Raw genomic sequence first — 261779 nt, 5'->3', positions numbered from 1 at the left:
TGCTTACAACCAACAGTACAGCAGCTTGGCAACATCTAATGATTTAATTGCAGTCAGTGTGAATGCATTTTTAATTAGCATTTTTTCCTTACCAGCTGTGGCAGCGATGAACGAAAGTACATTTTGTTAATTGAGTGGTTTCCATTGCTGTGGTGTTGCACTGCATATCTTAAACCACAGTGAAATATAATTGGTCCAAAATTTTGCTGTAATTTCACGATGTATACAGCACAACCGTCTGGATCTGGAAGTAAAAATCCAAATTACTTTCTCCGTTGGTGAACTGATTTTATCCAATAACTTATAAACCTTTAAAGACAGACCTACTGTGAGCTCCAAGGTTAATCGATTGGTGTATGATTCTGTTGAAGCCATCAGTCTGCCAAATTTGAACTAAAAAAAAAAAGAAAAATCATGTTTGATTGCAGAATTTGTGGTAAAGAACTATGCAACCCATGATCCTGAAGCGATCCACCAATCAGAGAATCACGGTGAACAAAGCCCGACTGCCCACTGTCCATGACATACTGTGAATGATGCAATCGAGTCGGTCTCCCTAAACTCTCAAACTGCTGAATATCTGAATATTGTGCAAAGAAATCAAAATATAAACTTTCAATCAACAACTTGAGATCAATATTTTTATACTAATATTATATTAAAGGAATAGTTCACCCAAAAATGAAAATTTGCTGATAATTTACTCTTTCTTCATCAAAACGTCACGTGGAGTAGGAGTCAGGAAGTGCGTCATTGTTTACATTGTTTTTTATTATTATTTGGAAATTATTTTTTTTTATTTTAGATTGTTTTTAAATTGTTTTGGGCTGTTTTGGTTTGTGAACGGCACAAATTTCTCTTGTAAACAATGACGCGCTTCCTGACTCCTCCTCCACGTGATGCGTGACATTACCAATGAGTTTATGTCATCCCTCTCATGAGCGCACATCACAGAGATGTACAGAAGCGAACATTTGTAGTTAAAAAGTATATAAGTACTGTTTAGTTTCTCAAAATAATCAATCGTCTGCATTCAGAAGAACTTTATTTGTCAACTGGAGTCGTGTGGATTATTTTGATGCACCCTAAATATGCATTTTGGACCGTCAAAAAATGGAGTACATTCACTTGCATTCTTTAGAGGAGGAGACCTGAAATGAAATCCTAAAAATCTTAAATTCTGTTTTGATGAAGAAAGAAACTCAGATACATCTTGGATGGCCTGAGGGTGAGTAAAATATCAGCAAATTTTCATTTTTGGGTGAACTATTCCTTTAACAATATATTTCTTAATAATTTTTTATTTGATTACGTCATTCGCAATCTTCATGAGATTTTAGTTTATGCCCTTGTGAAACAAAGTCTTGTACCTTTGTCTTTTTGTATGATTTTCAAATACTTTTTTGTTAAAATAAAAGTTTATGTTGTGATTCACCTTTGGAACTGGTTGGTTTGGTTCATTGCTTAGAACTCTTTGTATGAAGGATTAAAAAATATATTTTAAAAAAACTCTAGGGAAAAAATGAGGGGAGTTCCGGTTGGCAATGTGAGGTGAAGACGCGTGTCGGCAGAACTCCCGATATTTTCTGATAATATTCGTTCTAATAGTACTATTTAAGCAATCCAAATCAGATTTTTCTTTCTTTTTGTTTTCGTTAGTGTTAAAAGGGTGTTCGTTACAGTTGTACTGATATAGCAAGATAAGTAAGAACAAATCAGCAGTAAATGCTCCGCCAGCAACAAGAACCAGTATAGCTAGCAAGCTAGCTTCGATGGCTAGTGTGGGGAAGTTTGAAGAATCCTCTTCAGAAAATGATGGTGTTTCCATGAGCCAACTAGTAATGGAGCTGACAAAGCAACAAGCTTCGATAAAGGAAGATATTTCAGCCCTGATTCAAAAGTCGATGGTGCCGCTTCAAGTATCAGTGAATGCACTAACAGAGGCTTTGGCAGGTTTTCAGTCTCGCTTGTGTGCCACAGAGACACTCGCGGGCGATAACTTCACTGCGTTGGCGGCGGCTGAAACAACTATTAAAACTCTGAAAGAACAAAATGTGATACTTCTGGATCGAGTTGATGACTTGGAAAATCTCAGGATTTTAAACGTTCCAGAGAACAGCAAGAAAGGCCAGTATTCAATTACATTTGTGTCTGAGATGCTAACGAAAGTCATGGGTCAAGAAGTGTTTGAAAAACCTCCCGAATTGGAACGTGCACACCGATCTTTGGGCCCAAAACCACAGGAAGGAAGACCTCCTCGTCCACTGGTTGTGTGTTTTCATAGATTCCAGGAGAAGGAAAAGGCATTAAGGTGGTCCAGACAAAATGAGGCAAAATATAAGGGATCTACTTTGAGGATTTATCCAGGCATCTCCGCCGCTCTCACCAGAAAGCGTGCTGCCTTTAAAAACGTCAAACAGTTGCTGTACCAGAAGGATGTACAATTTCAGCTGCTTCATCCAGCACGACTACGAGTTCATTATGATGATGAAACAATACTCTTCAACACGTCTGAAGAAGCTCAGCAGTTTTATGATCAGCGGATTGCTACACGTGAATAATTCTTGATAGGGCAATGATGCTGTGAATTACAGAAGAGTCATGTGGACTATTAGGTAGGCCTAAGACATTACAAGGATTAAAAGACCTAATTTACATTTAGGTACCCCGCCCCCCCCTTTTTACTTTTTTTTTTTTTTTAAGTACACAGTTTTATGGTGGTTTGTAAGTTCTCTGCATTGCATTGAGTTCTCTTTACCCCCCTTTCTCTCCTGTTTCTATCTATGGGACTTCAGTCACAGAAAGAAGACATCTTTATATGGACACAGCATTTTAGCACATAGACAACTATTGATAAATAATGACAGATACCGGCAATAGAAGGACAGGTGCAGGAGGATCAGTGGTATGTTTTATTAGTTGGAACGTTAGAGGTTTAAACGGACCAGTGAAGAGAACTCGTATATTTACGCATTTGAAGAGAATAAATACAGAAATAGCCTTTTTACAAGAAACACACTTACGCACTCAAGATCATAACCGACTCAGGAAGACTTGGGTTGGCCAGGTCTACCACTCCAGTTTTAACCATAGGGCTAGGGGTGCAGCGATAATAATCCACAAAAAAATACATAATTGTATCAGGCCAGTTTTTAATACCCCGGTAGTCTTGGTTAGTGTCTACGCCCCCAACTGGGATGAAGTTAACTTTGTGAGAAAGATATTTTCCTTGCTACCGGATCTAAATACTCACCATCTTATATTTGGGGGAGATTTGAACTGTGTGATGGACACAACTATGGATCGTTCCAACCCCAAAATGGTACCCCTCCTAAAAATGTCTCAAACTCTTGCTGGATATATGACTCAAATTGGCTGTGTGGATCCATGGAGATTTTTATTTCCTGACACAAAAAAATTCTCTTGTTTTTCACATGTCCACCAGACTTATTCAAGGATAGATTATTTTTTTATTAATAAAAAGCTTATCCCCTCAATAAAAAATGTAGAATATACAGCTATTGTTGAATCGGACTATGCCCCCATAATTCTTGATATTTTTTTCTCTTATAAATACTCAGCACGGCCAGTGTGGAGGTTAAATACAACTATACTCTCTGACCTTTTGACAATTCATATCTAGTTCGATTGACAATTTTCTACTAACGAATAAAACAATATCGCAATCATTACTATGGGAGATGTTTAAAGTGGTAATAAGGGGGGAAATAATATCGTATACTGCTTTACGTAACAGAGTAAAGAAACAAGCACAGGAGAAACTTAGTGAATCTATACAGGAAAATGATCACCAATATGCTATGGCTCCAACACCTGAGTTATATAGAGAAAAACTGTCTTAAAATGAAATATGGTTTATTATTGACAGAAAAAACAGGGCTAGGTTTTACAAACACAGTGAAAAGACAGGTTGTCTTCTCGCCCAACAATTAAAAAGTAAATCAGCATCTCAACTTATTCCCAAGATTAGGAAAACATCTCAAGAAACTATAGTCGATCCTCAAGAAATTAATTCTATTTTTCAAAAATACTATTCAGACTTATACACTTTGGAATTCCCACAAGATGACTCTTATATGTCAACATTCCTGGCTAATGTGAACTTACTCTCAGTTAAACAAGAACAAAAGAGAAATTTAGATAAACCTTTACAACTTCAAGAAATAGAGGATTCAATTAAAGCCATGCAGAGTGGCAAAGCCCCAGGACCGGACGGATTTCCCTTTGAGTTCTACAAAAAATTCTCCTCAAAATTGGACCTGCTGCTCCTTATTATGTTCAATCATTCTCTTGAACAGTTGACACTCCCATCAAGCCTTACACAGGCCCATATCACAGTTCTCCTGAAGTCAGGTAAAGATGCTCTTGATTGTAGTTCATATAGGCCGATTTCCTTATTAAATGTGGATGTTAAAATGTTATCTAAAATACTAGCCTCGAGAATTGAGCATATAATACCAGATGTTATTTCACAAGACCAGACAGGCTTCATTAAGAGGTGTCACTCCTTCACTAATATTCTTCTTAATGTTGTGCATTCTGCTGCGTCAGAGAGTAGTCCTGAGGTGATTATTTCTCTAGACGCAGAGAAAGCATTTGATAGAGTCGAATGGAATTATTTATTTGTGGTATTAGACAAATTTGGATTTAGCTCAAAATTTATTTCCTGGATTTGCATGCTTTATTATCAACCAAAGGCGGCTGTAATCACAAATAATATATGCTCACAATATTTTTATCTGTCTAGAGGTACACAGCAAGGCTGTCCCCTTAGGCCTCTGCTATTTATTTTGGCCATAGAACCATTGTCGTCAACCCTCATAACATCACAATCTATCAGTGGAATTAATAGAATGGGTGTTGAGTATAAAGTTTCTTTATATGCCGATGAACTCTTACTGTATTTAACTGACCCACTATCATGTGCCTCTGAAGTTGTGAAAATACTAGAAATCTATAGGCACTTTTCAGGTTATAAATTAAATGTCTCTAAAAGTATATGCTTCCCTATAAACCATGAGGCAGATCAGATTGTGGATACAGACTTACTCTTTTGTATATCAAAATCAGGATTTAAATGCTTAGGAATTAATATCACTCACTCATACTCGGGTCTGTTTAAAGCGAATTACAACCCTATGCTTAAAAAACTTGAATCTGAATTCCAACAATGGAGTTTTATATATTTATCTCTAGCTGGTAAAGTTAATTGTGTTAAAATGAATGTGCTACCCAGACTATTGTATTTGTTTCAGAGTCTCCCACTTTTCTTGCCAAAATCCTATTTTCAATCGACTAACAGATTGCTGTTGTCTTTTATATGGGGGTGGGAGCCAAGAATATGTAGGGAGTTTCTTGAGAGACAAAAAAAGGACAGAGGTCTGGCTCTCGCAAATCTGATAAATTATTATTGGGCAGCAAACTTACAAAAAGTTGTTTAATGAAGTTCCTAAACTTAAGTTCGGGAGGAGCGAATCCATCTGATCTTTCAATTAACAGCCAGAGTATATAAGCAGCTGTATACCTCTCTTCGGTCTCAGCTGTTTCCAGCATCCCTCCACCACCCCAACTCCACCTTTACCCTAGGCATCTTGCCCCACTTAATCATCTCCTATTAATAGTCCCGGGGGGGGGGGTACTTCAGAGCTCAAGTTGAAGCTGCTTCATCAAGCCCCTCCTCTGTGGACAGCAACCCCTAGTGTCACTACATCGACACAACGTCGAGTGAGTTACAGATAACAGTAACTTTCGTAACCTCTGTTCCCTGATGGAGGGAACGAGACATTGAGTCGATGTAGTGACACTAGGGGTCACTCTTTGGAGCCCCAAACACCTCTGCTTTTTTGAAAAAATGCCAATGAGAATTGGCGAGTGGAATTTTCATGCCACTCCCCTGGACATACAGGTATAAAAGGAGCTGGTATGCAACCACTCATTCAGGTTTTGTGCTGAGGAGCCGAGACAAGGTCCCGGCCATTTCAGCGGGTAGTTCAGTGTTGTGGCAAGAGGGTCACAACATCTCGTTCCCTCCATCAGGGAACAGAGATTATGAAAGTAACCAGGACGTTCCCTATCTGTAACTCACTCGACGTTGTGTTGATGTAGTGACACTAGGGGTCCCTATACAAAACACCACAACTAGCTTAACTGTGTTGCGTGAACTGGCGGTGTGTGACGGGCACTCTGCTGTGTGCCTCGTAGCCAGCACACCAGGCGTCACGTAACCTCCCCCAACGCTCTTATGAGTGTCGAACGGTCCATCAGGAACAAGTCACCTGCCCAACTATAGGGACAGGCTAGCCCAGCCGAGGCCTCTTTTCCCTCACTTTTCTCCCCAAAAAGAGTGTAATTTGTTAACTGACTTGGAGCCATAAGTGTCTGCGTCGGGGGGTGTCCCTCTCAAGGGGAAGACACCGCGGAGACCACACCCTGCCCAAAAAAGGGGGGGGGGTATTTTGAGTGGAATACGTAGCATGGTCTTACCGAGTCTTGTCGGAAGTATGTCATGTGGAGAGGTCCCATGGTAGGTCCTACCCAAAGGGGGAGGAGTTTCTACAAAGCATGGCGACCGGGGGCAGAGGAAGATGCAGTTTACCAACAGGGAATCGATTGTGTGGAAAATATCACATGGGGTTGCCTTCGGGGAACCATCGCATGTAGAGCACCACCTCAGTACAGGGCCTCATTAGTGCACTTACTGAGCCGGCAACGAGTTTCTCCGCAAACTCAACTGCCACAGGGTTAAGGAGGAAAGTCATCCAGGGATCACAGTCTGTGAACACTACTGGGAGTCAAGAGCACATGTCTTCCCCTCAAGGGAGGGGAAAGGCGCTATGCACAAGCGGTACACCTGGCCAGTTGTCCCGGAACTTACCTGCTCGTGCCTGCCACTACTCGGGATGAGACCGGCTCAACCCGGAGACTGTAGAACTCTGCAAAGGTGTTGGGTGCTGCCCAGCCCGCTGCTCTGCAGATGTCTGCCAAAGAGGCGCCACTGGCCAGGGCCCAGGAGGCCGCCACACTCCTGGTACAGTGGGCTCGTAACCCCGCAGGGGGTGGCACATCCTGAGCCTGATATGCCATTGTGATGGTGTCAATGACCCAGTGGGCAATCCTCTGTTTGGAGACAGCGCTTCCTTTCCGCTGTCCACCAAAGCAGACAAAGAGCTGCTCGGAGCTTCTAAAGCTCTGCGTGCGATCCAAATAGATGCGTAAAGCTCGCACCGGACACAGCAATGCCAAGGCTGGGTCTGCCTCCTCCTGGGGTCCTAGAAGGACCAGTGCGGGGAGCCACTGGGGTGGCTTGCTTTCTTACAAAGCAAGCCGCGACCGCACCATTGCCATGGTCATGGTCATGTTCTCGCAATAAGGACATAACTCATCCATGAACGATGTCTCCGCATGGGCAGTGCCCAGACACGTAAGACAGCGATTGTGGCCGTCAGAAGTGGAGAGATAATGACCGCAACCAGGAATAACACACAAACGGAAAGGCATCTTTAAAAAGATGCAGCTTTAAAAAGACGTTCGTGTGTGCCGCTCTTCAGAAAGTAAATATACTCTTTTAGAATATACTCTTTTAAGTGTTCTGTCGAAGCGCCCAGGGGTGTTCTCTGCAAACCACAAATGCAGAGGGGGAGAAGCCGCTGAAATGTGCCGTAAGATCCAGCAGAGAGAGGTGAATGAACTCGGCAGATGAATTCAGCTCAATGAATGAACCGCTCAGTTCCGAAGAGAAAATCTGAATGAGTGGTTGCATACCAGCTCCTTTTATACCCGTATGTCTGGGGAAGTGGCATGCAAATTCCACTCGCCAATTCTCATTGGCCTTTTTTCAAAAAAGCAGAGGTGTCTAGGGCTCCCAAGAGTGACCCCTAGTGTCACTACATTGACACAACGTCGAGTGAGTGACAGATAGGGAACAAATAAGTTTAACCTTAATAGCTTAAAGATTATATGGGCAAACGAACTCGTGAATTGGTTTCAGTCTCCACATACAGATTGGTGCGCAGCAGAGGCTAAATCGTGTAAGTCAACTTCACTTGCTGTGCTGATTACAATGAAGTCACCATTCTCACCATCGCAATTTTCCTCAAGTCCAGTAGTAATTTCAACTCTCAAAATATATAATCAGTTCAGACAAGCATTTCAACTTACAGGTTTTTCCTTAGAAAATCCTATATGTAATAATCATCTTTTTCCAGCTGCCAAACTAGACTCTACTTTCAAGCAATAGCAAGACCTGGGCCTAGTTAAATGTAGTGACTTTTTTATTGATAACATTTTTGCTACCTACGACGATCTTTTAAAAAATAATAATGTTCAGAAATCCAGTTTATTTTGTTATCTTCAAGTTTGTCACTTCATCCAAGCTCAGTGCTCGGGGTTTCCTCAAAGACCTCCTGAATCGAGATTAGATTTAGTGCTGCAGGTCCCACCACATCTTAAGGGATCCATTTAAAAAATATACAACTTAATTATGTCCTTTCGAAATTTATCAATAGAAAAGATCAAAGCAGCATGGGTAGTAGAGCTAGGCACTGATATATCCAAAGACACTTGGGACAAAGCCACTGAAAGAGTGAATGGGACTTCATCAGCTCAGTCTGATTCAGATGAAAGTGCTATATTCATTATAGTAAAACAAAGTTGGACAAGCTGTATCCAAATGTAGATGAAACATGTGATCGTTGCAATGCTTTTAAGGCAGAATTAACCCATATGTTCTGGTCATGCTCCAAACTGAGACGATTTTGGTTCTCAGTTTTTTATATTTTAAATTCAGCTTTTAAATTAAGAATTCACCCTAACCCAATAATGGCTTTGTTTGGTGCCAGTGAAGATGATGTTCAAATAACTAAAGATAAAGAAAAATTTTGCAACATTAATTCTTCTAAGAGTGACCCCTAGTGTCACTACATCGACACAATGTCTCGTTCCCTCCATCAGGGAACAGAGGTTACGAAAGTTACTATCTGTAACTCACTCGACGTTGTGTCTATATAGTGACACTAGGGGATTCTTCTAGAATGGAAGTCACCTAACCCACCTAAATTATCATCATGGCTTAGTGACCTAATGATGTTTCTAAAAACGGAAAAAAAAAATTATATTTTCTTAGGGGGTCAACTAGAAAATTCTATAGAATATGGGACCCTTTAATAATTTATTTTGAGAAAAATGTACTCCTCCCTCTTTGAGGAAACAAAGTAATTGAGCTTGATGTTTCTTGTCACAGGTCTACTAATATAAATAATATTTTGTTTCTAACCACATTTATATGCAATTTTAGCAACAATAACATTCCAATAACAATTACAGTATATAATAAATATATGTTTATACCAGTGGATATACATTCATATTATTGTAGGAAACAGGTTATTTGCCCATTTAACCATTGCTGAAGTCCACTCGAGCTCACACCTGATTGGTCTGTGCTTTCTGCACATCATTTAGAATGTTTACTTCGATGCTTCCAGTCTTGACACACTCAAGCCGTTGCAGTGAGTTGTGTCATGCCTACGGACATAGACAAGGTGTAAAAGTAATAAATAAAAAATTGCTATATCACCACCTCTTCTGGACTGATAACGGCAACCACATATGACATAAGTTTTAACATAAAAAAAAAAAAAAATTCATAGTCATAAAACTGCATCAAACTGAACTCTGGCGCTGTTGCATGATGTTATCGGAATACTATCTATTGATTGACTTAAGAAGAGTCGTCATGGAACTAGTGGACTAATGAAGGCATTATGCTGCCTTCATGTGCTATCGGAATTATCCTATTTCCTACTTAATTTAAGTTACGAGTAAAATGAAATGATGTTAATTAATTACGAGTACGTCCCGTTCAAGTGCTTTGTTGTCGGAAAGAACAGGAAACATGGACAACGGCAGGTTCCTTCATACACATTTCTTGAATTTGAATTTTTATTTTGACATCCTAATACATATTACTCATTTAGCTTGCTGACGATAATGGAATTTAGGTAAAATACAAGCTATTTTTATGATGTAAAAATTTAAAACATGCATCAAATGGTTGCTGATATACTGTACATGCAGTAAATTAATATGACCGACACGGCAAGCACTAACAATTAGCTTTATTTAGAAAAATGAATAATACCTGTTATTCACTACAGAAACCGTACTCTCCTCCTCTATGTTGAAAGTTTACTACTCCTCCCAACTGGGAAAATCAGGTATCTAAATTATACCCAGTTTCCCAGTCGTAAATACGACTTGAGGGGTCATTCATGTGCAACTTCCGAGTGGGAAACTCATATTTCTGATAATTCTGATAGCATGTAAAGGGAGCATTACACTCAACTCAACTCTGCTCTGCATGTAACACTAATCAAAACATTCAAAAGCAAACTACTCGGAAATAAGAATGAAAAAACAAAAAAACAAAAAAAACAAGAAAAACAAAGCATGAGCGGAATAAAATAAAAGTATGTCTTTCTTTCGTCTGTCTGTCTGTCCAGCTGTCAGTGTGTCTGTCCTGTGATGTGTTTGTCCTTCAGGAGTGTCTGATAGCTTGTGGTGTCTCAGCAGGGGTCAGTATGGCAGCAGATGGCACGAAGGTGCTGCAGGGCTGAGGGTGTTTGTGGTCAGCTGTCATCTCTTAATAGACAGATGGTCATGAACTTTCACTCTGCAAGCCTAATTTATATCCCAGTTTAGCCCAGTGGAGCAGTCAATAGTCTCAAAGCACTCACACTAAAGTTCAGCTTAAAGATTTGTGGAAGAAACCTCATTGTTCTGAGAGGAAAATGTAATTTTTTAGATACTGCTAAGTTAAGTTTTATTTAAAGATTTACTTTGTTTCAACCGTTTCTTCTAAAATTACTTAGTAGAAGTATAAAAAGACAAATGAGTCAATTGTTGGCATACAGTAAGAATACAGAGCTATAAAATTAATGTGGACAGTATAGCTCAGATAATATGGTCTTGGAAGAATTTCATGAGAGATGTTTAAGTTCATATTGAGAGCTCTAAATTTTTAAATGAACCATGAACCAAACCAACCAGCTCCGAGGTGAATCGCAACATTACAGACTTTGTTTTAAGGCAAAAAGTATTTGAAAATCTGACAAAAAGACATGTAGTTCATGAGGGCACGAACTACAATCCCATGAAGCACTGTGAATGACATAATCGAATATAAAACTATGGAAATATATAAAACTATTTATTTTAGGTTATTGATTATAAGTATAGAAACAGTATAGTTTACGTTTATTGCAAAATATTCAGATATACACAAATACATAAGTAGTTTGAGGGTGAAGGGACACTGACTCATTTGAGTTATTTACAGTGCATCATGGGAGAGGACAGTCGCTTCCCGGCTTATTTCACTGGCTTTGTTGGCCACAGTTCTCTGATTGGTGAAGCGTTCTCTGCTGGACCATGGGTAATTCTGCTATTAATGGCTATTTTTAAACAATGAAGTTAAAATAACGCAGACGGATGGCTTTAATGGTAGCATATACCAGCGATAAACAACATCAGAGCTCATGGTAGGTCTGTCTTTAAAGGTTTATAAGTTAGCGTTGAAAATCAATGACTCTATGGAACAAATTAATGAGATTTTTACTTCCGGAACTAGACAACTGCACTATACTGGGGCCTTGAGATATTTAAAAGATCTCCTGTGGGTATTTGTCTTCACTGAGATGTTTTCACTTAGTTTTACAACAAACATAATTTGCAATTTAAGATTAAATTATATTTGCTCTTCTGAGTTTATCTGTCAGAGTCTCTACTGGTAAAATCTTATTCTGATTGATTTTTAACCTTCCTCGCAGGGGTAAAGTGAATTTCTGTCCTAGTAACCCTCCATTTTTGGTGCAGTTTCTTGCCTTTTGCACATTGAATGCCAGGACTTGCTTTTACTGTCACCTGCAGCATTGGAGCAGTATTACACACCATCTACTCTCTTTTTTATATTTATTTTCATTTTAAATTGATCTGATATGTGTGTTTTTTTGTTTGTTTGTTTGTTTGTTTGTTTGTTTTGCATTTTAATCTCTATAACATTTGGTGTACTATTCCATAAACCGGCACTTTAAATATAAAAATGGAATTTCACAAATCATGTTTACAAGTGAAGCTCAGTCAACAGCATTCGTGACTTAATCACTCTGCAATCTCCTCTCACAAATAAAAAATTAAAATCAATATGTCCATTTATTAAACATGACATACTGTGCAACATTCTAATGTTCCATTCCAACAATAGTCAAGGCCACTACCTTGTGACACGACTAAAAACATGTATTAACAATAATCCTGCACATGTAAATACTGTTTCCTGTCTGTTATACACTTTTACACACACACACACACACACACACACACACACACACACATTAATACAGCTGCCAGACAGACAGAAAGAGATGAAACCTCAATTTAATGGGAGTTAATTGCTGTCTAATTCATGAGCAGTTACTGGCAAACACGTTCCCTGAAACACCGCCATTAAAAATATAATCCTCAATGTGCAGTGACAGAATAATCCTGACTCTAGGCAAACCACAAACTGCTTCTAAAAGCCCCGATTTTCTGCTAAATAGAGAGTGAAGGCGAGTGTGGGTGGAATACATGTGTTCAAAGTGTGTTATTGTTATTTTATCTGATAGATTTCATTCACAGAATTGCTTTTACAGGTCATTTAGATTGGGAACATTATAGCTCAGTTCATTTTCAATGTGTTTGACAAATATCCTGAGATTACAGAATATATATGGATTTATTTAGAGGAAGAATGGCCTTTTAGGGTTATGAATACCATCTCATGTATGTATGTTCGATGTTGTTCTGTATTAGTTTCCCACACAGAAAGAGAGGGCCCAGTTTCAAAAACCACAGCGAGGTTTGAGGATTTGATCCATCCGACGCCAAAGCCAGATCTGAAGTGAAATGTAACTTTGATGTGATCTCAATGCTGGCCGAGTGCCCATGATAAATGAAAGAGCTAATGCTTTTCTATTTCTCTCTGTGCCAGTATGATTTTAAAAGGAGGAAAGTGATTCGCTTTGCTTTACATACAAATGAAACTGTCCTTTTTTGTCTTTGCCATAGAAGACAAACTTGTTATGGCTAAGTTTACTTAGGAATAGTTCTCCCAAAAAAGAAAATTCTATCATCATTTATTTACCCTCATTTCATTCCCAACCCGTATGACTTACTTTCATCCATAAAACACAAAAGGAGATGTTTAGAAGAACGTTTACACTGCTCTTTTCCACAGAATGATGCATTTGTCATTATACCTGGCCCAGCGTGTGTCGACGTGCCATATTTGAATGTGTACAATAGTGAATGAGATTTGTGAGTTGAAGATTTTCAGTGAAAATCAACTATAGTTATCATATGGTTTCGGAAGACTTGGAATATAGTGCTCAAGTCATACTTTTATGGTACTTATATGTACGTTCCATTGCATTGCATTGTTGGATGCAATATCTCAATTTTTTTTGTGAATGTATTATATTATCAACCTGGTCCCATAGAATCACATTACCACATTACTGGGAGGGTTACTTATGTATTCCACAACAGATTACAGAATACATGCTGTAAAATGTAATTGTATTTAAATGTATTCTGTTAGATTACTCAAGGTCAGTAATGTAATCTAAATACTTTTGATTACTTCTATAGCACTGGTACATTTTTTTCACTTGTTTTGACTATAAAAAAGTTAATAACAAGTGAATAATAATAAGTGAAAAAAAAAAAAATCTGCCAGTACAGTAAGACAAAATACACTTATGTTTAAAATAAATTCTCAGAAAAAAACCTAAACATCTTTTGCAGTGTTGCTTATAACACAAGGTAAAGTAAATGTTTTTAGTTTTACAGGAAAACAATACAAAAAAGATGCTTGTAGTACATCTTTGCCCTAATATTCATTATCTTACTAGAGAAAAAATTTATCATTTAATGTGGTATCATTTAATTATAAAAACAAATATAATCCTGCCTGATAACAGGTGCATGTAAAAGGGCTAGAAATAGCATTTTAGCTTAGCATAAAGCTAAGTGTTTGCATGTCGGTTTACACAAGGTTAACTGTTTCTGCTGCTAACTTTAGTGGAATACAGTTACAAATATTTTGTATTTTAAATATGTAATCCCGATACATGTATTCCGGTACTCACCAACCCTATACAATACTATACCTACATTTTTGCTAAATGATTTTGTATGTATCATGCCAGTTTTCTGCTGAAATGAACACTAGAGGCGCTACAACAACAATGAATTTTACAAATTTTAACACATATCACATGTAAAACGGTAGATTATCAGTTCATGAACACTTTTCGCTCTGTTCCTCACATAATGCTGTCTTATGACATCTAAACACTTTTACTATAGCGCATGACTTGATACATTTTAACGTTTGCAATACATAACTAACTACATTTACAAGCTTGTTTAAGTGTGATCAAATTGATAGTGTTGCACTTGTGATGTAAAGGACCAGGGTACATGTCCAGAAGAGAACACAAGCGGACACCTGAGCCGAAAGTGTCATAGAAGAACCACAAAATAACGTGGCTGCTTCAGTTTTTCTTCTCACATTTGCTTTTTCTGACACTACCGGTTAGGTTTATGTTTAACGTTTAGGGCATGGAGGTAGATTTTGTTGATTTAAAACTGGATAGAGGATTGACCTTAAAAATGTAATCTGTTTGGGAGAAAATTTAACTCACTTTAAGCACCACACAATGGACATTTCACCTCAGAACTGCCGTGATAAGTGTAAAGAACCACGTAATACCATTTTGCAAAAATTGTTGGCACGTTAAATAATTTAAATGAGATCAGGCTCTCTTTTAAAGTGCTTTTATGTACTTTTTGTTTGTTTTGTATTTTTGTGTGTCCACTTTTGTTGAATGAAAAAGAGCAGCCAGGAAATTCTGCTAAAATTCTCCTTTTGTGTTCCATGGAAGAAAGAAGTTTCTTGTTTTGGGTGAACTAAAATATTCAAACTTGAATGCGTGTGGATTTTTAAAATGTCCTATAGTAGAAGAATTTATTCATCACATATAATTCACTAATCAAAAGACTGGACTGGACTGGACTGGACTAGGCTGGACTGAAAACATGACTTCTGCTTCCATTTCTCTGTTTTCATTATGAAAATAGAGAAACAAATATTTCAGAAATTACTTCAGTCGTACAGTTATCTTCAGTGATGCCGATGATATCCATGGTAACCAGCCCTTAAATTCCAACAGCAGTGTTTAAACCTGTAAAGTATTGTGTGAATAAAAAGAGAGAGTCAAGAGACAGGACACAGCTCAGACTGTGCGTGTGTGTGTGTGTGTGTGTATGTGTGTGTGTGTATATATATATATATATATATATATATATATATATATATATATATATATGCTATGCAATAGTACTTGGTTGCCCATCATATAAAAGCAGTGTGTGGATGTATGTGTGCGTGAGGATAATGTGTATGTGAGGGATATTGTGTGTGTGCCTGTTCAGAGCTTGTTTCTAATACACATTTGTGAAATCATTCTTCCACCCATCACATAATGAACACACAGGTCTCACTAATTTCTGCTCTTCCTTATTAACATTGCAACTGTATATGATTTTCTCTTCAGCAACATTTCAGAATATGTGTTTATTTGAGGCATTGTGAGTCTATGATTTCTTCTAGAAAAATACACAAAATAACACAAATAATTATTTAAAAAAAAAAAAGTTTTTTTTAATTAATAGTATTGCTAAGGCAAGCATTCCTGTTAAAACTGCTCATACACAGGGATTTGAACAAACTCCTAACCTTAAGTATATGAAATTTTCATTCACATTTGGCACATGTTGCACCATCTGTGCTACAGACATGAATAAAAGCTCAAATCGTCCCATTAAAGGAGGGGCCCAAGCCATATCTAGAGACCAGAATATCATAGACACTTTGGGGTGGGCTCTTTTGACTTGGGCCAGTAAGCAACCACCTAACAATCTCCCTAAACACCCTAGTTACCCCCTCGAAATGCCATAGGAACCACTCAGAACTCTTTAGCAACTGCATAGCAATGCCCTGGTAACACCCTTAGCACCCTAGCATTATGGTGACAAGTTTTGCCTGTGCAAGCACCACTATTCAAAAAGTTGAATATTTAGTTTGCTATGGATGACAATGTTTATTCCCTGATTTGTAAGGTCCTGTAACAGGCAGAGGTTATTTTAATTTTCAATGAAGCCTATTTTAGTTTTTTCTGCTTATCTTATCTTGAAGTTTCTTCCTGTTGCTTTAAGACAGATAAATTCTGTTTCTCTTGTATTGAAACATATATTTGCTGTGTGATTGATGTTTGTGTGTGAAACTGATCTGGAAAAGGTGATCTGAGAGAGAGCTGCAGTTTAGGATTACATCTGTAGATTTCTTCCATTTTGTGATTTTCTGCATATTTAAGCAGAAGAATAAAGAATAAAAGCTATAAGACATCTGTCTTATAGCTTTTAGTGTTTATAGGCAGATGTCTATTGAAAGAGGCAAGGAGTATCTTGTACTGAAGTGGTACATGGTACACTAATGATATTAGATGGTACTATACCATAGTACTATTATATACCACAATATTAAATGATAACCATAGTCATACCATGGTATTTATATAGCATTTCAATGTGCTTCAAAGAGTAGCATGGTATTATCATGGTAAACAAAAATAAATTAATAAATAAAAAAACATGGTACTACCATGGTACATCTTTCATATCTGCCAGTGTCTGATTTAATCAAATGTGACTGTTAAATGTAAAATAAATTAATAATAAAATTAATTTTAAATAAGTTAACTGTTTTTGTTTGTTTGTTTGTTTGTTTTTTGTTTTTAAACAAATAAAAACCAGACATTTGAAAATACCTAATTTTCATGAATGTACCCCCATTGTCATGTATAAATGATGTTTGTTTAGGTCAAAGGTCATATATTTCAAGCAAATTTAGTTAATTGATTTGGGGGTGTATTTAAACTTTAAAAACCATCAGTTACTTCAAAAACGTATTTCATAATGTGGTCTATAGGGATAAAGGCAATGTAACATTGGTGTCTAGAAGTAGAATCTTTAAATCCTTCAATTATAAATGCTGGAGTGGAACAAACATAGAGCTAACTTCACAAAATAACAAAACAAGGAAACACTTTATAAACTCAACACAACACTTGAAGGACTAACAAATCACTGAACAAAACTAGAGGGTATTTATATGCAGAAAACTAACAGGGAATGGAAGGCAGGTGAGGATGACCATGAGCAGATGGAAGTGATTAGGGCAGTGAATTCTGGGAAATGTAGTGCAGGGGAAAACTTCAAAATATATATATATATATATATATATATATATATATATATATATATATATATATATATATATATAGATAGATAGATAGATAGATAGATAGATATATAACACTACTTACTAAGAATAAACTATTACAAAAGTCTATACAGGCCCAGATGAAACTATTTTACAAAAGAAACCTCTTTCTCTTTCTATTCCTGTCTAGCTCTTCTATCATACATTTGCTCTCAGCTCTGGAAGCATGAATATCCCAGAATATCTGAATGTGTTTGCTGATAAATGTGTTCCTGTTTCCTGTCTATAGACCTTTAACATGGAGATCTGTGTATCAGACAGGTGTGTGTGTGTGTGTGTGTGTGTGTGACAATGTGCATTTGTCCACAGTGAATTCTTTGTTTGCCACTTACACAGCTGCACAGGTTACCATGGCAATAACGCGACACAATGCTTCACACTAATTTCCCTGCTCATCTAAATGTTGCTAAATGATTGTGAAAGAAAACAATACGGAATATAGATGATGTAGAGAGCTTCAGCCCTGATTGTGATGATAACAGATCAAATCTATCTATTGCACTTTAATGTGAATAAAGCCAAGGTGACAAATTAAGCAAGTGTGTGTGCGCGTGTGTGTTCATGGTCTGTATGTGTTGGCTGAAGGCTTCATGGGCCTCATATGGATGAAATGGCCCCTGAAAGGTAATGAAGCCTGAGCCCCTAATGCTGCCTGCCAGATATACCCAGGAGCTGTCGAGAGTCTGTTCAACATCTGTTGAGTTCAACTAGTTTTGAGTTTACACATTGAACTAATTTAAAACTTGACAGCTCTGAATCCTCAATAATCTAAATCAGACAGATGACTTGTGAAGTTTATGATTCATTTAGATGTGTAGATCATGTGGTGTGACAGCGCCCTCTGCTGAGGAATATTATTGCTGCAGTGCAGTGGCATTACAAGGATCTACTAGTGGCATTTTATTACTGAATATGGCTACTATATTTCTCAAGTATGTTGGTACTTTCTGGGCATGTTAGTTAGCTTTTTTAATAAAAACAATCAGTTACAACGACTCCATTTAATAATAGTTTTATTTAACAATATACACAGAATGCCACAATATCATCCATCATAACAGTTACATATACATTTAATTACAAGCAGATTTAGCTATACAAACATCCAAAAGACAATGACAACTAGCAAGCGTGAGATAAATACATGTTAATGACCCAGAAGCTCATCCAGTATGTTTGAGGTTTCTGACGAGCAGCTGTACACTGAGAGTGGAGGGCTGATCCTCCATAGGCTGCTGCGAGAGGTTGTTGGTTTGAGGGATGCTGTTGACAGTACAGCCCTTCACTGGACACACAGAGAAACGAGACAACAGCATCACAAGTATGGACTTCATCATCACCATGGCGATGTGCTTCCCCACACATGAACGTGGACCTGATCCGAATGGCTGAAAGAAACGATTCGGCACCTTTTAAAAGAGAGATATTACATGTTGTTACACCACAGTGCAATCATTATATTTCAAAGTGCATAACAGATTATTTTATAGGACATAAAATGTAACGTAACTTGCCTTTACAAAAATGTACTACAGTAAACAGAATTTCTGCCAAAATGCCATAGTGGTACACTGTTACAAGTGGTAATTAGGGCCCAAGCAGTGAAAGTGAGGAGCCCCTATTGTTCTTCTAAGGGTTATTATTATTTAGGGTCCAAGCACTGAAAGTGCAGAGGCCCTATTGTTCTTCTAAGGATTATTAGGGCCCAAGCACTGAAAGTGCGGAGACCCTATTTTTATATAAAAAAAAAAAAAATTTTTTTTGGGGCACAAACTCATGAGATTTTGCACACGTGTCAGAGTCGTCGGCCATTAGGGCTTGGCAAAAGTTCATACATGTAGAGCATGTAGAGGGGCATGTAGAGGGGGCTCTGTAGCGCCACCTAGAAGATGGGCATGTTCGGGGGTCTCTGTAGCACATCCCTTTTGAGCTACAGTCATCAAACTTTGTTCATATATATAGCTCATCGAGTCAGACAGCTTTTGCACTGACAATCATAAGCTCCGCCCAACAGGAAGTTGGCCGTTTTGGATTGTTTGAAAAATGCATGCCATGGAATTTGAAATACTCCTTCTAGGGGATTCATGTTACAGGTACCAAATGTGGAGACATCATGCCAAGACATTGATGATGCTAAATTGCTAACAGATTTTTGATATTTCGAATGGTGTTGCCATGGCGATGCGATAAAATAACGTAAAAAAAAATGGGAAAAACAGGAAGTGTCTCAAATCTTCTGTGTGCATTGTGTGTTTTACATCAAAATTGAACCGTATGTTTGGCCTTGAAGGCTGATCACATTGATGTGGCTATTGTGGGTCACGGCCATAGCACCACCAACTGGCGGAAGGAAGTGTGGCACTTTTAACAGACTTTGAAATATCCATCTTATGTTTACCTGAATTGCTTCAAAATTATTTAGAATAATGTCAAGACACTGCTGATGTAAAATTGTCAAGGGATGTTTGATATCTTAAATAGTGTTGCCATAGTAATGTATTAATTGTTATTATTCCTTTCCTCCAATATTTGGGTCATAACATTTTGCATACACATCAGAGTTGTTGGCCTTAGGGTTGGGCAAAAATTCACGCATGGGTGTGTATGGGGGGCTCTGTAGCACCCCCTTTAAAATGGCCATGTAAGACTGCCTCTGTAGCACGTCCATTTTTACCTACAGTCACCAAAATTGGTACATATATATAGTTCTCATTAAACCAGACAACTTTCATAATTGTAGTTATTAGCTCTGCCCAACAGGAAGTCGGCCATTTTGGATTTTTTGAATATTGCAGTCTCTGAACTTTTAAATACTCCTCTTAGGGGATTCATGAGACTGTCACCACATTTAGACAACATTATGCCAAGACATTGATGATGCTAAATTGTGAACAAATTTTGTATATATCGAACAGTGTTGCCATGGTGAGGCATTCAATTAATGGCAAAAACTGGGAAACAGGAAGTGTCTTATATCTTCTATGTGCAATGTGTGATTTAGATCAAAATTGAGAGGTATGTTTAGTCTTGGGGGCTAATCACATGGATGTGAGTATTTTGGGTCATGATTATAGTGCCACCACCTGGCAGAAGGAAGAGTGGCTATTACAACAGACTTTAAAATAGTCCTCTTATATTTACCCAAATTGCTTCAAAATTGTTTAGAATCATGTCAAATGCCAAATGCATGTGTCCATCTTGCATTGTTTTCCCAAAGCCACCAGGTGGAAATGGACCCATGGTGCTTGGGCCTGTCATCGCTGCTTGCAGCTATATTTGCAGTTGTTACCTTAAGGGGGCATTTCTATTTGATCTAGTTTTTTTTATTTTTATGTATAAAATAAAAATATAAAAACAAGCAAGTACAACCCCTCATTATTTATACCATGATCAATGGAAACTTGGGTATGTTGGAAACATGATTCATGCTGCAACGCTTCTTACACTATTTAAAGGAGATTCCTAATTAATTTATTATGATTTTACAGTAGTAGTTTCACTTTTTGTAAAGTTGTACATTAAATAAACATTGAATTAATGGAATTTATAAATTGCTGGATGTCAAAGACTCACATAATACAATTACATTTTTAAAAGCTAATATTTTAGTAGTCACTCTTTTTTGTTGAATAATGTTTTGTAAAATGCCATTAACCCTTTAATGCATGGGAATTTCATCAAACACTCTTACATATTCTGGTCTTTACAGGCCCGGCACTTATATCTATCTTATATCGTGTTTTTCTAAGTTTCAAACTTCGTTTAACTTGACACAGCGACTTAAAACCATGTTTTTTATGACGCAACGCAGCCGAGACCTTTCAAAAGCGTGTGTCTGATGCAGATGTACATTGATGCTTCCTTAGACAAGCCCTTATAATAAATCTCGGACTTATTGATTGCTAAATGGATTGCTGTGAACTGTAGGCCAATGTTATGCTTATGTTCAATAATATGACAATAAACAATATATTGCATTCTAAACCACTTTTTGTATTGTCTTTTTTAATGCGTAACTTGTGTGCCTAAATAATGTAATGGATTTTAATTATCTGTATTACATATATATATATATATATATATATATATATATATATATATATATATATATATATATATATATATATACACACACACACACACATTTAAATATAACTATTTATAATTATTTCATCATTATATTTTTAAGTATTGTTATTTGAGTGGCTTTCTCAGCAAATATTTATGTATGCAATTAATTCAATTAATTTGGTTAATTAATCGGCATACCATGTAATTCATTTGATTAAAATTGTAATCGATTGACAGCGCTAAAAATAACAGAATAAAATTTATTCTGATATATTTTGATGTTTTATTTTTCATATTTTAAAGAGAAAATGCAACAAATCAGGACAAATTTAGAACAATATTCATTACTTTCACACTGAAATTTCATGAGACATAACCAGCTGTCAAACACATATTGAGCAACACATTATCTATAAATAAGATACACATAAGTATTTTCTCAGGCACTTAAGGGTTAAAGTCACACTGAAAACAAATGTGCTTCATGTAGTAACATCTACAGTAATAAAATGTTTTTATTCAAGTCACACAAACTATTAAATATTATTAAATTGACATCACTGAATCAACCTGGTTATACAAACAAAACTAATTTTAATTTTAAGTAAAAGCTTCAGGTTACCATTTTTATATTTCCCCTATTTAAAAACTTTTACTATGGTTACCATAGATTCTTCCAAAATACTTTCAAACTGTGTAAGATGTTTTCATAATCTTTCTGTCCATTTAATGATAGTAGTGGCAAATATAGCAGTTGTTTTAATATTATTATGGTTACCATGAGATATATTTGAAAGTGCATTCACGTCTAAAATATAAAAAAAAAAAAAAAAAAAGATAAGATAAGATAAGATAAGGACAATAAAATGATCACTCACGTTTTTCTGGAAGTTATCCAGACTGAACTCGTTTGGTTTGGGGAAGAAATCCGATCTGTGCATCCGGCCCACGTTCAGTATGATGTTTGTTCCTTTTTTCACTCTGTAGCCCTCGATGAAATCATCATCCAGCGCCCGGCGCATGGTGAAGTCCACGACCGGGTGGAACCTGAGCGACTCGTTGATAAAACTTTCGAGAATGTGTAATCTGGACAGATGTGAGTGCTGCAGACTCTTACCAGCTACAAAAATCACACAGACACAAACAACTCAGCACAACATCTAATGACACAGATTTTCATCTTTTTTTTTTTTTTTCATGTTTAAAAACTAACTGCTTCAATTAAAAGAGAAACAACTGAATGAAAGAAACCTCAACTACTAGTTCACCCCCAAAAATGTAACTTCTGTCATTAATTTCTTACCCTCATGTTGTTCAACCTGTATGCATTACTTTTTTCTGTGGAACACAAAATGAGACACTTTGAAGTCTTGGCTGCTCTTTTCCTTACAATAATAGTTCATGGTGACAACAGCTTTCAAGCTCCAAAAAAAAAAAAAACATAAAAAAGAACAGCATAACATTAAAATAAAAGTAGTCCAGATGACTCATGCACTATACACCAATCAGCCACAACATTAAAACCACCTGCCAACAATCATGCCATGGTCCAAATCACTGAAATAACAGTTCAAAATTTTGAAAAAATCTATTTTTCCCCCCCAATCTGATGGTTGATGTGAACATTAACTGAAGCTCATGGCCCATATCTGCATGATTTTATGCACTTCACTGCTGTCACACGATTGGCTGATTAGATAATCACATGGATGACTGTTGGTGCCAGACGGGCTGGTTTGAGTATTTCTGTAACTGCTGATCTCCTGGAACTTTCACACACAACAGTCTCTACAGTTTACTCCGAATGGTGCCAAAAACAAACAAACAACAACAACAACAAAAAAAATCATCCAGTGAGCAGCAGTTCTGTGGATGGAAATGCCTTGTTGATGAGAGAGGTCAGCAGAGAATGGCCAGACTGGTTCAAACTGACAAAGTCTACGGTAACTCAGATAACCACTCTGTACAATTGTGGTGAGAAGAATATCATCCCAGAATGCCTTTCTGAGATGCGGGTTGGTGCTGTTTTGGTGGCATGAGGAGGACCTACACAGTATTAGACAGGTGGTTTTAATGTTGTGGCTGATCGGTGTATTCCAAGTCTTCTAAAGCATATGATAGCTTTGTGTAAGGAACAGACTGCAGTTTGCATTGTTAATTCACTGAAAATATTTCTAAAAGCTAGGTTTTTATCAGTTTATTAGAAGATTATCGGTAAACAATTACTTAAATTTTAAAGTCATATGGACCTTTTTAGAGCTTGACAGTTGTGTTTTCTATGAACTGTCATTGTATAGAAAACAGCTGCATGAAAATTCTTCAACATTTCACTTTTTGAGTTTCACTGAAAAATAACAACATATGAGTTGGGACCAACATGAGGGTGAGTAAATAATGACAGAATTTCCTTTTTGGTCGAGCTTTTCATTTAAAGAAAGATAACTGAAGTTATTTTTTATATTTAAGAGTGTTCAGACCTAAGACGATTTGTATTTCCTGCAGGATCTTGAACTCAACGTCTGGATTCTGTTTGAGTAACAGCAGCATGAAGAACAGACTGATAGAGAGAGTGTCCGGAGCTGCAATCACCATCTCCAACACACACTGCCTGACATTCTCAGCACTCAGCTCCCCATGACTCTAAACACGCAAAAATACACATAACATGCATAAACAGGTCAATCATTCTTCCATGCTTCTTATGTGTTTCAGAGGTGTGTCTGCATGTGACATTCACCTGGGCGAATATGAGTTCAGCAGTGAAGTCGAGATGGTCCAGTTTGTCTGTCTGTGACAGTTGAGCTCTCTTCTGCTCTATAAGAGCTGTGATGGCATTCTGTAACTCCTGACTGAAACACATACAATGCATCAACACTCAAACCTTTACAGAAATTCATTAGTAACACTTTACATTGATGTTCCCTTATGCTCCCTATATCATGAAAAAATATATCAAAAGAAAGCTCTCATTCTCAGGAATGCAACAGCATATTTAATTTTGTTGTCCTAATATCACAGTTCGATAAATTCCCAAAATAATCACAAAGTGAAATCTGATTTTTGTAAGTCATCAAATACATATCTTTATGCGCTGATATATGTTTTCGACTATTTATGATAAAATGTTATGTACCATCACAAAGGGGAGGATCACAGCTTTCTAATGATACTTTTTTTGGATTGAGCTTCTAGTTCACTCAGAGGCCAAAATATTCAATGAAATAAGGAGGCTGGTGCATGAACTGAAATTTAGACTGAATGTCTATGGACAAGCACATCTGTGAGGGCTAAAATGCGTTAGAACGCCACCTACATTTTAGATCTATATATTGTGATGGAATGTGATAGAGGGAAAACAAATTCTAGTGCTTGCTGCCATCTAGTGGAATGAAATAAACTTTTCAAAGTGAGGCAGAGTGAACAGAACTAGAATAACATGTTTACAAATTTAGAAAAAAAACACTTTCTATTTAACATAAGATTTTAAACACACAATATTGTTTACAAATAATTGGAGACTTTTATATATATATATATATATATATATATATATATATATATATATATATATATATATATATGTAATATATATATATATATATGTAATATATATTATTTGGGGGGATTTCTGAAAAAATTAGACCAATTTTTTGCAATTAGTACACATGTGAATGGTGAGCTTTTAATTTTGAGTGTGAAAAATAGTGGGCGGTAGCCCAAAAATCCACAAGAGAACCTGTTCCCACTGCTCCCATTTTCTGAGCTCACGCTTGAATTGGACATACTCAATATTAATGGCTGTATTTCATCAGCTTTTTGTATTACAGTCATAATTGTGGTCTGTTTTCACAGAAGACACTTTTAAGTTTGTTGTCCAGGTGTCAGAATTTATTAAAGTCATAAAGAAAAATAGTTATAAAAGCTCAAATTTATAGGAATTGATCTGAAAAATATTTTCATAATACATTTTTATGAAACTATAAATGACACTGGCCTTAAAAGGAACTAGAGACATAATGGAGCTCAAGCCACAAGTCTGATAATGTTATATTTTAAAATCTAAGGATGACAACTTTAAAAATCAAGAGTTTTATGAAACATTATTAAAGACCATGCCATGTGTTTTTTAGATTTACAAAAGGAAGTTTACAAAAGGAATGAAATCTACTCAAATACACACAAAAATGAAGTCTATTCACCCTGTTTTTTTTATATGCTGCTTCATTCAAGTGTTTGTCTGCAGCCTGTAAGCCATTCACACCTGAGACACATTGATGTGTGTCTCTAATTATTATTCTTTAGTCTTTATTCTGCCCATTGTCTAATACTCTTATATGTCTGCAATATTAACACCTGTATTGACACCCAACACTCATCTTTATTGCTGCATAAAATGTCTTTCTTAAAAAAACAAAAACAAATTTTGATCTTACATGGATTCTTTTAACAAATGCCATCATAAAATACAATAACAGAGGGTAACAGGTGCATACTATGGCAAAGGTTAGCATGCTAGCATTAGCTTAGCTCCATGTCAGCAGCATGTTAACAATTTAAATTATTCGTAACATACTGCATATATCTTACTTGCAATTATCATCGATCTCATGTGGATTCCATTCATAGAATGAAGCAGAAAGCATAATATATCTAGAATATGCAGTCTATAGCAAACAGCAGGTTCAGTGATAGATGCAGAATTCTTCAAGTATACACATCGTTTGAAAAATATAGCCAAAATATATATATTTTTTTATAATTGTCTATTTATTCACGACATACTTCATCGGTCTAAACGTTAAATAATGATTTACATAGTTTTTATGTGCCCTTCAATCTCTGAAATATCGTAATTATGAGTTCCGAGCACATGAATGACTGAAGTCGGAAGTTCAAGTGGGAAACTCGGAATTCTAGATGATACCCGAGTTGCCGAAATGGGAGGAGTGGTAAACTTTCAACAAGGCGGAGGAGAGTACGGTTTCTGTAGTGAATGACAGGTTTTGTTCATTTTTCTAAATACAGTAAATTTGTAGTGCTTGCCATTTCGGTCATATTCATTTATGTATATCAGCAACCATTCTATACATATTGTACATTTTTACACCATGAAAATAGCTTGTATTTGACCAAAATTCCATTATCGTCAGCAAGCTAACTGAGTGAAATTGTATTAGGGTGTCAAAATAAAAGTTCCTCAAGAAATATGAATGAAAGAACCTGGCGTCGTCCATGTTTCTTGTTCTTTCTAACAACAAAGCACGTAAACACGCACTTGTAATTACAGCTTCAGAAGTGGGAAGTAGGAAAATTCCGATAGCACATGAAGGCAGCATTATATCCTACTATGGTAAGGGATGGGGAACACCTGTCATATGATCTCTAATGCAATAACCTCTTCTTCTACAGTCTATATATGGATCATATCTGGAGCTATAGTGGCCTCTGTCTTCCTGGTTCAATAGAACACACACTATATAAGAGTATCCGAGTCCTGTAGTGCTTCAGATTGCATAAAGTTGTAGAAAATTGACATGAATTACGTTTCTGGCTAAAAAAATATGAAGAAAACTTATACAAATCCATCATAATTTCTCCAAATGTATACACTTTGTGACTAAAAGATTTAATGGAGGTTGTTTAGTGAAGCCATCAAATGACAAGTAGCTATACTTGGGATATATGATACAAATGTTTTGATGTACACTCTTTACATAAATTATGGAAATACATTTGTTATAACATATTGATCATGAAACAGCTTTTGGTCATAAAATTGAGATTTATGAAATTTAGAGCTTTCAAATGATGTATTGGTCTTAAAGATTACATAATATAATATAATAATAACATCTGAATATTATTTTATTGAAAACCCCCCTTTGAAATCCATGTATCAAATATGATACAACAGGCTTTTGAGGCATATATCTCAATCAACATTACATTACATTCATGCCCACCAAAAAAGAAAAATCACAGAGCTTTGAAAATTCTGACATATACATTTTCTAAGATATATTTAATATTTCAGTGTATTTTCATATATTCAACCTGCACTGACATTATAAAGATCTCATTATTTTACATTACGAGCTATTATGATGTCATCCTACCATAAGTTCCTGAGACCCAACGAAACTTTTTACAATTTCCATTTTTTAAATGTCAATATAGTGTTTTATTCATTATGTATTTGATGTGCTGAATTGAACTGTGATACATTTCAATCCATATTTATAGACCAAGTAGAGGAAGTTGTCATGGCCAGACTCTCAAATATTTGGTATCTCTGAAAAGCCCAGGGAGTCCTCTGATATACCCCAAGATTTACCACTGTAGCATGTATGGGCTAAGAAAAACTTAAATAACAAATGTTCTACATAAAAATGAATTGCTGGGCCTCAGGAGGTTAATGTAATGGAAAAAAAAATTAATAGTTTGTCTAATGGTAATAAAAACAGTTTAATGTCAAAGAATTTTCATTTTTTGACAATTATTTCATATGTCAGGCTTTACAGGGTTAATAAGTATATAAATTAAGCATTTATAACATGCAAGTTAAAATGCTCACTATTTGGCAACTATTGGATGAAAGTCGCCCTTTATGTATGTTGCTAAAACTGCAGATAAATGATTTATAATGCATTGGGAAATGACTTGTTAGTCATTATTGAAACCCTTTATAAACCCTTAACAAAGGTCAAATTCATGTAAAGTGTCACTGAGACAGAAGCATAGTACTGGATGATCATCATATTCATTGACTATGGTATTTGCATGGGACAGACAAAAACAATGGTATTACCATGGTAATTTGGTGGTAATAAACATTGAAATACTATGGTACATGTCCGAAAAACATTGTACTATCATGTGACATGTAAAAAAAGAAACAATTGTACCATTGTACTTTTATTAGTGGTTTGATAAACTCACGCTTCTTGTCTGTGCTTTCTGTGCAGCCAGTCCAGTCTGAAGTAGATGTCAGGTTTGATTAGTACTGTCTGCCAGGTGTCAAAATACTTCTGAATCTTGTGAAGCAGATCTCGCTCTGAAACACAACAGCAACAAAATCTTAAATTTTACATATTACACAAGAATCTTAAATAATAAACAGTATAATTATAAATAAAAGAGACAAACTCAGGCAACAATAATACCAATAGTACTATAAATTACTATATATTCTCCTACCTGCCCAAGATGGCGATATGCACAAATAATGTGAATCACCAAAAACAAAAGAAGAAGAAAGTGAAAGTGGAGATTTATAGTAAAAAAGACTTAAATATTGCTCTGTTTCTCACCCACACCTATCATATCACTTCTGAAGACATGGATTTAATCACTGAAGTCATATGGATTACTTTTATGATGACTTTATGTGCTTTTTGGAGCTTCAAAGTTTTAGCCACCATCCACTTGCATTGTATAGACCTACAGTGCTGAAATATTCTTCTAAAAATCTTCATTTGTGTTCAGCAGAAGAAAGAAAGTCATACACATCTGGGATGGCATGAGGATGAGTAAATGATGAGAGAATTTCCATTTTTGGTGAACTATCCCTTTAAGTAAATCATTTTATTTAAGACAGACATGATTAAAGTTTCTAGAGTAGCTCTGCAGCAAGTCAGCACAACAAGTTAGAAAACACAACAGCAAACAGAAAACACAACAGCAGTTCAGTCGAAATGGAAAAGGTAGGAAGGTACCATAGCTTCTCACCTGATTGGCTGTGTGAATGTGACCAAGTCCTTTCTTCAGGATTGGTTCACTGATTATATCAAAATCCATGCCAAAAGGTCACTGACTGAAAAACTAAATCATTTGAAGTGTTTTCTCTCTCGGGAAAACAGTAACAGGAAACTATATAACACAGTGAGTAAAACAGTGAGCGGGAAATGTTAGTTTTAGGTATGATGTTCATCTATGGCCTCATGGTTCATCTAGTGCATGAGGGACCGTCTTAAAGTACACAAACTGCGCTAAAACGTTGGTGGTATTCAAGCATTCATTCAACTTGCATATTCTAACTTAAAAAAACACTGTTGTTTAAAATAAAAATAAAAAAAATAAAAATGATAAGAGTTGTGGTTGATGCCAGTGGATAGATTTTCCAAGTATATCCAATTAAATGGACACAGTGTTAAATTATTATAGAAAAAAACACCACTAAAATTTATCAAGATGTCATTTTTACATTACAAAGGCTGTAACAGGTTGCCAATGGTGTGAATGACTAACATTTTATTTTAAAAACAAAACAAATTGAATACTCTATTTGTATGATTCCACATTCTGGGAAAATCTCACCTTGAGTAAATCAGCATATCTAATAGCAGCCTTCTACAAACTTTACAATATGAAAGTAATATCTTGGTAAAATTTCAGCAATATTTTTTTTCTAAAATAATTTAACACTGTACTGATATTTGGATATGCTGGATTTAAATGTAGAAAGTGAGCCATTAGAATGTGAATTCAACCTTTAGAATGTGAAAATGCTTTTTAAATAACAGTGTTTGTTACGTTAGAATATGCAAGTCAGTTGAATAAATACTTGGACGTTTTAGCGCAGTTTATGGAATTTTTAGATGGTCCCTTACACACATACCTAAAACTACTCCTAATGAACATCTTAAATCGTACCTAAACTAACATCGTACCTAAAATGTACCTAAAATTATATGTTTTTGCTCTCTGTGTTATAAAGTGTCCCATTACTGTTTTACTGAGTGATAAACCACTCACAGTTTTCAGTAACTGAGCATTTGGAAATAATTTTGAAATAATCACGCAAGTGGGCAGAGAATCCTGAGGAAAGGACTCTAAATTCTCCACCTCCAATCAGGTGAGGAGCTATGGTACCTACCTACCCTTTCTGGTTCGACTGAATTGTTGTTGTGTTTTCTAACTTGTTGTTTTGTTTCCAGTTTCGCTGTTGTGCTTTCTGATTTGCTCTTATGTTTTTGGATTTGCCGTTGTGTTTTGCACTTCATGGCCACTGTAGTTTTCTGTCAGCGCTATGTGCTGCAACGGATGCTTCCAGTGAAGATATCTTAACTGATTAAAACGTGATCTATTTTCTTTTGATGTAACGCAACGCGCATCCAGTGTACACAGGGTGTTAGTTTTATAAAATCATGAGAAACATACTGTATATTAGGTTAAGTGTGTCCAACTTTTGACTGGCCTTGCATAACAGCAATATAATTTAAAGAGTAGAAAATAGAGCAGTGTTTTACATGTTTGTGTACATGTGTTTCAGGACTGACCATTGAGAGGGACCCCGAGAAACAGTCTGTTGGAGATGTCCACCACAGTGCAGCGCAGTAAGTTGAGGATGTCTACTTGTCCCTGAGCATCTGTCAGGTGAGACAGATCATCCAGGTGTGTGTTTGTGGAAGAAATGCAGATCTCTAGAGTCCTCTGAAGCCCTGGACCTGTTAGAGCTGACATATATTGTCATGGGTACATTAGGAAAATCTTGATACTTTGAAACGTTTCGAGACATTTTGCAAAAGACAAAGATAAAATCAACTGAAAATGAACAGTAAAATGTATTAATATATATATATATATATATATATATATATATATATATATATATATATATATATATATATATCACACACACACACACACACACACATTTAATACAGAACAACTACCAATCTTGCATTTTATAAAAAGCATGCTCACCTTTAGCATAGAAGGTGCGGATTTTCTTCCAGAGTGCAATGTTTGAGTTAAATATAATTCCCTGTTCATGCATCCCAATGCACTGCAGACCCAGTTTACTGCCAAACCGTGAAGTATAGAGAGATCTCTTTAGTACATGATACACAGCTGAGGACCTGTAACACACATGCATGCCAAGTTTGGATTCATTTGTACTGGTGAAGGTTAATTCTGTGAAAAGGTGATGCACAGGGGTGTAAAAAGTACTCAGAAATTATACTTAAGTGAAAGTATGGATACTGACTGAAAATTTTATTCAATTAAAAGTCCAAGTATTTAGCCAAAAACATACTTGAGTGAAAGTTAAAAGGTATTGACATTAAATTGTACTTAAGTATTAAAAGTATATTTTTTCCTAGCTAGAATGAAATCAAGAGAAGAGATTATGTAAGAGAGGATGTTGTTAAATCTGATTGGTTTAAGTTGCCTTTTTACAGTCTCCGACGACTGTAATATTTCTCCTCCAGTGGCATTCGCAACCAAGTCATAGAATCATGTTACAATAACTACATTTTTGCAAAATGATTTTTATGTGGCCTGTTTACAACACTAGAGGCACTACAACAACAATGACTTTATCCCCTTTCACTCAAATCATGAGTAAAACAGCAGATTATCAGTTCATAAACACTTACTTTTCACTCTGTTCCTCACACAATGCTATCTTATGACATCTAAACACTTTTACTATGGAGCAGGACACATTTTAATGTTTGCATTATATAACCAACTATATTTACAAGCTTGTTTAAGTGATCAAATTGTGTGGTAGCTCAACTGATAGAGTGTTGCACTTGTGATACAAAGGACTGGGGTATGAGTCCTGAAGAGCACGTGAGTTGACACGTGAGCCAAAAGTGTCATAGAAGCACCATAAAATGACGCAATTGTGTTTTTCATCTCACATTTGCTTTTTCTGACACTATCGGATATGTTTATGTTTAGGGTAGGGAGGTTGGTTTTGTTGATTTAAAACTCAATAGAACTTTAACCTTAAAAACCTCATCCATTCTGGAGAACATTTCACTCGCTTTCAGCACCACACAGTGGACATTTCACTTCGGAATGAGTCGTGCAATGATCAACATAATTTTATTTAGCAAGAACATTGCCACAGTCACGCAATGTTTGTTGCATGGGAGAAGGCTCTCCCGAATTGCGATGTCAGAACACCCAGCACCTTGAGTCATAGAGAAAGATAACAAAAATTCAAATGAAGCTTTTAAGAAAGTTAGTAATATTGTTGCTTTTGTGAATTGTTTTCTGAGGTTTGTTACCAAGCATTGCTGTTAAGCAGATGGTTGAATTCAATAAAATTTATGATTAATATTTACTAAGATATGTACAGTCACATACGGTCTAGTCACACAAATATTTCAACGTATCCGAAGCTCAAATCAGATCCGAATTTCGGCCACTGCAGATGGTTGGAACTCCACACAGCCGCCGTGCGACACTCCATTTGAAATGACTGACCTCTGGTCTGTCATCTGTCATTTGTCGGATGCAGTAAAAAGGCAGCTTCAGTCCAGTAACACGAAAGAAAATTATCTGCAAAAATTTAATAAGTACTTTTCAAGTTTTAATAAAATTGTAAGGAGTAAATAGTACTATTTTGTATTTGGAAATGTAATTAAGTAAAAGTACAAATATTCCATTTAAATTGCACTGGAGTAAAGTACAAATCCCAAAAAATAATACTTAAGTATAATACTTAAGTATTTTTACTCAATTACTTTACACCCCTGGTGATGCGTTTGTGTAGCGTGGTGTCAGGACTTGCCTGCTCAGGATGAGTGTTTCCTCACCGTTGATCCAGACCCGCACAATGTCTCCATATTTCGAGTTGTAATAGTTACTGGCCGTTCCGATCCCACACCAGATGAATCGACAATAAGACAGCAGTGGACCCAGACCCAGAAGGAAACAAGGACCTGAATAAAACATGTTACAACAAACACTTATGATGACATGTCAAGCATTGACAGCAGTATCCTGCAGTGTCAAAATGATGTATTTATAAAACTATTTAAAAACAATTATTTCATACAGTGGCCCTAAAAAGTATTTCAGACACCTAGATCATTTAAAGTGTCTAAATCTAATGCATCAGTTTATAAAATATCAAACCAATTGATATCAGCTCAAATGATGCTATATCAATGCCAAAATTTCACAATTTCTGCCAGGGTATGCAAACTTGGGATGAAAAATGCACACAGCAGTATATCCTCCTGAGACCCGAGTGTGACTGCTGTGTGCATTTTCCATTCCCCTTTTTGATTTGTAACTAGTAGCATCTAAGAAACATGCAAAAAATAAAAACAATTTAGACCAAATAGTTTTCCTAAAAATGTATGTGTACATATGTGGACAGTGGGACTAAGTTGTGAAATTTTAAATAGTATCAAGCTATAGAAAGTCAGATTTTTAAATCAAATTTCCAGGAGTATATACGTATATATACATAACATAAACAATCTGATTTAAAAAAATCTGACTTTCTATAGCTTGATACTATTTAAAATTTCACAACTTAGTCCCACTGTGCACATATCTGGTAAGAAACCTAATAAAGATTTTACATTGAAACCTGTTTCAGTCAAAAGATTAGAGTTTCTAGCTTCATCCATTATGCCATTTTAATTTTATTTTTATTTTTTTTACGAAATGGCATGCTGTTAAACACAATGACCATATGTGGACTGTATGCACAGTTTCATTTAAAATATCCTAAATTTACTGTGCATTTTCACATTGAGAATAAATGGGTTCATCCAAAAGCTGGAAAATTTTGCTTTCAGAGGCTTTGTGAGGAGTTAGAATGAAAATAAGGTGCAATTTGAACTGTTCTGAGACCACTGCAGACAGACAGCACACTGGAGGTTAAGTCATTCACTAAACAGGGAGCAAGGGAGCATCCAAATCTTACTATGCAGCTAAGTGCATTCAATCTAAACTTCCGACCAAAAGTTCAGTTTCAAGCTGCAGATGATGTTTGGACCACTCAACATGTTTGGCAGACATGGGACAATGGTAATCAGTACATAGATTAAAATGTATCATGCACATTTTTATTTTAACATGGTTGGCAGTGATTGGATGATGCTGGTCATTACTTTGAATGAGGATTATATATGCTAATTTCTGATGTAATGTCTGTATCATCACAAAAACACAAATAACCAACACTCCTGGAAACATAAAGAATTTGATTAAAAAAATCTGACTTTCTATAGCTTGGTACTATTTAAAATTTCACAACTTTAGTCCCACTGTCCACATATGTACACATACATTTTTAGGAAAACTATTTGGTCTAAATAGTTTGAATTTTTTCATGTTTCTTAGATGCTACTAGTTACAAATCTAAAAGGGGAATGGAAAATGCACACAGCAGTCACACTCTCAGGAGGATATATATATTATATGATATACAGTATGCTGAGAATAAGCATGAAGAATGAGCATGAAGGCCTGAAAAGTGTTTTTGCAGAGGACTTTAGGTAACTAGGACTAGGTAAGTTGGGAGAGCACTCAGAGTAGCACCATACTTTTGACATCAACAATTACAGTAATGAATGAATGACATGAAATGACATAATCCCTCCTTTTAATCTCACTGTAATACATCATGAAATAGGGCATTTTATGTTTTTAATTAATGTAAGTATAAATAAGTGAATTTATAAGCATTTATAACATGTATGTTAAAATGCTCACTATTTGGCAAGTATTTGATGAGAATAGCCATTTTTATTTATGTTAACTGCATATAAATGATTTATAATGCATTTGTAAATGCCTTATTAGTAATCAATAAACACCTTTATAAACCTTAATTTATTATACAATTGACATTAATGTAAATTGTTACCAAATTTTTACCTAAAAATAAGTTCATACAACTACCCTGATGCAGTACAGTCAATAATAACAATACGATTCAAAATTAAACTTTTAAGGATTTAGTCAAGTCATTTTTATTTCAATAGAGCTTTTCACAATACACATCGTTTCAAATCAGATTTACAGAAAATTTTGCTGCAACAGAAAATGATGGTGCATATCTGTAATGTCTTAAAGTACTCATTGAGCAGTTTAAATGAAAAATGTGATTTAAAACCCTGGTTTAAAAGTTAGATTTGTTCGCTTCTCAATAGCAGTTAAAACAAGCTGAGATCCAAAGAACAAACTTCCAAGGATTGCAAAACTATAAATAAACAGAACTAACTGACCTGGTACATGTGATTTCTCTGTCTTGTGTTTGATGGCCAGCAGCAGGCACAGTAACAGCAGCAGGAGTGTGGCTGTGGCCCCACACACACTCTCAGTGGCCCCTTCAGTGTTGTTATGGACACTGTGTATCAGAAAGCCCATCGTAGCCTCTCCGAGACGCACCGGCTTCATTGCACAGGGCTGGAGCAGTTCAGCTGCCATAAGAACAGATCAGTAGAGTCAGAACAGCCTAAAGCATCATAGTACAGCAAACATACACTTTTATATCTGAGGGGTTGCATGGGATTGGATCATGGTAATTCAAAAGTCAAAATAAAACACAGTGTAACCTTGCCCAATACGGCTGTCCTTCAGCATCCAAAACATGATCATGACACTTAAACCCTGAGCTGAGCTCAACGAATTTCTACATTTTCATTAAGAGATCAAAGACTTTAGAGTATACAAGATATCTGCTCAGTGACCTTGGGTCATTGTACTGCTGCTCTTGCACAAAAAAGGCCTTCAGATAAGAATGTCTAATAAAGTTTAGGTAAAATGACTACAAGTCTTTGATGTCTCTTTACTTTAAACATATACTTTACAAAAAGGGTAATTGTATTGTAAGTAAAATGAATAAAATATAAATACTTCATACAGAGTGTTGGGTGTAATCTGATTACAAACCAGTTAATTACTATAATCGAATTACTTTTTAGCCAAAAAGTAGTGTAAGATATATTTATAATGAATAGTCATTTGTTCTGGATTACTTTTTTGAGTAACTTATCCAACACTGTTCATGAAGGCTTGTAACAGGCCACTGGTATTCCTTACATACCAGTAATTAATTACAGTGACCCCTAAAAGTATTTGGAAACTTAAGCCACACTTAAAAAGAAAAAAATCAAAAACACCAGTTGTAATCATTACAAAAATTAGCAATCACAAAAGAAAGTTAATTCCAACCCGGTCTAATGACAAGTCGTAATAATAGTACGAGATGGCATAATTGTAAGAAATCGTACATGTTGGCTCTTACAAAACTGTACGACTTTTATTTCCGATAGAGAAAAAGAAATGAACCAACAAACGATGTTATTGTGATTTTTCCAAAGTTTACCCCTAACCTAAACCTAACCATAAAGTCTAACCCCTTACCTAAACCCTAAACCTAACCATTCACTTTTGTGTAACACGGAAGAAAGAAAAACTGGGGTTCGGAATGAGACGAGAGAAGTAAATTACAGGTTATTGACATACAACAATAATTTATATTGAATAAATAAATATGGAATGAGTAACCAAGTTTTTTTGTTCACAGACACTTCTTAAATTAAAGTGTTGGATAGGAGGCTAGCTAAAATTTGATACCTGTTTTGTATCGATTTGAAATTCTGTCTGTTGCTTGGTTGGTCTCGTACGATTTTTTACGAGCTGGTTACGAGTACGTTGGTTAGTTAGCTACATTTGTTTGCAGATATGACTTCGTTTGATATTTTAATATCTATTGCAATGACATTCAGACAATTTTAAGTGTGACCAAAGTCTTTCTAGCAAGTCAGTCCATTAGCGGCCATATTTGGATCACTCCCGGGAAGCTATTTCCAGTCATGACAATGCAGCTCCTATCTACTTGAATGGGGAAAGACCAAAATCTCCAAAATGGTTGGTCAAGATTGCGATCAAAGAACATATTTCAAATAAGCAGTCATATCTGAAAACACTGGAATTGTAAATTGTGTTGTTTACCTCAGATGCTAAAAACAAAATTTTCCCAGCTTGTATAGCTAATGTGCATGCGCACGTTCTAAAGTTGATTGACAAGTGATGTCTGTGTCTAAGAAATGATTGGCTCTTTTATCTGTAAGGCAGGACTTCCTTTCTACATCCATTGACCATTGGCTGCAGTTGGGCGTTTCCAATTTTTTTCCCATTCATTTTAATAGAATTGGCTCGTCTCTGCTAAATAGTCTCTGGTGTGACTTTAGTGTCCAAATACTTTTTGGGGCCACTGTATTTACATGTAATATGCATAACATGCACTGTAATGTATTATGTTACAGACAGTTCATACATTTCAGGAATTGTATCATCAATCTACAATCTCTAAATGTTTTTGTTTTATTCAGTCTTAAAGTATCATGATTATATAGGAATGTAAAATAAATGTCACTGTTAGGTTTTAAACAAAAACAAATTGTTAAGGCGAACACAAAAGCTTTTCTGTGTCTTTTCAGTTTGCGATCTTTGTGCGTCTTTATCTAAATCAGAGACATGGTTGTGAAATCACTGAATGCCCACTTTCATCTGCAAAGAATTTATGGAAATAAGCTGACATATCTGAGCGCATGCAGTCAGAGCAGATGCATGCAGCCTTTTGGCATTTTCTGTGTGAGGGGAGGGAGATTTCGCTCTGTATCTTCTCTTCACTTTGCCATGAGCTGAGTGTGTGTCACACTCATTCACTCATACACTCATTCTCTCACACTAAGCATGCGACCCATCAACCATCCAAAATATTAATAATGAAATAATGACTCTTTTTAAGAATTCATATGCATCTGATAAATTTAAGATTTCATCTGCAGGCCATTCCTATTATGTAGTACTTTACATTGTAATGTTTCTAAAATGTGTTAATATATTACCATTTTTAAATAGAAATCATATTTAAGCTTTCTTTGATCACAATATCACAAGTAAGTGAACTTTTGAATTTAATTGTAAGTAATTTCCCATCACAGAATGCTCAATAGGGTAAAAAAAGAACCCTAGAGTGACAGCTAAAGATTTTAAGAAATCATTGTAACTGGTTAACATCTCTGTTTATGAGTCTACTATACAGAAAACATTAAACAGGCATGGTGTCCATGGCAGGACACCATGAAGGAAGCCACTGCTTTCCAACAAAAACATTGCTGTGCACCTGAAGTTTGCCAAAGACCACACTGACACTATACAACGCTACTGGAAAAATGTTTTGTGGACTGATGAAACTAAGATTGAATATTTTGGGAAGAACACACAGCACAACGTATGGCGTAAAAAGGGCACCATATACCAACATGAAAACATCATCCCAGCGGTGGAGGACAGTGGAGGGAGCATCATGATTTGGGGCTGCTTTGATGCCATCATCGAGGGAAAAATTATTTCACAAGATCATCAAGATATCCTACAGGATAATGTCAGGGTGGCTTTGCGCCAGCTGAAGCTCAGTAGATGTTGGGTGATGCAGCAGGACAATGACCCTAAACATTGAAGTAAATCCACTACAGATTGGCTTCAAAAAAAGAAAATCCACATTTTAGAGTGACCCAGTCAGAGCCCAGACCTTAACCCAATAGAGATGCTGTGGAATGATCTCAAAAGAGTCATTCACACCAGACATCCTAAGAATATAGCTGAGCTGAAGCGGTTCTGAAAGGAAAAATGGTCCAAAATTCCTTCTAAACATTGTGCAGGTGTAATCCACAGCTACTGGAAACACTTGGTTGAGGTTATTGCTGCCAAAGGAGAATCAACCAGTTATTAAATCCAAGGGTTCCCTTACTTTTTCCACAGCACTGTGAATGTTTAATGGGATGTGTTCTATAAAGACTTGAAAGATTATAATTGTTTGTGTGTTGTTAGCTTAAGTTTGTCTATACTTGTTGTTTGTCTATACTTGTGACTGTGATGAAGATGAGATCACATTTTATGACCAATTAATGCAGAAAACCAGCTAATTCCAAAGGGTTCACATATTTTTTCTTGCCACGGAATACACTAACTTGAAACTTAAAAACATGAAATTGAGAACCAATGGGATAAATGGTAATACTTTTTGGTTACAGTAGGTTTAGGTTTGTGTTAGGGGTTAACCTTAGGAAAAAACTTTATAATATTGTTCAGCAAAACTCCCCACCACAATGCTAGGAGGGTGCGTTGTGGATGCTAATGTTATGAGTGGCTTATTTATTTATTTATTTATTTTTTGTGCATATTGCTATGTGGTTGCTATTGTGTTCTGTATGGTTGCTAGGGCATTGTTAGAGTGTTCTGGGTGGTTGCTTTCTAGACCAAGTCAACCACCAAAAATAATCTATGATATTCTGGTCCCTTGATTTAATTGGCACCTTCTTCAATGTAAATTATCACATGTTTTTGTCCATTTATTCATGTGTCAGGTGAAAACTGTAAGTCTGATGTCTTAGATAAGTAATGATAGCACACTTCTTCTCAACAAGCCACACGATTTGAGGAATAATAATTATGCAGAGGTGTCTAGCAGGAATTTCCCTGGCTGTCAGAATTTTGGGGTGGTCCTGATTAAAACTTATACAGTCAGCAAGAACACACTCTCCTGGATCGGGACTTCTTGGAAACCAGGGGCCTCTCTTGAAGGATAGGGGAATAAAGAAAGGAATGTAATTTCTCACAGAGAAACAAGGAATCTTTAATTCATTGGAGAAACAAACATCCTTCTGCGCACTGAAAGCCGCGTCACTGAAATATGAATACAGCCTTTGTGATCCTCGGGTTTTGCAATTCTTCAAAAATGATGTTTGTCCCTTGTGGCAAAACTGTGGGCAGAAGGGCATGAGGAGAGGGAATTGTGGGTTTTCAACCATACATTTATATATCTTTTATATTTATGTTGCTGGCTTACTTACCTTAACTTCCAAGAAAATATGTATATTGTGTCCATCAAAATTGAGTGTTTGTGGTGATTATCAGTTGGAAACATCTACAAAATTCTCAAAATAATAATCAATCATTAGAATAATTACTCCTTAAATTTTCATGTCTTTAATGTGTTTTTTTGTCCAGCCACCACTGAGTCACCTCAGTAGACTGTCACTATACACCCAGGATCCCCTCTGAAGTGAACAGTGTGTTGATCTTTGGGTCATGTGTTCAGTGAATGCAATGCAAGATGTATGGCTGTTGTGAGTGGACGTCTTTTCAGTTTCTCATAAGGAGTGCTAAGTGACTGAGGATGACAGCAATTTTCGAGACAGGACGCAGCAGGAGAAAAGCCAAATCACTTACAGTACCTTTACTGAACACAGTATTGTCCTATCAACTGACTCCCCTGAGGTCTGAGGGCCTGTTATATAAAAAGTCATTGTATATATAAGTTGTGTCATTGCTTTTATTTTGTTTTGTATGCTTCTAAACTCGGAATTTCATTCAAAATGTAATACATGAATATTGAAAATGAATATTAGTTGTCTATAATATACAAAGATTGCCCAATAGTACATATTTCTCTCTATAAACTATGTTCAATAGAATCATACATCTATTTGGCCAGACATGGAAATCATGTTACCATTTGTGGACAGGCACTGGCCTCATTTAGATCCTGTTTTTCAGATTTCTACAAGTTTGTTTGTGTAAATTAAGAGTTTTTTTTAACAATTGTAAAGTATGGTGTGCCAGAAGGCTCGGTATTAGTTCCTTTGTTGTTTCCCTTGTACATAATCCCAGAGAGCTCCAGTTTCTGGGTGAAATGTCCAGAGAGGGGCTCTAAAAGCTAGTTGTAAAGCAAGTTGTATTTAGATGTAAATTATTTAATACAGTAAAGAGGAATCCAAATTTTATTAAATCAACCCAAAACCCTAAACTTAAGCATTAGTGGAGTAAAAATTTGATCTTAGAGGTAAAATGGAACCACTGATTCGCGCTCGTTACTGAATATGCGAACACGATTACTTCCTGGTTTCCACTCAGAATCAGAATCAGAATCAGAATGAGCTTTATTGCCAAGTATGCTTACACATACAAGGAATTTGTCTTGGTGACAGGAGCGTCCAGTACACAACAATACAAAAACAGCAACAAGACTTTAAAAAAATAATTAAAATTGAATAAAAAATAGATAAATATTGAAAAGAAAAAAGTATATATAGAATACACAATAGACAATATATATATATATATATATATATATATATATATATATATATATATATATATATATATACACACACACACACATACATACACATATACATATACACACACACACACATATATATATAATATATATATATATATATATATATATATATATATATATATATATATATATACACACACACACACACACATACATACACATACGTAGTGCAAATCTAAATACAAATCGGTTATGTACAGAATGTAATGGCAGAAGAGGTAGGATGTGTTGGATAATATAAAAAGACTAAGCTGTGTATTACACATTAATTAAGGGGCAGTTTAAACTGTTCATGAGATGGATAGCCTGGGGGAAAAAACTGTTCCTGTGACTGATGGTTCTGGTGCTCAGAGCTCTGAAGCGTCGGCCAGAAGGCAACAGTTCAAAAAGGTAGTGGGCAGGGTGAGTGTGGTCCAGAGTGATTTTTCCAGCCTTTTTCCTCACTCTGGAAGTGTATAGTTTTTGAAGGGGTGGGGGGGGGGCAACCACTAATCCTCTCAGCAGTCCAAACTGTGCTTTGTGGTCTTCTGATGTCTGATTTCATAGCTGAACCAAACCAGACAGTTGTTGAAGTGCAGAGGACAGACTCAATGACCGCTGAGTAGAACTGTATCAGCAGCGCCTGTGGCAGGTTGAACTTCCTCAACTGGCGAAAGAAGTACAACCTCTGCTGGGCCTTTTTCGCAATGGAGTCAATGTGGGTCTCCTACTTCAGGTCCTGTGAGATGGTAGTGCCCAGGAACCTGAATGACTCCACTGCTGCCACAGTGCTGTTTAGAATGGTGAGGGGGGACAGTGTTGGGGGGTTCCTCCTGAAGTCCACATTCATTTCCACTGTTTTGAGCGTGTTCAGCTCAAGGTTGTTATGACTGCACCAGACAGCCAACTGTTTAACTGTTGACTCATCGTCATCTCGGATGAGGCTGATGACAGTGAAACTTCAGGAGCTTGACAGAGGGGTCCTTGGCGATGCAGTCGTTGGTGTAGAGGGAGAAAAGTATTGGGGAGAGCACACATCCCTGGGGGGCACCAGTGCTGATTGTACAGGTGCTGGAAGTGAATTTCCCCTGTCTCACAAGCTGCTGCCTGTCTGTCAGAAAGCTGGTAATCCACTGACAGATAGACGTGGGAACAGAGAGTTGGTGTAATTTAGTCCAGAGAATAGCTGGGATGATGGTGTTGAAAGCCGAACTGAAGTCCACAAAAAGGATCCTTGCATATGTCCCTGGTCTGTCCAGATGTTGCAGGATATGATGCAATTCCATGTTGACTGCATCATCCACAGACCTGTTTGCTCGATAAGCAAATTGAAGGGGATCTAGAAAGGGTCCAGTGATGTCCTTCAGGTGGCCAACACCAGTCTCACAAATTACTTCATGACCACAGACGTCAGGGCAACAGGTCTGTAGTCATTAAGTTCTGTGATTTTTGGTTTCTTTGGGATGGGGATGATAGTGGAATGTTTGAAGAAGCATGGGACTTCACACTGCTCCAGTGATCTATTGAAGATCTGTGTGAAGATGGAGGCCAGCTGGTTAGCACAGGATCTAAGACATGCAGGTGAAATGCCATCTGGGCCCTGTGCTTTCCTTATCCTTTGTTTTCGAAAGACGCGGCTCACATCATCTTCACAGATCTTATGTGCAGGTTGAGTAGCAGGAGGGGGGAGGAGGGGGGTTGCAGGAGGTGTTGGTGTTTGTGTGAAATGAAGGTCAGAGTGGGTGTGGGGTGTGAGATTAGGCCTTTCAAATCTACAGTAGAACACATTCAGGTCGTCAGCCAGTTGTTGGTCCACCACAGGGTTGGGGGTAGGAGTCCTGTAATTCGTAATTTGTTTCATGCCACTCCACACTGATGCAGGGTCGATTCCCTTATTCAGTGTGTTCCTGGCCTGATTGTACAAGACTTTATCCCCAACTCTGTAAGCATCCTCTTTGGCCTGACGAAGCTGCCTGAGTTCCACTGTAAACCATGGTTTGTCGTTGTTAAATGTTAAATAAGTCCTAGTAGGAATGCACATATCCTCAAAGAACTGATATACACTATATTGCCAAAAGTATTCACTCATCTGCCTTTAGACGCATATGAACTTAAGTGACATCCCATTCTTAATCCATAGGGTTTAATATGACGTCGGCCCACCCTTTGCAGCTATAACAGCTTCAACTCTTCTGGGAAGGCTTTCCACAAGGTTTAGGAGTGTGTTTATGGGAATTTTTGACCATTCTTCCAGAAGCGCATTTGTGAGGTCAGACACTGATGTTGGACGAGAAGGCCTGGCTCGCAGTCTTCGCTCTAATTCATCCCAAAGGTGCTCTATCGGGTTGAGGTCAGAATTCTGTGCAGGCCAGTCAAGTTCTTCCACACCAAACTCGCTCATCCATGTCTTTATGGACCTTGCTTTGTGCACTGGTGCGCAGTCATGTTGGAACAGGAAGGGGCCATCCCCAAACTGTTCCCACAAAGTTGGGAGCATGGAATTGTCCAAAATCTCTTGGTATGCTGAAGCATTCAGAGTTCCTTTCACTGGAACTAAGGGGCCAAGCCCAGCTCCTGAAAAACAACCCCACACCATAATCCCCCCTCCACCAAACTTCACAGTTGGCACAATGCAGTCAGACAAGTACCGTTCTCCTGGCAACCGCCAAACCCAGACTCGTCCATAAGATTGCCAGATGGAGAAGCGTGATTCGTCACTCCAGAGAACGCGTCTCCACTGCTCTAGAGTCCAGTGGCGGCGTGCTTTATACCACTGCATCCGACGCTTTGCATTGCACTTGGTGATGTATGGCTTGGATGCAGCTGCTCGGCCATGGAAACCCATTCCATGAAGCTCTCTATGCACTGTTCTTGAGCTAATCTGAAGGCCACATGAACTTTGGAGGTCTGTAGTGATTGACTCTGCAGAAAGTTGGCGACCTCTGCGCACTATGCGCCTCAGCATCCGCTGACCCCGCTCTGTCATTTTACGTGGCCTACCACTTCGTGGCTGAGTTGCTGTCATTCCCAGTCACTTCCACTTTGTTATAATACCACTGAAAGTTGACTGTGGAATATTTAGTAGCGAGGAAATTTCACGACTGGACTTGTTGCACAGGTGGCATCCTATCACAGTACCACGCTGGAATTCACTGAGCTCCTGAGAGCGGCCCATTCTTTCACAAATGTTTGTAGAAGCAGTCTGCATGCCTAGGTGCTTCATTTTATACACCTGTGGCCATGGAAGTGATTGGAACACCTGAATTCAATTATTTGGATGGGTGAGCGAATACTTTTGGCAATATAGTGTATGATGTAACAGTATCTGTGAGCTCGTCCAGGTCTGTGGCTGCAGCCTCAAAAACACTCCAATCAGTGCAGTCAAAGCAGGCTTGTAGTTCCAGCTCTGCTTCGTTGGTCCATCTCTTTACAGTCCTTACTACAGGCTTAGCAGATTTTAATTTCTGTCTGTAGGTTGGAAGAAGATGAACCAGACAGTGATCAGATAGTCCCAAAGCTGCTCTAGGAACAGAGCGATATGCATCCTTTATTGTTGTGTAGCAGTAATCCAGTATATTTCTGTCTCTGGTTGGGTATGTAATGTGCTGTTTGTATTTGGGCAGTTCATGTGTGAGGTTTGCTTTGTTAAAATCCCCAAGAATAATAATAACTCAGTCTGATTTGTGTGTCTGTGTCTGTGATTTGATCAGCCAGCTGTTGCAGTGCGGCATTCAAACACGCGTTTGGCGTGATATACACACTCACCAGAATAAACTTGGAAAACTCCTGCGGCAAGTAGAAAGGCTTACAGTTAATAAAGAGCGCTTCCAAATTAGGACAGCACATCTTCTTTAACGTTGTTTCATCTGTACACCAACTTTCATTGATGTAAAAGCATGTTCCACCGCCTCTCATTTTCCCCATTAACTCTGCGATGCGATCCGCTCTGAACAGCTGAAAGCCCAGCAGATGTAATGCGCTGTCCGGAATGGCTTCACTCAGCCAGGTTTCTGTGAAGCACAAGGCAGCAGAGGTTGAAAAGTCCTTGTTTGTGCGGGTGAGGAGATGTAGTTCGTCCGTTTTGTTAGGAAGAGAGCGGAGATTCCTAAGATGAATGCCCGGCAGCGTTGTTCGAAACCCCCCCCGATGGAGCTTGACCAGTGCGCCTGCTCTTCTCCCTCGCCTCGTTTAAACACAGCTGCGCCTCCGACTAAAATGTCAAACAAATGTTCTGAATATTCAAAATCTGGGAAAAGATTGACTGGTATATGCTCTCTGGTAAAACTGACTGGAAAAAGATTACTAAACAAAGAACAAACAAACAAAAACAACAAAACAATAGAAGCGCTCCACACCGAGGCGGCCATCCGCAGCGCCATCATGATGTTCTCAGGAGAGCATCCCGGGTTTCCCATGCTGCTGATGCAACTTGCTATCAATCATGCCACAGGAGAAGGTAAATATGCTTGAACTGATGCAAAAATGTCTGATGAGAGATGGTGCTTGTCAGTAACTCTGCAGAATGGGGTTGATGTCAGGGTACTGGAACATTCGGTAGCAACATGTTGACTTCCCGTTTGATCATGTTGCTTATGCTTAGGTTCAGGTAAATCTAATAAAAAAGTAGAAAATTATTTTAGACATACTTTCCAGAGGAAATGAGATTTACAATTGCATATTGGTGCAAACTCTGAAAAGTTAAAATATACAGTTTTCTGTACTTGCTGATAATAGATTATAGAAAATGTTAAAACTTTTATTCAAATGTGACTTCTTTCAAATTCTTCCTTTATACATTCATGGCAAACTGCTAACTGGTTGAAAAAAAACCTGCCTGAACTCCTATGACACCTACATCCCCCTCAGCATTAGCACATACACAATACAGTACAGACCCCACTCTAATACCTTGTTTCTTGCTTGCATGCTCACACAAACCCAACCAATGAGCTTGCAGCTCAGCTTGTATGTTGTATTTGGCCATGACCTACAGCTGCAGGGCAGTAGACCGCAAAACAACAGACTACACAGTTTCATACTGAAATACAACATTTAACAGAGCACAGAGGGAGTTCTAACCTCTTTTTATGCAAAAATTATCTGGTTGTACAAAACTACTTTCATTTTATTCATATTATAATTCCAGGTCCAGTACTGGCAATACTGTTTGCTCCAAAGCTTCTCCACTTTTTGTGAGGACAGATTTATTCCAAACTCATTATGCAAGTGCAAAGAATACTGTGGCAATACAAGCCCATATGTCTTAATGAGATTAAGGTGCTAATTGATATCAGATCAAACCCAAATTAAAACAAGAGAAGTGGGCCACATTGTGTGATACAGGCTGAATTGGCATCTGAATTGCGTGTCAGACCTTAGACTACATACACAGTCCGAGTTCCCTTAAGGATGCCCGTTCCATTAACTGCTGACATTGACTCTCTCTGACATGTCCATGAATCACCTTGGAGCTAAATAACTTTTCTTGTCAGTGTTTTGTCTGTGTTGTTCTGTCTTATACATAGTGGCCTCTAAAAGTATATGGACACTTAAGTCACACTTTAAAATGCATGATCTGGTGTCAAGGTAATTTATAGTCCATGTATGTCAGTTTCCCTCAATTTCAAACAGGTATCCAACACTGTAAACCCCAACAATACACTAAGGGAATTTTAGTAACTCCATTGCCTCAAAGTAATTTAGCCATCTCTCACTATAGTAATAAAAAGTTATTGTTGTTGTAATGAGAGTCTGTGGTTAGATCAGAATTAAGCTCTTATTGCATGAAACAAGTAGTTTCAATGACAAAGTGAATCCTGAGATGCTACAACAATTATATAATATAAATATGTGTTTGAGTTATTTTTCTTTTAAGAAAATGCTACTTGACCGTATTTTGTTATATAACGCAATATCGTAAACCTTTTGACATTTAATCATGTGCAGGATAGGAGTTAGATATATGTATTTAAATTGTCTCTAGAGAAAATGCTTATTTTTGATACCAGTAATAAAACTTTTACTAGTAAAAATGTTAATTTTTTTATATAAAAAAATGACCTCATTACTCAAGTAAATATCCATTTCCATTTTTTAAATTTTAATTAGTACTAGTAAGACAGAATTTTTTATATCTGTAACTGCATTTCCACTAGTAAAAACGCATTTGCAGAAATCTATAATTAATTTTTTACTAGTTGAAATTTAAAATATATTTGCTATGTACTTCTTACTAGTAAAATTTGAATTTTTTATAACAATTATGTCATTGTTACTAGTGCAAATGTCAATTCCTAACACCGACAACTGATTACAACTAGTAAAAATGCAAATTTTTGATATCACTCATTTGTTTTTTGCTAGTGGAAATGTTAATTTCAGATATCAGTTATGAGACTGCAACTTGTATGGAAGCCTTTTAAGATATACTCTTCTAAATACTTATACAATATATCTGGCATGTATTTCCAGATATCTGAAATAATGAATTTAACATGTTAAAATAAATTTAGAGGTATTGAAAATATTTAACTATAGCATTTAACTATAGTTATAAACTTTTTACTAGTAAGAACACATTTTTAAATGTTAAAAGGGCTTGCAATAAATGCAAAGACAGTTACATTGGGAAGTGTGGCTTAATTGTCCAAATACTTTGTTTGGGGCCATCGTTTATACTTTTTAGATTTTGTTTGCTAAAAGAAGGTTTAGTACAATGTGCATAAGGTAATTCTGGGGGTTAGCAAAGCTTTAAGCTGTCCAAAACTATGTATATATGTACAGATATTTTTAAGACAGAGGTGAAGATATTTGTCAACCTGAATCTTGAAAACTGTGATATCTGTTACTATTGGAAAAGTGTTTACTGAAGACTTGCAGTGGCTCTCGGCATCTCAAGTTTTCTTCCACATCATTGGTTGGATCTGGATTATGCTGGTCAGCCCACGGCCATGCTGAAGAATTGACTTAACTGCATATAAATCAGGTGACTGCACAAGTGGAGGGTTCTTCTCCAGCACATCAGAACAACACAGAGCCCAGAAACTCTCAGTCGCACACAGACTTGGAACAAGGACTTCAATTGTCCTCTCACTTCTGTACACCATGTCCTTCCCGCTATTTTAAGGGGGATAGTCTACACTTCTATTATTGAGCCTTACTTTTGAGATCTGTGAGATTTGCAGTTTTTAAAACTGAAGCAAATTTAGAAGTTTGAAAGACTTTTTGAAGTTTCTGAGAAGGGGTTCTCTCTAGGACTCTAAGTCGGAATGCTGGATCCATTGGCAGAGTTGAGGAGAACGGGAGGCTTCAGGCAGTGTGGTGGCCGGATGTCCTGGCAGGTGCGTTGGGCTCTGTTCAGCGTGTGTGTACTGACGTTAATAAACTCTGCCGGTCTGGTGCTGCTCCTGGTCCAGCAGAGAGAACTGTGGGCTCACCTGAGCAAGGTGGAGGAGCAGATGGTGGAGATATCTCAGAGTTCTGTAGTGGAGTTCATGACACAAGTGAATGGAGATGAGGCAGAGTTTCAGTACTCAAAAAGCAAGCGCAGCCGGCAACATCGGGGGACACGGCCGATTGTAGATCACGAGGCGGGTCTGGAGGAGGAAGTCTTGGGTGATTTACAGTATCAGCGTCAGCTGAGACATGGGCAGCTTCTCCAACACAAAACGCAAGAGCAGGATGGCATGATGATGATGATGACGTACTCCATGGTGCCAGTAAGAGAAAAAAACATCTCTTGATTAATATCACTGTTAATTACAGAGTTAACTGCTATTATTGAGCTATTTTATTATTACATCTATCAATTATAAAACTAAATAAGACCAGAAAAAAACATACCGGTAGATTTGTAAAAGCATTCCTTAACAACCCTTAAGATGGTTTGATGGTCTTAGGTGGTATCCCAGCCTGGTCAGGTTGGTTTGTTAAGTGGTTTTAAAATGGTTTTGGGCAACTGTCAGCAGATCAGGCTGTAGAGACCAATTGGCCAACCAGCTAAACCAGCTTTGCCAGGCTGGGAGACCAACTACTGTAGACCAACTAAGACCAGTAATCCATCTTAGGCTGGTAGATCTATAAATATATTTTCAAGTTACATATAAATATGAAATTATAATATAATTATTGTTAATATATTTTGTGTTTGCTAAGGTAAGATAAGCATTATAATTACTATTGCTACTTGGGGTTAGGGTTTTGTTCCGTACCACTTTGCATTAATGTTCCTTTGTTAAAGGTTATACAGGTCTGAATAAGTGTATTAATGATTAAGCATTTATAACATGATAGTTAATATACTCACTATTTGGTAAGTATAGCATGAAGGTTGCCCTTTTTATTCATGTTGTTATAACTGAAAATGACTGATTTCTAGTGCATTTGTAAATGACTTACTAGTCACCAATGAACCCATTTATAAAGCCTTATCAAAGGGAACACAGACCCATTTTATATTAGGTGTCTTTAACTACAATGTATTTAAATATTTACTACAATGTTCTTATTATGCACATATGTGTCGTTGCATTTTACTTAAATTTAAAGTACCTGCATTTAATTACATCAGTAATTACACTGTTAACCGTACTCCTAATCCTAAACCTAACCCTATTCCGACCCTTAGTTTACCCTAATCTAAACCCTAACCCTACCACTAAACCTACCCATACCTCAACCTCAGTAGCAGCAAATATGAATCTTCTTAGAATTCTGCAGAACAACATGTAGTTACACAATTAATACATTGTATTGTATGTATTTTAATGTTAGTAAATTGTAGTTAAAGACACCTAATATAAAGTGGTATCGGGAGCATTAAGGTAAAGTGTTATTGTTTGTTCAATTCCGCAACACCAGAACTCCATTTGAGCTTTACAGACATGAATTATACCTCTAATTGTGCAAACGGTTGTGAAAATATGTGCTATTGCTTTTTAAGTGAACTGACTTACAATTCTCACCTGGCTAACAATAAAACTAGCAAAAAAAAAGTCCGTATTGACTTTCATTTAAGGAGGGACCTAAGCCATATTGATGGACCAGAATGTCTTGGGGGTGGGTTCTTTTGACTAAGTAACCACTTACAGTAGCAGCCAACCAGAACACCCTAGCATTATGGTGGAGTTTTGCATGGGCAAGCACCACTCACATTTCTTCAGGAAGTCTAAAACTATATTGTTATCCTTTGTCTTTGTCTCAGAAAGGTTTGGCTATGCTGAAAAGTGCTTACATTTTTCTTGGTGATTTTTCCTCTGTCACGTCTAGATGTTTTTGTTCATGTTTTGTGTTAATGTCTTTTATTTTGAAAAGTGTTTCCATGTCATGTTATTTCCTGTTTCCTTGCCATGTCATGTGAATCCCTGTTTCCATGTCAAGTCATGTGATTATCCTGTTTCCCTCATGTTCATGTGTCCTGTTCCCATTGGTTATAGTCTTGTTATTAGTTCTGTTATGTCACTGGTTCATGGTCATTGTCTTGTTATCTTGTTTATTAGTTCAGTCTTGTGATTGGTTGTCTTGTTTACTTGTTACCCATGTTTGTGTATTTAAGCCCTCATGTTTGCCATTGTCTCTTGTCAGGTATTGTTTATGTAATGTTGTTTTGGAAGTCAAGTCAAGTCAAGTTTAGTTCAGTTCATGTTTATGTTTTGTAGTCACGTTTTTGGAATTCACTCTTCATGTAAATAAACACTGCACTTGGGTTCTTCACATAATCATCATCTGCCTGTCATTGCTGCCAGCATCATTACATCCTCATACAGCTATAAAGTAGGAACCTACTACTTTTACTACTACTAATAATAATTTGATGTTTCAGGTTCAAATTCTGCTGGACATTTGCAACAGCACTAAAGGAGTTTGTCTGACTGGTGAGACTTGTGCTTATTCTTATTTTCTAATTTTAGTATCTTCTTTATTTTCTCCTCCAAGTTTACAGTTTGATTTACTTTTATCTTCTACAGGACCACCAGGACTTCCAGGTAGGAAATTAACTCTTCTAATGAAAAAAGTCTGTTTTATATTTCAAGTCTGATATATATATATATCAAAAAATGTTACTTTATGTAATTCCAGGCTTACCGGGTATGGACGGAATGCCGGGATTTAATGGAACAGATGGAATTCCAGGGTTGCCTGGAGTGCATGGAAAACGAGGGAAAAGAGGTCAGCTATACATGGAAGAACATGGAAATTGGTCCATCATGCACATGGATGAATAGTTAAAACAGGACTACTAAAAGAGAATGTCCTCTTTTTAAACCTCTTCTCGTAAATTCTGCTTTTTTTCATTGCTTTCTTCATCTACCGAGGAAGAGAAGGGGGATTTTATCCTGCTTCAGTCACTAAGCAATGAACTCCCACTGAAAAATACTGAACTCATGACCACAGCTCTGATTAAAGCTGACTAAAAGCTTTATTCTACAAAAGCACTAGTGCCCACTGGAATTCACCAAATAAATAAAAAGACCCAGAATGAAATTCTTTGTAACGTAGTGACAACATTTCTGAAAATATTTTAATAGTCTTTATCTGAAAGATGATAAGAATATTTTGTAACACTTGCTGAGCAGCCATGATTCATTGTTTTAGTTTCACTTCCATGACAAACTGGTAAGTGATCGTTTACTATCAAATCTCAATTCTCAATGAAAGCATGCATTACAAGTAGTTTATAAAAGTCATTATTGCAGTACTACTGACCACGCTGCTGTACAACTTTACCGAGCTGGGATACTCGAGTCCGGACTCGGATTTGAGCATGGTCTCGAATCCAACTACAATATATCCATAAATGGATATTGCCCCCTGATATTGACGCATTGTTTTTCTTAGCTGTAAAGGTTAATATAAACTTAAAGTAATAATGTACTGGCTTAGTGCTAAGTTTAGAGTTGCAATTTAATCTAGGTACATAAACAAATATCCTTTCTGGTCTTGACTCTGTCGTTTTTCCAATTCGGCTCTTTTAAGACTTGATTTGAACTTGACTGGTTAAAGCCCAAGGCCCAGTTGCAAGACATCCCTTATGTTAAGTAAACCCTTAGTTATAACTGAAAGTGTATTGTCAATTAGGGTACCCTTTCATAGGAACTTGAACTGCTTAATCGCATTGGGACATGCCCTGAGTGTCACATGGTCTGAAGCCCTTATACAATCACACCAATTTACTGGCTGATGGCGCTTAAGCGACGCCCCTAGGGAGCTATGTTATGGGCTCCATAAAGGCGCTCGATTTACACCACTGAATCAGATTTTCTGTTGTTCAGTGCACAATCTCGTCTGGCCCGTGTTGTACAAACGACTCACGTCGAAGCGAGGATCATTATTATTCTCCCTTTTGAGTGGCAACACAGGATGGAATTTAAGAAGCGACTCACGTCATTTTATACAGCATAATTTCAGAGCAATTTTAATGTGTTTTTTTCACAGACATTAGAAGGGTCCGACAGGGACAGTGGCACTGTTCGAGGCTTGCAACTTCTCACCACGAGGTGTTATCCCCACTTGTTCCAGTTTCATGGCCTCCAGATTGGAGCGGGGCAGTTTGGGATTTCGGCTTTGTGCCTGAGAAGATTGGAGTGCGAACGGACATCGGATTCTTCCTCGTGTTTATCGCCCTCCCATTGAGCGAAAGCGCATGTTTCATCGGACGTGCTTTGAGGCCTAGCTCGGCGGCCATTTTCTGACGAACAAGCGTGGGAAAGAGTTACCATGCGCATCTTGAGCCATCGCTATTAAAAATGCTGTATGAGAGAATTGGTCGTTTAAAGGTAAGGAAACAAATTGTCCCCTTTGTCCCTATTGTCTTTTTCTGTGTCATTCTGGGAGAATGCACATGAATAAGGCAATGGAGGAGCAGCCTCTGCCTTTCTCTCTCTCTCTCCCCTCCCCATTAGAAGTGAACTGCTTGTGGCAGATGGGATCATGCATGAGCCTGGCTGCAGAACAAAGGGGCTGGAATAAGGGAATATTCCCCAACGGTGTGATGGCGAACCAATGTGCGAGCGCTTCGTCTGTGCCATTATTCTTTCGGGATGCTATAAATTTTTTGTCCTTCGCCCGTTTGTGGACCACACGGGCATTCTGACAAGACAAGAGATGTGCACTGCTATCTCTGCTCGATTTTTCGGTGGCGGTATGGATGTTACTATTTTCAGTCAGCTGTTGGATTTACACAAGATGGTTTTGCAGTCCAACCAAGCACATCGCTTTAAGGAATGACTTTCAGCTAATATCGGCTCCGTTTAGAATTTCCATTGTTTTTTCCCCCACGGCTCGCACTGGGGAATGAGTTGGTCAAGGCGATACTTTGTTTCTTGAGGGTGTTTTGCGCTATTTGGGTCCTACGTGTTTTTCCCCCATTATATGTTGGGACAGGTTTAGTTCTAACCTGTTTTTTCAGTACACCACTTTAGCTCAGTCTGCCCCGTAATTTACGCTGGCGAACGAGCATTGAATGTTTTCAGCTTGAGTTTTGCCTCTGTCTCCATGGCCAAGGGTCTCAGGGCACACATAATATAACTTAATGTGCGATAAAAATAGGTCTACACACGAGCCTGGTGGGCTTGCTGTGTTACAAAGGATGAGCCCCTATTCAGTGAATGAAACTGGAAAATATAAATGTATCGGTTTCTCTCCTGTTTGCCCTTTGGTCAGTATCGGGATGAGTTCGCCACTGTACATGCCTCAAACGTCTGACAACCAGAATATAGTTCAGTTTTCACCCGCAGCTTGCTGGGGAGTGAACATTATAAAAAAAAAAAAAAAAAAAAACACTTCCCGAATTCAGTCTCTGTCTCCATGACCAGAGGTCTCAAGTCATGCATAACAGAATTCAATGTTCAGCAAACACAAGTGTACACAAAACACACAGTGAACATAAGCACCACACATTGTTCCCCCATAAGAATTCTGGGACCGTTGTGGCTACCGTTGAGAATGTTCGCACATTCTTCCCCATTCTGTGCTAGGGATGATGAATCTGGCATCCTCTGCTGTAAATTCATTCAGAGTGACTGCTTTTTATAATTGCCTGATCGAATTCGGCCTCTGTCTCCATGACCAAGGGTTTTGGAACATGCATAACATAATTAGATGTTCTTCAAGCACAAGTGTACACAAAACATACAGTGAACATAAGAACCACACGTTGTCCCCCCATAAGGAATGCCGTGGCTGTTATTTTGAACCAGTTTTCTGAAATGAACATTTCCCCCAATGTTCATACACTTTTTTTTTCCCCCGTTCAAATACCAGGGAAAAGGTTTATTCTGTCAGCATCCCTGCTGTAGATACATTCAGGGAACTCATCATTTATGTCTAAATACAATAAAGGCAAAAACATCAAATTTCATTCATGGGTTGGGGCGCTTTATATGAGAGTCGTCCAGCCTGTGGGGTTTGGACGGGCCAGCGGCAGTATTGGCACTTAAACTGTCTGGAGATGTTCACGGTGCTGCTGGTGTTTACATTTTTCCTCCCAAAGATCCAGGGCAGTCATGTCCTTATCCAGTCGGACAACAGGACAGTGGTGTCCTACATCCCTCGCCGGGGAGGAGTGCGTTCTCATGCCATGCCGAGGCTGGCATGTCGCATTCTTCTGTGGGCACGGGACAGTGTGCTGTCCCTATGAGCCGTGCATGTTCCGGGCCGGTTGAATTTGGGGGCAGATCTCCCGTCCAGTGGACATTACATCCTCAGATTATGGAACAAATCTGGAGAAGGTTCGACAGAGCAGAAGTGGATCTGTTTGCTTCGAGCAAGACGTCACACTGTCCTCTCTGGTTTTTCTCTCTTGCCCCCAGCACTGCTGGGCATTGATGTATTGGCACATCAGTGGTTGACAACGCATCTTTATGCATTTCCACCATTCAGTCTGCTGCACGCAGTTCTGCAGAGAATTTGGGAGGATCGGGTTCAGCTTCTGCTAGTGGCGCCGTTTTGGCCATCTCAAGGATGGATTTAGACTCTGGTCCCTCTCCTGAAGAAAGTGCCTTGGAAGATTCCAGTCAGAACAGACATGTTGTTTCAGGCTCGGGGGAGAATTTGGCACCCCCGGCCAGACTTGTGGAAGTTATGGGTGTGGCCCTTCAACGGGGTGTACTTTTGAATGATGGGTTATCCCTCGCTGTGGCTGATACCATTCTGAATGCTAGAGCTCCATAAACTAGGAAGCTTTATACATTCAAGTGCCGTATTTTTACTTCTTGATGTACAGCGCAAGGTGAAGATCCAGTTCACTGCCCTGTCAGTATAGTGCTGTATTTTTTGCAAGAGCGCTTTGGGGCTGGGGTTGCCTCGGCAATGCTTAAAGTCTATGTTGCCACTATAGCAGCTGAGCATGTGCATATCAATGGAGTCTCTGTCGGTAGACATTCTTTTGTCTCTCGTTTATGTGTGGGGTACGCAGGCTAAGACCTTTTCATCCCATCCGCGTTCCTTTATGGTATTTATCTGTTGTTTTAGAGGTGCTCTCGGGTGCTCCGTTTAAGCCCTTGGCAACAGTCGTTGATAATTTTCTGACTCTTAAAACGGCCCTGCTGGTGGCGTTGCATCATTTAAAAGGGATGGTGATTTGCATGCCCTGTCGATTAATCCCTTATGTATGGATTTTGTGCCAGGGTGTTCAAGGGTGGTGTCAGGACCTTGCTTGGGCTCTTTGCCCAAGGTCGTTTCTACATCATTTCGCTCGCAGACTATTAATTTTCAGGCTTTCTATCCTCTCCCATTTGAGTCAGAGGAGCATGAAAGATTGCATATGCTTTGCCCAGTTTGGGTGCTGCAAGTTTAAGTTGACCGTACTAGCCAGTAAGTCTGAGCAGTTGTTTGTGTGCTTTGGTGGCCACAACAATGGTGTTTCAGTGTCAAAGCAAAGACTGTCTCATAGGCTAGTTGATGCAATTTCAAGAGCTAACGAAGTGCGCGGTTTACCTTCGCCTTGGTATTCGAGCTCATTCTACGAGGAGCATGGCATCCTCATGGGCTTTGGCTTGGGGTGTGTCTTTGGAGGACATTTTTATGGTGGCAGGATGGACCTCTTTGCATACATTTGTTAGATTTTATAATCTGGACGAGGGTTTGACTATTGCTTCCCAGGTTCTCTCTGTTGGAACAGGAATAAACTCATAATTCCCTCTTTTTTATTTTAGATGCTTTAGCTCACTTGTGTGCTGCTATATGCTTGCCACATGGGCGTAGACAGTTGGCAGCTACTGTTCGCATGGTGTGAATGTATATCGTTCCCAATGCGATTACGCAGCTCGAGTTCCTACGAAAGGTAATATCTCGGTTACGTGAAGCATAACCCTGGTTCCCTGAGTGGGAATGAGACACTGCGTAAATTGGCCATACTCTCTAGCAGCTGCATAGGGTCATGCCTTCATGTAGATAAAAGTCTCAATGGCTCGAAGCAAGCACCTTTATGGAACCCATGACTTAACTCCCTAGGGGCGTCACTTAAGCGCTATCAGCCAATATATGGCGTGATTGTATAAGGGCTTCAGACCACATGACACTCAGGGCATGTCCCAATGCGATTATGCAGCATCTCGTTCGCACTTCAGGGAACCAGGGTTATGCTTCACATAACCGAGATATTTTCTTCTGCAACCAGCAGATGGTTTTGACTCCAACTTAACTAGGGTGGACTCAATCCAATATTACTACAACTACCTATAGGTGTTTATTAAATATCCATGATGGCCAGTGTTGAGTGTAATCTGATAACAAAGTAATTAGTTACTGTAATCTGATAACTTTCAAAAAGTAGTGTAATACATTGCATTTAAAAAATTTTTAAACCAGATTACAGTTACTGACTTTAAAATAATTTCATTACTTTTAAATACATTAGTAGGGGTAGACATATTTCTAAAATAATACTATGTAAAATAATTTTATAAATGAATTAGGTTCACATAAGTCTGTCCTTAGTAAAGGGCAGGGCCTACGGCAATGTCAAATGCACGGTGCCTCTTGCCATCCGACGGGGGATAGGAGGGTGCTTTGCTATCCTCGTCGATATTGATCTCGTTCCTGGGTCACCCGCGATAGCAATTACCTTCCTTGGGAGTCGCCCTCAGTAGTGATAGCTGATGGAAGGGGGGTTAGGGGAGAAAATAAGCGAGAAAATATATATATTTTCTTTTAATTGTTGAGCGTAAAAAGTGTTTCAGAAAGTAACTTAAAAGTAATTAGTAATCATGTTAACGTTTTAGACAATTAATTAGACATTTGTAGTGGATTACTTTTTTTGAATAACTTACCCAACACAGGTGATGGCCAGAATCATTTGAGAGTGGAGTCACATGGAGCCATTAGTGAATGATTTTGGGTTTTTGTGAAGGTCCTCCAGGTGAGAATGGTGATCCTGGTGAGAAGGGAGAGAAAGGCGATCCTGGACCTCTGGGACCCCCTGGAGAAAAGGGCGAACCTTCAAATGATGTCATTATAGAAGGTACAATGTAGTCTTGATTTCTTAATTTTTATTAATCAATTTATTTTAATATAACATTTTAAATCAGTTTAAGTCATCTTGAGGCCACCTTGGAAATTGGACCATGTACTTCTGTGATCACAGCTATGTTTAGTGATATTTCTTTCTGCTGTAATCTGCAGGTCCACCTGGTCCAGTGGGACCCCCTGGCTTCCCCGGTCCACCCGGCCCTCCAGGACCCCCTGGGCCCCAGGGGCCCCCAAGACACAGGAACCACAGAGCACATGTCCACATGGTGAAGGAGTCTGTGGGTGAGTGATCGGGAACAATTTTATAATTAATATCAAGACAGAATGTCCAAGAACCAGACAAGGTTTTTCTCCAAATTTTGATGTAGTGACATTTTCTCTTTAGGTCACCTGAATTCAGTCCCAAACGATGACAACATCAGCCAGAAAATGGCATCATGGAAGATAAATGGTACCAACCAGAGCAAAATGAGCTGTTCTGTTACTGATAACGGCCTACATGAACCCTACATTAGATGTGACAGTGTGTATTTGTGTTTGTCAGATTGCATGATAAAGTCCGTGCTGAATCCCAGACACCTGATGAAAATGAGCAGCACGTTTGGAGCTTGGATGATGGACACTGCAGCTCAGGGTGATGAGAAGATCTGGGTAGCAGAACATTTCTCAGGTACCAAAGAGACAGCACATGGAAACTCTTTGAAAAGTATTGAATGAGAAACTTAAAAGTCAAATTGCTTTTGGAAAACACTTCATAAACACTACATAAAAATAGTATTATGGACACAAATATTATTGAAAACATTGTTTTAATATTTGTTCCTTCAGTAACACTTTACGTTTTCAACAACTGCACGGTATAAAGTATTTGCAAAGCATTCGTTTATAGTTTATTAATAATTTATAAATTGTTGTTCTTAGATTGTTAATGCAGTTAATACAGTTCATAGAGTATATACAAATGGTCTGTTATTCATTTATATTTTCTATTGCAAATGACTTATTATTTTTTAATATGTTCAAATATAAGCAGTTTGAAAATAATTTATTTTACTTAGAAAACAACTTGTCAACTGTACCTAACTAATGTATTTCATTTGATGCAAACCAGTGGTAAAGAAGTGTTATGAGAACAGTAAGAAGGTATAAATCCATAAGTAATAAATACATTATTTATACATTTATTAATGTAATGAATTGGACATATATGAATGCTTAATTAAAAGAATATTCAGTTTTTTTTTTTTATTGTATTTTTTTCTTCAAGTTATGCTCAATCGACAGCATTTGTGGCATAATTATCAAAAAAATATATATATATTTTGACTTGTACTTCCTTTATACACTTTCAAAAGTATCACCACAGGACGTAAACAATATGCTTGTTAACATGATTTTAGTTGAATAAAATCAGTTACTAACCTTTAAACCATAAAACCCTAAAATGACCGTTAAAATTGCGATTTAAACAACTCTACAGATTTAATAATACGCATGTTTTAATGAATAACATAATATTTGAATGTAGCCTATTAATGTAATAACGTAGAAACAATATTTGTAACTAATTTGTATCAATTAACTATAAACTAATGCTTAACAAATACTTTATATTAAGTAGTTATTATAAAGTGTAACCCTTCCTTCAAATACTTAATAAAGTCCCTGACATTTAAGCAATAACATAATTTTATTCTATGGGAAATGTGCAGTGACCAAGTAAACCGGTGTTTTGCACATTAGCAGATTTTTTATATGATATATTTATATTTCTGATGTCAGATTTATTTGTGATTGGACATATGTTTTATATATATATATATATATATATATATATATATATAAGAACATAGCTAAACATTTTGGAGATTTCAGTCAAAAAAGGACTTTGGCTTTAATGGTTTTCCACCCGTTTCATGATGCTGTATTTTTCAGGTCGTATCATAAAGGAGTATAACAGCATTGCAGCATTCCAGAACAGCAGCAGTGAGTCCATTGACGTCAGGAAGTTTTTCCAAGGTTGCGGCCATGCTATACATAACGGCTCCATGTTCTACCACATCGCTGGAACCTTTAATATTGCAAAGTAGGACATGTTTTCAAGTGCTAAAAGGGTTATTCCACCTAAAAAAAAAATAATAATAAAAAAAACCATTATGTTGCTCCTTACACAAAATAAGAAATAATACCATAATGTACAGAGTGCTGTTCCGTAATGGTAGGTGTGTTCACCGTAACAGTAGTTCATACAAGCCATATAATCATTTTGTGAAAGGAAATTTAAATTATTTTCGCTGAAAACTTGCCCTCTGCCATAGTTTTGATATCTCATTTGCACTCGCATTCAATTCAAATATGGAGTGTCGAGAATTTGACATCAATGTTGTCAAACATCATTGAGTACTCTTAGTGTTTATAGTATTTGTAGTAAAACCATAGGAACCTCAAGCATTACCATGGTTAATCTATTTAATGGTTAAGTTTCTGCCAAACAAAACGTCCTGGTTACTTTCGTAACCTCCGTTCCCTGATGGAGGGAACGAGATGTTGTGTCGATGTAGTGACACTAGGGGTCACTCTTGGAAGCCCCAAACACCTCTGCTTTTTTGAAAAAAGGCCAATGAGAATTGGTGAGTGGAATTTGCGTGCCACTCCCCCGGACATTCGGGTAGAAAAGGAGCTGGTATGCAACCACTCTTTCAGGTTTTGTGCTGAGGAGCAGAGACCAGGTCCCGGCCATTTCAGCGGGTAGTTCAGCGTTGTGGCAAGAGGGACACAACGTCTCGTTCCCTCCATCAGGGAACGGAGGTTATGAAAGTAACCAGGACATTCCCTATCTGTCACTCACTCGACGTTGTGTCGATGTAGTGACACTAGGGGTCCCTATACAAAATGCCACAACTAGCTGAACTGTGTTGCGTGAACTGGCGGTGTGTGACGGGCAGACTGATGTGTGCCTCGTAGCCAGCGCACCAGGCCGTCACGTAACCTCCCCCAATGCTCTTATGAGCGTCGAACGGTCCATCAGGAACAAGTTGACTGCCCAACTATAGGGACAGGCTAGCCCAGCCGAGGCCTCTTTTCCCTCTCTTTTCTCCCCAAAAAGAGTGGAATTTGTTAACTGACTGGGAGCCATAAGTGTCTGCGTCGGGGGGTGTCCCTCCCAAGGGGAAGACACCGCGGAGACCACACCCCGCCCAAAAGTGGGGGGGGGCATTTTGAGTGGAATACATTACATGGTCTTACCGAGTCTTGTCGGAAATATGTCATGTGGAGAGTTCCCATGGTAGGTCCTACCTGAAGGGGGAGGAGTTTCTACAGAGCATGGCGACCGGGGGCAGAGGGGCCTCTGCCCAAGGAAGACGCAGTTTGACGTCAGGGAAACAATTCTGCGGAAGATATCACATGGGGTCGCCTTCGGGGAACCAGCACATGTGGAGTACCTACCTCAGTACAGGGGCTCATTAGCGCACGTACTGGGCCGGTCAGCAAGTTTCTCTGCAAACTCAGCTGCCAGAGGGCTAAGCAGGAAAGACATCCAGGGATCACAGTCTGTGAACACGACTGGGAGTCAAGAGCGCACGACTTCACCTCAAGGGAGGGGAAAGGCGCTATGTGCAAGCGGTACACCCGGCCAGTTGTCCTGAAACTTACCTGCTCGTGCCTGCCAATACACGGGACGAGACCAGCTAAACCCGGAGATTGTAGAACCTCGCAAAGGTGTTGGGTGTTGCCCAGCCCACTGCTCTGCAGATGTCTGCCAAAGAGGCGCCACTGGCAAGGGCCCAGGAGGTCGCCACACTCCTGGTGGAGTGGGCTCATAACCCCGCAGGGGGTGGCTCGTCCTGAGCCTGATATGCCATCGTGATGGCGTCGAGGACCCAGTGGGCAATCCTCTGTTTGGGGACAGCGCTTCCTTTCCGCTGTCCACCAAAGCAAACAAAGAGCTGCACGGAGCTTCTAAGGCTCTGCGTGTGATCCAAATAGATGCGTAAAGCTCGCACGAGACACAGCAACGCCAAGGCTGGGTCTGCCTCCTCCTGGGGCAGCACTTGCAGGTTCACCACCTGATCCCTAAAAGGAGTCGTGGGAACCTTGGGCACATAGCCCGGTCAGGGTCTCAGGATCATGTGAGAGTAACCCGGACTGAACTCCAGGCACGATTCACTGACAGAGAATGCCTGCAGGTCCCCTACCCTTTTGATGGAAGTGAGCGCAGTCAGGAGGACAGTCTTCAAAGAGAGTGCCTTAAGCTCAGCTGACTCCAAGGGCTCAAAGGGAGCTCCCTGTAGGCCCCGAAGGACTACAGAGAGGTCCCTGAGGGGACGAGGTGCGGTCTGGGGGATTCAACCTCCTAGTGCCTCTCAGGAACCTGATGATCAAGTCGTGCTTCCCAAATACTTACCATATTGTGCATCGTGATGTGCCGAAATAGCGGCTACATACACCTTCAGGGTGGAGGGGGACAGCCGCCCCTCCAGCCTCTCCTGCAGGAAGGAAAGCACTGATCCGAATGCGCATCTCTGGGGGTCTTCGTGTCGGGAAAAACATCACTTACCAAAGAGACACCACTCCAAGCATACAGGCACCTCGTAGAGGGAGCCCTAGCCTGAGTGATCATGTCTACCACCGTGGGACTCGAGTCTGAAGCCAGTGCTGAAGCGGTCTCATATGCATCAACCCGAGCGGTGTGGTTAGCAGTGGTGAGGATGCCATATGCCCCAGGAGCCTCTGAAAAAGTTTCAGTGGAACCGCTGCTCTCTGTCTGAACGCCTCGTTTGTGACTGAGACTGAGTAGGGTAGCGATCTCCGCATGCAAGGTAGCGGCGTTCTCGCCCTTCACTGAGGTGAAGCGGATGGCACTGAACCTGGGCGGGCTCCTGGTGAACTGAATTGCGTAGCCGAGTCGGATGGTCCGGGTCAGTCATCGCGACGGGTTGGAAAGCATGAGCCATGCTTCCAAACTCCGGGCGAAAGGGGACCAAGGGAATGATCACGTCAGATGTACTGGTGGGTGGGGCCTCCCGGCTGTGCTAAGTCCAGGGACATCGAAGCACTTACCTGGCTCCTGCTGCCCACCATAAGATTGGCCGAGGAGGGGCGAAGAGGAGTCTCGTCTGCGTAGTCCACCAGACCCAATCCCGTGTGGGCGTGTTTGTGCCACTGCTGGGTGCACAGGGGCGAGGGGACTGCCGCTGGGGCACCATACCTGCAAAGATGGGATGGTGGACGGTGGTCATGACGACGGCCGTGCACACCGAACATGTGACCCAGGGAACAAGAAAACCGCTCTTTTGTTGAATTTTTGGGTACCGCAGCCTGTTGGACATGTGGCGAAATTAAATGAAAATGAAACAAAAGATTCTCCTCCCGGCCCTCCACCGGGGGATGGAGTGGTCTGCTCACCAGCTCCGGAGAAGCGGGTCTCCTTGCTCCTAGGTCACCCGTCTCAGGGACGCTTCGAAGCCTTCCTCGGGTTCTTGGCAACCGGCCATGAGATGGGTGGTGTCTGCTTCTTGCGCTGGGCTCCACGCCGGGGCCGTGCCATGAGGGCGGGCTGTGGCGGAGCCGGTGTTGTAGTTGCAGGAGGACGCCCTTGGTGACGCGCAGATGGGGTGTGGGGTCTTGAGCCGTGCCGGGGCAGGATGTGCTGTATGGCCTCCGTCTGCTGCTTCACCGCAGAGAACTGCTGGACAAAGTCCTTGACGGTGTCACCGAATAGGCAAACCTGGGAGATGGGGGCATCAAGGAACCGTGCCTTGTCAGCCTCGCGCATCTCAACCAAGTTGAGCCAAAGGTGGCACTCCTGGACCACCAGGGTGGACATCGCCTGCCCGAGAGACCGCGCTGTGACCTTCGTCACCCGGAGAGCGAGGTCGGACGCCAACCACAGTTCCTGCATCAATCCCGGGTCAGAACTACCCTCGTGCAGTTCTTTTAGCACCTTGGCTTGGGGTACTTGCAGGAGAGCCATGGTGTGCAGGGCGGAGGCGGCTTGTCCAGCGGCACCGTAGGCTCTAGCCGTCAGGGACGACGTAAACCTACAGGCCCTGGACGTGAGTTTCAGGCAACCATGCCAGGTGGTGGCGCTCTGCGGACACAAGTGCACCACGAGCACCTTATCCACCTGGGGGATCACTGAATACCCCCTGGCTGCTCCACCGTCAAGGGTAGCGAGAGCGGGGGAGCTGAAAGACCGGGACCAGGCAGTAAAAGATGCCTCCTACAATCTTGTCAGCTCCTCATGCACTTCCGGGAAGAAAGTAACAGGGGTGGGTCATGGCCGTGGGCGGCGCCCCGAGCCCAGGAACCAATCGTCGAGCCGCGAGGGTTCAGGGGAGAGCAGAGGGGTTCCACTCTAGCCCGACGCTCGTGGCCACCCGGGAAAACATGTCCGTCATTTCCGCGTTGGCCTGGGACTGGACGATCACTCCCGAAGGAGGAAGCCCAGTCGAAGCCTCTGCGTCCGACTGGACGAGCCCGCTCTCCGATGCTGCGCTCGATAACTTGTCTTCTTCCCGGGCTCCGAACGAGATGTCGAACTCGCCATGAGATGAGCTGGCGATCTCGTCTGAGCGCCCGACCGGAGCAATCAAGCATGCTGGGTAATGGGAGGTCCGTGGGGGGATACCCGGCAGAGGTAGTCCCATTGACGTCCCCAAATCGCCCCAGGTGCTATCCGGCACGGCCTCATACCCGTAGGTAGAAAGACCGAGGCAGGGAGCCGTTGGGGTGGCTTGCTTTCTTACAAATGCAAGCCGCGGCCACAACGTTGCCATGGTCATGTTCTCGCAGTGAGGACAAGACCCATCCACGAACTATGTCTTTGCGTGGACAGTGCCCAGACACATAAGACAGCGATCGTGACCACCAGAAGTGGAGTGATATCGACCACAACCAGGAATAACACACAGACAGAAAGGCATCTTTAAAAACACATTCCGTGTGTGCCGCTCTTTTAGAAAGAAAATATACTCTTTTTTTTTTTAATATACTCTTTTAGTTGTTTCTGCTGAAGTGCCCAGGGGCGTTCTCTGCACTCCATGGGTGCAGAGGGGGAGAAGCCGCTGAAATGCGCCGTAGAATCCAGCAGACAAGGTGAATGAACTTCACGGATGAATTCAGCTTCAATGAATAGAACCGCTCGACTCCGAAGAAAAAATCTGAATAAGTGGTTGCATACCAGCTCCTTTTGTACCCGTATGTCCGTGGGAGTGGCATGCAAATTCCACTCGCCAATTCTCAGTTTCTGCCAAAAAAACATAGTTACTTACTTTTCATAGTTACTACAGTATCACTATAGTAAAACCATATATTCCGCCAAAAAAAATAAAACTTCCGGGAAGAAAGGAATGGGGGCGGGGCGTGGCCGTGGGCGGCACCCCGAGCCCAGGAACCAATCGTCGAGCCGTGAGGGTTCAGGGGAGAGTGGAGGGTTCCACTCTAGCCCGACGCTCATGGCCGCCCGGGAAAGCATGTCCGTCATTTCCGCGTCGGCGTGAGACTTGGCGACTGTTCCCGAAGGAGGAAGCCCAGCCGAAGCCTCTGCATCAGACTGGACGAGCCCGCTCTCCGATGCTGTGCTTGATAACTCATCGTCTTCCAGAGCTCCGAATGAGAAGTCGAACTCAGGCTGAGATGAGTCGGCGGTCTCGTGCGAGAGCCCGATCGGGGAAAGTGAGCATGCTGGGGAATGGGAGGTCCGTGGGGGGATACCCGGTGGAGGTGGTCCCATTGATGTCCCCAAATCACCCCCAGTGCTAACCGACGCGGCCTCAAACCCGTAGGTAGAAGGACCAGTGCGGGGAGCCGAAAGCAAGCTGCGACCACAACGTTGCCATGGTCATGTTCTCGCAATGAGGACATGACTCATCCACGAACGATGTCTCCACATGGGCAGTGCCCAGACACGTAAGACAGCGATCGTGGCCATCAGAAGCTGAGAGATAACGACCGCAACCAGGAATAACACACAAATGGATAGGCATTTTTAAAAAGACGTTCCATGTGTGTGCCGCTCTTTTTGTGAATGAAAATATACTCTTTTAGAATATACTCTCTTATTTTCGCTCTGCCGAAGCTCCCAGGGGCGTTCTTTGCACTCCACGGGTGCAGAGGGGGAGAAGCCGCTGAAATGCACCATAAATCCAGAAGTTTTGAGGTGCGTCTTTGGAGGGAATTGAATTCAGTGCACTGAATACAACCGCTTGGCTCCAAAGAGAAAGTCTGAATGAGTGGTTGCATACCAGCTCCTTTTATACCCGTATGTCCGGGGGAGTTGCATGCAAATTCCACTCGCCAATTCTCATTGGCCTTTTTTCAAAAAAGCAGAGGTGTTTGGGGCTCCCAAGAGTGACCCCTAGTGTCACTACATCAACACAACTTCGAGTGAGTGACAGATAGGGAACCATGGTTTCCGCCAAAAAAAAAACAAACAAAAAAACATAGTTAGCCTACAACAGTCATGGTTGCTACAATATTACTATAGTAAAACCATAGTTTCCGTCAAAAAAAAATAAAAAAGTTTGTTGTCAAACGTCATTGAATACTCTGAGTGTTTATGGTATTTGTAGTAAAACCATAGGAACCTCAAGCACTACCATGGTTAATCTATTTAATGGTTAAGTTTCTGCCAAAAAAAACATGGTTACTTAACTTACTTTTCATAGTTACTACAGTATCACTATAGTAAAACCATGTATTCCGGCAAAAAAAAAAAAAACATAGCCTACAACAGTCATGGTTGCTACAATATTACTATAGTAAAACCATGTAATTTAAAAAACATGGTTACTTACTTTTCATAGTTACTACAGTATCACTATAGTAAAACCATGTATTCCGGCAAAAAAAAAAAAAAAAAAAAAAAACACAAAACATCGTTAGCCTACAACAATCATGGTTACTAGAGTATTGCTATTGAAAATTGATTTCCGCCAAAAACTATGGTTACTACATAATAACCACATAATTATAATATTTATTACCAAAGTTTTAGTTTTCTTGTATTATCACTATAGTTTCACTACGAATATCAGGGTTAAAATATGGTTACTGTAGTAAAACCATGGCATTTTTTGCAGGGGCATGCAAACTTTTTGCACGGGAATGCAAAACTATTTCAGAAAAAAATAATTAAATAAATAATTCCCGTCTTCTAAGAGGGTCTGTAAAAAAGAACACATATTTATGCTAAATATTTCATTTTGAATTCCATGAAGGAAAAAAAAAAACTATATGGATTTGGAACAACATGAAGGTGAGTAAATGTTAACAGAATTTTCATTTATGGGAGAATTATTCCTTTAAAACCAGGGGTCTGTGGAGGTACTGCAGGGGGTGAGCAGAGAAGATCCTGTATATACAGAACTATTTTAAATGAATTCTGATAATCTGATTTAAGCATTATATAATGTAATGCTAAAGTTTTCAATGAAAGTAATTATAAAGTGTCTTCATATTTCTTATAAAGAAAATCCAGTTGTTTGTAAAGGTTGGAAACATCTTTAAAGTGTTTGGAAGTTTGTTAAATGTATTTTATTATCTAAATAAACGTATCCTTATTCTCCAATATTCACAGGTTTGACCTTCAAACAAAGATCTTACACACACTGAGTATTGAAAATGCCCTGTATCACAACCTGTCCTACCTCCTTCAGAACTCAAAGACGTATTTTAAATTAGCAGTGGATGAGAACGGTCTGTGGATTATGTTTGCCTCCAGCATTGACGACAACATTATGGTGGCTCGAATGGATGAGAAGACGTTCTCCGTCACCAGCTACATCAACACCACCTACCCTAGGACCAAAGCTGGAAACATGTTTATCGCTTGCGGGATCCTCTACGTCACGGACACTAAAGACACAAAGGTGACCTACGCATTTGACCTCCTGAAAGAAAAGCCTGTCAGTGTCAGCTTGGATCTGAGGGCACCTGGAGGAGTTCTAGCAATGATCTCATACAACCCCAGAGACAAACATCTGTATGTGTGGGACAGCAGCTATGTCAAGTCATACCAAGTTCAGTTTCTATCTGATGAATAATTGATGAAATCATTGGAGTACTTCGTTGTTTGCAGCGTTTTGTTTTGTCATGTGAAGTCTTTTAGTATTTTATAGTAAATAATAACTAATTATTTAATTTTTGCCTATATGCGTACCAATGTTTCCTTTTTCTTGAGCAGATGATTAATCAAGTAAAATTGTTAATCTAGTAATAGAGTCAATGCTGTAAATAAGATATATTTATCTTCATATTCATATATTTATTATTTATGTATAATTTTGACTGTTATATTCTGCATTTTCTTTTTTGTTTGCTAACATGGGTTTAAAGTAAACATTTCCTCTATCAATTCAATAGGCTTCGTTCCTAAAACATAAGCAGAACTAATTTGTCGTTTGTAAAATCATTCTTCAAAAATTGTCTTCTAAAAGATTTACACAGCAATTCACTCATGTGAGAGGTTTATTGAATGAGGCTTACAGAATGTATATAATCAATATAGTTTCTATGTAATTTATTTTTGATTTGTAACTAGTAGCACCTAATATACAAGCAAAAAATAAATATATCCTCATATGTGGACAGTGTGACTAAGTTGTGAAATTTTAAAAAATACCAAGCTATAGAAAGTTAGTTTTTTCATTAAATTGTTTATTATGTTTCCAGAAGTGTTGGTTATTCATGTTTTGAGACGTTACAGATGTTACACCAGAAATTATCATAATTCTGATTCAGAGTAATGACCAGCATCGTCCAATCACTGCCAACCATGTTAAAATAAAATTATACATTATAAATGCTGAATCTATGTACTGATTACCATTGTCCCATGTCTGCCAAACATGTTGAGTGGTCCAAACATCATCTGCAGCTTGAAACTGAACTTTTGGTCAGATTTTAGGACTGAATGCACTTAGCTGCATAGAAAGATATAGGATGCTCCCTTGCTCCTAATTTAGTGAATGACTTAACCTACAGTGTGCTGTCTGTCTGCACTGGTCTCAGAACAGTTCAGAATGCACCTGATTTTCATCCTATCTCCTTATAAAGCCTCTGAAAGCAACATTTTTCAGCTTTTGGTGAATACATTTATTCTCAATGTGAAAATGCACAGTAAATATATAGGAATGCATTTACTAATGTTAATGAATAGAACCGTATTGTACAGAGATAACAAAATAAAATATAACAACATTTATATAACAACATTTATATTAAAATGAAGCAAAATGACCCACAGATGTGTAAATGTTTAAATGTATTCAAAATAACTAATGTTTTTTCAACTTTTGAGGGAATACTGTCCCAATTTTCACGTATGTGGACTTCATGTTTATCAGTGCGCTGATGCATGAAAAATGTATGCAACTTTTAAAGTGGCATATAAAAAAAAAATAAAAAAAAATAAAAAAAATAGAGATGCTACTCTTTACACCCAAACAGGTGTCTTGAAAAAACTGAGGTTTCTTACCAGAGGCACTTTTGTTGGCTCTGCGCCCGTAGAAGCGCTTCCAGGAAAGCAACAGCATGCTGTGACTCGGTGCGGCAGAAGTTAACCCTTAAATTACAATCTAGAGTCTTGTAAACAGTATTCAGTTGGTTTAAACTAATTTAAAATAATGTGTTGCATACAGTGAAGAGAAAATACAACGTCCACATGCGTGGAGGTGGGGTCGCACAAGGTTAAAGTTTGCCCTCTCATAGAGCTATTTCCGACCAGTTATATATTTTAGAGCAAAACATAACTAGAAAAGCTTATATTTACAATAGAAATGTCCAGACTTTTTGAGATTTAACTCATTTAAATGACTTTACCAGGCCTGGAAATCCCTATTTTAAAACTCCCTCATATTTCCAGGTTTTCCATGACTGTGGGAACCATGTTCAAATAGGAAATTTCAATAGTCTTTCTTAAATTCGCAATGTTAATTTTTCTTCCATATTGTGATGTACTTGAATGAAATAGGATATTCAACAAGAGACAAAATGCATGACAGGACTTGAATTTATCTATCGTTAATTGATTTGATCTTGAAAAATGACCGTTCCATAATAGACTGGAGCCAGACCTGAAAAATATGTTTACTGCAAATACTGTAAATGCCTAATACATTTTTCAATTTAGAACAGGGAGTCAAATTGTCTTTATTTTAAGACTTTGGACATTTATTAGTAACAACTTAGTAAAACCAATACTACTTACGTCTTAATATAATTAAATAAACTTGAATACCACCTAACAAATACAAAACACACCAATAACTTGAATAGGTAAAATTTTCAAACAATTGATATTATTTGATAATTGATCAAAATTAACAAACAATCAATATTAATATTGGAAACAACCATTAGTTATATTACATTCTACACAAAAATAAGACATTTAATAGCCTCACTCTTCATTCAGTTAATTAGAAATTGAGCATTATTACATTACTTTCTATTAAAAATAAGATTTTATATATTTTATATTTAAGATGTAAATTATGGCTAAATAGCCTTCCTTTACATTATTAATTACTATCTTAATCATGCTTAATTAGTGCATTATTGTGGATCCTTAAAATAGTGTTACCCATTTTTTTCCTTTGGAATAATATACTGACGAATTGTTCACATCAAGTCCAAAAACATGTATTAAAACCGTTAATTACGATTTCTTGTTGACTTTAAATTGTAGATGTTGTGTTACACTGCAAGAACGTACGTAAGGCACAAAATGTATTTGACAAATATGGTTCAATTTTTACTGTATGCTTGTATTTGTAGCTACAAATGTGTGGAAACAAATAAATCCTGAAATAGCTGAATCGAAAGACATATGGTGTTGAAAGAGCAAAAGTGAACCAGGCTTTAAAATGACTTTCTTGAAATAAAAAGAATTTATTCAACTTACAAAGGTAAAACTTTGACCATGACAGAACTACCTGTTCCTTCAGAAATATCAACCAGTGTATTTTAGGGTTTGAATTTTCACACACGCAGACAGATCAGGCCAACCAATAGATACACATCAGACCATCTGTTGAACATTTATATACGTACAGTTGACGTAGTGTCCAGCAATTCAGACTCAAACACAAATAGGAATTTCATAAATACCACATACATCAAACCAAATATATACGACTATTCCAGCAGGTAAGATTAAAAACAAAAAACAAATGAAAACTAAAAGCATGTTGTGTTTGTACAAGCTATTGTTATAGTTAACTTATATATATATATATATATATATATATATATTCATTTAAATCTATTTCCACTTTACTACTTGGCCACACGCAGCCAGACATTCATTTGTAAATAACAGTTTCCTCTAATAGAGCTTTTTCCACTTGTAATGCAAGATTTTATTGTTTCCTCAGATCTGAGTGCAAATATTTAGAATAAAACATGAAAAAATACATATGTAAATAAATAAATAAAACAAACCTATTCAGTGTTGCACTTTGTCCCAGACATCTAAAACGTACCTTACATTCCTAAAGTTAAATATAAATACAAAAAAGTCAAAGAAAAAAAAATAAAAAAAAGACCAAGGAAAAACAAGCAAACAAACGAACCAATATTTTGTGCATAAAGTGAATGTTTTCTGTTAAACGTGAGAATGCTGAGGTGAATCAAACATCGTCTCGCGTGGAATGTTAAGCCGTTCGGCTGCTATGGAAACCAGCGTGTCAAAACAGCAGCGTGTGCGTGCATGGGTGCCGGGAAAGGGGGTGTGTCTCTGGGGCCACGGCAACCCACCGGGCCGCCAGGGTTCTGTGCCATTTTACACTCCACAAATACATTAGCAGCCAAGGAGAAAACTTACAGTAAAAAATGTAAATCCAAAAACTGGACACTGATAGCAGAAGCACAGTGCTGGTATTTTAAAATGCTAAAATGGGCACAAAATGAGGACACACATAAACACTTAAAAATGGAGCTTTGAGCACGGAACACAGAGCACGATCAATAACCTGGGAATGGAATGCGATGACTCTAACAGCTCATGCATACAGTGCTCCTACCAACACGACACCGGAGCGTCGGACTCCAGAAATGACAGTAGTCGATTGTCCGTATCGAGCGATCTCGTGCACTTTTTCCAGCGTCTTTCTTGGGGTGGGGTAAAGATATTCTGCAGTGCGAGATATTTGTTACCAGTTTTACGATTCACAGCTAAGGAAAAGTGGAGGTGCTAATGAAAGCATTAGTGTTCCATGGCCACTGCGGTCTTACAGTATCTGGAATATACTAGGCGGAATGTTGTAACGGTCTGGGAGGACTCGCATCTTCAGCGTCCCATCGGCTCCGCAGGTGAAGATCCGGTTACCTGGACATGTTTCGATCTTCATCACGCCGTTGCCGATGTTTCGGAATATGGACTGTTTTGCATGCTCGGAGCTGAAGGAATGCATGAGGCCATGACCGGCTAACTTCCACACCTGAAACAGAACCAGAATACAACTTAGTACAACTAAACTATACACACTAAAGACATCACAACAGAGTCTTGCTAAGAACCTTAATTCATGGCTCTGTTCTAAACACTAATTAGTTACCATATAATGCTGTTTTGTTTAAAACAAAGGTATCTGAGAAGGCAGCATAATTTTTATCCCTACTGTTTGGACATCCTTTTATGTTATAAGTAGGGTTGGGTGATATGGCTTATAAAGTTGCAAGAAAAAGCATGTGAACCCTTTGGAATTACCTGCATTTATGTATACTGTAAATGTGTCTTAAAATCTGGTTTAATCTTTAAGTTACAATAATGAAATAACACAATTTGTTTTAACTAATAACACACCAATTATTGTTTTGTTCTGTACATATTGAATACATCATTCAAACATTCAATGTGTAGGTTGGAAAAAGTATGTGAACCCCTAGGCTAATGATGACAACAAAAGCTAATCGGAGTCAGGAGTTAGCAAACCTGGCATCCAATTAATGAAATGGGACTGGGTTGTGGGTTAGAGCTACTTTGACTTATAAAAAGCATTCAAACATTTTGAGTTTGCTATTCACAAAAAGCATCTGCTGATGTGGACCATGCCTCGCAAAAGAGAGATCTCAGAAGACCTACAATCAAGAATTGTTGCTTTTCATAAAGCTGGAAAGGGTTACAAAGTTATTTAAAAAAGATTAGTTATTCATTTGTCCACAGTTAGACAAAATTGTCTAGAAATGGAGATTATTTATTTCTGTGGTTACTCTCCCTAGAAGTGGCCGTCCAGCCAAGATGACTCAAAGGGCACACCACAGAATGCTCAATGAGGTAAAAAAAGAACCCTAGAGTGACAGATAAAGACTTGTAGGAATCATTGGAACTGGTTAACATCTCTGTTCATGAGTCTACTATATGGAAAACATTAAACAGGCATGTTGTCCAAAGCAGGACACCACGAAGGAAGTTGCTGCTTTCCAACAGAAACATTGCTGTGTGCCTGAAGTTTGCCAAAGACCACCTTGACACTCCACAACACTACTGGGAAAATGTTTTGTGGACTGATGAAACTAAGGTTGAATTGTTTGGGAAGAACACGCAGCACTACGTATGGCATATAAAGGGCACTGCATACCAACATGAAAACATCCTCCCAACAGTGAAGTACGGTGGAAGGAGTATCATGATTTGGGGCTGCATCAGGGCCTGGACCACTTGCCATCATCAAGGGAAAAATGAATTCACAAGTTCATTAAGATTTCCTACAGGATGTCAGGGTGGCTGTGCGCCAGCTGAAGCTCAGCAGAAGTTGAATGATGCAGCAGGACAATGACCCAAAACATCAAAGTAAATCCAAAACAGAATGGCTTCAAAAAAAGAAAATCCATCTTTTGGAGTGGCGTAGTCAGAGCCCAGACATTAACCCAATAGAGATGCTGTGGAATGACCTCAAGAGAGAAATCCTAAGAATATGGCTGAGCTGAATCAGTTCTGTAAGGACGAATGGTCCAAAAATCCTTTTGAACATTGTGCAGGTCTAATCCGCAGCTACCAGAAACGCTTGGTTAAGGTTATTGCTGCCAAAGGAGGATCGACCAGTTATTAAATCCAAGGATTCACTTACTTTTTCCACAGCACTGTGATTTTTTTAATGGGATGTGTTCAATAAAGACATAAACGATTATAATTGTTTGTGTTGTTAGCTTAAGCAAATTGCATTTGTATATACTTGTGACTTTGATGAAGATGAGCTCATATATATATATATTATAATCAAGTGTATTATAATAATACTATACTGATTTATTATTATATAGAGGATTTGATTTGTTTTATACAATGGTAATTTATTTCTGATGTATTTACCTCACGCTCACCTGAAGCTTTTATTTTTGGCGGAAAACTGAGAGTGCATCTGTGTGTAATGTGTATCTGACAGCTTATAATGTTTCTGGTAACAAATCTAATGAAAAGCATTCACCTTCTCCTTTTCTGTGAAATGTTTTAAGGTTTGTATAAAAATTTGGTTACAAATGTTTCACAAAGCAAGCAAACCACTCTGAAACCTCTGAAACCGCTGAAAACACGTATCATCATGAGCCCCGTGTCTGCGCACAGACCAGCGTGTCACCCATTCACTCTGAAGAACACACAGACCATGTATTCATTTAATTTATTAAAAATGTGGTTTAATAATCACATATGACCATATCAAGAATTTTATGTAATTTGGATACATTTTGCAGACCTAAAGAACCATGCAATTAGTCTAATGTTGCACACTTTTGAAAATGTGGCCACATAAAAAGAGTGTAAAAATCATTGTGATATTCATGGTTTTGCTTAACTTTATCGTCAAGCAAAATTGTTGCGATTATTTATTAGTTGTAAGCATGACTATGATGCCTAAACATTTTAACTAGGTGGTTGGCTCACTAGGTTTTGGAACAAAGTCTTTGTTTAACTGAACAAGACTGGGGGGGCCTGGGTAGCTCAGCGAGTAAAGACGCTGACTGACACCCCTGGAGTAGCGAGTTCAAATCCAGGGCATGCTGAGTGACTCCAGCCAGGTCTCCTAAGCAACCAAATTGGCCCGGTTGCTAGGGAGGGTAGAGTCACATGGGGTAACCTCCTCGTGGTCACTATAATGTGGTTCGCTCTCGGTGGGGCACGTGGTGAGTTGTGCGTGGATGCCACGGAGAATAGCATGAAGCCTCCACACGTGGTACGTCTCCGCGGTAACGCGCTCAACAAGCCACGTAATAAGATGCACGGATTGACGGTCTCAACTGAGATTCGTCCTCCGCCACCCAGATTTAGGCGAGTCACTATGCCACCATGAGGACCTAGAGCACATTGGCAATTGTGCATTCCAAATTGAAAAAACAAACAAACAAAAAGAAACAAACAATGACAATCCTCTCTGAACATTACCTTCATGTTCCCCTCGGCCGAGCCCGTGACATAGAAATCCTCAGTGGAATCCATGGCCAGAGCTTTAATGGCTGAATCGTGAGCCTGGAACGTGTGGAGCAGCTGCCTCTGACGGATGTCAAAGATACAGACAAAGCCCTTCCTGCCCCCTGTGATGATCAGCTGCTGTTTAGGAGCGTACTGAATAACCGTTGCACCGTTATCATGGCACTGGAATGCTGAGAAAACCGAAATACCAGAATGCAACTTCAATTTCTATATCCAAGTTAATAAAGGCAATCCTTTAAGTAAAATCAAAATAATAATAAACAATAATTAACATTTTTATTATTTTTATATAAATTAATCATTTTTATAAAAATAAAAGAATATCATTATTTTATTTAAAATAATAATTCAATAATAAAAATAATAATCATGAAAATCAGGATTTTTTTCATGCTCTTTTAAAATGAAAGTTTTATGTACTGTGTATACATAGTTGTATACAACATTCACAATGCAAAACTCATCGGTCCATTTAAACCATTTAATGGACCATTTATAAGAACTTGTGTTGTTTTATTAAATGTCGGAAATTCTCACGTGAAGATGTTTTTTCCTCTACAAAAGCTATTGTATGGATTTAGAAGATGGAATATGACGCAAAAGTGGCATGGACAACATTTATGATACTTTTGCTTTCTTTTTTAAGCTGGAAAGCAAAATCAACATCCGATGTCATTGTATTGAAAAGACATATATTCTTCAAAAATAGAGATATATTCTTCAAAATGTCTCCTTTTGTGTTCCACTGAAGAAAGAAAGTCGTATGGGTTTGGAATGTCATGAGGGCGAGTAAATAACAGAATATGACCCATTTAAATAATAAGCCTATGAACTGACTTAATCACCACATTATTAATACACCATCAAGAGTCGTTTTTCAAAATTGGTGAACTCACCATGTATCATAGAGTTACTGGGAGAGATAAGAGTGTCCCATAAACATACATTCCTGTGGAAGAAAAGGAAAAGTTTATTCTGAAACATATAAACCCTATATACAGTGCATCCGGAAAGTATTCACAGCGCTTCACTTTTTCCACATTTTGTTATGTTACAGCCTTATTCCAAAATGGATTATATTCATTATTTTCCTCAAAATTCTACAAACAATACCCCATAATGACAACGTGAAAGAAGTTTGTTTGAAATCTTTGCAAATTTATTAAACATTAAAAACGAAAAGAAAAATCACGTACATAAGTATTCACAGCCTTTGCCATGACACTCAAAATTGAGCTCAGGTGCATCCTGTTTCCACTGATCATCCTTGAGATGTTTCTACAACTTGATTGGAGTCCACCTGTGGTAAATTCAGTTGATTGGACATGATTTGGAAAGGCACACACCTGTCTATATAACATCCCACAGTTAACAGTGCATGTCAGAGCACAAACCAAGCCATGAAGTCCAAGGAATTGTCTGTAGACCTCCGAGACAGGATTGTATCGAGGCACAGATCTGGGGAAGGGTACAGAAACATTTCTGCAGCATTGAAGGTCCCAATGAGCACAGTGGCCTCCATCATCCATAAATGGAAGAAGTTTGGAACCACCAGGACTCTTCCTAGAGCTGGCTGGCCGGCCAAACTGCGCGATCGGAGGAGAAGGGCCTTAGTCAGGGAGGTGACCAAGAACCCGATGGTCACTCTGACAGAGCTCCAGCGTTTCTCTGTGGAGAGAGGAGAACCTTCCAGAAGAACAACCATCTCTGCAGCACTCCACCAATCAGGCCTGTATGGTAGAGTGGCCAGACGGAAGCCACTCCTCAGTAAAAGGCACATGACAGTCCACCTGGAGTTTGCCAAAAGGCATCTGAAGGACTCTCAGACCATGAGAAACAAAGATTGAACTCTTTGGCCTGAATGGCAAGCGTCATGTCTGGAGGAAACCAGGCATCACTCATCACCTGGCCAATACCATCCCTACAGTGAAGCATGGTGGTGGCAGCATCATGCTGTGGGGATGTTTTTCAGCGGCAGGAACTGGGAGACTAGTCAGGATCGAGGGAAAGATGAATGCAGCAATATACTGAGACATCCTTGATGAAAACCTGCTCCAGAGTGCTCTGGACCTCAGATTGGGGCGAAGATTCATCTTCCAACAGGACAACGACCCTAAGCACACAGCCAAGATAACAAAGGAGTGGCTACGGGACAACTCTGTGAATGTCCTTGAGTGGCCCAGCCAGAGCCCAGACTTGAACCCGATTGAACATCTCTGGAGAGATCTGAAATGGCTGTGCACCGACGCTCCCCATCCAACCTGATGGAGCTTGAGAGGTCCTGCAAAGAAGAATGGGAGAAACTGCCCAAAAATATGTGTGCCAAGCTTGTAGCATTATACTCAGAAAGACTTGAGGCTGTAACTGGTGCCAAAGGTGCTTCAACAAAGTATTGAGCAAAGGCTGTGAATACTTATGTACATGTGATTTTTTTTTTTTCGTTTTTTATTTTTAATACATTTGCAAAGATTTCAAACAAACTTATTTCACATTGTCATTATGGGGTATTGTTTGTAGAATTTTGAGGAAAATAATGAATTTAATCCATTTTGGAATAAGGCTGTAACATAACAAAATGTGGAAAAAGTGAAGCGCTGTGAATACTTTCCGGATGCACTGTAGAAACTATTCCTATTTGACAGTAAGATGAATCTTGTGTCTTACCTGCCATCATTGGACTGTCCTGCTGTAGCAATCAGACTGGAGGACGTGATGAAGGCAAAATCCCCACAGCTTTTACTGTGACACTGCCAGCTCTAAATGACACACACATACAGTAAACAGATGCTTGCTTTTTATTTCATATTTATACACTGACGCCTTAAAGTATTTGAACACTTGAACCTCAATTAAAAATATCTAAATGTCATTAGATAACAAAATATAAAATCAAGTGGCATCCATTTTATAGAAATAAAATACAAGCGTAGATCTCAAGCAATAATAAGCACATAATATATTAGTGAGGTTCTAAATGATCAATCTAAAGATAGAGTGTTCAAAATGAAGACAAAAGTATTGTGAAAACATTAGTGGACCACTAAAATCACCTTGGTTAAAAGGCATTGCAAAATTGGCAAAATTGCAAAGTTTGCTCTAGCAGGACTTTTTTGCAGATGCCACTTTATTTAAGCGAGGCTTCAATGTCCAAATACTCTATAAAAGATTAAATAAATGTATAATAAGTTAACCCTTTAGGCTCGGATGGGCCAGAAAAAAATAATTATCAAAATTTTAATAACTACAGTCTTGACCAACACAAATTAGGTAAAGCTTTAAAGGTTAGAAGCTGTTCTTTACAATGCATGTAGGCATTATGACCAAAACTGAGCAAATGTTTTGAAATTTACAGACAAATCAGAAGTGTTCCATTTTGATCATTTATTAATAATCTTTCACTGCACATTTTATTGTAATCTGTAAAATCAAACTAATCAAATAAGCCATGTGTCATATGTAGTTGGAAAGCTCTCAAAGAGTAGAATACAACCAACCTATTTATTTTACTTCTAGAAAAAAGTATAGCGAGTAATAGCTAAGTATATGTCTTTGACATACATGTTACATGTAAACAGGTACTGTTTATATGCCGCATTTTCACTTATAACTTCACGAAAAATGAACAGAACATAAAATATCACATAACATTACTTAGAGGTGATTATCTTTAAAACGAGCCAACACACAACGTAATTAGATGCATAGATCATTAGATAATCAACACGAAGCACAATGTGCACACAGCATATAATGTGCTATCAGGCTGAAAACACTTTAGCTTTCCTGGATCAGATGACTTCATTGAAAATTATGTAGTATGTTATTCAGCATCAGGGAACGCTAAACCAGTCATATTAGAAATCAGATCACTGCAACCAGAGGTGGAAGACATCCAAATGTGGGCAGAGAGGATCATTCACTCTAATTATATATGGCCACCAGGAGATGGCACCAAGTACATGACACAGACTCAGTGATGGATCAATTATATTTGTAATGCTATAACTTTTGATTGCTTTGTCATATCAACACAAAACTTTACTCAGTTACAGGTGACATGATTGGGAACAAAAAAAGCAGTTTATCGGGGCTACCTTATTTACACCCTGTTATATATAATGTAATATCAGAAAAATAAGAAAAGTACATTTTTGGTTCAAGTTTTTTTGTAATTTTTCAGCTGTTTCTTAGGCTGAGAGTCTAAGAATTTATCATAATCTATATCATTCAACATACTGAACACTTGACCCTCCTTATTTATTTATTTTTTGGTTATAAGCCTTTCATTTTGGGTCTGTCACTGAAACAGGGAATCTTTAAAAACACCCTCAGAGATTAAAATGACTCGTACAATCTACAGTACATATTGGCTCTTACCAAATATGGTTTGGGGTTTGAAGAGGTTTGATTGACTTGCCAGAGGCTCAAAAAGCCCTCGCCATCTGCAACACCACACTGTAGACAGAGACAGAGAAAGATTGTAATCACGCAAGAGGAAGAATAGAGATATTTAAGAGTGCTGACATTATTTTCAGCTGCACATTAATGACTGTATGACAATTAAACAGATTAATGATTACATACAGAAACACCACACACTCATTCACTGACTATTAACACAGCACTGATATATTTCACTCTAATCTATTGAGACAACAGGAAATCAACAAATACAGTCCTGGAAATTATTACACACTACATAAGTGACATGCAAGAATGAGTGTGAGAAACAGAAAGCTATATTGTTATTTTTTCAAAAAAACGTTCCATTATAATAAAAAGCTAATTAAAACAGTAAAATTATTTGCTATGAAATAGTTTTTTGTTAATGAGAATACTAGATTACCTTGTTTCCCTGTGAATTGAAATAGAGGCGTGTGACTCGAGCGTTTCCTGCCTGTCTGAAACAGATGAGCTGCTGTGGACGATTCCACTCAAACATCCTCACACTGCCGTCCTGAGCGCCAGTCAAATCTACACACAATCATGGCAAATAAATCAAACAGGAGCTTACAATTTCATCAAATCCCTTACAGTGTTTGTATGAGCAAAATAAGTGTAGATGAATGAGTCACTCACAGTACTGATAGATGGGATGAGACGTCATTCTTTTCACATTATTCAGATTCCTCTTCATGATCTGAGAGAAATACCACACAGATTTAAACACCACATAGATATCTCTTTCTCACACACATAGAAACACTGACATTCCTTAATTTTTCTTTACATTTTCCTGTACAATATGCACAGAGCCATAAATCAACACATTTACAGACCAAGTTTCTGACAATGCAACATTCAGTGAATTCATGATTTATCAGCAGTATTTGCACAATCCATTCACTACAGCTGTACAAAAGAGTTCCAATTATATACTGTATATAAAAAAATATTAATAATTGAGTTACATATCATTTTCCAGTGTCCAAACCAAATTTTGGCCACATGGAAATTTATCAGATACAGTACACTTTACACTATAGCTTGCCAATCTACAAGCCACTCACAATGTTAAGTATCTTTCCCAGCACTGGTTTAGTGTTTCCTGTGGTGTTTATCAGCTGTGAATAAAACAGTGATGACGCAGGACTGTACCTTGGGCTGCTCGGACTGTCTGCGGTTTACTCTGCTACCTCCAAATGCTCTTATCAGCTCAATACAGACTCATCAAGAGCTCTGTTGAGACCACGACTCAATGTTTGTGTTCTGCTGATAACAGCCAAAACAAAACACTAAAGTAGCTGCTACATGTCTGCGGAAACAGTGCTGTGGGAATGTCACTGGTCTAGAAATTGCTTCAATGCACTGTGTATATGTACAGTGTGGCCCAAAAGTCCCCCAAATGCTTCTATTTTGCATTGCATTTAATATTTTTTAGTGCTGACAGTCGATTAAAATATTTGATCGCTATTAATTGCACGAGTTTTCATAGTTAATTGCAATTAAATCACAGATTTTGAAATTTCTGAAATTTGACTATATATACTTATTTTCATTAAGTTCCCCTACCTATACTACTCTTACTGCTTCTGCCATATCTATGTAATAGTAGTAAGAGTAGTAAGTATGCCATTCCCAACACGGCCAACTTATTGTTCTGCTTTCAGTGCTGGCATTACCCACGTAATGAAATTTCATCAGAATTTTTCAAGAATCATTAGCTGTTGCTTCGAAAGATCAGCGGCAACTGGGTCAAAATTGAAACTGTTTGAACTTTGAGTGGCACGTTGACAGGCCTTGCTTCCTCGGGAGAACTCAAACAAGCTAGCCTACCACAGTGGTCCCATTAGTTAAAATGTATTGTTTGGTTGGCTTTAGGTGATAGTTGGTGGTCGATCGATATGGTTTTTTTTTTTAAAGGCAGATGCCGATATCCAAAGAGCAAGGCGGCCAATAGGCCGATATAATGCTGATATATCTCACAATTTGATATAGTAAATAACATACACATAAAACTGTAAAAAATTTATAAACTTATTTTTAGCTATACATTTACTCAAAATATAAACTTTGTAAAAGAAAAAACATCTTTAACAAAAAATAAAATTTTGTGTTTTAAATGGTAGATAGCAGTTCCTTTAGGTTTCTGTTTACAGTCTGTTGCGGCTTTGATACACAGGCCAGTTTATACTAGATGTTTTTGTATGCCGGTCCATTATTGTAGTAACATAATGGCAAGTACCACCAAAACAAAATGTGATTGGTCGTTAACATATCTCAGGTGGCTCCTTCACAAGCAATCAGGTGATTCTCGGCATCATCGTGGCTTGAGAAATCAATAAGGCTTACAAGAAAATATTCTAACATTAATTTCTAGCCAATTAAATATTTTTCATCAGAGCATAACTAGTAAATGACTGTATAATCACTTCTTCAGGCCAGGAAAACATAATTTTAAAATGCCCTGTTGATGACATCTTTAGAAAGCCTGATTCCACTTTTATACATGCACGTACCACACTGGCACCCAAGCTGGTCTGCCCGCTGCCCAGCCAGGGCATAGAGGAGGATGCTGCCATCTGTTGGGGGGCAAAGTGACCAGTGCTAGCCTGAGCGATGTTAGTGTGAGATGAGCGGTAATCCACATCATCAGAACTACAGAGGGGAAACAAGACGGTCATATAACAATCCCTTCAAATCTATGAGCTGAATGATCCACTTAAACACACACACACCTGCGAGACTCCTTGTCACAGTCCTCTCCAATCCAGGTGTATGGCTGAGCAGCAAGAAGGGTGGACACGTCCACTTCCTGGACATCATGAGTGGATGCCAGCACTATTTCATTAGTGTTAGCCTGAGAGAAACAACACACACACACACACACACACACACACACACACACACACACACACACACACAATTAAGGTGTCATATCATAGTAAACAGGCTTTATCTTAATCTTTTTAAATAAAATATTTTGTTGTTTTATGTAGACATATCATCATCTGACCACGACTGCATCTCTTTTCTAGTGCTATTAGATCTTAGTGCTTCCTTTGACAACCTAGACCATGACATTATCTTGAACAGGCTTGAGAATTATGTTAGCATTTGGGGACAGGTATTATCATGGTTTAGGTCCTATTCATCCAACCGTTACTGCTTTGTGTAACAAAGATATGTCAGATCAAACACGAGTTAAGTGTGGTGTGCCACAAGGCTCTGTATTAGGCCCTCTGCTTTTCAACTTGTATATGTTTCCCTTAGGAGACATTATCAGGAATTGGTTTTCAATGTCATGCAAATGACAGTCAGCTTTATATTTCCTCCAGACATGATCAAATGTCCCATCATTTATATCATTAATGTAATTTACAGATCAAAGGCACAGTAGCAAAACAGACTATTTTTAAGTGTCAAATAGGAAATGATGGAATGAAAAGTGGAAATGATAAAGTAAAACTAAACTATGACTGTTTTTGTTGCAAGAAACCTAGACTGACATTCTAATGCCCTTCAGGTAAAAAATTAATAAAATGCTATAAAAGTACCTAAGGAGATATGACATTTGACAATTAACATCTTTAATAGTGAGAGAAATGCAAAAGACAAGTTCTAACCTTGTTAATGGCAAAAGCCATGATGATGTCCGATTCTTTGTGTATGACTTTGGCTTTGCCTCCCGGGTAACCCATATCAGCCTCCACCTGTAACACAACATACAAATACACACTCAAGTTAAACTGCTCTACCACAATACTCTTAAACTATGTCAAAATCAACACAAACAGCAGTGGAAGATTTGTTCACATGCAGTCCAGACCATGTACACACCGTCTCAAAGGAAAAACAAGAATTAATCATTTAGTTATTGATTGATCTTCTAAACGAGGTGTCTGATTGGTCCACTGCTTTCAGTGCCACCGGCGGTTAGTGAGGGAGAGCAGTGCTGAGCCAGATGAGTTAGGGAATGTAAGAAAAGAGAAGTGTGTGTGTGTGTGTGTGTGCATAAGCAGGTTAAGGGATGACAGAAGCCCAAAAGCTTTTGAGAAGGAGGGTCGTAGAGAAGGTCTCATTCTCTGTCTCTGTACCTTGTTGTTTTTGCGAGCTCCAGTAATGCAGTTTTGTATGAGGCGGTCCACATGATCATCTAAAAACTACACAATACACACCATAACACACACACAAACAATAACAAACACACAGGCCACAGCACAAAACACATGCACGAGTGACAAACAGATGAAGAAAAACAAATGAAATAATAAAAAACAAAATGAACCTCAGTTGGATAAAACGAGAGAGATGGTCTTGAGCTAACATGCACATTCCCTTTAGAACCAGTGTCAGTACTTACCCACAACTCTTGCTTCTAAATGTATTAATTAAACCACATAACAATAAACATCTGTTTTTTTATTTGTATTATTCTCACCACTTTGACATTGGCCCCGCCCCCTTTAATTGCCTCACTCTAACACTGGCCCCTTGTCTTTAATGACCTGACTCTGGCACAGACTACGCTCCATCCCTTTATTACTTCACTCTGGGACTGGCCCGTCCCTTTACAGTATTCGTTGCCCAACCCTCCCCTTTAATGACCTGACTCTGGCACTGACACTGCCCTAACCCCTTTACTAGTTCACTCTAGGACAGACACCACCCCTTTACACCATTCAGTGCCTGATCTAGCTCCTTCAATTACTTAATTTGGTACCTACCCCTACCCTTTCATGACCTGACTCTGGCACTGACACTGCCCCCACCCCTTTACTACTTCACTCTAGGACAGACACCACCACTTTACACTATTTGGTGCTTGATCCCACTCCTTTAATAACTTTATGTGGTACCTACCCCTACCCTTTCATGACCTTACTTTGGCACTGACACAGCCCCACCCCTTTAATTACTTCACTCCAGGACAGACCCCACCCCTTTACATTATTTGGTGCCTGACCCAACCCCCTTAATTACTTCATTCGCTGCCTAACACTCCCCTGACCCCACCTCACCCCCTTAATTACTTCACTGCAGGAATGGTCCCTCCACTTTACATCATTTGCTGCCTGACTCCACCCCTATAACTACTTTATTTGATGTCTACCCCTCCCCTTCAATGACCTCACTCTGGCACTGACCCCGCCCCAACCCCTTTACAACTTCACTCCAGGAGAGACACCACGCCTTTACACCATTTGGTGCCTGACCCAGCCCCTTCAGTTATTTAATTTGGTACATACCCCTCCTCTTTAATGACCTCACTCTGGTACTGACCCCACCCCTTTACACCATTTGGTGCTTGACCCTGCTTCTTTAATTACTTAATGTGGTGCCTACCCCTACCCTTTAATGACCTCACTTTAGCACTGACCCCGCCCCACCCCTTTTTTACATCACTCTGGGACTGGCCCTGCCCATTTACACCATTTGGTGCCTAACCCTCCCCTTTAATAACCTCACACTGGCATTGATCCCGCACCACCCCCTTAATTACTTCACTCCGGGACTGGTCCTGTCCTATTACTCCATTTGGTGCTCGATCCCACCCTTTCATAACTTAATTTGGTGACTCACTCTTTCCCCGCCCCTTAAAAAAATCTCAATTTGCACCTAGTCCTACCCCTGTAATTCACTGCCCCTGTGTTTGCATAGCCCCAACCCTTCTGTAATTACCTCGCTCTGCTTCCTCTTTTTGGTGAAGATGTATCGAATTAAAGTATCTTGAAGCACTTCCTGTTTGACGAGGAAATGCCACAGACGTCGGGCAGGGAAGGAGAGACGATGTTTCGACCTGGAAAGAATACATTTATACACAATTTTTTTTTTAGCTAACTTGGATACATGTATATTTCCCTACCTATTGACTAAACTTAAATGTAGCTGAAAAAGGTCTGACGGAAATGCTGATTGTAATGCTTTGGTTTAAAAGAGACATGCACTGCAAATACTCACTTGAACGGTGTGTTTTCTGGTTCCAGCATGGCTTTGTGCCGAAGTATAGCCGGCCCCCCGCCTGCGCTCAGGTCCGTTGGGTAGGTGTTGATGTAGTTAGGTGGAGGTCCATCAAACTTGTTCATCTTGTCCAGGAGAATCTGTTCCCAGTTTTCCAGTGTCTTCAGCACAGCATTGGCCAGAGGAGACGTAACCGGCAGTTCTAAGATGATACCAGAAAGACACAAGAAAAAGGTTAATAATGTGATTTACCTTCAACTAGTTTACATGTGTGAGTGTGTGTATGTTAGCTTGTTTGTACTGCTCATGCACCTGTGAAGTCCAGTCCTGTCAGGGGCAGGAAGATTTTGACGTTGTGCAGGGCATGTTTGACCATCACCAGGCGGATCAAAGACCAACTGCACAGACACAAACACACATCAACATCCTTCACTCTACACACTGATGCAAACACAATACCCATGTGTTATGATCTCCACAGGCCATGTTTCCTTCACTAAACAACAAGGTTATTATAGTTTTACGTTTCCAAATCTGTTTGTATTTGAACAAAGTTACTTAAAATTTCAGTTTAAATTTACTGTCAGAAGTCAAGACTTTTTTTTTTTACTCCATCCATCAATAAAAAGGGTCAATTTGTGTAGCTCTTTTTATTCACGAGCACTACTCCTATTTGCATTTTCAGTGCAATAATCAAATTCATTTGTGTCACATGCTACAGTGCCACCTGCAGGTGGGATGTCTTTCTCATACAAACATACACGTTCGATAATTTCTCCGCCATGCTCGAACGGTCTTATTTTTTAAAAGTATAAAGGTAAAAATTTAGCAAAACTCGAGAGCTTGTAGATTTTAATTTAAGAAACTTGGCCAATAAATATTTGTATTTGTCCACTTTTTAATAATTTCTGATTGGACTTTTTTTTTTTTTCATTTAAAGTAGCACATAACTTTGGATTACGGTTGTAACCTCGGTTCTCTGAGGGAGATGAGTGAGACATCTCACTATGGGGCATGCCTTTTGCGTGGTCATCCATGAAGCCCTATGCAATCATGCCTAACAGGCTGCTGGCCAGTGCATTAGAGAAGCCCTGCCCCTTCCCTATATAATCTGTAGCACTGGCCCAAAATGGCATAAGTTACAGCTCTTCTGAGCAGATGAATAATGGGCCCTCTGGTGAGATGTCTCACTCATCTCCCTCAGAGAACTGCTTGAATTTATGTTTCCATACATGAATAGCCAGGTTTAATCACCTTGTGCTGAAATGGCGGGTTTGGGCGTAAAGTGACCATGGAGAAATTTTGTGTGAACCTGATACATGAGGGTTAACTGAAAATACGTGCAGCTCACTGGCACGCTTCATAGTGGTAGGAGCAAGCAATAAAACTGTCTTGTATGAGACAATCTTTATATATGCTTCCGCCAGTGGTTCAAATGGAGCTGCATGTCGAATGAGTCGACCGAAAGAGAACCAGCAAAGTTTAAACTCTTGTTTTAACACAGTGGTTGATTAACAAGAGAGGGATGGGTGCTTTACTGCTGTCCGGGATGTTTTCAGGATAGATAAGCGTTTACACCTCAAATGTGACATGGTCACCTCAAAATGTGCGGTTTTTGACTACGTCCATATGTGTTTTTGTGATCTGATCACAAAACGTTTTAGACCCTGTTAACACCATTATTTAGTGCTGACCACTTGTGATCGGATCACCTGAAATGCATCTTAATACCAGGTGCAAATGGGGTCTGAGATTGTCACTTTGACACGGACTACCTATTAACACATTCAGGTCCCGCCTCCTTTTTTTACCTCCCTCTGTGCCTGGCCCCGCCAATGTATTTGCAGCACTCTGTCCCCTCTTAGTAATTACCTCACTCTGCTTCCTATTCTTGGTGAAAATGTACGTATCGAAAACAAAGTTAATCAAAATGCTTTTACAATAAAGATTTGTAATTATTTTTATTTGAGTTCATAAAATTTTTTTCACTATAAGTATTTAACAATAATATTAGTTTTAGCTGTTAAATACAATAATAACTCAATAGTAATGTGTTCTGATCCGTTTGAGGTCTGACCTGTAGGAGTCTGGATCAGAGTGTTCAGTCATCTGTGTGTCAGAGAGGAAGGCATCATCATCATCATCCTCATTATCACTAGCACCGCTCTCATCTGAATCATACAGAGCCCCACTGTCAGACAGAGGCAAGAAGGGCTGAAGGGGACACAAAGAAATCAAGACAGTTAGTTTCTCTGATACATGTCCTTCCAAGTGTAATACAAAGATATCAGATTCACAAACTGTAAACAAAGCAAAATCCACCAGAGACACAGTGTTAATGCTTAAGTTATATAACACAACTAACCAACTCAGACCTAGACATTGTAAATAACAATTATTAAAGACCCCATAAAGTAGAAATTGTGTTTTGTGGGTTTTAGTCCATGACTATTAGTTTGAGACCATACAGTTGTGGCCAAAAAATATTGGCACCCTTGGTAAATATGAGCAAAGAAGACTATGCAAAACATGTCTTTATTGTTTATCCTTTTGATCTTCATTCCAAAATCTAACCTCTAATGGATATCAAACAATTTTTTTTTTTTTTTTTGTCAAATATATGTGTGGCACAATTATTGGCACCCTTTTATTAAATACTTTGTGCAACCTCCCTTTGCCAGGATAACAGCTCTGTCTTCTCCTAAAATGCCTAATGAGGCTGGTGAACACATGGCAAGGGGTCTGAGACCAATCCTCCATACAGAATCTCTCCAGATCCTTCAAATTCTGAGGTCCACGCTGGTGGACTCTCCTCTTCAGTTCACCCCACAGGTTTTCTATGGGGTTCAGGTCAGGGGGCTGGGATGGCCATGGCAGAACCTTAATTTTGTGGTCAATAAACCATTTTTTGTGTGGATTTTGATGTTTGTTTTGGATCATTGTCCTGCTGGAAGATCCAACCATGGCCCATTATAAGCTCTCTGGCAGAGGCAGTCAGGTTTTTATTTTTTATCTGTTGGTATTTGAGTCCACGATGCCGTGTCTCCGAACATAAAAACAGCCCTACAACATTAAAAATCCACCACCATATTTAACCATGGGCATGAGGTGCTTTTCCATATGGCTACCTCTCTGTGTGCACCAAATCCATCTCTGGTGTTTGCTGCCAAAATATTTTTGTTTTATCTGACCATAGAACCCGGTCCCATTTGAAGTTCCAGTACTGTCTGGCAAACTGAAGACACTTGAGTTTGTTGTAGGATAAGAGCAGAGGCTTTTTTCTTGAAACCCTCCCAAACAACTTGTGGTGATGTAGGTGACATCTGATTGCAGTTTTGGAGACCTTCTGACCCCAAGACCCAACTAATTTCTGCAATTCTCCAGCTGCGATCCTTGGAGAATTTTTGGCCACTCAAACCATCCTCCTCACCATGCATGGAGACAATATAGACACACGTCCTCTTCCAGGCCAATTCGTAAAATCTCCAGTTGATTGGAACTTCTTATTTATTGTCCTGATGGTGGAAATGGGCATTTTCAATGTTTTAGCTATTTTCTTATAGCCTCTTCCCGTTTTGTGATGCTCAACAACATTTTGCCGCACATCATAACTATATTCTTTGGTCTTACCCATTGTGATGGATGACTAAAGGAATTTGGTCTGTGTGTTACCTCATAATTATGCCATGTGAAAAAGGAAGTCATGGCTGAACAATTTCATGTTCCTAGTCACCCCGGTGTACTAAAAAATGTAAAATATTAATGGGAATATACTTCAGATATGTTTTACACATGAGAATTTCTAGGGGTGCCAATAATTGTGGCAAATGAGACCCCCCCCCCACCCCCCTTTCAATTAGATTACTTCAATTAAAGGTTATATTTTTGTGAATATTCTGAATACAAATTCAAAAGGATAAACAATAAAGACATATTTTTCAAATTAAAATTTTTTCAAAACAATTATTTCTTAATGGCCAGTTTAAACATTTACATTTCTATAATCTTACTTTGGCCACAAAGTAGTCCCACATGCTGAGCTCAGGTGGGATGAACTTCTCTTTATAGGTGGGCCGCTCCACTGGGACTGGCGGAGGGGTGGCTGGAGTCTCTTTAACTGGACGTCCCGGAACCAGCATTCGCATATTAAACCTGCGGCGCTGCCGGTCCACATCCTCAGCAGGAGGGGTTGGGGGAGGGACCGCTGGACGAGAGACAAAACAGACAAAGACAGAGAGTGAGAAACACGTCTGCTAAACATGGAGACAGGTATATTTGGAATGGGATACATCTACCACTTCTAGGGGAAAAAAGTAGTATGCAGTATGTGTACTGAATACAGTATGCAAATTTGTAAGCTTGGACTATCCAGATGACCTAATACACTTGCCAAAATGTTTAGAATACAACAGCACACTGCACAGAATACTGTATAAACTGACATTACAGTCAGTAAAAAAAAAATTAAAAAAAGTAAATATCAGCTGCACTTTTTAACACCTACATTACTATTTGATCAAACTGAGTTAAAAGGAAACACTTGTTAACCAATGAATTTCCAGGAAAATACAGGATAAGGATTTTTGTTTTTAAATCATTTTGATTCAGTGATTTGCAAGTGAATAATTCAGACCGATATATGAATGGTTTGACTGATTGATTGAATAGAACCGACTCAAAAAGGACAATTTACCCCCATATTGAACCTCACTATGGCTTGCGAGCAACTTTGACAACTCAAGCTCTACGCAAGAGCAATATCCACCCATTAAAATATTTTATAGCAGGGCATAACTACATTCTTTTTTTTTTTTTTTTGCTTAAAAACAATAACACATACATTTTATAATTTTCCATTACTTTTTAAGATATTATTAATTTCCATGAAGTTTTAAGGCCTGGAAAACACAATTTAAAATGTTCCTGATATTTCCAGGTTTTCCATTACAAAGTAATGTGAACAGTGGTCGTAAAGTGCAAAATCACACGTCAGAAAACACAACTGCTAATCAGTCAGAATGGAAAGGGTGGGTACCATAGCTTCACACCTGATTGGCTGTGTGGATGGTATCTAGCCCTTTCTTCACGATAGGTTCACTAATTATTTCAAAATCCATGCCAAAAGCTCACTGTCTGAAAAACGGAATCATTTGGAGTTGTTTCTCAATCAGTAACATAATCACTCAAGAACACAGAGCAAAAACAGCAAGCAGGATTAAGTTTCAGGAACTGTATCCACCTACGTAAGGGACCACCTAAAAAGTCCACAAACTGTGCTAAAATGTTAGTGGCATCCAAGCGTTCATTTAGTTGACTTGCATGTTCTAACTTAACAACCATTTACAGTATACAGTTATACTGTTCTCGTCACGTGTGCAAACAATTTAACAGCCAGCCAAACTCCATCCATAAAGTACAGACGAGTCACGATTCATCTTAGTCTTTGCCATTTAATAAGATGCCATGTACATTATGAATTAGGAGTGAAACTGTAAAAATAGTAATGAGTCAGGATGAATTATCCAATGACAAAAGAATATACATGTAAATAGTTCTGAAGCATATATCTGAAAATACCCTGAATGAAATCAATAAATGAGATTATCAAATAACTAAGGAAAATAACAACAAATACAGACAATGACTTGTAAAAAGAGGTAATCTCATCATGGTAAATTTGAATTACCACTAAAGCTTCCAGTAAACTTGATATCACAAATACACATAAAGATGTATCATCAAACATTATATAAAGAAGAATCAACTTAACAATTATGCTTTAACCAAGACAAAACAAAGGATGGAGCTGAAGATTGAGAAGAAGCTGACTACATGAGAAATGTGATCAATACTGAACTCATTTGACTTATTTTTCTAGAGTACTGCAACTAGGGGACATCAAATCCATACAAACAACAATTAAATTTAGAGCGGAATACTCCCCGCCAGACATCCTGATGTCTCATTTAACTCTCAATTTAATTTTCCTTAGATAATAGAAGAATAACCTCGGTAACTGGTCTGAGATACTTTAAATCCTTTCCAGATCCATTTTTAGAGACTTTCAACTGAACATTGCGTACTCTACTATCAGCACTTGGGAAGACTTTGGACACAAGAGCCATAGACCACTCGTTACAGGGAACCTGAATGTCTTTTAGAAGAATAAGACGAACCAACGTCACTCTGTCCATCTTCATGGATACTCTTGAGGCATGCCACTGCTCCAATGGCCATGAAAGAGGCATCCGAGAATATACATAGCTCAGTACATTGTACAGCTGTATGTCCTCCGAACATGAATTCTTTCCAGCTCCTGCAAAGAATCTCTCCACATTTCCCACTCCCTGCACTTCTCTTCTGGGAGGGGCTCATCCCAATTATCGATTCTTTTTGACAGCTCTCTCAGCAGGAATCTTCCTTGAATTGTGACAGGTGCTGCAAAGCCTAAAGGATCATACAAGCTATTAACCGTGGAGAGAATGCCATGACGGTTCGGAGGTTTACTGTTAGCTGGTGAGTGGAATGTATAAGTATCTGTAGATATTTCCCATTTCAGTCCAAGACTGCGTTGAACAGGCATGGTTTCAACTCTGAGATCGAGATCTTTGACAGCTTTGACACAGTCTTCTGGTGCAAAATCTGGCAACACTGACTGGCTGTTTGACATTATCTTGTGAAGCCTTAGATTTGATTCTGCCAGGGACGCTTGTGTCCTGTAAACTAAAAACTGTTGTCCTCTCAACAGCTTCAAAAGCGGTAGGGAATGATCTCAGACTGTCATCCACATAGAAATCTCTCTTCACAAAGTTGCAGGTTTCAGTTCCATGCACAAGCTCTCCCTCTTTAGCAGTTCGACGAAGTCCATAGATCGCCACCGCTGGGGAGGAGCTATTTCCGAATACATGGACTTTCATCTGACATTCAATTAAATCCTTGTTGAGATTATTGTCACAGAAACATAAGAACCTCAAATAATCTCTGTGGTCCTCCTTTACTGTGAAACAGTGGATCATCTGCTGTATATCGACAGTCACAGCAACAGGCTCCTTTCTGAATCGAATCAGCACGCCTAACAGGCTATTGTTTGAATCTGGTCCTGTCAAGAAGACACTATTCAGTGAGAGACCCTGATATTGGCACTGGAATCAAACACCACTCAAATTTGGTTGGGCTTTTTAGGATGATAAACCCTAAAGAATGGTAAATACCAGCGTTCCTGGTCGTCACTTAGAAGAGAAGCATACTCTGCATGATCAACAACCTTTGCATGAAGTCTGTGAACTGCTGTTTCATCTCTGGTCTTTTTAGCAAAGTGTGATGAAGAGAGTAGAGCCAAGTAAGAGCATGCTCTCTGTTATTGGGAAGTAGAGGCCTTGGGTAACTAAAAGGGAGAGGACCCACCCAGCTATTGTCACTATCGCTAAAGAACTCTTTGTCCATGATCTCCAGGAAGAGACGATCCTCAACAGATAGAGCAAGCTTGTTATCATCCCTTGTGCGTCTGAACACCGAACAGCCAAGGTGACTTTCTCTGCTTACACACTCACCCTTGTAGATATGAGGGATGCCCTGTTCTTCAACTCTGAGATTTAAGCTCTCTTTCAAGTTGATGTGACTTTCACATGTGGAAAAATATGAGGTTCTGCCATTGTCTAGCACATGTGTCTTGTAACTCAACACACTTGGTTTGTGTGAATTACCCAAACATACATCTCCCACTGTGACCCAGCCTAAGTCTGTTTTAAGAGCAAAAGGAGCGTCTTGAGGCCCATTTATCTGACGTCTCACCTTATGAACCCTCAAGGCATCTTGGCCCAACAGCAAGAGGATCTGGGCACCATCATCCATTTCTGTAATCTCAGAGGCTATCCTTCTAAAATGAGGATGATTACGAGCTACCTCAGGGGTAGGTATTTCTGCCCTATCAACTGGTATATTGTTGCACTTGATTAGAGTAGGAAGCATCAGGCTAATGTCACCACTAACAGGCTCTATCTGAAATCCATCAGCTCTCCTTCCAGAAGCTTCAATAGTTCTATCAGGAAGACTCGCAGACTTGAGTGAAATTTAAGATGACATTTATTTGATGAATATAAAACAGAAATTTAATGTCTCTCTTTGTCGTAAGCCCCATCTGGCAGTCTGAAGAAGTTGTACTCGGAACCGTCATATCCTGCCGGAGATGGCAGGGGCGAGGAGCCTACCCCCGTGCAGGATGGTACTCAACTGGTGGTGGTGGGGTGGTGGAGGTTGCCGGGTTTGCGCACTGAAACAGCAATGTGATAGATTGTGAGCAGACTTATAAAACAATGGCTTACATATGATTGGCTAGGAGTTACCTAGCTAATGGTGCGATGATGTACAGCTGGTAGTCTTCCCGCTAGAACTATGCTGAGCTTACATCTCCAGCACAGGTTTTCAAGTGATAAGGAGAAACATGACTGTTTATGTAGAAAAGCTCAAAGAACTGCGATCTCACTAGCGATATATTGCTCTGGTCATCGAGCACTGCATACATCTTGACAGCAGCTTCTGGTCTTCCCTTAGGATAAACTCTCACCAAGCATATCTTTGAACAAGATTTAGCTGATGACCCTTCCCCACAGACTTTGGTACAGGCACGACTCACAGGAGGTGTTGATAGTTCTTCCTCCCCGTCATGCTCTGAAGAGGGGGCTAAACTTTTGGAGACCCATGGTGGTGGTCCTGGGGAAGGGCAGCAGTGTGGTCTTCACTGTCACATTCTGTATACTTTACTGCAGCTATTGCATGCAAGGTGGAAAGAACATCGAAAGCAGATACCATGTTCCTTCAGGTAGGCCTTGCGTACTTCCAGTGGCTTCCCCCGGAAAGCGCGACACATCCTCACTGGGTGAGGTTTGTTGTGTATTGGGCAGTTTTTAGGGTTTTCTTCACTGGTACCTGATTCCTTACTGTAGTAAGCCTTTTGAGAAACATCAGTTTTATGAACGGAAATGGGTATCCTCTGCTTGTTGTGTTTACTCAAGAATTTATCACCCTTAGGAGGATTGGTAATTGCGAAGATTGGATCATTTCTGGCCTTTGCCTCACAACAGACAAAGCTAACGAAATACCAGAAAGGAGGAAAGGAGACTTTATACTGTTCTTTGTATTTCATGTCATGAGAGAGCCATTTCTCTTGAAGAAAGTGGCGTAGCTTTTCTACTATGGGATTTATTCCTCTAGCAGTATCCAGATATGCTAGGCCAGGCAGACAGCTGTCTTGTTTCGCTACCTGAAATTCCGTCAAGAGATCTGTCTAATTCTCTTAATTGACGTCTTTGCTAAGGACTCTGGAAAACTTTCTAACCTTTGGAAAAGTGCATTTTCAATTATCTCAGGTGCACCGTAACATTCTGTTAATCTTTCCAGGCAATGTACAGTGCTGCCTTAGGATCACTGACATGGAATAACTGTAACCTCCTCACATGGTCAGATGATTCTTTGCCGAGCCACTTAACAAGCAGGTCCAGCTCTTCACCAGTCGTCTGGCCCAAACCCTGTGTGGCTCCATCAAAGGCTGATTTCCATGCACTAAAATTCCAAGGTCTGTCATCAAACTTAACAAGACTTGTATTTACAAGCTCCCAACGTGCTAAATATTTTGCAAAGTCCAACATAACTGAGGCTTCTGTCGGGCAAAATGGCATTAAATGTGGCCATGTTGAGATTGGTTCTCTCTTAGAGAAACATGAAATATGAGGATCATGTGTTTCCTGTTTAACTTCATCTCTGAATGATAGATCATGTGGCTGAGATGACAGCTCAGTTTAGGTATGCGGTACGGGATTCATTTTAATGAGACTATGACCAGTGCAGATAGGGTCTGAGGCCTCAGGATACAGTTCGTTAATGCAATTTGATTTCTGCATGTCTGTTTCTTGTGGCTTATTTAAGTTCACCAAGTTCACTTAGTGGTTCAACATAGTCTTTGGTGTGCTCCACTTTGCTATGTGAAGGCACAGAGAAATTAGCACTGGAAATACTGTCCTCAATTGCTACCTCGGCTGCTTCCAGCACTTCTGCCTGGGCCAGAGCAGCGGCTTGTTCCTTTTCGCACTGGAGCACCTCCAAATCTCCTTCCATTTTAGCTTTGTCCAGTTTATGGGTCATTTCTAACTTAATTTTGTCGAGTTTGATAGCATTCTCTTTCTTTACTAACAACGCACGAGTTTGTGCTGCTTCTGCTTGAGCCCGAGCAGTGGCTGCTGCCATGCTAGCTGACATCCTTGGTGATCGTGACAATTGTGATAATCGTGATGAACAAGAGCTTTTTGAGCCTGCCTATGATGCTTGGTCCACTGTGAACATGGTTTTCTCTGAGCTAACCTCTGTAGGGGCGGTAAGCTTCTCATCTTGGTTCATGGCACAATTATGACTGCAATCTTCTTCCATGTAACTTGTTTTGCTTCTAGGATTCATCATCTTTTCACTGTTCTGTTCTCGTTGCGTGTGCAAACACAACTGAACAGCCAGCCAAACTCCATCCATAAAGTACAGACGAGTCAGAATTCATCTTAGTCTTTGCCGTTTAATAAAATGCCAGGTACATTATGAATTAGAAGTGAAACTGTAAAAACAGTGAATAAAACGTAATGAGTCAGGATGAATTATCCATTGAAAAAAGAATATACATTTAAATAGCTCTAAAGACTATATCTAAAAAATACCCTGAATGAAATCAATAAAAACAATCCACTTAAAAGAGATTATCAAATAACTAAGCAAAATAACAACAAATACAGACACTGACTCATATAAAGAGGTTATGTCATCAAAGTAAATTACAATTAACACATCAAGTGCAATTTCAAAGAAAAGCTAAGCTAATAACTAAAGGCTATCACCAGAATGACATTAAATCAAAGCTTCCAGTAAACTTGATATCACAAATACATGTAAATATGTATCATCAAGCATTATATAATGAAGAATCAACTTACAGATGATGCTTTAACCAAGACAAAACAAAGGATGGAGCTGAAGATTGAGAAGAAGCTGACTACATGAGAAATGTGGTCAATACTGAACTCACTTCACTTATTTTTCTAGTGAACTGCAACTGGGGGCATCAAAACCATACAAGCAACAATTAAATTTGAAGCAGAATAACAATATTTAATTATTTTAGGAAAAAACTAAAACACTACAATTCATCAAGATGTCATTTTTACATACATTTTATGAATTTCAGTGATTTATAAAAAATAAATAATGAAACTTTATTTGTTTAATTGCACATACTGGGAAAATTTCACCTAAAGTAAGTCATTAGCAGCCTACTACAACCTTTAGAATATGAAAATAATATATTTGTGAATTTTAGAGTTGTTTCCCCCCCTCCATATTGGTTACTGATATGACTGGAGTCTTCATTTTAATGTGAGAGGTCATGATTTTATATATACACTATCGATCAAAAGTTTTGAAACACTTACTCATTCTTTATTATAATTGTTTTTTCTTCACATTTTAGAATAATAGTGAAGTCATCAAAACTATGGAATAACATAAATGGAACTATGGGAATTATGTTGTGACTAAACAAAATCCAAAATAATTCAAAACTGTGTTATATTTCTGCATAGTCACCCTTTGCCTAGAATTTGCAGACATGTACTCTTGACATTTTCTCAACCAACTTCTTGAGGTATCACCCTGAGATGCTTTTTAAACAGTATTGAAGGAGTTCCCATCTATGTTGGGCACTTATTGGCTGCTTTTCTTTATTATTTGATCCAAGTCATCAATTTCAAAAAAAAGTTTTTTTTAAATTAAATTTTAGTTTTATAATGAAATAAATTAATATGGTGGCACAATTATATTTTTGTCTACAAAACTAATTTCAAACATTTAAGCATACGCCTTCAGATCAAAAGATTTTTAAGATCATGAGAAACATTTCAGTCAAGTGTTTCAAAACATTTGACCGGTAGTGTATATTGCAAAATTACAATTCATGTCTTTAGGAGTTCAACTTTTTTAATGAGGAAAAAATTACTGAGTGCACCTTTAACTTTATCCCACTTGCTGGTCTTGCTCATTGTGTTCTAAAGTGTCCTGTTACTGTTTTACTGCGTGAGAAACCACTCCAAATAATTTAGTTTTTCAGAAACGAAAGAATATGAAATAATCACGCAAGTGGGCAGTGAACCAATTGTGAAGGCAGGGCTAGATACCATCCACACAGCCAATCAGGTGAGAAGCTATGGTACCTACCCTTTCCATTTCGACTGACTTGTTCTTATGTTTTCTGACTTGCTGTTGTGTTTCAGGATTTGGCGTTGTGTTTTCTAATTTGATATTTTGATTTTGAATTTGCTGATGTGTTTAACACTGTCTAAACCATACACGAGTGAAGCGTATGACGTGACAAAAGCAAATCACTCCCATTATAATAAACGATGCTGTCTACACGAGATACGCAAGTCGTGTCGCCATTTTCACTGCACGCACTAGCGCTACTCCTGCCAACAAGAAAAACAAACGCTTTCGAAAATTTGTTTCGACGTGTCCAGTGTAGACAGCCTCAAGGCATTGCAATGTGACATCGCTCACGTCCAGTGTAGACAGGGTGTTATTATTTGTTTTAAATGCATATTGTATATTGTTTTACATGATTTTTTTGTTACTTTTTTTTTAAATAGTAAGCAGTATTTATGTGTAGTATGTAGTATGCCATATGTTAGTACTCCATTCAGAACATAGCCAGACAGGGAAACTATTAAAAAATATATTTTTTATATAAATATTGTGTGGAAAACAGAATGTAAACTATATTCATGTTAATAAAGCACTTTCTTTGAAATTGAAAACTGAGAGACAGAGAGAAAAAAGAAAGCGATCCAGGCAGAGAGACAGACATGCTGTCAGTATAGTGAGAACAGTAGCACTCTGCACTGTGAAAGAGTCTGAACACACTGTACAATGAGAGCAGACATTGATGAGTAAACACATTCACACAGGCCGTTCATCATTACAGATGTATGTCTTCACTCATAACTCATTTATGGCTAATAAAGCTCATAGGGACTTTTAGATCTCAGCTGGAAAGTGATTTCTAACATCTTTCTTACACGGTTATCCTGTTTCACTTCATCAAGTACAACTAACAAACACAATAACACCAGCACAACAATAAGCAAGGGATGTGGGACTCAGTTCTAACATCACACAAATACATTAAAATGCAACATTATGATAATGATTGTGGGTTATTTATTGTGATGTGGAGTGTCATGCCATCAGTTACCTCACACCCACACACTGCACACACACACGTGCACTTTCAAACACACTTTTGAAATGCAGTTTACAGATAAAGTCAATCTCATCTCTTCAGGTGGCTGGACTATGATTCTCTCTCTCAGTGTGTGTTGATGTGTTTTCTGTGTGCTGAAGGGTGTCTCATTGACATTTAAAGCACATTTTCATTCTGACAGTGTGGAATGTGTGTTTATCTGCTTTGACTGCAGACACATCTGAAAAGAAGACTCACCTCAAATATTATCCTTAAATTGTTGAACCTTGAAAAGAAATGTTCAAAGAGACACTCTCGCTTGCGTGTATGTGAGGGTTGATTTTGGAAAAAGAGCTGATGGCAGATTAAATTCACTCTGTGTGTGTTGATCAAAGGAACTGCTCTAAGAGCTATGCCAAAAAACACTTTGACAAAATGCCAGAGCTGACAAGTATGAAAATAAAACCTTAATCATGGTGTTATTTTAAGTGAATGTGGCCTTTGGAATTTTCAGACCAAAAGCTCATTTGATTTGTTCCAAAACGGGCTAAAATTGTCAAAATGTTGCATTTTCTCCTTGGTTTGGAATGCTTTAACTAGGCCAAAATTGTGTTAGTAAAAGTCACATGTGAGCAAACTGTCTCCCGATTGGTCAGAATGTTTGCACGCTGTTTTGGGATTTAGCTCATTGTATTGTTTATATCACGGTTCAGAATGCGCGGTCCAATCAGAAGTTGCGCTACAAATAAACATCCGTCATTCCGATGGATACGAGTTGTATGATTTATGTCATGGTTATTTGTATCTGTCATTAGTTGCTTTTGTGTTGTTTCTACATTGAAAAGTGCCTGTTGTCAGGGTCACAGAGCGCAGAGCTCTCTCTCTCGCTCGCTCTCTAACACGCACACACAGCACAGAGTGTAAAGCCACATAAAAATGTTTCAAATGATAACTGATGCGCTAGTTATGTTGGCTTGACAAAGCCAAAATACTGTTATTATCACTTGTAATTCCTCCTACAGCTTTCAAGCTACATCCACAGAACTTGGCACAGACCTTCAGACTGTTCTGACTCGGGTTGCTATGACCTTTCTAACAGATCGGAATTACGGTTTTCGCACAGCAGATGATCAAATCCCTAAATAAATCCCATAGACTTACATTGACAGAATGTTCAAATGGACCAAGACTATTCAAATTCCAGCTGCCAAAAAATGTAAACAAACTCGCACATGGCCAGATTGAACACCCTAGCAAGTATAACCATATTGTCCATCCATCTATCCATCCATCAATCTTTTTGTCTTACTCTAATGTCTGTATAACCATCAAAACTTTCAGACAAGACTTTGTCAAGCCAATATCAAAGTTTGTCTTGACAAACTTTACCTATCTAGTTATATTTCATGCTCCCTAAATCCAACAGAGAGAAGTGATCATACTAAAATTGTTAAACGATTATATCTAATCTAGTCACCAAAAGGGTTTACAGTATTTAACAGATAACTAAATCCACATTTTGATGATGAATTACATTGACGTGATGACCTACAGATTTCTTCTCCAAGATCTATCATTAAACTCATGGTTATCAAAGGGAAACTGGTTGGTTTATTGGTTCATTGGGTTGAACACCACAAGCAAACCGCTCAAGGGTTCCATTGGAATCGGACTGAGACTGTCTCATCGAGGTGGTCTCGGACTGATTGTTTTTGTGCAGATCTGAGTGAAATTACCATATTCACATATGTCGAAACGAACCAAACTAAGCGCACCATGTTTCGAAACAAATGCTCCAAACGAGCTTGGTGTGTAAAAAGTCCTTAAAATGAGCAGAGCTCTAGAGCACTTGCCTGAGAATTTGTTGAGAACAAAATTTAAAAACATCATATGCATACTTTTTTCACAATATATTTATTAAATCCACTTATAATATTTGTCAAGGTTTCTTGCACCAAAAACAGTCCTAATTTACTGAAAGTTACTAAGTTTTCATAATCATAACATTTTCATTACAACCAGTAATTACTCTGATTTAAGTCTTACAAGCCTTTAGTACACATAACACAGCTCTTGGTTTATTTTCAGTCGGACATGAGGAAATTAATGACTTGCAGTTCAGTGTGTTTTTTTATTCACTAAAAAGCAGTGGCTGGTAAGATTCATTTGTTTTTTTTAATCGGACTACACTGAACTCAATGTATGTTTTGAGCAGTAGATTCAAATTAACCAGCTCATAAGAGTCATTAGTTCAGGAATCAGACTAGACTGGTTGCCATATGTGTTTCACGCTGCTGATTCAATCAGCAGTGGCGCTGAATGGTCACACAAAATAATACACCAAGTCAGAATAATACACATTTAAGAACTGTTAAAGGAACGGAAAGAAATGAAAATCATACGGTTCCAGTATTTTTTTTTTAACCAGTTCTGAATAAGAACTGGTTCTCGGTTCCCAATAGAGTAGATCGATATATATTGGCCAGGCCATTTAATCTGACAATTTTGGCCAATTTGAGATGATCTGTATCAGATAATGAACAGAAGTGTTAGTTTCTTGTTGTATTGAAAAAAAAAATTATAATTGTGAATTGAGTATTGTGTTAAATATGTGTTTTTGAATATTGCGTCAAATAATTAAAAAATGTTAATTAAAAACATGTTTTGTTTCAGCTATTTTGTGTGCATCTCGAATAATTATATTGGCCACCAGCCATCCTGCTCTCTAGATATTGGGACTGGCCATTCAAAAATCCCATAATGGTTATCACGTCTTGACCCGTGCATGCAGCTTAGTAATTCATAATACAACCCTAACTTTAAACACGTCACACACAATAACGAAAAGAAAAAAAAAACATTTACATTTTATTGCGTTTATGATTGGGGTTTCAATTGATTCAATGTTCAAATGTTATGTTAGCACTCTATACCGACTCATCAGGTCAGTTGTAAGACGGGATTACACCACCATTCATTTCTGTATTGTTTTTTTCAGTAGGGCTAACAAATCAAATTATGATAGTTCACAAGGTATTTTCATTTTTTTAAATTTTTTTTATTTTCAGGAACATGGTATGATTAACCAACGGTTAAGCAACGGTTTCCATTTATTGAAAAAGCTCAACATTCTAGCAATTTTTGCAACAATTATACTATGCAAATGTTGAATTCATGAGCATTTAATGCTACCATTAATTCCTTGCATTGTTTGATCTCCATTTACAAATCAAAATGTAAAAAATACAATGTTGAAAAAAGTAGCTCTACGGGACCATGCAAACAGTCTAGATTTGGCCATCTAGTCTAGTCAGGCTTGTGTCAGTTTTTAAAGAATAACTGCGGGTTCGGTTCAGGTTGTCAGGTAATTAATAAAAATAAAAAAATGATGCCCATGAACAGATGAATAAGGAGCTGTTCACACTGAACGTATATATTTGCGTGTGTCTGCAATGTTTTTCCTTGATTTTTTTTTGTAAACGTCGGTCTTTGACCGTTGTACCGCATCTCGCAGATTCTCAACATTTCACACAGGATCTATGTATTTTTTAGACACTGTGTCCCAAGTAAAAAAAAAATAACAAAACAAAAAAAACAAACAAATGTATAAATGCATTCGAGACAACTGCATTCTGTTTAAATTGTTGTGCTGCGTCTAGGTTGTTTAGTGCAGACATCACAAAGATTCAATGTTCTTAAGAAGGTCTGGATGCAAAGAGGACTTCATGTGACTTTTACATTGTTACTAATGATTCCAGATTGTTCTTCACCGAGCAAAGTTTCAGCACTTGATAAACGGTTAGCCAATGTTTTTACTCTTTTGCTCTGGTGTGCTGAGGGGCCGCCGTGCCTTGTTGAAACTCTCTATGTTTACTTTTACAATACTGTTACTAATGTTGCCTATGATGCTTAAATAAAATAAAGCCTACTGCAACAAATTGACTTGCTTGGAGAAGAAATTCTAAAGAGTGAGATCAGTGAGATTTTAGGTTTGAGTCAGGTTCCGGCTTAAAATTTGACAGTACCGGTTGTGTCGGGTCACACGGACTCTGGTATGAGCCAAATTCAGGCTTCAACTTGATGCCTGTGCAGCAGACCTCTACTCTCACTTAATTAACACTTAAGAAACTCTTATTGCAAGAGCAAGAAAAATCCTATTTTCCGTCATCATATGATCCCTAAAATAACAAGTGTAATCAAAATTATTTCTGTTTTCTATAAAGCTCAGACAGAAAGAGAGTGGCAGAATCTCTGTGAATGCACAAATCTCTCCACACACACACACACACAACAAAGCTAGACCAGACTGAAGTTTAGACAAGCTAAAAGGCTAAGCAGATAGAGACAGGAGGAGAGACAGACAGCGGTGTACCTGATTTACTGTCAGACTGGAGCTCTGTCTGTCTGTTTGACTCCACAATGGCTGTGATGGTCACACACACACACACACACACACACACAAAAGAATGAGATGAGATGAAAATGAGACAAAACCAAATGTGCACACAAGAACAAAAACTGGATGAAACACGCATAACAAACAAACAAAACATAATAAAGTAAAAACAAAAAAACAATCTTGTATGAAAAATTCTCAGAGAAGCAAAAAGCACTGCAAATGCACACAGCAGCCCTCCACACACTAACAGGGACTGAGACACTTTTTCCCATCTGGAATAAATTAATTAACTGGTCTTTAAAGTGGCAATTTAAACAAAACAGGAAGTATATCATTCCCAGCTCATTTCCTGTTCTTGTATGGAGGAAGTGCCTCCGAGCTCTTACTCACAGCTCTCTGGCTGTGCTGTTTCAACGATGATGTTATCGTGGTCATCAGCCTCAGTCTGAGGCGGAGCTTGGCTGACGGCAAGGGCCGGTGGGTCAGAAGCTGTGACCTTTACCCCCTCTGACCCCTCCGACCCTGCTGCCTTTAGAGCAGCTGACAAGAGATGAAATCTGATTATCAGCTCGACGATCAAGAACACTTTTACACACATAACAGAACGACTGCACACTGTGACAGGTTACAGATACTTAAGCCAGCAAATTGCTCGAGTTTATTTGCATTTTGACATCGGGTCATGTTCTCACACGTAAAAAGTGTCAAATATAAACATTAAATCAAAAAATAAAATGCCTACGTTTACAATCCAGGCATTATGTGTGAAAGCGCTTCATCTGCGCTCTCCTCAAAGGTGTGATGGGGTTAGGGGCAGGGGCAACAGACTCACCTGGAGCGATTTCAGGTCGCTTGGGTTTAACGATAAGTTTGGCTCCACCTCCGAACACGGCGGCCCACATGCGGTTGTTGAGGGGGTGAGTAGCCAGCCGGAAGAGCTCGTTACCAGAGTGTGTGCCAAGACCGTGAATCAACAGACTTAGATACACGGCCACCACTGCCTCACACAACATGACGTTCAGATGCACGTTATCATCTCCCTGAGCACACGCCAAAAGACTAATCAGAGACGACACACCTGCAGAAAGAGAACACACACACAATGAGCCAGTGACGACTAAAACCAATCCATCCATCCATCCATCCATCTTTCCACCCAACCAACCATCCATCCATCCATCCATCCATCCATCAATCTGTCCATCCATCCATCATCCATCCATCCATCTATCTATCAATCTGTCTATCCATCCATCAATCAATCAATCTGTCTGTCCATCCATCCATCAATCAATCTGTCTGTCCATCCATCCATCCATTCATCAATCAATCAATCAATCTGTCTAACCATCCATCCATCCATCTACACATTAATCCTGCCATCTGGCCAGCCGTCCATCTATCCAATCTATCCATCCATCCATCAATCTATCCGTCCGTCCATCAATCAAACATATCATCTATCAATCCATCCATTCATGCATCCATCTGTTTGTCCATCCATCCATCTGTCCATCCATCTGTCTGTCCGTCCATCCATCCATCCATCCATCCATCCATCCATCAAACATATACATTCTGTCCGTCCGTCCATCTGTACACCCATCCATATCCATCTATCATCCATCAATCCATGCATCCATCAATCAATCAATCCATCTGTCCATCCATCCATCCATCCACCCACCCATCCAGCTATCCATCAAACATATACATCCACCATCCATCGAAAATATCCTTCCATCCATCCATCCATCCATCCATCAAACATATCCATCCATCCATCCATCAAACATATCCATCTATCCATCCATCCATCTATGCATCCATCAATCCATCTGTCCATCCATCCATCCATCTGTCCATCCATCCATTCATCCACCCATCAAACATATCTATCCATCCATCGCAGGGGCATTTTGATGAACGTTTATGAAAACAAAAAATGTATCTTTAGAATAATGATTTTGTGAATTGTGCACAATACCACCATGGGCCTTTATTAGAAAAGTAAATAGGATCCATTTTGATTTGTGTTTTATTTAAAGGTTTTGTTGTCCTATTCACACAGAATGTGTCATCACAAGTTGAGGCTGATGTTTGTTACCCGGCCACAGTGCAGGGGCAGAGGTGGGTGTGGCATGTTCCTCAATGCTCTCTGTGCGAAGTCGACGCCTGTCGCTTAGTAACAGCCCCTGATACACCATCCCTGTGAACTGATTGGCCTCCGACTGACTGCTGAACGTACACACATACACACCAGCAGGAGTGAGTAAGTCAGGTACAGAGTGTGTGTGTGAGATAGCAGGATGGAACATTATTCTTATTATGCAGATAACAATACAAGCACCTACAACATCTTTAGAGGCATTTTAAAGGTTAGCTTACCCAAAAATGAAAATTCTCTCATAATTTACGCAAACTTGTGTTGCTCCAAACTCGTATGACTTTCTTTCTTTCATGGAACACAAAAGAAAATATTCTGAAAAATGCTCTGTCAGTCAAAAAAAAAAAAAAAAAAAAAAAAAACACTATAAAAGCAGTCCATACATCTTATACGTTATATTCACGAGACATGCAATAATTTATAGTATGATTTCAGAAGACTTAGAATATAGAGCATGAGTTGTATGGACTACTTTTATAATATTTTTATTTTGGAGAGTGACAGACCCCGTCACCATTCTTTTCCATTATATGGAAATGAGTGGCTAGGATATTCTTAAAAAATTCTCCTTTTGTGTTCCATGGAAGTAAGATGGGTTTGGAAGAACATGTAAATGATGGCAGAATTGTAATTTTTATAGACACAATGTCATTAAGGTGACATTGTGTCTGTATGTAGCAGTGTGTGTCTGTGTGTGAGTACCTGTAACTGTGGCTGTCACACAGTGCCTGGTAGATACAAGCTGACAGAGATGCAGCGAGAGTGTGTAGAGCGTTTACCTGAAACACATGCAGAATAAGACACAAATGCACTCCTAGTATTATTTTGCCATTCATTTCTTCCACGCACAGCATATTATTCACTTCATCAATATTTTTGTCTTGTTTTCAATTAACCATCTAAACATCCATAAAACAAGATACATTTACATGAGAAGCAAAAATGACATGAGATATTAAGTCTTGTTTTTCGTAAAGTCTAACAAAATTTTGTACATTTTATAAATTAAACTTTTTCTCTTCCTCTCAGTTATAAGTGTGTGTGTGCCCCTCACCCGGTCATCCAGTATGTCTGGATGTGGCGGAGCCTCCATCTGGACGATGGTGTAGAGGATGTCATGTATGTGGTTGTTAAGGTGCATTACAGGGTTGGCGATGAAGGTCTTTGTGGGGGCGATGCTGGCCGACAGCAGGGGCAGAGTGGTGGGAAGGGGGAGGGGCGACTGAAGCTGCTTCACTGTCATTTCCTGATGCAACACACACACATCCAATCAAAACCCAACACACTAAAAACTGACATCTTTCAGTTACTTGCAAAAAACTATCACATTCAATAGATCAGCTGCTTAAACCATGGCCATTACAACATTACTGAATAAAAATGCATTGGCAACTGTTGCCGTCTACTGTCTGACAAACATTTGCTCTTGTCTATTGTGAGTCAATGGAAGTTGGGTGTGTCAGGATAGTATTTTTACAGAAACTATTCAATAAGTGACAAAGTACTCCAAGAGGATGTCTGCCCTTATTCACAAATAAACATGTATATTTTTAGAGCAGAGGCAAACCAAAAAAATACATCTTCACTATAGAAATGACTTCATGAGAAATCAATTTTCATGACTTTCTAGATTTTCCATGACTGTAGGAACCCTAAAATAATGTATCTGCAAAAATCCATATTCTTAAAGATGATTTTTGTCTTGTTTCCCAGTAAAAATATCTAAAAATCATTAAAACAAAATAAATTCAGTTGAAAATTCAAAAGACATTTGGACTTGTTTTCAGAGAAAACATCTTATGATAAATTCAAGTGTATTTTGTCTTACTGTGCTGGCGGATTTTTTTCACTTGTTTATACTTAAAAAATCTTATCTGCCAGTGCAGTAAGACAAAATAAACTTTTTTGCAAGATATATTCCCTGAAAACAAATGAAAATATTCAATGCAGCGTTGATTTCAAAGATGGCCTATTTTTAATAATTTAAATAAAAGCTGAAGTGTGTAATTTCTGCACCACTGAAAGGAATAGCAAAAATGAACATTGTTTCTTTTTTCTTTTTTTGCATACGATCAAACAAATAAATAGTCCCACCCCCATCTCATGCCATTGGTCATTGAGTCAACATTGTTGTGTTGTGCTGGATGGGTCGCTTAAAACAAACAGAGGGATTTTTATAGTGACACAGTGTTTAACCTCCTGAGACCCGAGTGTGACTGCAATGTGCATTTTCCATTTCCCTTTTTAATTAGTAACTAGTAGCACCATATAAACATGCACAATTTTCTAGAGAAAATAGTTTTCTTAAAAAAATAAAAAAATGTGATATCCTCATATGTGGACAGTGGGATTAAGATGTGGAAATGTTAAATAATACCAAGCTATAAAAAGTCAGATTTTTTCAAATCAAATTGTTTATTATGATTCCAGGAGTGTTGTTTATTCATATTTTTGAGGCACTGCTGACATTACATCAGAAATTAGCATAATTAATTCTGATTCAAAGTAATGACCAGCATCATCCAATCACTGCCAACCATGTTAAAATAAAATTATACATTATAAAATTCTGAATCTATGTACTGATTATCATTGTTCCATGTCTGCCAATCATGTTGAGTGGTCCAAACATCATCTGCATCCTGAAACTGAACTTTTGATCAGATTTTAGGAGTGAATGCACTTAGATGCACAGTAAGCTATAGGATGCTCCCTTGCTCCTTATTTAGTGAATGACTTAACCTCCGGTGTGCCGTCTGTCTGCACTGGTCTCAGAACAGTTTGAAATGCACCTGATTTTCATCCTAACTCCATATGAAGCCTCTGAAAGCAACATTTTTCAGCTTTTGGATGAACCCATTTATTCTCAGTGTGAGAATGCACAGTGAATATAAGGTTTCTAAGGAAAAAGTACTAAAGTACACATTAGTGTACATTGTGTTTAGCAGCATGGCGTTTTGCCATCACTAAAACGTAAAAAAATGGCATATCGGATGAAACTAGAGACACTAATCTTTTGACTCAAACAGGTTTCAATGTAAAAACTTAATTAGGTGTCTTACCAGATGCAATTTTGTTGGCATTTCTCCCAAAGAGAAACTCCGCTGTGGTCAGCGCTATGTTGTTTGATCACATGAAATCTTGAGGTCAGTTGGTGAATTTAAATTATGCTTTGCGAATAGCAAAGTCAAAATATATTGTCTATGCATGTGTACGCTGGGTCACACGAGGTTCAAGATTTTGAGAAAATGAACCTACAAACGGCTTACTTACAATTGTTTCTGCATATTAAGATGGGATAGGAGAAAGTATTTTAACACAGAAGTAGTAACACACTTCAGCTTTTAAAATAAATGTGCATACTCTCTCTCTTTCAATCACACACACACAGACCTGCTGTGATTCCTGTAGCAGGAACAATAGCTCCATCCTGACGGAGGTCACTCCTCCACCCTTGGCCCCATGAAGACTGCAGTAACTGAGGAAGACTCTGAGCAAGGCCTGGTTCTTCCTCAGCCAGGCTTTCCTCCGCTCCGCATGCAGCTGTTTGGCCTGCAGACGCCGACGCTCCATCTGGTGTCGTTCATACATACCTGCATCACCTCGGATCAGAGAGTCCTCCAGGTCCAGAGATCCATCTCCACCCCATTTCTCCAGCTGACCTACAGCTGTCTTTCCCTCAACCTAACACAACAGATTAAAAACGTAGCAATTTATCAGATATTTACAACATATTCAATACTGTTTTGCTGGCGAAATTAACCAACATGTAAATATCACAATGATTTTATTGCCCTTTTTATTTGTTATTGACCATTTCCTAAAAATCACACCATTAAACAGGTTTTATGTCTTCTCCAAGCCTCATGACTCGCGAGTATGGCCGTTTAAAGATAAATGTTTTATAAAAGAATCTCCGATTTAAACTCCAGGAATGTAATTTATTTCAAACTGTATTTCTCAATGAACTGGTTCAAAACTCTGATTAAATAATTTGTTTGCATCATCATCATCATCATAAAAAATATATATATATATATATATATATATAAAATGTTCACAAAAGTCTTCATGTGGCAATTTACATTTCAAAATGATTTAGTAAAAAATATTAATATTAATAATATTAAAATATTATTAATGTTGAATGTCTATTATTGTATATTTATCTATTGTTATATTTGTGGCGTATAAATGATAATGTTCACTATAGAATACAAATTCCTTGTGTTCTATACTGAAACAGTGTGAAAAGCATTTTATTCTATTTGTTTCATTTCTTGCTTTAAGCATTTTGATATTTCTACATGTAGTAAAAATATTAAAATATAAAACTTTTATTAATTGAAAAAAAAAGAACGTAAAAAGGTCATTTAAGACCAAATACAAAGGCCTGAAAAATATCGAGATTTTTTTAAGCTATTTTGCCCAACAATGTAAGAGATCAATAACACAATAACAATAACAAAAAAATCCCCCTACAATTAATTCTTCTGTTTTTATTTGTAACATCTGAAATAGATATAAATATTATATTCCAGTCCAAGTAATAAATATTATCATATAAAACTGATGTTGATTTAAAAAAGAAAAATGTTGTATTCCTTTTCTCCCAATTTGGCATGCCCAGTTCCCACTACTTAGTAGGTCCTCGTGGTGGCGTGGTTACTCACCTCAATCCGGGTGGCGGAGGACAAGTCTCAGTTGCCTCCACTTCTGAGACCGTCAATCTGCGCATCTTATCACGTGGCTCACTGTGCATGACACAGCGGAGACTTACAGCATGTGGAGGCTCATGCTACTCTCCGCGATCCATGCACAACTTACCATTCGCCCCATTGAGAGCGAGAACCACTAATCGCGACCATGAGGAGGTTACCCCATGTGACTCTACCCTCCCTAGCAACCGGGCCAATTTGGTTGTTTAGCAGACCTGGCTGAAGTCACTCAGAACACTCTGGATTCGAACATGACTCCAGGGGTGGTAGTCAGCGTTAATACTCATTGAGCTACCCAGGCCCCCACAAAAAATGTATGTTGATTTAATTTTAAGGGTAAGAGGTAATACATTCTCAGTCTTGAGAATTTGTATTAATTAATTGATTAAATTGAAGTATTTGACATAAAAGGATGAGAAAAAAAAAAAAAACTCATAAAAGGTAAAACAATGGCCCCGAAACTCAAATCCAGGGGGCAAATTTTGCCCCATAATGTGCTTCTGACATTGGATGGCATGAAGAAGCTCCTCTCTGAAAAGGAATGTAGTGTTTAGTTTATCAAAGCTAACAGTGAGACACTGAGCACCAACCTTATAGTTGCAGATTAGGTGCATTGCCTCAATCTCCTTCTCCAGCCAGTTGTAGAGCTGAAATCTCAGTTTCCCACCATCCACCTCGTATCCCGTCGCCAGCGTCCGCAGCTCCGTCATCAGGATCTTCAAACAGGCTCTGAACTTGAGCTGTTCCGCGATCACATCCACCTCCGATTTGCCCGCTGAGTCCTCATGCTGCAGGGCCAACCCTTTAGACAGCTTTTTGGCCTCCTCATCCCCAGCCTCTGGTTTCTTCATTGTGAGCCCACCCTCCTCATCCTCATCGTCCTCTTTATCATCACCCCAGTCCAGCTGTAGACTTTCATTCTCCATTTTAACCATTGGCTGACTCCAGTCCAGCCCGGCAAAAGAGTCCGCTCCCCAGGCCTGACTCGGGGCAGCAGGAGCGCCCCAGTCTAGATCTCCAACCTTACCTCCATTCTCCTGCGGATTTGTGGCACTGACGTTAGCTACGGACGAGCCCTTACTCAGAGATAACACTTTCTTAGTGACCTTTGGGATCTTGGATAAGACTTCGAGAGCCAGGAGTGGGCAGCCCACCTTGAAGTGAGCATTAGCAGTGGTGAAGAAGAGTTTCCGCTCAATCAGGTTGATTTCGTCAGCGCTGTTGCGTTCTGATGTTAGACCGACCGCAGGCAGAGAAGCATCGGGCTTGGCGAAGTGCCGGCGAATGATCAGAGGATGTGCGCGCAAGTAGTTATAGAAACTGAAGACGACAGGGTTACAGGATTTAACCAGCACATCTGAAAGACAGGGAAACAGTCCTGTTAAAAATTAAGTGACTCAAGTCATCCACAAAAGCAATTACACAAAACCTAATTTCAGGGCTTAACAATAAGGATGGCTGGTTGTGTGAGGCAGTTTTGGGCCAGTTAATGGAAGCGTCACGAGCCCTATTGGGCCAATGCTGCATTGTCACTACGTAATACATTTGTTGATAATGTACTAGGGATTTCTTTTTCACATTATTTCAGTTGCACTTGTCCCATATGGTAAAAGCAGGAGGAAAATTCCTCAGTCTACAAACTGCATCCTGTGTATTTGTGTGCAAGTGCATTTTCAAATATATGCAAATATCGATGGTTAAAATGAGAATCTGCAAAATGATGGACATCATTTGGAATTATCCATCAATGTTTTTAAAAAGTGGAAAATAATGGAAACATTAACGTTAAAGGAGTATTCCAGGTAAAATCCAAGGCATAATGTTGATTACCTCAAAATATAACTTTTACTCATCTTTCCTTTTCTTTAAAAAAAGCAAAAATCGAGGTTACAGGGAGGCACTTACAATGGAAGCAGAGGCGCAACTACACATTTCCGAGCGGGTATGCAAAACTAAGTTTTGTGTCCCATGTATCTGTCAAGTGGGGTGGGGTGATGTTGGAGGGGTTGCACCACCTTTAGTGAGCCGCTGGCGCCCCCCTTTACATGGCGATAGTTTTAGCGCCTCTGAATGGAAGTGAACAGGACCAATTTTAGAGTTAGGGTTTAAAGGCAGAAATGTGAAGCTTATAATTTTATAAAAGCACTTAATAGCACTTGTGTATTATTTGAGCTGTAAAGTTGTTTAAATTGTCATTTTTACAGTCATTTTAGGATTTATGGCATTACGTCGTCATGGCAGCAAGTTCTAACATTGGATATAACTTTACACAGAAAAAGTTAGTAAGTGATTTTATCACACTAAAATCATGTTAACATGCATATCCTTTATGTCTTGTGGCTATACTTTTAAAACAGTGAGTATTTTAACGTTTACAAATTGGCAACATTCACTTCCATTGTAAGTGCCTCACTGGTACCTTGTTTTTTTGCTTTTTTAAAGAAAAGGAGGGACAAGTCAAAATAAATTTTTGTGGAAATCAACATTATGCCACGAATACTGTCGATTGAGCTTGGAATATTCCTTTAACGCAACCTTTTACATAAGATAAACATTGACCAGCCGAGTAACCAAGTTCTCGGCTACTTTTCTGTAGTACTTTCCTCGACTATTAAAAATGAGTAGCTGTGCAATCCTTGTCATGTACATGTTGTTATGTCTTGTGTAACATTTGTTTTTCTGTGATGTATTGAACATTGTTCTAGCGATTTAAATATGTCACCAAGGGAAAGTTATCTAGATGGCTAGGCTTATAAAGATTTGTTGAATTTGTGAAAATGGTTTTTGATAGTCTTGAAAGCAATGGGTCGAAAATTATAATTCACCACATCTCATTGTTTTACAGTAAAAGTATGTTTAAGAATCCAGAGCTTTCAAAGAGCTACATTGCAGCTGCATAATTTTCAGCTATTCCTGCTTACCAAACTTATAAAGTAAGTTAATTTAATTTAGTTGTAGTTGTACTTTATATTTGGTGTCTTTCACTACTATGTACTAACATTAAAATACATAGAATACAATGAAATTATTGTGTAACTACATATTGTTCAGCAAAATTCTAAAACGATTCGTATTTGCTGCTACTGAGGTTGAGGTACGGGTAGGTTTAGGAGTAGGGGTTGTGTTAGGGTTTAGGGTAAGGGTTGGGGATAAGGTTAACAATGTAAATACTAGGGCTGTCAATAGATAAAAAATGTTTAATCAAATTAATTACATGGTACACCAATTAATTAATCAAATTAATCGCATACATAAATATTTGCTGAGAAAGCCCCTCAAATAACAATAATTAAATATATAATGATTAAATAATTATAAATAATTCAATATATAATGATTAAATAATACACACACACACACACACACACATATATATATTATAAAAAATAACAATACAGATAATTAAAATGCATTACATTATTTTAGCACACAAGTGAAGCATTAAAGGACAATACAAAAATGGCTTTAGAATGCAATATATTGTTTATTTGCATATTACTGAACATAAGCCAATCATTGGCCTACAGTTCACAGCAATCCATTTTGCAACTGAATTCATCAATCAGTCTGAGATTTATTATAAAGGCTTGTCTAAGGAAGCATCAATGTACACCTGCGTCAGACACACGCTTTTGAAAGGTCTTGGCTGCGCTGCGTCATAAACATACCGGTTTTAGGTCGCTGTGAAACTTAGAAAAACACGTCTTGAGATCCCTGCGTTCGAATTTGTGCTCCATCAAGCTGTGTTTGTACACAAGAACGTGTTCTCATCTTGTGTAGTCTGCTCTCAGTAAGTGTGGTTTGTTCTCTGTCTGTATAAGCTGCACATTTCCAATACCGTGAGTTTCTCTTACTGCCCCCTGGAGAAAACAGGTGGTACTCAATGCTTCGATTGAAGGAATATTCCTTATTACGTTCTGGGGGACATGAAATAACGTGTTAATGTTTTTAATGCATTAATATTTTATATAATTAACCCTTGTGAGACCTTTGAGACATTTTTGTCTTTTTCATTTTTGTTTTTTCAATCATTTTGGCTGTGTTAATGCCAACGGCATAAATTTTGCCAAAGGTGTGTATTTTTGGGGGAATTTTGATATTTCAACCTTCCTATAATACATCTATAATAATACACTGTGTACACAAAACAGTTACACTCAGGACCTTCAGGACAAAAATGTCTCCATTGAAACTGCAATATTTGATCCCAGTGCCATTAAAGCATAAAATCATGAATTCTGTGATATTATGCTTTCATTCCAGAGCCCTGGCTTCAAAATTAACATTTTTTATATTTTCCACCAGATGGCGCATTTTTCTCATGTTAAGCCTATGGAGCAAATACATGCTTTTTTCCTATTTTCTGTTTGCTGTATTATAGAGCACTGCAGGCCAATTTAATAAATGATGCAGCTAAAATTGTGTGGGTGTGTTGGTATGGAAGTCAGAGTGTGTTTTGGATGTGTGTATTGAGAAATGTGTGTGTGTGTGTGTAAAAAACAGTATGTATACATTATGTAAACAAACTGGCATTTAAAGGGTTAAAATCCTGGAAATGAATGAATATTTGGTAGTTATGATCAGGACTGATGTTGGTTAAAACAATTAACTAACTGAAAGTGTAAAATATGAATGTGTAATTAACGTGTTAAGCCCTAGTAATTACAGATGTAACTAAATGCGGTCAATTTAAATGTAAGTACAATGCAACAACATGTATGTACATAATAAGTACATTGTATCAAATGCTTAAGCACATAGTAGTTAAAGACACCTAATACTGTATAAAGTGGTGAATTTTGTAAAGAAAACTTAATGTTTTAAGGAAAATATAACTATTTTTATTTCTGGCACATCTAAATTTATGTTGCTAAAAATAAAAATAATAACCATTTTATAATAATTTTTTGTGGGCCAGTCAAAATATTGGCAGGGCCAGTATAAATGTGAACTACTGACCCGATTGGGACAGCAGAAATAAATCTGTACTGTTAAGCCCTGAATTTAAAAGCTACTTTTTGTAGAGGGTTTTAGCGTGCTGAAGGTCGACTAGTTTTAGTTATTAGATATCAGGTATAGCCATGCTTATACCCTCTTAGAGAAGTTTAAATTGAATTTAAATTCAATTCTACCACTGCAAAAGCCATCAAGGCACCACACCTTACTAATCAACTAGCTGATGGATGACTAGTCAACCATTCCGACCCATCCTTAATCGTTACTTTGCTTGAAAACCATAAGCCAGCCTACAATTAGTCTAATGAACCATATTACAAGAAAGATATGTTGTTGTGATAATTAGTACATTATAAATGTAAGTATTTATTGGTGTCTTATTATATTGCAGTTGCTGTCATTTTAGGCATACTTGAGGCACTGCTTCACGTCATGACTTAAAACCCTTTACCATGGTAAAACAGTGAGTGAGTGACTCTTACCAGGGTTCTGGTCATCCTCTTTGTGAATCTGCTCCAGCAGTGTGTCCAGGGCTCTGGTGTAGTCCTTCATGATCCAGTATGCAATACTCCTCAGGAACGGGTCAGGGTGCAGTTTAGTACAGGAGAAGCCGCTTCCATCACTGTTGCAGCCGAGAACCTTCTCGTGCAGGATCGCCTTGCAGGTGGAGGAGCTCTCGTAATCGGCCTCATACAGACGAGCCACGATCATCGCAAGCTGAATGTCCTCCATCTTCTCCAGACAAACCTACCAAAAAGAAAGAGGACACAGACAGAGAGAAAACAAGTTGTCTTTTTATTTGTATAGTGCTTCTCACAAAACACATCATTTGAAAACAGCTTTACAGAAAATCATGCCTTAAAGGGATAGTTCACCCAAAAATGAAAATTCTCTCATCCTTTACTCACCCTCATGCGATGTTTATGACTTTCTTTCTTCTTCTGAACACAAACAAAGATTTTTAGAAGAATATCTCAGCTATGAGTCCAAAACTTTGAAGCTCCAAAAAGCACTTAAGGGCAGCATAGAAGTAATCCAAGAGTCCAGTGGTCAAATCTATATCTTTAGAAGCTATATAAAAGGTCCGGATGAAAACAGGTCAATATTTAAGTCCTTTTTTCTTTTTTTTACTATAAATCTCCACTTTCAAACAGCCCTCCTATGGGCATTCACAAGAGTTCTTCTTCTTCTGTTTTTTTGGCAATTCACATTCTCTGTGCATGTCGCCACCTAATGAGCTGTTTTCAATTTATTTATCCTTTATCCCTCCCTTTTTTTTTCTCCTCCATGCCCAGTAGGTGGCGATATGCACGAAGAATGCGTATCGCCAAAAAACAGAAGAACTCGGTCCTCTCCTGAAGGCGAATAGGAGGGCTGTTTGAAAGTGAATATTTATAGTAATTAGATTTTTTGAGCTTCAAAGTTTTGGACTTGCATTGTATGGATCTACAGAGCCGAGATACACAAATCTAAAAATCTTAATTTGTGTTCTGCAGAAGAAAGAAAGTCATACACATCTGGGATGGCAAGATGATAAGTAAATGATTAGAGAATTTTAATGTTTGCGTGAACTATCCCTTTAATGTCTTTAAGCCCCCAGTGAGCAAGCCTGTGTTAAGGGAAGAAACTCCATAAGATGTTAGTTAATGGAGAAAAAAAAAACCTGGAGAGGAATCAGACTCAGCTGTGGGAGCTCATCTGATTTGCCAATATTATTTTTCTACAGTATAAAGTATGCGATTTTTGTATCTAATTTATACTGTTTTTGCAGTGGTGGTGTTCATCCATATTCCTAATATACCTCCACACGTCTCATAGGGTGTCATGTACATATGGGTTCTGCTGTTATCAATGTGTTTTGACTGAGTGCTGTCAGACATCAGGCCCAAGGTAAACTAAATCTGTCATCTGCACATCAGTGGAGTTCCTCTGTGATATTTAGACTAAACTTAAGCACTCAGGGCTGTTATATCACAATCCACTATTTATAGACAGACACAAACTCTGACATCACACTCGACAACCAAACTAAAAGCACTAGACTTTTTATCTATATTCTTCATGGAATGGTTTTCAACGTGGTTAAAATGGCATGATTCAGACCTCGATGGCATCTTTCAGGGATCCGGCGAGCAGGAAGAATGCGGCGGATTGCTCAAAGCGCTGTTTTCCGAGGAGAGAGAAAGCATTCTTTAAAGCTGCCTTCCTCCAGCGGTCCTCACTGAAGTTATGACTGAAAAACTGGGTCATTTTCTCATCGTGTTGAGACCTACACACAGATCAATACATACTTAAACATGCATATACTTCAGCCTTCAGAAATGCCTAAAATAACACCATCCATATGGGAATACTAGACAGTATAAGTACATCAGGGCATTTATAAATAGCTTGATGGAGACTGAGTGTGTTTAAAGTGTACCTGAAGAGACCCCAGAGCACAGCCTTCTTCTTCATAGCCAGATAGAACAGAGCTGCATCCAGTGGATCATTTTTCCTCTGAAACGCTGCTTTAGCCACCTAATGCACAAATACAGGGAGAAATTTATTTTGATTTTTAATTTAATTGTATACAGTGGGGTCTAAAAGGTTCTAAAAGCATTCTTTTCTAATTTAATACAACATTCCACAACACAAATTTTATTTTAGGCATAATAATTTGAGTGACAAGTTGAATAAAGAAAAAAAAAAAAAAAAAAAATGTACATGAATTTCAGATTCAGGTATATTATCTTTTTTGTATGTGTGTGTGTCTTAGTCATTTTACAGCATAACTGTTCTTTGTTTTAGAATTTTCAACTTTCCACAAAACTGAAATTGATATGAAACTGAATTGAAATTGAACTGAAACTAATATGAATTGAATTTGAACTGAACTAAGCTGAATTGAATTGAACTTAATGAAACAAATTATATTGACCTTCAATTAAAAAATGGTTGTTTTTATTTAATGCTTGATGTGAAACGGCACAGGCCACAGCTAAACTAATATGCTTTTGTTTGAAAATGCATTCATTTCGCTATGTTTTGGCCTTCTGTCCACATTGAGACAGCATTTTTGTCCAGCGAAAACTGAGCTTTTCGAAAATGCTCTCCCAAGTAGATAAATTTGAAAACGTCGTCTTCGCATTGTAGTGTGGACAGGGAAAACGGATACACAGATCAGCCAGAACATTAAAACCACCAGCCTAATAATGTGTAGGTCCCCCTCGTGCCGTGCTCAAACCAGATGGGCTGGTTTGAGTATTTCTGTAACTGCTGATCTCCTGGGATTTTAACATCTCTAGAATTTACTCTGAATGGTGCCAAAAAAAAAAAAAAAAAAACATCCAGTGATCGGCAGTTCTGTGGATGGAAATGCCTTGTTGATGAGAGAGGTCAGCAGAGAATGACCAGACTGGTTCAAACTGACAAAGTCTACAGTAACTCAGATAACCACTCTGAACAATTGTGGTGAGAAGAATATCATCTCAGAATGCTATTCTGAGATGCGGGTTGGCGCTGTTTTGGCGGCACAAGGGGGTCCTACACAATATTAGGCAGGTGGTTTTAATGTTGTGGCTGATCGGGGTATGTGCGAAAACGATGACATATTTGTTGTCATGTGACGCAGTCATGTGATCCATTCAACCCAAAACAACAAGATGGCGGCTCATGTTGCAGCAGCATTGTTGTGCCCGATATTCACTTTGATAGCATTGTTAAAGATAAATATTACTTTGTACAACCTTCACATTGCATTCCATCAAAGGCGACGGGAAGTGCACTCGGAATTGCTGTTCGGCAGTGGAACACTTCGAAACTTGTGTCTCTGCAGGACAAAAATGGGCGTTTCCCAATCAGTGGGCATTTCAAACTAGGATGGGCATTTTTCAACCGCTTTACATGATTTTACATAATTCCCTACTTTCACTGGATAGCTGATAAATGCTCATCCTGGTTTGAAAAAGCCCACTGATTACTACACTGAGATTTCCTACTTTCATTGGATGGTTGAGAAATGCCCATCCTGGTTAGGAAACGCCCACTGATTACTACATTGACATTCCCTACTTTCATTGGATAGTTGAGAAACACCCATCCTGGTTTGGAAACGCCCACTGATTACTACATTGAAATACCCTACTTTCATTGGATAGTTGAGAAACACCCATCCTGGTTTGGAAATGCCCATTGATTACTACGTTGAAATTCCCTACTTTCATTGGATAGTTAAGAAACACCCATCCTGGTTTGGAAACGCCCACTGATTACTACACTGAGATTTCCTACTTTCATTGGATAGTTGAGAAATACCCATCCTGGTTTGGAAATGCCCACTGATTACTACATTGAGATTTCCTACTTTCATTGGATAGTTGAGAAACGTTCATCCTGGTTTGGAAACGCCTACAGATAACTACATTGAGATTTTCTACTTTCATTGGATGGTTGACAAACACTCTTCCTGGTTTGGAAACCCCCACAGATTACAACATGGAAATTCCCTACTTTCATACTTTCATTGGACAGTTGAGAAAAGCCCATCCTGGTCTAGAAATGCCCACTGATTACTACACTGAGATTTCCTACTTTCATTGGATAATTGAGAAACGCCCATCCTGGTTTGGAAACGGCCACTGATTACTACATAGGAGATTTCCTACTTTCACTGGATAGTTGAGAAACATTCATCCTGGTTTGGAAACGCCTACAGATAACTACATTGAGATTTTCTACTTTCATTGGATGGTTGACAAACACTCTTCCTGGTTTGGAAACCCCCACAGATTACAACATGGAAATTCCCTACTTTCATACTTTCATTGGACAGTTGAGAAAAGCCCATCCTGGTCTAGAAATGCCCACTGATTACTACACTGAGATTTCCTACTTTCATTGGATAATTGAGAAACGCCCATCCTGGTTTGGAAATGCCCACTGATTACTACATTGAGATTTCCTACTTTCATTGGATAGTTGAGAAACGTTCATCCTGGTTTGGAAACGCCTACAGATAACTACATTGAGATTTTCTACTTTCATTGGATGGTTGACAAACACTCTTCCTGGTTTGGAAACCCCCACAGATTACAACATGGAAATTCCCTACTTTCATACTTTCATTGGACAGTTGAGAAAAGCCCATCCTGGTCTAGAAATGCCCACTGATTACTACACTGAGATTTCCTACTTTCATTGGATAATTGAGAAACGCCCATCCTGGTTTGGAAACGGCCACTGATTACTACATAGGAGATTTCCTACTTTCACTGGATAGTTGAGAAACATTCATCCTGGTTTGGAAACGCCTACAGATAACTACATTGAGATTTTCTACTTTCATTGGATGGTTGACAAACACTCTTCCTGGTTTGGAAACCCCCACAGATTACAACATGGAAATTCCCTACTTTCATACTTTCATTGGACAGTTGAGAAAAGCCCATCCTGGTCTAGAAATGCCCACTGATTACTACACTGAGATTTCCTACTTTCATTGGATAATTGAGAAACGCCCATCCTGGTTTGGAAACGGCCACTGATTACTACATAGGAGATTTCCTACTTTCACTGGATAGTTGAGAAACATTCATCCTGGTTTGGAAACGCCTACAGATAACTACATTGATATTTCCTACATTCATTGGATAGTTGAGAAAGGTTTGAAAACCCCTACAGATTACTACATTGAGATTTTCTACATTCATTGAATAGTTGAAAAATGCCCATCCCGGTTTGAAAACACCTACAGATTGGGAAACAGCTATTATTGTTCCACAGAGATCTATACTTCGAACACGAGGACAATTGCGTTTCAGACCGAACATGGAAATGACGCATTTCTTACGTTTTTTGTTTTTTGCATGCATGCATGCAAAGTGAGTATTTTGAAAAACGAAAATGGGATTTTCAAATGTATCCAGATTATTGTGGATGTAGCAACAGAGTGACTTAACAATGTGTAAACAATTCAGGGGTTTGTTTAACTACAGTTAGGGGTCTAACTGGTGGATTAAAATGTGAAAAAAGTTAATAAAAGTTAAGTAGAATGTTAATAGATAAAAATGTTCCATGAGAAATGTAGGAACTGATTTAGGAACTTGCCCTTTTAATGTTAAAAGATCCCACAAAATGGCTTAATGAGTGCAATTTGCTGTTGCTAGTTGGTGGCAGGTGGCATATATTATCTCATTCATTTGATTGGACAAAAACTTCTATATGCTCCTGAGAGATGAGTCATCAATATTTTTGGTCCATTTCCCCAGAAGAGAAAGGCTGTACATTTTAAATGGGTATATCTGCTAAAACGGTTTTTGCCAGCTTTTAGGAGTACGATGGCATATGTATGACCTCAAAGCTAACAGACTTGGACTAACTCTAATTTTGATTTCATGTGGTCTTGAATGCGAAGTTGTCTCACCTTCTCCACCATGCGTCTGAGGGTGTTAATGTTTCTGATCCACCAGCCGACTCCCACTGCTCTGAGCTCAGACCACTGTGGATCTCCTCTCTGCATGGCTGGAATCATGTTCAGCATCTCCTCCTCGGCTTCAGAGTGAAACGCCCATGCAAAGTGACACGTGGACACACCTGGACATTGACAAACACAACCAGGTGAGACTATGACAACAGTGAATGTGCAAACTAGTTTGAGATTTCAGTATGTGTATGTTACCTTGATGCAGAAGCTGTATCCTATAGAGAGGGGGCAATGAGGTCAGCAGACAGGTGTGCAACCTCATGGCTAACAAATAACGCAGACCACACTCGTCTAGAGCCTCTCCACCTGCGGAACACACACACATGTATTTTTTTTAAATACCCCAACCCTAAACCAACCTCAAAACCTAACCCTTATAGAAACATGTTTGCATTTTTAGATCTTGAGTGAGTCTCTGTATGAAGCGGTTTTTATTGTAGGGACTCTCAGGAGATCGCCAAAAAGTAGGTGACACAAGAGTAGAGGTTGACCAATAGTGGATTTTGTTGATACCGATAACTAAGGTGGTGGAAAAGGACGCTTAAATGGCTGATAGTTTATAAAACCTATTTATAGTGTGATAAAAAAAACAAATTGTAGTCTTATTACACTGACGGCCAAAAGTTTGGAATAATGCACAGATTTTGCTCTTATGGAAAGAAATTGGTACTTTTATTGACCAAAGTTTCATTCAACTGATCACAAAGTATAGTCAGGACATTAATAACATGAAAAATTACTATTACAATTTAAAAAAAATACATGTGTGTGTGTTCCGCACCTGCGGAACACACACACATGTATTTTTTTTTAAATACCCCAACCCTAAACCAACCTCAAAACCTAACCCTTATAGAAACATGTTTGCATTTTTAGATCTTGAGTGAGTCTCTGTATGAAGCGGTTTTTATTGTAGGGACTCTCAGGAGATCGCCAAAAAGTAGGTGACACAAGAGTAGAGGTTGACCAATAGTGGATTTTGTTGATACCGATAACTAAGGTGGTGGAAAAGGACGCTTAAATGGCTGATAGTTTATAAAACCTATTTATAGTGTGATAAAAAAAACAAATTGTAGTCTTATTACACTGACGGCCAAAAGTTTGGAATAATGCACAGATTTTGCTCTTATGGAAAGAAATTGGTACTTTTATTGACCAAAGTTTCATTCAACTGATCACAAAGTATAGTCAGGACATTAATAACATGAAAAATTACTATTACAATTTGAAAAAAAAAAATTTCAGAACTTCTTAAACCACTTCAAAGAGTTCTCATCAAAAAATCCTCAACGACAATGACAGCTTTGCAGATCCTTAGCATTCTAGCTGTCAGTTTGTCCAGATACTTGATATTATATCAAACACAGTTGAAAGCTATTTGGTTCGTTAAATGAAGCTTAACATTGTCTTTGTGTTTGTTTTTGAGTTGCCACAGTACAGGTGCATCTCAATAAATTAGAATGTCGTGGAAAAGTTCATTTATTTCAGTAATTCAACTCAAATTGTGAAACTCATGTATTAAATAAATTCAATGCACACAGACTGAAGTAGTTTAAGTCTTTGGTTCTTTTAATTGTGATGATTTTGGCTCACATTTAACAAAAACCCACCAATTCACTATCTCAAAAAATTAGAATATGGTGACATGCCAATCAGCTAATCAACTCAAAACACCTGCAAAGGTTTGCTGAGCCTTCAAAATGGTCTCTCAGTTTGGTTCACTAGGCTACACAATCATGGGGAAGACTGCTGATCTGACAGTTGTCCAGAAGACAATCATTGACACTCTTCACAAGGAGGGTAAGCCACAAACATTAATTGCCAAAGAAGCTGGCTGTTCACAGAGTGCTGTATCCAAGCATGTTAACAGAAAGTTGAGTGGAAGGAAAAAGTGTGGAAGAAAAAGATGCACAACCAACCGAGAGAACCGCAGCCTTATGATTGTCAAGCAAAATCGATTCAAGAATTTGGGTGAACTTCACAAGGAATGGACTGAGGCTGGGGTCAAGGCATCAAGAGCCACCACACACAGACGTGTCAAGGAATTTGGCTACAGTTGTCGTATTCCTCTTGTTAAGCCACTCCTGAATCACAGACAACGTCAGAGGCGTCTTACCTGGGCTAAGGAGAAGAAGAACTGGACTGTTGCCCAGTGGTCCAAAGTCCTCTTTTCAGATGAGAGCAAGTTTTGTATTTCATTTGGAAACCAAGGTCCTAGAGTCTGGAGGAAGGGTGGAGAAGCTCATAGCCCAAGTTGCTTGAAGTCCAGTGTTAAGTTTCCACAGTCTGTGATGATTTGGGGTGCAATGTCATCTGCTGATGTTGGTCCATTGTGTTTTTTGAAAACCAAAGTCACTGCACCCGTTTACCAAGAAATTTTGGAGCACTTCATGCTTCCTTCTGCTGACCAGCTTTTTAAAGATGCTGATTTCATTTTCCAGCAGGATTTGGCACCTGCCCACACTGCCAAAAGCACCAAAAGTTGGTTAAATGACCATGGTGTTGGTGTGCTTGACTGGTCAGCAAACTCACCAGACCTGAACCCCATAGAGAATCAAGAGGAAAATGAGAAACAAGAGACCAAAAAATGCAGATGAGCTGAAGGCCACTGTCAAAGAAACCTGGGCTTCCATACCACCTCAGCAGTGCCACAAACTGATCTCCACCATGCCAAGCCGAATTGAGGCAGTAATTAAAGCAAAAGGAGCCCCTACCAAGTATTGAGTACATATACAGTAAATGAACATACTTTCCAGAAGGCCAACAATTCACTAAAAACGTTTTTTTTTGTTGGTCTTATGATGTATTCTAATTTTTTGAGATAGTGAATTGGTGGGTTTTTGTTAAATGTGAGCCAAAATCATCACAATTAAAAGAACCAAAGACTTAAACTACTTCAGTCTGTGTGCACTGAATTTATTTAATACACGAGTTTCACAATTTGAGTTGAATTACTGAAATAAATGAACTTTTCCACGACATTCTAATTTATTGAGATGCACCTGTATGCAATAGACTGGCATGTCTTAAGGTCAATATTAGGTCAAAAATGGCAAAAAAGAAACAGCTTTCTCTAGAAACTCGTCAGTCAATCATTGAGGAATGTAGGCTATACAAATCTTGAAATTGCCAAAAAAAAAAAAAAAAACTGAAGATTTCATACAAAGGTGTGCACTACAGTCTTCAAAGACAAAGGACAACTGGCTCTAACAAGGACAGAAAGAGATGTGGAAGGCCAGATGTACAACTAAACAAGAGGATAAGTACATCAGAGTCTCTAGTTTGAGAAATAGACGCCTCACATGTCCTCAGCTGACAGCTTCATTGAAATCTACCTGCTCAGTTTCATGTACAACAGTAAAGAGAAGACTCAGGGGTGCAGGCCTTATGGGAAGAATTGCAAAGAAAAAGCCACTTTTGAAACAGAAAAACAAAAAAGAAAAGGTTAGAGTGGGCAAAGAAACACAGACATTGGACAACAGATAATTGGAAAAGAGTGTTATGGATCTTAACCCCATTGAGCTTTTGTGGGATCAGCTAGACTGTAAGGTCCGTGAGAAGTGCCTGACTAGCCACATCTATGGCAAGTGCTACAGGAAGTGTGGGGTGAAATGTCGCCTGAGTATCTGGACAAACTGACAGCTAGTATGCCAAGGATCTGCAAAGCTGTCATTGCTGCACGTGGAGGATTTTTTGATGAGAACACTTTGAAGTAGTTTAAGAAGTTCTGAATTTTTGTTATTTGTATTTTTTTATTGTAATAGTAATTTTTCACATTATTAATGTCCTGACTATACATTGTGATCAGTTGAATGAAACTTTGGTGAATAAAAATACCAATTTCTTTCCATAAGAGCAAAATATGTACATTATTTCAAACTTTTGGCCACCTGTGTATGTATATATATGTATACATTTGTGCTCAAAAGTTTGCATACCCTGACAGAAATTGTGAAATTTTGGCATTGATATTGAAAATATGACTGATCATGCAAAATCATGTCTTTTATTTAAGGATAGTGATCATAAGAAGCCATTTATTATCACATAGTTGTTTGGCTCCTTTTTAAATCATAATGATAACAGAAATCATCCAAATGGCCCTGATCAAAAGTTTACATACCCTTGAATATTTGGCCTTGTTACAGACACACATGGTGACAAACACAGGTTTAAATGGCAATTAAAGGTTAATTTCCCACACCTGTGGCTTTTTAAATTGCAATTAGTGTCTGTGTATAAATAGTCAATGAGTTTGTTAGCTCTCACATGGATGCATTGAGCAGGCTGGATACTGAGCCATGGGGAGCAGAAAAGGACTGTCAAAAGACAAGGTAATGGAACTTTATATGCTCTGGAAAAAGACGGTGTGGTTGTTTCAAGGAGCACAATACGACGATACTTGAACAAATATGAGCTGCATGGTCGAGTTGCCAGAAAGAAGCCTTTACTGCACCAATGCCACAAAAAAGCCCTTTTACAATATGCCGACAACACCTTGACATGCCTCACAGCTTCTGGCACACTGTAATTTGGAGTGACGAGACCAAAATAGAGCTTTATGGTCACAACCATAAGCGCTATGTTTGGAGAGGGGTCAATAAGGCCTATAGTGAAAAGAATACCATCCCCACTGTGAAGCATGGTGGTGGCTCACTGATGTTTTTGGGGTGCGTGAGCTCTAAAGGCACAGGGAATCTTGTAAAAATTGATAGCAAGATGAATGCAGCATGTTATCAGAAAATATTGGCAAACAATTTGCATTCTTCTGCACGAAAGCTGCGCATGGGACGCTCTTGGACTTTTCAGCACGACAATGACCCTAAGCACAAGGCCAAGTTGACCCTCCAGTGGTTACAGCAGAAAAGGTGAAGGTTCTTGAGTGGCCATCACAGTCTCCTGACCTTAATATCATCGAGCCACTCTGGGGAGATCTCAAACGTGTGGTTCATGCAAGACGAATTTGGGGCCTCATAGACAACTATTACAAAAGACTGCACGCTGTCATTGATGCTAAAGTGGGCAATACACAGTATTACCAACTAAGGGTTTGCAGACTTTTGAACAGGGGTCATTTCATTTTTTTCTTTGTTGCCATGTTTTGTTTTATGATTGTGCCATTCTGTTATAACCTACAGTTGAATATGAATCCCATAAGAAATAAAAAATGTGTTTTGCCTGCTCACTCATGTTTTCTTTAAAAATGGTACATATATTACCAATTCTCCAAAGGTGTGCAAACTTTTGAGCACAACTGTGTATATGTGTATATGTGTGTGTGTGTATAATATATATATATATATATATATATATATATATATATATTTTAGGCATAGATTTTTACCGATAACCGATAGTTCCACTGATTAATTGGTAAAACCGATTTATCGATCTACTGCTACAAAAGGGCTCTATTAAACCTGTCAAATAATGAATATTTGACATTTTTAACTTCTTTAAAGTTCCTCAACAGCCTGATGTTTTTAGCCTAATTATAACTACAGCACAAACACACACATGCTCTATCATTTACAGTGGGTATCCATTCAGAATAGGCTTTCTACCAGCGCGATCAACACATGAATGAGTCAGTAGTAGATCATTAGCAGCTCTAAACCACTAAGGGGCGCTATAACCATAGAATTTCAACCGGCCAGAGCTGAACGCCTCAGAGCTCTTTCTCTCAATGTAACGACCATTAAGTTGGAGGTGGTAAGGGCAAGTTAAGCTTGTTTTGCCAATTGCCATAAAAAAGAAAAAAAGAGGGAAAAGAAGAACAACAACAAACAAACACCACAACAATTATTTTCTGGGCAAACGTTGCAATGGAGATGAATGATAAAGACTTTACTGCACCATTTACCGTTCACGAGGGTGTCCACGCATCGTAAATTTATTTGTTTGCGATTTATTCACATTTTATTAGAGATAATTATCATTCAGTTTTCAAAGTGTAAATTAGGCTACTGGAGCATTCAGTGTCGGATCAAGTTTTGAAAATTAACCGTAAACTGACGAAACAAAATTTATTGCAAGCAAAATTTAAATCACAAATATTATTAAAGAGCTTTCCTTGGTATTAGACCTCCTTGGTTCTGGCTGTTGTGCATGGATGTGTTTTTAAAATGTCAATTGGTATTATTAGTTGACTGCTACATAATGTATGATACGGCATACGGTGTCTTATTCATTGTGAAACTGTGTTTTCTTAATGGCATGAATCACACTGAAGGCCTAGACTTAAAATGAACGGGCCACCACTGTTATCATTTGTGAGTATTTTTATACATATGCACAGACGTTATGATCGAGCATTATTAGACAGCATATTCAAACAATTGTGACTTCTATAAACTCTAAACCTGTGCTTTCTTTGTGTTGATAGGCTAGCCCATAGTTTCTATTTTTAAACAGGATCATCAAATGTGAATTAATTAATTTATATGTATACCATTGTGTCATATTAGGTTATATTCTCCTGTCAATAAAAACAAAAGAAATGGTGAATAGTATAATTATTTATGGGATCAGAATACTTATCAAATAAAATGTTTGAAAATATTTGAAAAAGAATCGCAGGTAACATGATCAATTAGTAGCAACATACATTTAAAAAATATACACTAATAACATACAAACTCAGTAGGGTCTTATTAATTCTAGTAGTTTGTTGTTCATTCAATTACTGATTGATTTTATAATGTTGCATAATATTTGGGAGCAGTGTTTCGACGAGAAAAAGACATTCAGATTTCATACATTGTCATAATCTGACAAGACCATCATATTGTGAATGTGATGCACATGTTAACATGCCATTAATATTGCTTGAAAATGTGTACCATTTCACACCGAATAAAGAAAGTTCGAACATAAAGATGCTCGTTACTATTATCGTTGCCTAATAGCTCAAACTGATAACACTATGCGAAGTTGTACTTATATTGTTTTTGAAACAGATCGAATCTCCTGCCTCTGTAAGTTTTTTTTAAGTAAACCACTTATTTTCATCTGTACAAGGATGCCAACACTATGCAGTAATTTTATTCAGAACTCAGCCCCAGTTAAACCGTAACACCAGAAAATGACGTAGAGGGAACCCATTCAATAATGTTCCACGCTATTGTGAACTACACGCTACTGTAGGCTACTGTATAATGTGATTAAGTTGAATATATATACTTAATCATGTAATCATGAACGCAGCTGCCCTATGCGACTGTATCGCCAATGATTTTACCTTTAAAACACAATCGCGGCAACAAATATAAGTTAAATACCATATAAAATATATACAGTATAATATGAACAAATGACCAACAATGATCTTACAGGACACAGTGTCAGTAGCAGCAACAGCGCAAAATGGCTTTTTGTGAATCTGCTGGATGTATTTACTTTTTACATGTATCCAAACAGACAATAAGATAAGTAAAGCTGGTCTCAAACCCGCGATATGCAGCAAAAGACAGTACCAGATGACACAAGTGCACAGCCCCTGAGCTGTAATGAATAATAAGGCTCAGTCTGGTTGCTTACCCACTGTACCCTGCTGTCCCTGAACACTTCTCTCTCACCTAAGCTCTACCATGAACAGGAACACTGTGTTAACGTTTAATACTGAAAATACTAAATAAAAAAAGATGTGAGCTATAGGTAACATGGATAAGACCTGATATGTTTAATGTTGACAATAAATAATAATATCAAGGTTCTTTTAGGAGCCAGAGAGACTTGACATATGCTTTAAATTTAGTTTATTATGACTCTCATTTCATGTACTTAATTAACCCCTCTTTTAAAGTACATATTCAGTAGACAGTAAGTAAACACAAGAAGTGTGTCACTCAAAAAAATCAACTTTTATTAGAGACAAATATATATATATATATATATATATATATATATATATATGCAAATCAATCCCAGAACAACAGCAAAGGACCTTGTGAAGATGCTGGAGGAAACAGATAGACATGTATCTATATCCACAGTAAAACAAGTCCAATATCGACATAACCTGAAAGGCTGCTCAGCAAGGAAGAAGCCACTGCTCCAAACCTGCCATAAAAAGCCAGACTACAGTTTGCAAGTGCACATGGAGACAAAGATCTTACTTTTTGGAGAAATGTCCTCTGGTCTGATGAAACAAAAATTGAACTGTTTGGTTATAATGTCCATCGTTATGTATGGAGGAAAAAGGGTGAGGCTTGCAAGACAAAGAATACCATCCCAACTGTGAAGCATGGTGGTGGCAGCATCATGTTGTGGGGGTGCTTTACTGCAGGAGGGACTGGTGCACTTCAAAAAATAGATGGCATCATGAGGAAGGAAAATTATGTGGATATACTAAAGCAACATCTCAAGACATCAGCCATTAAGTTAAAGCTCGGTCACAAATGGGTCTTTCAAATGGACAATGACCCCAAGCATACCTCCAAAGTTGTGGCAAAATGGCTTAAGGACAACAAAGTCAAGGTATTAGAGTGGTCATCACAAAGCCCTGACCTCAATCCGATAGAAAATATGTGAGCAGAACTGAAAAAGCGTGTGCGAGCAAGGAAGCCTCCAAACCTGACTCAGTTACACCAATTCTGTCTGGAGGAATGGGAAAAAATTCTAGCAACTTATTGTGAGAAGCTTGTGGAAGGCTACCCAAAACGTTTGACCCAAGTTAAATAATTGAAAGGCAATGCTACCAAATACTAACAAAGTGTATGTAAACTGGGAATGTGATGAAAGAAATAAAGCTGAAATAAATCATTCTCTCAACTATTATTCTGACATTTCACATTCTTAAAATAAAGTAGTGATCCTAACTGACCTAAGACAGGGAATGTTTTCTACAATTAAATGTCAGGAATTGTGAAAAACTGAGTTTAAATGTATTTGGCTAAGGTGTATGTAAACTTCTGACTTCAACTAATATATATATATATATATATATATATATATATATATATATATATATATATATATATATATATATATATATATATATATATATCCCGATCAGCCACAACATTAAAACCACCTGCCTAATATTGTGTAGGCCCCCCTTGTGTCACCAAAACTGGGCCAACCTGCATCTCAGAATAGGCATTCTGGGATGATATTCTTCTCACCCACAATTGTACAGAGCGGTTATCTGAGTTACCGTAGACTTTGTCAGTTCAAACCAATCTGGCCATTCTCTGTTGACCTCTCTCATCAACAAGGCATTTTCATCTGCAGAACTGCCCCTCAATGGATGTTTTTATTTTATTTTAAAATAAATTCTAGAGACTGTTGTGTGTGAAAATCCCAGGAGATCAGCAGTTAAAGAAATACTCAAACCAACCCATTTGGCACCAACAATCATCCATGCGATTATCTAATCAGCCAATCGTGTGGCAGCAGTGCATACAGACATGCAGATACAGGTCAGGAGCTTCAGTTAATGTTCACACCAACCATCAGAATGGGGAAAAATGTGATCTCAGTGATTTGGAGCGTGGCATGTTTGTTGGTGCCAGATGGGCTGGTTTGAGTATTTCTGTAACTGCTGATCTCCTGGGATTTTCTCACACAACAGTCTTTAGAATTTACACAGAATGGTGGCAAAAACAAAAAACATCCAGTGCGCGGCAGTTCTGCGGACAGAAAGGACTTGTTGATGAGAGAGGTCATCGGAGAATGGCCAGACTGGTTCGAACTGACAAAGTCTACGGTAACTCAGATAACCACTCTGTACAATTGTGGTGAGAAGAATATCATCTCAGAATGCTATTCTGAGATGCGGGTTGGCACTGTTTTGGTGGCAAAAGGGGGACCTACACAGTATTAGGCAGGTGGTTTTAATGTTGTGGCTGATCGGTGTTATATACTGTGTAAAAATGGTAATGCATCAAATTAAATTAATTGCATTTGAAAAATGTTTTATGCTTTCAGGTTTATTGTTTAATGCTAAACGATGACTTTCTCTTCAAATTATTTAGCTTTAACCCTTTCGACTCTGAAAACCTCTTAGATATAGAGATCCAGATAGAAATATAGGGTCTAAGTTACTTTTTTTTTTATATATATATAAACATAGAAGCACACTTGTAAAGCAAAACATTTCAAAGAAGTGTGCTATGTTTGAAATGATAAAACAAAAGTTTCTGTTCAAAACTAAGGCAATAAAAACTGTGTCACTTTCTAGTTGTCAAACGAAACATGTTCATAGTTAAATGTGATGAACTACACCTGTGGTTATTCTGCTAGAAAACCTGTATGAAACTGAGGGGAACTGATTTTGTACATCCACTAAAACTAAATCTGGATAAAAGTCTTTGCAAAAAATGGCTCAGAGAAGTGAAGCTAAGTATTCTGAAGAAAGCTCTATTTGCCACTTGGTTTGATGCAATGGCATTTAAACATTTATACGTGTGACTTTTACATTTTGGAGTGTATTTTGTACATTTAAAACGCATTTTTAAGTTTCTAAATACTTTTTAGGGCCACTGTATACGCACTGTATATGTTTTTTTTTTTTTATTTTGTTTTGTTGCTGTCGTTTTACACCGTTTACATTTTAATATTAGAGGGACAAAGAAACTTACGCTTTTGTTGAAGTTGATTTGATATTATATTAGTATGGTATGGCTGAGTATTGATACAGATTACCTACATTACCATTCGATTACCATTCACTAGCTCTTAATTCCACTTGATTCTGATTTGATTCGATTTGATTCTAAAGAATTTAGTGGGGTATATTTAAGTTCTGTCCACTTTTCTAACATATGAAAGAAATTCTCAGCTAATGCAGTTCATTATACAGTACACGAGACCTTCTTAATTATAAATACTAGTACAATACAAAAATATTAATTATAGCACTCAAAGGTGTGAATCTTCACTGGATTTGATTACGATTCAAAGGGTAATTTGATTACAAAACGATTCTCGATGCATCTTGTCCTCCAATTATTTTGTATTTTTTTATCAATAGGCAATGCAAGTTTATTTATATAGCACATTTCAGTGGTAACTAAAAGTGCTGTACAAAAATTATAAAGAAAATAAATACAAGATACAAAAAAAAAATACATTTTAAAACCAATAAAATATATATATATAATTATAAGTAATAATAATAATAATAATAATAATATATATATATATATATATATATTTATTTATTTATTTTATTGGAATATATAATTATTGTATACTATATATAATTATTAAAATAAATAAGAAAAGTAAAAGAAAGCTATTAAATAATATACACTCACTCAGATAGATCTGAACTCTTTTTTTTTCCTTTTAGCTTTTTATTAAAAAGCTATTATAAAAATCAGAATAAGTCTCATTACATAAACACTATTTAGTATTTACACCGATTTGTAGAACAAGTGGTAAAACTGTCCTGAATAGCGGCAGTTCAGCTAGCGTCTCACAGAAGTGTTTCGGTTGAGCGCACATTAACAAGAGTGGAATCGCACGGATTCTTTCCCGCATTCACGGTATGTACGATTAGAATTAACATTTTTCTATTTTTGATCCACAACTGACTGTAAAGAACAGAAAGGATATTAAAAAAAGACATTATTCAATGACAAATGGATTGTGTGGATCTCATCTTTAAACTAGAGCTGTCAGAATTATTGCATTACCACATGCGATTCATTTCCTTAATCGCGATTAACGCATTACCACATGTGATTTTACAGTTAATACAGCATAAACCAGCATAAACACTTGCTGGGAGGGCAGAACCTTTGTAATGTGTCGATGTGTCTGCCCGGAGTCATAACACTGACGCACATGCCACAAACACACACAATAGCCCTTCCCTGTCAGTGATAAAATGATGAAGAAAGGAGCTCTTAGTGCTATTTGATGTACAAAACAAGCCCAGATGGGAATGAAGTATTTTCAGCTTATGTAAGGCGCATTTTAATTACCACAGAAGCACACAAAATCTTAACTATCACCAAAACACATAATGAAATGTTTTTTTCTGCATGCAAAATTCTCACGATTAACTACAAAAAGTATGCAATTAATTGCGATTAAACATTTTAATCGACTGACAGCACTACTTTAAACACATATTACATGGAACGAGTCAAATTAAACTATTATTTTTAACACGTAGTAAAAGGATCTCGGTGCTAAATCGGGTTGCAAATTTTAAGAATTTTTCTTAATCGACAATCGTTAACATTAATGAATGAAAATGTATTAATCATTAACAACAACAATAATAAACTGTAAGTGGCATACAGATTGAAACTAAAAAAATACAAGATGCATATTTTTCTTCAAAGCTTTTAGACAAAGTTTGATTTTTGACTGGGCAGCCATTATAATGCAAACGTAAAAAATTTAAAAAAAAAAAAAACGTCGACAATCCACCTGAGAAAAATTTCTTAACTTGAAAACATGCAACAGCCACCAAATTATGCGCATGCCTATTGTTTAAATATCATTTACATAATTACACTTAAGAATGTGAGTATTGGTATGTATTTTCAGGGCAGTGTATTTTAATTATTAATTTGTGAATGGTTTAATTTACTGTTAATGTATTACTGTTAATAATAATAATTGTATACAAATATCAGATTCGAGTTCATTAAAACTTCACGTGGTAGATTGTGGGATATTTCAGAACTTACCTTTTATTTAAAAAAATAAGTCAAATAATAACACGCTGTGTAAATACAGTTATTAACATGTCTATACACTGGTACTCTCCTGGTGAGAACTGACGTGATTTTCGGTGTAGATGACACAGGGAGACTGGCAGATCAACAATGCTTGTTGTCATGTTGTACTTTAACACATGATTACGGTTTATGCAGTAACCATAATCTTTATCTATAAAGACATGCTGCATGATTATATTGACCCATGCAGTGAATGATGCATGTCTGTGTTTCTTATTCTGTGTTGTTGATAGTATGTGACATTCAGTGCACAAGCGGCAGTGCGCCCTCTAGTGGCGAATGACTGTATAAACAGTCTTTATCTGCTGGCATGAACCAAGTAGGTATAGCTGCAGGCCGGAGATCTCCAAATAGGAGCGAAATCTCCAAAAGAGGGCGAGGTAACTCCAGAAAGGGCTGGGGTTACTCCAAAAGGGCATCACTTCCACACATGATTAGGATTAGGGAAAGGTTTCAGTTAGGTTAGGTTAGGGGCTCCCTATATCTTTGCTAGCGGTTTGGAGCTCCCACCCCTTTTTGGAGCTCTGCCTGCAGATATATCCATCTCGCATGAATGCATTTGTGCTAAAAATTATTATTCAACTAAGAAAAGCTAAATCGATCAAATTATTAATGACAAATAATCAATCACTGATTATTTATCCCTAGTGCTAAACTTCTTTGCCAATATACTACTCAATCACTGGCGAGTGAAATTGGAACATTTACCAGCCAGTGGCTAACCAAAGGCATTTGAAGTCACACAGCATGGAATTTGGACACATATGTGAGTGATTTACACAAATTGTAAAGGTTAGCATATAAAGTAAAAGATTGGCGATCTTGGGATTTGAGAATCAATATAAAGATTGTTCAAATGAAGATTGCAATTAATCGTAAAATCAATACATTTACCCAATCCTAATGTATAGCGTTTAATGTTGGTGTCTAAAGATAAACTCACCTGTGTACTTCTTATCTGTAGATCCCACTTCTGCACTGGTGGTTGCCACAGTATCGGCGAGAGCCACAAGAAACATCTGCTCAAGGCGTGTGAGTCCTGGCAGGCTAGAGTGCATGAGATGTGAAGACAGCACCTGTGCGTGCTCGGGGCCGAAGTACGTGGGGCCATACTGCGACAGGTTAATCACGCGAGACTTTTTCTCCGGTTTCTCTGCAGCGAAGCTCATAAAATCATCGGTGGTCACGGTCTGCACCTGAAACAGATCGGCATACTGCTCCTCTGGTTGTTTCTGCCCCTCACGCTCCACCCCCTTTCCGGTTTTTCCCACCTCCTCTCCCGCTTTGTAAGAGGTGTCCAAGTCAGCAGACAGCAGGGCGTATAAAGGAAGCGGTGGGATGGAGTTGATTTCGGTGTAATCTCGCCCACCATCTCGCCCGGCAACTATAGTGTCCTTTGCAGTGCTGCCCGTCACACTAATGGTTCGGGATAGATGTCTTCTAGCTCCGCCCTCACCCGCCTCAACATCTCTCACCACTGCAACTTCGCCGGCAATGCACTTGACCAGGTGAGCTAAAATGGCCTTGGCCCGTCGTACTTTTCCGAGGTCCATCAACTCCAGCAGCTGGGTCGGGTGGTACTGTGGCAGGGTGGGTGACAATGAATGGGCCGCCTCGAACAAACCGCCATCTTGAATCACGGCAGGGGGACGAAATGCATCGTCGATTCCTGCATTGCCCTCAAAGACACTCTTAGATCGCCCTCGACCCTCATTTGACACAGAAACCAAGCGACCTCCGCCACCATCCGGTGAGGATACACTGTTGTCCTCGGAGACTCCCGGTTTTTCATCCTGCCTCCACTGCGCATAAACCTGCATCTCACAGTCCATGCCCACCACCAGGATGCCATCACGCACCCAGGACAGAGACACCGGAAGTGACGGGGTGCCATCTACGGAAGAGACAAGGTTTACGGACCTCAGCAACACCCAGCGAGATCGAATGCCCTGCTTTATACTGCCCCCTAGAGGCAGGGTTACCGCCATGCCGTCTTTTACTCCTGTCTGCTCGGTGACAACCCCTGAGATACGTCCGTACATAAGGATGTTGGATCCAACCCCAACCGTCAAGATGTGTGACCCATCTTCTTTAGACAGCCAATCAAGGTGCACAAAGTGCTTGATATTGGGACTATCTTTGGTTATAAACAGATCCGACTTGCTATACACAACCAAGTTGCTATCAACGCTAACACGTGGATCCAGAGTTCTCACAGGTTTGCTAAAATCATCAAGGTGAATGGTCTGTTCCAGGACCCACTCTGAACCACCTGTCGACTCGCACTCATAGATCGAAACAAGCATGGAGAATTCCTGAGACACCCTGATTTCATTCCCAGGCGTCATCTGTTTAAATGACACCGCAAGTCGGCCCGAGTAGGAGCAGCTGACCGCGACAGGGCGGCCTGCTACTGACACAGAGCTGTCGTTGTCTTCTTCCTCTTTTAAGAGGCTCCAGGGCTCCCAGCAGTATGAATGTGTCCCTTCTGGGTTCGGTGCTGATAAGTCCATATCAACCCCACAGCGCCAGAACCGGACACGCCCGTCAGAACAGGTGGTCACAATCAGGTACGGAGCCAAACATACAGGGTAGATTGACGAGGAGCTCAAGTGACCTTTGAAAACACAAAAACACAATGCAGTTAGTAACCACAGGATGCTGTCACAGTAGAACACAACATGTACAAGCACAATCCATCAGTATAAACACTCAATAGAACATGCAAGACAAACAACTGAATCACAACAGGACAAATCTGAGTGAATCACATAAATTTAGTTCTGACTTCTGAAAATGTTATGACGTTTCCTTTGTCATTTTTCAAGTTGACAGACCAGGGTCACTATTTACTGTCATTATGTGGCAAATAAGCACTGTAAAGACTTTGTAAAGCTTTATATCTTGGAAGAAAGTCAACTGGGTTTCATTAGAGTGACTAAATTGTATTATTAATTAATGTATTTTTGGGTGAACTATCTCTTTAAATTATGAACCTTTAACATCAGGGGTTATCATGTTTTATCAACAGCCCAAAGGCCAGTGAAGGTACTGATCTGCTGTCATTTATCTAGAGACAAAAGTGCTGACAAAGTTTAACTCATATAACTGCAACATGGCAACTATGGGGCAGTTCAAAGCAGTGTATGAGTCTGTGATCATACCTGCAGAGGGCGTGGCTCTGATAAGTTCCACCCCTGGTGGCAGGTCTAGCCGCTGACTATACACAAGTTTAGAGCTGAGGATGAGTTTGCTGGCAGACTGCAGGTTGGCTGAAGAGGAGGAGCGAGGCAGTGGAGTATGACCTGGTGTAATGTCAGGGGATGAGTCAGCGTTGTTCAGACTCACAGGAACCGTCAGCTGGTTCTGGAACACGCAGTCATTGACTGGCTCTTCTGAAGGGTTAAAAAGACAGAAAATGTAACAGAAAACAGTTATGACATGTGACTACTAATTAGGACACTTATTTTTATTTTAGATCACAAAAATTCAAGATTCAAGTCAACAAGAAATCAATTGACCCTGTTTATTTTTAATACACATCCCTTGTCTTATTTTGCAGAATTCATTAGTACATGTTATTCTAAAGAATATAAAGAAATTTGTCTTTTGTAATATTATTTGAAAATTAAATAACTTTCTCTGCTTCTGGAACAACTTTTCTTTTTGGCGGATGCAACAGATCCCTTTTACTTTTTCAATTCTCCTCCTCCACCTTTTGGCTCCAATCTGGTGTGTGATGCCTACTTTTCATGATTCAATAAATTCCCAATGGATAAAATCCAAAAAAGTGCTACCCTTTATTTTTTCTAGTTGTACATCCTGTTTCATTCTAAAATGTCAGATTATATAAAATAGTTTGTAAAAGACATTTCAAGTTGGCTTTAACAACAGGCAGAGAGACAGACAGATAATACAGATGCCCAAAGTGTAAACTAGAGCTTCATTTCCTCTATAAATTATTTCCATCTCTGAAAGGAAATAAGTTAGTGGATGCATCATCTTTCCATTCATGAGACTCTCTTCACAGTTTCCTTAATTAGCGCTCTGCTGACAGTTGTGTCATCATTTCACAAATAACCACATCATACACACCCACACACGCCTGCTCTGAGCGCAGATGAAGATGCCACATCTGCAAAACTGAGTTACGATTCCCAGCCTTCTCAATCACCACCAGGAAGAACTTCTCTGAGAACGGAGGGGGCTGGTACTCTAAAATAAAGAAAAATCGAATGACATGTTCTGTAAAAACTGTGTTTTTGTCGGACCCCATTTTTATCAAACTATATGTGCATTAAGTTAGAGGAGGAGAGGAGAGGAATCAGGAATGGAAATGGAAATGGGAACAAGAATGGAAAGAAAGGGGAAAGAAAAGGAACAAGGAAAAGAACAGATGGTAGGGAACAAGAGCAGGAATCCAAACAGGAAACAAAAAACTGAAACAGGAGCAGCAAAGAATGGTATGGGAAAAGAACAGCTAGGAATGGCAGGAGAAAGAGAAGGAAAACAGAAATGAATGGGATGGAAACAGAAACTGGAACAGAAAAAAGAATGGCAAGATACTGTATGGGACGGGACAGTCAAGGTATGGGATGGGTAAGTGAGCAAGTAAGTAAAGGAAAACAGTAACGGAAACTGGAACAAACCCAAAAGTATCAGGAACATAAGGGAATGGAATGGGAAAGAAAAAGAAATAAAAGGGGCAAGGAAAACAAAACAAATGGAAATTGGAACAAAATGAAAAGGAACATCAAAAAAACTGGACGAGAAAGGAACGGCAAGGAATAGCATGGGAAAAGAAATGGGACAGGAAAGGACAGGAAAGAAAAACAGAAACTGAAAAAAAAAAAAACCAATTTAAATGAAAAGGAATGGCAAGGAATGGGACAGGGAAAGGAACGGCCAGTAACAGGAATGAAAAGGGAAGGAAAACAGAAACTGGAACGGAACTAAAGGAAATAGAAACAAGAATGACAAAGTAAGGTAAGGTAAGGGATGGGACAAGACAGGACAGAACAGAAAAGAACAGGAAAGGAAAGGAAAAAAACTGAAACAGGAACAGCAAGGAATGGTACAGGAAAAGAACGGCAAGGATCAGTACAGGAAATGGAAGGAAAACAGAAACGATTGGGATAGGAAAGGAGAGGGAGAGGAAAGGAAAGAGGTGGAAAAGCAAAGGAAAGAAAATTGAAAATGAAACAAAAAGGAACAGGAATGGTAAGAAGCAGGACAGTAAAGAAACTGCAAGGAACGGGAAGGGAAAATAAAACAGAAACTGGAACGGAAACAAGAATGGCAAAATATGGGATGGGACAGACAAGGTCTAGGATGGGACAAGAAAATAAATGATCGGCTAAGGAAAAGAAAACAGAAATGAAAACTGGAACAAACCAAAAAATACCAGCAACAGCAAGGAACGGAAAAGGAAAAGAAAAGAAAGGAGCAAGGAATTGAAAACAAACGGAAAATGGGACGAACAGGAACAAGAACATCAAAAAACGTGGCGGGACAGGAATGGCAAGGAATAGGATGGGAAAGGAAAGGCACAGGAAAGGACAGAAAAGTAAAACAGAAACAGAAACTGGAAATAAATGCAATGAAAAGGAACAGGAATGGCAAGGAACGGGACAGGGAAAGGAACGGCCAGTAACGGGAAGGGAAAGAAAAAGAAAATGGAAAATGGAAAAGAACGAAATGGAATAAAAACAGGAACGACAAATTAAGGCAAGGGAAGGGACAGGACAGGAAAACGAAAAGGAAAAGGAAAAGATTTGTACCTTCTGCAGAGAGAAAGCTAGTAATGTTGAAATCTGGAAAGTCTTCGTGTGGTTTGTATCCTAGAATAAAATCCTCCTGGAACACGTGGAGCAGCTGTGTGTTTGAGCCACACTAGGAGGACACATAAACACATATTTCAGAAAGAACACACATTTATGCATGTCCTGGTTCATAAAACACTTATGAATGCACACAATTCGGTCACACTCAATTTAATGCTGTATAAAAACAAATAGGTCAAAAATGATACTATTGTGTCTGGCATGTGCACACACTCCTTTAGGCCTCACCTGGTTAGTTATGACATCCAGCTCTATGATGCAGCCGGGTCGGGCAGTGGACTGCTGACTGACAATGTTGAACACTTCGCCCACCAGTTTCTACATACATGAAAAACAAACACACACTTAAGTGATCTACAGTATTTATCATATCAAAACAGTACAATATCAGCTACAAATGTTATTTTGATTCAATATAATTGAGAATCTTTGAGAAGTTCTTACTGAAGTCTCTGGGTCGGAGAGTTCATCCAGAAGTTTGCGGGCATCCACCACGGCCTGATACAGACGCAGGTTTTTACCGTCAGATGCCACAAAGCATGCGCTTGCTGAGTTACAGTACGTTCCTGACAAAGAAACACAAAAGCTATTAAATAAATAACATAAAACAATACAAAAATTGTTTTAATGCTTGTCCATTAAAAACATGGCCCCTGGATACTAGGATGTTCTAGCTGATTGGCAGGGTGTCCTGCTTGGATGCTAGGGCGTTACAATGTGCTTGGTAAAGTGCTCTAAGTTGTTGTGGTTGCCCAAGCATTGATAGGGTGCGTGATTGTCAGGGCATTGCTGTTTTTGCCAAGATGTTTCTGAGTGGTTGCTTGGGTGTTGGCTAGGCGATTACTAGGCCATTGCTAGATGGTATGTAGGCTGTTCTAGTTGGTTGCTAGGCATTTGCCACTAGGGATTCACCGATCTGGATTGTTTCCAGCTGATACCGATTAAAGATTTTCTTGTCATCTGATTGGCCGACACCAATCACTATGTCAATCTTTACCTTTTATCAGGAGCTCTATTATATGTAACTGGTTATATGTAAGATTTCTGCTCATTGTCATCGTTAACTGAATTTCCCTGTTGGTGACACCATAGCTGTTCACTAGTTTTTGCTGACAAAAATACTGTAGGTTTGTTAATTGATAATCAAACACAAAAATATTTTTTTAATAGGCCTTTTTAATATAGATATATATATTTTTATTTTTTTGACAAGTGGGCTTGCACAAAATAGTCTTTATATTAGGATAGATAGCCCTATAAAGAATGAGGCTTAGTGGCAAACTGAAGTCGAACTGAAACCCATGTGTGTTTTAAGATATGTGACAGTTTTGGTTACTTATTCATTGTAACTATTCCATTTAATTATTTTTGATTGATTATTTTATTATTATTTTTGTTGTTGTTATTATTATTGATTATTTTGCTATTTACACTTTCTTTATTTTTGCATAATATGTAATGCATCATATACAATATTTAGATACTGTACTAATTACTTTTATTATTGTTTTTCTAATTCAAACTGTATAATTTATTACTGTACACTCTATATTAGGATTCAATGTAAATCATCTTTTATATTGTACATCTCAATGCTCTTATGTCTGAATTCACTATTGCATGTAAAAGTCTGGATTAGGCTTTTATTCAACAAAAGAGAATAGATTTAAAATACTGGCCCCAGTAATGGTTTTTGGCCATAACATAATTAGTATTTGGTATCTTGTAATTGGTATTGGCCAGAATGTCAATGGCATCCATAACATAAATGTGAGTGTGTGTTTATGAGGCTACTAAGGAAACCATTGTGATGTTAAACTCACCGAGCACTGAGCTGGGAATGAGTGTTGGCAGCCAGGCCACATTGGAGAAAGCAGAAGTGTGGAGCGAGTTGATTCGCGCTAGTTCGGAAACGCCCCCCGTGCAGGAAAGTGGGCCAATGTGATCGACTCTCCAGAGGATCAGCTCACTGTAGATCGCATTTGGGTCATGGAACGTACGTGTGGCTGCGTTCCGCAGTTGTTTCCGAGGAACGCTTCTCATTGGCTGAACATGCTGCAGAGCCACACCCTCATTCTGATCTCCATCTATGCTCCCAGGCCCAGAGGGTGGAGTCAACAATGCATTATGGTGCGATGATGTCAGCAGCAAAGGAAGAACCGTGTGGCAAGCCAGATCGTTGAGATGGAAACGGTGTCCGCAGTAACGGAACTTGTGGGAGACAGTGAGGACGTTTGAAAAGGCGGACTTCTCCGCAAACGTGACAGCCCATTGGTTGAGTGAGCCATCAACGTGTTTGGACACCATCATGACGGCAGGGCCAATGACTGCGGCGAGAGAGTGTCCGAGAGAGCAGAGCCCCGCAGATGCCGACGTGCTCTGAGGAACACGCCGCTCACTTCTCTTCTCCTCCAGAGTGCTGTAGCTGTCCCGCTCTGTAAATGTGCATGCATACATCATGATGTTTTTACTGAGGGAGTTAGCATCACCCGTGGGGAATGCCACCGGGATACGTGATGAGAACGATACCTGAATGAGAGGAGGTAAAACAAAACATTGACATATTTTAGATATTTGAAAATAATAATTAAACTAAGAATTTATGATTATTCATTAGCGTTTGTATTTTTTCTCATCAAGTTGCCTAGCCTAACAGCAGCCTCTAAATTAATGAATAAATATTAGGGCTATCGAGTTAATTCAGTGTGATTAATTTAAAAAAAAAGAACATATTAAAAAAAATTATGCAATTAATCATTCCACTGGACTGTAATAAATAATTTTCAAATCATCACAGCATTTCAAACATGAAGTACCACCTTTACGTTTTTATGAGTGTCAGATTATTAGTGATTATTAGTGCAGTCAGTCGAATAAAATATTTAATCAAGATTAATCGCATGATTTTGTCATAGTTAATCACTGATTTTGAAAGTGCCAACATTTGACTCTGTATATACTTCTTGTCAAAATGCATGTAGTTCTTTTTTAGAAAATAAAACAAAATGTAACAAAAAATGGTTTATTAACATTTCCCAAACAGTATAAAGATAGAAATGCACTAAAATAGCAATTCAAGTAACATTAAACATTTCCCAAAGTCTAAGTGGGAGGTTAACTAATTGAAAGAACTAGTCCCGTGGTTTGCGTATACATATATATATATATATATATATATATATATATATATATATATATAATATATGTACATTTCAAGACAATTACTTGGACTTCAAATCAACTGCAGTTACAGTATTATGCATAATCCATAAGTCTCTTTTTTTGTGATAACTTTTAATAGTCCTAAAAGTTATTTTATTTTTGTATTTACTTTTGTAGTCTATTCCATTCTGTTGCACTTCAGTTGTTTTTGAACACAAGAATGCCTCCTATATGTGAACACACCTTAAGAAACGCTAAATCTGATCGGTGTGTGGATTGGACATTACCCTAAATCAGCCTCTTTCAGACAATGCACCAAATAAACGATTTTAAAAATGTGTAACTTTGCTGATCCATACTTTAAACAACAGCAATGTTTGAACATTACACCTGTGTCCTACCTGAACCTGTCTGAAGATTCCAGGTATAAACTCATCCAGGTATTTGACGTGCCAGACGAGGAATGAGCCGTCGTGAGGGTGGATGGTGAAGAGCATGTCAGGACTCTTGTTCCACTCTAGGATGAGAGCTTCCAGCTTGCGCTCCAGTAGAACTGAAGGCAGGTGAACACTGCTGCTGGAACCTGGAGACGAGGCTTTAGTGCTGCCCTCCTGATCTGCCTCCTCATGCTCGGACGAGCCCTTATCAGACATGTCATCCAGATCTACAACATAAAAAGCACAGCATATAATATAGACAAAACAATGCTACTAATAGTGTATATGTATATATATATATATATATATATATATATATATATATATATATATATATATATATATATATATATATATATGTATAAATAATCTTAGTTTATGTCTGTTAGCTTTTAGGTCATCTATATGCTAATGTACTCCTAAAAGCTGGGCAATTAACTTTTAGCACATTTACACATTTAAAGGTTTACACATTTACAATTAAAAAGCCTTTTTCTTTCAGGAATGGTCTTTATGATATTCTGGTCTCTAGATATGGCTTCACTGTAAGTCTATGGGATTTTATGGAACTTTAGTCTGTTAGTTGTAGGGGTTGTGTTCAAAACTAAATTATGAGCAACAGTAAAATTGATGATTGCCTTAGCAAACACTTCTAAATATTCAGATTTACAGGAAACAGAACACTATTAACTTCATAACAAGTAGGCATGCTATGAGACATTTATAACAAGTAGGGTTTGTACCGAAGTCAAACTTGGCCATCGTGTCCTGCTCCAAGTCTTCAGTAACTTGTTCCAGGTGCTGCTCAGAGAGTTTGTGCAGCTGTTGCATGAACAGATCCATGGAGGTGGTGAAGCTTAGATCTTTATTATTCAGCCAGTGAACCACAAACCCTCCAGTTACATCCTCAGAGAACAGGCCCGATCCTGCCAGCGCTGCGGGGATATCTGATGACAAGGAGAAATATTACGCCTCAGTCCATGAGTGTATGTGAATGAATACTTGTCTGAGTGTGTGTACCTGTGTTAGGGTTGATGCTGGCAGAAATGTGGAAGTGGCAGAGGGCGTTGGCGTGGTGCAAGATGTGCCGGTGGGTTTCGTGGGAGCCCATCTGGCTGGGCAGCTGTTCGGTGTGGGCCACCAGTGCAGACGATCTTCTGCGACCCCTGCGCAGGTGCTTGAGGTGGTGGATAGACTGAACACAGACAAACCACAACTATCATAAACACTCACAGAAATAGTTAGAGCAGAAATCTGCACATTGGGACAACAGTCATTTACAAAGTCCTACATATTCCTTCACACTATTCTCCATGGCATCCACGCACAACTCACCACATGCTTCGAGAGCAAGAACCACATTATGGCGACCACAAGGAGTTTAACCCAACGTGACTCTACCCACTCTAGCAACCGGGCCAATTGGTTGCTTAGGATGCCTGACTGGAGTCACTCAGCATGCCCTGGATTCGAACTTGCGACTCCAGGTGTGGTAGTCAGCGTCTTTACTTGCTGAGCTAACCAGCCCCCCTTTGCATGTTTTATTAAACATTTTGTATAATGGATTTTTGCTGTCATTTCAACTACAGCTCAGATTTGTTTTTGATATTGTAATGGTAGCCAGCTGGTATGTGCTGTACAGTGTGTGTTAACCAATGATGCTAGGGGCTGTAGCCTTTAGCCTCCTCGTTAGTGTGCCCACCTCTCATGCAGGAGACCCGGTTTGAATCCCACTCGGAACGGGTCGAGAAGGACCAGTTACAATATTTTTTTACTAGAGAATGATAAACATAAATAATGATGAAAGCTAAAATATTAAATGCCAAGGATTAATATGTACTAAGTAATCCATTATGTTGCAGAGAGGGTGATAAAAATTAAAAATTTCACCTATGATTTTGGAGAAAAATTACAGGTAAAAAAAAATCACCTCAACAAGATGGCAGTGTCAATGCTTTATTTTAACACAGAGATAGGTAGGTCTATTACTAAAATCAGTTGACCTCAGCACCCATTGTTTCATTATATGACAATGGTGCGAGTCCAAAAATAAAATAAAAAAATAATAAATAAAACATTTTTGTGTTCTTTGTCCAAAGTTGGTGTGCCTATAACTCCAGAAATATTAAAGATATCTTAATATAATTTTAGATTCTGGTTCAGAACAAACTTTCCTTTTTGTATCTTCATTTTTAAGGCCCTATTAGACTAACTTCAAGAGATACCGTATGGGGCTCTCAAGGTGGCTTAATCCAAAAATGGTTACATTTTACTCATTTTCAATGGTCATTAAACAAATGTGTGTCACACGATATGAAAATTGGCCTCAAATATTTTAATTATTCATTTAATTAATTAATTAATAAATGAGCTGATTATGCTTTCAGCTACCAATAAAAGTGTAGTTCCCTATCTGTCACTCACTCGAAGTTGTGTCGATGTCGACTAGGGGTCACTCTTGGAAGCCCCAAACACCTCTGCTTTTTTGAAAAAAGGCCAATGAGAATTGGCGAGTGGAATTTCCATGCCACTCCCCCGGACATACAGGTATAAAAGGAGCTGGTATGCAACCACTCATTCAGATTTTCTCTTTGGAGCTGAGCGGTTGTTTTCAGTGCACTGAATTCAATTCCCTCCATAGATCTCCCCCTCTGCACCCGTGGAGTGCAGAGAACGCCCCTGGGTGCTTTGGCAGAGCGAAAATAAGAGAGTATATTCTAAAAGAGTATATTTTCATTCACAAAAAGAGCAGCACACAGGGAACGTCTTTTGAAAGATGCCTTTCCGTTTGTATGTTATTCCTGGTTGTGGTCGTTATCTCTCCGCTTCTGATGGCCACGATCACTGTCTTATGTGTCTGGGCACTGCCCACGCAGAGACATCGTTTGTGGATGAGTCATGTCCTCATTGCGAGAACATGACCATGGCAACGTTGCGGCCGTGGCTTGCTTTACTTCTCGTTCGGAGCTCGGGAAGACGATGAGTTATCGAGCGCAGCATTGGAGAGCGGGCTCGTCCAGTCTGACGCAGAGGCTTCGGCTGAGCTTCCTCCTTTGAGAACGGTCGCCCAGTCTCACGTCGACGCGGAAATGACGGATATGCTTTCCCAGGCGGCCGCAAGCGTCGGGCTAGAGTGGAACCCTCCACTCTCCCGTGAACCCTCATGGCTCGACGATTGGATCCTGGGCTCGGGGCACAGCCGCCCCCGTTCCATTCTTCCCGGAAGTGCATGAGGAGCTGACAAGACCTTGAGGCACCTTTTACTGCCTGGTCCGAGTCTTTCAGCTCCCCCGCTCTCACTACCCTCGATGGTGGAGTGGCCAGGGGGTATTCAGTGATCCCCCAGGTGGATAAGGCACTCGCGGTGCACTTGTGTCTGCAGAGCGCCGCCACCTGGCACGGGCGCCTGAAGCTCCCATCCAGGGCCTGTAGATATTCGTCGTCCCTGATGACTGTGGTCTGCGGTGCCGTTGGACAAGCCGCCTCCGCCCTGCACACCATGGCTCTCCTGCAAGTACACCAAGCCAAGGCGCTAAAAGAACTGCACGAGGGTAGTTCTGACCCGGGATTGATGCAGGAACTGCGCTCAGCGACCAACCTCTCTCCGGGCCTTGAAGGTCACGGCGTGGTCTCTCGGGCAGGCGATGTCCACCCTGGCGGTCAAGGAGCGCCACCTTTGGCTCAACTTGGTCGAGATGGGAGAAGCGGACAAGGCACGGTTCCTTGACGCCCCCATTTCCCATGTTGGCCTGTTTGGTGACACCGTCGAGGACTTTGCCCAGCAGTTCTCGATGGTGAAGAAGCATACGGAGGCCTTACAACATATCCTGCCCCAGCGCAGCTTAAGACCCCGCACCCTGTCTGCTCGTTGCCAAGGGTATCCTCCTGCAGCAACAACACCAGCTCCGCCGCAGCCCGCCCCCGTGGCCCAGCTCTGACGTGGAGCCCTCCGCAGGAAGCAGACGCCACCCATCTTGCGGCCGGCTGCTAAGAACCCGAGGAAGGCTTCGAAGCGCCCCCGAGATGGGTGACCCAGGGGCGAGGAGACCCACTTCTCTGGGGCTGGTCGACAAACCACTCCATCCCCCGGTGGAGGGCCGGGAGGAGAATCTTTTGTCGCTGCATGCCCAGGAGGCTGCGGCACACAAAAGCCTGACAAAAGAAAGGTTCCCTCATCTCCTGGGTCACATATCCAGTGCGCACGGCCGTCGTCACGACCACCGTCCACCGTTCCATTTTGGCAGGTATGGTGGTCCAGCGGCGGACCCCCCACCCCTGTGCGCCCAGCTGTGGCACAAATACGCCCACACGGGATTGGTTCGTGGACTACGGGGACAAGATTCCTCCTCCCCCCTCCTCGGCCAATCTTATGGTGGGCGGCAGGAGCCAGGTAAGTGCTTCGATGTCCAAATCCAAAGAGTTATGTGATGGCCAGAGGTTATGTGATGGCCTGGTGCGCTGGTTATGAGGCACACATCAGTCTGCCCGTCACACACCTCCAGTTCACGTAACACAGTTCAGATAGTTGTGGCGTTTTGTATAGGGACCCCTAGTGTCACTACATCGACACAACATCTTGTTCCCTCCATCAGGGAACGGAGGTTACGAAAGTAACCATGATGTTTTCTTAGCTCCAAATAAGGTTAGAAATTTAGAATTAAAAACCGTTTCTTATTCAGTATGTGTACATATATATATATATATACAGTTGAAGTCAGATGTTTACATACACCTTTACATACACATCAGTTTTTCACAATTCCTGACATTTAATCGTAGAAAACATTCCCTGTCTTAGGTCAGTTAGGATCACTACTTTATTTTAAGAATGTGAAATGGCAGAATAATAGTAGAGAGAATGATTTATTTCAGCTTTTATTTCTTTCATCACATTCCCAGTGGGTCAGAAGTTTAAATACACTTTATTAGTATTTGGTAGCATTGCCTTTAAATTGTTTAACTTGGGTCAAACATTTTGGGTAGCCTTCCACAAGCTTCTCACAAAAAGTTTCTCGAATTTTGGCCCATTCCTCCAGACAGAACTGGTGTAACTGAGTCAGGTTTGTAGGCCTCCTTCCTCGCACAAGCTTTTTCAGATTGGAGGGCTTTGTAATGGCCACTCCAATACCTTGACTTTGTTGTCCGTAAGCAATTTTACCACAATTTTGGAGGTATGCTTGGTGTCATTGTCCGTTTGGAAGACCCATTTGTGACCGAGCTTTAACTTCATGGCTGATGTCTTGAGATGTTGCTTCAATATATCAACATAATTTTCCTTCCTCATGATGCCATCTATTTTGTGAAGTACACCAGTCCCTCCTGCAGCAAAGCACCCCCACAATATGATGCTGCCACCACCACTCTCCAATTCAGTACACCTCCAATCAGAAGCTAACTGGCTAATTGTCTAAAAGCATTTTCTGGAATTTTCCAAGCTGCTTAAAGGCACAGTTAACTTTGTAAACTTCTGACCCACTGGAATTGTGATATAGTCAATTAAAAGTGAAACAGTCTGTCTGTAAACAATTGTTGGAAAAATCACTTGTGTCATGCACGATGTCCTAAACGACTTAAAACTATAGTTTGCTAATATTAAATCTGTGGAGTGGTTAAAAAATGAGTTTTAAGGACTTCAACCTAAGTGTATGTAAACTTCTGAATTCAACTGTGTGTGTGTGTGTATATATATTATATATTATATATATATATACATATATATATATATATATATATATATATATATATATATATACACATACATACATACATCATACATATATATATATATATATATACACATACATACATACACACATATATATATATATATATATATATATATATATATATATATATATATATATATATATATATATATATATACACACACATATACACATACATACATACACACACACACACACTACCGGTCAAAAGTTTTGAAACACTTATTCTTTTTTATAATGTTTTTTCTTCACGTTTTAGAATAATAATGAAGTCATCAAAACTGTGGAATAACATAAATGGAACTATGGGAATTATGTTGTGACTAAAAATCCAAAATAAATCAAAACTGTGTTATATTTTAGCATCTTCAAAGTAGTCACCTTTTGCCTAGAATTTTCAGACATGTACTCTTGACATTTTCACCCTGGGATGCTTTTTAAACAGTACTGAAGGAGTTCCCATCTATGTTGGGCACTTATTGGCTGCTTTTCTTTATTATTTGGTCCAAGTCATCAATTTCAAAAACTTTTTTTTAATTTTTTATTACATTTTAGTTTTATAATGAAATAAATTAATATGGTGGCACAATTATATTTTTGTCTACAAAACTAATTTCAAACATTTAAGTATACACCTTCAGATCAAAAATGTTTAAGATCATAAGAAACATTTCAGTCAAGTGACTGAATAAACACAATCTGTTTTAACTAATAACACACCAATTATTGTTTTGTTCTGTACATATTAAATACATCATTCAAACATTCACATTGTAGGTTGTAAAAACTATGTTAACCCCCTAGGCTAATGACGTCAACTAAAGCTTATTAGAGTCAGGAGTTGGCAAACCTGGTATCCAATTAATGAAACGAGATTGGAGATGTGGGTTAGAGCTACTTTGACTTATAAAACACACTCAAGTTATCTGGAAGAACTTAGAAATTCATCTGTTCACAGTTAGACAAATTGTCTATGCAGACGATAATGGTATTGTGGCTACTCTCCCTAGAAGTGGCCGTCCAGCCTAGATGACTCAAAAAGGGCACACCACAGAATGCTCAATGAGGTAAAAAAGAACAAAAAACACAGTGACAGCTAAAGACTTAAAGGAATCATTGTAGCTGGTTAACATCTCTGTTCATGAGAGTTTATCAAGATATCCTAAAGCAGTGGTTCTCAAAGTGTGGGGGGAAGGTATTATAAGGGGGGGCACGGAAGACTGACCTCTTCTCAAATCACTTTCACACATACAGCAAAAATAGTGACAATACACGCAAGAACCAATGTGCACAATTTCTTCACCTCTGCCTTTTCTCCTGCCTTGTTTAAACTTTGGGCATGCACCACAGCGCAAATGGCACAAAGCATGTAGCAGTATCAGGTGTGTTCTCGATGCGCTTATGTAAACAAAGATGTCTCATGTGCAGCAGTTTCAAATGGGGGAATCGATGAATTAACACTAATATTTCTGTCAGTCGCTCACACAACACAATCAATAACAACCGATGTGCAGTGTAAATGTTTCCACTGAGAGAAACACGTTCTGCTATTTAAATGCAGATGGAGGATTTGGTTTGAAATGTGTTCATGCCCAGGATTTGCTCCTGCAGCAGTATCACTTTTTATTTATTTTTCCTTCTTTTTTTTTATGATTTGAAAGTGTATAGGCATAATTAAAATTATTTATGTAATACAGAAAGTTTACACAAAATAACAGAACAATGTTGGCATCAGGGATGTTAGGGACTAAACGGTTCTGATGCTGCTAGTCAACACTGGAATTACTAGTCGGTTAATATTTCCCCCCATTAAACTGATCATAATTTTTACACATTTATGTTTGGCTTTATATTTTTTTTACAGAGGCTGCACTTAAATTACTGTCATATTAATGTTACATATTTTAAATAGAATTAATAATACAAATATAATACTTCCTCTTTATATGAAAGTATTATTAGTTGTTTCAGTGAATGCGTGTCATGTTCTATATTTAAAGTACAATGATCATAATTCAAGTTGAGCACGTTGCAGATAAATGCTCCTTTTCAGTGGAATTTAGCATCGGATTTGGAATAGATTAAGTATTTTAAATGGGTCGCACTGAAACATTTATTTTTTTTTTTTACTGTTTTCTGATGATTGGTTTCTCTTTAGACTAGTTGGTTACAAAACTTCCGTTTAAAAGACAGTCAAATTAGTCGTAGCGCACATCCCTAGTTAACATTGTGACAAATGTTCATTCATTCAGATTCTTTTTCAGTGAAGTGTAACTTTTCATTCAGGTTTCATAGTATTTTTAAATAAAACTTTTTTACGTGATATGAAGATGAAAGAACATTTTTCTTGCCACTGTGTGTGTGTATATATAATACACACACACACACACACACACACACACAGATCAGCCACTCACCGATTACACCATTCGGAGTAAATTCTAGAGACTGTTGTGCGTGAAAATCCCAGGAGATCAGCAGTTACAGAAATACTCAAACCAGCCCATCTGGCACCAACAATCATGCCACGTTTTAAATCAATGTGATAAAAAAAAATTCCCTATTCTGATGGTTGATGTGAACATTAACTGAAGCTCCTGACTGGTCCGCCAATCCGGGTGGTCGAGGACGAATCTCAGTTGCCTCCGCTTCTGAGACAGTCAGCCCACGCATCTCATCACGTGGCTTGCTGAGCACGTTACATAGGAAACATAGCACATATGGAGGCTCCGTGGCATCCACGCACAACTCACCACGTGCCCTACCGAGAAACACCAAACAGCGACCACGGGGAAGGTAACCCACCTGACTCTACCCACCCCAGCAACAGGGACAACTGGTTGCTTAGGAAGCCTGGCTGGAGTCACACAGCACACCCTGGATTCAAACCTGCGACTCCAGGGGTGGTAGTCAGCGTCTTTGCTTACTGAGCTAACCAGACCCCTTAAATTAATGCAGCACATTAGACCAGTCAGCACTCATAACAAAGCACTTAAAATTCTAAGTTCTATTCAATAACGAGCAGTATATATGCTGGTTTGGAAAACAATTGTTACTCCATCATAAAATAACATACAACATTAGTTAAGATGATCTTAAAAAGATGAAACATTATCAGGAAACCCAGCCTACATCTTTTCATTGCAATGACTTTGCTGGTTTCACGCAACAGCACATATACAGCACAACCAGTGAATGAACTACTCTTATGAGAAGGTCTCTTTCTGTCTAAGTAAGCAGGTATTGGCCAGAATGAGCTGCAATGTGGTTCAGACTTAATGCCACAAGTCAAAAGTCTGGTTATGCAATTGTTGTCTGTTGTTTGCTTGGAGACAAAAGGCTTTTGTGTGGCAGTTTTTAGTTTTCACACATACAGCTGTGAGGAGGAGGAGATCTGATGCGTGGAAATGGAGATGATTCAATACTTCTCATTTGGCAATACTTTGGATTTAGTTTAGTAGCCATTTATTTGATAATTTAATATTTCAAAATATACTTTTTTTTAATGGATATTTTAGCCTTAATGTCTAAGTATCTGAGTTGTTTATCATAGTGCAATTCTGTGTTTCCTACAGAATTCAGCTCTTGCAGCAGGAGACCCCCCCCCCCAAATAATACAATTCTTAGAAAATCTGTAACTATATCACATTATATTACTTATATAGTTTATTGTTTATTATATTTATAATATTTAGATTATACATTAGTAACATTTTAATGTTTACATTTATTTAATAACAAAAATGTACAGCAAACGTTGAATTTTATATCATTGTAATATCATTCTGAATAATACTGAATAATAATAATAATAATAATAATGGTTAGTATTTCTACATTTAGATATTAAAGAAATATTTTACAGTTGTATCATAATAACTGATAATAACTATATTAATACTGTTATTATAAAAGTAATATTTCCCTAATAATTTGTTAACTTGTATGTGGCATTGTTATGTGATCTGGTTAAACCCTCAAACCTTTATTTCGGCGGAAAACTGCAGGAACTTTACTGTGAAGCTGTGTTAACAATAGCCTTTGAATGAACGCCTCATTGCAAATGTGGTGAAATTCTCTCATCTCCTCTTCTGTCCACAAATACCTGCTGTCAGAGGGTTGTTTTAGATTTTAAACATGTATAGCATTTGTATAGTAACATGCAGTGGCCAATTAAAGTACAATTGGAGTGCTGCAAATATAACGTTCAGCACGTGTTACAAAACCGAATCAAACACAACACATCTGTTTTTCTGTGCCCGAGATGAAATTCGTGGAGCGAGCACAGAACCGCCTCATGTGTGCTCAGAACAGAGATGTGCAGACTGATTACATCACAGCCCTTTGTGGTTTAATATTTACACAAGGTCATGATTTCAATGGATCATTTAGCCCTATACAATGCAAAAGAAAGACACGTTGTTTTTCAGTCATTTCGCAGCATATGCTCTTTTTATATTATTACATCCGATTCAGCCTGCAAGTTCACAACTTGTGTATCATTCTTTTACCGTAGCACTGGAGATTCAGTAGCTGAAAAGCGTTGCTGGAAACACTGGTGCAATTCAAAACACAATCATCATATGTTTATTTGAGCATATTGTGAAGTCGTAGTGTGTGTACATCAGTGTCAGATATTAACCAGGGCTCGGGGCAAAAAAATGGCATCCAAAAGTGACAAAAATGCCTGGACCATTGTTAAAATGTGGGGGCAACAATATCCCAATGTTAACTTTCTCTGTTGTTTTATTCTGTTAAAGGACTAGTTCACCCAAAAAGTAAATTTTCTCATCAAGAGTTCTTCTTCTGGTTATTTTTCCCCTTTTGTGCATACCGCCACCTACTGGGCTGTTTTGCAAATATGATTGATTTATCCTTTATGCCTCCTTTTTCTTTCTTTCTCCTCACTGTCCAGTAGGTGGTGATATGCACAAAGAATGCTAATCGCCAAAAAACAGAAGAAGAACTCTTGCAAATGCGCATAGGAGGGCTGTTTGAAAGTAGATTTATAGTAAAAAAGGACTTCAATATTGATCTGTTTCTCACCCACACCTATCATATCATTCTGAAGACATGGATTAAACCACTGGAGTCTTGTGGATTACCTTTATGCTGCCTTTATGTGCTTTTGGAGCGTAAAGGTTTTGGAACCTGTTGACTTGCATTATTTGCACCTACAGAGCTGAAATATTCTTCTAAAAATCCTTGTTTGTGTTCAGCAGAAGAAAGTCACACATCTGGGATGGCATGTGGGCGAGTAAATGATGAGAGAATTTTTATTTTTGGTGAACAATTAATTTAACATTTGATATATTGAATAATATTCTATTCTAGGCCTATCTAGCTATGTGTTAAGTGTCTCTGCAGTAACCTGTAGCTGTTCAAACGTGTTGGTTAAGTTACTCAAAAAGAAATCAAATTACTTATTACTTTTCTAAAATGATAATCAGATTATTTGACAGATTACTTAATAAAAAAAATTACATTTTCAATTCTAATTATTTTGAGTTAGAAGAATTTAAAATGTAATGTATTACACTACTTTTTGACAACAAAAAAGTAATGAAATTAACTAATTATTTTGTATTCAGATTACACCCAACACTGTACTGGCTGTCAGATACATTATCTGTAAACACTGTCTTAGAGACAAAAGTTGTTGACTGTGTAGCTAATATGAAGTGGGTTTTTTTTAATGGTTTTACTTGTTTTTTGTTTGTTTTTATTTGTTTTGTTTTATAAACGTTTAACATGGTTTTCATATGGTTTTGTATGGTTTTTATATCATTGCTTTTATAAAGGAAAATTTTTCCCTGAAAATCAATTCCAGGGGACAAATACTTCCTCTTTATATGAAAGTTCACTTCTGACAGTAGTGTACATGTAAGTGTGTACATTTCTGTAAGCATGTGTAGGCCAGTGTGTTTCTGCACACTGACCTCCAGAGCGTTCTGTATCTTGTCTTTCTGAGCTGTGTTTGGCAGAGACGAGCTGAAGCTGGTGCTGTTGTCAGAGATCTGCGCCCCCAGCAGACTGTCCTCGGGCAGAAGGGTCTCGCTCCACACACGACAGATGCCATCCGCACAGGATGTCAACAACACGTTACACACTGAGCCCCTGCAACACACACACAATATCGCATTAATACATGCATTGACTCACATTGAGAATGAAAGAATATGCGATTCTGTTGGCGTGTTGAACATACTTGGGCATGTATTTACTAGTGTTCCTCCACGAGAATCCTGTGACTGTACGTGGATGAGCCAGATACACGAATGAGAAATGAACCGCTGGAGCCTTTTTATCCATTACATCTGGCATCACCACTGCAGACTTCCAGCCTGTGGTCGGATACCAGACCTTAAGCAAACAGTCATCCTGAGAGAGAGAGAGAGAGAGAGAGAGCGCAGAGAGAGAGAGAGAGAGAGAGAGAGAGAGAGAGAGAGAGAGAGAGGGAGGAGGTGGATGCACCATTGTATTTTCACATTGTTTCACACTTGCCGAAATGTGCGAATCACAAGCTTTTCTTGTTCAGAGTGTGAAAATAAGACACAACAAGTGCAACTGAATTTCCTGGCTGACAAAACACACTGATCACTATTGTTAGACATTCAAGGAGGAGGAAATATCTAGTACATGGGTGATGCTTCAATAGAGTGCAACTATGCCCACCCACCTTTTCAGCCATTTTTCCTACAGATTTTTGTCCATAGGGATTTCATAAAATCCTTCATAAAAGAGTTCTAAGCCATGAACCAAACCAATCAGCTCCAAGGTGAATCACAACATTACAAACATTGATTTGAAGCAAAAAATTATTTATAAATCAGACAAAAAGACAAAGGTACAGCACTGTGTACTGTCAAACTGTATGTCCATGAAGCATTAATAATGACGTAACTGAATTAAAACATTCTGGTTGTTGATTATAGTTATAGAAACAATATCTTTTAATGTTGTTGCAAAATATATTCAGATATATGCAAATATATAAGTAGTCTGAGATGTCGCTGCAGAGCTCTTCTGGTGCATTTTGTTGATTGCAATTCTCTGATTGGTGGATTTTTCTCTAGGATCATGGGTAGTGTAGTTCTTCACCAGGAATTAAGCTATTAAGCTAATTTTTTTTAAATGTATTTGAAATAACATGGACTGATGGCTTCAACAGAAGCATCGATTAACAACCCCCTTTTTTAACTATGTTTTATCTTAAAACTGTCCAGGACGGTTTCATGGGCTTGATTAACATTCACGTGAATTTTTATATAATGTGTGATTGTGTGGAGGATAATGTGTGTTATGGTAATTATATTTTGCAGAAAAGGTCGGAAAAGATCAATTAACTGAATTGATCAAACAAAAATAAGAGATTGCTTTTTAATTAAAATGTTTAAATACTAACCAGTTTGGTAATGACACATAATAAACATGCTCTTAGAATATGATGTAAAAATCTAAAAATGAATGCCACGTCAGAGACTTCACGTCGCTTCTTATTTCCATCAGAACCAAATATTCACTTTTTGGTAAAACTTTACAATAAGGTTCCATTTGTTAACAACATTCGTTAACATGAACAAACAATGAACAATACTTTTACAGCATTTATTAATCTTGGAACCTTATTGTAAAGTGCTACCAATTGTTTTCAATACAACTTCAATAAATTATGAGCTGTTCACATTAATATCAAATTAATTAAAAATAGGATTGACTTTAAAATCATCCTAGGGGACACAAACGTTCCCTTAATTAAAGAATCACATACAGCATATACTATAGTGTATGTGTGTGTGTGAGTGTGTGTGTGTGTGTGTAGTACCTTGCCAGCAGTTGTGAAGTATTCTCCATCAGGAGACCATTTAGTGATCTGGACAGCAGCAGCGGTCCTGAGACAACACACACACACAAATCACAGAGCACTTAACACACACATAAAAGGTATACATGCAAGTGCACACTTGTTTGCTACAAGTGCTGAAGAACAGTTCCTTTAAAAAGCCCATGTTACACCTGCAGTGTGAGTGTGTCAGTGATACTGAGAAAGAAGATCCACTTCCACTTCTCATTTCCTTGCTATTGTTTCTGCTCTGCAACAGTTTATAAGCAGACACAGATGTGGCTGTACCTACAGCAGCACAATGGGGCAGAATGTTCCTGACTGCATTATTCCCTAAAGTCCACTTATAATATTACTCAAGGTTTCTTGCACCAAAAGTAGTCCTACTTTAGTTTAATATGAAAAAATGTGTTTCCCTGTCTCGAACGCTTAGAATTAAACAGGCTGTTTTTGTTACAGTCCCTTTAAGACTTCTATATGTAAATGAGGTCTGTTATTATTGGCTGATCTCACTTAGCATAGGTCGGCATAGTTCATTGTTCAGCAGGTTGGGCCAAGTTGCTGAATACTGAATAGGTGTTGATTTGTAAAAAGTGGCCAGTCATATGATAATGTATTCATGGTTGTGATGTCAGCAGACTTCTATCTGCATGTTTTCTGAACGAGAAATTTTTGCAACTTAATTTTAATAAATTATCTGGGAAATTCTCAGTTGTAAATGTTAGTGCATAACCACTCTTCCATAATCAGGACAAAGGGGGGGTCGTTGCTAAACAGTGCCGTTCCGGGCCAGTTGGCATGGTTAAGGTTTCTTTTTCCATTGCGATGCTGCAAAATCAGGAATGTATGTAACATATACATCAGGTGGCGATGGCATGAGAGGCTAGCATTATAGTGAGTCTGCTATGGAGGATGATTGCATATTCTAGTTTTAGGACTGCTTTTTCCATCTGGTTTCTACTCTGCTTAAGCATAGTAAAGACACACACATACCAAGAGTAAAAGGCGAGAGGTTTACCATCATATGCTGAGGGGTTGTGTATGCCAGACTAGCTAAATATATTGCTAATATATATATATATATATATCAGATGAGAGTTAATGAGCTAGCTAGTGTAATCTACCTCCCTGACGAAAAATATGTACTATACTAGTTAAACCATCATCATAAAATCATCATCATAAAATCATGAAGATAACATACACGTACACTAACTTTACCCAAATATCAGCGAATTTGGCCAGCTACCTACAAACAACTGAGTTACCATGGTGTTGGCAAATTGACCATCTTGATTTGCCATGTACTAAAACCATTCCACCAGCACAGTTCAGCACGGTTAGCTAAATGTAAGAAATACAGGCAGATAAATGTCTGTAATCGTACCGTGCTCAAGTGGAAATGCTACTGGAATCGTTACTCATTGTGCTCAGAACCGTTTGGCCCAATGGTGGAAAAGCGCTTAATGTTTACATAGTAGATCAGTATTTCCAAAATGTCAGAAATATCTTGTTTGCATTATAAGACCCGTGTAGTTTATCAAATGTGACTTAACATGTAGCAAACCAGACAAGCAGCATCAAAGAATTATATGCACACTGAAACGTCTAAATGCCTGAAGCTGCACTCACTTGCACTGCCAGACACATTTCCAGTCGTTGAGTACAAGTTCATGAGCTCTGTCATCAGTCAGATGACTGTCATCTTCCTCTATCAGCACGTCACTGGTGGGAGGAGCCCACAACTGCAAACACTCAGTGGCTGCCAAGATACGATTACCTGCGAGAGAGAGAGGCATAGTATTAATTAAAATTACACACACTAACACGCATGTATATATATATATATATATATATATATATATATATATATATATATATATATATATATATATATATATATATATAGGCCTAGTTGCGGTCCTTGAATCTGATTGGAAGAGAGTTGTTCCAAGACTGCTGATAGCTAACACCATCAGCACTGGGACGCTTTACTGTTTGTATCACTCCACTTGTGTTCGTGGCATTCCAAACTAAAGTGTGAGAGCAGTGCAGATGTTTAAGAGCAGCTAGATGTGTGAATTTTCATTCGTCCCTGTAAAATTACAGATTTAAGCCAGTAGGTATTAACAAAAGTCTGTCTTGTGTGTGCTTTGAGTGAGTTGCGCTGACGTTGACAAGCTGTGTGTTGTCAGTCAGTCCGCAAATTTCATTAAAGTCATCCAAAATTGTCTCTCAACGCATGATCACTCGGATTACTACTACACTTTAGCTGAGAATTAAAGTTAAACAGATTCAGCATTACTGCCGATCACAGCTGAGAGTCATGACAGACAGCGTAATCAAGCACGCTCAGGGCACCTAACTGATTTTGGGAGAAGACAAACTTTCAACATGGCGGAGGAGAGAACGCTTTCTGTTCACTCCACTGGCTACCTGTGGCTGCCTGCAACAAATTTAAGGCTTTGACTCTGGCCTTCATGACAGCCAATGGAACAGTAGCCTCTTACATTAATCGACTCCTCCAGGTCTATGTCCCAACTCGCTTTCTGCAGTCAATGAACGAGCGGCGACTGGTGGGCCTATCGCAAAGAGGCACAAGGTCCATTACACTATCATTAATTTTCTGTTTTTCTGTGGTGGAATAAGCTTTAACCTCCACACGATCTGCTAAAACCATCTCAACATTCAAAAACCGGCTGAAAACACATCTATTCCGTGAGCACTTAAACAATCCACACTAACTGCACTTACTAAGGCCCTTTGCATAAAAGTGTCTGCTAAATGACTAAATGTAAATGTTTTGGTGTCAAAATAAGAGAGTTCCCCAAGACATCTACAAGAATGAAACTAGTGTCCTCCACGATCGGAGCGGATTACTATCACACTACAGCTGAGGAATAGAGTTAAAATAACAGCTGCAGCATTACTGTTCATCACTGCAACAGATGCAGGTAATCACACACTCAGTCTCTCTCTCTCTCATACACACGCACACACACACCTCCTTGTTTCTCCAATAACTTGTTAGAAACAGCGCAAGCTTTGATTAATAGTTCTAAAATTTGGTTTTTGAAATAGTAATGGAGGCTTGGGCGCATATCCTGAATCTGTGCCGTAAGAAAGTAGTTCCACACATAAAAACTTAGTTTTTTGTTTTTTTGGACAGTCCCTAGTTTTTCCCTATTTATGTATTTGTTTAACTGTTGTTTAACTGTTGTATAAAAGCAATACCACACTCACAATCGTGCTGTTTTCATCTATCATCTATCAGCATGTCTGTGATTACGTGGGGCACGAGGCCGTGCAGAATCACAGCCGTGCTGATATATGGACATAAAGTACTTATAATCGTGTGATATTACTTTAAAATTGTATATATTGCGATACGTAAATATCCATGTGCACGGTGTGGGCACAGCTATCAAATTTCATCTGACATACGCATCTGTGTTTCAATGAGTTTCGCGCGTGCTATCTCTAAAGCATGCAAGTGTGCACGAGTCTAGCAGGCTACCCAATATTTTTGCTCCAGAGGCATAACGGTGGAGAGTGGGATTACTCACGTTACTCCGGCTTTTCTCAATATCGCAGAGCAGACCACAAAACCTACTTGGCCTATTTGAATTTTTCTGAGAAGGTTTTTTTTTTTTTTTTTTACCTTAGAAGCGCTTTGGACAAAGTCAAACATCTCAAACGGATAGACAGCCTGACATTCTAACCACAACTGACAAAGAAACAGCTACAACACTGTCATGCACCAAAATAAAGGGTTTTTAAAAACACATCATACACCCTTACTAAATTCTGTTCCAATGATGTTTAATATTAGGAAATACAGTATATAGCCTAATGAAAAGAATAATATTTGTTAAGGACTAGTAACAAACAGTAACAGCACAGTCCCACCTCAGTAATAAGGTATGTTGAATTCATGTACACTCAGCATATAACTAGCCCTAAAGAAATAAGCTGTTAATTAAATAAAGTTAGTTTAGTTTCCCCAAAGCATCTTGAAGTAAAAAAAAAAAAGTGTGGTAACCATGGTTTAAACGGAATAATTGACTCCGGCCCGTTGAATTACTGAAAAATAATGCTCACCCGAATTGTAACAGTCACGACGTGCAGGAGTATTACCACCTTGGGTGTGCATAATTTTTTTATAATTCAACGGTCTGTCGACAATTATTCCTTACTTAATCGATTTTCCAGAATTTTTTTATATATATATTGTAGGGCTGAATTGATTAGTCGACGTTATCGACAACGTTGACAATAAAAAATTGTTGACAAAAATTTTCGTTGTCGAATAGTCGTTTGATGTCATTTAACGTAAAATGAGATCATTTGAAACTAATGATGACACGTAAGAGGAGCACTGTAGCTCGCGCCTGATTGAGGAGAGGAAGAATTACACAGCTCAAGGAATAGATGCACTCTAAACATTCCAAACAGCTTCAGGTGATGTAGATCACAAAGTATTAGGGAGGGAATTATGCAAAAATACAAAATAAGTAAATACAGAAGCACTCTCGTTGTGGAATAAGTGGAGCAGTTTAAGCAAAACTTGCATGTCGAGCATCTTTAAAGGAAACAGCCCGGCGTTACATCTTTAATGTAGTTATATTTAATGTGTTATAGCTTTATTAAAGTTCAAATAATATGGAAGCAGGTCATGTAAATAACTACAAACTCCGAAAATGTCATTTCTCTGTGTGGTCAGCGCCTCTTCCATGAGTTGCGGGAATGTCCCGTTCTAAGGGGGAGAGATAGAAACCGCATCCGGCTGAGGCACACTCTGTCGCAGGGACGCTCGTCCCTCACGCGCTTGCTGCAGCTAGATTATAACGTGATGGCTCGTGACTTACTGTATCTTCATATATATGTCTTATCATGAAGAAAATTGGCAATACGCAGATTTATTAATAAGAGAGAGTTTGTTTTTTGTGAGTTAAAGATGGATTGAAGTGAACAGAAAGGTGAAAGAGGGTAATCAATTTTTGATTTGTTTTTGTTTTGACTTGTTTTCCAATATAAATAAGTAATACTCCTTTAAAACAACATACATTTTCTTTAGCAGCTACACTACAGAAGAAATTTGTTTTATATGAGAATGTTGAATATAATATTAAAAATACAAATATTTTAGAATATCTAAAAATCCTTTAGAGAAAGATGCATTCACCTGAGAAGCAGCATATAAGATATTTACACTCGCTTTTAGAGAATAGATCTTGAATAGAAGTATGTTTTGTCTTTACTGCACTGGCAGAAGTATAACCAAGTAAAAAATACACTTATATTTAAGATACATTCTCTTAAAGCAAGTCTAAATATCTTATATGTTGCTTCTCAAGTAAATGTACCTTGTTTTAATGATTTTTAGATCATTTTAAATGTAAAACAAGACAAAAACACTTGATAACAATAGGGATTTTTTGCAGTGAATTTTTACTGAATTAAACTTAATAAAAAGTATTTTTTCCCTTTAATTCAGTGAGTCATTTAGAGGTATTTTTAAAAGATGATTTTGTCCTCTTTATTGTTAGTTAGCACGTTTCATACATCCTTTTAAGTTGGGGCACAAACTAAATAGTCGGTTAAGAGCTAATGATTAATCATTGCAATAATCGCCCGAATAGTCGAATAATCGTTCTAAACATCGTTAGATTAGTTGTTATCAAAATAATTATTAGTTGCAGCCCTAATATATTGTAATCGTGATATTAAATTACTCATATCGTAATATAAGATTTTGGTCATATCGCCCACCATTAGTGGACACAATGCAATATTTTGTCTGACCAATGCTTTACTTATGTATCTGCCACAATATTGTAATATTGTATTAATATAAAATATTATATTATATTATTTAAATTATTATATACTGAATTATCTTTTTGGGGGGCCTTTATGAGCAACCATTGATATATGCGATAAATTCATTCGTACAGAATATCATGTAATTAATTTTATTAAAAATGATAATACATTGACAGACCTAATTTACAGGTGTCATTATATAAACATGTTTATAACATTTTAATTAATCTGTTCACCTCTGTTAACATAGACCACATAAAAAAGTCATAAAAGCAAATACTCGGTTCATCTGTTTACACAGTGAATATTTCACACAAACCTTGGGGGTCCCAGGCCAGATTGTACGTTATAGCATTGAGGAAGAATTGACCGGTCTTCTGCCATTGGTAATTGAGTTGCTGTAAAAAAATAAAAAATACAAATAAAACATCAGATCAGCTGATTTAAACACAGGAATGCACATTTAAACAGTAATACTGCACTTATAAAATAAATACTGAAGTGTAAAAAAATACCAAAACTAAGTAGTCAAGTGTTTAAAGGAAACACTAGGGTTGTCACAATACCAAAATATCAGTAGTAACAGTCAGTAATAAAGAACAAAGAAATAAATGAAGAGCAATGTGTGGTTTCCTCTTTGTCTTGTCAGTACTGTTGCTTGATTAATAGTAATGACATCACAGACAGCAGCAGGTCTTTTTCCACAGGGTGCATTTTTACATTGCAAGACTTAATGCACAGGTTGTTTTGTTCCACCTGTTTACATTCACAAGACAAACCAACTGTGTTTACATTATTACTTCGCCAAGATGGCATTTTGACTAAGTGTATCTGACACCTGCAAAGACACATGCAAGCGTTCAAAAGCCGCCGACTGTAGGTCAGACAGCATACAGGTAATGAATCAAGCTACCAATACTGTAGAAAGACTAGTGTCATTACAGTTTTTAAATGCATGTATCGTAGGTGCTTTTAACATCATTATTTTGGTACATCACCAAACTATGACTAGCCTATCTGAGATAAACTGTCCTCCAGGGCTAAACTCACCTTGTGACGTTTTTTTGGGTTGGAAGCAATTGGTTCGAAAATACACACAGTATTTCCATAAGAAGCAGCAATCTAAAAATGAAATAAACACAATTTTAGAAGAGAAGGTTTACCATCAGCAACGAGAAACTAATTGTAATCAGGAAATTTTACTGCTATTTAATGGGTTTCATGCGTGAAAGTGGATAGTGTCCAATCATCAACGATTGATGCCAATAGCTAGAAAGGGAACTCAATGAGGGATACATTATATATAATACAATTTAATATTGTAGCTATAGAAATGTACACAACATTGCTGATATTAAATGAACTTTTACACAATATTTCCTCAAAATTCACTCAAAAACAGAAAATGTCTATTACCCACTGACAAGGTTGTTGGTCAAATGTGAAATTTTGAACTGCGAAGTGTTTGAGGAATGGATGAATTGCTTTTGTTGAAGTATTCCTCATTTGCACAAAAGACACTGACAAACGCATAAATGTAAATATAATGTAAATGTATTGTTTGCTCTTACCCGGCCGAGCTGTTGAGAGCACTCCACACAGCCCACCTGGATGTTCCCATTCTGAGCTCCAGGAATGATCTGAACACACTCAAAATCACTTGCGAGGATCACAATATCACATCCTGAACCATACGCCTGCATAAAAAGAGAGAAATCAATTTATTCAATCATGCAAACACTTACAACTCATGCCATTCCAATATCTTACAATATCAAAAGTTGAACAAAAAGACAACAGTCCATTCAATCAACAGGATGTTATAATGTCTAATAATCACTTGCAGATTAAGGTTCTAGATCAGAGTTAAAGTGAATGCAAATAATTTCACTTTTGACTATTATTATCTGGATTATTGGGAAACACAAACAGAGCCATGTTGTAAATGTAATATTATAAGCCCTAAGAAGACTGTACACAATAGCAGGATGCAAACTAAAAAACTAATTTAGCCTACTTATGCTATGCCTGTGCTAAGCATACAATATTGACTGAGCTGCATATCATGACTGAATAAAAAAATAAATAAGAAATTCAACCCCAAAGAAAGATAGATTTCAAATTTGATGACAAGGTTGTCCAAGGTGATAAAATGATTTAAAATCTTTTTTTAAATCTATCTTTTAAAAATGTCAAGTGGTGTAACCATCAAGTAAAAATTATTTAAATAATTTTCGTGCACCTTGGATACATGAGTGTACACAACTTCAAAAAAGTTTTTACATTATTTTTCCAGTAATTATTCTTATATATATATTATATATATCATTAATTTTTTAGTCATAATTATTAAGACATTTTCTTAGGGTTTCTCTATTTGTCCTGAACAAAATGTCCAAATTAGAGATGGGCAATGTTGAATAATTTTGTAGTCGAGTACTCCAACCAACAAAAAAACAAGTAATCGATTACTCGTAAATTGAAGCCTACAGTAAGTTAAAGTAACACGTATGACACCTGAGTGAAATCTATAGTTTGTTTTATTCACAAACATTAACATTTCAAAATAAGCTAACTTGTTGCTTTTCTTTTGGGGAAAAAATTTAATTAACGATATTCATTAATAAATATTTAAAAATAACAGTAAAAAACATTTGCACTCATCCGGAGCTAAAATAGAAACCAATACTGACGGCTTTAGAATAATGCACATATATAAACCCTGAGTCTACATAAAGGCTATCACAGTTTTATCATTTCACATGTTATTACTCAGAAAAACAAGTGGTGAAAGTTTTTTTTATTTATTTAACACACATACTTGTCTGAGAAGTTTCAGAGTTTCTCGTACCGCTTCAAAGTTTCTTTTCTTTCCACCATAAAAGCTGATCCTCATCCGTTGGTATGCATGACTCCAACAAGAATCAAATACCAATAGACCACAATTAAAAAAGAAACTTAATATTACAGGTATTGCCACACTCGGTCAAAGATGGCATCATTATTCTTTCTCTCATCCAACACCTCCACAACACATATCCACAGCGTCCCCCAGTGAGATTTGGTGAAAGATTCAGAGGAAAGTACGGTATAATTCAGCGCTGCTCACGGCAGGCATATGAGCAAAGAAAATGTAATCTGTGATATTTGAGTAGTGTTTTTTTAATAGTCGACTAGCTGGTGCTGGTACTTAATTAGTCGGTTACACCAGCACATTTAGTCAAAATATTATATATATATTTTTTAAACTTCACAAACAGTCAAGAGCATCTTTTGAGGTCTTCGATTTTATTTCCTTTAATTTTTCTCCACATAACAAAAAAATGGCTACCTGCATGTTGGTGACACCACCAGACTTTGATCAGGAGGACAAAAGCTTTTCAAATATGAATAATATTTAATATTAATAAAATCTGAATAATGCACTACGCATGCCAACATCAATTTTATGAGAATTTATTTATTTATTTATTTCCTGTCTCTGGACAGTTACACAACATGAGATTTTTTACTTTAAGCCCTGAAAATAAATAAATAAATACTTTGAACTCATGTCTCATGTCATGAACTCAAAACATGTTCATCATCAAAGAGTGTATTCACATAATTGTTTTGTGTAATTAGCATTTTTAATCCAATTTTAAATAACTATTGATCCAGACAAAAAAAAAATGACCCAAACTAACAATGAAAAACTTGCCTACCTAGAAGAGAAACACAGATTGCACTTCCTCATTTTGCTGTTGTATTATTACTATTATGTCACTTTCATATTTCATTTTCAAATTTTTTTCATGTTTTTCTTCAATGACCACTGTTAAACAAACTGCTTTGGCAACACAAATGTAGCAATATGTGTCTTACCCAAAAACAACTTGCTGATAGAGAAACAAGCAAGTCAAAAAGGTCATATTCATACAATTTAGCAAAATGTGCAAACCACAAGTCAAACATTGACAACTTGAGTGCATCACTCTACATAGTGCATGAAGAATATGCACCACTCCACACACACACACACACACACACACACACACACACACACACACACACACTGTAGCGTTCTCCTCTCGCGTGTCTGTTGTTGATGATGGTCTCTAAACAGATGTGCCCATTTGATCTAACTAAGTTTACTGAAGCATCTTGTATTTATCTGGGTTACATGTCCTTCTGGAGCAGATCTACTGCAAAAACTCAGTTCAACTCTATTCGGTGTCTCTGGCTACAGTATGTTCAGAATAGCATACTACACTTATATATTTTTTGGCAGTATGTAGTGTATACTGTGCACAACGTACACAACACAGCACACATCAAACAATATTGCATCCCACAATGGAATGTGCTTGACTTGACCTTTCATTTTCAGTGTGATGAATGAACTAATATCTATCGTGATTTTTAACATTTACTTCTTGACTCATTATCTGACCAGACACAAACAGAACATTTTATTAACATGCACAATAACTTTACTTTATAGATATTAATTGGATGCCACTCACTTGTGGCTCATGTAACATGATGAGGTCACATTTTAAACATTTATCATTGCATACTGCGAAGTGTTTCTTATTTCTTACTATTATTAAAAGAAGTATGCGGTATACACTATGCACAGTATGCAGAACCCTAGTTTACTATTTAGACAGTCTTTGACTACATCTTTACTGTTGCACTAATGCTGAACATGCACGCACACACACAAGCACACACAAACGCACACACAAACGCACGTACGCACACACGCGCACACGCAGTGTTGCCACAAGCAACTAATCAGTCCAGACTGAATGGCTGAACGCTGCACCCGTTGTGTATGTGTGTGCGTTCGTGCATGTGTGTGTGTTCTCATCCTCTCTATGACTTATTTATGTGAAGCAGCAGAGAGGCTCTGAAAGCAAATAAGCTTAAAATGACACCCATTGCCATTATAGACACTACTAAACAAACACACATTACTATGAGGAGTGCGAGTACAATAGAGAGCTTATAAATGGATGGATGTATTATACTGAGAAACTGATTTTTACCACTAGTAAATATCATGGTTCTGTCATTATTTACCTATATTATTGTTTTGGTCTTATTTTTCTTTATTTTGTATTGCCCTTGCATAGCTGTTCAGCAATAGAGATGCATTGTTCTATTACAACTTTTTATAATAATAATAATAATATAATACTGTAAACTGAACTGAATTGAGCAGAGTTAAACTGAATCCAATTAGATTTACCTGAATTCAGCTGAACAAATCTGACATATATTGAACTAAACTGTGCAGAATAGAATAGAATTTCACTGAACTGGATTGAACACTGAACAGTACTGAAATACACTATATTGCCAAAAGTATTCGCTCACCCATCCAAATAATTTAATTCAGGTGTTCCAATCACTTCCATGGCCACAGGTGTATAAAATGAAGCACCTAGGCATGCAGACTGCTTCTACAAACATTTGTGAAAGAATGGGCCGCTCTCAGGAGCTCTGTGAATTCCAGCGTGGTACTGTGATAGGATGCCACCTGTGCAACAAGTCCAGTCGTGAAATTTCCTCACTACTCAATATTCCACAGTCAACTGTCAGTGGTATTATAACAAAGTGGAAGCGATTGGGAATGACAGCAACTCAGCCACGAAGTGGTAGGCCACGTAAAATGACAGAGCGGGGTCAGTGGATGCTGAGGCGCATAGTGCGCAGAGGTCGCCAACTTTCTGCAGAGTCAATCGCTACAGACCTCCAAAGTTCATGTGGCCTTCAGATTAGCTCAAGAACAGTGCGTAGAGAGCTTCATGGAATGGGTTTCCATGGCCGAGCAGCTGCATCCAAGCCATACATCACCAAGTGCAATGCAAAGCGTCGGATGCAGTGGTGTAAAGCACACCGCCACTGGATTCTAGAGCAGTGGAGACGCGTTCTCTGGAGTGACGAATCACGCTTCTCCATCTGGCAATCTGATGGACAAGTCTGGGTTTGGCGGTTGCCAGGAGAACGGTACTTGTCTGACTGCATTGTGCCAACTGTGAAGTTTGGTGGAGGGGGGATTATGGTGTGGGGTTGTTTTTCAGGAGCTGGGCTTGGCCCCTTAGTTCCAGTGAAAGGAACTCTGAATACTTCAGCATACCAAGAGATTTTGGACAATTCCATGCTCCCAACTTAGTGGGAACAGTTTGGGGATGGCCCCTTCCTGTTCCAACATGACTGCGCACCAGTGCACAAAGCAAGGTCCATAAAGACATGGATGAGCGAGTTTGGTGTGGAAGAACATGACTGGCCTGCACAGAGTCCTGACCTCAACCCGATAGAGCACCTTTGGGATGAATTAGAGTGAAGACTGCGAGCCAGGACTTCTCGTCCAACATCAGTGTCTGACCTCACAAATGCGCTTCTGGAAGAATGGTCAAAAATTCCCATAAACACACTCCTAAACCTTGTGGAAAGCCTTCCCAGAAGAGTTGAAGCTGTTATAGCTGCAAAGGGTGGGCCGACGTCATATTAAACCCTATGGATTAAGAATGGGATGTCACATAATTTCATATGCGTCTAAAGGCAGATGAGCGAATACTTTTGGCAATATAGTGTATATTTCACTGAATTTAATAGAAACAACAGAACATTACTGAACTGGATTAAATTAAACTCAAATTTAACAGAACTGAACTAAACTTAACTGAATCTGCACTGGATTCAACTGAAATCAGTTGAACTAAACTAATTTAAATTGAACTGAACAGTATTGAATTAAATTGCACTGAACTGAACTGAATTTGAAAGAAACAAACATGAATTAAACTTAATTTGATTAAACTGAACTCATTCATCTTAACTGAAATGGACTGAAATTAAATTGATCTAAATTAAACTGAACTTTACTGAATTTAATTTAATCTAAATTAACTGAATTGAATTATACTGAAATTAAAGGTGCACTCAGTAATTCTAATCCAATACATTTTTTGTCAAATTCTGCAAATATCTCCTCACAGTCTGCTAGCTGTCCGTTCTGTGGGTGGGCTGAAAAAAAATGTAGTATTTGTACACAGCTCTGGCTCTGTAAATGGGACAAAAACAAAGTGGATCAGACCGATCCACACAACACTACTCCAGCCAATCAGCAACAGGGGGTGGTTCTTGCGCGTGCACAGGATGGGGGGTGGGGGCAGAGCGAGAGGGAAATTAATTAGAAGAACGATGGCAAATCTGGCTGATGCGAACTTTCTAAACTTCAAGGAGGACAAATTGCTGAGAAACAGACCGAGAGAAAAAGGTCAGACGAATGTAATCTAAAAAAGAAGGATTATGATAAGTCAAGAGCTAGGAGCCGCGTCAACATCACAGAGGTTTTTCAGTGGTGGAGAGACCACCAAGAGGTAAAAGGCTTGAAGACAGATGCAGAAGATGCTCTTTTTCTTCTTGATAGGTGGGTAACATAAATTTTGCTATGTTCCACAGAACCCATATATGCTGCTGTTGTGATGTTAGATTTAGTAGCAGGAGAGTTGTGAGTGTCTGGAGCTGGTGGGGGGCAGAGCTTCCAAAGAAGCACTGAAGGGAGGGGTGTGTTTGTTTTGGCAGTTGAGTTCGAATATCAACAGTGTTCCTCAAGAATCGCTGAGTGCACCTTAAGTGAATTTAATTGAAGTGAACAACTGAATGGAACAAAATCAAAACTGATTGAACTGAACTGAAACGAATTTCACTGAATTGGATTGAACTGAACTGAAATGAACAGTACTGAAATTAATTCTACTGCACTGGATAGAAACAAAACAGAATTGAACATAATTAAATTGGATTAAATTGAACTCAAATTGAACAGAACTGAATCAAATATAACTACATTGGGTTAAATTGAACTGAAATGATTTCAGCAGGATAACATTTTACTGAATTGAACTGAATTGGATGGAAATGAATTGAACTGAATTTGACAGAAATGAAACTAAATTGGATGTAACTTAACTGGATTACATTGAACTCAAATGCATCTAACTTGCATTGAACTTAACTAAATTGGACTCAAATTGATCTCAATTGAAATGTACTTACTGATTTTAATTGACTCTAAATGAACTGAATTTAACTTTATTGAAATGAAGTGAATTTAACTGAGTGAAGTAAAGTGAACTGAACTGAACGGAACCAAACTGAACTATATTAAATTGAATGTTACTGAACTGAATTGAACTGAATTGAGCTAAATTGGATAGAAACAAAACTGAACTGAATTTAACTGAATTGGATTGCATTGGACTGAAATTGAATTATCTCAACTGAATAGGACTGAATTTAAATTAACTGAAATGAATTGGATCTATATTAACTGAATTGAACTAAAATGAACAGAAATTAGGAAAACAATTAGGAAACAACCTTTTATCAATCTTTGCCTGTGTCACCAGTGTGTGTGTGTGTGTGTTGAGTGCAGCAGACAATCATTCATGTCCCTCTGTGCTATGAGACTGAGCACGGCTCAAGCAAGGCATCATTCATCAAACTCAGAGAACATGATCCTGCTGGAGAAGACAGCTTGACACATCCTGCCTGATTCAGCTCAGCGTGCCTGTTAGCATGTGTAATCTGACAGGTGTGCAGTGATTACAATACTCTTCAGAGATCAAGACTAGGCCCACTCAAAGGTTTAAGCTCATAAAGGGCTATTCCTCTTTGTTAAGCAGCTACTGATTAGCATTAACAGCACCATTCGAAGAGCAAAAGGTCTTAAATTGTAGTGTATCAGCTATTCTACACCCTATACTGAGCTCACATGCCTCATCAATAGTCTACTACACAGCCACAGATAAACTAACAAACAACAGCTCCACAGCTATTATGATAAAGGAATACAGTTTTTTTTTTTTTTTCCCAGCTGAATGTCTAGGAACTAAACATTTAGCAGGCTGTCAATTACCATAGATAATGGCTATGACTGGAATGTAATACGAGCTTACTGCTGTACTTATTGAATACTGCAAAATAGACAGTATTTTGCCTACTATGTGTTAAAAAAAGTGTAACAGAATACATTACAGTTGTGCTCAAAAGTTTGCATACCCTGGCAGAAATTGTGAAATTTTGGCATCGATTTTGAAAATATGACTGATCATGCAAAAAACTGTCTTTTATTTAAGGATAGTGATCATATCAAGCCATTTATTATCACATAGTTGTTTGGCTCCTTTTTAAATCATAATGATAACAGAAATCACCCAAATGGCCCTGATCAAAAGTTTACATACCCTTGAATGTTTGGCCTTGTTACAGACACACAAGGTGACACACACCGGTTTAAATGGCAATTAAAGGTTAATTTCCCACACCTGTGGCTTTTTAAATTGCAATTAGCGTCTGTGTATAATTAGTCAATTAGTTTGTTAGCTCTCACGTGGATGCACTGAGCAGGCTAGATACTGAGCCATGGGGAGCAGAAAAGAACTGTCAAAAGACATGCGTAACAAGGTAATGGAACTTTATAAAGATGGAAAAGGATATAAAAGATATCCAAAGCCTTGAAAATGCAAGTCAGTACTGTTCAATGACTTATTAAGAAGTGGAAAATTCAGAGATCTCTTGATACCAAGGTCAGGTAGACCAGGAAAGATTTCAGCCACAACTGCCAGAAGAATTGTTCGGGATACAAAGAAAAACCCACAGGTAACCTCAGGAGAAGTACAGGCTGCTCTGGAAAAAGTCGGTGTGGTTGTTTCAAGGAGCACAATACGACGATACTTGAACAAAAATGAGCTGCATGGTTGAGTTGCCAGAAAGAAGCCTTTACTGCGCCAATGCCACAAAAAAGCCTGGTTACAATATGCCCGACAACACCTTGACATGCCTCACAGCTTCTGTCACACTGTAATTTGGAGTGACGAGACCAAAATAGAGCTTTATGCTCACAACCATAAGCGCTATGTTTGGAGAGGGGTCAACAAGGCCTATAGTGAAAAGAATACCATCCCCACTGTGAAGCATGGTGGTGGCTCTCTGATGTTTTGGGGGTGTGTGAGCTCTAAAGGCACGGGGAATCTTGTGAAACCTGATGGCAAGATGAATGCAGCATGTTATCAGAAAATACTGGCAGACAATTTGCATTCTTCTGCACGAAAGCTGCACATGGGACGCTCTTGGACTTTCCAGCATGACAATGACCCTAAGCACAAGGCCAAGTTGACCCTCCAGTGGTTACAACAGAAAAAGGTGAAGGCTCTGGAGTGGCCATCACAGTCTCCTGACCTTAATATCATCGAGCCACTCTGGGGAGATCTCAAACATGCGGTTCATGCAAGACGACCGAAAACTTTGCATGACCTGGAGGCATTTGCCAAAACGAATGGGCAGCTATACCACCTGCAAGAATTTGGGGCCTCATAGACAACTATTACAAAAGATTGCACGCTGTCATTGATGCTAAAGGGGGCAATACACAGTATTAAGAACTAAGGGTATACAGACATTTGAACAGGGGTCATTTCATTTTTTTCTTTGTTGCCATGTTTTGTATTATGATTGTGCCATTCTGTTATAACCTACAGTTGAATATGAATCCCATAAGAAATAAAAGAAATGTGTTTTGCCTGCTCACTCATGTTTTCTTTAAAAATGGTACATATATTACCAATTCTCCAAGGGTATCCAATTTTTGAGCACAACTATATTTCACAATAAACATTTCAAACAGTAGTAGGTCTATTCAATGTTGCCGACACATGAACTCATTACGTTGATTATGAGAGTCGTACATATATGATCTTGGAAATAAAAATTGTTGTTGTTGTTGTTGTTGTTTTAATTACATTTTGTGTAAAAATTTCTTAACTTTTGGCAATCTGATCTAAAAACGAGTCAAGAAAGATGTTATAAATCACAGCTGATATTACTTCCAGTTTATACATCACACTAGAAATGGAAGGTCAAGTCATGACCTTCTGTATTGTATTGTGCCATACAGTATTTCACACATTGTTCTCTGTTGTATTCTGCACATTTTAGCAAATGTATTAGGTTATAAAAATGTTTATTTACAGTACAATAGAAATGTTCATGACTTTTTGAAATTTCATTCATTTCCATGCCTTTGGGAATTTAATAATGTCCAGGCCTGGAAATCACTTTTTAAAATTCCTTGATCATTTCCTAGTTTTCCATGACCGTGAGAAGCCTTTAATACAGTTCCTGTGGGTGGAGTTGGCTCCATGTGAACAGTCGTTTACGGATAGTTATGTCACGTTTGTTCCTGGTATTAAAGTCGGCATGAAACAACATATTGTGACATATTTCTGAGTGAAACAGCTTATCGAAAGTGAACAAAATGTAGGGCGGGGATTTGAGTTTATCCATTGGTTGTTGATTGGATTGTTAAAATATGGGTGTTGCATAGCGGAACGGAGGCAGATCTGAATGCCAGTTTGCAGTGGACGCACACACCTACCACCATGCTGCTTGATTCAGAGCCAGTTATCAGTGAAATTGAGCAGCGCATTTATGAACACATTTATGATCAAACTGACAACATAGACGCACAAGTACATCACGGTCTTGCTTACGAAGAGGCTGTAGCTGTTGAAAAATGAGTGAGTAAAAGATAACCATATTTAATGTTCTGAATCACAATACACGAAATATAAACGAAAAAACACTTACTCGTGCTGTACATCCCAAGATAACTGCATTCAAAAATATAAATAAACTAATGTTGTATTCTTTAGTGATCACCTTAGCAATTCAAGCGTGAAATGTCTCAGGGCTAATATAATATAATATAATATAATATAATATAATATAATATATAGTTTATTATATATAATAATATTAGCTATTCAGGTTAGCTGGTTTCCAATAACAATAGTTTTAATGTAAAATGGACTAAAGTTGACCAAAATGAGAGACAGATATTTTAGGTATTGTGAAATATTTTGACATTTAAAATATTATTTGTAATGTCATTTATGCATTTTTAATGCCTTAAAACAGACAATTAATCTGCATAATCATGAAAGCCCTGAAAGAGACAATTAATCTGCATAATTGTGAAAACCCTGAAACAGACAATTAATCGCCATAAATGTAAGAGCACTGAAACAGACAATGAATCTGCATAATTGTGAAAGCCCTAATACAGACAATTAATAGGCATAATCATGAAAGCCCTAAAACAGACAATTAATCACCATAAATGTGAAACCACTGAAACAGACAATGAATCTGCATAATTGTGAAAGCCCTAAAACAGACAATTAATCGGCATAATTGTGAAAACTCTGAAACAGACAATTAATCGGCATAATCGTGAAAGCCCTGAAACAGACAATTAATCGGCATAATCGTGAAAGCCCTAAAACAGACAATTATCGGCATTAGTGCCCAACCTATTTCACAGATATATCGGTTTCGGCGTGTATGTTAACCAATATGCGCAAATATGAAAACTTTTTTCAGAATATATAATGCAGAACACAATGCTTTAGAATTGGTGTCATAATGTAGTTTGTCCAGCAGAGCGTGCTCCGTATCCATTGTTTACAGAGCTGAGCTGACGGTGGTTCTGGTGACAGTGGTTCTGCAGATAGTGCGGATTTAAGCGGTGAGGATTTAAGCAGTGTCTTCACGGTAAGTTGCTAACTAGTTTGTGAAATACATACTGGAAAGTTAATCAACAATAACCCCATAATTTTCCCTTTTCAATATAACAAATATAACGTTAACCCTGTCCCTGACAACCATGTCACTCATGTTTATCACATCTGTTTGTTATGTTAGCCAACTATAGTTTGTCAGAGCATATTTTCGCAGCTCAGCAGACAATGGTGCGGCAGTGGATTGTGTCTAGGATGTTGATTTCACGCTACGTTGTTACCTAGTTGGTGAGAGGCTATGCTGAAAAGTAAATAAAGTCCATCTTTTGCTCTCCATGACAATGAGCTTATAGCTAACTAGCTAACCATGTAGCTACTTTCATTGCTTGTCAGCTGAGTGGAATCTAATGTGTAAACATGTATTCACCAAACAGTTTTGTTCAGGATTCGCAGTTTGGTACCCCCTTCAACCAAACAATTCCAGTCATTACATTTACAAAATTTAATATTTAAAAGTCTGGTTTTCCACCGTTGAAAGTTTCCCCTGAACTTGTATAGCAGAACACAGTGTAACACCGCTGCTGCTGTTTCTCTCTCGACTCAGCAGGTGTAAATGCTTCTTGTTTTACATCCTGCCCCTAATTGACTGGCAGTATTAAAATAATCAGCATTTTACTGATACTAAACAGTACTACTGATGTTTATTTAGCTATTTGTTCAGGGCTCCAGACTAAAAAATTACGTAGGAGCCATTGGCTCCTAAACTGAAACATTAAGAAGCCAAATGGCTGTTTTTAGTTGCCAAATCACAGAATTGCTCGATTTAGATTGCTGTTCAGAAACAAGACAGAAAGCTGAAGGAAGACAGCTGATGACCCATTAATCGTAGGTTTAATAAACAGAATATATTGTTAAGATAAGTTTGCAATCCCTTTTGTCTCAAATGTTCACACCCCTTTCATAATTTATAAAAATATAAGAGATAAAATATTTTTTATTTAGTACTGCCCTTCAGAATCTACATTACAGATAATTACATAAAGTATAGTATGCATATAGTAGTGTGTTGTCTTCTTGAGCATCAATTAATGTTTGCACCTTGTGTAATATTATGTACAAGTCCCTCAATTGCCGGTATCGGTCTCAAAAACCTCATATCGGTCGGGCTCTAATTGGCATAAAGCCCTAAAACAGACAATTAATCTGCATAATCGTGAAAGCCCTGAAACAGACAATTTATTGACATAAACGTGAAAGCCCTAAAAGACAATTAATCAGCATAAACATGAAAGCCTTAAAACAGACAATTAATCTGTATAAACACGAAAGCCTTAAAACAGACAATTAATCTGAATAATCACGAAAGCCCTGAAACAGACAATTAAATCGCATAATCGCAATTAATTGTTTGACAATTAATCGTCAGCCAAATTTTATAATCGTGACAGTCATATTTATTTTTGTCTCTGTTGATATTAGAAAACATATTTAACATCCCAAAAATTACACACTTCAGCTTTAAGTACTATATTTACAATGCAACCACCTGTTTGCAATACGTTGACCAAGCATTTACATAATTGTGTAGAGTATGTTTATGCCCTAATTATCACTGAATGCTGCTACTATTGATGAAATCATATTTCAGTAAAGTTACAGCACCAAAATAAATGCAAAGGGCATTAAAACCCTCTTGCGCTATGATCCACCCTCAACTCCTGCTGGCTAATAATCCCAGCAATCCCTGCGAGGAGGAATCAGCCGAAGTCTAAAAGTGTGTCAGCCTTGAGGATGGCGTGACCGTAACATATTCAGACACACTGCGCTGGGGTGTGTTTAAATGCCATATCTAATGACAACCAGCATTCCTACACTGACACAATGCCCCACCATCCCATGAGCCTGAAAACACTACTGCTTCACGCACAGCAGCGAGAGACAAATGAAAAGAGATATAAAAGATGTTCCTCATTTGACACCCTGTGGGTTTGCAGTTTTCGTTGGCGAGCGTCATGCTGATGCCACAGGCAGGATGTCAAAAACGGCCAAAGGATTGACACCCCGAGAGTGAGACTGACAGCTCTCACAAACCCACTGCTGAGCAGCTCTCAGCCCACTTGCACACTTGACAGATCTATATTCAGATCGGGTTCTAGAAATCCCCTGGTCACCATGCATAACTGAAATGAGATTATTCTAGAGGTGTCTAAGTCTGCAACAGAACCAGTCCAACAGGAAGTGCCTGTGGGTAGTTGACGCATAACATACCCATGATCTATTATATAAGAAATATTCCGGGTTCAATACAAGTGGCATAATGTTGATTAGCACAGAAACTAACTGACTTGTCCCTCATTTATTTAAATTAAAGTAAAATTTGTGGTTACTGTGAGGCACTTACAATGGAAGTGAAAGTGGCCAATACTTAAACATTAAAATACTCACTGTATCAGAAGTATAGCCACATTATAAATTATTTTAGTGTGATAAAATTCTTAACTTATCCAATATTACAACTCCATTGCCATGACCACCAAACACTGTAATCCCGGTATTGGATATAACTTTAAACAGATAAGGTTAATAAGCGGTTTTATCTCACTAAAATCACGATTATTTTTCTGTATCTTGTGGATATACTTTTGAAACTGTATTTTAGCATTTATAGACTGGCCCCATTCACTTCCTGCAATGGTAAGTGCCTTATTGTGATTATTTTTTGTGGTAACCAACATTATGACACAAAAGTGTCAATTGCGCTTCACTCTTCACTCCAGCTTCATTCTTGCAATTCTGACAAAACTTTACGTTAGCCAGCTACACCTCAAGTGACATATCAGCAGAAATCATAACAATGTACAATATTTGTACACTGAATCAAAAAATGTTAAGGTTTGCAAAGCAAGCCTGTACAAGACAAACATATTGTTAGAACATAAGCACGCATGCACTTATCGGGCCCATGACAGTTGCGTCAACTCACTGGGCCATCCTTATTGTTGAGCCTTGGACAAGGGTAAGTGTATATCTTTGGTCCTGTAACTGGCCACTGTCTTTTTTTCCATCTTTTTTAACACCTTCTGCCAGCCAATTCATTTAAATGGTCCTGCAGTGTGACAAATTTTGAATTTTTAAATGTACAAATATTTCATGTAGGTCATAAAAGTTGCATGCATAGATTTAGAAGGAGTTCAGTATGTCATACTGCAGGACAGGACAACTTCCCACCAGTATTTCATGTCAACTACCATTTTAGACAACAACAGAGTCCATTTCCCTCCATTCACCAACACCAGTACACAAACACAGATGCACAAACATATGCTACTTGCATTACAAACAATAATTTCAAAATGGTTTGTGTGTGGACTTTTCAAAGCAGAACTTGTGTTAGACCACAGAGTAATATTCAGAATGAATTGCAGGTTTCGGTTCTTGTTTTTGCTTCATGAAATCCCTGTTATGACCGTCTGATGAATCAGAGTGCCCAGCAAAGCACCTAACATTACTGAGACTCGGCATTCTATGTTACCTGACCAGTTAAATATGTGTAGTAAACAGTTAGCCTAATTGTTATTTGATTGCTAAAACATGCAGCCCCATAATCATCTTTAGAGGTAGACCGATATATCGGTTTTACCGATTAATCAGTGCCGATAGTTGCTTTTTGGAACTATCAGTTATCTGCAAAAATCAATGCGACAGTTGCATATAACACTCAATATGACGGATGTAGAAACAGAAGTCCCACTTTAAAGGTAAAAGATCCAATCACCTTTTAGATAAAGACGTCCTGTCAATCAACTCGAGAACGTGCATTCGCATCAGCTACCTTAGACCAGTCAGAAAAACAGCGTTTTTTTTTAGCGTAATCTGAGCTAAAGCAGCACAGTTTATCATACCATTGCTGTCAGATTTTACTGCTGATTTTAACTACTGATTTTAAATATGTTATTTGATCGTAATCTTGACCAACTCTTTTGGCGTTTCAGTTTTTCCCCATTTAAGTATATAGGAGCTGTACTTTCATGTTGATTGTATCCATATAAAATAGCTGCCTGGGAGCATTCCAAAGATGGCCGCCAAGTGGACTGACTTGCCTTGAAAAGGACTTTGCAAGTGCCATTTCCTACCAGACATTTTTGCATCGGCTCCTGTGTGTTTACTTTTCCTTGTGGCATGACCTGAAGCGTGTTGCGCCAGCACTTTGGAAGACCCGGGTTCATATCCCGTGTTGAAACCAGGAAGTGGTCACGTGTATTTTCAATAATCATTCAGAGGTTTCATTTTTCCCTCTAAGATAAAATTTTTACTAGGGGTGCACCGACAGATCAGCCACAGATTGAAATCGGCCGATCTTCATCTTAAATCCGTGATCGGCGATTGGCCGATCATGCCTAGATCTAGGGACGATCTTTTTTGCAGCATGCAGGGAATCACACATACACTGCTTATGAATGAGCACTTGCTCAGCCCTTGAAGCATAACAGAGTGGCCTTTGGAGGGTGAGTTGTTGGCAATTCTAAGCATTCACTAATGTAAACTTTCACACATGATGTAATTCATATGAATATGCAATTTTGTTTTTAAAAATATGTAAGAATTACACATGTATGAATATTAAGTTGCCCATTTTCTAAAGTCATTATGGTAGTGATTCTGTCTCGCTGCACAGTGAGCAGGAAGACGATAAAGAGGCTGCTAAGGTATAAAAACGAATTAAACACAAATAAACATGCGAACATCTGAGTACACGTGACAATCAGACATTGTGTGGAGCAATAGAGACTTCAGGAGTGCTTTTTGCTTCACTATCTTCAACATGAGCGCTCTCGGTGTCAATCAAACATGCGCACTCTCCAGGTGCTCTCAATATCTCATCAGTCACTTATCTCAGCGCTATTCTGTGAGGATCACAATTTAAATCAGATTAATGCTGGTCACAATATCACTAATAACAGGTGTGACTGTTTAACCTTCATTAACGGCACCACGTCTTCACGTATTTGCTTAATAATTAGTGATTTGTGTTACAAGACGCCAAAGACAGTAAACAAATCATAGATATTAATGATTTCTCACTGTAGCAGTTTTAGAGCTTGTAATGGAAATATTTTTCTTATTTTTTTTTTTTTTTATATATCTCTGCTGTGTGTGATGCTCTCATGGTTTTTACTGCTTACCAATACATCACAATGACCTTTTGATATTGACAACAGAAACATTCATAACTGTTTTCAATACAAATAAATGTTAGCAATTCACAATTAATGTAATTTTAATGTAATTTTGGTAACATTTTATAAAAAGGTTTCATTTCGTTAACATTAGTTAATGCATTAGGTATCATGAACAAACAATGAACAATATATTTTTTACAGCATTTATTAATCATGTTAGTTAATAAAAATACAATTGTTCATTGTTAGTTCATGTTAGTTCATGTTAGTTCATAATGCATTAATGTTAACTAATACAACTTTTTATTTTAAAAATGGATTAGCATATGTTGTAAAGTTCATTAGTTCATGTTAACTAATGTTGTTAAATAATGTTAACAAATGGAACCTTTTTGTAAAATGTTACCATCATTTTACTGTGTGGGTCATAAACATATAGCTGCACAATATAACTTGCAAAAGTGTGGCAAAGGGCCGATCTTAGTGTTAAAAAAAATGGGAGATCGGTATCAGCCTCAAATGTCCTGATCGGTGCACCACTTATTTTTACCTCACTGATGGTTAGATTTAGGTTTGGATAGGGGGGTTCAGTTTATAAAATATCCATTCCTCTTCACTGAATTACAGCCTGTACAGCTGAAAACAACTCGCTTTATAACTCTATTCTGGCGCCCCTACATGGACATTTTGCCTGGAAAATCAAGTAGGTGTCACTGCAGACCAGAGATCTTCAAATGGGGGTGGAATCTCCAAAAGAGGGCGGGGGTTACTTCGAACGGGGTGTAGTTACTCCAAATGTGGGTTGCAGCAAATCCAAAAGAGGGCATCACTTCCACACATGGTAAGGGTTGGGGGCTCCAGACAAATGGGGCTCACACATGCCCATACGCCTAGCAACACTTACCACTTTTGCCACTGGGGGCAGTGTTTTTGAATTTCGGTAGAAAAAAAAAAAGTAAAGTCAACCTACTGTTTCCGATTTCACTGTGAGATCAGTCTAGGCAAACAGCCTGCTGTATCAAGACATTCCCACAATATAAAATGCATGTTTAATGCAGCTATTTTAAATAGACAAAATGCCAGCTGTCCAGTATTTGGATTGTAAATAAATATTACGCATGTCGATTTAAAAATGTAACACAATTTAAAATGCCTCCTGACCATATGTAAATTATGTAATAAAAACATTTCCTACCAGCTGAGCAATTCAAGCTTAAAGTACCACCATTATATTTACGCTAGTCACAGTCAGCAGGCGATGGTTACCACAACTCCAGCTGTACAGGCAACAAAACGACAGCTGTTAAAAAACAGTTGGACAAAGCAGAGTGCAGGGGTCTCGAGACACATTTTCAAACTACATTAAACTTGCACAGCATCATAAAAACGCAACTTTTATGACTAGAGACGCTAAAAACCAGTATCCTTCTGACACGTGTACCAACTGAACAAAGAGTGTGTCCTATGAGAACAGCCCTTAAAGCTGAAGTGTGTAACTTTTTCGGTGTCAAAATACTTTTTCTAATCCCAGCAGATAAGATTGTGTCCCAATTTTATCTTATCCTATGCAGAGACAACTATAAGTAAGCCATTCTTAGGTTAACTGTAAACACTGTCCCTGTGACACTTTGTTTTGAGCAAACCACTGTTCTGTGCTACGCAGATGATACGCAGCTTTACCTCTACCTGTTGTTCCAGCCTGATGACCCCACCATCTCAGCTCGTCTCTCTGCCTGTCTCTCTGAGATCTTGGCCTGGATGAAGGAACGTCACCTTCAGCTCAACTTTGCCAAGACAGAACTTCTCGTGATCCCAGCCAATCCATCTGTTGATTACAACCTCTCCATTCATCTTGGTTCAACTAACGCCAACCAAGGCAGCCCGGAAATTGGGAGTGGTGGTGGATGACCAGCTTAACTTCACTTCCAACATCTCAACAACCACTCAGTCTTGCAGGTTCACGCTTTACAACATCAGGATAATCAGACCTTTCCTGTCTAAATATGCTACACAGCTCCTGGTCCAAGCTCTGGTCATTTCAAGGCTGAACTACTGTAATGCCCTGTTGGCGGCCTCCCAGCTAGTACGATTAAACTACTGCAGATGGTCCAGAACGCTACAGTGCGTTTGGTCTTCAACCAACCACAGAGAGCTCACTTCACCCCACTCTTGATTACACTCCACTGGCTGCCAGTAGCAGCTTGCATCAAATTTAAGGCTTTGACTCTGGCCTTCAGGACAGCCAATGGAACAGCACCCTCTTACTTCAATTCACTCCTCCAAGTCTATGTCCCAACTCACTCTCCGCCTGGTGGTCCCGTCACAAAGAGGCAAAAAGTCCATTTCATGATCATTTACACTCTCAGTTCCTCTGTGGTGGAATGAGCTTCCAACCTCCACACGATCTGCTGCTACGAACTCAGCATTCAAGAAAAAGCTAAAAGCACATCTGTTCCTTGAGCACTTAAACAATCCACACTACATACACATACTATTTAACAATAAAAAATAAATGTAAAAAATTCCTTGTCTGTCTCTTTCTTCTGAGCTAGCATCTTTATTACTCCAGCCACTGTGATAACTTGGCAGTGTGATACTGAAGATATTGTTGAGTTTTGTATGACAAATTGATTATGTTCCTCATTAGTAAGTCACTTTGGATAAAAGCGTCTGCTAAATGACTAAATGTAAATGTGAACCATCTAGACCCTTTACAACAACATTGACTCAAAAAAATGGCGTAAGTTGGGGATGGGACTATCTGTTTGATAGCTGTTTGAAAACAATGTTTATTCTTGCAATTCCATTCAGTGGCGCAAGTGGCGCAGAAATTAGTCTACACACTTCAGCTTACCTCGGACAGATTGACAAACTCAGCCGCAAAATGTAGACCCTATTGCTGTGGACTGTATGCCAATAATAGGCTTATGTTCAACGATATGGAAATATATATATATATATATATTGACTTTAAGCCATTTTGTATATTGTTTAATCAATGCTTTACTCGTCTATCACAATAATGTAATGTTTTGAATGATATAAATTATTATATTTATAATTAATTTGATTATTAAATTATCATTGTTTGGGAGCTTTTTTCAACAAGTATTGATATATGTCATTAATTTGATCGGCATATCACATAACTAAGTCGATTAAAAATGTAAATCGAATGACAGCCCTAATAATTATATTTAATTTAGTAAATAATAATATCTGTTAGTATTTTAATACAATATATCACATCTTTATTTCTGATTATTTCTATTTAATTTTTCTTCCCGTGTCTATTTTTGTGTGTTTATTTTTATGTTTCATATCGACAGCAAAAGCCTGTGCATATTTTGTTATTTTAGTTCACAACTCCTTGGAGTTATGCAATTCATTTTGTTGTATTTGTGCAACGATAAGGAACTGAATTGAATGAATATTCTTAAAACAGGCCTAATTCGTTGTGCATGACATGCAGTGATCGGTTCTTTACATCAGATAGACTCTGGCCTGTCAACTGTACTCTGTGAAGTCACTGTGTGTACAGCTGATGGGATCAAAATCCAGCCACAATGCCCAATGAGGTGCCTACCTAGACAGCATTTTTGAGCATCATATCGGCACATTCACAGTCTGCTTGCTAGGTTTTGAGAAACAAAATCACCCAATGGGCTTCATTCATGTATCATCTTGACGGAGCATTTAAACACAGCTCATGCAGTTGTGCATATTAGTTATTTGTCGTTGCATATTGATTTAATATTTTCATTGATGTACTACATTTTGTGGTATTTTTTTTTTTTTTTGTGCACTGAGCTAAATGTTCTCAAAACATGTCTTATGTCACGTTTGTGCATGATGACATGCAGTGATCAGCTCTTTACATTAGAGACTGGCTTGCCTGTCAACTGTATTTTGTTACGTCATTGTAAGCACAGCTGATAGGCTCAACATACAACCACAATGGCTGAGGCTCAACACCTAATAAGCAGCCTAGACAACCTTCCTACGCTGCATTTTGGCCATCATAAGCGCATGCAGAAAGCTCTTATGGGCGCTTATGATGCCCCAAAATAATTTACGCGCTTATGATGCACCAAAAATAGGTTACTAGGTGGTTGTCTAGGTTTTGAGCAAATATCACCATCCCTCTCCATGTTATGCATCGTCATGCCTGAGCATTAAAGGGCAGCTATAAACTTGCATTGCATGTCATGCATTCATTCAGTCGTGCATATTAGAGCGTGCACAGATAGAGACACCGCAGGTGTGTGCGTGTGCTGTGCGTGCTCCTGATCTGCAGGGACACATACACACACACCGCGGACAACCTTGAACAGATGACAGATGGCACACTGAACCCATGCACGCGTCATGAAGATGATGATGATGATGGTAGTGATGATGATGCCCAAGGGCTGCATATAGAAAACGTCACGCTTTATCATCGATCGCGTCCCTCTGGCGCATCTTACCACACACAGGCGTTAAATAACGCGCCGCGCAGGTTTATTTCACTCACCGTGAACGGGACGTCGTGGACGCTTCCCACGGAGTAGCAGCAGTCCCCCGGGTTAACGGCCCCTGTCAGCACCTGGTGCAGATGCATTTTCGTTGAACGCGCCGATGTTGAATTATTTACAGCAGCACCGCTTCTCCACCCACTTGGTTTCTCTCCATCTACACCGGGAATCCCATTCGCCTGCGTCCGGCCTGACCGCTGTTCAGCCGCCTCTTAAAACACAGCGTGCGATTAAACACACACCGGCTCTGCTTAAATGTGTGTCACAGTGTCCGATGCCCTGCATAGGTCAGTTAAAATCGCTCGTGTCTCGACACTGTCAACATTAACGAGCTGATTATACGTTCCTCCACCTACTGCCTCTACTGCTGAAACGGGAGCGCGCGGCACGATCACCGCAGCGGGGCGCGTGCTGCGTCCGCGCGACCTCGCGACAGCGCAGGTGTAGATATACACTGACTAGAAAATACACCCGTTTGATGTTCTCTTTAAAATGTAATTGGTAAAACTGGTGTTTTATTGATTTAAAAAAATGCAGTGTTGTTCCCAGACCTAACCCATCCCACTTTAAAAGACATGAATGTAGACTTGTAGTAATAATTGTGCAGAAACGGCTTTATATTTACAGTATAACTGTTTTTAGTAAAGCCATTTCGAAGCCACCAAGAGCCTGATAAAAGCTGGTAAGGACACCGGTAAAGGTGTTTACATAAAACGTAAAATCGGGTACTGGGCAAAAATCTTCCTCGATGGTTTTTTGCCTAAAGGGACAGTTCACCCAAAAATTCTCTCATCATTTACTTACCCTCATATGCCATCCCAGATGTGTATGAACACAAATGAAGATTTTTTATAAAAATATCTCAGCTATGTAGGTCCACACAATGCCATTGAATTGTGGCCAGAACTTTGAAGGTTCAAAAAGCACATAAAGGCAGCATAAAAGTAATCCATACAACACCATGTATTAAATCCATGTCTTCAGGAGTGATATGATAGGTGTGGGTGAGAAACAGATCAATATTTAAGTACTGTTTTACTATAAATTTTCCTCCTCCCCAGTAGGTGGCGATATGCACAAAAAGTAATAGTGAAAATGGAGATTTATTGTAAAAAGGACTTAAATATTGACCTGTTTCTCACCCACACCTATCATATCACTTCTGAAGACATGGATTTAACCGCTGGAGTCTTATGGATTACATTTATGCTGCCTTAATGTGCTTTTTTGGACCTTCAGATTTCTGGCCACCATTCACTTGCATTGTATGGACCTACAGAGCTGAAATATTCTTCTAAAAATCTATTTTGATGGCACCAATTGATGATTCCCTTCATCTTCTAGAAATATTTAAAGTGCTTTTATATTAACATTTATTTTTAAACTCATAATATTGATACAATTGTGGAGGAAACTTGAAGCGTTCATCTAAAATGTGCCAGCGCTTTCATTCTACTCTGTGTACATCTAGGGCTAAAATGCTTCCATGTTTTCGTGGCGCGCGCACGAGTGTGACGCGTCTGTCCCACACGGCCATTGATCAAAGAGCGGAGAGGGTATTGCGGTCTGTTTACAGTGCCGTCCCGTTTGATTACAAATCACACAGATCTCAGATGAATAATAGAGAGATTAAGTTATTGCGTGTCATTTCACACAGTCCGAGCGGAATTATAGTCATATTCCCACTAACTATAAACTGGTCACGCGCAGGGAATCCCAACTCCCCCGCACGCGCGGGGTTGGTGTGTTCCGAAAACACATTACATGACATTCATAATATTACAGTAGCCTACAGTCATGACAAGACATTTATTGTAATAGCCTACATAGACATGACATGCATAACATTAAATACAATTCATAATAATAATATTTTTAACTACATATAACATTTATAACATCACTCGTAATTCATTCACAGTTGTACTGTACACGATATTCATAATTATTAATTAGATACATAACATTATAACACTCATGACACACTGTAGGCCTATGCAATGCTGAAGAAGCATTACAAAAACATAACACATAACAGTGCATGACACTTGCAAAATTACATGACATACACAATAGTCCTTGAAATTCATACTTGACATTCATAATAATACATGTTAATATTATATGATACTCCTGACATTACACAACACTTACGACATAATTAAAGCCAAATAAGCACTAACTGTGTTATAAGAACAGCAGAATGAATGAATGAATGAATGAATGTTTACCTGGTGTTATGTGAATTTATATAGTTACAAAGCATAGGGGGAAAAGGACTTTTACAGAAAACATGGATGTATACTTTGCATAAAGAATCTTGTAATTTTCCTTGAGAGAGTTTTCAGTCTAAGGTGTGTAAATCATTTGTGTTCAGATGAATGTCTACATACATTTGGATTCCATATATTCTCTGCATTTAAATACTGGAGCAAAATAAATATCTTTCTGCATTCTCATATAGTGGCCCCAAACAATATTTGGACACTTAAGTCACACTTAATATGTCTGAATGTGAAATTTCTCTTTTTGTGAAATATTTTTTTCTTGAAAAGTGTGCTTGTGCTATCTTTATTTTACAGAAATGCCACTGGCTTTCATATTTTGATACATAATTCTGTTACGACCAATGTGCATTTGTTTTTAAATTGTAACATATTTAGATATTCACTCAGGATTTCACTCAGTTAGCCTGTAGGTTATGAAAAGTGATTATTAAACAATGCTGTAAATATTGTTTATTAAATAATAACCCAATATATTGTTATTAAGCAATAACAAAATATTAAACAGACAAAATATTAATTAATAATAACATTAGCAACAACAGGCCACTTCAAGCCGTTTGCCCCAATTCTGAAGGGGGAATCTTATATTGTTATAGAACTATACACAGAAAAGTTTAGTAAGTGATTTTATCACTCTAAAATCATGTTAACACGCATATTGTTTATGTTTTGTGGCTATACTTTTGAAATTTAACGTTTACCGATTGGCCCCATTGACTTCTATTAAGTGCCTCAGTGTAACCTAGATTTGTTTTTGTTTTTTGTTTTTTGTTTTTTTGTGCAAAAAGGAGGGAGTTAAAATAAATTTGTTGGTAATCAACATTATGACACAAATGCTGTAGATTGAGATTGACACGGAGACTCACGGACAAAACATCCTCTTTTACAGAGTTACACACTAAAAATGTGTTGGATGTGTCCGAAAGCTGGAAAGTGCCTTAACGTAACGTCCTATCTACTAAGACACCTTAGGATGTTTTTTATTTTATTATATTTTCATTTATTTATTTATTTATATAAATGTGTGAGCTGAGAAAGCAGGGGTGAGAGAGAGAAAATGAGATCAAGCCCAGTTTAAAAAAAAAAAAAAAACATATTTTAAGAAAAACATGATCATATGGGAACTCAACATATTGTTTCAGAAAGTTCACATACCCCCAAAACTGACCCAAAATTACTGATGAGCGCTATCCCCCATCAGACATTTTTGCATCATTTCAACCATGGTTACCTTTCATCCACCTTTCCTAGTGCTGATGATAGTATGTAAAGTTCTGGTCCCATGGAAACCAGGAAGTATCTGTGTTCACATAAACAATAGTGAGCACAATTCAGAAGTTGCATTTTTTTGTCTAAACTTACATTTTTGCTCCACTGATGGTTAGGTTTACAGTTTGGGTTAGGGGGTAGAGTTAATCTAATATGCATTCCTGTTGACTGTAATACATCATTTACAATAAATAATAAATAAAAATACAACTCACTTTTGGCGCCACTCTGTGGACATTTCACCATAACAACACTTCCAGCTTCGGCCACTGGGGGCAGTGTTTCAATTTTTGGTAAACAAACAGATTTAAGCAGCAAAACTTTCAACCTATTGTCGCCAAATTCACAGTGAGGTCAGTCTGTGTAAATATATTGTCACTAAGGGGTTTCTTAACTTAAGAAATAAGCATTGTAGTCATTATTTGCTAGGTTATCTCTAAAGCTCACTTGAAATTGCTCTAGATCATCAGATGTGACTTCATGAAGTCACTGTCACATACACAACCATTGTTATCACAATTACAACTGACACCTTATCTTGGTTGTACATTGATTTGCAGGACGTGCTAGAAGTTTTGAATGGATCATTGTTTGTAATTTCAGGAATGTGGTTTGCTCAGCTCATTTGATAAGAGAGATATCTGCTACTCAAATGTTTTCAAACCATGTTGTGCATCATATGTGCATCATTTTTAACACAACGCACACTCGCACAGTATAAAAGTGTGAACACTGCAGAGCTGTGCTTCATTTTATCCATCAGAAATGTATTGGATTGTGACAATTGGGCTGTGATACTATCACAAGCCATTTTGACATTTAATCTGTGCAGGATATCAATTCTATATATTTCTTACATGGGTCTCTGTAATACTCGATTCTGATTGGTCAATGGTGCCATCTAGTGGTCTGATATTTCTGAATAACAACCGCACATCCGGAGATTTACTCATATCAGACCGGTCATCCGGGTATTGCGAGTCATCTTTCCTCTTCTCGTATAACTCTACGATCTCTACAATTAAGCTAATAAAATCATTTAAAATCAAATCATTTAAAATCAAATAATTTTTTCATGTCCATTTATTGATTTATTTGGAAAATATTCTTGTAATAAGTTGGATAATGAGCAGTCAGACGGTAATTTTCACAAAATAAATATCACTAGAATTCTGGAGGTCGAATTCAGCTGTTCAGCGATTTCTTTCTTCTCATTTAATAACATAATTTCAATGCAAATCAATATTTTATGTGATTTCATTTATTTATTTGGTTAGTAGCCATGTAGTAAGTGAGATAATGTACAGTCAGCTCGTTGTTAAATTTTCACTGTAGTTAAAATTATATTTCTTGAGATCAGCACTGGAATTACCAGTAAAATATTAATTTGTGATATCAGTAATTAATTACGTTTGCACACAATGTTATTTCTTGATATCAAAAAATTATGCCATTACTTGAAGATATACATATTCTCACAAAATGTACATTTCAGTAGAAAAAAAAAATTGCTGATATCTGTAACTGCATTTTTATTAGTAGAATTTCACAATGATCTGTCATTCACTCTTGTTTAAAACACAATTACATTTTTTTTTTAATTTTTACTAGTTGAAATTCCAATTTTACATATCAGCTTTTCTACAACTTACTAGTGAATATTATATTTTTTGAAATCAATAATTACATTGTTATAGAGCAAACGTATGGCAAGCGCATTTTATATTTATTCATTCACAGGATTACTAATTTCCATTCCTGATACCAGCACTGAATTACAACTAGAAAAAATGCAAATTTGCAAATTCAATTTATTGATAACTAAAATTCTTATATATATATATATATATATATATATATATATATATATATATATATATATATATATATATATGTGTGTGTGTAATAGTGTTTTGAACAGGAGTAAATGAAATATCCAAGTGGCATTCTACTAATGAAAATGCAGATACAGATATAAAAATTACAGCTTTTACTATAATGGGTAGTTCCGTGAGTAATTGTGTAATTTTTTAAATGAAGAATTAACATTTTTACTGGTGGAAACATAATTACTGATTTTAAAAATTCACATTTTTACTAGTAGTAATTTCATTGCTGATATCAAGTATTAGCATTTCAGCTAGTAAAATTTCAATTGTAGATATCTATAATTCATTTCCTACATGATTACATGTCGAAAGGGCTTGCAATAGTCATATTGGTTGACATTATTTTCCCCATCTGCGCTATCTTGTTAACATGAGCAGAAAAGAAAAATAATTTCAAAGGTGGAAAAAACAAACAAACATTTTTTTCTTTGGATTTTTTTTTCTTATCACTGTTGCATCATGCACATTAAGATTTAGAACATTTATTAAGAAAATAATGATGGCTAATTATGATTTAATGTTGCTTTACATTGGTTTAATACTGTAACGTATACTCAGACTTGAGGATGATGTTTGAACCCAAGCAGGTATTTATTGACACACAAACAAAGACAGCAGGTAAGTGATGACGTGACAGTACTGGGTTGCAGTGGTGATAGTTTACGTGATGAACACTAATGCTGATAGAGATGGTGACTTTTCATGAGGTGGAGGGTTTGCAACAATGAAGCTTGCGTTGTGGAGATGGACACTGGAGTCACTGGAGAGGAAACGTCTGGATTAGAAGAGTCGCTGGAGAGGAGAGGAATCGTTAACGCTGGAGATACATGTAAGTGAGTCTGTACACAAAGTTGTGACCAGACACAGAATGGAAGGGGAGTGAGGTTTATATAGAAGGGTTGACTGATGCAATGATTGGAGGCAGGTGTGGGTGATCAGTACTCAGGAGAGTGAGAGGGTTGAGTGAAATTGGTAGGTGGGTCAGAAGGATCGGTGACATTACCCCCCCCCCCCCCACGGACCGCTCCAAAGGGACGTGCTTCCCGACGTCGTGGCCGACACCATCCAAGGTCTCTCTTCTGGACCATAACCTTCCCAATCTGTGAAGTATTCGAGATGACCCCTGTGGCGTCGGGAGTCCAGAATGTCTCGGACTGCATAGATCAGTCCATCCTCCAAGACAAGTGGCTTGGGGGGGGGGGGGGGTCGTCAACAGGATCAGGTTCTGAGGAATGAGGAGAGAGAGAGGGGTGGAAATGTTTTAACAGTGAGATGTGGAAGGTGGGATGTATGCAATATTGGGGAGGGAGTTGGAGCTGGTAAGTGACTGGGTTGATCTGTCTGGTGATTGTGAAGGGACCAATGTAACGGGGACTTAGCTTTTTGCAGGGGAGATGCAGGCTGATGTCCCTTGTGGAGAGCCACACCTTCTGCCCAGTTTGGTAGGTGGGAGGAGAAGTTCTTTGGGCATCAGCGTGGAATCTCTGGCGGCGCACCGCCCGTTGCAGGTGGTGGTGAGCTAAGTCCCAGACCCTCTCGCTTTCTCTGAACCAATGGTCGACTGCTGGGATGTCAGATGGGAAGAGAGGCGGTTGGTAACCGAGTATGCACTGGAAGGGTGTGAGGTTGGTGGAGGGTTGACGAAGGGAGTTCTGTGCATACTCGGCCCAGGACAGGAAGCGACTCCAGCGGTTCTGGCGATGATGACAGAAGGTTCTAAGGAAACTGCTTACCTCCTGAATCTTCCTCTCTGTCTGCCCATTACTCTGCAGGTGGTAACCAGATGAGAGGCTGATGGACACTCCCAAGAGAGAGAAGAAGGCTCTCCAGACTCTGGAGATGAATTGGGGACCACGGTTGGAAACGATGTCTTCAGGGATCCCATAGTTCCGAAACACGTGGTTGAAGAGGTACTCTGCAGTCTCCAGAGCGGTGGGCAGACCCTTGAGGGGGATCAGTTTGCAGGCTTTGGAGAAAAGGTCTATAGCTACCAGCACGCAAGTATAAACCTCAGAGGGAGGAAGGTCAGTGATATAGTCGACCCCTAGATGTGACCAGGGTCGGCAAGGAACGGGCAGCGGAAGGAGTTTGCCAGCCGGTAGTTGTCGGAGTGTTCTGGATATAGCACATTCTGGGCATCCTTGGACGAACATTCTGACATCTCGAACCATGTGGGGCCACCAGAACCGGTCCTGGATAAGCAAGAGGGTCCTATTGGTCCCAGGGTGGCCAGTGCCCAAGGAGGAGTGTATGGAGTCGATGAGTGTGAGACATTGAGAGGAGGGTACATAGGTCTTGGTGGTAGGGCATCCCGACGGAGCTGGTTCAGTGGCGGAGGCTTCGTGGATGCTATCGTCCAGGGACCATTGAATAGGATTTACTATGACATGTGGGGGTAAAATGGTATGCGGTTCCTTGGAGCCTTCCTCTGGAGCGTAAAGGCGGGAAAGGGCATCTGCCTTGGAGTTCTTGTCACCTGGATGATAGGAGATGGTAAAGTTAAAGCGAGTGAAGAAGAGGGCCCATCTTGCCTGGTGGGGGTTTAAGCAACGAGCCTCTCTGAGATACTCGAGGTTCTTGTGGTCTGTGAGCACCAGGAATGGATGTTGCGCTCCCTCCAGCCAATGCCACCACTCCTCCAAGGCCAGTTTAATTGCCAACAGCTCTCGGTTCCCGATGTCATAGTTCTACACTGTCGGGGAGAGTTTCCTGGAGAAGAAGGCACATGAATGAAGTAGCAGTGGTTTCCCCTGCTGCTGAGACAAGACTGCTCCTACGCCGCTGGTGGAGGCATCTACCTCAACGATAAATGGTTTATTTGGATCAGGATGTACAAGGAGTGGAGCGGAGGTGAAGGCATCCTTCAGGAGTTGGGAGGCGTGTGAAGCTTCGGAGGTCCAGGAGAGAGATTTGGGTTTGGATCGGAGAAGAGAAGAGAAGAGAGGTCAGCGGGGATGTGAGGGTACTGTAGTTCATGATGAAGCGGCAGTAGAAGTTGGAAAATCCTAGGAATCACTGGAGCTCCTTGATGGTGGTTGGAGTGGGCCTGGATTGCACCGCTGTTACCTTCCCCTCGTCCATCCAAATGCCTTCCGGGCTGATGATGTAGCCAAGGAACTGGAGGGATGTCTGGTGGAAAGGACACTTCTCAGCCTTGAGGTACAGGTGGTATTCCCTCAGCTTTTCCAACACGAGCGCTACATGATGACGATGGTCGGTCATGTTCTGAGAGTACACCAGTATGTCATCAATGTAGACGAGTACGAATTGTTGGAGATACTCATGGAACACCTCATTCATGAAGCCTTGGAACACAGAGGGGGTGTTGACCAGGCCATACAGCATCACCCGGTACTCGTAGTGGCCTGTAGGAGTCACAAAGGCTGTCTTCCACTCGTCTCCCCTCCATATTCGAATGAGGTTGTAAGCGCTGCAAAAGTCCAGCTTGGTGAAAACAGTGGCTCCTCTCAACAGTTCCAAGGCAGCTGGGACAAGGGGAAGTGGATACCAGCACTTAACCATAATCCTGTTGAGGGAGCAGTAATCAATACGCGTAGGCCTCCGTCCTTCTTAGCCATGAAGAAGAAACTCGAAGCAGCAGGGGAAGTGGAAGGTCGGATGTAACCTTGGCTGAGAGCCTCCTTGATATAATCCTCCATGGCCTTCTGCTCAGGAATGGAAAGTGGGTAGACTTTGCCGCGGGAAACTGGCTCACCAGGGAGGAGGTCTATCGCACAGTCCCATGTCAATGAGGTGGTAGTTGTGAGGCACGTAAAGGACAGAAGATGTCCTGGAAGTGTGAATAACAGGAAGGGATCTCCAGAGGTATTGTACTGGCAGGGCTCTCAATGGTGGTGGTGTTGACATTGAGAGGGGAAGAGTTTCTGATGGGCGTGCAGGGTCTGTGAGTGAGTCAGTTTGGGAAGCAGGCAGGGAAACACTGAGGCCCCCATTTCAGGACGTCACCGGAAACCCAGGAGATGACTGGAGAATGTTGTATAAGCCAGGGATACCCTAATATGATGTCTGCGGTGGAATTCTCCAGAACCAGTAGGGTGATGTCTTCGTTATGCAGCCATCCCACTTGGAGTTTTACAGGACCCACGCAGTGACGAATAAAACCGCTTCCTAAGGGCTTGCCAATTATGGAGTGGATTTGAAGCTTGTGGTCAGGTAGCTCACCTGAGGATGGGAAGGCTGAGTGGGACACGCAGAGATTAAGTGTCCCTTACCACCACAGTACAAGCACAGACCCTGGCTCAGCCGGCATTGGCACTCTACAGAGGAAAGACGAAAATCATCCATCTGCATGGGCTTGCTGCTAGGTTCTGGAGAGTGGAGAGGGGACCTCAGTGAAGGGAAAGGCGGAGATTGCAAGGTGGGTAATTCGTTGAGGCAGCTCTTCATCTGGTTGGCTACTCTGATGGAGAATTGAATGAAGCGTTCCAGCCCCATGGTATTGTCGTATGATGATAGATGCAGCCACAATTTGGGATCGAGTCCGTGGTGATAAGTGGTCAGTAGAGCAGACTTATTCCAGCCACCAGATGCTGCCAGAACTTTAAAGCATAATAATTTATAGAGGACTGACCTTGACAAAGTTTAAGAAGGTGTTCAGCAGCTGATGTGTCACCCTGAGAACTTCCAAACACCTCCTTAAAGTGCTGAACGAAGCTATCAAGAGACTGTATTACTGGACTTTTCTGTTCCCAGAGTGAATAAGCCCATTGAAGTGCTCTTCCAGACAGCAAGGAGGTGATGTAGGCCACCTTCGACTGCTCAGTGGGGAATCTATGCGGCTGCATCTCAAGGGTGAGTGAAAATTGGAGTAGGAAACCACCACAGTCCTCCTCCAATCCTGAGAAGGGTGCTAGATTGACCACGGGACCGGCGGAGTAGAGCGGTGAAGAAATTGCGGAAGTGCTGGGAGCAGGTGAAGCCGAGGGATTAGCGGGTTGAGTGAGTGCACGCCATAGTGTGTCAACCAGCTCCTGGATGGGATCCGGACCTGCTGGGTTCATGATTCTTGTCGGTCTGGTCTTCTGTAATGTATACTCAGACTCGAGGATGATGTTTGAACCCAAGCAGGTATTTACTGACACACAAACAAAGCAGGTAAGTGATGACGTGACAGTACTGGGTTGCAGTGGTGATAGTTTACGTGATGAAGACAAATGCTGATAGAGATGGTGACTTTCCTTGAGGTGGAGAGTTTGCAAAAGCGAAGCTTGCATTGAGGAGATGGACACTGGAGTCGCTGGAGAGGAAATGTTTGGAGCAGAAGAGTCGCTGGAGAGGAGAGGAATCGTTAACGCTGGAGATACAGGTAAGTGAGTCTGTACACGGAGTTGTGACCAGACACAGAATGGAAGGGGAGTGAGGTTTATATAGAGGGGTTGATTGATGCAATGATTGGAGGCAGGTGTGGGTGATCAGTACTCAGGAGAGTGAGAGGGTTGTTGGACCTCATGTATTCAGATAGAAGACAAAGGCAGGCCTAACACAGTCGTAAAAACATAACTCAGCCCCCACACATTCCATGTTGTAAATTTTACTGATAAATATCGTGCCAAAATCAAACAAAGGGAGTCCAAAACAGACTACAGATCCATGAAGCCTTGCTCACTAAAGGATCGAACTCTCAACTCCTATTGGATGAGGCACACAACACAACGTCCCTCAAACATGACATCATCAGGAGTTGAAATACCTCTGAAATGCTTCCAGAATTTGATTCCAGTGACTTTGTTCACCAAATATAGACGTAGCTTTTGCTGCTCTCAGGTGCAACCTCGTGGCACAAGGAAGTAATGTCTGACTTATCACAAGTTTGTTTTGCTGTATTGTGGTCCAACCAAATTGGATTGTTGTGCAATTTCGCCATCGCGGGTGAGACAGCAACTGAGTTCATCCATTAAAAAGTCAAATAACGCGGGACTGTTTACGAGCCGTCCACCGCGTCTGCGATGAACTAAACAGCTGCTTTCTCTCCCACGATCGCGAAATCAGCTTTAGGGCTGTCACTCCTCTCTCTCTCTCTTGTACTAATTACACACACACACACATACACACACACACACACACACACACACGCAGGCACGCGACCCCTCACAAACATTCTGGCACACATTTTTGGCTCGTAGATAGCTTAAATGCTAAAGCCCAGCTTTGTCCCTAAGCTATCGTACAAGCGGATATACGCGGTAACTGGTAGACACCATCTCCGCCCCCATTCGCGGTCATATTCCCTGGCCGGAAGTCTTGCGTGACATACTCTCTACGAGAGTCACGTCCGCTATTTTGTGCGCGTCCCTCCTTACACACACACTGTCACACACACACTGTCACACACACACACCCTATGTGTTATAGAATTATTTTTATTTCCATATCTAATCATAACACTGTTTAGTTTGTAGTTGTAAGTCGGAAGTTTATTGACTGCATTGTATTAATTATTAATTGATTTTACTGCATAAATAAACTTTGTTTATATTACCAAGAGAAGTGTTTTGGTTTGTTTTGCATACGCCTGTGTCATGCTGACGGGATGTCAGTGCTCGGATTCAAACCTTCATTCATTGTTTTTTTTTCCCGAAAATCGATATTCTTCGGATGTCGATTTTCCTAAGAAAACAATCTAATATTGAGACTGATTTACTATTCGGTTATTAGTCCCTGATTTCAGGGTGGTGCCCCGTCAATGTTAATCCTTATTAATATTCTATTGATTTTTGATAACTGATAATTATCTTTGATGATTGTTGAATTTGAATGATCAATAAGCTAGTATTAATTTTAATTAATGTTTCATCGATGTTAACAATTAATGGTTATCTTTGATAACTGTTGATTTAAAGGATTTAAAAAAGCTAACACTGATTCTCATCAATGTTCTATTGATTTTAATAATTAATAACTATCTTTGATAATTATTAATTATTGCTAATAAACAAACTTGCTCCTAAACGTAGCACACTACATTTACTGGAGCCCCATATGAAGTTTTAATGAGTTAGATTCAATTAATTAATATAAATATTAATTAATGACTACAGAAATAATTATTAATTATTTCTGATAGTAACACTGATCTAAACAACCGGTAAAGCCCTACAGGGTTGAGTGAAATTGGTAGGTTTGTCAGAAGGATCCGTGACAAATACATTAGGCCTTATTCATGAAATAAGGGCAGAACAAATTTGTGTGTTAATAGTTTATGAAACCGTAAATGTTTCTATTGAATTCAATTTTACAATTTACATAAGAATGGTTTTACTACGATTTACACAAAATATGTTTCATTATTAAATCCCATTAAGTGTTAATGGACACAGAAGACAAACACCACAACACAACTTGCTTTATTTCAGAATCAAAGCATTTAGCAAACCATATACAGAAAACCTTTATCTGGGACATGCTTTTTTTTCACACAAAGAGATGACACTGAACTATTTAAACCCACTAATCACTCAAAGTAATTCTCCACTTTGTGATATTCAGTTGTGCTCAAAAGTTTGCATACCCTTGGAGAACTGGTAATATATGTACCATTTTGAAAGAAAACATGAGTAAGCAAGCAAAACACAATTTCGTATGAGATACATATTCAACCGTAGATTATAACAGAATGGCACAATCATAAAACAAAACATAGCAACAAAGAAAACAATGAAATGACCCCTGTTCAAAAGTCTGCATAACCTTAGTTCTTAATACTGTGTATTGCCCACTTTAGCATCAATGACAGCGTGCAGTCTTTTGTAATAGATGTCTATGAGGCCCCAAATGCTTGCAGGTGGTATAGCTGCCCATTCGTCTTGGCAAAATGCCTCCAGTTCATGCAAAGTCTTTGGTCGTCTTGCATGAACTGCACATTTGAGATCTCCCCAGAGTGGCTCGATGATTTTAAGTTCAGGAGACTGTGATGGCCACTCCAGAACCTTCATCCTTTTCGTGCTGTAACCACTGGAGGGTCAACTTGGCCTTGTGCTTAGGGTCATTGTCATGCTGGAAAGTCCAAGAGCATCCCATGCGCAGCTTTCGTGTAGAAGAATGCAAATTGTCTGCCAGTATTTTCTGATAACATGCTGCATTCATCTTGCCATCAATTTTTACAAGATTCCCCATGCCTTTAGAGCTCACACACCCCCAAAAAATCCATGCTGCACAGTGGGGATGGTATTCTTTTCACTATAGGCCTTGTTAACCCCTCTCCAAACATAGTGCTTATGGTTGTGACCATAAAGCTCTATTTTGGTCTCGTCACTCCAAATTACAGTGCGCCAGAAGCTGTGAGGTGTGTCAAGGTGTTGTCAGGCATATTGTAACCAGGCTTTTTGTGGCATTGGCGCAGTAAAGGCTTCTTTCTGGCAGCTCGACCATGCGGCTCATTTTTGTTCAAATATCGTCGTATTGTGCTCCTTGAAACAACCACACCATCTTTTTCCAGAGCAGCCTGTATTTCTCCTGAGGTTACCTATGGGTTTTTCTTTATATCCCGAACAATTCTTCTGGCAGTTGTGGCTGAAATCTTTCTTGGTCTACCTGACCTTGGCTTGGTATCAAGAGATCCCAGAATTTTCCACTTCTTAATAAGTGATTGAACAGTACTGACTGGCATTTTCAAGGCTTTGGATATCTTTTTATATCCTTTTCCATCTTTATAAAGTTCCATTACCTTGTTACACAGGTCTTTTGACAGTTCTTTTCTGCTCCCCATTGCTCAGTATCTAGCCTGCTCAGTGCATCCACGTGAGAGCTAACAAACTCATTGACTATTTATACACAGACACTAATTGCAATTTAAAAAGCCACAGGTGTGGGAAATGAACCTTTAATTGCCTTTTAAACCGGTGTGTGTCACCTTGTGTGTCTGTAACAAGGCCAAACATTCAAGGGTATGTAAACTTTTGATCAGGGCCATTTGGGTGATTTCTGTTATCATTATGATTTAAAAAGGAGCCAAACAACTATATGAATACTTCATATGATCACTATCCTTAAATAAAAGACAATGTTTTTTGCATAATCAGTCATATTTTCAAAATCAATGCCAAAATTTCACAATTTCTGCCAGGGTTTGCAAACCTTTGAGCACAACTGTATAGGGCTCAATGATTGGCTCTTGTCACTCTCTCATGGTTTTATTTAGTGGTGTAGTAGTGTCTGAAGATGTGGGCATACTGTGAATTTCTAAGTAGGTATTTTCCATAAATGATTTGATATCATGAGAGAAAGGCACCACCGACAGCGGTAAAAGGCACACACAAACACACACACACACACACACACACACACACACACACACACACACACACACACACACACACACACACACAAACACACACACACACACACACGTTGGTGCAGCTATCATTATGAGGACTCTCCATAGACATAATGATTTTTATACTGTATGAACTATAGATTCTATCCCCTAAACCTAACCCTCACAAAAAACATTGTTTAGTATGTTTTTTAAGCGATTTGAATTATGGGGACACTAGAAATGTCCTCATAAACCATATTTATAGCATAATACTCTTGTAATTACCAGTTTGTAACCTAAATAAAGCCCTCGTAAACCACTTAAACCTGCCCACACACACACATACACACACACAAAAAAAAAGATATTTGATATAATTACAGGACACAGTTGTCCAGCATCTGCAAAAAAGCATCAAAAACTAGCATGGGTGCAAAGTTAAATTTAAATGTGTATATATATATATATATATATATATATATATATATATATATATATATATATATATATATATTACGTTTAGCAGGGAAATCAATTTACAGCGCAAATCATGGTTACTCCAGGGATGCTTGTGCATCAGCATTAGACGCTGGAAATGTCCCGCCCATTACTGAAATGGAAAATATGACTGGTTAGCAAATATCCAGCTCCGTGCGCGTTTAGAGTGAATCTCTGTACACACACACACACACACACACACACACACACACACTCAACAACACTATTCACTCCATGGTGCTGCGGCATCACGTTATCTGAAATTTGAAAAAAGCCTACTCGTTGTAGTGGCGGCCATACATATCATCACTTATTTTAGGTGGGCATACGCAAACTCCTATGAAAGATAGGTGGGCATACGGCATATGCCTGCATATGCCCTAGACTGCACTACTGGTTTTATTTCAGTATACCAGTTTTTGTTTCTTGTGTTTTGTTGTTGAGCATGTTTGATGTTGGGCCTGTTTGTTTGTTTTATAGCTTTTGGGGGGGGGGGCTTTTTGCCTGGTGGATGATAAAAAAGTTAATTTATTGATCTTCTAAAGATTTTTAAGAGAAACACCTGGGACAGAGTTGATATTTAGATTAAAACACAACTGAGAACTGAGAGTCTCCTGAGCCAAAAAAAAAAGAGCAATAAACTGTTCCACTCGGAAGTGTTGTTTGTACATGTTTATGATTTTGTTTATAATTTGTTTACCTCTATTCCTTCTCAGATATTAAGTCTGATCTCACTGCAGACGTTCACATTAATATTTTGCATTCCAGACATGTCCTTTATATTGCATCCTTATGTGTGTTTGCTGTGCCTACAGAGTTGTTTTCTAATTTAGAGGATTTATTTCCAGTGCTCTCTGCACATCTGTCATTAATAAAACAGAATCAGCCCTCCTTCTTCCTGTGCTGAAATTAGATCAGTGCCGCTACCCAGAGACAGAAATGAAGATAACCGCGCTCTCATAACTCACATCAAATCACAGGTCACATCAGCCTGATAAAGAGCAATAATATGCTTGCTCTCTCGCGCTCTCTCTCTCATTTAAGAAGTGTTTGGGGGAAAACAGATGGGCTGCAAGAGAGGTCTGTGCTCTTATGCCTAATAAACACTTTAATGATTTAATACGTACTCACAGCAGGGCTGATTCTTACACTGTGCACTCTACACGAGGGTAATAAATGCAGCTAAAGAATCCACATTAAATGAACTGGTTCATCTTTAAACATAGGTTTTTTACCCACTGTAAAATCAATACCCACTGTATTGCATCATGCCTCTTCATTGTTTGCAAAATATAATCAAACCTGCCAGTGTCACTGTATTACAGCCATATGTTTCTTCAAAACATGCTATCGAATATAACGAGGACTCATTAGCTCTTTTCCAAAAACCTAGTGAGCCGCCTTGCTGTCTACTGCCTACATAGGCACCTTCTACAAATACATACTGTATGTATAGATATACTGTATACCGATGAGCCAAAACATTTTAACCACTCACAGATGAAGCAAATTACATTGATCATCTCGTAACAAGGCCACATGTCAAGGTCTGGGTAGATTAGATGGTAAGCAAACAATCAGTTCTCATAGTCAACGTGTTGAATGCAGGAGAAATGGGCAGGAGTAAAGACCTGAGCGACTTGACAAGGGCCAATTTGTTATGGCCAGATGACTGGTTCAGGACATTTCTGAAATGGCAAGGCTTGTGGGGTGCTCCCGGTCAGCAGTGGTGAGTACCTACTGACAGTGGTCTGAGGAGGGACAAACCACAAACTGGCGACAGGGTGTTGGACACCCAAGGCTCATCGATGCATGAAGGCAATGAAGGCTATCCCGTCTGGTCCGAACCGACAGAAGGTCTACTGTGACACAAGTCACAGAAAATTTTAATGATGGTTATGGGAGGAATGTGTCACAACACACTGTGCATTGCACCCTGCTGCATATGGGGCTGTGTTGCCGCAGACCGGTCAGAGTGCCCATGATGACCCCTGTCCACCTGTCCCCTTCTTTTACATCACATGGACTGCCATGTACATGTGCGCCATTTACCTGGGGAAGTGGTGGCACCAGAACGCCCTGTGGGAAGACGACAAGTCGGTTGAGAGAGTGTAATGCTCTGGGCAATGTTCTGCTGGGAAACTCTGGGTCCGGCCATTCATGTGGATATTTATTTGACACGTGCCACCTACCTAAACATCGCTGCAGACCAGGTACACCCCTTCATGGCACTGGTATTCCCTGATGGCAGTTGCCTCTTTCAGCAGGATAATGTGACCTGCCACACTGCACACATTGTTCGGGAATGATTGTTTAGATTGTTTTGGGTGTTCTACTCATGCAATCTTGCCTCAGTCAGTCCTGTGTTTGTTCCCTGTGTGTTTTTCCCTGCCTAGAGATTTATATTTCCTGTACATTTATTTTCAATAAAAGCTCAGTGATTGTATTCCACATGTGGGTCTTACCTCCAGTTCTGTGTGTGTGTGTGTGTGTGTGTGTGTGTGTGCATTTGTTTATTCATTATTGACATTAACAGTGTGTACATTAGTTAATGTCAATAGTGAGTTCAATGTCCTAACATAACCCTTTACTGGAGTGTCATATGCATTCATGCACATAATTTTTGCTTGCTTACGTGAGCTGCATTTAATGAGAAACATGTAATATGAACCAGTCGCATACAAAAAACAAACAATGCCCTACATTTCTGAGTGGATAAAGAGACAAATAAGCCACATTAACAAAGCCACATTAACAAACACTCCTCATTTTGGCCAAATTCCAAGATAGCAACACATGTATCCTTCACAGAAAAGGAAATCCCAACTTGAAAAATGTGTTATGAAAAGCTCATTAAAAAAACAAACAAACAAAAAAATTGATCTAAAATAGGGGATGCAGCTAAATAAATATAGATGATAAATATACTTCTATTTCATTCAATATTGAAGAGTTTAGATAAAAACAGTGAGTCAAGTCTCCAGTGCAGAGTGCTATTTGTGTTGTTGCCTATGTAGAGTGTTACAAATCAATCACAGTTATGGAGATTTCAGTATTTCACCATGCAAGTATTTAGGAGCCAAGTGAGCTGACATGCTTAAAGGGGACATTGTTGCACCTAGTTGTGGTGAAATTTGAGTGCTGTTAATCTACTGTAGATGAAATTCCTCAGAGAAAAGTATAAGGAATAGTTCAAACAAATAACTTCTTTGATCTGTGGACCACTCTGACCTTTAAGGCCACAGAGCTTCTCAGTTCAAAGGTCCAATTGCAACAAATCTTCAATCAGCAAAACCAAGTGAACTGCTTACCAAGACAGCCGTTTTAAGCATCATAAGTGCACTCCTGACATGAAAGTTGTTCCAAAGGCAATCATGGTATGCATTGTAACAAGCTAAAAATCATGAAAGATAACAGATGAAGTCAAAAGGAATGTCACTTATACAGTAAATATTGTGATATATCATTCAATTTGGGGAACATATAGGTAACAATTTACAAGAATTTCCCCTATGTTAAAGGTTTATAAAGGTGTTTATTTATGACTTCATATACAAATGCATTATACATCATTAATAAACAATTATCACAACATAAATAAAAAGGGGTGCCTTCAGGCAATACTAAATAGTGAGCATGTTAAGTTACAGGTTATAACTGCTTTATAAATGCACTTAATTATAGTTATATTAATCAAAAACATAAAATTCAATAATTCATTATTTATGTTACAATGCAGCAAAAATAGGCTATATAGTGAGATTAAAAGAAGGAATTATATAATTTTGCTACAGTCCACTTTGAATTTATAATCACTACTGTAATGTCTTGACTCACTTGTGTTGTCACTTTCCATGTCATGTTGAGGTCAAAAGAATTGGGCTACTCCGAGCGCTGTCCTAGCTTACCTAGACCTAAAGTCCTCTGCAAAAAACCTTTCCAGCTATTCATGCTCTTCACAGCATTTATCAGATAATATAGCCTGATGATCATTAAACCAATCTGAACTTTATGTATGTGTTGTTAATGTTGTTATTAATGCACCAATTAATAAATTATTCATATGTGTACACTTTACATAAACCCTTGTGCGTCAATAAAAAAAGTTACTCAGAGATCCTTAAAGGACAAAAATGTCCGTGTCAAAAAACTGCCATAATAATATTATATATTAATATTATTTTCCACTTTCAATTAGTTAAGTTTTTTAACCAACATCAGTCCTGATCATAACTACCAAATATTCATTCATTTTCAGGATTTTAACCCTTTAAATGCCAGTTTGTTTACATAATGCAACTGTTGTTTTTTTTACACACACACACACACACACACACACACACACACACACACACACACACACACACACATACACACACACACACAAACACAAATTTCTCAATACTCACATACAAAACACACTCTGACATCCATACCAACACACCCACACAATTTTAGCTGAATCATTTCGTCAACTGGCCTGCAGTGCTCTATAACACAGCAAACAGAAAATAGGAAAAAAGCATGTATTTGCTCCATAGGCTAAACATGAGGAAAATGGCGCCATCTGGTGGAAAATATTAAACATTTTACATTTTGAAGCCAGGGCTCCGGAATGAAAGCATAATATCACAGAATTCATGATTTTATGCTTTAATGGCACTGGGATCAAATATTGCAGTTTTAATGGGTTTCAATGGGACATTTTTGTCCTGAAGGTCCTGAGTGGAACTATTTTACACACACACAAAAAAAAAAATACATACCTATTACACACCTGGCATTAACACAGCTAAAATGATCACAAAAAAAACAAAAAAAAAAAAAGAAAGAAAAAGACAAAAATGTCCCTAAGGTCGCACAAGGGTTAAGGTACATTTTCATTGGTTATTAATGTTGAATAGGTATTATTAAGCATTTATAACATGAGGTAAAATGGCTCACTATTTGGCAGGTATTGCATGGAAGTCACCCCTTTTTATGCATGTTGTTATAACAGCATATTAATGGTTTATAATGAATGTTTAGTCATTAATGTACCCCTTTATAACCCCTTAACAAAGGGATCATTCATGTAAAGTGCTACCAAAATATAAATAAAACTGTTACTAATTTGCACAATTTCACCCAAATATTTGTGTGTTCTGTGTATTTTTGTGCTTATTAGAGTACTGAGTTGCTAGCAACATTGTGACATCAGACTCTGAAATCCAATGTGAGCATTAGGCAGGTCCCCTTTGGGACTCAGGTCCCATTTGTGTGTCGTTTGGAGTTGCTGTTTACACCTGGTGTTAAGATCTGTTTTGGTTGATCCATCTGGTAGTAACATGCATCTCAAAGGTTTTTTCTGTGACCATTTGTGTTCAGATTTCGAGAGGAGGTCAGTGTCAATTTCACATGTGTTTTTTCCACTACCTATGAAAATGGTTTTTGTGATCCGATCACACGAAGCAGATAATACCAGGTTTAACAGGGGTTAAAGTAGTTATCTCAAAAAGCTGTCAGTTTTTCAGCTTTTATAATGTGATAAAACCTCTTACGTTGGATGTACTGTAGTCCATTTGCAGGCATGTGGCCTAGATCTTTGTTTAAAAGCACCAGTCCTAAATGGCTTGTCTGTGTTAAGAGCTGAAAAAGGAGTGAGATTTAATTTATTCAGGTATCTCTAAAGTCATATTCAGATAAACAGTGTCATCTGCAACACTCCAGATCTCACAGCAATATTACATCCAACAAATATATTTTTCATGACTGCTTTATCACCTTTTATTGATATCAAGCCACACTTCAGAAAAATAAATCTGTATTTTTCTCATGTTTTTCAGTAACATGTCTAAATATCCTTAAAACAAGATACATTACTTGAGGAGCAAAATGACATAAGACATTTATTCTTGTTTTCATAGAAAATTAAGTGAGGTTCATGCTAAAAAGAGGAAAAACTATTTTCCAAAGAATAAAAAATAAATAAACTTGTTTTCCCTTTGAACAGATATTATTTTTCTTACGCCATTGGCAAATACTTTTTTCTTAGAATTATGGATTTCTCTGTACCCAATGTGCCAGAAGAGGGAGCAATGGCACTATTTATGACACTGTGAGAAACAATATGCTGTAGACCTACAGTATTTCAGAGATGTATCAGATTATTTAGAATATTTAAGCATTCTTGAAATGTTCAGTGTGTGTCTGGATTTCCAGTTGTTTGAATATGCAGAATGTTTATGTGTGTTCAGTTATGAATGGTTATCGTGGTTATGAATGTTCAAATGTTAATGTTAAAGATGTTCAGCTTGTTTATGAATGTTCTGTGTGTTTATAAATATCAGTCAGTTTATGAATGTTCATTAATCATCTTTATGAAGGTCAGTGTGTGTTGTCTGGAACGTTGACAGAGAAGTCGACACAGTCTGTCAGTTTGCGAGCACACACACACACACACACACACACACACACACACCACATTCGTCATGTTGTTTTTGGCAGTGCAGAGTTAGCTGGGACATTAAAGTTTTTCCTTAGTTGATTGTTTAAGCTGCTTATTTTTTTAGGATGTTGGTTTATGTTTTTTTTAGGTTGTCGTTTTGTGACTGAAGTTGTGTTTTATGTTGTTGGTTTGTTTCTCACGATTAGGTTGTCAGTTTGGTTATTGAGACAATTGTTATTGAGGTAGTTATATTTGAAATTAAATTACTTAAATTAATTTGTTTAATGTTGTTAGTTAGGTTGTTTTTTTTAAGTTATTTGCTTGTTTAATTAGGTAATTTTTATGTTGTTAGTTTGTTTATTAACCCTTAAATGCAACCTAAAAAGCATATATATAATGGTGGCTTGCTGTTTCGGAAGGAAAACCAAAAATGCCTTTTTCAGGGTGTTTATATTTTTGATCTGGAAGTGTGCTTTGATTTTTCTTTTTCTTTTTGGATTATTATTTCCTCATTAAAGAGCACCTTCATATATTTTTGAAGAACTTTAGTGCATACCGGATTGTTTTTTTTTTTTTTTTAACAAACACTATATCATGTTGGTTTTCTGTGCAACAATTAATTATAAACAATGGTGATTTATCAGTATCCCATATGCATATATGTAAACTATAGCAAGTACAACACATGAAAAGTATGATATGACTATTGCCATTTGGGTGTACTACTGAAATTATGTAAGTTGTTCATCTATTTAGACTCATTAAGTGCCTGAGAAAATACATAGGTGTAGCTTATGTGTAGCTGTTGTGTATCTTATGTGTAATGTATAACGCAATAAGTTTTTGACAGCCAGTTGCATCTCAAGATGAAGATCAAGATTTCAATATGAAAGTAATGAATCCTGTTCTAGATTTGTCCTGATTTGTTGCATTTTCTCTTTAATATATGAAAAATAAAACATCAAAATATATTTTATTTTATTATTTTCTAATTGTCTTAAAAATATATATTTTTTTAAATATGACACTTGCTGGGCATTTTGTAGATCCATTTGTGATATATATAAGTGTTGGCTTTTTAAAGACCAGAATATTTAAGAGTGTTTGGTGAAATTCCCATGCATTTAAGGGTTAAGTTTGTATTTCAGATTGTTTGTGTGGTAACCTCAAAAATTTGTTGAAGTTGTGTTTTGGTTGTCTACTTGTTTAGTGAGGTAATTTTTACATTGTTTTTTGAGGTTATTGTTTTATAGGTTGTTCATTTATTAAATGAGGTCATGTTTACGTTCTTAGTATGTTTTTTTTAGGTTGTTTTTTGGTTGCTGGCTTGTTTAATGAGGAAATGTTTTCATTGTTTTTTGAGGTTGTTTTTTAGGTTGTTGGTTTGTTTAATGAGGTAATGTTTATGTTCTTAGTTTGGTATTGAGGTTGTTGTTTTTTAGGCTGTGGGCTTGTTAAATGGGTTAATTGCTAAGTTGTTATTTTGGTTTTTGAAGTTGTTTCTTTAGGTTGTTGGCTTGTTTAATGATGTACTTTTTTTGTTGTTAGTTTGGTTATTAAGGTTGTTGTTTTTCAGGTTATTGGTGTGGTAATTAAAATTTTTGTTGTTGTTGTTAATTTGGTTATTGAGGTTGTTATTTTTTGAGCTTGTCGATTTGTTTATTTTAAGCTGTGAAGGCATTTTAGTGAGCATTGTGATTTCAGTCTAAATACCTAGATTGCTCACTCCGGCTGAATTCTGCACCACTAAATCTTAGAGACAGACCACAAGATAGCTTATCGCTGCCCTGCAGAATTCACACAATAGCACAGAGAGACAGCAGAGATAAACGGGGCCCCAAGGCCCGAAAGTGCCATGGGATGGAACGCATACATTAACATTAAACAGCAATATATTACAGTGATAACAGTCACCGTGCCGACACTGGAATTTGTTTTGACTTACAAAGAATTAAAGGCTTTCACAGCAATTCAGGTAGAGATGTAGGGATTTTCAGGAGAAAAAGAGAGAACAAACTCTTTCAGTAATTAATATGTGCCACGGCTCTTTTCCAAAGCTAAATTTAGCAACCAGTGACACCTTATTCATCTTCATCTTAAAAACACCATGCCAACCAAGAAGGATTGTGGAACTTTTGTGTCTTAGCAGCTGTGTTTTATGGATATGAAGAATGGTGTCTGAGTGACAGATAGGGGGCAGCAAAACCCAACAGAACAGTTACCACGCAACATGCAGAGTAAAAGCCTTGATTTTAAAGAAAAATGTCATCCAAAATTAAAAAATAAAAATGTACATTCTGTCATCATACTTCTCATGTCCTCCCAAACCATATGTTATTCTTTCTTCTGTGGAACACAACTGAAAATATTTTGAAGAATGCCCTTGCTACTCTTTTTCATAAAAAAAAAAAAAAAAAAACCTATAATGAACAAGGACTGTTAACTCTGACAGTAAAGTCAAAAATTAGTATAACACATTACATTTTAAATTACTGTAATCAGATTACATTTACTGACTTCAAATGAAGTTAATTACATTTCAGTTCATTACTTGGGTTACAAATATTTCTAAGTAATATTATTTATGCAGAATACATTTAAATCATGAATTATGTTCATATGTAAGTCTGTTTGCATTTCTATGACAGCTGAAAAGTGTGAATGGACATTATAATATAGACATTATTTTTAGTTTTTGAGTAAAAAAAATAAACCTTTCTGTGAAATGTATTATAGAAAGTAACTTAAAAGTAAAGTAATTAGTAATGTAATTATTTTTCACTAAATAAATCAGTAATCTGTTTACAATTTGGGAAAGTGATTAATAATCTGTAATGGATTACTTTTATTGAGTAATTTACTCATCACTGCTGGCAAGATGTCCTTGGTCAACCAGTTTCACGTAGAAGATTCACCATTCTTGGTTTTGCTGGTGGACAGCACTGGCTAACATGAATTAACCAATATAAACCAGCATGGACCAGAATGGAAATGTATGGTGGTCTAAGCTAGTTTTTCCTAGGAAAAAAGGATAAAAAAATAAAAAAAACACCATAAACGTAACAAAAATTTGCAGAATGGAGAATGAGATTTAAGATCTACAGTGGAGGAGAACATTTTCAGAGAATAGCAATTTTAATACTGGTTTGTTCCTCACACAAAGTGATCGTAAGGCTTCAGAAGATTTGAAATATTTCACACACGTCATATGGTGTACTTTTATGGTACATTTAAGGTACTTTTATGTCCTTTTTGGAGCTCAATAGTCCCCATTCCCATTCACTTTCACTGCAGGGAAAATAGCAGCCAGGACATTCTGCTAAACATCTCCTTTTGTGGTTCACAGAAGAAAGAAAGTATTGCGAGTTTGGAACAAATGAGATGACAGAATTTTCCCAAACACACTATACTCCTGAACCTATGCTCATTATAACCTTGTATTGCTATTCATTAATTGATTGGTTAGTTAATTTGTTCAGTCATTCAGTGTGCTTATTTGCTAATAAATTAATCAGACGTTTATAGAGTGATTCAGCACCTATTCGACAGAGGTTAATAAAACAACCACACAGCTCTTATTTTCATTAGCTTGCTCTATCTGCCCGAAGCATCTGACTCCTTAACCTTAATTAGAGAGACAGAGAGAGAGAGAGAGAGAGAGAGAGAGAGAGAGAGAGAGAGAGACTTTTATAAGATGAAAGTCCTCCAGGTTTGTTATTACCCAGCAAAACACACACACTCAAACGTGAGTAAAAATAACCTCTCAGATCCTAAAGGCAAAACTTATGATCAATCACTCTGCTCATATTCTCATATGTATCGATTGTGAATATTGTGTGTTTGTAAACACTGAATTCAGTCAGAGTTGCAGAGCTGACAGAGTTACCCAACTGAGTTGCCAATTCTCGGTGAGGATTTTGTATTTTTGACAGTGTCTTTATTTCTACCTGTCTTCCTCTATTCCTCAATCGGTTGGAGAGAAAATCAGTCGCACGACTTAGCAACCACATTCCAAGTTTCTAACAACCACTCAAAACACTTCTGTAAATGCATAACAATGCCTTGGCAACCATCCAAAGCACCATATCATTGTGGCAGCAAGTTTTGTATGGGCAAGTGTAACGTTAGCCAGCTGGTATGCGATAGCTGTGCAGTGTGTAAACCTGACTTTCCTGCCCTTAAGAGACGCACTAGCGATGAGGCTAGAGGCCATGGATTTTATAGCCTCCTTGCTAGCGCGTCCAACTCCCATGCAAGAGATCGTCGGTTCATTTGGGGTGGGTCGCGTAGGACCGGTGACACAAGCACCACTCACATTTTCTATTTTTGCAATTCTTTTTCGTGTCACTACTGGCACAGAAATTACACACAAATTAAGCCCTACCATTCTTGCAATATGATTAAAACACCTACTTTTGTTTGTCTTACAATTTGACCCAAAGATTTACAACCAATTTACAATGACAAGTGACCAATCCATGGCATGGTGGGCTAGGCCAGTCTTGTCCATCTGTCAAAGACAACATAATTTAAGGCAAGTAAATAAGATGTTTCATTCTTTGGTTCAGAATATCCTGCATTATTATGAAATAGGAAAATGAAATGTGATAATTTTAGAGCTAAAACAATCAACACAAAAATAAGGAAATCCCAGAAGAAATTTGTATTGCTCAGGGGTTGCTCTTTCATTGTTCAGGTACACTGCCTGGGAAGGGGTGGGTTCAATCACATAGTTTGGTTGTGGCCATATCATATCAACTTGTTGGATCGTAATAATATGTTGAGGCGATGTGAAGTCGTGGCCTCAAGATCCTATGTTAAGGGGAACAGCATCCTTTTCTAGTGGCCATGACTTCTTATGTTAAGTGAAATCTTGTGGCCTTGAGTTTAATGAGTTAAAGAGACCTGCATTATGTCAGCAATCTGGGATAAACATAATAGTGATGATCAAATTAAACAATGCAACATGTTCTTTGAATTGGGAATGAAATACTGCATATAAGTTAATGCATCTAAAACAAATTCTTAGAGTTAATGGTTTTTGCTCAAGTAGTAACTAGCTGCATTTTCCAACGAGTAGCGCTGTGGCATCAGAAAACCCTAAATTTATCACTCTGTTTTACAAATGCAGCAATGGAACCAGTGGAGTCATCAAACACAGGGTGCTTTCCATTCCAAAGGGCTCATCCCTGTGCCCTAATCCCTTTGTAGGGTTTACCCTCCAGAGTGAGAACTTCAGAGGGTTTAAAAGGTGTAGGGCACAAAAATATTGGACATTTGGAATGCACTTCAACATCATCTATCCAAGCCAAAGAAGCCACTGTACTGTTGCACAAGGCTAACGTCTCCTAGTGATGCGCCACTGTTAGCATGGCTATTCAGCACATGGATGGGTACACGAATGATGTGGTACATAAATGGCCTAAAACTGCTGCCAGTCCTTCTGACTCTAGGAGCTTTTTGGGCAGACGTGCAAGGCTTACACGTTCTGATCAACACAGACAGCACTGCATTAGTTGCGTACATAAATCACCTCTCCTCCGTTCAAGTTGGACAAGTCACTGAGAATACACATGCTCTTCCCTGTGAGGGTGCTACACATATATATTGACCTAACGGCCTGTCACTTCAGGCTGTCTGATCAGCTCTTCATCTGCTTTGGAGGCCACTCAAAGGGTTTGGCCATCTCCAAGCAAAGAATTTCACACTGGGTTGTAGATACAATTGCGCTCTGTAACACTTCTCCGTGGAAGGAGGAGGCGAGAAGCAGATTTCCTGGTTCAGGTAAGGATTTTATTTCTCTCTCTACAGCAGGTGTACACTCTTAGAGCTTTTTATGTTATTCAGTAAGCCACTTCACAAAATAAACTCTCAGCATTTACAACAATTAAGTCTTCGCTTCACTCTCTGGTGCCCAGGCTCTCTCTCTCGTCTAACTGCTGTGTGGCTCTATTTATGCCGCTCTCCCCATGCTCACTGAAATTAGAGACAGGTGTTAGACATAATTTAACTCAGGTGTAAGCGCCCTTACCGCTTTCTCTCTCTCCGGAGAGATGCTTGACCACGCCCCCGCTGCCACTTATCCCCACCGCCTGACTTAGGCCAGGGCGGCATCTGGCCTGCCTACCACTCCCCCCCATTACTGGAAAGGAAATCAGAGACAGCCATCTGCGCTCCCGGTCTGTGGACCACCTTGATCTTAAATGGCTGAAGAGCCAGATACCAACGGGTGATCCGGGCATTGGTATCTTTCATGCGGTGGAGCCACTGGAGTAGGGCGTGATCGGAACAGAGGGTGAAGGCCCACCCCAACAGGTAGTATCGGAGAGTGAGGACCGCCCACTTGATGGCGAGACACTCCTTTTCCACGGTGCTGTACTTAGTTTCCCTCAAGGAGAGCTTACGGCTAATGTACAGTACCGGGCGCTCCTCCCCCTCCACCATCTGCGAGAGCACGGCCCCCAGCCCCCTGTCTGAAGCATCTGTCTGTAAAACAAAAGGGAGAGAGAAGTCAGGTGAATGTAAAAGCGGCCCCCCACAAAGTGCGGTTTTAACTTGCGTGAACACCCACTGACACTGCTCCGTCCATTGGACCAGGTCTGGAGCTCCCTTTTTAGTGAGATCAGTCAGCGGGCTGGTGACGTCTGAATAATTAGGTACGAACCTTCTATAATAGCCAGCCAGCCCCAGGAACTGTCTCACCCCCTTTTTGGTCTTGGGTCTCGGGCAGGTCGCAATCGCCGCTGTCTTGTCAATTTGGGGACGCACCTGCCCGTGGCCCAAGTGGAACCCCAGATACCGTACCTCCACCCATCCAATCGCGCACTTCTTCGGGTTCGCTGTGAGTCCCGCTCGGCGCAGCGATCTCAGAACCGCCCTCAGATGTTGCATGTGCCGCTGCCAATCATTGCTGTAAATGATGATGTCATCTAAATAGGCAGCGGCGTAAGCTGAATGCGGTCTGAGGATTCGGTCCATGAGACACTGAAACGTAGCCGGGGCCCCAAACAAACCGAACAGAAGTGTCACAAATTGGTGTAATCCAAACGGTGTGGAGAAGGCGGTTTTCTCACAGGAAATTGGTGTCAAGGGGATCTGCCAATAACCCTTCGTCAAATCCAATGTCGAATAAAAACGAGCAGTGCCCAACCAATCGAGCAACTCATCAACGCGAGGCATTGGATACGCATCAAATTCAGACACCGTGTTGACTTTTCTATAATCCACACAGAATCGCACAGACCCGTCGCTCTTAGGCACTAGAACAACTAGGCTGGACCAATCGCTGTGGGATTTTTCTATTACCCCCATATCGAGCATTGCATCCAATTCTTCCCGAACGATTTTCTTCTTGTGTTCGGGTAATCGATAGGGGCGGCTACGTACCACGACCCCCGGCTTGGTCTCGATGTGGTGATGGATGAGGTTTGTACGTCCCGGTAGAGGGGAGAACACATCCGCAAACTCCTGTTGCAACCTAGCAACCTCCGCGAGTTGACTCGGTGAGAGGTGGTCTCCGCAAATGACCGGGGTGAACTGTTTATGTTTTGAACTCACCTCCGGTCCGAGCTCCGCCTTCTCGGGAACTACCGTAGCCAACGTCACGGGAACCGCCTCCCTCCACAATTTCAGGAGATTGAGGTGGTATATTTAACGTGCGCCCCCTCTATCGGTTCGTTTAACCTCATAATCGAGATCTCCCACTCGTTGTGTGACCTCAAAGGGTCCTTGCCACTTGGCGAGTAATTTAGAGCTCGATGTGGGAAGCAATACAAGCACTTTATCTCCCGGTGCAAATTCCCTTAGCTGAGTTCCCCTGTCATACAGTCAGCGCTGTTGTTCTTGAGCTTGGAGCAAATTCTCCTGTGTTAGCTGCCCCAAAGTGTGGAGTTTTGCTCTAAGATCAAGAACGTACTGAATTTCATTTTTACTGTTTGAAGGTCCCTCTTCCCAGGCCTCTCGCAATACATCAAGCACACCGCGTGGGCGTCACCCATACAGCAGCTCGAATGGGGAGAAGCCAGTGGAGGCTTGCGGGACCTCTCGTACTGCAAATAACAGGGGGTTGAGCCATTTATCCCAATTTCTAGCATCGTCGTGCACGAACTTACGAATCATGTTTTTGAGGGTTTTATTAAATCGTTCCACCAGGCCATCAGTTTAAGGATGGTACATGCTGGTGCGAATCGATTTAATACTCAACAATTTGTACAGCTCGCGTAGTGTCCGTGACATAAACGTTGTGCCCTGATCAGTGAGGATTTCTTTCGGAATCCCCACCCAGGAGATTATTTTGAAGAGTGCCTCCGCAACACTGCGTGCTGAGATGTTGCGAAGAGGCACTGCTTCCGGATATCGTGTTGCATAGTCCACTAGGACCAATACAAAGCGATGTCCGCGTGCTGACTGTTCTAATGGCCCGACGAGGTCCATTCCAATTCTCTCAAAGGGGACCTCAATCAGAGGGAGAGGGCGCAATGGCACTTTTGGGGTGGCCGGTGGGTTAACAAGCTGGCATTCGCGGCATGCCGCACACCACCTGCGGACATCGCCGCCAATGCTCGGCCAATAGAAACAGGCTATTAGACGGTTCAGTGACTTCCTTTCTCCTAAGTGACCTGCCATGTGATTATAATGAACTGCCTGGAATACCATTTTCCAATGGCTCCTTGGAATCAAAAGTTGGGTTGTATCCTCTTTGGTTCGAGTGTCCTGTGTCACTCTATACAACCGCTCATTTATAATTGCAAAATAGGGGTATGAAAGGGCGATGTCAGGCCAGAGTCATTGACCATCGATGACTCTCACTTGGTCAAAGGCGTGTTTGAGGGTTTTGTCTTGCGACTGCTCCAAAGGGAAATCCCCCTCAGGGAATTCCCTGAGAAGGGGAGGGGCTGCAGCCTCTCCCCCTCTCTCGTCATTATGACGTGGAGCTGTTGAGGACGGCCCCGGCTCCGCCTCCCCTGCCAGAGCATCGCACATTGCACATCTCACTAACTTCATACAGGACCCATCCGCGCAAATTCCCTTTAATAAAACTCTAAAATCAGGCCAATCAGTCCCCAGAATCAGCGGATGGGTGAGGCGGGAACTAACCGCGGCCTCCACTCTATGCTTTTTCCCCCGGAATTTAATCGTCAGGGTCACCACCGGATACTTGTGAATATCCCCGTGCACACATTTCACCTTCACCGTTTTAGTTGTGACCAATGCCTCAGGTTGAACCAAGCATTGGTGGATAGTGGTTTGATTACACCCGGTGTCCACCAATGCTTGGTGAGTACCCCCCTAGACACTCACCGGTATCCGGTACACTCCGGCCCGGTCAGGGGCAGCCTGTGGGAGGTCAGAGACCCGCACCACTGTCCCCAGCTCCATCAGAGGGCACTGGTCCCGGAAGTGGCCCGGGTCTCTGCACCTCCAGCAGGCTGGCCCAGGCGCTACGCCCGCACTTGCATAGGCGGGCGCCCCCCCAGAGGGGGAGAGTGGCGGGGCATTGGGATAGGCGTAGGTGTCGGCTCCCACATCCGGGGAACTGGTCTCAATGGCTGAAGTCCTCCTCGTCTGCGTGGGGCAGGAACGGGACCTGGAGAGAGAGCAGAACTAGAGGAGATAGGGGAGGGGAATGAGACAGGGGGAAGAGAGAGAGTGTGGGAGGGCTCTTCCGCCCTCGGGATCGCCGCCATGTGGTCCTCCATGAGCCGGACAGCTTCCTCCAGCGACGCCGGGCGGTGGCACTGGACCCACTCCGCCGTCCCTTTTGGCAGTCAATGAGTTAATTGCTCCAGTACCACCTGGTTGATAATTCCGTCGACGTCGCGGTCCCCCGCTAGCAACCATCTTCGGCAGGCGTCACGGAGCCGCTGGGCGAAGGCAAACGGGCGGTCGGAACTCTCCAACTTCAAGCTCCAGAAGAGTTGATGACTTTCCTCCAGAGTGCGACCAACCCATTGCAGGATGGCTCTCTTTAAGTCTCCGTAGGCCAGGAGGCTCATCGCTGGCAGTTGTTGAGCCACGTGCTGGGCTTCCCCGGACAACAGTGGGATAAGTCGGGCCGCCCATTGGCCGAGCGGCCAGCCCCAGATCTTGGCGGTCCACTCAAACAAATCCAGGAAGTCCTTGGGGTCGTCTGTCGCCCCCATTTTCTGTAATGCGGGCGGGGGTAATGGTGTGTGAGTGTCCAGGGTCGCGGCTGGGGACGCCCCTTGGCTGAGGAGGCTCTGGATCACCTGCCGGTCCTCGGCTTGAGCACGTAGGAGCTCGACAAACCGGCAATCTTGATCTTGTCGGAGCTCGAGCAGTGTTTGCTGATGGCTCTGATGTAGGCCAGCAGGGGTTTGGAGGATCTCCGTCAACTGGGAGGACTCTACGGGGCGACTTCCATCCATCTTCAACCAAACTTCAATGCCCGGGTTTCGGCACCAGTGTAACACTTCTCCGTGGAAGGAGGAGGTGAGAAGCAGATTTCCTGGTTCAGGTAAGGATTTTATTTCTCTCTCTACAGCAGGTATACACTCTTAGAGCTTTTTATATTGTTCAGTAAGCCACTTCACAAAATAAACTCTCAGCATTTACAACAATTAAGTCTTCGCTTCACTCTCTGGTGCCCAGGCTCTCTCTCTCATATAACTGCTGTGTAGCTCTATTTATGCCGCTCTCCCCATGCTCACTGAAATTAGAGACAGGTGTTAGACATAATTTAACTCAGGTGTAAGCGCCCTTACCGCTTTCTCTCTCTCCGGAGAGATGCTTGACCACGCCCCCGCTGCCACACGCTCGCTTATTACTTGTGGCTTCTTTCTGGGCTTGGGTGAAGGGTGTGTCCCTGGAGAACATAACTTGTATGTGTCCTCCCTCTCTTCTCAGGGTTTTGTCTGCGAAGGAGGATTGATGTTTTAATGTCTCACTACCCTGTTAGCTAGTGTCATTAGCTGCTTTTTCACTATCGGGCCAGTGCGAGCCAGGACTATCAGCTGATCAGCTGGGGCCAATAGCTTTGGACCTTGAGCCACGAAAACAAAAACGATTTGCATTCCCACCATTGGGCCAATAGCCCTGCAACATTGCCCTAAAACTCAATTCGCTGCCCTGGTGCCAACATCACACACCCTGCCCATTTCACAAACAAGAGGGAAACTCAAGCTGATGTATCAGACTCTGGAGACAAACTAGCCCTCAAAATGAACACGTAATTGTACTGTGCCCACATTCCCCCCCCCCAAACCTGTACCGTTGTGCATTGGATACCCAATGTAGCAAGTTCAGTGACAATAAACGTAATCACGTTTTTGTTTTTGCAGACACCGTCGATGTGATGTTACACATTTTCATCAGCCCAAATATTCAGAAGGGACCTGATTTTATCTGCTGACCAGTACTGACAATTCTCCATTCTCAGTTGATCTGTTGAGGTAAGCTGGTAGCAAGATATGAAAGTTTGGAAAATTAGTATGTGCTGAAACCTTTGACCTGACTCAGCAGAACTCCACCTTTGACATTGACCCCACTTCAATCCCCACTTGGCCTTATTTGGCCCAAGGATAATTGGCGGGCCAGAGTGTCAAAGAGGAGGAGCCCCGAGGAGGCACAACGAAGCCCCAGAAGTGACAGTGGGAATGCAACTGGCCCTGGCACAAACTAGCAAGCCCACATTTGGCCCGATAAGAGAAACATGGCTATTGCATTTGTTGTAGATTGTTTGACCTTGGATTCTCTCACTTCCCATTGCTATGCAAAGGAGAGTTTTCTTTCCAATTTCTCACTACCGGAATGGCTAGTGGCATAGTTGTATTCATCATAAAACTGTTATGTTCCCTATCTTCTTTTCCATTTATTAATATGTGTAATATGAGTGGCTATTTCAATGTTTTTCCCATAGTGTCAGCTACAGATGCAGTCTTGAAGTGACCAACTTAAAAAAGGAACGTCTCGGTTACGACTGTAACCTTGGTTCCCTGAAATGAGGGAACAAGATGCTGCGTAAGCTTGCCACACTACTAATTTCTCGCAGTTAAGGGACAGAGAAATGGCTCCTCCTCCCTTCAGTCAAAAAATCCTGATGAAATGGCGCTGTGCTCCAATTTATATGCTCGTGATGACGTGTGCATGCGGGGCAGAGCGTCAAGCGGAATTCGTCAATGAGATTGCCATGATTTCAAACAGGCTTCAGAGATCATCACTCCTGGGAGGAGTTTCCATAGCATCAACTACTGACAGTATTTTGTCCCCTCCTTTCAAGGAACCAGGGTTACAGTCATAACAGAGAGAGAAACATTTTAGAATCTTAGACTTAGTGAAAGTCTCCATTTGGTCTCCATTTAATCTCATTGTCACATAGGAGAAACCGTTTTTTTGTTCTTTTCTTTCCTATAGTGTCATTTTGACTAATTACAAAACATACACACAACCATATCTAACATTTGTATCACTATTTCCCTTATCAAACAGCAATTTCTCCCTGTTACACCTCAACACTTCTACATCCACATGCTCTCTAACATCTCTGTTCATGAACATACATGGCTACAGAAAGGGCTCTGTGTTGTAAGCAGTAGTTTGTCGCTGTTGGACTGCTCACCGATCTGCTTCGTTAAGGTTGTGATTACACAGATGTCCATAAACACAGAGAAGGGCATGAGATATCCGCCTCTGTAATCATTTCCATATTAATGCACAAAAGCCTGGGGTCGCTTTCTCTGAACATGCTTTAAAGAGAGTCAGTGCAGAGGTCAGGGAGGACACATTAGCTGTGACAAACCCATGCTGACACCTCCTCCTGTGTGCCATAGAGCTCTTTAAAGCACATCTAAAGTTCCTTTAATCTGTATTTTAAAGTGGCCTCTTGGATTCATTATAACTAACAATACAAATAATGCATATGCTTATTGTTTGAGTAGTGCATGCATTATGTCTCTAATATATGTTGTCAGATGTGTATTCAGTTGTGTTTTGTGTGCAAGAGATGTCTGTTCGTGAGGAGACAGATCATAGCCGAAACATCATGAAAACATAATTCTGACCAGAGAGCTGAGCCTAAGGCTAAGAAATGTGGAAGGATTGCCTCTGAATTTTATTAAAGAGATAGTTCACTCAAAAAAAAAAAAAAAAAAAGGTGTCCATATGACATCTGAGAAAATATTACAAGGCTATATTCAGAACAGTATTATTTCTATAGCTTGTAAAATGTGCACAGAATGTGCATTTTCTATAGGCAAAGAATACCTGGAAAATCTTCTACATTTATTAAAATACTCACTATACAGCAGAGGAATACTGTATCCCATAATGCAATGCTTATGACTTGACTTCTTTATCTTGAGATGAATAATATAATTGTAAGGTGCGTTCCAATCGACCCAAAGTGTCCTGCAAAGTGGATTTCAAACCAGCGGCATTGCTAGGGTTAGAAGAGATAAGGGGCTTAGCCCCCAGAGGATTTGAACATTTGCATTTTTTAACATTTTGAACAAAAACAATTATGATTCCCAGTACTCTTGTTGTCTGTATTATTTATTACCCTCTTTCTTGATTTTAAAGCAATCACACAGGTAAAGAAATGGTGTGGTGCTAAACGGTGTTTCCTCATCAAGCTTAAAATAATAGTTATAACAGAAATATTTGCATAACTTAACTTAAAATGAGTCTAAGATTTTGGTAAATGTCATTATTTACTTTAGTGAATTAGTACTGGAGAGCTACTAGTGAGCTACCTTCTGGGTGCTGACCAAATAATTGACGCTTGATCAGACTAAAATTAATAACAAACAAAGGAAAGAAAGAAATTATTGGTATTTATTTGTTTACATAGAAGAGGTAATGACCAACTAATATTGTATGGGAGACTATTCAATATCTAAGAAGTCTCGCCCTTTAAAAATAACTGTCTGCATAAATCAATCTACTTCTCATTTACTGGTGTGTCATGGGTCATGTCATACCTCTTGAGCTCCCTATCACCTCCTAACTGGCAGAGACTGTTTGTTTTATTTTCTGCATGTCTTCAGATTTTAAAATGTAAATTATAACATGGTTTAAGATGTCTGCCTACATGTAATGTACTACAAGGATACAAGCATATAAATTTGGGCAAAGTGGTTAATTAACTGAGGTGCAGCAAGCTAGCCAACTAATCTCTGATTTAACTATGGCTTCATAAATGAAATACATCTAGCTAGCTTGCTGAGCTCAAGTAGGAAAAACTGATTTGCCATACACTAGGTAAGCAACACAACAGTAATTAACTCTACATGGCCCAAGCTGATTCTTTGAAGCTGGTTCTGTGAACTTGTTATCTGTTAGCCTATCGGCTCGCTCACTTGTGACATGTTAAGCCAATCAGCTTGCATGGTGCAAGATGATTGGTCCTATGACATGTAATTGGGTAGCCAATCAACTTGTGTCTCTCGCTTCATCTAACATTTAAATGGCTCAGTTTCTGCATATAAGCTGGTTTCACTGCAGTGTGCTGTGAGAGTTTTCTCTGAAACCCACCTCCACCCCAGCTCCATTTGTCTAGATATGCTACATGGGGATTTGGTATGTCTTTTTGTACAGCAGCATGTCGCATTGTGTCTAAATGTGCAGCAGCAGCAGCATGTCCACATGCTTAACATAGTATGTTTGTGTATGTACTAGCAGTAGCAAGTCTCCATTACCTGCACAGCAGCAGCAGTGTAGCAGATCTAGCCCATCAAGACAAATATCCTATCAATGTGTCATACCCACATTAACATGCTAAATCTTTTTGAGAGTTGTCATGACTGAACTGATGTTATCCAACAGCTACCTAGCTGGTTATATTAAACTAGATAAAATTATTTCTTTTATCTAGCTCTTTAAAACAACAAACCCAGCTGACAGTCATTTCTGCAGTGACCTGAATGAACACGTTAGCAGTAATCTACCACAGCCAGCACCCATTGTTTTTTAATTACAGACAGATGGACTAGGTGAACAAAATAGAAGTCATAAAACATATTTTATTTGAGAAGTGAAATTTGTTTTAATCTTTAAAAAAAAACATCAGGGCCATGGGATAATAAATCAGGGGCTTAAGCCCCCGAAGTGTCCCTCTTGCAAAGCCCCTGCTATACACTTTAATCAGACATCTTAAGTGACATTCCCATCCGAAGTAAGTGTATATGTTCTTTTGGAAGGGCACTCCAAAGGCACAGGAAATAAGGCTACATCAATACATTACTTCACAGGAAGTGGAGAGAGAATTTGCACCCACCAGTCTTTGCGAACCAGCAGAGTAATACACAAAGGCTGGCTTAAATAAACGCTAAAATAAAATAAACAAAAGGTGCCATTTTTGTTCAGCTTGATTCACCTCAGGTGTGCTTTCTATGCAGTTTTGTTTGAGTGTAAAGTGCACGAGCATTATCTTGTCAATGGTCATATAATAGTTAAGAAGACATACATATTACACAAAAACAAATAACATTTATTTTCATATTGTACCATGGGGCTGTTTAATACTTGATTCTGATTGGTTGACAGACATTCTAAGATGTGCAATTATTTTTCAGTGACAAAAAAAACACATAACGGTTCCATATCACTTTTCACATTTTTTTTTTTTCAGTTATTTTAAAAAGTAGTACAAGCTATCACAGCAAAATATCAAATTAAAGACATTGGCTAAGTAAATTAGATAAGAATGACAAACAATTTGTTATAATATTTGACATTTATTTTAATACTTGTTGAAGCACCCTCATGCTTCATCTCTCTCTCCTTTCGCTCTCACCCGCTCCACTCAAACACATACGCACACACATTGACACTTGTGGGCAACACAGAGAGCCTTGATGTCAACAGCACGCATCCTCGAGACTTAATAAAGCAAGACGAAAATACAAGAATGGAAATGCTACCACCCTGCTACTGAAAAGTGCTGTTAAACCTACAGCTTCACGATTTAAAGCAATGTTACTGACGAACACAGCTGAAGAGAGCAGCAGCAAACACAGGTAATCTCACGCACACCAGAGCGCACTCTCTCTCTCTCTCTCTCTCTCTCTCTCTCTCTCTCAGTTTTTAGTTTGTTTTAAGGTGCTTTATTAGCATGACAAATATTTGTAAATTTGTATTGCCAAAACATTTACAGCTGAGATGCAAAAAATTAAAACCGTAAAAAAAATAAAAAAAAGACAGTGCAAAACAACATACATAATAAGAAAAAAGACCAGTGCGTCTTTCTCTCTCTCTCTCTCTCTCTCTCTCACACACACACACACACAAACACACATAAACGGACACACACACTACCTTGTTACTCCAATACATGCTTAAAGAACAAGCCTCTGTTACTTGTTACTAGCAACGAAGGCTTGGTCTGTATCAAAGCAAGACACTGAATCCATGGCATAAAAATGTAGTTCTACTCTCAAGAGCATTTTAGAGATGAAAACCTGAAAATGACAAAATAAATTACCTACAAAATGTCTTGAGGTGAAGTAACCATAGCATAAGCGGAATAACTGACTTCGGCCTGTAACGGACCACCATGGGGTGTGGATTATATTTTTAATAATTCAACAATCTGTGGTCATTTATTCCTTACTTAAACAGCAACAGTCATTTAACTAATGGGTTAGAGTCTGGAGAAATATATTAATTCAGGTATAAAAAATATATATATTTTATATGTTGCAAACTGAAATTAAAGCATTTTAGCATTTTTTTCACATAAATCTACACTGAATACCCCATAATGACAAAGCAAAACCCAGATTTTTTATAACTTTGCAAATTTATTAAAAAGAAAAAACTGAAATATCACACTGACATAAGTATTCAGACCCCTTGCTATGACACTTGACATTTAGCTCAGGTGCATCCAATTTCTCTGGATCATCTTTTAAGATGTTTCTACACTTTGATTGGTGACCACCTGTGGCAAATTCAATTGATTGGACATGATTTGGAAAGGCACACACCTGTCTATATAAGGTCTCACAGCTGAAATTGTATCAGAGCAAAAACCAAGCCATGAGGTCAAAGGAACTGCCTACAGAGCTCAGAGACAGGATTGTGTCGAGGCACAAATCCGGGGAAGGCTAAAACATTTTTTGGCTGCATTGAAGGTTCCCAAGAGCACAGTGGCCTCCATAATTCTTAAAAGGAAGAAGTTTAGAACAACCAGGACTCTTCCTAGAGCTGGCCGCCTGGCCAAACTAAGCAATCGGGGAAGAAGGGCCTTGGTAAGAGAGGTGACCAAGAACCCAATGGTCACTCTGGTTGAGCTCCAGAGTTCATGTGTGGAGATGGGAGAAACTTGCAGAAGGACAACCATCACTATTCTTCTCAGTGCAAGACACATTTAAAGAACCTAAAGGACTCTCATACTGTGAGAAACAAGATTCTCTGGTCTGATGAAACAAAGATTTAACTATTTGGCCTCAATTCCAAGCGTCATGTCTGGAGGAAACCAGGCATCACTCAACACCTGTGCAATACCATCCCAGCGGTGAAGCATGGTGGTGTTAGCATTATGCTGTGGGTGTGTTTTTCAGTGGCAGGGACTGGGGGACTGATCAGGGTTGAAGAAAAGCTGAATGCAGAAAAATACAGAGTTATCCTTAATGAAAATCTGGTCCAGAGCGCTCAGAACCTCAGACTGGGCCGAAGGTTTACCTTCCAACAGGACAATGACCCTAAGCACACAGCTAAGACATTGCAAGAGTGGCTTAGGGACAACTCTGTGAATGTCCTTGAGTGGCCCAGCCAGAGCCCGGACTTGAACCCAATCAAACATCTCTGGAAAGACCTGAAAATGGCTGTCCACCAACAGTCCCCATCCAACCTGACAGAGCTTGAGAGGATCTGCAGAGAAGAATGCCAGAAAATCCCCAAATCCAGGTGTTGTCGCATCATATCCAAAAAAGACTTGAGGCTGTAATCGCTGCCTAAGGTGCTTCAACTAAGTACTGAGTAATCAAAAGTTATCAAAAATCTGAATAATCGAATTAATCACACACATAAATATTTGCTTAGAAATAACAATAATTCAATATATAATGATTCAGTAATTATAAATGTCCTCTGAGTAACACCAAAAACTTCACTGTAGGTGAACACAGTAGATGTTGCTACAATTTACAGTGAAGTTTTTGGTGTTATTCAGAGGATAGGATATAAGTTTAAGTCTTTTGAACTAATAATGTTTAATGTGACACTGATATAAATTAAAAATCTCTGTCATCTTTTGACTGTCATGTGTATTTTGTTGATTCATGTCTTTTATTTTGAAATGTTTAGTTCCTGTTTCCCTTGTCAAGTGTTTTCATGTTTTCCCTCCATGTTCATGTGTCATGTTTTCATTGGTTTATTGTTGAATTATCTTGTTATTGTTCTGTTTGTTCATTGGTTTATGTTCCCCCATGTCCATGTATTTAAGCCCTCTTTTTCACCATTGTCTTTTGTCAAGTATTAAATGTGAGTGTAGATGTTTATGTCAGGCCACGTTTATGTCAAGCCATGTTTTTGTCAAGCCATGTTTTTAGCCATAGTCAAGTTCATGTTTATGTTTTATATTTCACGTTTGTAGTTAGGGTTATTGGTTATCACATTTGTAAATAAACTGCACTTGGGTTCTTCATCTTCACGTCATCGTCATTGCCATTGCCAGCACTGCCAACTACGTTACAGAATACTTGACCGAACCATGAACCCAGCAGTTTTACTTCTGTGCCTATGTCAGGGGAATCGTCCCCTGGAGGACTATGTTGAGGACTTCTGCGGTCTAGCCTGCCAGGTGGACTTTAATGAGATTGCCCTCAAAGACGGTTTTAGATTTGGACTGTATGAGTCCATTTCTTTTTTGATGACTGGCGGTCGCAGTTCCCTCAGCCTGGCTCAATATATCGACCTCACCCTGTAGATCATTGGTTCCACGTCACTGTGGTGGAGGCGGATGCTGAGCCAGAGTTCCACGACATGGCCGCCGCCGAGCCAGCGTTTCACGTCATGGCTGCCAAGCCAGAGTTCCTCGTCATGGTCGCTGAGCTAGCACCATCTTTTGTTCCATGCCATGTCACAGTAACGCATCAGCCTGCTTCATGCCATGTCACAGCAACGTCTCAGCCTGCTCCATGCCACGTCACAGCAACACCTCAGCCTGCTCCATGCCACGTCACAGCAACGCCTCAGCCTGCTCCATGCCACGTCACAGCAACGCCTCAGCCTGCTCCATGCCACGTCACAGCAACGCCTCAGCCTGCTCCATGCCACGTCACAGCAACGCCTCAGCCTGCTCCATGCCACGTCACAGCAACGCCTCAGCCTGCTCCATGCCATGTCACAGCAACGCCTCAGCCTGCTCCATGCCACGTCACAGCCACACCTGAGGAGTTGGACCTGGAGATGGTTCCCACCCTTATACCCACCCTTAGTTCTCCTGAGCAGGCAAGGGGAACTTTTGGCCCTCCGACCCCGTCTGGACCCTCCGAGCCCTGGATTTCACCTTGGTCTGTCGGTCCCTCGATATTGCCTCAGCTCTGCATTCCCTCGGCTCCACTGTGGTCCTTCAGCCTGTTGGCTTTGCCAGGGTCCCTTGTCCCTCCAGCTCCTCCTTGGTCTGTCGGTCACCTGGCTCCGCCTTGGCTCTCCGATCCTCTGGCTATGCCTCGTCCCTGCGATCTGTCAGCTTCACCTGGGACCTCCTTCCATACGGCTCCACCTTGGTCTTCAGTCCCACCGGCTCCACCTCAGTCTTCCGATCCCCCAGCTCCGCCTTGGTCCTCCCTGCCATCGGCTCCACCCTGGCCCTTCGAGTCTTCGGCTACTCTCCGGGCACCAAGTGCCATGGCTCCACCCCTCAAGCCTCTCATGGCTCCACCCCCCACGGACTCTGCCATGGTCCCATGCCCCTCGCCCTTTCTCGCCACGTCACACCCCATGCCTCAAGACACCCCCCCCAGCTCCCTACAGAACTTTGAATTTATGTCATGTTTTACATGTTTGGTTTATGTGTTGGGGCGTCAGTAGCTGCCCCTTAGTGGGGGGGGGGGGTGTATGTCATGTGTATTTTGTTGATTCGTGTCTTTTATTTTGAAATGTTTAGTTCCTGTTTCCCTTGTCATGTGATTTCATGTTTTCCCTCCATGTTCTTGTGTCATGTTTTCATTGGTTTATTATTTAATTATCTTGTTAGAGTTCTGTTTATTCATTGGTTTATGTTCCTCCATGTATTTAAGCCCTCATGTTCACCATTGTCTTTTGTCAAGTATTGAATGTGAGTGTAGATGTTTATGTCAGGCCACGTTTATGTCAAGCCATGTTTTTGTCAAGTCAAGTTTTTAGCCATAGTCAAGTTCATGTTTATGTTTTATGTTTCATGTTTATAGTTAGGGTTATTGGTTATCACATTTGTAAATAAACTGCACTTGGGTTCTTCATCTTCACGTCATCGTTGTTGCCATTGCCAGCAGCAGAAACATCGTTACATTGAACTTGCTACAGTATATAGATCAACCAGGCCATATTCTGATTTCCTTGGTGAATTTGCAAATTTCTATCAGACCTAGCAGTTGCTGTGGATGGAGATTTAATTGTTGGTGACTTCAACATTCACATAGATAATGAAAATGACACATTGGGATTAGCATTTATTGATATTCTCAAATCTCTTGGAGTCAGACAAAATGTGACAGGACCAATTCATTGCCATAATCATATGCTAGATTTAATTCTGTGATATGGAGTTGATGTTGATACTATAGAAATTGTGCCTCAGAGCAATGATATCTCAGATCATTACCTTGTCTCTTGTATGCTGTGATGTTACTCAATCTACACCACGCTATCATTCAGGTAGAACTATTCTTTCGACCACTAAAGATAGCTTCACTAATAATCTTCCAGATTTGTCTCATATACTCAGTAAGCCAAAAAGTCTAAAAGAACTTGATGTAATAACAGGAAATATAAATACAGTCTTCTCTAGCACTCTTGATATTGTCGCCCCATTCGATTAAAGAAAATTAAAGAAAAAAGGCCCGAACTTAGGTGTAATATTTGATACCAATCTGTCCTTTGAAAATCTAATTTCCAGTGTTTGTAGAATAGCATTAGCTCCACAGTATTATGTGACCTTCTGCCATGCTATATTCCATCACGTTCATTACGATTGCAAAATTGTGGTCTGTTAATAGATCCTAGAATATCAAAATCCTAAAAAGGAGGTAGATCCTTTTCCTATTTGGCTCCTAAACTATGGACTAGTCTCTCTAACAATGTTCGGGACACAGACACACTCACTCAGTTTAAGTCTAGATTAAAGACTCATCTATTTAGCCAGGCATAAACCTAATTTATCCATCAACTCACAATTAGGCTGCTTTAGTTAGGTCTAACTAACTAGCAGAAACATTTATCATATTCTATAACTCTGCAATAATTTGAAAGGCATCTACACTAATATTATTCTATTTTTTCCCTGTCTCAACCTCTGGATTCATATCCTGAGGTTACCAGAGCCGACCAGATCCAGCTCCATTCCTGCATGGTGTCGGACTCCACTGCTACGTGTCGTTGAGTGATGATGACTAAATGCAGCCGGTGCTAGCCAAACGTCACTTTAGTCTATTACGATGGACTTCAGAGTATGAACTGATGCCAACTCCAACTCCATAAGTCATGGGATACTTCATATGCCACTGCCTGAACCTTGGAGTTAGGATAGACCTCACCGAAATGACCTGCCTGTTGAACTGCGATGCACGTCACAGATCTCTGCCTGCATCCCCTTGGTCTAATGATGGACAGGAGAATTTCAACCTTTATGGAACATTTTAACTTAAAAAAAAAAAAAATTAATAAAGGATTAACCAGATAATTTCCTTAATCGCTGATGTGGATATAAATGTGGTCCACTTTAAGAGACGGAAAGATGGTCTCCAACGTGAAATCATCTTTTCAGGTCAGGAATTTAACATCGTGCTCAGGTTTAGGCTATAAATAAATACATGGGAATCATTACGTGTGAATCGTGTAATACATTAACATAGACATTTCAAGAAATGGGAAGTGTATGATGTCGTATTTTAAATAATGTTACACTTCATAAATACGTTGCAATTTTGGATATGTTTATTTAAAATGTCGCTTTATCCTTGTGCTTCTTGGATAATCAGTCAAATGAATAATTTTCTATTTTTCAGATGAATCCATTATTTGTTTTGAAGTCATTATTCGTGTCTTTACAAATAAGGTATTCAGCTTCAGGCACATCCCTAATGGTAACGAAGTTGTAAAATTGACTATAGCTTTACACAGAAAAGTTTTAAGTGATTTTATCACACTAAAACATGCATATCCGTTATGTCTTATGGTTATACTTTTGAAAAAGTGAGTATTTTAACTTTAAAAAATTGGCCCCCATTCACTTCCATTGTAAGTGCCTCACTGGAACCTGGATTTTTGCTTTTTTTTTAAAGGAAAGGAGGGAGGAGTCAAATTAAATTTTTGTGGTAATCAACATTATGCCACAAATGCTTTCGATTGAGCTTAACTTGTATTGAACCCAGAACATTCCTTTAAGAATGCTGGTCAGATTTTGACAAACCTGTTAATTAGAAGAAAAGTTTGGAAACCTTTATTGTAATTGTTATTACGGTGAAAAAACGTGTTCCATAGGCCCAATTATATATAATGTTGAATGAACCGAAGCAAGATCATGTTTTTATTAATGCCTACTGTCACTTCACATCTTAAAGTAATGCAACAGAGCCTTCATAAAATATTTTTTTTCCCCAGAAATGTACTCAAGTAAATGTAACGGACTAAATTAAGCACATTACTACCCACCTCTGATGACCCCAATGTTTAATGTTTCTCAAATGCAAAAGAAAATGGCTGAGCTTAAACAGAGACAAAGACTTGGCCAACTCTGTTGTGCAACCTATAACAACATTTCCTGCACCAGCAAGAAAATTGTTTGCAAAATGCAGTTACAGCAGCTTAAAAATCACTTTGCTCTTCACACAAAACTATTGTATGACTTCAGATGACTTGGAAAGTAAGGCTTATGGACTACTTTTATGGCAGCGTGAACATGGTTCAGAACATCTCCTTCTGTGTTCCACGAAAGAAAGTCAATCATATGGGTCTTCTGAGTCTTCTGAAGACTTAGACGCACAAAACTGAGCATTATGGGTAGAGACTGAAGTCACGGAGGTCATTCATATTTTAAATTTACACCAAACACAGCCAAGTTATTCTGAACAGAGGCTAAACTCAAACCCAAATTCTGTTCGTCCAAAACAAACACAAAATATGATGCAAGGATTCATGCACATCTGGCAATCCTTTCCACAACATCGCCCCTCTTTCCGTCTTGCTGTCATCTCTACCTGCTCTTTCCTCAGTCTGTTGTGAATTATTCTCTCTCATTAAGAGCTGGTTTCAGCTATGGGATCTCAGGCTTGACTCAAATCAAATATTTAACAGAGGCTAAACAGCTCACAAATCATTGCTGTGGGCAGGTGCTTGTAGCCGACAGTCTTATCCAGTGCCTCTGTGAAAGATAATAACACGGTTATGTGTAAAGGGATAGATATGGTGAAGAATAGTTTGGTGATGCAGCACCAAGTGATACTCTTGTCAACCTGACAAGTGTCCTTTCTTATTCAGGGAGGCATCTGTCCATCAGTAACCCGCTGATCTAGCTTAACTCTGTATAATTGAGAAGTAAGACACTGAAATGGAGCTGACAGAGTCCTCATATCAAAAGACCAGCAGCATCATATAGACTGACTGGAACCACAAATATCTGCTCACAGAATCAATACTGAGATAGATTAAAACTCAAAACAGTGACATAAAATCGAATCTAAAAAAAGAAGAGTTCACAAAGTTCAAGGTGCAATTTCTATGACACTCGTGGGACCAAACGTAACTGCAAAAATAACCAGATTTTTACATTTTCTGAAGAACATTTGAATGTGTGAATGGATTTTTTTTAGCATGTTTCTGTGTAGTTGATAAGCTGTTCTTGGTGGTTACTAAGGTGTTGGTTTGCAATTGGAAGGGTGTTGTGGTTGGTTGCTAAAGCGTTACAATGCAGTTGCTACACTGTAGCTACGGTGTTCTGGGTGGCAGCACTGTATAGAAACACTTGTGGCCAATTGATTGTTGAAGAATACTCAAACTAGGGGGATTATTTTGCAAGGAATTTCTTACCTTTAAAGAAATTAATATTGGTGATGAATTAATTTCTCTTGAGACTGTATCTACCTTATTATGCAATGTGGAAGTAAGTAGCAGCTGCATTTCCAGCAAGTGTGACAAAGTTCTGCTGTCATTGACAGCAATGTAAATAACTAGAAGCATAATAATACCACAATTTAGTGATATAAGCTTATAAACTGTTACACAACCACAGGATGTACAGCAGAATAATATCCTAATGTCAGATAATTTTCTAACATCAGCATTTTATAATAAAAGATTAAGTGAATCATTTACTTGTTGCTGTGTGTTGTTGTATTGAAGAGACGGTAATAAAATATTTTTCTTACTTACCAAGATTGCGTCAATGCAGTATTTCTTGTCTCCATGTTAACCTCCATTCATAGCCCTTACGAACCTTGCAGCAAATTGTCCATTGTTGCCAAAGGTTTGCTGGAGGTTCACCACTACTGACAAGCTACAAACTTCTGGCAAACATTTGCGGCGAATCAAAAGTTAATTTGCATGTGAAAATAAAGCGGAAAATCTGCGGCATGTTTGAGGCGAGTTTTAATTTTTTGTAAGTGATGTACCAGCATAACCTCCGATGATGCCTTTATTTATTTATTTCCAAATGTGATGTTTCATAAGCCATGCTGAATGCAAGATCTGCGCAATTGGTTTACTAAGAAATTGAGAATGCTCTCTGACAGGAACGGAGAGAATAATGCAGAATAATGCCCGGAGAGCGAGGTCGGTCACAGAGTGCAGTTCCTGCATCAATCTCGGGTCAGAACTACCCTCGTGCAGCTCTTTTAGCGCCTTGGCTTGGTGTACCTGCAGGAGAGACATGGCGTGCTGGGCGGAGGTGGCTTGTCCAGCGGCACCATAGGCCTTAGCCGTCAGAGACAACATAAACCTACAGGCCCTGGATGAAAGCTTCGGGCACCCGTGCCAGGTGGCGGCGCTCTGCAGGCACACGTGCACCACGTGCGCCTTATCCACCTGGGGGATCACCGAATACCCCTTGGCCGCCCCACCATCGAGGGTAGTGAGAGCAGGGGAGCTGAAAGATCTGGATCGGGTAGTAAAAGGTGCCTCCCACGATCTTGTCAGCTCCTCATGCACTTCTGGGAAGAAAGGGACCAGGGTGGGATGCGGCCGTGAGCGGCACTCTGGGCCCAGGAACCAGTCATTGAGCCGCGAAGGTATAGGGGAGAGTGGAGGGTTCCACTCTAGCCCGACGCTCGCGGCTGCCCGGGAAAGCATGTCCATCATCTCCGCGTCGGCCTGAGACTGGGCGACCACACCTGAAGGAGGAAACCCAGCCGAAGCCTCCGTATCAGACTGGACGAACCCGCTCTCCGATGCTGCGCTCGATAACTCATCATCTTCCCGGGCTCCAAATAAGAGGTCAAACCCGCCTTGAGACGAGCCGGCGATCTCATCCGAGAGCCCGACTGGGGCAAGCGAGCGTGCTGAGGAATGGGAGGTCCGTGGGGGGGTTACCCAGCGAAGGTGCTCCCATTGAAGTCCCCAAAACGCCCCCAGTGATAACCGACGCGGCCTCATACCCGTAGGTAGAAGGACCGAGGCGGAAAGCCACTGGGGTGTCTTGCTTTCTTACGAAGGCAAGCCGCGAACACAATGTTATCATGGTTATGTTCTCGCAATGAGGACAAGACCCATCCACGAACAATGTCTCCGCATGGGCAATGCCCAGACACGTAAGACAGTGATCGTGGCCATCAGAAGCGGAGAGATAACGACCGCAACCTGGAATAACACACAAATGGAAAGGCATCTTTAAAAAGATGTTCCGTGTGTGCTGCTCTTTTAGAATTGAAAATACACTCTTTTAGAATATACTCTTTTGTTTTGTTCTGCCGAAGCGCCCAGGGGCATTCTCTGCACTCCATGGCTGCAGAGGGGGAGAAACCGCTGAAATGCGCCATAAATCCAGCAGTTTGAGGTGAACGGTAGGGAGAAATTTAATTCAAGTGCACTGAATGCAACCGCTTGGCTCCAAAGAGAAAATCTGAATGAGTGGTTGCATACCAGCTCCTTTTTTACCCGTATTTCTGGGGGAGTTGCATGCAAATTCCACTCTCCTATTCCCATTGGCCTTTTTTCAAAAAGCAGAAGTGTTTGGGGCTCCCAAGAGTGACCCCTATTGTCACTACATCGACACAACGTCGAGTGAGTGACAGATAGGGAACTGTGTCCAGTGTTTATGAAAATAGAAATGAATGATAATAATATGACGACATATTGCCAGCCTGTAATATTTGTAAGCAGCATAATGAAGTATTTTTTACCGCTAAAATAGCTGGAAGTGGCTTATACCGGAGGAGGTCCACATTCAATGTTGTTAATGGTGGCGCCCTATCGTTTCACTGAAAAATAAGGTGGATATACATGGTGAGGACACAGACTACAACACTTCAATACCTTTAGATCAATTGTGTCATGTATTATTAGGAACTAATCAAGCAAGTAAAATATTTGCATTCTCTATGTTACAAATAACAGACTTTTATTAAACAGCAATTAGCCGATCAGAATCAGATTTTGGCATGTTTGGGGTTGCCAGATATCAAGAGGTCTTATCAGATCTTTACACTTGCACAGTATGGAAATGTTCTGCCATTGACAGTATTATACTTTAGTTGCACAATCAGGCAAACACGAGAGCGCGAACTCTGTCTCCACTGCAAAAAGGCAGTATGTATTTTGGAGTTTAGCGATATGTTGACATGCTTCCTAATGTTCACATGACATTTTTGCCAGTTTTGTGCACCTCCAAAAATGGAGAACTGCTCAAAAACTTTTGACTTTCTTTAAGAGGAAAAGAACAGAAGTTTAGATAAAGAAAGTGCAGTGCTATTGATGACATATAATTTGCGTCTCTGCATGCTCCCAAACGCAATTATTATGGTAAAATGCATTTCTCATACCTGCTTGTGTCCAAATAAATCCCATTCAGAGAGCAGCTCACATTCTTCACATCTCCTACAATGCATACGCGGGCTCACAGCAGACAAACGCTAACATTCATCACATCATTACACATTCAATGCATTCATGAGAGACAAACATAAGTGTCATTCTGTGAATGTAAAGTTATGGTGCTAAATCCAAAAAGATGAATACTTTAATAACACAGTAAAGCTGATATCTTCTTGAGATGTTACAGTTGTAAACAGCTGCCTCAAGTGTTGTTGTCAAGAACAGTTCATCCGAGTTCAAGTCCAGTCCAAGACCAGAGTAGGTTGTGTTCAAGTCAAGACAAAGACCAGAAGAGGGTTGAGTCCGAGTCAAGACCAAGACCACAGAGGGCTGAGTCCGAGTCGAGACCGAGACTAGTAAAGGCTGAGTCTAATACAACAGCTTTTTAAGGAATGTATTCAATGTATAATTTAAATAATTATTTAATCTAAGCACATATATCATATCATAAACCTAATTTATTATTTTCTTAAGCTTATGTTGGTTAAACGATATTATCAGTTGAGAATAATGATTAAATAAATGACACGTCCTAGGTTAAGAGAACAAATTGGTATTACAACTATAATATGTGTTAACAAAATGACAGTGAAAAACTCAAATTAAAGGTTCAAAGTGCCTATGTGTCTTAGCATGGCAATGCAAACTACCAGCTTCTGTATACTATTATATTCCATTCAAACATTTCTGCTTAACAAAATACAGCATTTCTGTACTACAACTAAAATGGGCCTAAAAACCCAAACATTAAAACACTGAGAGAAGTATTTTTACACTTTCTGCAGTATGTGTAGCATTCATGTTACTAATGGCTAAAGCATTTCTAAACGACTAGAGGCCATTCAGACCAACGCAGTGCAATGAACCCAGATAACACGTATGTCTCCGAGATGTCTGTTTTAGATCTTTTCATCTGGATAACATCTGATAAACATCTTAAAAAGATCAGATTTACCATCATTCTAAATCATAAACATCTCAAAGATATTTGCTGAATGTCTTATTGAAATCAGAGTCATACTTATTGATATAAGTCTTACAGACGGATTGCAGATGAGCAAACAGCGTAAAAAATAAGTCTTCCAGATGTAAACACACACGTCAGATAGATGTCTGGGTGTCTTACGTGTGCTATCAGGGAATAAAATATAATGCAGGTGTCTCGAGAAACGTTTTTAACAGTTGATATTCTTTTTAACTTGAGAAAAGAAAATGAAAAAAAATTGGTGCTCCTGCACGAGACGCCAAAAACACAGCGATATGTAATGCCACAGTCAAAGACATCAGTTTAGGATTTTTACATAGAAAAACAACTGAAAAACAGCATGGATGGATGCAATAATGCATTTGATGTGAACAGCCACTTATTAACAAGACACAGCACCAATGGAAGTTTCTCAAAATTAACTCTCAAAAAAGGAGTCTTTTATTGACTGTAGGTAAATATCCACTTTATCCAATGATTGGGTTGTTTTCTATTTTCTAAAATATCCCAATGCTGTTTTAATGAGTGAGAAACGGCTGCATATTATTCAGTGAGAACTAATAGGCAATCAATTTAGACCTTTTTGTTTACCTGTTTGGCCAATTCGCTCAGCAGAATTGTTTATTTGTGAACTGGGCATCACTAGTTCTGATTCTACGAATGCGGGACAAACATCAATATCTCTGATATTGTCAAAAATGTTTGTCGGGAGGAGTCACACCATGCGAGGGGAGGACGTGTGAACAGCGAGCTTTGCGCACTTTTCTAGTTTTAATACTTTTTGTGTCATAAACCGGTGAGATTCGATACACCCTGATTCTTAACTGTTCTAGGAAGACAATATGTCAATGAATTCAAAATCATCGGGCTCTGGAGACAATAAAAGACACTTACGTGCTCAAGCTGATACCCCTGACAACGCCACAAGCCCGGGAGCCAATTTGGCCGGTGAAGTGAAGGAAATTCAGCAAGAATTGTTGAAAGTGTCGGCAATGCTGACAAGGGTCATTGCTGACTTAGAAGATCTTGCTGTAATACGTCGATCGATCACTACCATGGAGACAAAATTCACTGAGGTAGTTACAAGAGTGGGGGATGTCGAGAAATGGATCTATTATCTGGAGTCATTGGAAAGGATATTAGCTGTTAATCTGCTAGTGGCCAAGGTGGATTTGGAGCACATCTGGGAGAAGCTGGAGGATTTGGAGGACCGTAACCAGCAGAATAACGTCTGAATTGTTGGAATTCCTGAAGATAAAGAAGGTTGGGATATGGTGAAATTCCAGGATGGGCTCTTCCCGAGTCTGCTCGAAATAACAGGCCATAAGCTGGAAATCGAGCAAGCTCACAGGGTTCCAGCTCGGCGATCCGCTAAGGGAGACAGGCCCCGATCAATTCTGGCCAAATTTCTGGAGAACATCCGATAAAGATCTCGTGCTACGCGAGGCGAGGAGTAAAGGAAGGATTTCTTGGAAGAACCACAGCATTTTCTTGTTCCCAGACTTTGCGAACTCAACAAGAGAGAAATGTGATCAATTCAAGGAATGCAAGAAACTCTTACATCAATGGAAGGTTGCTTTTGCACTGACGTTCCTGGCCATATTGAGAATAGATGCTAAGGATGGCCACAAAATATTTACATGTCCCTAGCAAGCGATGTCCTTCATAAAGTCAGTAGACTGAGTAAGTAATTTTGTGGTACTCACGTTGCAGCCAAGTGAGCCTGACTCACTGAACATTTGTTTGACTGCCCAAGGAAACTGAATGGCTTTTTCTTTTCTTTTTTTTTTGTGCTGGTTCCGCAGAAATTCAGGGGCAAAGGTTGATTTTGGCTTATATTTACGCACCTAACGCTGATCAGGGCTTTTTTATAGATCTTGAAGTGATGTTGCAAGCTGCTGGCACCCCTCATAATATAATATTGGGAGGAGACTTTAATTTATTGATGACTCAGTCCCAAATCATAGTGAAGCAAAATTGTGCAAGCCCCTAGAGCAACACTGATGCTTCACAGGATGTGTAAAAATCTTGGTATATATATATATATATATATATATATATATATATATATATATATATATATATATATATTATACCTAAGTCCCTCATTTCATCTGTTGATGATTGCTCAATTGGAAACATCTTAGTCTCAGATCACGCCCTGGTGAGTTTAGAGATGTTGCCACATATCGAGAAAAAGAAATCATGTAGTTGGCACTTTAATGTATCCCTTTTGCAACATCCTGAATTCCAACAAAAGTTAAAGGCTGAAATCAATGTTTATATGGAGACCAACTGGTCCTCAGTATCCTCTGTGGGTGTGGCTTGGGAGGCACTTAAGGCGGATCTTAGGGGTCAGATCATACAGTATGCCTCATTCACCAAAAAATCCAAAGTACAAGAACTCGTGGAGTTGTTAGAAGTGGCGAAGCAGAGCTGAAGCGCCGAATGTCGTCTGATGGCCTCAGAGAATTGACCCGATTGAAATACAGATATAATACTATTTTGTTGCGGAAGGTGGCATTTTGGCTATTCAGGGCCAGACAGTCATACTTTGAGTCAGAGGACAAAGCAGGGAAGCTTTTGGCTAGATATACAGTTCTGAGCAAAATTTTAGGCACTTAAGATGTTTCACAAAAACATTTGTCCTAAGATGGTTATTTATATCTTCAGCTTTAGTGTGTCAATAAGAAAAATATATTTTAGAAAAGATTAGAATAGAAGAACAGGGCGCTCTGCAAGAGATGGCATTGCCCCCACAGAGCCCCCCACTGAACATTGAGTCAGTCTAGGATTACATGAAGAGACAGAAGCAATTGAGGCAGCCTAAATAGATAGAAGAATTGTGGTGAATTCTCCAAGAAGCTTGGTACATTCTATCTGCCAACAACCAAGAAAAACTGTGTCCAGGTGTACCTAGGAGAATTGGAGCTGTTTTAAAGGCAAAGGTGGCCACACCAAATATTTATCTTTTTTATGTTTACTTGACTTTGTATGATGTTAATTTATAAATGAAAACTATTTATGGCATTATTTTTGAAGACATCCTCACTATGCAAAATTTTTCACAAGTGCCTAAAACTTTTGCACAATACTGTATAAGGCAGAGAGAGTCTTTTTCTACCATTCCCTCAGTGAAATCTGCTGGTGGTAAAATATTTACCTCAGCCACTGATATTAATAATGCTTTTAAAGAATTCTATCTTGATCTCTATAGTTTCACGTCTTTGTCTACTGATGAAGATATAAGAAATTGTGTAGAACCATTAGAACTCCCTAAACTGATGACTGAGCAAAAACATTCTCTTGATTCTGAGATAACCTTGGAGGAATTTGAAGAGGTAATTAAGGCCTTGCCTACAGGCCTGAGTGGCCAGACGGCTTTTCCGCTGAAGTTTTTAGAGCTTATGCTACAGAACTGGCTCCACTTTTGTTAGAAGTTTATACGGAATCATTAAAGAATGGAAAGCTTCTGCCAACCATGACACAAGCCCGGATCATTCCAATTTCCCTGATCCAGCTAGATATAAAAATGTTGTTAAAAATTCTGGTTAACCGATTAAGTAAAGTTATGACATCTCTTACACATATAGATCAGGTGGGGTTTATTCGGGGCCACAGCTCTTCTGATAACATTAGGCGTTTCATCAATATCATGTGGTCAGTGGCGAATGATCAGACTCAGGTCGCTGCCAACTCACTTGACACACTGAAAAAGCATTTGTTATGGTTATCTTTTTAAGATTTTGGAAATATACGGGTTTGGGAATATTTTTATTGGATGGATTAAGATACTTTAGTGGCAGTACAAACAAATTTATTAATTTCAGATTATTTTACTCTGGATAGGGGCACCCGGCAGGGTTGCCCTCTTTCCCCATTATTGTTCTGTCTTTCCCTGGAACCATTAGCAGCCATGATAAGAAAGGAAGATGATTTTCCAGGGGTGGTGGCGGGAGGTATGGCGCATAAGCTTTTACTTTAAGCTGATGATATTTTATTATTTGTCTCCGATCCCACTAGATCTATGCCTTGCGTCCACAGAATTATGAATTCCTTTTCTAAGTTCTCAGAATACAGAGTCAGTTGATCTAAATCCGAAGCTTTGGCTCTGACAGCGTACTGCCCAGCGAAGGCTTTTCAGCTGGGCATCTTTCAGTGGCCCAAATAGAGCATTAAATATTTGGCCATTTTATTCCCAACAAATTTGTGTGATTTAGTTAGTAATTTTGACCCCTTAATAAAAAGGTTTGAGTGATGTGGGCAGGTGGGCTTCATTACATTTATCTATGATTGGGAAGGTTAATGTTATTCAAATGAATTGCATTCCAAAATTCAACTACCTGCTACAGTCTCTCCCTGAAGATGTCTCCCTCTCTTATTTCAAGCAATTTGCGAAGTCCTTAATTTGGAATGGTAAACATCACAGATTACATTTCAATAAGTTACATAGGCCAATTGACAAAGGTGGGCTAGGCCTACCCAAGATTTTGTTTTATTATTATGCATTCGGTCTCAGACATTTGGCTCATTGGTCGCTTACACCTGAGGGAGACCCTCCCTGGTTTTGTATTGAACAGGAAGTTCTTGCCTCTATTTCGCCATTGCAAATCCTTTCTATCAAATTAATCAGAGAAGTTAAGTTACACCCAGTTATCTCGCATTTGCACTCGGTATGGACAAAAGTGTCCAGTGTGTTGAGATCCTTTGAAAATTTGGTTCAACATTTTGGGATTCCCAGATCTCAGTTCTTTAGGTATTTACAGCTGTGTCATCTGCTCTGTACTATTTTTTGGGAGTAGCATACACCCCCCTAAAGTGGCAGATACTCTGGGAGAGGTGATTACTGCTTTTGGAAAAGGTCATGAGGCATCAGTGTATTACTCCCTTGTAGGGCTTTATTGGTTGTTTAGAATAGTGTTACTATCAGAAATAATTAATAATTATTTCTGTAGTTATTAATCAATATTTAAATTAATTAATTGTATCTAACTCATTAAAACCTCATATGGGACTCCAGTAAATGTAGTGTGCTATGTTTAGGAGCAAGTTTGGTTATTAGCAATAATTAATAATTACCAAAGATAATTATTAATTATTAAAATCAATAGAACATTGATGAGAATCAATGTTAGCTTTTTTTAATCCTTTAAATCAACAGTTATCAAAGATAATCGTTAATTGTTAACGTCGATGAAACAATTCAAATTAACACTAGCTTATTGATCATTCAAATTCAATCAAAGATAATTATCAATTATCAAAAATCAATAGAATATTAATAAGGATTAACATTGACGGGGCACCACCCTGGAATCAGGGACTAATAACCGAATATTAAAACAGTCTCAATATTAGATTGTTTTCTTAGGAAAATCGACATCCGAAGAATATCGATTTTCGGGAAAAAAAAACAATGAATGAAGGTTTGAATCCGAGCACTGACATCCCGTCAGCATGACACAGGCGTATGCAAAACAAACCAAAACACTTCTCTTTGTAATATAAACGAAGTTTATTTATGCAGTAATATCAATTAATAATTAATACAATGCAGTCAATGAACTTCCGACTTACAACTACAAACTAAACAGTGATATGATTAGATATGGAAACTAAAATAATCCTATAACACATAAGGTGTGTGTGTGACAGTGTGTGTGTGTGTGTGTCAGTGTGGTAAGTGAGAGAGAGAGAGAGAGAGAGATGATTAAGTGACAGCTTGAAAGCTGATTTCGCGATAGCTGGAGATAAAGCAGCTGTGTTCATCACTCAGAGACGCGGTTTTACGAGCGGGGCTCGTAAAAGTCCCTTGTTATTTGACTCTTTAATGGATGAACTCAGTTGCTGTCTCACCCGCGATGGCCAAAATGCACAACAGTCCAATTTGGTTGGACCACAATACAGCAAAACAAATTCGTGATAATTAATACCCTGAGTATTAATAATGAGCGGACATGGCGGTCCGTAAACTGTACAAGCAAAATCCTTGAAACACAAGAATAACACACTATAATATTCTATCTCTGCCCAGACGTAAACCTCTTACTTGAATCGCATGAGGACACAGGTAGAATGTGTTTTCCTCCGTCCTTTAACTTTGACCCGGTTTCTTGAGGCTCGTGTGATGACGGGGGCCGTTTCCTCGCACTGTCGGCGGCCGGTACGGCTGTTGAGTCTCGGCGGGCTGGCGGAGAACTCAGAAATGTCAACTTGATTGAAGATGGAAGAGAAATCTTTAATCTCTTCACTTCTGTAGGCCAACGGATGAAGATGCGAATTGCTCGGCGGTCTCCTTCGGATCTGTTAGAGTGTTCGGTTGAACACAGAGTAATCTCAACTCGTCCAGCGAGATGGAGATTGTATGGCTACAGTTTCAAGTCGGACATTACTTCCTTATGCCACGAGGCTGCACCGGAGAGCAGCAAAAAGCTACATCCGTATTCAGTGAACTAAGTCACTGGAAGCCACTTTGGAAGCATTTCAGAATTATTTGAAGTCCTGATGATGTCATGTTTGAGGGACGTTCTGTTGTGTGCCTCATCCAATAGGAGTTGAGTGCTCGATCCTTTAGTGGGCAAGGCTTCATGGATCTGTAGTCTGTTTTGGACTCCCTTTGTTTGATTTTGGCGCGATTTTTGTCAGTAAAATTTACGACTTAGATGGAGGGGGCTTGAGGAATGTTTTTGACTGTTAGGCCTGCCTTTGTCTTTTATCTGAATACATGAGGCCCAACACCCTGCTAATTCAGAGTCTGAGGGATGGAGCTTTAACTTCTATCAACAGATTATGGATGAAAGATTTAAACTTGGTATTGGAGGAGGGAGTGTGGGCTAGGATTCTAAAAAATGTCAAGTGTGTATCTAGAGATGCAAGGGTGTGCCTTATGCAATTCAAGATTTTACATCGATTCTATTGGACCCCCTCTAGATTGTATAGGCTTGGTCTTAAAGACCCACCCACCTGCTGGTTATGTCAATCAGAAGAATGAGACACAACCCATATCTTTTGGGGATGTGTTAAAATTCAAGAATTTTGGTTGAGGGTCCAGAGTTTTGTGTGTGACGTGTTGGGCACTTGGGTTTCGTTTTGCCCCAGACTCTGTATTTTAGGCGATGGGGCAGTCATCAATATAGGGGATAAACACATAAAAAATTGGGTTCTGACCAGTGTTATGACAGGCAGACAGATTGTTTTAAGGGGATGGAAGTCGGCTGGAGCACACTCATTTCGAAAGTTGTGTGCGGAGATGGGGAGGGTGGCAGCTTTCGAGGAGGTGTCATGTAGAAGGCTGGGGATCTGGGATTCATTTGATGGGAAATGGGGCAGTTATTTGGCATTTTTGGGGGACTCTCAGGGAGGGGCTGCGGAGAGAGAGAGGCATAGTTTTAGATGTGTATGATTATTATTATTTGTGTGTGTGTGTGTGTGTATTTATGTGTGACCACAGGGATGTTCGTTGGGGGTCAAGGTGGGGTTGGTGATTGGGGAGGGCTAATAGTGGAAGTTAAATGTTGATTCGATGTATATATGTTTTGTTTTTCTTTGTCAACTATATGAATCAATAAAAAAAAAATGTTAATAAAAAAAAAAGTTTGTCAGACAAGTCGAAGCTTTCACTGTATATTTTTAGAAAAGAAACTCGACTGGACTCGGGGTAAGTCCGAGGCAAGACGAGTCAAATTACTCACGAGTCCATGACAAGACTAAGACCATGAAAATCTTGTAGACCGAGTCCGGTGTCATGATCAAATGAGTCCACCCGTGAAATAGAGTCCCCAGGGGGAAACCGTTGTAATCGTTTTATCGCAACGGCTTTGAAACTATGTGTATTATGTAAAGCACTATATATACACTATATTGCCAAAAGTATTCGCTCATCTGCCTTTAGACGCATATGACCTTAAGTGACATCCCATTCTTACTCCATAGGGTTTAATATGACGTCGGCCCACCCTTTGCAGCTATAACATAACAGCTATAATCAACTCTTCTGGGAAGGCTTTCCACAAGGTTTAGGAGTGTGTTTATGGGAATTTTTGACCATTCTTCCAGAAGCGCATTTGTGAGGTCAGACACTGATGTTGGACGAGAAGGCCTGGCTCGCAGTCTTCGCTCTAATTCATCCCAAAGGTGCTCTATCGGGTTGAGGTCAGGACTCTGTGCAGCGCAGTCAAGTTCTTCCACAACAAACTCGCTCATCCATGTCTTTATGGACCTTGCTTTGTGCACTGGTGCGCAGTCATGTTGGAACAGGAAGAGGCCATCCCCAAACTGTTCCCACAAAGTTGGGAGCATGGAATTGTCCAAAATCTCTTGGTATGCTGAAGCATTCAGAGTTCCTTTCACTGGAACTAAGGAGCCAAGCCCAGCTCCTGAAAAACAACCCCACACCATAATCCCCCCTCCACCAAACTTCACAGTTGGCAAAATGCAGTCAGACAAGTACCGTTCTCCTGGCAACCGCCAAACCCAGACTCGTCCATCAGATTGCCAGATGGAGAAGCGTGCTTTACACCACTGCATCCGACGCTTTGCATTGCACTTGGTGATGTATGGCTTGGATGCAGCTGCTCGGCCATGGAAACCCATTCCATGAAGCTCTCTACGCACTGTTCTTGAGCTAATCTGAAGGCCACATGAACTTTGGAGGTCTGTAGCGATTGACTCTGCAGAAAGTTGGCGACCTCTGCGCACTATGCGCCTCAGCATCCGCTGACCCCGCTCTGTCATTTTACGTGGCCTACCACTTTGTGGCTGAGTTGCTGTCATTCCCAATCGCTTCCACTTTGTTATAATACCACTGACAGTTGACTGTGGAATATTTAGTAGCGAGGAAATTTCACGACTGGACTTGTTGCACAGGTGGCATCCTATCACAGTACCACGCTGGAATTCACTGAGCTCCTGAGAGCGGCCCATTCTTTCACAAATGTTTGTAGAAGCAGTCTGCATGCCTAGGTGCTTCATTTTATACACCTGTGGCCATGGAAGTTATTGGAACACCTGAATTCAATTATTTGGATGGGTGAGCGAATACTTTTGGCAATATAGTGTATGAACATAACTTGACTGGCTTCCCATAAATAATAAACATGTTTATTTTAAAAAACAATCATAAAAGACATAAACATAAAGACATGTTTTAGGAAAGTTCTAAATGTTCTTAAATGTACTCAAACCTGCTCAGGACACAATTATTTTTCCATCATAATTGCTGGTGTGCATATATGATTATAAGGTGTGTAAATATGTGAAATATTTTGCAATATTGTGGTTCAGTAATTCTGTGGCACTGTAATAAACTGAAAAACAAACAGAACAAGTCATTTTTAATTTCACAATCTACAGCTGTGGTAATATACTATTATGTGTAACATATGATTTAAAAGTCCTTAAATGTCATATTCACAAAGTAATATTGACATACATCATAAAAGGAGTTTGTAGGATTTCTACTCAGGCAGTGCATATAGTACTCATCAAAAGTTCTATCAGCCAATGATACATAATTGTGAATTGTGAAAACATAAACAGAGCAGTTTTCAGCTTATCAGGCATTAAACAAAGAGTATGTGTATTTTGCAAATTAATTGAATGAATGTGCTTATGAAGTTGCCTTTTAGTAAATTAATTTGACATTGTCCTACAGAATTATGCATGAAACAGTAGGAGAGCTATAACTCTCAGATTAGAAATAGAACATGGTCAACTTGTGGCTGTGACTTATTATTATTATTGTGTTTTAAGGTTGTGGCAAGGACAGTGTGATATTTTTTTATGAAAATATTTTTTTTCAAACAGTTTTCATTAAATTTGAGATTTTCTAAATATTTTCTTAAATTCTGACTTAATTAAAACCATTTTATTTTGGGTATGTCCTTGTCGGGTCTGTGTTCATAAACAGAGAAGTTAAAGGAGTAGTTCACCTAAAAATGAAAATTCTGTCATTTACTCATGCAGTCTTAGGTTACTGTTGCTGTATGCTGTTATTTTTGTTGTTATTTTTTTTCTAGTTTGTGGCAAAGAATTATGTGAAGTGTGGACATTGCCTATTATTTATATATTTATGTGTTAATGTACTATGTGTACAAAACCAAAAATGATTACATTTTGGGTCTTAATCAGATTTAAAGTATTGATTCCAATAGTTATTGAATTTCAGCACCTTTATTATATCAAGGACCAAAAAAAGACCATTACATTAGTGACCTCAACACTCACAACCTCTTCACCCCTGAAACGTCGACCTAAAAATGCTGTGTTTCTGACGCGACACAGCCAAAGCGAGTTGCTCCAAAAGTGCCTGTCCTATGATGGTACATTTGTGCTCAAAAGTTTGCATACCCTGGCAGAAATTGTTTTTGAAAATATGACTGATCGTGCCTTTTATTTAAGGATAGTGATCATATGGAGCCATTTATTATCACATAGTTGTTTGGCTCCTTTTTAAATCATAATGATAACAGAAATCACCCAAATGGCCCTGATCAAAAGTGTACATACCCTTGAATGTTTGGCCTTGTTACAGACACACAAGGTGACACACACAGATTTAAAATGCAATTTAAGGTTAATTTCCCATACCTGTGGCTTTTTAAATTGCAATTAGTGTCTGTGTATAAATAGTCAATGAGTTTGTTAGCTCATGGATGCACTGAGCAGGCTAGATACTGAGCCATGGGGAGCAGAAAAGAACTGTCAAAAGACCAGCATAACAAGGTAATGGAATTTTATAAAGATAGAAAAGGATATAAAAATATATCCAAAGCCTTGAAAATGCCAGTCAGTACTGTTCAATCACTTATTAAGAAGTGGGAAATTCAGGGATCTCTTGATACCAAGCCAAGGTCAGGTAGACCAAGAAAGATTTCAGCCACAACTGCCAGAAGAATTGTTCTGGATACAAAGAAAAACCCACAAGTAACCTCAGGAGAAATACAGGCTGCTCTGGAAAAAGACGGTGTGGTTGTTTCAAGGAGCACAATATGACGATACTTGAACAAAAATGAGCTGCATGGTCGAGTTGCCAGAAAGAAGTCTTTACTGCACCAATGCCACAAAAAAGCCCAGTTACAATATGCCCAACAACACCTTGACACGCCTCACAGCTTCTGGCACACTGTAATTTGGAGTGACGAGACCAAAATAGAGCTTTATGGTCACAACCATAAGCGCTATGTTTGGAAAGGGGTAAACAAGGCCTATAGTGAAAAGAATACCATCCCCACTGTGAAGCATGGTGGTGGCTCACTGATGTTTTGGGGGTGTGTGAGCTCTAAAGGCATGGGGAATCTTGTGAAAATTGATGGCAAGATGAATGCAGCATGTTATCAGAAAATACTGGCAGACAATTTGCATTTTTCTGCACGAAAGCTGCGCATGGGACACTCTTGGACTTTCCAGCACGACAATGACCCTAAACACAAGGCCAAGTTGACCCTCCAGTGGTTACAGCAGAAAAAGGTGAAGGTTCTGGAGTGGCCATCACAGTCTCCTGACCTTAATATCATCGAGCCACTCTGGGGAGATCTCAAATGTGAGGTTCATGCAAGACGACCAAAGACTTTGCATGACCTGGAGGCATTTTGCCAAGACGAATGGGCAGCTATACCACCTGCAAGAATTTGGGGCCTCATAGACAACTATTACAAAAGACTGCACACTGTCATCGATGCTAAAGGGGGCAATACACAGTATTAAGAACTAAGGGTATGCAGACTTTTGAACAGGGGTCATTTAATTTTTTTCTTTGTTGCCATGTTTTGTTTTATGATTGTGCCATTCCGTTATAACTTACAGTTGAATATGAATCCCATAATAAATAAAAGAAATTTGTTTTGCCTGCTCACTCATGTTTTCTTTAAAAATGGTACATATATTACCAATTCTCCAAGGGTATGCAAACATTTGAGCACAACTGTATACATTAACACGTCCTTAGAAAAGCCCTAAATCTATCTCGGACAGATTGACATATTCATTTGCAAAATGGATGGCTATGGACTGTAGGCCAATGATAAGCTTACATAATGTTTAATAATATGGAAATAAACAATATATTAAAGCCACCATTTGTATTGTCTTATCAATGGTTTACTCGTCTGCTACATTAAAGGAATAGTTCACCCAAAAATGAAAATTTGCTGATAAATTACTCACCCTCAGGCCATCCAAGATGTATCTGAGTTTCTTTTTTCATCAAAACAGAATTTAAGATTTTTAGGATTTCATTTCAGGCCTCCTCCATAGACAATGCATGTGAAGGTACTCCATTTTTTGATGGTCCAAAATGGATATTTAGGGTGCATCAAAATAACCCACATGACTACAGTCGACAAATAAAATTCCTCTGAACCCAAACGATTGATTATTTTTAGAAAAAAAAACAATACCTATATACTTTTGAACTACATATGTTCACTTCCGTACATCTCTGTGACGCGTGCTCATGAGAGGGATGACGTAAGCTTGTTGGTAAGGTCACGCATCACGTGGAGGAGGAGGCAGGAAGCATGTCGTTCACGCTTCTTGTGCTGTTCACAAACCGAAACAGTCCAAAACAATTTCAAAACAATATAAAATAAAAGAAAAAATCATTTTCAAATAATAAAAAAATAAATAAAAAAATGACGCGCTTCCTGACTTATTGTCTACTCCACACCACCATCCATAGGGTTGGCCCTGGCCACAACCCTAACTTTAAACATGTCACATATAATAAAAAACTGATATATATATAAAAAAAAAAACAATTTACACTGTATTAATTCTGAGTGTGGATTCAATTGTACAATTTTGTATTTTAACGCCCTATACTGACTCGTCGAATCAGTAGTAACAAGAGATAACACCACCTTATATTTGCAGCATAGTTGTTAATTTCAGTAGGTTTAACAATCAAATTCTGAGTGTTCACAAGGTATTTTCATTTTTATATATTTTTTTTCTCCCCCTTTGTCCCAATTTGGAATGCCCAGTTCCCAAATGCACTTTAAGTCCTCGTGGTGGCGAAGTGACTCGCCTCAATCCAGGTGGCGGAGGACGAATCAGTTGCCTCCGCATCCGAGACCGTCAATCTGCACATCTTATCACGTGGCTTGTTGAGTGTGTTACCGTGGAGACATAGCGCGTGTGGAGGCTTCACGCCATTCTCCGCGGCATCCACACACGTGCCCCACCAAGAGCAAACCACATTATAGCAACCACAAGGTGGTTACCCCATATGACTCTACCCTCCCTAGCAACCGGGCCAATTTGATTGTCCTGGATTCGAACTCCTGACTCCAGGGGTGGTAATCAGCGTCTTTACTCGCTGAGCTACCCAGGCCCCTCATTTTGATTTTCAAGAAAGTGATACAATTATCCAATACCTCTGAAGCAACGGTTTCCATTTATTGAAAAAGGCAGACATTCTTGCATTTGTTCAATTATAATATAAAGCTTTGACTTTAATGCTATACCATCAATTCATCGCATTGTTTGATTGATAAAGATACAGTGACGGAAATCCAATAGCCTGTTACACTCTCTCTCTCTCTCCTCCCTGGGAAATGGAGTATCTGAGGAGGAAAAAGAAAAACTGTCTCTTAACTTGATAACCAATCTCACATAATAGTACAGAGAGATGTGAAGAAGTGAGGGAAACATGAAGAAATTGAGAGAAGGAATAAAAGAGGGGCTTGTGTATCCTGTCATTTAAGGGGATCAAACCCTGAGAGGAATTATGTGGATCATAGTAGCTTCAGATAGTTGAAGGCTAATTATAGAGTGTGTGACACAGTCTTAAAGCTCACAGTGATGTGGAAGAGAAAACAGCCTCATCCCTGGTGTCAGTGAGGAATAAACATCAAACAATCCTCTCAAACACAGATCCATTCCAACACCTCTGTTTTGGTTTGAGATAAATCCCTGCGCTAAAGTCAGTAACACAGAGGAATAAGATGCTTCAAAATATCACTCATTTTCTTCAGGAGAGCTCAGGCATTAATCGTGAAGAGTGTTAATCATGTTCATTAAGGTGAAATAGGTGTGATGTCTGTTCAGGTGTAAAAATGGCACCCTCACTGGGCGGCACAACACTGAAATGCAGGTGAGAGAAAGCCACATTGTGGAGCCATTTAGCGGCAAATGTTGCTAGCAAATAATAAGAGTTTCTTCTTTTTGTTATATTGGAGACATTTGTACACTAAAACATCTTACATTTAAATCTATTAATATCAAAGACTGGTATCTGAGATATAAACTGAAATCCACCCCAGAAATCTCTATAAAATTATTTTCCTTGATCTTTTGAGAGCATTGTACTGTAAAAAAACATACTGTAATTTTCATAACTCAAAACTTCCTTTCAGTCCAAAAAGAGTTTCCAACTGCACCATAGTAATAAAATATTGATAAATCGATTTTTGATCAGCATGTTATTTTATTGATATATTAACATTAGCCAAAATTTAAAAGTCTAATTTGCATGCTTTCCAATTCACTCAGATGGGCTTCTGCTTAACAGTCTGGTGTAATAGCGTTGGGAGACCACAAAAGGGTGATATAACATTTACTGCAGCCATTTGTGTGTATAAAAGGGACAGGTATCACACACAGGAGGTGTCGATGTGGCGCAGCAGATGGCAGTCCAAAGTTAAGATGGTTTTGTGCGTCTTCAAGAATGAACAAAAGTGACGTTAATGAGTTTGCAGGTTAGTGTATGAAACGTGAAACTGCACAAACTGAACGATTAGAAATGGCAACATTTATTGTGCAATTTCTCTGTATATGGAATTGAATAGGTCTTTCATTCAAGCTGTTAAACCACAAAAATACAAATTTGTAACTTAAAACACACTGTGTAGGCTACAAAAAAGATACACATACACAATATATCATCCAGTGGCACATTTCCTACACAATGGCAATTCAAAGTCCTTTACAAATAAATTTTAAAGAAAATACAAGACACATAAAAAAACCCTAAAAACAAAAAACAATTAAGAACATGAAATAAGAATAAAACGTAATACACACATTTAGAAAAATTATATAAAAATAAAATAAAAATAATAAAATAGCATAAAAATCAGGAGAACAGGTATTAAGAGCACGACTTCAGCGAATTGAAAAAAGCAGAGAACATGAAATTATCCAAATCATTATTGTTTTTACATATATTCTTATACTACATAAAGAATCTGCTATCTATCTTTTCCTAAACTCGGGGCGCCCCTTTCTGAGTGGAGACACCAAGAGAGACGAGGTTTTCTCATTCAAAGTCTGCAGACAATTATTTGCGCCATCCTTCTGCAGATGTCTCCAATGTCACAAGGACACCCTCACATTCTAATCAAGATACCACTACATCTGGGTGTGATATCTAGCCTAGAGTAATATATAGGCTATAGTATATTTAGGCTAGAGTAAATAATCTTTGTCATTCGACAAAATGATTTGGGTCGAATTATATGGCACTGCAGAATTTCGAGCAGACTTCGGAGACTACGAGCTTCATAAAAAAATAATTGTTTCGAATTTTAGAATGCACAACGCCATCTACTATGCGTCTCCGGTGTGCGACCCCCTCTAATTTTCCCTGCCGCTCATGCTTTACCAAAGTTGTGTTGAGAAATATGTTTGAAAAGACAAAGACTGTTGTGCAAGGAGAAGAACTATTTAGATCTGAAAAAAATGCTGATATGTATCGATAATTATCAGGAAAATCTTCCGATTATCGATGCATGAAAAAGGCATCGATCCCAAGCCTAGTTATCATCATGGTGAATTGAAAGAGAGTGGCTGAGGTACTCCAGCTCTGAAAGTGGTACTCTTGTAACTGTAGTTTGCTTTTAACCAACGAAAAGTTTAAAATGTTGAGTAAGGTCCCCAGACGTTGTTGTGTTTCTGGTTGTGGGAAAACTGCATAGCCTTCTGAAGGATCCATAAGCAATGAGTGGCTTAAATTTATTTAAACGAAGTTCCCAACTGCATCAATGTGTGACTAACCTTTATTCTGCACATTTCTATAGGATTCTATGAAAATCATTATTATTAAGGCTTTGCAAAGAAACTTATATTAAAAGATGAAGCTGTGCCAAATATAATATATCGACACGACAGTAATGCTGGTGAGTAACAAATATAATACTACTGTTTTATCTGTCTGTGTTTGCTTGATATGTAAGGAACTGTATTTATCACAAAATAAACCATGATCAGGACTCCAATGTGGAGCGGATCGTGCTTATTACATGGTAACATACCAAAGAAATGCATAATTGCTCACAAAATATTGATGCGAGATTAAATTATTTTATTATGTATGAAGAACACATAGTGCGGAGTGAAACAACAGGCAATGGCATAGGATACGCTAGTGGCTGCCATCTCATCTGTCACATATTGGCCAGAAAGTCCTGTATTTTGGCCGAAATGAATGCATCGGGACACCCTTTGTCCCGTATTTAAGCAGCGAAAGAGTCGAGGGGGATCCCTTCCCCCAGCTGACCATTTGCTTTGCAAAGATGTTAGCAAATCATAAAATAGTGGCCAAGTATATTTAAGTCTAAAAGGGGCCAGCACAGAAAACCAAGCGTTTCAGACAGAGGGCCAGAGACAGGGTGAAAAAGGTCATGTAATAATATATTATGAGGAAAATAATTAAGTAAAAAAAAGGCATGGCATGACCCCTTTAAAGTCACAATAAAGAATTCTCGTCATCTATGGTTGAAACATAAAATTGCAAGTTATTTGCGGGAGAACATTGTTTTCTTTTGTTCTGTTTGGATAAATCTTTTCTTTGTATACAGTCATTATGTAAACACGCAAGGATGAATGACGGAAGCCTGATACTTCCCGCCAAATCGAACCTGACAGCTCTGAACGTAAAATCATTATTGTAGGCTAACCGTAGTGACTCGAGGTAAGGCAAAAATGTGTTACCTCAAAACACCACAATAAAAAAAAAAAAAAGAAAAAGGAATTTATTCCCACCATGTCCCCTCCCCAAAATAAGCATATAGGGAGTGTACATCACCTGTTTTTACTATGCATTACCTCATCTACATTTAATTACCATATTCATATTACCATCCAGACATGTGAAACTGCTGCATTTATCTGTGTGAGAAACCAATATGTAAAGGAGTAATTGATGAAGGTCCATTGAATTATTGAAAAATAATGCACACCCAGAGGTTACGCCTCTGGGTGTGCATTATTGTTCAATAATTCAATGGGCCATTATCAGTTATTCCTTACATATTAGTTTCTCATACAGTTAAACGCAACAGTTAATATAGAAATTATTATAGCCTAATATCAGCTGCATAACAGTTCTGATATGAGTTAACTCCATACTTTTTCATTCTTAGTGTGTGTTATTACATGAAAAGCGCCGTTTGTAACCAGTCTTCTCAGTTCATTACTTGGCCAGTTGGAGTCGCCAATTCACACACACTGGTAAAAGAGTGTGTATGCATGTGTGCATGGGAAATTGCATATGCACATTTCAATGCCCATTTTGTACATGCGCTGTTTATGCATCAGGCCTCTGGACATGTTCTTGACCGGTTTTGTGAGATTCAGCCAATTTATACCTGAAAAATGACACTGAAATTGAACTGAAAATACACAATGAAGAGTTAATATAACCCTTACAAAAAATCTAAACTACCTGCAAACTTGGCACAAATTTGCTGCTTGTTATTTTCACATGCAAATTAGCTTTTTATTTGCCACAAATGTTTGCCTGAAGTTTACAGCTCTTTGCCGGTAGTGGTGAACCTCCGGCAAACCTTTGGCAACAATGGACAGTTTGCCGCAAGTTTGCAGCAAATTTCATTTGCATGTGTAAAATTATCAGTGGCGAATTTGCGGCAAATTTGTCATGAACTCTTGATTTTCGTAAGGGAGGAGAATTAGGATTTCAATCTATCCTACTAAATAGAGGCTTCCTTGTTATCATTACACCTGTTTTATGCTAACTGCAATTTTACACACTCTATTAGAGGAGCTTATTTTAACACTACTGACATTATAGAACACACACACAAACACACAAGTGTCTTTAATCAGAATCACATGCACTTAAACTAGGTTGGGGACAAAAAAAGTCTTACTGAAAAAATTATTTACTGCAATGTGTGAAACAGAGTACACACACACACACATACACACACACACACACACACACACACACACTCACAACATATTTATAGTGGGATTAGAGTTGCAGTAAGGAGGGGGGTTAATACTTATTGCTGGATAAGTCAGGGTCACTCTCTGCTTTACATTAACCTGCAGCCTCAGGCCAAATACACTCCATAATTACACTTTTATAACTGTTTCCAAACAAAACCCTGTTTTTAATGCACTGTGAAAAAACGGAAGTCAGGACTTGCTGCAGTTCTATTAAATCAACTCTATAGACTATGAGAAAATGTTCCCTCTTTTACTGTTGAAAGAATTATCTGTTATGAGGCTTTTAAATTGGCCCTATTTCCTTCCGGATAAAAATAATTAAAAAAAAGAGCATAATGACCTTGAAAGCAAATGCAACGAAAAAGTACTGCTTCCATTTCCGTTTTAAAATTTGTTCCTAGAAGTGATAAATCTTACAAGTAATCTTCTCAACTAAAATAATTTAAACTCAACTAAATATTTCATATCCATGTATTTTATATACAGTATACATACTACTACTTAATGTAGTAGTGTAAAAAGCTGGACAATGTACAGTCAGCTGGTCATTATAGCAAATTAAACACTTTCAGGATGAATCAAACCCCTGCTCTTCATGTTGGGGTCCTGATCACCTGATCAGGTTTGTTTTGTTATAATGACAAGTGTCATATGTGATACTTTTGGGTAATTTAATTCATCAATAAGCAGAATTTCTTTTGGCTAATCTGTAGAGTTTTAAATACTGTCACAATGCAATATACAGTACATTACCTTTTCTAATACGCACTAATTTATACATTGACACATTCACATAGACTACAGGCAGCCACATTCTCAACCACAACATAATATTTAATGCTCTCTCAATCTGCCAATAAATTTGCACAGCCCACTGGAACCCTAAAACACATTTAAATTAGTGAAGAAGATAAATAAAATATGCCCAAATTTAAGGATACAGTAAACAGCTGGAAACAGTTATAGAGCACACATTAGAGAGAGAGTGAGAGAGAGAGAGAGAAAGAGAGCAATATGCAAATTATTAAAAAGATCAGACCAACTTTATATTAAGTACTTAAGAATTTGATACAATGTACTTATGTACATACTGTACTTGCATTTAAAGTCCCTACATTTAATTACATCTGAAGTTACACTGTTAACCTTACCCCTAATCCTAACCCTAATCAAACCCTTATATTAACACTAACCCCTAATCCTACTCCTAAACCTATGTGTACCTTGACCTCAGTAGCACAAATTACTTGTACAGTAGTATAAATTACATATGAACACTAATGAGATCATCATGAAATAAATTCTTGTATCACTAAAGGTACCATGTCCACAAAACCTTGATGGTACCATGGTAATGTTTGGTACCTTAAGTGGAAGCAAAAAAGTTTCTTCTTTGATTTTTTTTTATTTATAGTTTCATGAGAGTTTAAAGCAATTTTGCGAGGTAAGTGATGGAAAAAAAGGACAAGGCAACATCCACTCAGAATAATTCAGCACAAGTGCACAGTGAGGTCTGAAGAAGAAAGGCTTCAAATGGAAAGAAAAAAACTCTGAAGTGAGCACTTTTTGCTACTTATTCCACAGGGTCAGGCAGCCAGGTGGAAAATGGAAAAAATCTGCAATATTCATATAGTTTTAAGTCTCATATGAGGTCAAGAGTAAACAGTCAACTCGTGCATAGGTGCATATGTCATTTCATCTCTGTGTGTTCACTTGCAGCCCCCATGTCAGGACCCGATAAACCCGCAGCCCGGAACCCGTCCTGAGCATCACTCTGCATGTATATACGTATATAACAGCAGAACGGCAGCACATCATTTAATTTCATGAATAAGAGATGTTCTGGGGAACCGCACGCTTAATCATTTATGAAGCCGAATATCCAGAAAAGTACGACTGACGTGGCGAGTTTTAATTTTGGCCATGCTGCGTTATAAATTGGAAGTGGTGTGTGGAAAGCCATCCAGACGGTGCCTTTTTTAATTAGAGGAATTAATTTTGCACACGCTGCTGACTCTCTATATGCTACAGGCTTGCGCAGGCAGATTAAAGTTTCATCAACAGCTTTTCCAAACAAAATACTCCTCTAAGAATCCATCAAAGTTTGATGTCCTTTGCGAGAGATGGAGAGAGCATTGATGCCTAGATTGTACCTTTAAGAGCAGAACTCTGCATACTGTACTTCCGAATGCAGCCTGTGAAGGCAGTATTTTTCATGTTTCGGATGAAACCTAAATCTTTAACCACTAAGTTACACCACCCTCAATATTTAGGGATCATCCTGTTATTGCATACTGATCACACTGTGAATTTAACGAAAGTAGTTTTAAAGTTTTGCTGAAGAAATCAGTCTGTGCTTACCGAAATTCAAATTACTGACCCAAGTAGCTGAAGCAGGAAGTGTTGTTGAATGTTTGGGCTCGTGTGAGATCCATGTGTGAAATGTCCAGTATTGACACTACTAACTTCTACTAACTTTTTCAGTAGCGTGACAGTATCTCAGCTTTTTTCACAAAAAAGTGTAGCTTTTCCAGTAACGAGATACATTTTCAGACGACTAACGCAGTAGCACCACAAAACTAATTGTATTTTGAATGCAGCAATTGGTTGTGTGTGTGTGTGGTGGTGGTGGGTGGAGGGGTGTAATGACACACCAACACAGGAACTGGAGATGAACCCAGGTGTGGGAAACTGATCGCCACTAGGATCCACAGATCTGTATTTCTAGTCCAATCCTTGCAAAAACAGGACACATAAACTTCAAACCAGGTTTCAGACTCACAACATTCATAAACTGAGGAGCAGGTCAGTATTTAAAGGCATAATGCAAATTCAGGGTTTGATAAGCTGCAGGTGTGCATGATTAAAACTCAGGCGAGTGAGGGAGAGGGAGTCTGGTGGATCCATGACGGGGAGGGGGTGTGTGTGTGTGTGGGGGGGGGGGGGGGGTAGTAATATTGTAGATACCAGGACTATAGTAACCATGGTTAATTATGTGGTTACTATTGTTTTATTACAAATACCATGGCTAAACTATGGTTCCTTTAGTAAAATGGTATGGTTAATGTTCATAAGGGAATGCCACCCTAATTAAACATATACTGTAATCAGGTGACATTATTTAATTCTGCTCAGTGCAGGAGCCAGAAATGTTGTACATGGGTGGCCGGGCAGGGGCCAGCAATCACTCAAGAGCGGAAGTGAAAAATGTTTTTATTTTTACAAACATTATACTGTGGCGGGACGACTAGCCCCTCCCTCTCGTCATCATCGCCCCACCTCTTAGGGTCGTCCTTCAGCCAGGCTCACGACAGGAGTTGGGCAGATGAAGAGGCGCATAATTAATAAGCCTCATTGGGGCAGTGTTTGATGAGGCTCACATTAATTGGATGGAGCCTCATCAACACTGCCCCAGCAAGGTTTATTAAGAGGGAGGGGCAGCTCATTCTGCCACAATACAAAAAAAGAAAAAAAGCATTTGCGCTATCTGTGGCTGTATGTGCACAAACTGTGGGTGTATTGTATGTTAATGAAGTGGTGCAAAGCACAATTTGCTGTTTTCCTAAGAAATAATTCATTGCGCTAAGACGTTTGAGAAGCATGTCTAATTTTGGCTCAAAGTCTAAAATCACTTCTAGCATTTGCAGTTTGAATAATAATGTTTATTTTGTATAGCTCCTTTCCAAAGCTCAAGACTGCTGTACAGAAATTAAAAATAAAACATTAAGCAAAGAAACATATAACAAATATATATTACAAAACAATGAACAATGGGAGAGAATCAAAGCATATTTCAAGCAGATGAGACACAGGTGAGCAGGACGAGAGCCAACAGTCCCAGAGAGGCCGATAGAGAACATACAACACATACATAATTGCGGTCTGGAGCAGCGCAGGCAACAAACAGAGCAGGACATTCATTGCATACAGCTCATTTGCACTACCAAATTCTTATGAAAGGGCTATCTTCATTTATATCAACATTACTTGACAGTGATTGGACTGTATAATAGGATGCAAACGATGCGATAACTGGAGAAGATTACATTTAATTAAACGGCACTTGAACCAGCCCATTAGCACTTTGCAGGTGCAATTTCACCAACCCACTTGTGCTTAGACTTAGCATGTGCTTGCACGAAAATATCTTACTAATAACTTCATGGCCATGTCCACTGACTTTATCACATAGTGCTGCGCTTAAGGCATAGCACTCTTAAAATAGGGCCTTACGACTCGTGTTAATTAACTTTAACTTTGATAAACTTAATGATGAGCCACATCAATCAGTCACATTAGTACACTTTAGAGAAGTATAATGAAGTAAAGATTACAGTATGTATGATTGGTGGTTTACCTTTTCTAGCTCGCCCTGCCTATCGTTCTCATGTGCCGTAGAGTCTATTTTTTTCTTGCTACTCTTTCTGAAGAAGGATGCTATATTTGCTGTCTTTCTCAGGTGAGAACAATCAGGAACAGATTGCAGTGATGAGGGCAGTGCATGATGGGAAACATAGTCTGGGGGAAACACTTCAAAATAAGAGTCCTATGAAACATGAGAGAGACAGACTGTGACATAACAACCCCTCCCCCTTTAAGGGGCGACTCCTGGCACCCCAAAGAGGGCTGAGGAGGGCAGGAAGATACTGGTGAGGAAGGGGACCTGAGGAAGGGGACCAGGTAGCCAGGGAGGGGACCCCAGGGTAAGGATTGGGTCCAGAGATCTGGGGGACCGCCTCAGGGTAGAGACTGGGTCAGGAGGTCTGGGAGATGGCCTCAGGGCTGAAACTGGGTCAGGAGGCCTGGGTGGAAGCCACAGGGTGGGGACTGGATCAGGAGGCCTGGAAGGTGGCCACAGAGCGGGGACAGGGTCAGGAGGCCTAGGAGGCAGCCACAGAGCTGGGACAGGGTCAGGAGGACTAGGAGGCGGCCACAGAGCTGGGACAGGGTCAGGAGGCCTAGGAGGCAGCCACAGAGCTGGGACAGAGCCGCTGGAAGTGGAGTCTCTGGGGGAGCGGGCAGAACCGCTGGAAGAGGAGTCTCTGGGGGAGCCAGGAGAGGCTCGACAAAGGCAGGCGGAGCCTGGAGAGGCTCTAAGGGCGGAGCCGTGGGAGGCTCAAGGGGCAGAGCCGTGGGAGGCGGAGCCGTGGAAGGCTCGACGAGAGCTGGCAGCGACTGGGAATGACCTCCGTGGTCGTGAGCACCGGCAGAGACTGGGGAACGACCTCCGTGGTAGGCTTGGAGCAAGGAGCCGTGGATGCAGGTTTTGGCCCAGGGCTCCCAACATAATCCACTGTGAAAAGGGAACCGCAAAGTTCCAGATCCTTCTCAACATATTCACGGAGCATCCAGTGAGGATCAGCCAGAGGCATCAGTTCCTTCAGTGCGCTATTCAGACCGGTCCGTAAGAAAACCACCAGAGAGCTGTCTGGATAATGCACTAAATTTGCTAGTTCTAAGAACTCACGGGCGTGATCCTCAACTGGACGGTCCCCTTGCTTGAGAAGCAGGATACGGACAGCTGCTAGATCCATGTTGGGTCAGTTCTTCTGTAACAAATAGTTGCTAAGATGAGACAGGAGACGTTGGATCTATGTGCAGGCTTTAATAAAACTGATGAGAATCAAACAACAAACGGGAACTCAAAACAACAAACAACAACTGACAAAGGAATGCAAAAACTAAAGGGTATTTATACAAACAAAAACTAATGAGGGAATGGAAAACAGGTGAGAACAATCAGGAACAGATGGCAGTGATGAGAGCAGTGCATGATGGGAAACGTAGTCCGGGGGAAACACTTCAAAATAAGAGTCCTATGAAACACGAGGGAGACAGACTGTGACAAACATGTAAATGCTTCATGCTGCAACCCTCCAAATCTACACCCTTGATTATAATAAATAACACATACAAACATTTCTGAAATAAATTTATTTTACATAATGTTTACACAAATTTGTAAATCTAAATTATTTGTCAAAAACCAACAAAACTTATTTTAAGAGTTAGATCAGGAAAAAATAGCTACTTAAAGCAACAACTGCAGGTTACCGCTTTGGTTACCGCTTGCAGGTACCATGTGCCATAAAGAAACAAAGGTAATACTTTACAATAAGGTTCCATTTCTTACCATTTATTAACAACATTAGTTAACAATGAACAATAATTTTACAGCATTTATTAATCTTGGTTAATGTTAATCTCAACATATAGAACATTTTTAAATAAAAAAATGTATTTTGTTAACAATAGTTAATGCACTATGAACTAACATGAAATAACCAACATGATCACACGTGAAGTCGGCATGATGTTTCCAAAAGTTTAGGTACCCTAGGATTGGCGACTGTATGCGACGACTTTTTCATTCTTTGTGCATATCGCCACCTACTGGGCAGGGAGGAGAATTTATAGTAAAAAAAGGACTTAAATGTTGATCTGTTTCTCACCCACACCTATCATACTGCTTCAGAAGACATGATTAATCCACTGGAATTGTATGGATTACTTTTATGCTGCCTTTATGTGCTTTTTGGTCCTTCAAAGTTCTGGCCATCATTCACTAGCATTGTATGCAATGCAAGTGGTCCAGGTCCTGGACCTACAGAGCAAATCTTTGTTTGTGTTCAGCAGAAAGGGTGAGTAAATTATCAGAGAATTTTAATTTTGGGGTGAAATATCCCATTAAAAGATCAATAAATGCTGTAAAAATAGATATTGTATATTGAACAGTGTTAGTTCACGATACCTAATGCATTAACTAATGTTAACAAATGCAACCTTATTGCAGTGGCGGCCCGTACATTTTAAGTCTAGGCCTCCAGTGCATTTCATGCCATTAAGAAAACACTGTTTCACAATGAACAAGACACCCTATGCCAATGGACATGATACATTACATCGCAGCCAACTAATGATACCAATTTACATTTTAAAAACATGCCCACACATGAAAGCCAAAACTTGAAATGACACTGAATGCTCAAGCAAAGCAAGCCTAATTTTAACTGCTGCATGATTGTTTTGTGAAATGAACGTCTCCCGAACTGACATTCAAAAATCATATTTTTTCATATGAATCTACAAGGTCTATAACACCTGGAAAAAGCTCTCTAATAATATTTTCTATTTAAATGTTGCTTGCAATAAATTTTGTTTCATCAGGGTACACGGTTACTTTTAAAAACTTGAAACTTGATCTTCTTCACTGAATGAACAAGCAGCCTAATTTACACTTAGAAAACTCCTGATGTTGCTATAACAATGTAAAAAGCACTTACCAATTTCCTTGAAGTGAAAATCAGTCCTCCTTTCCTGTTTAATAAATTAAACAATCTCACGATCATGCAGAACATCCCAGGTTTTTAAAACCATAAGGATCTCTTTTTCAGTGGCGATAGCGGAAGTGATGACAGCAGACTCATCAGAGAGCTTGATCTTGTGCTCAGTGTTTCCCAACCCTGGTCCTGGAGTACCCTCAGCACTGCACATTTTGCTTGTCTCCCTTTTTTAACCCACCTGATTCAACTCATTAGCTCATTAGTGGAGGCTCCATGTAAGTGAATACATCTAAAATGGATGAAAAGATACGTCTTATGGGGGAAATTAAATAACATGTACACTGTCTTTTTCATCATATTTATTTTCATTTTAAAGAAACAGAATTTAATTATGTCCACTTTATCAGCAACAGCACATAACAGAAGGTGGTGGTGATGCACTGTTAAGTTGTGATCCACCAATAAATCAGAAGAAGAAGAAGAAACGGCATATGAACGTGAATCCCGCGATATCTGCCTTTGATCTCGAAAGTGTCTGATCCACTATGAGAAGTAAGGACTGTCTGACTTGACAGCTCTTTTTCAATCCTCTCCTGACTGCAGCCGTCTACTCTCATCTACTTTCAAGGCGAGGCATTTGGCATCTCGAACGAGCCTAATCTGAAGGCTTAAGGGGGTTGTTAAGTGTTACCAAAACAAAAAAAAAAACATAAAAAAAGAATTAGGAAACAATGTAAAAAAAGCACTCTGCAATCCATTTTCTTAAAAAAAAAGAAAAAAAAAAAAAGACCTTTACAAACTATTTAAACAGAGTACACAGTATGACATTACAGTTATAGTTAAACATTATATTATGGCATATATTCAAAGAGAGACATTTTAACTTTAAGCTGTCTAACTTAGGGCTCTATTTTTGTCACTGCGCTAGGAGCACCACAATGCCCTGTCTGATTGTCATGAGAGCACTAATTCTAAGTGCAATTTTTATGCCA

General features: G+C 39.0%; 3 protein-coding genes across 4 annotated transcripts; 1 reads left to right on the top strand and 2 right to left on the bottom strand.

Moving 5' to 3' along the window:
- Nucleotides 1–18627: 18627 nt before the first annotated feature.
- On the bottom strand, nucleotides 18628–35719 carry LOC127456148 (aromatase). The gene is made up of 9 exons (XM_051724480.1): nucleotides 35518–35719; nucleotides 33063–33213; nucleotides 31241–31395; nucleotides 30814–30990; nucleotides 28475–28589; nucleotides 24273–24384; nucleotides 24013–24175; nucleotides 22414–22655; nucleotides 18628–18873 (listed from the first exon to the last, which is right to left on the bottom strand). The coding sequence occupies exons 1-9, from the start codon at nucleotides 35717–35719 to the stop codon at nucleotides 18628–18630; spliced, it is 1563 nt and encodes a 520-aa protein (XP_051580440.1).
- A 12731-nt stretch (nucleotides 35720–48450) lies between these two features.
- LOC127456329 (gliomedin-like) lies at nucleotides 48451–70651 on the top strand. The gene is made up of 10 exons (XM_051724774.1): nucleotides 48451–49144; nucleotides 51247–51298; nucleotides 51392–51409; nucleotides 51504–51593; nucleotides 57775–57885; nucleotides 58047–58175; nucleotides 58279–58344; nucleotides 58438–58563; nucleotides 59829–59979; nucleotides 67474–70651. Exons 1-10 carry the CDS (start codon nucleotides 48695–48697, stop codon nucleotides 67937–67939), a joined length of 1659 nt encoding a protein of 552 aa, XP_051580734.1. The 5' UTR covers nucleotides 48451–48694; the 3' UTR covers nucleotides 67940–70651.
- Nucleotides 70652–70762: 111 nt separating this feature from the next.
- On the bottom strand, nucleotides 70763–185846 carry LOC127456325 (dmX-like protein 2). 2 transcript variants are annotated; one of them, XM_051724764.1, is made up of 46 exons: nucleotides 185502–185846; nucleotides 164802–164927; nucleotides 164281–164352; nucleotides 163550–163628; nucleotides 159037–159184; nucleotides 157387–157453; nucleotides 155770–155942; nucleotides 155501–155678; nucleotides 144856–145030; nucleotides 144579–144782; nucleotides 143800–144062; nucleotides 142060–142765; nucleotides 140681–140802; nucleotides 140465–140554; nucleotides 140174–140285; nucleotides 138489–138608; nucleotides 137558–137788; nucleotides 135337–137010; nucleotides 121888–121998; nucleotides 121633–121802; nucleotides 117652–117749; nucleotides 117333–117498; nucleotides 115712–115976; nucleotides 110864–111630; nucleotides 108949–109239; nucleotides 106610–106801; nucleotides 106258–106334; nucleotides 105496–105626; nucleotides 104221–104466; nucleotides 103362–103412; nucleotides 89736–89929; nucleotides 87803–87939; nucleotides 86038–86123; nucleotides 85726–85927; nucleotides 85447–85564; nucleotides 83862–83927; nucleotides 83391–83477; nucleotides 82503–82624; nucleotides 82284–82422; nucleotides 80404–80464; nucleotides 80171–80298; nucleotides 79702–79779; nucleotides 77989–78080; nucleotides 76221–76273; nucleotides 75277–75494; nucleotides 70763–72337 (listed from the first exon to the last, which is right to left on the bottom strand). In XM_051724764.1, the coding sequence occupies exons 1-46, from the start codon at nucleotides 185586–185588 to the stop codon at nucleotides 72128–72130; spliced, it is 9183 nt and encodes a 3060-aa protein (XP_051580724.1). In that variant the 5' UTR covers nucleotides 185589–185846; the 3' UTR covers nucleotides 70763–72127. The 2 variants fall into 2 exon arrangements, with proteins under 2 accessions (XP_051580724.1, XP_051580725.1); XM_051724765.1 differs by lacking the exon at nucleotides 103362–103412.
- Nucleotides 185847–261779: the final 75933 nt, after the last annotated feature.

The sequence above is a fragment of the Myxocyprinus asiaticus genome, chromosome 18, assembly GCF_019703515.2.
Source record: "Myxocyprinus asiaticus isolate MX2 ecotype Aquarium Trade chromosome 18, UBuf_Myxa_2, whole genome shotgun sequence".
Taxonomy (NCBI): Eukaryota; Metazoa; Chordata; class Actinopteri; order Cypriniformes; family Catostomidae; genus Myxocyprinus; species Myxocyprinus asiaticus.
Note: the sequence above shows the minus strand (reverse complement) of the source record. Positions and strands in the feature narration are given on the sequence as shown.

Coding starts and splice junctions, on each gene's coding strand:
- LOC127456325 (XM_051724764.1), bottom strand. CDS start 185,588: ATGCATCTGCACCAGGTGCTGACAGGGGCCGTTAACCCGGGGGACTGC. Junction 140,555..140,680: donor TCTCCGACCCAGAGACTTCA/GTAAGAACTTCT, acceptor TCATGTATGTAG/AAACTGGTGGGCGAAGTGTT. Junction 111,631..115,711: donor AGAGGATGACCAGAACCCTG/GTAAGAGTCACT, acceptor CCTGTCTTTCAG/ATGTGCTGGTTAAATCCTGT.
- LOC127456148 (XM_051724480.1), bottom strand. CDS start 35,719: ATGGCAGCTGAACTGCTCCAGCCCTGTGCAATGAAGCCGGTGCGTCTC. Junction 33,214..35,517: donor AGAGAAATCACATGTACCAG/GTCAGTTAGTTC, acceptor TGTTTTATTCAG/GTCCTTGTTTCCTTCTGGGT. Junction 24,385..28,474: donor AGAAAGCACAGACAAGAAGC/GTGAGTTTATCA, acceptor TATGTGTTTCAG/TCAGGAGTTACAGAATGCCA.
- LOC127456329 (XM_051724774.1), top strand. CDS start 48,695: ATGCTGGATCCATTGGCAGAGTTGAGGAGAACGGGAGGCTTCAGGCAG. Junction 51,594..57,774: donor TGGAAAACGAGGGAAAAGAG/GTCAGCTATACA, acceptor GTTTTTGTGAAG/GTCCTCCAGGTGAGAATGGT. Junction 59,980..67,473: donor GGAACCTTTAATATTGCAAA/GTAGGACATGTT, acceptor CAATATTCACAG/GTTTGACCTTCAAACAAAGA.